The 288,358-nt window shown below is 40.4% G+C and overlaps 4 protein-coding genes and 1 long non-coding RNA gene across 11 annotated transcripts; 3 read left to right on the forward strand and 2 right to left on the reverse strand.

Moving 5' to 3' along the window:
- The first annotated feature begins 311 nt into the window (after positions 1-311).
- E2F6 (E2F transcription factor 6) lies at positions 312-11,123 on the forward strand. Of its 4 annotated transcripts, none has more exons than XM_075049131.1 (7): positions 312-364; positions 3,911-3,959; positions 6,126-6,342; positions 6,650-6,808; positions 7,869-7,983; positions 9,502-9,649; positions 10,380-11,123. In XM_075049131.1, the coding sequence occupies exons 2-7, from the start codon at positions 3,917-3,919 to the stop codon at positions 10,415-10,417; spliced, it is 720 nt and encodes a 239-aa protein (XP_074905232.1). In that variant the 5' UTR covers positions 312-364; positions 3,911-3,916; the 3' UTR covers positions 10,418-11,123. The 4 variants fall into 4 exon arrangements, with proteins under 4 accessions (XP_074905232.1, XP_074905230.1, XP_074905229.1 ...); XM_075049129.1 differs by lacking the exon at positions 312-364 and adding an exon at positions 503-817 and having other exon boundaries at positions 6,126-6,336; XM_075049128.1 differs by lacking the exon at positions 312-364 and adding an exon at positions 506-817.
- A 17,290-nt stretch (positions 11,124-28,413) lies between these two features.
- Positions 28,414-130,085, forward strand: ROCK2 (Rho associated coiled-coil containing protein kinase 2). 3 transcript variants are annotated; one of them, XM_075049125.1, is made up of 34 exons: positions 28,414-28,767; positions 70,920-71,001; positions 81,443-81,543; positions 88,330-88,467; positions 91,042-91,302; positions 97,003-97,147; positions 99,680-99,818; positions 101,494-101,585; positions 102,382-102,541; positions 103,159-103,222; positions 105,011-105,090; positions 105,460-105,508; positions 106,254-106,389; positions 106,520-106,611; positions 106,865-107,111; positions 107,417-107,523; positions 108,198-108,357; positions 109,429-109,589; positions 110,597-110,781; positions 112,015-112,084; positions 113,468-113,571; positions 113,716-113,902; positions 114,259-114,352; positions 114,462-114,556; positions 115,216-115,395; positions 115,629-115,797; positions 116,189-116,365; positions 118,911-118,981; positions 119,965-120,053; positions 120,782-120,860; positions 121,077-121,338; positions 122,002-122,215; positions 126,613-126,719; positions 127,978-130,085. In XM_075049125.1, exons 1-33 carry the CDS (start codon positions 28,618-28,620, stop codon positions 126,704-126,706), a joined length of 4,434 nt encoding a protein of 1,477 aa, XP_074905226.1. In that variant the 5' UTR covers positions 28,414-28,617; the 3' UTR covers positions 126,707-126,719; positions 127,978-130,085. The 3 variants fall into 3 exon arrangements, with proteins under 3 accessions (XP_074905226.1, XP_074905227.1, XP_074905228.1); XM_075049126.1 differs by lacking the exon at positions 126,613-126,719; XM_075049127.1 differs by lacking the exon at positions 116,189-116,365.
- A 7,153-nt stretch (positions 130,086-137,238) lies between these two features.
- Positions 137,239-147,700, reverse strand: SLC66A3 (solute carrier family 66 member 3). Its single transcript, XM_075049132.1, has 7 exons — positions 147,117-147,700; positions 144,680-144,762; positions 144,135-144,204; positions 143,447-143,504; positions 142,098-142,218; positions 140,840-140,881; positions 137,239-138,871 (listed from the first exon to the last, which is right to left on the reverse strand). Exons 1-7 carry the CDS (start codon positions 147,257-147,259, stop codon positions 138,783-138,785), a joined length of 606 nt encoding a protein of 201 aa, XP_074905233.1. The 5' UTR covers positions 147,260-147,700; the 3' UTR covers positions 137,239-138,782.
- Positions 147,127-181,081, forward strand: LOC142040840 (uncharacterized). Of its 2 annotated transcripts, none has more exons than XR_012653308.1 (3): positions 147,127-147,221; positions 162,215-162,408; positions 180,978-181,081. It is a non-coding gene; the product is annotated as an uncharacterized LOC142040840 (long non-coding RNA). The 2 variants fall into 2 exon arrangements; XR_012653309.1 differs by having other exon boundaries at positions 147,176-147,305.
- CIMIP5 (ciliary microtubule inner protein 5) lies at positions 154,449-163,608 on the reverse strand. The gene is made up of 3 exons (XM_075049134.1): positions 162,190-163,608; positions 159,833-159,872; positions 154,449-159,192 (listed from the first exon to the last, which is right to left on the reverse strand). The coding sequence occupies exons 1-3, from the start codon at positions 162,447-162,449 to the stop codon at positions 159,001-159,003; spliced, it is 492 nt and encodes a 163-aa protein (XP_074905235.1). The 5' UTR covers positions 162,450-163,608; the 3' UTR covers positions 154,449-159,000.
- Positions 181,082-288,358: the final 107,277 nt, after the last annotated feature.

The following is a 288,358-nucleotide window of genomic DNA, read 5'->3' on the forward strand; positions in this document are numbered from 1 at the left end:
TCGTTTTGACCCACTTTAGCCACTGCAGTGCTTAAGGGGGCTCCCCTCGCCGGCGGAGGAAGGGGGCGAGCAAATCCTTTTCTCCGCCGCTCCTGGAGGGTGATGAGAGCGGAGGAAACGCCGATCCGGGCGATACGCGGCGAAGTCTCCTTCCTCCCGGCGCTCAGAGGAGAGGACTCCCCTGAAGAGACGCCGGCCCGCCGCGCTGAGGAGACGGGCAGGACGGCTGCGCCCCTTCCCCGCGGCCGCTGACAGGCGGGCGGGAAAGCGGGACAGCGGGGGTGGGCGGGGCGGTGGCGGCGCGAGGGCGCCGCAGGGGCCGGTGGGTAAGGGAAGCAGCCGCCTCGCCGCCTGTGGGGGGAAGGTTCGTCGTCGTCGTCGTCACCTTCGCTCGCGCCGCGGCGGCGGGAGGGGAGGCTGCGGGCGGGCGCGTGCGCACGGGCCGGGGAGGGGCGGGCGTTCCGCGCTCCCGCCCAACCGTCCGCTGGCGGCGGCGGCGGCGGCGGGGGGGGGGAGAGAGGGAGGCGGCCATAACGGGCTGCGGTGAGGGCGGGAGGGCCCCAGCCGCCCCCTCCTCCCGGAGGTGGGGTGGGGATGGCGGCGCCTTCTTCCGACACGGACTCGCAGGCTCGTCGTGAAGGCCCCTGAGCGCCCTCCCGCCGCTGCCTCGCCTCAGGGCGGGAGAGGCCTCCCGCCCGCCGCGCTAGGCCGCGGCCGGCCGGCCGGAGGAAGGAGGAGGGGCCGGGCAAGCATGGCCAACCCTGCCAAGTGGGAGCGTCTGAGGCCGCTGCGGCCGGACACGCTGCGTGTGAGTGAGGTACACGGCGGGCGGGGAAAGGGGGACGGGGAGAGGGCGGGACGGCACCGCGGCGCTTTGCTGCCGCCGCGGGAGGTTTTAAGGAGATTCCCGAAAGCCCTTCCTCTTGGCTGTCCCCGAGCTGGAAAGATGTGGCAGGCCCAGCCAGAGTGGTGCGCCGAGCGGGTCCCTCACTGCGTTTTAGGAGGCTGTCCGGGAAAGGCAAACGTCGGGATGTTAGCAATAGTGCAAAGGGATGGTTTTCTTAGCTGTGTTACCTGTAGCCTCTTAATCGAGTTCAATAGGTTGTGGCTGTGTTTAAGAAGAACGCACTACAGCTGTGTGTTCCATTTGTCTCTAAACACTTGTGATGTTTGGGTAATTTCTTATATGCGGCTTCCACCGCTACTTTTAGTAATGCTATGAGGTAGCTGACAAAAAAACAGGCCTTACTTTTAATTCTGTGAAGCTTCTTAAAAGCGCTTGTTTTTATTAACCTTGATTGCTGGGCTAAATGTTACTTGGCAGTATTGTCTTAAAACCATGAAAAGGTTTACATGAGTTTTTACACTGGTAATTGGAAATTTCTTATTATTGGAGATGATGATTGTAAGAAACAAAGGGTGTTGGGTACAGCTTCTTTATGTAGATGTTTAGATAAGTCAACCAGGGGTGACGCTTTCCTGAATCTGCCTCTTGTAAAGAGGGAAGTCAAGGATGTGGTAATCATTAGCAGCCTTGGTTGTAACAGCCGTGGAATAGTGGAGTTCAAGACCCTGAGTGTTGTGAGGAAGGCTGGTAGCAGAGTACAGAACCTCGACTTGGGCTTATTCAGGCAACAGGAAGTTGAGATTTTAGGGGAGGCAACTTTGAAATTTGGAGGAGCCAAAGAGGACAGGGGTGTTCCATCCTGATACTCATGACAGCAGGTAAATGTGTTGAGGGATGGGCACAGCTATACTCGCACTCCAGAGAGGACAAGAAGAACATATGCAGGAGGTGGAAGCAAGGACAGGCTATAAAGCAGAAGGATAAAAAACATGGTCTGGACATGTAGGTATGATGCTAGGAAAGTCAAAGTTCTAGTGTTGAAAGTAGCAGGGAATGTCAAGGGTGACAAGAAGAACTGTTTATTGCTACATTAGCGGTAAAGGGGGTGGGCGGAAATGTGAACCTGCTGCTAAATGGGGCAGGTGATCTAGGAAGAGCGGACACAGATAAGGCTGAAGTACTCTGCCTTCTTGCATGTGTCTTCAGAACTGATGTGCCCTAGGCTTTGTGTCTAAGAGACAGGATTCAAGGAGAGGAAGAATCAGCAATGGAAGAGTGTCAAGTTAGGAATCTCTTGAGAAATCTTAACCCAGACAAGTCTGTAGGACCCACTTGGGGTACATCCTGAGAGAGCTGGCTGATGTCATTGTGAGGTTGCTCTCATGATCTTTGAGAGGTTGTGGAGGTCAGCTGCACCTTCACCAGCCTCACATCAGTCCCTTGGAAAATCATGAAGCAAGTTCTCTTGGAAGCTCTTGCCAGGCACGTGAAGAAGGCAGCAATTGGGAATAGCCAACATGACTGTACTTGCAACCTGATCACCTTTGGTGGTGGAATGACTAGATCTGTAGATCCAAAGCTTTGGATGTCATCTACATTAGGTTTAGCAGGACTTTTGAAGCAGTCTTCTGGAGCATCCTCCTCTTTGAGTTGGGATGTTACAGATTTTAAACTACTAGATGCATAAAAAAAGCCTGGCTGGATCATCAGGCTCAAAGAGGAGTGGTTAGGGGTTTGTGCTTTACCCAAAAATTGATTGCAGGTGGTGTTCCTCAGGGGTCTATCCTGGGACCTGTCCTTTTGACAGGAGGAGGACATGAGAGGCACCCTCATAATGTTTATGGGTGTGGAAGGTGCCATAGACAGCTAGGCATGGGCTGGTGGAATGGGTCATCAGACACCTCATAAACTTCCTTCATAAACCAAGGAAGCGGAAAATTCAAGAGTGAAGTCCTGCACCTAGGCCTGTACCCTGCAATGGTACAGGCTAGGGGACCACCCTGCTGAAAGGATCTGGGTGTCCTGATGGAAACTGGGCTAAACATGCACCAGCACTGTGCCCTGGCATTGAGGCATATGAGGCTGTATTAGCAGGAGCATAGCCAGCAAATCGAGGAAAGTGATTCTTCTTCTTTACTTGGCACGTAGTGGGCTGCTTCTGGAATGCTGTGTCCATTTTAGGCCCACCAGTACAGGAAGGCTGTTGATAAACTGTGGCGGGAGCTTGTTAAGCTACAGCAGCCCTTCAGTGCTTGCAAGGAAGTTAACAAGAAGCTGGCGCCAGACACTTCACAGCCATGCATGATGGGAGGCTGAAAGGAAATAGCCATGGGTTGAAACAAAAGAAGCAAGAGAGGTTGCAGCTTGATGTAAAGTGAAACTTTTTCACTCCCAGGACAGTCAAGCAGTGGAGTGGGGTGCCCAGAGAGGTGTAGCTTCCATCCCTTGAAATTTTCAAGACCCAATTGGGTAAAGCCTTCAGTAAGCTGCTCTGATCTAATGGCTGTTCCTGTTTGGAGTTGGAGGTTGGACCAGAGACCTTCTCAGGTCTTTTCCAACTGGAATGAATCTGAATTTGAAAATACTCCTTTTGTTAAGTTGGGGTGAGGGTGGAATGAAGTACCTACTTAAGCTCATCGTGTCAGTTTCTTGACCAGAGCAGACTCTGCTACCAGTCTTGTATTGTAATATGTAGTTGCAATGCTGTGTAATAGCAGCGTATCTTCTGTATGTGAGCCATTACATGGAATAGCTGAAGCTTGTATTTGTAGAGCTTATACAGGTATCCGTTTGTGTTGTGACCGTTGCCTGAGCATTAGGGACTTCAGTGGTGTTTCCTGCTTTCCAAGACAGAGGGAGACATGCTGACATTAAGGGCTAAAAATTCTGACAGGAATCAGTGAGCATGTATACCTTCTATCCAGTGACACTCCTTCACAGTAATATCTGTTGAGTTGTCAGCATTCTGATGGCTGTAGCATCTAGAGTTGATTTGGGGATTTCTTCTGGAGAAGCTTCCTGTGTAGATAGCATTTTATGTCAGTTGTTTTTTTTTTTTCCCAGCCACCAATGATCAACCTGAACGTGGATGATGATGTACAGTTTGTGAGAAGTAAGTTGCTGTGTTCTGTGTATGAAGATTATTCTTAAAGTACTTAAGGCTTTTTTACAATGCTGAGTACATGCTGTAAACAAATGAGAAATTGTTATGTATCCAATATAGGCAGAACAGGAGGAATGCCGCACACTAAATGAAACAACAGATACGAAGGAACACATTCTTCATAGTTTTTCCTCTTTAAATCCGCTGCAAGTATACCTTCCCACTGCTATAAAGAAAATAATGTACAGGAAAAGTGAGTTAGAGAAAACTAGAACATTGTGCTGGCAAACATTGGTTTTCAACTGGTATTAACAAATGTAAATACAAGCTTGAGTGAATTTGCATTTTTTTGTTGTTTTTTTCTCACCAATTGGATAGCCTCACACATCTCATGGTAACACAGTCCAAAACAGAGTTGTTGAACCTGTCACTTCATGTTAAAAAGTGCACAGTCTTGCAGCCATAGAATAGGTGTGTGTTCTGGGTTTGGTTGGGATAGAGTTAATTTTCACAGGAATCTGGGAGGGGCTACAGCTGGGACAGCTAACCTGAACTAGCCATGGGGATAGTCCATACCATGTGACATCATGCTCAGTATATAAATGGGGAGGGGGCTGGGGGGAGGCTCTCTTTCGCTGTGGGAAGTGGTGGAGCTGTGGGAAGTGGTGGAGCGTCAGGTTCCAGGTGGTGAGCAGTTGCACTGTGCATCACTCGTTTTGTATATTGTTTTATTAGTACCATTGTTGTTGTAACTTCTCTCTGTGTTGTCCCAGTAAACTGTCCTTATCTCAACCCATGAGGTTCCTTCCCCTGTTCTCCCCCCCCCCCCCTTCTCCTTTCTGATTTTCCTCCCCATCCCACCAGAGGGGAGCGGAGAGGAGTGAGGAGCGGCTGGGTGGTGCTTTGTTACCAGCTGGGCTGAAACCACGACAGTCCTTTTTGGCGCCCAACATAGGGCATGATTATTTCCTCCCCCCAGCCCGCTCCCCATTTATATACTGAGCATGATGTCACATGGTATGGAATATCCCCTTGGCTAGTTCAGGCCAGCTGTCCCGGCTGTACCCTCTCCCAGATTCCTGTGAAAATTAACTCTATCCCAGCTGAACCCAGGACGTTATGATATACTATGAGTAAAGGTGCGTGTTTCATTCATCTTGGGAGGAATACTGAAGTTTGAAGTAGAGTGTTACACATGCACCCATGCACGTGAACACACATAGACACACGTTCCCTCGAGGCATTAAACTGGAATGCTACTCAGTGACACAGTTTGAGATATGAAATACCTGGTTGCTTTGCAGGAGAAAAGACAAGTAACAGCAGGATTTGACAGTCTTTCATTGACTCTATAGCATCAGATGAGCGCACGTGTACCACGTCTTTTTTGTGCCTCAAAAATACATGCTTTTTTATGCTTTATGCATACATAAATAACAATCTAAAGTTAAACAAGCTGTTCATCAGTAACTTTTCTACTATTTCTGTGAATATGTTGGTAATGGATACACATAGCACAGGGATCTCTCATAAACTTATGGTGTCCTGGTAACTGTAGATCTTTGTTGCATTAGTAAATTCAACAATGGCATGACCAATTCTTTTGCCCTGAGGCCATATAGTACAACCAGAGTTTGTCCATATATTAAGTTCTTGTACTCCAGAACAGATTGGTCATGTCCAGACTGAAACAGTCCCTGAAACCAAGCTAAGTCCTGAACCATGCCTGAATGTTATTTGGGAGATCTACTGGTTAATCTGGGTGTGAAAAAACATTTTAACAGTGTCATGGAGCAGATGATAGAGCTGCAGTTCTCTGACAGTGCCCTGACACTACCTATAGTTAACCGAAGGTTTCATTGGTATTCATTCAGTAGTCTGAGCTCATGTCCTACAGAATGTAGTTACACAACTATTAATATCCGTACTAGCAGTCTGAAGTCATGAATGTTGAAAGCATGAAGATGCATGCTTGCTATTTAGATACAATCATTGCAAACAAATGAAGGTATATGTAGTTAATAGACTTTATATGATGCCATTTTAATGTCAGTGTTAATTGCAGTGCTTCGAGACTTTTATCTTCATTGTTACTTCATCACCTTTTTTTTTTTTTAAGGAACATTTCATACTTGTGTAGTAGTTTACCCTAAATATTCTATCAAAACTTTACAGGAACTCTGAAACTCAAAAAGCCTCGATTTGATGCATCTTTGGTTTATTTGACACGAAAATTCATGGATCTTGTCAAAACAGCTCCAGACGGTGTCCTTGATTTAAATGAAGTAGCAACAACACTTGGAGTACGAAAACGAAGAGTGTATGACATCACGAATGTGTTGGATGGAATCCACTTAATTCAGAAAAGATCTAAGAATCTTATCCAGTGGGTGTGAGTTGGCTTTGAAACTTCTAATTTCTGAAACAATAAAACCCAACAATGTTGAGTAATGTTTATAACTTTGAGAGTATTTTTAAGCATATTGAATTACTTTTAATAGGTAAAAATATTTTAAGTTCTTCTGTATCCTTAGGCTATCTGAATTACTATATTGACAAGTATCAAGCGAAAAGCAGAATGAATTGTATTTCAGCAAAGGATGCTAGAGTTCCTCGTTCTTTTCTATTAGTATACTTTGTGTTCAATAAACAGGCTTTTATTTATATAAACTTACTAGACAACTTTCATACTCTTCTAGAGGTTCTAATCTTGACCAAGTTGTTGGAAAAGCACCAGAGCAGCAAAACCTTAAAGATGAACTTTCTGACTTGTCAGCCATGGAAGAAGCTCTGGATGAATTAATCAAGGATTGTGCTCATCAGTTATTTGAACTAACAGATGACAAAGAAAATGCAAAATATCCTTTTAGCTCTTGCATTGCTTTAACGTGTGGTTTTGGTTGCAAGTACTGAGTTATTTAGTAACAAGTGTAGGCTAATACCACAGGTATGCAGTAATACTTGATAATGAGTTTTCTAATAGGAGACTTTTTGGTTATTCTACATTAGTGTATACTAGTCATGTGCCCTGCTTTGCAGTAGCATGCACGATCTAGCCTGTTCTCAGGGGAATGCTACTTGTGTGACCTTTCTGCTGCAGAAGAATGGAAGTGTGGCGATAGTCTTAGTACCCTGACTATTACTGTGTTCTCTCCATTATAGAGTAAAGTTGTCTCAGGGGCAGGTCTCAACCTACCAGTGAGGTTGAGTTGCTTAGTATGATGAGAAAGAGGACCCAAAACAGAGTCCCAGTGGCATGTTGCCAAGAAGGTATAATGGTATGTTGGTTGTGTCCTAATACTGTTCTGTCTCTTGAGAAAGGTTCCAATGCAGTCTTGTTTTTCAGATAAGTTTTAATAATAGAAAAGGGATTTCTATTAATATGACATAAACATTGGATTTTGGCTTTGGGTTACAATAAAATATTACTTAGCTTCCTTGTCCAGCAGAATGTTAAGGTCTGTGCTCAAATGAAGTGTGCCCATTTTCTGTATGATATCAGGAAAACTCTTCATTACACCTTACCTGTTCTGGTTAAGAAAATAGTTCTATAGTTTTCCAGGAAAATATTTATATGCATAGTTATTACAAAACAAAGAAGTAGTTTCTCCAAGGCAGTCCTCCCTTAGCTTTCTAGACTTAGAACAGCATCTGTGAAAACTTTGTCAGATGTGTTTGGTTTTTTTAATATTAAATATCTCTATTTTTTAAAAGCTTTTTCCATCCTAGAAATAAAGAAAAAAGGTTTTCCACTTATTAGCGAATACTTAATTTTACAAAGCTAGTCTTAAAGTAACCTTGGCTGAACTATTTACCAGTTTTCTTAAGTTGGTATTGTGGTTCAGTATATCTTAACATCATACGCTTTACTTCTGCCTATTAGCAAATTACTTTACAGAATCCTTGACCAATGTATACACTAGCTTATGTAACATGTCAAGATATCTGTAGCATTCGGGCATTTCAAGAACAGATTGTGATTGCAATCAAAGCTCCAGAGGAAACCAAATTGGAAATACCAATTCCTAAAGAAGTAAGTTTTATACATTTCTCTCTTAGGGGGACAAAAGGTCTCAAATTTGATTTTTGCAGCAGCAATCAGTAATTGAATTCCAGTTTCTTTGTCATGTGTAGCAAATATTGGTACTTCATTGTTCTTGTGTTCCGTTATAAAATGCTGTAGAGATAATAGTCTAAGAAACTTAAGTTCAGTATTTTTCTGTTTAGCTAAATTATTAAACAGTAAACCTGTCTGAGCTTTAGTTACTTTGTTTTGCTAGAGAGAATGGAGCAGCTGTAATAAATGTTACTTATTTCCCCTATCAGTTTGTTCGATAATTTACTAGGATAATGAAACTCTCAAAGAGCTGTACAAAATCTACAAAAATTGTAAGTCTAACCAAACAAAGCAATAGGCGTGATTTGATAATGATCTTGACAGCATGTAAATGCTGTCTCGCTGCTTAATGAGTAGATGGATATTGTTACTCTGATATTAAAGTAAGAAATGCACGATGTGGTTCACAAAACATTTTGGCACTCTAGTCATTCACATCAAGATGGATTTTTCATGGAGGTGGGGGGCTCTGCCCTGCCCTCACCTCATGGAACAACACACATCCTCCCATTCAGGTCATACAGAGGAGCCATAACTTTGCCCTCTGCACACAGTCACACTGCACCTGCATTGGGGCCTGTATACTGGGAACCCACTGCTTAAAGTAGTGCTGTGAAAGAGGGGAAATACTGGAAGTAAGCTTAAGATAACAAGTTAAGCTATAATTCTGTTTTCCTTTTGTGTGTACATTTTTTATAATGTTCTTAATTGTATAGTCATCAAATTTGCCTTGCTGTGTGTGGAGAAAGGGAGGTGGTATCCTAGGAAAAGGAGATGTGAATCAATAGAACCAGAAGACTTTAGATCCACTGTATAGATCTCCAGTGGTTTCACTGGTAAAAAGAGCTGGCTCTCATCCTGTGGAGATGAAAAAGATAACATTTCAGAGGCTTCCTGAAGCAAAAGAAGGCAGGATTTAAAAGCCTGTATTTTAGAGAGAACAGAATCTTCTGTCCATTGTCCATTAAATTTGATTTGCTCTGTGCCTTGCAATGTGATGTCTGCTGAAGCAAAGCAGTAAAAGTAATACGATGTAGTTGCTTTGCTATATTATTAAAGCTGCTATGTGCTCTGAATTGTTTTCTGATCCATGGCATTCACTTGTCAAGTTTTAGATTTTGTTACTCTTCCTAAACGTATAGTAAATCTTTGTCATATATCTAAAGGTTAGTAAAAAGACTAAACAAAGATTCATTAAGTGCATGTTCATCAAAAATGAAACCTTGTTAGCTTAATGGTGCTTAATAATCGGCCTACAAATCTATGTAATAGTCATAATTTATGTAGGACTAGTAACACAATTTTAAATAGTTACGTCATTCCTGTATTTGTTCTGTTCTTAATCTATTGGCTTTAAAATACATGCAAAAATAGATAACTGTGTAAGGTGTGTAAGATTGTTCTTTGGTTTATATGCAAGTCACTGTTTTATAGGATTGCATAGAAGTACATGTGAAGAGCACGAAAGGACCCATTGATGTGTATCTATGTGAGGTGCAACAAGAGAAGCCAGGTGCCAAAACTTTTGAAGATATGGATACTGTCACTTCTGAAACTGAGCCATCAGTTCCTCCTGATGAAGGTAATTTCTTCCATTTACATTTTTATCCCCATGTAATTTTTTTTAAGTCAGTCATACTATTCTGATAAAGTTTAAAACTGTACTGTACAAGTACAATTTTCTGGGCATAGTTTGTGGGCCAGGATGTGTGGGAGTATAGGAAGCACCTGAAAGAAATCCGTGCTGTTGTGTTACCTCACAACAGCAGGAGGTCAGAGAGTCAGGCATGTGCACACACAGCAAGGCACTCTTGTTCCCTGACCCTTTCCTTCCTTTGCTCGTTACTGGTTTCCTGTCGGAGCTGCATTCTGCAGATGGAATAATGTGTGTCAGTTCTCAGCTGCCTCACTCCAGAGTCCAGCAGCTCAGCTGAAATAGTTGTCATTAGAGTTAAGATGCTGTTTCAAACAAGAGAGTGTGCTGCTCTGGCTCATTACTGCCCTGTCTAAGGGAGGGCAGGCGGAAGGGGGAATGTAGTTTTTGATCTCCTAAAACAAGATTGGCTGGAATAGAGTTTCTCAAGAGCCCCAATGCTGCAGGATGTTGTGGTTCAAAAATAAATGTGGCGGGAATTGCGGTAGCTCAGAACACAAAAGATAAATTATTTTTAGCAGTGCTGCTTTATAGTTGAGGGGAAGAGTTGACTTTTTAATCTCAGGCAATTTTTTACTTTATTTTGCTTGCGAAATGACTCAGTTATATTTCCTACAATGACAGTAATTGTATTCCTTTTTTTACTTTGCTTTCAAAGTGAGATCTCCGGAGGAAGAAAAAAACCAAACCACCTGAGGTGACAGATTAATTGCAATTCAAAAATCTAATACAGAATGTAAATATCTGTTACAGAGCTTTTCCAAAGCTGCTTGGATCTGCAAACTTACTAACCTGAAATACTCCAAAGTGTTTTAAATTTAAAACAGCAGTGGGTTGGTTGAGTGCTTTCACAGGATTGCTTATCTTCCCAAGTCAAAAGACAACAGTTCCTAGAGTTGCTTTTAGGAGCTTTGTTTTCATAATTGCATGTGATCTACAGAGCTTTGGGAAAATGGTAATTTTTAGCTTATGAAATAATTTTAATTGACAGAAAACATAGGCAATTAATTACTTCTAAAAATGAAGATTTGAAAACTATTTCTGGAATAATCCACAATCCTTATGAGAATGTATATAATAAAGAAATGCACTTTTCAGTTCTGAGGCTGCACTACTACTAAGCAGGATTGTCAGATATGAGTGTAACAAAGAACTGGTGTGTCAGAAGCCTTCACTATAAGGAACAAGATGTAAATGTCACGAGAGTTATGCCTTATACTGTGTAGATGCTGTTTGCATTGTTTGCATCCAGCTCTGCATGAACTATGGTATCAACACTGAAGTTAAATAATTTGAGCTTTTTGTATATATCTGTATCATGTCTAGGTAGTTACTGATTTATTGAGATGGTTTGCATTTCTGCCTTTGTACAGCAAAGAAATAAAATAAGCTTATAAAAATATTCAGTAGTCTTAATCAGTCAGTCTAATGAACCATGTTGGGTTGTCTTTGTTGGAATTCGCTGGGTAACTACAAACATTAAAACTGATGTGAAAATTTTAAATCCGTTACACGTGGTGCTGGCAGCTAGCAGTTAGATCTGATTCTTGTGATGCCACAATACCGTAGCAATTTTCAGAAGAAACATTATGATCAATTACTACTTAAATTGGTCCCTTCCAGTTTCTAGAGTTTACATACAGCATACATACATACACCATGATGTCTTTTTGGCTCTAGCTTGCAAAAATACGTAAAATACTTTAGAACTACATCTGTATTCATCTGTCTTTAGTATCTGTAAAATGAAGCTTCAGAATTTTGGTACTGCGTTTTCTAAGTTAATTAACTGTCACCATACAAACGTCGTACTTGGGCTCACTTCACTCCAGTATGGAAAAGTGTACTTAATAGTTTTCTGTGTGGGGTGGGTTGGTTGGTTGGTTTTTAAATTAGAACTCAATCACACAGTATCAACAACTATCTGTCTACTCACAAGTGTGAACAACAAAGCTAATAAACACCTGAATGTTTTAACCAGCAACTCTACAGCTGTTTTAGACAGATGTTGTGAAGGTAAATGCCCTATATTCTACTAATTAATACAAATAAGGTAGGGCATTTGACACTGAAGAGCTTAAACGTACCTAAATAGAGATTGGAAGTTAATCCAGTTTTCTACAAGGTTCACTAGTTCTGCAAAATGCATAGTATTCTACTATTCAAATTGGGAAATACACCGAGTGCAAGCTTGTGTCAAAGTAATCTTGACTTCTTGTGTACATGCTGCCAACTTCCAGCTCCAGAATATAGGACTTCAGTGTTGGATACTATTTTTCTGTATCTCTATAAAATGCAAGCTGCAGGCTGAGCTGTTACGATAATAAATAAAAGCAAAGTGAAGGAACACTTCATACATAGATCACAGTAAAAATGGGGAAGGTGCTCCTCCAATGAAGTTGGGGGCAGCGGTTAAAATTAAGAAATCATCTTTTTGCACAGAAAGGTTGTCCTTTTCCTTCAGCGGCTGGCTTCTTTCCGGATGGCAAACTTGCTATTTGATTTTTTTACACTGCTGTTCTGTTTTGGTGGGGAGAGAGGTCTGTGCCTAAGAGAAGTATTGACCCCCCTACACTGTTTCAACAACTTGGGATAACTTTTGCTGGGAAACGTGTAAAAAATTTCCAAGCACCAACAACTAATCCTGAATGCTATGTATGTGTTAGGGTGGGATTTGTTATGATACAGTGTTTTGAACTGTGGAGTAAGGAAGTATGCTTTTACAAAATAATCATCTTATAAATGTTAAGTAAGTCTGTCTGCAAAAGCAGAACATACTTTTTTAATTGAAACATTAGGATTTTTCAATTTGAACAGATCTCTAGTGATTCTGTTTTTCCTTCTTCCTTTGTGTGGGTTTTCTAGCTGTAGAATTCATTTTTTAACTTCAAGCTACACAATTATCACAGTGAAATGGGAGAAGCTGTAATATGATAGTTTATAATTATTTTCTTAAATACATACATTGTTTTAATAGTGCACCTTCAGTGGAACAAATGGACTTTTGAAGTTGAAATCACTTTGTTGTTACTACTTGGATATGTACAGTATTGTCCAATTGCAATACTGGAAAACAGTGTACTGTGTAAGATCAGTACGCGAACTAGCTGAAAAGATTAGACTTGAACTTGAGGAAAAGTTCCTGAGCGATGCTGAACTTAAATACAAATTACAAGCTCACTTAAAAAGTAAATGTGGTAGGACCTTACTCTGAATTTGTATAAAGGTTATTAAGATTAAAGTATTTTTGTTGAGTCCATATCTGTCCATTTTCACCGTATTTGTATGTGTAAGCACTTCCCTTGGCTATTTGAAGACTATGCCTGTAATAAATTAAAAAGCTCTAATAACGTTTTTGTCTTTCCTTCAATAAGAATGGCTGAGCATCTAAATGCATTAATCAGCAATAGCAACAGCCAGGATCTGTAATTATAAAATGGCCTGGTTTTGCTGACTCTGTAACTGGAACAAACGCTGCTGGCTGCCAGTTCGGCCCTTATTTGGTATGGGCAGTTACTTGTCAGAGTTTTCAGATGTGAATTGCAGTTTTTAAATAATGTGATTTGTAAAGAAGATTCCTTTAAATTATTATCTTTTGGAAAGCACTTAAAAGACAGCAGATTCCTTCATTTTGAGTAATCTTTTTGTTTTGTGTGAAGAGCCTCATTTATACGCATAATTAAATTACACTGATTTCAAAAGTCACTTTAGCTGTTGTAATTTTCAGTGGTGAAATTAGCCTGCTTGCTAGATAATCAGCTGGTCCCAAGTAGCTGGAGCTGACTGCAAGCTTTAAACCTTTATGTGTTCTGTGATCTTGGTGTATAGGCTGGCTCTGGCACCGTGCTGGGACTTAAGTCACTGCTGAAGTGTTTATCCAGAGCAGGAATCTGCTATTTTCAGTTCCACTTCTGATCTGCCAGCGGTAATTTGAGGCTAAAATCGCATAAATTATACTTGGTCCTGTACAGTTTATATAAATCTACATGAGGCTTCTCACAGAGATGTTTACTGAAGGATTGGGATACTCATTTGTAAAAAAACATAGTATATGTTCAGAAGGAAATCTTCATGATGCTTGGAGAGAGAGAGACAAGCCTGGTTCTCTCCATGTATCTCACACATGGTTCCTTCCCTTCCTTCCATCCCATTCCAGCTTGATGATGGGCTGTCTAAGGGCTGGTAGCTCTGCTGTCTGGATACCCGCAGTGTACGCACCGGCCTACAGTAGCTTCTCACAAGGTGATCTGTGAAGGAGGTAGTGTTTGTAACTGGCCCTGGAAGAAGTGATGGGGCTATGGGGGATGATCCTAGAAGTTGTAACAGCAACTTCAAAAGATACAAGCACAGGACATTGTTAGTCTTTTACTGACTTTTGTTAGGCCTCTAACATTTCATAGTGTCCTTCTCCAAAAGGAAGACTTAGCACTTCAAATGAAAACTTCAGGAATCTAAAAATCTGCAAGAAGCTATTGAAGCTCCTGGAACAGTTTTGCTTTCAGTCTTTTGTAGATTCTGCACAGATCTGCTTTTAGATAATGCAATATTCTTTTCCAGACAGACAGCCAATTTTGGTGGTACAGCTGTCATTTTCTAAGGAACTTGTTTTTTTTTCTTTTCCATCTATAATCATAAAAACATCACATGCAGGTTAGAGCAGTAGTTGTTGCTTCTCTAACATGCAGCCAAAGCACGTGTCATGAAAAATGAAACAAAAATTGATAGCTTTTCTTGCAAATTAGGAAGGTGTCTGATCAGATATAAAGTTTCAGCAAGCTCAGAAAGGGAAAACCTGTTTCTATATATATTTTAATTACAAGGCATACAAATTCTTAAGAAGCTTGCTGGCTCCTAAATCTAGGATAACATTTGTGTGCACAAACCATGACCTCAACATTAGAAGAGTTCATTTCCAAATGTGAAAATAAAAGTTATCTGTCAGAAGAGAAGTTCGAAGTCCAGTAAAAGCATTTCAGAATTTATTTGGATAATAAAGTTTTAAAGGGGATTGTAAATTAGAGATGGGCCCAGACCTTTAAGTGCAAGTTAAGAAGCAAGTACCTGCAAACTTGAAGAGTAAAACAAGGTCAATAGGCCCCATGTTTATTGTACCAGTCATTAACAGTAAAGGTTGAAGCTAGATACAGACTTCTCTAAAGATCGAGATCTCTGGCTGAGATTTAGCGTGACCAAAATATTTGTGAGACAGCTGGGATTCAAACAGAATAACTCTGGATCTGGAAACATCAGCAAAGAGAGAATTTCCCCCATTATTCGCAGTGGTAGCTATTTGTAGGCAGGTACCTACCTCTATATTTTCTTCACAAGCACACAAAAAGAAGTTCTTGAACATGGGTACCTGTATGAAACATACCCTACTAAATAGTGCAAGTGGTAAAATTTTAGCATGGCATCTGGAAGGAGGGAAGGCGTTAATCTGATTTTGAAAAGGCAGACACACAGTGTCCCTAAGGCTGTTACTGGTAAGAGCCACCTTTCTGCAAACTGTGATGAGACTGACTTCTGATGTTCTCATCTGCTAGGCTGTACTCTGCCTGTGCTCTTGTTCAGAAGTGTCCAGAAAATAAATTGTATGTGGAATGAACAAATGAATGAATGAACGAATGAACGAACTCCCATTTTCCCCTGGTGAGACTCATGAACATTCAGACCATTTCTTCCTGACCATACAGCAGCTATGAAAGTACTCTGTGTAACACCGGACACTCTGCTGATAGCTGGGGTCTCAAGGATCAAACCAAGCTTCCCCAAAGTTAGTTGTGACCTCTCCATGCTCCCTAAAGCACCTACAAAACCAGGACAATATCCACATGCTGCCTCCATCCCTTACACTAAAGCAGGTTGCACAGAATTTGTAGCTGGGAGCAGAGAACCAAGATTTACTTGGTAATGCTACTCCCCACAAACTGTGAAAGAACCGTTTTACCAAGCAATGTTCTTATCACCAATGCCGGTAATACTTTAGTTTTGTGTAGGAAACAATTTCTTTTGGCAAAAATCCCCCTGCTGTTGGAGACAGATTCAACCTTAACTTCCCAGCAATGTGCTCAAGGCCTTCAAACTGGTGAGAAGCTATTGGAGATGATGATTTCTGTCCATATTCAGCTGCAGAGAAAACAAACACCTTTGAAATGATGCAAAATGATCCCATCCTGGGAGAACAGTCACAAGGGAAATAGAGAGATTTGCCTCAAGAACTGCAACTTCAATTCTTCCTGTGATTTGAGGTTTGAAAATAAAAGCAAAATACTGTGAAATATCAGCGTTGCCTTTCTTTTGAGATCAAACAAGTCTTAATTGCAGATTTTTCTTGGAGAACTGAATAAAGGGATAAATACAAATGTCAGTCTTTCAACTGCCAAAGTTGACACATCAGTTGGCAGTCTCGATGCACAAATCAGTGGTTTTGTTTGGAAAGTATCAAAAACACTGACAGCCCTGGGCCAGTGACTAGCACAAAAGGAAAATATGGATTACTGCGTATTTATTGATTAATTATGTGTTTCTCCCAGTCTGAAAGACTCTAGAATGTATTAAAAATTCACTGCAGATCAAAGCTCAGGAATCTTACATCCTTTCAAAAAGGAATTAATTTTGTGACATTAGATGATCACTTCACAGAGTCTTAAAAACAAGTATCTTCCAAATGAAAATATCTTCTATTCCCAATTGTAAAATACTGTTTCTTTATACATGGAGAAAATACAGACTGTTATAATCTGGAGAGAAGGGGTTGGAAGGCTGTCCAGATATTGTCTGTATGCTGTGTATGTCTCGGAGGATCTGTTGCCTAGAAATGAAAACAAGACAACAATAATTGTTTACATAGATGTTGCCTGAAAACTTCTCAGGCATTTATGCTCCTGCTGCTGGCTTTATGCCAATGGACCATTTCTTAAATTGAAAAGTGGGAGCTATTTTTGGGGGCTAAGGAGGGAAGTCTGCAAAGTGGTGTTTATGATTTGGAGAGAAAATGATACAGCTGTAAAGGGAAAAAAATTCCTCCCAATGTCACTGAAGAATTTTTTTATCATCTTTGAAATCAAAACCTGATCAGGATGGTGTCTGTTCATTCAATTAATCACTTCTTATCAGTTTAACAAAATCCATGTTCAGCTAGAAGTAGTCATTCAGCCACGTGCTTTATTGACAGCAAACAGTGGCTTTGAAATAGGCACGAGTAAGCTGAATAAATTATACTTGGAGGTAAACTGTTACACTTCCATATTTTGTATAGGGAATTCTCAGTTTAAAAGTAACCATGGATTCACAATGGTAATACTGGTAGTACAGACGAATTACTGAGATACAGAACTATGATTATCAGAAGGAGGAGATTTGGGGTTTCCATTTCCGTAACAGAGAGAATCTCAGTGTGGGCTGTCCTCTAAGGACAGTTTTACTTACATATAAAGCCGTATATCCTTTCAGCACCACATCACGCTGCTATCAGGTGGCTTGCTGCCTCTGGACAAATCATTCCTCTGTGCTGTGCCCATTTGCAAAAAGGGGGTGACTGTCTTGATCTCCTTTGCAAACTCCTATCAGTTCTGCTCTGCAGTGACTCCCAAGAGCGTACCAGCTTCCCCAGGACCCTCCAGAAGATGCTTGGCCAGCACCAACAAGGTCAGTCCTTGGACTTGCTGCTGCGCTTTATGAAGCAATCACGGTGGGTGCCAGGACCTCCCAGGTGCTCTAGAAGAGCGTTCTCCCTGAAGATGGCACCAGAAAACTCTCTGCTATCTTGAAAGATGCTGCCCCACGACTTAATGATGCTCTTGGTATTTACTGCATGTCCTTTAACAAATTAAATGGCAAAATAAATTCAATGTTCCAAACACATAATCAAAATTAGCATCTTATTGTCAATTTCAGTTGAGAAGCCAAAGTGTACAAATGTACAAATAAATGTTCCTTATGTTTATTTTACATATACTGAGGATTTTTTTCCTTTGGCATCTGATCAGTCTTGTATTATGGGATGGGAAAATCTGAAACATCTGATCAATATTCAGTAGAACTCACTTTTTTTTTGTACAATGACAAAATCATTCCCTCTCTAGGTTAAATAATCTGACATTCCAAAAAGCTTAGAGGTAGGACTAACCCCTTCCTCACCCCTTTTTCATCTCCCAGTACATCTTTTTTACAGTGGCCAGAGAGGACCTGCAATGGGTACATCCTTCCAGCATCGTGGCTTGCATGAAATAAACACTCTAAACAGCCCAAACTGGTGCCGAGTTTCCTGGGCAATTTTGGTGAAAGGGAAAAAAGGGAGAAATTACCTGCCATTCCTCACCCACTTACGTCAGACAGGTCCCGAGCCGCACAGCGCGCCAAGACCCAACTCCACCGAGGAGCGCCTTGGCTCACGGGCCCGCATCCCTGCGGGTCCCGGGGAGGTCCGGAGCTGCCCACTGCCTTCCCGGAGCCTGCGGGGCCACTAGAGGGGTGTCTGCCGCCGGCCTGCCGCTGGCCTCGGGCTCCCCGACCACCGCTTCACCTTTCCCACCCGTTGCAAATTCCACGCAGCATCAAACCGTAACTGAAAATGTTGTAAAGAATGTGTCGGGGGGCTGCTTACCGTGGCTGAGGGAAAGCATTTGGAAACTACCTATCTGAGAAGATGCGATGTGACACCGGTGCGCTGCAAGGTCCGAGTGAGCTGATTGGAAATCTTCTGGGTGAACAGTTTTCCACGATCAAATTCCAATTAGGCAGAAAGCAAAGGCCTTCCCCCCAGATCTCTCGCTGCCACTTGCCTTCCAGCACATCAGGCAGGGTCCACCCAAGTCTTTTTGACAGCCCAAGTTGAAAGGGCTTCCAGGTTTTGGAAGATCGGGGGTCTGGGCTGTGGCAGTACGAGCCAACCGACTCTGTGGGCTGTGCATCTGCCTCCCTGCGATACTGGTCATGGGGGAATCTTGGACAGCTGCTTGGAAAATTCTGAGAACCCCAAATTTTGTTCCTTTCTGTAGTGAAATCTCTCTTCATGCTGCCGCTCTGCAGTCAGCGTCACATCCAGCACTTGGTTCGGAGCTGGAATTCTGTTTTACTGCAACATCTCCTACATTTTTATCAACTACAGCTAGATACATCCTTTTATTTGTTTGTTTCCTATGGTTTAGCTTGTATCTTGTGGCATGGCATAATCTATTTAAACTATCAACAAGTTAGCAGTATACTTAGTGACAAAAGTACTTATTTTTTTATTTTTTTATTAGTTCTAAATTAGTTGACTAGAAAAGGATGAATATTTACTAGTGAAGAGTACCCCCCCACACACAAGGGCTGACTGTTGGAACTGACAGGACAAAAGGGGCTGCAAAGAGAGGAAAAAATTGGTGAGCTGAAGAAATAAGCACTAGTTGTAAGTGATAATAGGTCTCATGCACCCCAGAATAGCATAATCAATAAGCCCTAAGTTATTACCCTGGCTGAGTAGATGGGTTGAACTCTTATGCTTAAAAAAAGATAAAAATGTGTTTTAATTTAGTTGGAAAAGAAGCACCATAGATTTTAAAAGTGGTAATAGAGTTGGGTGATTTATTTATTTATTTTAATAGTTAATTCCCCGGAAAATGTGGTTTCAGTCATGTCTAAACTATTTGCTTCAAATTTGCTGAATAGTTTTGGCTGAAAAAAAAACAAAGGAGGGGATAAACTATGTTGGAGGAAAGTCCTCAATTACCCAACAGCTCAATGATCAGAGCATTTACTTAGGTAGCAGGGACCCCTTAGCAGAGGCTGTTTTGAGGCAGGCTATGCTCAGTCCTTCCTGTTACCACTTTGATTTTGTCCAGATGGAGAGGGATGGGGACACACCTCCCAAGGGAGCATGCTGGTTCCCAGGGCGGGAAGCCATGATTCTCATGCTCCTCCTCGCTGACCCAATGAACTCTGTGCCTTTGTGCAGGGCAACAGCTTCAACGCGAGGAAGAATTTCCCCTTTCTCCCACTTCAGGCATCCCCAGTCCTTTGACAGCTTTCTAAGAAGTAGAATTCTGCTTCACATTCCCTTGGACAAAAGTAGGAGTTCCTTATCCTAAGTATCTCCATGCTATGAGATTAAAAAAAGAGACCGTCTCTCTTCTTTCAATCATCCGGAGCAAATATTCTACATCAGATCAAACAGAACATTTAATGGTCCACATAAAGAAATACCTTCAGGTTATTTCCTTTCAGCAAGGTAAAACAGCCAGTTTGGTTACATCCAAAATGTGCTGTTTTTTATTATATTCACTGTGAGTTTTGAACAGAAATGCAACCTCCAGAAAGTCTTTAGCTGGTCATGGAATATTTTGGTTTCACTTTCATCCAGGCTACACTACACTTCTTACAAACCATTGTCTGCAGCCACACAAACAAAGAACTGAGAACAACGTTCAGGGCTCCCGACTCCAGTCCCTACGATGCCAGTCATCACATCATACAGCCCTTTCAAAATGCACTGATCATGCTGCAGGTAGTTATTTTCTTGCTGCCTTTACCTGGATGAAGGTTGTACCAAAACCCCATCATTTATAGCTAGAAACTTTCTTATTTCCCATCTAAGCTTATTCGTGGCCAGTTTACATATGCATTTCTTCTGCCAGCATTGTTCTGTAACATACAGAGCTCTGAGTATCCTTGGTGTTGACTTCTTTGGTGTACCTACAGACACCACCATATTCTCAGTCACCACTCTGCTGGACCTAGAAAATCGAGTTAATTCATATAAAACAGGCTGCCTTGTTCCTTTATCCCTGCCCAATTCCCAATTTCAGTTCCTCTCCTTCAATACAGGTGAATGGAACTATTTATGTCCCAGCAGTGTTTTTACTTGATCTTGATCTTGCCCTTACACTATCTTACTTGAGTATCTTTCTTTGTTAACTTTTACAATACCATTTACCCTTTTTAATTCCACATTTCCATCAAATAATGGAAGTCTGAAGTATTTCTCTTCAGCTGTTTCCAAATGATAAGTTCCCATGTTGTATCAGACTAGTCCCCAAGGGCACATCCCTCTATAGACTGTACCATTTAATTATATCCTATTTCTATCATTCCCGTCATGGAGATGATTGAGATCTTCCGAGCAATATCCCAGCCCTCAACCCTCTATTGATGTCGTCTTCTGACTCTGTGCAAACAGCCAGCATTGGCAGCACGCTCCTTGATTTCATGCTGGTAAACAAAAAGGTTCTAATTTCAAAATGTTACACAAGACGGACCAAGACTGGTCCTTGTAATTCCTACCAATCCAAATCTTCAAGCATTCAACAAATACCCTCCTATTTCACCCCATAAGGCATTGCGCTCTAACCTATAGTTGGTTGTTTGTAGTTTAGGAACAGTAAGTTAGCCTCCGGAATGTTTTATAGATGGATCTCCTACAAGGAATGTACTTTAAAAGTCCCCTTAATAATTCCCATTAACTCCAGCCTTACCGTATCAGTTACTGAAGACAAGGTAAATAAGATCAGCTGCACTTTTTTTGGCCATTATTTTATAGCTGCAATTAGTCCAGTATGGTGTACATTTAGACTGTTTCCTATTTTCTTCCATATCTTTGTTATTTGTTAGAAATGTGCTTTTAAACATTGTATGCTACTGAGGTCACAGAAGGAGTTTGATAACTGTCATATTTGTCTCCTTTTAAGACACAGATCTATACTTACTATTTTCAATCATATGGCATTATCCTGGTGATAGTAATTCATTTGAAAATCACTTGTTATGGAAAATAAGATGTAATTTTAGTAATCTCAGAATTCTGATACTTATCTGATACCAAATTTATTAAAATCTTCTACGTTTTTCTTCCAATTCGGTTGTAATTACCACTTCTATGGCCATTTTCGTTTTCATACCTCAATTCTGCTTATCCATATAGTGTTTTGTTTTAACATCATCACCCATCACCAAAGCCTAGATGAAGTATTCATTTGGACTGAGGCAAAAGTGAGATCACCTCTACACTAGCCTCTTCACGCAGTTGTCCCATTTACTATTTGAGAGTCAAGCCTAGCAATAGTGGTTGTTAAATAAGACTGTCCTTCTTGCTGGACAAAATGAGGAGAAATATGAAAATCGTATTTTTTCCAAACAGGAAGAAAAAAAATACGGTTCCTGGATAGTCTTTTTCTTTCTTTCTTTCCCTCCCTCTCTGTGCTGAATGTTTACTTTGCTGCTCAACTCTGATATTGTTTAAATACAAAATGATGTAATTTCTCCAAGAGTGTAAATCCTTATCGGCAAAGCTACGTCTTCACTAGTGCACTCACAACTTTTTTTATTTTTATTCCTATTTTACAGCCCTGCAAGTTCCCCAAGAGTAGGCACAGCAACTGTAGTTGTTTACACCCCAGTATCAGCTAGACTGGCTTATTTTCCCCACAATTAACAGTAGCTAAGTCTTGATGAAAAGCAGATCGTAGGAATGACAGTGCTAATGCGGAGTCACATAATGTGGGTATTCAGAGATACACACAGAACTACAGCAATAATCATCTTTATTCAGCCCATTCTATACAAGTCATCTTCTACTGGCATTTCCCCCTAATTGCAGGGAGTTTGGTGCCCAGGGTTTTACTGTCACTTTCCAAGCCAGTTCCTGCATACTTATGGCTAAAGGCCAGATCAAAAGAAGGATTTATTAGGTGCCTACAATGGTTCTTAGACCAAAATCCAAGATCGCAATCCAAAAATACTCTTCTCAATAGCCATCTAACTGTGAAGGTCGCTAAGTTTGCTATCTACCTCTCTGCCTCCACCCTGCCGAGTGCTCTCATCGACAGGCTAGAGAGCCTTTTATTCCTGGCCTCTTTGTCTGCATTTTTACTGCATAAAGACTGCTTCTGCAGAATGCATCCTAAAAGAGGCAAAACCACACAGAAAGCTGCAAGATAGCGGCTACAAACTTTATCTGGAGGTGGAATATGGGGCACGAATTGCCACCAGACAGAGAACGGAGAATACATATGTGGGTTCTCACTCTACTAAAGAATTATGGATCAGATCAGGATGGAGATGGTGGTTCAGATTATGTATCATCTGGGAAAACATAGGGCTTCAGGCACATCTCTTATAACAAGTTCTGTTCAGTATGCAGTTGGGCACTCCTTTCTAATGTGTCTGATTCTCCTCAGATTTTCTGTAAGGAGCCTGTTTGCCCAATCCTGGACTTTGGGTTCCATTTTGGGAAGCAGGTGTTTAAATGTTTTTAATCTTAAATCCAGAATAAACTATCAATCAGAAATGCTTGTGTTCATATGGGTACGTGGTCATTGGAAGAGATAAGTATTACAGGCATGCAAGTGACAGGACTGAATCAATCCTTAGTCCCCTTATCAGAATTAAAAGGAGGCAGAAACAGCTTTGAGATGCTACGGCCAGCACTTCTGAGGGACCAGCAGCTTTGTACCCTGCACGCTTCCAATTTTGCAACCTTTACAATGTGTCACATAAAGGAAGTGGTGGAGATAATCCTCACAGCAGAAGTAAGAGTGGCAGAAACCCTCCTCTGCTCCAAGGTACTCTGAGGCATAAGCAGCCTACTGACAGTACAATGGCGAGGATGTAATAAATCAGAGCAGCCCCCTGAACTGCTGTGACTTAGGCCTATGGGCCAGAGAGCCCTAAGCTTTGCCTAAATGCAGAAAGCAGCAAAGGAAAACTTGAGGTCACTTTGTCCTTACTCTCCAAGCTATGCTTACTGCAAGTTTCCTCCTGAGACTTAGAGCAGAGAATCTAGCACATCAACATCAGGTAAGCATTTCAATTAACCTAGATTCACAGTTACATTCTGTCTTCCCAATGCATCCAAGAAACTACCTTATTAACAAAAGCAATGTTAGTTCGCTGGGGAGAATTATGTAACCAATCAAAAGACAGGCAGACACCAAGTCCTGTTGTCAGGACACACCCAGGCATTATGCAGCCACTTCTGTTTCACACCTCCTTTTCTTGATCCTCTGGTATCTGTGTTTAAGATGATACTGAATTCAACACAGCACAGACAGTACCAACTAACATTTCTGCATTTATCAGCTGTAAATGCTGTTTGAAAGAGTGGGAAGCAATGATACCTGGCATATCTATCGGAGACAAAGATATATTCCTTCCCAAGTAGAAACAGCAGATGTAGGCCTTTACCTATAAAGTTTACCATATGAAGATATTTTCTTTAACATTTGCTTGATTACTTTGGTTTGCATTTAATTATACAGATGGCTGAGTGGTTTTGTAATTTTATAGCTGGTCTGTGCTAGTGATTGATGTGGTAGTGTCATTCTTACTGAGGGCTGGTTTGGAAATACATGGGGTTTGAAAAGCTGCTTGTATTTAAAGCCGCTAGTTGCAATGCAACAGATGCTCTACTATGAATTAAATGAAAGAATGTTAAAAAATGGGTTTTTCTGTGGACGTTACATAACTATAGTATTTGCACCAAGACAACACTGGAATCAGAAAATCAACTATGATGATGATTGTGGCTGACTTTGCAACTCCTTTAAAAACATATGCTTTTATATCTCCCAGATACAAAGTCATGTACGTTTCTTTCCATCTGTTTTCATTAACCTAAAATGAAGGAAAAGGGGTTTATATTTAATCCAGAAAAATAATTTATTAACCCTTAGACTGATTAAACACTAGCATGTGAGAAAGCAAAAGAAAATTAAAAAAAAAAAACCACAATAAACTTACATTCCTTTCCATCCCTATTTCATATTTATGAATCTAAAAATAAAGAAACCCTTATGCTAGTGAAGTAAATGTAAATTATTTTCTGGACGTAGAATGACAATCTTTAGGTACAACCTCCAAAGTCTTGAGAACTCATTACCTAAAAAAAACACCTCTTGTCCTATTTCCATCACCCCAACAATGATCGACTGTGATGCTCAAACCGTCAGTGCGGCGTCCTGGACACCCCAGGGGGGAGGGATGATAGTTATGCACGTTTGCCTGTACCAGTTTGACATGGCTTAATTGTGGCAGCTTTCAAAGACTGTGTATTTGCTTGGACTATTGGTTTTTTTGTCCTTCTTACTCTGTTGTCACCATTTGGTTCTCATTCAGGGTGAGAGTCAATTCATGTCCCTAGGCAGAGATAGTCCATGAGATCACTGGGAACTCACTTAACTTTTCTATGCATCTGTTTACCCATATGGAAAACACAAAAATGGACTAGATCCACATGAGATGCTAACCCTCAATTTTAGGGACTCTACCAGTTAGTAGAATCAACTCCCCCCATAAGTAATGCTCTTATGCTCTCTATACAATACCTGCAGAGAGTGGGAGCCTAAGGAGAGGATTTGCAAAAGCCTTAACTAGCCAGCAGCAAGAGCTAAAAACACAGCAGCCCATTCTCCTAAAACAGACGCATTGAGGGGGGTGGGGGGGGCGTCTCCTTTTTCTTCTTTTGCAATAGCTACTAGTGAAAGCATGCCTGAAGTCCAGAACCAAATATCTCTTCTTCCTGAGAAGACTTGATCCCTATGGAATACCCTAAAGGAATGACCTGAAGCTGATGACTTTTAAGCAATAAGCCCAGTTTACCAACTTCTTACAAATCTGCTCATGAAAGTGCAGCCAGTTCTGAAAATGGTCAACAGCAAATTCCTGACTGCCTCGGGACACCTAAGACATATTTGGACCATAGACACCTAAAGAGTTAAATGGCATTTCAGGGAGTAGAGAGAGAGGTGAAGGATCCAACTGTGGACTCACAGGCTTAAAGCTGAAGCATGCACGCTGCAAGGCTTGGACTTTGCCTTACAAAACATGGCAGATAACATTTGACAATTCACTGCATTGGACGTCAAAACTACTGTACACAGACCAAGTAAAAACAGTTCTTCCTTAGATGGTCATTGTTAGGGATAGGTGTTATCCTAAGAGATACCTGCCACTAAAGGCAGAAAAGCTAGAACTGTAAAAAGATTGCAGAAGGTGGTGTTATTTTTCCTTTGGAACATGTTAAATACAGTTGTTTTTGCAAATACTGAGGGGAGGAGCTGACATTCTGGGTACTCTTTTTGCCACTTAATCACTTATAACCAGCAATAAAGTTTCTGCTGATGATTTTGTTGAGGATTTGTGTCGTACAAAGGAATTCAGCTGACTGCCGTTGTCAATTTGTCCCTGTAACAGAGTAAAACTTGTTTTGTCAGTAAACAGACATGTCCTGAAGGCTGGAGGAACAGATCTATTGGGCAAGAATTTCAAGAAGGTACTGTTTCTACACACTTGCTTTTGAAGTCACAATCACACTTTTTTTGTACGCAGAAAGGGCTGTTATGCTCATTTAAGAATTTGTTACCTTTGTTTACATAGTGCCCTGAACAATGTCACTAAATCATATAAGCTAGATGAAGATTAGTTTTTACAAAGCTCATTTTATAGATAACAAAAAAGAGGAAAAGAGAAGCAGCTTGCCTTTAGCCAAGGGGAAACTGAGAACTTAGACCTTCGCATCACCTGGTGCTTGCCTCAAAGCTCATTGAAATCACCCCCAAAAGTGCTGTTGACATTAGCAAAACCCAGCACTGGCTCTTTATTGATCACTGGAGGCACACTCCCCACATTTGGACTCTTGTCCAAACTCATTTTAAACCCCTTCTTAAAAACCCCAAAACATTTCTGCTGTGCTGCTTACAAGAAATTTGCCAATGAGTAGGCTGTACGTGAAGAAATCATGTCTCTTCTAGGTAATTTAGAGCTTTTAATGGTGAACATGCTAGGCCGTGTAACTTTATGATCCTACTAGTACCCACATCCTAATCCTAGTAGCAATCCTACTAGTTGTTGCACCTACTTCTTTTATCTCATTGTAAAGTTAAATGCTCAAGCAAATTACATGATTTTTTTGTTGATGTTGCAGTAAAGTGGATCCTAGTCTGTTTTGGGGATGAAGCAGTCCTATGATATAAATAAACAGTGCCTCTCCCAAACAGATTTTCATCAATTCCTTCAGAAAACTCACTGTGGTTCACTAAAAGAAGCGTGAGTCACAACGCCCAATTTGACTTTTCAAAACATGTTCACATGTGCGTGTGCGTTTCTGTCAGGTTTGGGGATTTTGATTCAGTGGATTGTAAAAGAGAATCCAGTTATGGGGTTTGGGTTGATATTCAGATCTGACCTTCCCTCAAGCGGGGGGGGGGTTCAGCGCCAGGGCCCTGACTCAGAATATCAGAGAGCCTGATCTCACTCAAAACCATGCAAGTGACTCACATATTTACTTCTCTTTGACTCCCTCTCCTCTTCCTTTCAAGTTAAAATATTGGCCCATTTTTCTGACATCAGCTCACTGACATCCAGCTGAAAGTCAACAGAATAAAACCGTTAACCTTTCCTCCCCGAGGTCCCTCCACCTCTGCGGATGGCATTTCCGCGGTCTCCGTGATTCTGCCCAGTAAAGTCAGCCACATCTCCAGGCCGCTGGAACCACGGTTCGGCCACAACCTCACCACGTTGTCCCGTGGTGCATCCCTGCCGTCCAACTCGCCTCCTCCGTCCCCGCAGCCACCGCTCGGGCCGTCGGCAGCACTCTCCCCGCTACAGTCTCCTCTGCTCTTGCCTGGGTCTGGCGAACAGCATCCAGGCCCCCTCGAAACGCCTGCCGAGTGTGGCGAGGTGGCCGCAGCCGCGTCCGGCACAGCGTATGGAGGTCCATCTTCCTCAGGGTGAGCGAGGGAGGTCTGTGTCTTCCCTGGCACAGCTCCTCACCTTCTAGCTCTCCATCCTCCCTCTCGTATGTGCCCTGAGCATTGCCGCTCTACCCGAAATGCTGCTCACCCACTTTCTCAAATGTTTATTATTTTTTTTTTTTGGTGTGCTTTACGCTACGCGGGCAGGATGAGGTCTGCGCCTAAATTCACCCAGCCGCCACACAGCACTTTCCCTCTCCGGTTGCTGTGCCCAGGCCCGGCCCCTCCGCCGGGCCTTGCCCGCAGCGGCTGCCTCAGCGACCGGCGAAGCGGGAGGTCACCTTGGCGCTGCGGCCGGGCGGCGGGCTGAGCACGACGGGGCCGCCGCGGCCGCGGCCCCGGCCTCAGGCCTCCCCTCCCGGCCGCGGGGCGCTGATCTCAGGTTTATAGTTAGGCGGTGAGTGAGCGCTGAGCTATGCGCCGCCGCTCGCAGCGGGGCCTTGTGGGTAAGGGAGGCCGCAGCCGCGGCGCGGGGCTGGGGGAGGAGGAAGCCGGGCCGGGCCGCGGGCGGGCGCAGCGGCAGCGGCAGCAGGAGCAGGAGCAGGAGCAGGGCGCCGCGGGCGGGCGGCGGCCGCAGCATGGAGTGAGCGGCGCGGCGAGGCCGGTGGGGATCGCAGCTCCCGCCCGAGCAGCAGACGGGGCGGAGGAGAGGGAGCCAGAGTTCCCGAGCCCGGCTCCGGCTCCGCGGCGGGCGATTCCTCCCCTTCTCTTCTTTTCCCTTCGCTTCCCTCCCCTCCCCGCCTCCCTCCGCCCTGGGAGCGGGGCGGTCGGCCGGTGCGATGGCCCGGCCGGCGGCGGGGAGCGGGCAGTGAGCCGGCGCCCGCTGAGGGACGCGCCGAGCTAGGGGGAGAGGCGGGGGCACGGCGGGAAGCGCTCCCTCCTCGCCCTCCCTCCCTACCTCCTCTCCCCTCCCTCTCCCCGCGCCCGGGCGGAGCAGCGGCCGCTTCCCCGCGCCCTTCATGCCCGGCCGGCCGCGAGGCGGCCAACGGCGGCGCGCTGCCCTCTGCTCCCGCCTCGCCGCCCAGGCCCGGCCCGCCGCGGCCCCCGCCCTTCCCCCGGCCTCTCCGCCGCGCTAGGCCCGGCGCCGGCCCGCCGCCGGGCGACCCCCCTCAGTCCCCTCCTCCCCGGCAGCGGGGGACGGTCTCCCGCCGCCGCTAGGCGGGCCGGAGGATGACCCAGCAGCCGGCGGTGAAGATGTCGGCGGCTCCCCTCACGGCGGAGGCGCTGGAGTCGGCGGCGGGGATGCTCGAGGGCCGCCAGAGGAAGCTGGAGTCCATGATCCGCGACCCGCGCTCGCCGGTCAACGTGGAGAGCCTGCTGGTGAGGGGGGCGGCCGGGCCGGGCCGCGCCGCGCCGCGCCGCGGGGGGAAGCGCCTGGCGGGGTAACAAAGGGAGCGCTGCCCTCGCCTCGGGCGGGCGGGGGAAGGAAGGAAGGAAAGGGCTCCCGCGTCCTGGAGGAGCGTTCCTGGGGGAGGACGACGGCTCTTTCCTCGGGGCGGGGGGCGCGGGACGCCCGGCCACCTGAGGAGAGGGCCCCGCCGGGCGGGGAGGTGGCGGGCAGCGGGCCCTCGCCCCTCCGGGGGCTGTTTTTGGGAGGTGTGGAGGGACTGTGCCGTGAACCGAGAGCGAGCGCTCTCCGTTTAGGTACAGCTTATTTCGGGGAGAGTGAGAAATGGCTCTGCAAAGGTCTGACCTGGGGAGGAAAGCGCCTTTTTTTCTCTCCCAGCATCGTTTCCACCGTTTACTTTCGCGCCTCGTAATCATAGCGTGTCCGTTCCCGAAGTACCTGTCTTTGTGTGCGCTGCCGGGCACCCGGTGCCCATCCTTTTAACTCCCTGTGAAACCGTCCTCTGCTAAAGTTGAGGTTCGCTGTGCGATGTGGAAATAATTCAGGGAAAGGACACGCCTAAGGGAGTAATTTAAGTGGGGGGTCCTGTGGGGTCACGTTTATTTTCCATTGGGGCAAATTGATTCGTCTGTCTCCTATTTCAAATAGCATTTTTCTGTGTGAGTGTATGAAATATCATTTCCTTTAGTAAGAAATCCATGCCCTCAGGAAGGAGTGGGAAGGGAGGTATATTTCCCCATTTAAAACATCCAAACCCTGAAAAGGCAATGAGAGGGAGGCTTGATTTTTTTTTTTTTTTAACTGAACTTCAGGGTCTTCAAACCTTTTATTTCCAGTCTGTCCAAAGATTTCCAATGTGTCCCAGTTATGAGGAACAGAAAAGGGGGAGGGGGGAGGGAAATCCCAGTCCTTCCAAGAGTTGCTCAAGGCACTTACACTGAGTCTGTTTTTTTTTTTTTTTTTTTCCCTGCTTTCAAATGACTCAGTTCTGTTTGGCCAAAAATACAGGAACTGACTGAACAGTATGTATGCCTGTGCTGTGTGGAGAATATAGGAATTTCCTATAGCATCTGAAAAATGTTCTTCTCGAGGCTTTAGTCCTGTATTACTCCTCTCATAGACGTTCAGAGGCATAATGACACCCATAGTAGTCAAAGAAGGGGAGTGGGAAACATTGCTACATATCTAACTGAATTCAGATAAGTTTTCGCCTAGGCCAAAGCAAAGAGAGCTGCCTCTGGGCTTCGATCCCAGCATTTTCACTTTGGTATTTTGCTAGGAAAACTTTGACCTGTGGCCAAAAAAGACCAGTTAAAAATAGTACAGTCATTCTGAAAAATGCATCAGGTTAATACTTAACCCCGGTAGACTTTTTCACACTCTCTGCTTTTATACTCAATAGTGTGTTTCTTTTATTCTCTTGCCTCCTCTGCCTTGGACATAGATTAGATACACTAAAAACTGTTTATGTTTCTGAAGAGAAATTCTGATTGCAAAATTGAGACTGGACTGCTTAGCAGTTGGTTTTTTTTAACGTTTTGTATGCATACAGTATAGACTAATTCGTGTAATGTACTGTACAAATTAGCAAACCATGGGAGAGTGTTAGCTGGATTGTAAATGCATGTTTTTTTATGGTAACGGTCATCACTTTGCTCTCTGCACTCTCTCTGTAAGTATTGTTTAAAAAGTTAACAGCAAGTAAAATATAATGCTGTTCAATCAAATTTCCTAGCTTGTGCATTCAACATGTCTATGTAAGAAATAATGAACTACCTCAGGTTTATTTATTTGTTATTCTTATTTAGGAAATTTGCAATGGATTTCCTGTAAAAGCCTTTTCTTTTGGGCTTTGGTATCGTTGCTTTATGCTATTTGACATTAATTTTGTATTGGCATTCTGCTAGGCAGTCTGAGTATGAAAACATCATATTCAAATTGCAAAATTTACTTGTTTACTAAACAGCTCACTTTTCAGTGTAAATTATCGTAAGTGGCAATGTGTTTTCAGTTAAAAGTAGAAATACAGCAACAGAAACTAAGAGTCAGGGAAAATGTCTTAAAAAGACTAGCTGGAATGCCACTATTTCATCCTCCAAAAATAACATAACCAAAACTAAAAATGTGGAATGGAATTCAAAATGGAATTCATTTCCTTACACTGTAAAAAGTCATAAGCAGCTGCTATTCTGCATTTTGTGTGCATGCTTTATTTTTGGGAAGCCGTAAAAAAACCCAAGAAAGTAACTGTTAATCTACGACACATGGTGCAAATTTGAAAGACGTGAAAAGCTGAGGTAATAAGCCAGTTCCACTGCCTATCAAGAGATAATTTATTCAGTGGCTCTAAATTAAGAGACTCTCTTTGTGTACCTTCCTGACCACAGGATGGCTGACCAAATCCATCTATTTCTTTAGCAGGAGAATCTGTGAAGTCAAATACATTGATTGATTATTTTTCTTCCATCCCATCCTTTGGGGCTCAAGAGAGATTGTTAGATTTTCGAATGTGATTTTTGCTATATTGTATGCCTTAACACTTGTCTGTTTATGCCTGTGTTGAGCATAATCATTTGCGTTTGGTTGAAGTATATCTTTGAAAAAGACATGTAGTCTAAATTCAGAGGCATTAAGAGATGGAGAGCTCACCATTTAGTTTGTCCTGGTAGTTAGTTTTGAAGGCAAAATTATTAAAAAATTCAAATTGAAATGTGTGGCATGGTTATCACTATGCTTTTTCTGCTAAATTAAAACCAAAATTATTAGAGAGGACTTCCTACTCATTAGTATGGTTCAAACCCGTTGCACTTGGTGGGTTTCTTCTGGTTTTGGTCTGATACAGAGATGAAAATGGGAATGCTAGAACTGTATACACTGTTCTATGGTAGGTTTCAGCACACACATCTACAAAGGGTAGTGTTTTTTGCACCCTCCTTTAGACATCCACTGAGTACTCTTTCTCATTGTATCATGTTGAAAGCCTGTGTTACGTTGCCTATGCTAAGATAAATAACTTTTATTTGTCACAACTTTCTGTGATACGGTCTCGTATTCTTTTTGGTTGTGTAACATTGCATTAGTGATCATGAAAACCTGTTTTGTATATTACATTTAGATTGTGCAGATCACTTCATAAAACTACTGTATTCTTATTATTTGCTTTTCTGCCGGTTTGTGTCATCCACTAATTTAATGAAGTGAACTTTTTCTGTGTACTGCATGTACACATTGATGATAGCACTAAATGGTATTTGACCTTGGGTGATCTATAAGAAACACTTCTATAAATACATTCCTACTGAATAGTTCCTAGTTGACAGCTACAATTAAGCTACGGTTCTCAAATACATTTGTGTATTTATTCTTTTGCATATATGCTGTATCTACAGTATTAACTGAGTTGTTTTATATAGTATTAAACGCACGTTATTTAAGCATGCATTGGTAAGTGTTAGCTGAATGCCTAATGTGTTCTAAAACTAGAGCAGATAGGTCAATGTAGGCTGTGTAAAACTAATCCAGACCTCCACTTCCTTGCCATATGTAATTGTATCACTTCAGCACATGCTGAACTCAACTTTAGAGCTTTATGGTGGTGATGAACAGCTCTGATAAATCTTAACATCCTCCTCCCTGCAGTTGTCTGCCTGGTCCTTTTGCTGGAACTGCAGTTGAATGCAGTTGCCTAGAGAAAGAAACTGGTGTCTGCCCTTGGTCTTGTTCAGTGCAAGCCTTAGGATTTTAGCATTAAGCTTAAACCTTGACATTACACTAGTAAAATGTTGAGTATCTTCTGTCTGCTCTGCTATGGTTGTGTCAGCCTTTGAAAGAAAACGTTCTTAAAACTGTTTAATTAGGCAGTGCAGCAGTGAAATTGTGAGCACAGTGCTGGGCTACGCTGGGAACGCATTCATGGTGGACTAAGAAATGGAGAGAGGATTAGCAGGAGAGTGCTTAAGTGTCTCAATATACATGCCTTAAAATAAAAAAAAAACAAACTAAACCAAGCTAATTTGCTCTTTATTTCTTTGTTAAAATAAAGCTGACAGGTAAACTGTGTATTTAGAGTAGTTTGAACATGAATAGATGTTCATCTAAGTTGATTCTTGCCATCGACACCCTAGAATTTTACTCCCAACAAAGTGGGTTGCAGATACAGCTGTAACTCTGATCCTTTCAATAGGTGCATCTGTCCATAGCAACCTCATCAACTGGATAGATACCAACTTTATACCAAGAGTGTTAATTTAGCAGAACACTAGGCTGAGCTCTGTTAATACAGGGTCTCCAGGTCATCATGACTGACACACATGTATCCCTTTGCAGGCTTTTGGCCTGATGAGCTTTCATAGTGTTTCATATTTACTATGACAGTTGCATATTTAACATGAAAGTTGTCTCATTTTCCTAAATTTATTGCCACATAATTTTGAATCATTAAGAACAATCTGTTGTGTTAATTTGAGCCAGCAAGCACAGGGAAGAGCTGGAAACGTAGCAGTTAGCAGGATCTGATCTGAAATTCATTGCCGAGTAAGTAGTTGAAAGGCCAAATGATTCTCTGTTCTTGAATAAATAATTTTTTTCTTGTTTGTTATAGTTCTTGTGCTGTTATTTCTCTCTTAGCTTCTGACTCTATAAATTATCTATTTTTGATCTGTAATTTCAGAACATCTACTGCAGAATAGAAAACGATGAGCTTTAAAGAAACAGAATTGTCTTTTGTTCATTGTTCCCATGTGATGGATTTATATATAGCAGTATAGTTCACTGGAAAAGGACAGTTCTATTTTCTGCCAGTTTTAGGTGTTCTTATATTCTGTTTTATTCCACGCTAAGATTAAAGCATTTCAGATTTAGTTTAAGAAAGCAAAAACGCCAGTTTGCTCGGCTTCAATACTTTCACTGCCACACATGAGGTGGATGTGGAATTTGTTTGTGCTTTCACAAGAGGAATGTTCATTCCCAGTATTTCACCTGTATTGATCAGACTGCAGAGTGGGTCATTAGTATCCTTTAGTTGTTCAGCTTTGTAACAACTTAAGAGGGGGAAAAAAAAGCGCCACGATACCAAATTAGCACAGTTGTCTTCTGCTTCATATGTGATGGAATAAAAATTCAGGAACTTTTCTACTTTTCCAAATATTAGTAGTCTCAGTGTCAGTTGAGGTATGTGTGCAAATGCTGATTAAAACCTGCTTTTTTAAGTACGTTTTCAGTTTTCAACTAATGGCAGAGGAATGCCAAAGCATTTACCTATTTGTCTAGTAATGCAATCCATAACAAAAGCTGCCTAATTTAAAAAGAAAAAAAATGCTAACACAGTAACCAATCTCTGCAGCTATCAGTTGATGATTTCTTGCCAGTATTTCATCTGCAAAATATGACTGGAATTGTATCGCTGCCACAGAGAAACTGACCTTGGATTTTAAGGATGAAAGTGATTGAAACTTAGTAGTAGAGTTTTACATAATGAAAGAATATTAAAATTTTTTTTAAAAACATATATGTTTTTATAATCCATGAAGATGGGGTTTTTTTTTGGGGGGGGGGGATGCTATATTGTGTCCAAGGTTGTTCTATACTGTTATACTGAAAAGCACCAAATGTTTCTGGTAACAAATTTATTTAAAATACTTTTTTCTTGGGACATCCTATTGGTTGAGAACAAGAATATTGTGTTTACATTGGCAGCCTTTGCTAGTAATAAACTTATTTTAATGAGTCTTTCGCTATGTAAACAGAACGTTGAATGTAGTGCTCAGTTCCGAAGCCATACCTACTGTGCGTGAAGCTTTTGCTGCTACAGTAGTGAAATGTCAAAACACTCCCTGTAGTGCCAGCAGCAGTGCATGTGCACAGCCAGCAACATTTAAGCTGCTTTAGCACAGGTGAAGCATCACTTGCATCCGTATTTTGGAGCATTATATTAATTACCTGCTAACAGAGTTTTAAGACCATATGCTTAAAATGGTGATTTGGCCACCCCCTAATGTGCAGAGGCTCTGTATTTTGAAGATTGATTCTGTGAATTTTGTCCAAATTTCACTAGGTTGGACAGTCTTAATCAGTAAATGCTGCTTATGTGGTGTAAACTTACCTTTTTCTTTTTGTCTGTGTTCATCTGCTATGGTTACAGCTATTGAGAGAGGGGCCTTTTTTTCCTTCTATGAAATATCGTGGAGTTTTGTTGTTTTGTTTCACATGAAGGGATGGATGCAAATTTCTTCACTGGCTTGTAAAACATCCCTCCTTCTCAGTCTCTGCTTCAGTTGTTGTAGGATCTGGAATGTAATAGACATGAGAAGAAAAACAATCTGGATGCCCTGTACAAGTGGTTTTTCATCATGCCTGTCTTTCATTAATTTTGTTTTATGTAGAATGACTTGCCTAAGTCAAATCTTTTGCGAATGGTCACCAGTCACATATTTTATGTTTTCTCTGTGCTCAGATGGATACTACTGGGTTTTGATGTTAGCGTGCAGCATTGCTACTTTAATGCCATAGTCGTATCATCGTTCATTTTTGTTAGTAGGTTGGTGTCATTCAGATGGTACAGGCAGAGGGATAAATAAAAAGAATGGCATGCAGGAAGGTCTGAACCCTAATCTAGTGCTAGCACTGCATATTATCAGACAAATCTTTCTTGGTTTCCAACTACATGAAATGGACATGATGAAGGTTTTTTTTGTTTGGTTTTTTTTTTGATACTTAGAATGAACTTATGATATAAAAAAGGTGTTCACAAGGAAACTTAATGTCAAAGTATTTAATTTAGAACCTTGAGGATTCAGATAACTGAGTGGTTGCTTTCTTGCCTCTTGGCTGCTCTAAATCATGGGTACTGATTTTATTAGTCTGTATTAGAAGTACAGTATAACAGGATCCTGCATAAAGCAGGATAAAATTTGGGTGACTCATCCAAACACAAGAATTTTTTTCTACTTTCCTTCAGGAGGAAATGAAGAGGAGGTCACATACAGACATGAAAAAAGGTTTGAACCACGATGAAAGAAGAAAAGCTAATCTTTACCAAATATTCTTTTTATTTTTTTTTTTTAATCTCAAAACAAATAAAGTTTACTGTTACTATTACCAAATAAATAAATAACTAGAAGGAAAAAAATGCTGAAGTTCATACTTTCTTACAAATAGTATTTAAAGTTTAACTAAAATCTTGATTACTATTTAAAGGCTGTAATGCATCATTGTTCTTTGTCCATGTCTGTCTCTGCTGTTATAGGTAGTTGTCCAAAGTCTGTAGTTTAGTTGTTGATTAAATATCAAACATTGCTCTCTCAACAGCATAGATTTACCCGGGTATGGTATAGATATAGAGAAGTACCTTTGGGTGTTCCTTCGAAATTACTTTTTATTGAGTGAGCTGTGAATTTGGAAAACTTAAGTCTACTTGTGTTTGTTGCTACTGTACAACTTGATTGACCCTCTGTATTTTTCTTTTGTTCAAAATGAAGAGTGCTGCATTGATAAATTCACTGTAGCATGTATGTACATACCTTCAAAGAGATCATGCTCTAAAAACTATAATAGCACAGGTTTTGGTTGAGGAGTATACAATCATTTGGCTTGCCTTTGCTATGAAAATGTTCTGTTTCATACGGAAACTAGTTTTAAACTGGTTTTCCCTGTGGTTTCTGAAACTGGTTTGTTCTGGTCTCCATTTTCAGTTTAGTGGTGATTATGTTGAGTGCAAGATTATGGAGACAGGCCTTGTCTTTTGTTGCATGTATAGGACACAGGTTTTTATTTGTAAATGACTTTTAGCACTATCTGGTATACAGGGAAGTGTATGTTGTGGTAGACTTCTAATATGTGCAGCTAAAGTCATTTGGAACAAGTTGTAGTAAGTAGATATAAGATGTTATGGGGTTACTTAATATTGTTTCTGCCCCTTCTTACACAATTTTATAACCATGTTTGACTTTTGAATGCTTTTTTTTGTGGAATTTTTAAACTTCTGTGATAGAATAACCATGAAGTCTCTCGCCTTAGGAATAGAGTTATTCCCTCTAATAGTGCAAGAAAATGAAGAGGAGCAGGAAATAATACTGTGTTGGAAGCTGTTGGTTTAGTGAATAATGAAAACCTTTCTAATGCTAGCTGTATGCACCATCTGTTTCCATTAGTGAACATTTCAGGACCTCTTCCTCCAACAGTAAAAGTCAGCCCACTTAGGCATTAAGCCATAGCCTATTCAATTTAATGACCTCTTTAGGGTGTATAAGCCTGGATTGTAAAGTATCCCTCCCCCTGCTTTTTTTATTTTCATAAGAAATGTGACTGAAAAAAACTACTTGAATTATTCATATGACAAGGAGGTGCTGACAGTTTATTATTGTATTGCAGCTACTGCAATTTAATTTAATTTTTTCTCTGTGAGTACAAAGTAGTAAATTTGTTAAGAGTTGCACCCATGCTGGTGTTATAAGCACCTGAACTAAGCTATAGATCTGATAGGGAAAGCTAAAAATAACTGTGTTTCCAAGATGAAAAAGTGTTCCTGTTACTAAATTGTAAAGTTTTGTAAAGCCCTGTTCTTTTAATTGCTGTCAAGTTCACTGTTCAGTATTACTATGAATAAATTACTTCAGTTACCTGAAGTGTGCTTCTTTTTTAATTTATTCTTTAGTTATTTTCCTTAATACCCAACCCTGTGGGCTTCTCAACCGTTCATCTCCCCAGAATTGAAGGGCTTATCTTGACTCCGGAAATGGTAGCGTTTAGGCCAGTGAGGGTGGGGAGCAGGAAAACTCCGGTTGTCAAAATTCTGGTGGCAAAACCTGAGTGTAGCAGCAAATAAAGTAGCAGAAACAGTTTTTTGTATGTGCGTAGTGTTTATTCTATTTCAGGAATATTTTAAGCTTGAATTTATAGAGAAATATGTAAGAAATAATAAATACACTAGTACAAGCTGCATGTCCTGAAAAATACTATGCTGGCAAATCCTTTTAATTGCAGACATCCAGCTAGTTCTCTGTTTTGAAAATAATTTCTCACTGTTAGGATTATGAAGAAAACCTCTAGATAGGGGCAGTATGATGAAGAACGGTTTGTACGTGTAAAAGCCTGAAACAGTAGCACCATGAGGTGTGAATCACTTCATCCATTTTAATGGTTGGCTGTCTCTGAAAAAAGGCAATTTAAGTGTCAAAATAAACTATTTCAGTGCTCTTCATTTTTTTTAGAAGAAATACCAGTATTTTTTTCCCATGTGTGCCCTGCAGTGTTTCTCAAGTGCCAGAAGTCCCAAATGTCCCCTCTCTACCTTTGAAAACATCTTTGCCAAAATCTGGCCTATTAAAAATGGAAAATGTAGCTTTCAAACCAGTTCTGTAAAGTATGACATTGTTCATTATTAAAAAAAGGCATAGATTTATTTTACATGACTCTACTGCAGGACTTACTTCACTGAATCAGAAAGCCAAACTGCAGAGTTTAAGTTTTCTATACAGTATGGTATGTTTTGGTTAGACTGTATTGCTGAAAATATATTTGGTAATACGGTATTCATGCTTTGAAATCACACTGTCTAAATTTATGAGGAAAAATGCACAGTGTGTCTTTCAGACCTAGATTGGTGAAGTTTCAGTATGCTTGCAATCCAAGTACTTTTTTATTAAATCAAAGTCAAGCAATGTACAATGAAGTTATTTCTGTTATCAACACATTATATCAAATGGATGCTGAATGTGAGGGGGGAGAGGAATGGCATTATGCGTAAGCTGTTTTGACTTTCTGTAGTATGTAGAAAGCAGGATTGAAGAAAACTCTTATACACATTTTATTCCAAGGTAAAACTTTTTAGTTATATTTTGATTCCAAGCTTTATTTCTAGAGCATAAATATCAGAAGAGGCTACCATGTCATAGGACTCCTTTTTTGGCACATGTGAATTGTTCTTGGTTTTATATACAGAGTAATTTTCTGAATTGTGGAATTGGTATTGTTTTTATTGCCATCATGTCTTGATTTCTTTTCTAATGTATGAAATATTACTGCTTTTGGGTTAGTTGTCCTCTAAAATGGAAAGGGGTGGAGGGGTGAAACAAAACATGCTTGATGCTGTAATATCGTAGGGTCATTGATGGTGAAAGTACATACAGATTGTGAGAGGTTCGTAATATTTTCTTCTTTGTGTTTGATTGTATGCAAAATAGTCATGGAAGTAAAATACTGCTGTAGTCTGTAAGTCCATATCTATAACAGTAAACCAGACAGTGTCAGGGTCCTGTTGTGCTCTAGCTGGCATGGTATTGCCCTGTCCCTAGTATTAAGTTCTTAGCCAGCGGTTGTCTAAAGCCATGCCATGGTTACAGCAGGGGAAATGGAGGTCTCACAGGGGCTCAGGTACTGCTGTTGTTTCACTTGCTGCTACAGATGTGGTCTTGGAAACCATCATTCACCCTGACCACTGTCAAGGTTCATTTTAAGCATAAATTGCTGATAATTCTGCTGGGTTTTACTTCATTGCTAGATTAGATATAGTGTGACAGAACAGGCTAACAAATACTGTGGTGAAATTTGGTATTACCATTCTTGCAGCAGAGCAGGAGGTAGTAAAGTAGAAACAGGAGATCTTTGAAATAATGCAACTCCAATTATCTGGTCTTATTCCTATGTTTGCGTTCTGAAAATGCTGGTCTGTGAGTAAATGGATGTAGCCCTATTCCACAATCAATTTTTTTGTATGTTTGAATTCCCTTGGACAATGAGGTGCGTATAGCTAGTTATATTCAGTTTTCCATGAAAGGTAGTAAGGAATGACAAGAAACCAGAGTCAGTTAGGGACGCAATCTTGTCTGGAATGGCCTGAAACATTAGGGTCATGGTCTTACATAAATGATGTGTGATGAAGCTGATAAAACTGTTTTTTGTTGATGTAAAGACTTTGTTTCCCCAAAATTAAATGCTGCTTTAGTAGACAGCTAGTAATAGTCTCTGCTTGCTTGTAGGGTAGTGTCACACTGGTGTGGCTGCCCTGTTTCTGGTTAGCTTATGGGTCTGTGCTCTGTACTTCCGTATGTACATATAAGATGTGTGCCACAATACTCTTCTCTGACAAGAGGCATATGTAAATTTTCTTCTCCCCCACAACATTTAGCAAAGTGCATACACCTCTTCTGACCCTAGTGATCTTGATGCACAGGAGTTTTTCCTTCAAATGTAAAAAACATGATTCCTTGAGGAAGCAACTGATTCAGAGGCCTCTTGTGGGAGTTGATCTGCTCAGGTCTAATGGAAAGGTGAGATAGTTATTTGCCTGTCAGAATTGCTTGTTTCCAAAGCTGAAGGAAATTTTAGGAAACATCAAGTTACTATCTATGGGAAAACTATTTTCCACTTACAGAACCATGATGAACTTGAAATCTATTTTCTATTTTGCTTTGTTTTCCTAAGTGACTTGGGATATTCACTTAGCCCTGAATTTCTTGCCATATTTTTGTTTCACAATCATGTTTTTTCATTCTTTGTATTCCAAAGACAAATTTGCACAGGAAGGGAAACCTATCATCTTGGAATAAACACAAGCTAAATAAACTGAAAAATATTCTTCCATTTTAAAATTTCTTTTAGCTACCATAATCTCAGCTGAGATTTTTAATATCAGTATGTAAACAAATTCTGATAGAATTGTAATTTAGCTGTCTCATTAAAGGCAGACATGCACGTCTTCTTGTTAAATGACATGGTGATTAAGGCAACATTTCATTGCCCAAATGTATGAAGATACTATTGCTATCTTATAAGGCTATTATCTATTGGAAGAAAATTTTTATACCTGGTTTAAGTTTTACAGTGGCTAGGAGTCTTTTCTTGTAATAGCTTTATCTTGAAAAGACTGTGAAATAGTCCTACAATTCTTAAGATAGAAGGTACTTAATTGTCAGACTGAGACCAAAGTTCCTGAGGATGTGGGTTCCTTTGTGAAGATCTCTATCAGCCATAGACAAAGACCTTTAGAATGTCTTTCTGTCTTTTCAGATAAACTCTGTCCTCAGTTTAAGAGCCATGAGTAGTCAGGGGATTAGGGAAACCTTAAAATGCTGTAGGATGCAGTATCTGTTTCTGAATGACTTCTAGAAGCAGAAAGAGATGAGATTTTGCAGACCTGAGTTTACTAAATAGGCAAGTATGGTCCTTGGGTCAGATAATTCTGGTCTGCAGTGTGGAGGTAAATACAGCAGTAATTAAGACTAGCCTAGCTATTCTCAGGTAGTCTGTAATGCTCTGAAGTAAGGAAGATGCAACAAAGGTGGTGACCATTTTATTTTTAAAAAGGTGGGCACAGCAGAGGACAGACATGCATTCTCAGTGGTATGTATGTGCAAAAATTACTGTTAATGGAGCCAACTTGCCTTTCTGCCTTAGGAGTAGCATGTTTAGAAGAGCAGTAGATGTGATGGTCTTGATAATTGAAATAAGATTTTCCTGGATTATTCTTTAATAGTCTAGATTTTGATTTTTTTTAAAAAAAAGGTGTGTGTATTTTTTTTATTTGTTTAAGGGCTTCAGTCATTAAGGATAGTCACAATCAAGTCTCTGTATATTTAACAAAAATATGTTTATCTTGCAAGAGTTTGTAGATGAACCGATAAAATTGTACCTTGTTGGAGGGAGATACCAAGCAGCTTTTAATATTAGCACAATAAATGTGCAGAAATCTGAAGAAGACAGAAGTTTTTTCAGTATGGGAAACTGAACCTGAGTGATCTCAGAAACTTCAAACCTGTGTCTTTCTCCCTTAGTTATATGGATCCATTTAAGAACAAATGGCTAACAGAGTGCCACAAATAGTTTCACTATCAGTTAAAGAAGTAGCTCCACCCACTTCCATGGGGCGCCACCTTGATGGTGACACAAATGTTTGTGCTGGTGTGTAGTGAATTGACTTGAGCAACTAATCAGGATTAAAACTAACCTGAATCATTTTTCCAGTTAATCTTGGCAGATTTGCAGAACACAATGGTAACTACCACTATGACATTTAAAAAAAACCAACCCATAATCCTAAGCCTGTCCAAAACAAACTAAAAAATCCACAATGTTATCTCCTTTCCTCAAAGAACTAGGTTTCAAATGCATGGTGTGGTTAGTAATTAAGATACGCAGCCTAATTTTTTTGAATGCAGGCCATCATCTGTGTGTCCTACAGTAATGTCAGTAATGAAACTTTGAAGGGAGTGGGGGAACAGGAACAAAGCTCCTTGTACTGCTGTGCAAATATTGTAGCTACTTTCAAAATTGCAGAGAACTTAGAATCTGCTAATATAAACTTAGAAGAAAAGAGAATTAGAATAAAAGAGTGAAATAAGTTCTGCTATCACATTCAGACCTGTGTAAGAAAGTAATGGGGTAATAGCATACCATCTTACTAGCCTATGTACAGAGAAAACTGTAGAAACTGGAAAGGTTTATTTTTTTAAAGAAACTTGTAAAAGGCCAATTCCTATTGGTACTTGTCTACATTTGAATTCAGGTAACTTAAATCTATTTTTTGTATTGTAGTCTGTTGCTTTAATCTGTTGTTTCTTCCTCTCTGTTTTAGGAAAAAACTGGATTGTGTGTGTAAACAAGCTTGTTTTGAAGATGAATACTGGCTCATATTTTCTTCTGAAAATAGCTGAAAATAGTGGAATCTATCAACATACGAAATGCCAAAATGAGTAATTTGAGGTCTTAGCTGCCAGTGCTTATTTGGAAGTAGTTCTTAGTGCCATGTTACTGTTGCTTCATCTCTAATATGTATGTTATGTTACGCTGGCACAAAGCAGACTGATAACAGTGCAGCCTGCTTTGATACCTGACTGGCTTTAATTATACAAATACTAATTTCACCTTACACTTATGCAGTGTTTTCTGATTTCATATTCTCACATCAGGGCAACAACATCAACTACATCAGTAGTGTTATATTGAGTCAAGATTGTTTCAGTTTAAAGAACAAAAAGGGGTTACTTCTAGGTTGTTAATGGAGAGGTGGGTATGTTTATCACAGATAAAACTATTCTGAAGGCTCCACAGAAAATAAATGTTTAATTTTACAGTTGGTAAAAGAAAAAAGTATTTTTAATGATGGATACCATTTACAAATTATTAAGAAAACAGCTGATTATTGACAGAGACTATCTTTTTCAGTACTGATGATAGAAGTCTTTCAGAATCACAAAAGTGTTTGGCTTGGAAGGGACCTTTAAAATCATGTAGTCCAACCCCTCTGCCACAGGCAGAGACGCTGTCCACTAGATCAGGTTGCTCAAAGCTCCGTCCAACCTGACCTTGAACTTTTCGAGAGGTGGGGCATCCATAACCTCTCTGAGCAACCTGTTCCAGTGTCTCACCACCCTCACGGTAAAAAATTTCTCCTTATGTCCAATATAAATCTACTCTCTTTCAGTTTAAAAATGTTACGCTTTGTCCTGTCATTACAGGTACTGGTAAAAAGTCTTTCTCCATCTTTTTATAAGTCCTCTTTAAGTACTGAAAGGCTGCAGTAAGGTCTCCCTGGAGCCTTCTCTTCTCCAGGCTGAACAACCCCAACTCTCTCATGCTTTCCTCATAGGAGAGGTGTTCCATCCCTCTGATCATTTTTGTGGCCCTCCTCTGGACTCGCTCCAACAGGTCCCTGTCTTTCCTGTGGTGAGGACCCCAGAGCTGAACGCAGGACTGCAGGTGGGGTCTCACCAGAGCGAAGCAGAGGGGCAGAATCCCCTCCCTCGACCTGCTGGCCACGCTGCTTTTGATGCAGCCCAGTATACGGTTGGCTTTCTGGGCTGTCGAGCACACATTGCTGTGTCAGGTCCAGCCAGCTCATCCACCAGTATCCGCAAGTCCTTCTCCGCAGGGCTGCTCTCAATCCCTTCATCCCTCAGCCTGTATTGATACCGGGGGTTGCCCCGACCCACGTGCAGGACCTTGCACTTGGCCTTGTTGAACCTCATGAGGTTCACATGGAGGAGTATGCCAATAGTTTACTGGAATTGGTATTCTTGATTCTTTGTCTGAAAATCTTACAAACAATGTCAAATACAATTTGTGGCGGTGTAGACACTTGTGGTGTCACCACAGTCAGTTTTATGTTCAATTTGTTTCCTATTTGTAGCCTGATATTAAGTAATTCACAGCCCTGTTTTGGTAACAAAACAGATTGAGAGTGGTACAAAAATACTTTTTCACCATTAAGAGTGCAGGAACTGTGACAGGATTGCTTTCTGTAGATCCTGGATCTCCTGATCAGCTATGCTAAAGGAAATTTTCTTTCAGAGCAGTTCGTGTCTCAGGGGATGGTATTAGGCAGTTATTTTCATACAAGTTCCCTTTTTGACAACGCTAATGTGAAAAATCAAGTACAGCAAATCCAAAAATCTGTATTGTTATACTGTGCAGATGTTCCTCAAACATGAATTTATCATCTATTCACAAAAAAGGTGAAATGAGTTTCTCTGTCACAGGGGAGTTTCTTTGGGTGTTTGTACGTTCTCTCATAGCTCTCCATTATAAATTCCTTTTCCCAAGATAAACAGATTAGATAGCTAGACTAGGATTTTTTTTTTTATATTATTTAACAAATCATGAAAGTGAAATGGATCCTAGAGAGCTGGATTCCTGAAAGTCTTTTGAAAGGCACTTTGGGGTGGGGGAAATGTTTTTCAGAAATACTAGAGTGCAGTTTTACAAGCAGTTACATGCACATTTAGCTTAAAACATTTAAGAAATACAATTAAGTGGGTAGGACTACTTATGGGCCCAGAATTAGACATGAGGTTGTTTTAGTCCAGGGGACCATGGATTTGGTCATCGTTGCCAGTGACTATGATTTTTTTTTTTTGTCATCTCTTTGATATGCAAGATACTTGTTGTACCCACTTCATTTTAATCTTTCTTCTCATCTTAGAGCACCATAGAGCCATTTCAGTTGAGACTAAGAATTGAAGTCTCTTCCTAATAAAAATATGTTTTGTCTAAGTGGATTCCTAACATCTGAGACCTAATGTTTGAATGTTTTGTTAACATGTAGTTCTGTGAGCTTAGTCATTACTGCTTTAAAGCCGAACAGTTTAACTTATGGGAAATTTAGTAATATGTTCAGTAATTTAGTAATACATGTAACTTACTTCAGTGGAATTCCAGCCCTTCTTTCTCAGGTATTTAATTGTATTTTTAGAGTGAGTTTTGTATGCCTTATGGAGAAATAATTGGAGGAAGAGGAAAGGGCAGACGTCCTGGGCCCAATGATGATTTTATTTTATTTTTTTCAGGTGCCAGATGTTTTGTTCTGTTAGTAGAATATCTGGGTGAAACTTGAAGTGGAGTGTAACTGGAGTATTTGCAACTGTGCCACTGTGGTGAAAATCACAGAATTAGAATTAATGATTTATCACATCTTTAAATGTGAACAAGTTAAGAGAACCTTTTCATTATTTTTCTTAAAGAGTTGTGTTTAAGGATGTTGAACATTTTCCATCATGCTGTCAGCTTTTCTTTGAGATCATTGGTAGGAGCTACAGCATGTCTTGTTATGCGTATATGTATGTGTACATGGAAGTTAACATTTCTTTATATTATATTATATTATATTATATTATATTATATTATATTATATTATATTATATGAAAGTGACTTTCGGCCAGAGATTTGTTTCATGTTCATGACGTGAGTAGTTACAAAAATGTGTTACTCTTCGTATCCCCTATGATTATTTAAGTAAGTGTTTATTTTCTGAGTTTTTCATCCACTTTAACAAATATGAATATGTACCACTGGAAGTAATAATGAAAAGTATTTTTCAATGTTTTTAGTGAGGAAATACATACATTACCTGTCTTTTCTTTCCACTGAGCTTTTCAGTAAGTTTAATCAGGTGATATTGGCTGACAGATGTTCTGTCCTGTTCATCTCATTTTGCCAAGCATTTGGTGAAAATTACTTCAATTTTATATGTAGTTTGCTCATCTTAGTGCGAGCTACACTACCTTTATTAGGCTAGTCTTTGAAAAGCAATTTCAAGCCAAACTGTCAAATAATAACTGGCTATTGTCCCTTTTTCTCCCATTTCTCTCCATATGCACACAGGCCATCTTTAAAGAATAAATAAATTTTAAAATTTTGAGATAAATTATAGTATTTCCTAACTGCTTATTTTATAAGTAATTGTGGTAACTGCTAACCTCTTTATTGTATATAGGAGTAACACTCTGCAACAAATTTTAAATGTTGTTGAAAGAACACGCTTCAGCATTACAAAACGCATTTTAGAAAATGACCTCGATGTAAGTGAAGAAAACTAGTCTGTCTCAGACTTGCAGGCCTGGCTGCCCTCGGAGCTCCTGCAAGCTTTCTTTGTCTTTATAGTTTGGGAAATTATATTCGCTTTTCCGTAAGCTGTTATGCCAACTTCCTCAGCTGTGATAGTTGGAGACAAATCTTGTACAAATAAGCAGCATCTGACTAGGAAATGCAGCTTGTGCTGGAGAAGTTGGTGAGTTTTTCCGTGATCCTTAATTTGTGTGGAATTTCATTCCCTAGTTTTGGACCAATCTCTCAAAAGCTTAGGCTTCTAGATAGCGATGATAAAACTCATACGTGTTATAGAAAGCCTCTTTGCTCAAGAGGAATGTAATTTTAGACCAGGATCTTCAGGTGGGAGATTCCACTGATGTCTTGATACTGTAAGGTGCAGTTCATGAACACAGTGTTTCTCGAGGAGTGAGAGGCAAACGTATTGAGATGGCTAGTGTGACTGTGGAGGAATACTGCAGTGTTTCGTACAGCAGGATTAGACTCCAGAAGTCTTCATGTCCATAAAATTGTTTGGCAGTACTCCAGCCAAGGCTTAAGATAAATGAATAAGGCTTATCTGCAGAATGGGATAGGAAGTTGAGGAGGAAAAGTGTCATTCGGGTTTTTGCAGGATGGGTTTTGTTGAAAGGTAGGGGGGGAAGAGATTTTCAAGTTGACAGCGCAGATACAGGAAACTCAGGATAAACGTTCTTTCACACTACTCAATATAAATCCAAACAACACTTTTATGAGAGGGGACATGACCATTGTCTTAAATAGAATGAGAAAAACTATTTGAAGAGGTGAAGTGATGTTACCATTTCCCTACAGAGGATGGATCAATTCAAAATAGAATTAGTTAAATTACAATAGTTTGTGATTAATCTTTTCCCAAAATATGTACTTCTTGATACAGCTGTGTGTGTTAATTTACAGCTGAATGTGACCCTTGTGCAGTATGTAAATATGACTTTCTTACAAATTACCTTTCTCTTTTTCACTATCTCTAGATTTCCTGCTCTTATTTCCTAAGCGAAAGAAGGTACTATATTCATGTTTGAATAGTTTTATATTTAATTGTTTGAACATTCACTATTTTGACATTTTGCTGTTTTTTGTTCTTGTTGTTTGTCAGGAAATAAAGGATGAACTTACTGGATGACTCTTTAAAATAAGTAGGGAGTATTTTGTTCTTGAGACAGCTATCTGTCTGCTTGGATATGAACCATAACTCAGCAAAATGCAAAATATTTTCTATGGATAAACTAATAGCTATTGACAGTATGCTTAGCACATTTTTCTTACAGAGTTATGAAAATATTTTCTGTACTTAAAATAGACTCATTAGTATGACCAGAAACAATCAGTTCTAAAGACTCGATACATCTTCTTTTCAGCAGGAGTTGTACTGGTAGAATAAAAGATACAAGTTCTTTACAGTTGTTTGTTGTGTTTCCCCTTCTCCCTGTCTCAGTTTTTCAAGTTTGAATGAAATGACATTTTCTAAGGAGTAATTACCTATGCATCTAACTGATCTGTCTTGGTTGCTATTTTCTTTCTGCTGCCTTTCTACTGATTATTTTACTTATCTGACCCTGCAGTGAGCAGGTTTAAGGATCTAAATGGCCAAAAATGAAAACTGCAAAAGACCTGTCCAGTTTAGCTCCCTAAACTGGCTTGCTCAGGGTGAGAAAGGCATCCCTGCTGAGTCAAAGGAGGGGTGGGGATTTTTGTTTAGGGGATGGGGAGACTGGTTTAGACTGTCCTGGAACTTCATCCTCAGACCTTGAATAGATCATTGCTGTATGCAAACATATGCTGCTTGACTGGTTAATCTGCAGCCCTGAAAATTACTGTGGGTTGCCTGTAATTGATTTACTTATTGTTAGATGGCCTGCAACGTACACAGCTTTGGAAGCAAATGATGATGTTAACCTGCTTTCGAAGTTTGTTTTGAGAAGGTGGACTAAGTTCTTGAGGCATCCATCTTAACTGCTGTGGATATCACATTTCACTTAACTATAGCATAGGCTTGAGCTTCCTGTTTCTCTGCAGTTTTTATTGAAATGCTTCTCGATAGCTTCAACAATGTTATGTCTCTTTTCTACAGTTTGGGGCAAATGGAAAGAAATAAGTTTCAAAAGGTTCTAATACACTTTTCCTTGATACAGCGTGTATATTAGAATGCCATATAATTACTTTATATGAAAATTATCAGAGTTGATCAGTCTTAATGAAAAGTACAAGCTGTTCACTAAATTCCGTCTCAGAACCCCTCCCAAAGAACTACTTTTGATCACTTTTCTTCAGTGAATTAAACCAAAGCAATTACTAACGTGTTTTACAATTTCAACATTTTCACATTTGTTACTTGTGGAATTCCTTCAGGCTTCGTTAAAAGATGTAGCAAATAACTACTTCATCATGTATTCCTAGAGTCACTTGCTACAACTTATAGGCTTTTTCTCATTTTACATTTAACGTAATCCTATTTAAATGATATTAATAAACTATAATATGTTTAGACATAAGTTTCAAATTTATTAACTTTATTTTTTAAAACTTGCATTTTAAAGTAACTTTTATGCTTTCTGTATAGTTAATGTATGCTGCAATATCTGTTACAGCCAGATATTTTGAGATGTTGAGACCTGGAGGTAGGCGATGTAGGAGGGATAGAGTACATAGATTTTATTTATAAATCTCTTAGGTGCATTATTGTTAATGTCATGTTAGGGAGGGAATGTATAAGAGAGGAGAGCTTATAATAATGTTCTCATTTACATAACCTTTTTAATGAAAGGCTTAATTGGCCGAAAGCCGTATCTTGTTAAAGAGGTAAAATGACATCACACAGCTAAAACTTAAAGATTGGAAAGACTTGTGTGTTAAACTATGAACTACATTCCAAGAAATTATGGAAAATAAATACTATGAAAGTAAAGCAGCAACTTCGTATGGCCACCCAGGCGCTCTGTCAATGTTGGTGTTCTAAAACCCCAGTGGTTTATGCGGTGATGTGTGTCTCCTTAGGAGATGGTGCCAGGCTAGACCCTCTTTTAGTCCCTAGTCAGGTTTTTTAAGTGCTCTTGAATAGCATTTCTATCAAACATTTGCTAATTTACTGACAGCATTTTTCATTTACATTGGGCACTTATGTTGAATTTCACTGTGTAGTCTTGCTCACTCCAAAATTCTCTTTGAAGCATAAGGAAGTTAAATGCTTATAATAAAGCTACAACTTAACTAAAATTGTGTGGTAAGTGTAATACTTTCACAGAAGATGCTGAGATAGTGTAATTCCATGCAACAGACCTCCAGAACCTCTTTCTAAATGGTTATTAATGGTAGTTATTTGGAATTTCTCTGCTTTTGTGAAGTTGATAGAGTAGCGTTGTTTAGCCATGAAGTAGGCTTGACTTGTTTTTTGCCATTGAGTAGACTGAAAAATTAAACCTTCAGAGAGCAATCTAAAGAAGGCACAAAGTTCCAGGAAAACCTGGTGTCCTCCACAGGTCTATACGTGCATCTAGGGGAAAAAAGAACAGCCGAACTATTGTAATGTAAAGGGAAGAATTCTGAAAATTATTGTTTAAAAGCTTGACTTTCCTAAAAAAGTCCCCAATCTTCGAAAGTTTGTGGTCTTTTCAATCTGAAGGTTTGAAAAGGTCTTTTACTGCATGATCTAATGAGAAGAGCAGCATGCATTGTTAATACAGCAGACCTCTTCACATGTAATGAAGATAAAAATAGTTGTAAGAAAAAACAACACGGCAGCCTGGACTGTGTAGATAAGATGACTTTAAAAAGCTCTAAATGTGCTGGCTAAGTAAGACATTGCAAATGTACTGAAGAAGACATACAACTGTGGTCAAACATTTCATATTAAGATCAGTTAATGACAAATTACGGAAATAATGCAGGATCAGTTTTAAGGTAATGAAATTTTGTCTGGGAATCAAGCTGAGATGGAGCTATAGCAGGGAAAGAAACCCCAAGAAGAAAAACTAAGCAGGAGACAAGAGGAACACAAGAATATGACGTTGTTAAATAACTACTTCTGACATCATATTACTGATGCAGTTAAAGCACCACCTTTTAAAAAGCCTTGAATATTAAAGTAAGACAGTTCTGCTGACTTCAGTAGAAATAAAGTGAATCTTGACTAAAGTGCCTTCTTGCAGCACAAAGTAGTAAGAAACTTTTAGTTTTTCCTCCTTATTTCTGTAGCATAAAGAGCTGGTGCAGCTTGGTTTGCAAGTGGAAGTTGTGAAAGCACTTACCCCATTTTCATCCTCATTTTCATGCCCACTGCACAGAATAGCTTACCTCTGCATTTATGGGGACAGTGCTTCATGTTCCTCTGAGTTGCCTAAAAAATCACAGCATAAATTTCCATTGATCTTCATGCTTCTATCTTACTTTAAAATGTGCGTTCAGTCCATTTCTGTACAGGGAAGGACCTAGACCTTTTAGTGGAACATGAGGTGCCAGCGGGAAGGTTGTGCAGCTGGGAGGCAGCTGTGTCATAGGGCTTTCAGAGAGGATTGTTGAAGGTCTCTGAATGCCTCCTTATTTTTGACATGGTGAGAAAATATAAAAGGAGGGAGTTGGTTTACTAAGATCATGGCTAATTGGAAGAATACGCTTAATTACAGTGTGCTGTAATTATATAGTCAGTCAGAAAGTGAGTTTGCATAGAGCATTGATATTTACATTGTCACAGCTATATTGAGTGTAGCTTTACTCACACTTTGAGTTTTAAGTTTGACATATGCGTAGTTTGGATAAATTACAAGTCACTGTAATATTGTTAAAAATTCCTGCTTTTCACACAAACATTCACACAGTAGCTCATGCAGATGGCTATGTGTTATGTAGCACCTTCCTAAATTTGAGGCAGATCAGGAAATTAAATAATTTTCCTATCTAATCATGTACTTACTAGGGGATAGTGTTGGAGCAGCTGTTCATAGGGGTGGACAGGTGCCCTATTCTGCTTTTGTTCAGCTATTTCCTGAAGTGAGTGGAAGATTTTTAAAATGAAGCAAAGTATGATTATAATTTCCTAAACATTTTAGAAGATGAAAATGTCATACTGTTAACTTTGCACATACAATCTTAATTGCAGCAACTGAGGGAGTAGAAATCAATATATAGCAAAGCATGGTTGCAGGTTTCCATGTGTATTATAAAGTGAGATTGGATTGCAAATTTATAGGTAGCTTCAGAAGTTGGGAGACTTGTGGAAATGTCTTCTCAGTATGATTTCTACTTACTGCTAATTTTCCTATAGGAGATTTTTTTCTAGCACTTTGTTTAATACAAAAAATCTAAAACTGTGCTAGTAGGAGGTTTCACATTTAAAATATTTCTCCATGACAAAGGGATTGAGTTATTATCTTTACTAGTGTTCTTGTTAATTGAATAGCACAACTATAAATATAAAATTGATATGCAAAACATCATGTCCTAGCAAACAACTCTGATTTCTGGTAAACTGCATTTTGGTAAAGAAGGATAACGTTTGTTCAACTTGAATAGAATTCCATGTCAGAAATAAGGATAAAGCTTCTGCTCTGAGGGCAGCATTGGCTTTCATGTGTAGCTGAAGGACAGTATCCTAGATTTGAAAATGCTTGTTTGGGGGTGTGGGTCTATTTTTTTTCTTTTTTTTTTTCTTCCCCTTTACAGTTTTCGGACAGAAAGATGTTGCGGTGAGTTACAAGGGAAGAGCTGGCAAATACTGGCAGGGAAGCAGCTCTGAGGGCTTCTTGGCAATGGGGGGGAATTCTGGTTCTTACTCCTAAACGCATAAAGGGACATAAAACCTGTGCTCCTGACCGCATCTCTAAGTGTGGAGGAATGGGACCAGAGTGGCTGTCCCCTGTCCGTGGCCGCGATTCCTGCTCCGCTCTCAGCAATTCACCCTGGGTTGTAACAGCCACGGCTGGGGGAACGGGGTGCTGCTTCCCAGCTGCTGCTGCTGCGAGATATGCTTTTGCACAGCCTCAGCTGGCGGGCACGGGAATGGCGGTTGGTTTGCTAAGAATGCTTGATAAGGGTAAAGAGATAGATCCCTTAAGCATGTATTTGGATATAGTATATTTTGCATATCTGTTTCAAGTTGTTTGAGTTTTTAAAGCCAAATAACAATCTCTAAAATTTCAATCAGCAGATGAATTATATATTAAGAGGGTCAACTTTCGTGCACAGTTCTGAATGATAGCGGTCCATGAAGATTTTTTTCCCAAGTTTAAAATAAGTTACAGGTTTTATTACTTTAAAAGATACTTTATAAAAAGATACTATGCTTTCTGGTTTAGTTAAAGTACTCTTACTATATACAGCACTTAGCACTTACCAAATGTATTCATACAACTATAGACAAGGGACACTTCAATTAAGTACAAGGTTTCTAAGTGTTGAGTAACTCCTGAACTGTAGAAACTCCTGCCAAAGTGGGAATAAGCAGGTGATAGAACAGAAAAAATGATGCTGCTAAGCTGCTGTAGTTGCTTTCATTGCATAGGTAGATGTTTTCTCACTAATGGATGATACTGGTAAACATTTGCTTGTTTTAATTTATGGCACCTCACAAACTTATCTTTGATCTTGAGGCCATTTGCCTCTCATTCAGTGTACATTCTCCTGCTGTTTTTGGCTAATAAAGGGGTGGAAATGCAGTATTTTTGTTAAACTGATCCTATTTCCCAATGAAGGAAGTTAGCTACTTACCTGAGTGTTGAGTTTGCAGCATGGATGAGATGTGAGCTGTGACATTGGTAGAGTGGAAATTAGTAAGAGGGAGGAGAAAGGAAGTGCATCAGTGATCTCGTGTGGTTGTACATCTGCCCCAGGCAGAAGTCTCCATCTGCAAGTCTGCCTGTGTTTCAAGTTACAATGGGAAGTGCAAGTAACAGCTGTTGAGATCATCCACCTTTTCATTTGCAGTACAGGAATAAGGCTGTGCTGGACTCTGGGCATAATCTTCGCTGCTGGTAGTGCTCTGAAACATAGTCATTGGCATAAAATACAGCTATACAATCTGCATGGGGGGCTGAGTCACTGCTTTGGGTATTTTCACCGGGGAAGGCTTCTTTGGCTTGTTGTAAAGTCCCTTTCTCTGGGAACTCGGGGCACTTGTGATTCTGAAATCAGGGCTGTCTTCTTGGCAGAAGATAGGACTTTTAAAGGTGGTGTTGGCGTTTATTTGACGTGTACCCTACGCAGCCTGTGCTGTCTGTCTGAAAGGCATCCCGTTTGTCTGTGCGCTCGTGGCTTAGGTGCTGCCATCCCCACTCTTGCTTTGTAAACCTACTGGATTGCTTATCATAGAATCATTTGGGTTGGAAAAGACCCTTCAGATCATCAATTCCGACTGTTGACCTAACATTACAAAATAACAAACTTCCATTTACAGATTATTTATCCCTACGTTATTCCCATGGATGTAATGTGGGGGATCCTGGAAAACATTTACAAATAATGAATCGTATACTGTGTAATGTACATGTACTGATGAATGATCTGAAAGAAATCAATCTTAGTGGCTCAACAAGCAACTTTAAGGCACATAAATTTTTCCCTCGTTGAAACTGGGAAGGACTCAGATTGTAAAATTTAGTTCTCAGTTTATGATGTTTTATTGGTGTGCTGTTTTTTATATATGTATGTGGGACTACTTTAAAAAAAATGACATTCTTTTACTAAAGAAAATTGTAAATAATTCTAGAACTAGTTCCAGAATTCTAATGCTAGTGTTTTAACATTTTACAGGAAAGCTCACTTTTCAAATAGGCAGCTTCAGTTTCCCACAGTATGGTTCAATGGTAGTTAGGGAGTTAAATTTCCATTTAATTCACTTGTTGACTTTTTTAAAATTTTAATATCTAATTACAATTTGTCATATAGTTTAGCAGCTAATAGATTTTAAAGTCAGTGCAGAAACATTGGTATATAATTTGAATTAAAGAATTCAGATTGAAAAGGCCATAACAAGTTTATCTGGTCCTCTCTTCCTTTTGCCTAAGTCTAAGTGATAACAATATTTAGAATTCCTTTCAAAATGTCTTTGGAATGATCTTTGGCATTTCCCTGTGTAATCCTTTTCTATCCTTTCATCTTTTTAACTGTTGACCCCCTTTCTTGTCTGCATTATGTCTGCTAAAACTCTGGACTTTTTTTCTGGTCATTTATTATAAACCTGATTTTCAGTACCATGATCTACTGTAGAAACCTGTCTGTGGATTTTCATTCTTCCAAATTCTTTGCATGACCAAATGGGATCTAGTTTTCAAGCCAAACTTTCATCAATATTTGTGTTGATTAATTTTCAGGTCTTAAATATCTCCTAATTTGATGACTGCAGTATTTCTTAGCCTCTTTAACACTTCACCTGTCCTTTGTAGAAGGGGGTTTACCTTGCTATTAGGCTAATAGTTATACATACTTTTCAAACAGGCACTCTGTGGTCAGTTTATTATTCAGATGTTTTTAAGTCACTGTAGGATCAGACAAAATGACATGGATTAGTTGCACAATAGTGAAGTTTCACAAATAGTTGTTATTGTGGTGAAAACAATTCAGTGTTTCTGAAAAGTACACTTAAACATGGGTAAATTGAGTACATAATGACATTAGGTATATGCTTTCGAAGAACTGAAGTTATATTTTCAGATAAATGAGTCAGCAGAAGGGATTACTGCTTCTAGGAGTTCTATTTTGGTATCAAACTAAAGTATTTCCACTGAGAGTGATGGCATTCTGACTGAAGAGATGGCTTAAATATAGAATTGCACAGTGTGTAGTACAGGGTGATACCAAAATTTAGAAATAAGTACTGGAAATTAAGCAGTGTTGTGGGTTATTGCACCTTTTAAGTGATTAAAATCAACACACTAAATTTTCATAATGCTGGGTTTGTGCATCAGTATTGAAATGTTTTCTTGTGAGTTGAATGTAAAAAGGGGATCCTTTTTATCTCTTAACTGCGTACCTTCATCTTCCTGATTTGTGTACAGGAAGTTAGGGAACAGGAACTCTCTTAAACAGTAAAAGGAGGTAAAGATTCATGTCGACTTCAAAATGTAGTGGTTTTGGACAGGATTTTTTCTTGAGAGCTTGAAAACTTGTATGTCCACCTGAAAATCACATTACAGGTCTCATGGCTAAAAGGATGAAGGTACAGCAAAAACTTTGGTTTTTCTTCATCTGTAATGAACAGAAGAGTGAGTGTACAATAGCTCAGAAACATCTTTACTGTGAAGAAAATATATTTACTCTAGTACTTCTAATTTCAGAACAGTTTCACAATACTGCTTGTGTTAGTAGAGATAAGTCTTCTTTTGAATTGGATTTGAAAATGGTAATTTCCTAGGTTGGTGAAACTGTGCAACTAACGCTAAATTGAAAATTGAGATGGTCATTCTGTCTTAAAAAAATAAGACCTTGGAGTTTTCTTGAAGATCAATCTTATATTTAAAATATTGCTACAACTTGAAACTGTTTTCACTCTTGGCAGTAAAAGACTAAGGAACTCCATTATGATTTTGAGTCTCTTCTAAAAAAGGCTATCATTTCCTTTACTAATTTGATGTGATTCCTTTTCAGAAATGAAAACAAAAAGATCTTGTATACATAAGCACACCCAACTGTTTGATTTGCACCTACAGCTGGAACATTGGGAAGAATGTTCTGGGAACTCGTTATGCAAATACCAGTCCAAGTGTCCCAATTTTTTTCAGAGTTACCATCTAGACTATTACCACAACAAATAGCCTTTTTTAACTAGAATGAGGTTTAACCAGCTGTAAAATTGATAATCAGTCATGGTATTTCAGAAACTGCAGCGTGAGTGGTTTTTGCATTGTCTGTGCAGTAATGAAAATCAAGTTCCTAGTACAGTGAATGTACCTGAAATGTTGTTTTTAAACTACCAAAGAGAAATTTTATACACTTAGTTCCCGTGGTTTTGTTTTCACTGAGCAAGAGATAAAATTGTGTCTGGGAAAGAGGACACAAAGCAATATTGCACAGCCACCTGTTCCATGCTGGAAGGATTATCATGATGTGGAAGGGGAGGTGAAGTAAGGTTGGGCCCTCAACCTTTATTCTATTATATCTTAAGTTTTGAAAATTTTCCCTCTTATTATAGCTGTATGTGTATGTAGTTGTAACGCCACTCCCAAGATTTACAAGTTAGCTTAAAATAGATGCAGTATAACTTTGAAACATCAGTAAGTGGTAAATAGGTTTCTTGTTCTGTGTATTGCTAAGATTAGAAGAATTGTTTTATACCACATAGGTCTGATATTAAGTTCTTTCAAATGTTTTCTGTAAGCTCATAGCCTGCTTTGTAGCAGTGGCACTTGGTTTGGCTGTTGCCAGAGCTGACGTTTGAACCCAGCCTCCCTTTTCTTAGGTTTGAGGCAAGATACAATGTACCACTGTTTTCAGAATGGTTTCTCTTAGTCTCTGTTGTTGAAACTCTTCTCTTTTTCCTTGTGCATCTTTGAGTTTGACACTTGATGTCCCCTTTTGTCCAGAGCATGTAATACTAAGGCTGAAGGAAAGTCTCTGTTTTATTTCCTTGTAATTACTTGTAGGGATTGAAGCAGCTTGTGTAGGAATAAAAAGACAGTTGCCCAAAGTAATAACATGCAAGTGGATCACTATATTTAGTCAGGAGTTTGTCTAGCCTAACTACCCTGTTTCCAGCAATAGCCAATAGCTCAGAAGTGCGTGGGATGGAGTGCAGGAGGACCCTTCCCATTCCATTCCATTCTGTCAGCCTGTAGAGACAAGGCAGCTCGGGGACTCTCCAAGGTAGGTGTGTTTTTCTGTCTGGTAGCTCTTGACAGCTTTATCTCCCTTGAATCGAATAGCCTTCAGCCCAAAGTAAACTTCTTGGCAGTAGAAACATCCCATGGCAGTAAGTTCTAGCTTAACTCTGTGATATCAAAAAACCCCTTCCTTCTGAGTCTCTTGCATGCTAGCTTCATTTGCCTTCCATCTTCCTATTAATGGGGATCCAGCTAGCCAGTGAGTCTGAGTCACCACATACGTGTAGGGGACAGGTTCCAGTTGATTGCCTGTGATACTGCCTGATGTTCTCTCTGCTTATTTCAATTTGTGCTTATCCATCAGGCATCTCTTATCTTAGACTGCAGTACAAAACAAAACAAAGTCATGATGTTCCACAGACAGGCCCCAGTCTGTGATCGATGACACTGTGATAATACAATTCATGATGAAATATTGTTTCACAAAATAACCTGTCAGCTCCTCTAAAAGCAGTGCCTAGCCAAATAATTTGTGGTATTTCTGGAGATTTACATGGCACCCTGTCAGTAATTGAGCTCTGGTTGAAGCTGTTTTGAGAATTGAATAAAAACACCCATCATAGGATAATTTAGGATGCAAGAGACCTGTGGAGGTCTTTTGGACCAAGCTGCTGACATGTTCTTAAGCAGGTTCAATTAGATGATGATTAACAATTAAGTTTTGAAAATTTCCGAATACAGGGATGCCACATCCTCTCTGGGCAACCTGTTCCAATGTTTGACCATGGTAGAAGAAATGTTTCCATCTAGCCAACTGCAGTTTCCCAAGTGGCAACTTTTGTCTGTTGCCCTCTGCCACAGGGCCTGCTGCCGACTCATGGCCAGCCTCTTGTTCAGCAGGACCGTCAGGTCCTTTTCCTCAAAGGCACTGTCTAGCCAGCAAGTGCCAGTGTCTCCTGGTGTGTGATGGTATTCCATTCCACATGTGGGAGTCTGTGTGTGTCATTGAAATGCATGATGCTCCTCTCAGCCCATTTTCCCAGCCTTTCCACATCCCTCTGAATAGTAACTCTGCCCTCCAGCATATCAACTGCTGCCCCTGGTTGTTGTTATCCATGAAGTTGCTGAAGGTACAGTGTGTCCTAGTTTTTGGGTCATTAGTAAAAACATTAAACAGTATTGGTCCCATTGTTAGTCCCTGGGGAATGCCAGTGGTTACCACCTGCCAAGTTGGACGTTGGACAGGAACCTCCCCCTGTTGCTGTGACCTTTCAGAGGTGGTAGAGAGCAGCCTGGTAGTGGTTTTGACTGGCTCCTTCACCCCCCTCAGATGAATCCTTTCAGGGTTCCCGTGATGGAGCTGTGTATGTCCCAGGGGACAGCAGCAAAAAAGGCATCGAGTGCCCGTCTTCGATCCCTAGGTCTCCTACCCCACCAAGAAAGGGTGCCCACGTTTAGTTTCTTTTGCGACTGTTTTATTCATAGAAGCCTTCCTTCTTGCCCTTCATACCCTTTCATTGCCAGGATCTGAACCTGTCTTTGTGTGTGAGGATATACATGTATGTGTGTGTATTCTGGTTTTCTAGGGGCAGTGTAACTCTAAATGCTTCCCAGTTTAAGAGAAACTGGTTTAATCACAGTCATTCAGATATTTTATGCTTGACACAGGATGTTTTAGAGTAACTGAAGTGGCACAATATGCTTATTGTATTATGATCTAGTATGGCATTTGGCTATCTCACAAACACTGATAAGGTGATATTTTTCCCCACTGAAGCAAAACTGAGGTGCTGTGTATTAACACAGAAAGTATTTATTGATTATGGTTTGTCTGTTCAAGCTGCAATAGTTTGGAGTTTTTTCTTGGGTGTCTAGTATTATGTAACATTTAGCTTATTTTTAAATACAGTTCCTTCTGATACAACTTGCAATTAGCATTAAAAGCTTCTGCAAATCGATTTGTAAAGCAGAGGGTATAACAACACCCATTGACTGGAAGTTATGGTTAGATAAACAGATCGGAAGTCAAGAGCTGTTATTTTCCCCAGTTTGTGGTCAACTGTGGTAGAAATTTTAAATTTTGTAATGAATTCTTCTGCTAGCAACTTCTAAAACAAGGTTCTGCAGTTGCCCTGATGTCTTTTCAACCTTACCTTAAGTGGATTTTGGTGACTAAACAAGTAACAGTTCTTCTGCAACTAAATTAGTTTATTGATGAAGTAGTTGAAAAATCCTTCAGAAGAAATTTTCTGCTCTCTTCTATGGCACTTCGCATCACCTCCTCCTCTAAGAAGGAAGACCAAGGATCTTAATAAAGCCTACCCACAACTTTGGGGGAGCAGTTGTTTGCAATGTGAAAGTCCTGACTGATCTTGTAGGTGAAGTAGCTAGTTAATACAGAACAAACTTGTTGCTTAGGGAGTTGAAAAATGAGTAATTACATCAGCAGATTGCAGTAGACCCTCACTTCCTCAGGCTTTCTGAAGTAAGTCTCAAAATCTGCAGAGAGGAAGTTCCTGTCAGCCACACTTGCTACTGTTTTACTTCATACTTTTTTACAGTAAAGAAATTCCTTATTTAAGGACTATCTTTATCTTCCACTAGACCAGAATTTTTTGGACTTGTTGATACAAAAACTGATTTTGATGGTGCCAACCAGCATATGCTCAGGTCAAAGGTAATTGTAGCATCACAGAATAATTCAGCTGTGAAGACCTCAGGAGGTCATCTAGGTTCAACCTGTGCTCAAAGCAGCTGCTTAATGTCTGTCCCAAGTGTGAATCCAGTTTCTTTTCTACAGGACAGCCAGTTATGTGGGTCTGATAGGTGGAGGAGTGTTGTTTTTTTCCCTATTTTTTTTCTCTTTTTCTTTTTTGGCAGGTATTTCAGCAATAGGAAGTTTCTCCAAATTATTTCAGACAACAATGACAATCTTACTCTTTTTGTTCTAGAGGAAAACATGGGAGATTAAACACTTCTAGTTGGACTTGTCAGGAAATCCAACATGTTCCTTTCCAGGCCTAGAGGCTGAAGCTAGTGACCTCTTAAATACCTTTTTATTAATGAAATTGGTGAGAAAACTTCAATTCTTTGATAATATCTCATCATCACGGAATGTAGGTATGATGGAATTATTACTCTAATCAATCCCTAGAAGCGTATGTATTTAGTTTTAGCAGAAATCATCCAGAAAATTTCCTGTTCTGCTTTGAAACCTAGAATGTTGCATTAGTAGTCCCGACACAGGAACTGGAATGGAACTGTTATTTCTGTTATTTTACATTTATTTAAACATTTTTAATATTGACATATTTTAAGATATTTACATGTAGGCTTATTTTATGGGAAAATACATTACCTGTTTGAGAGACAAAATTAATAGTGAATTTGACTGCAGTCTACGGTCATCAGTGAAGTTTGCTTCTAGGACGCACGTTGGACTGTGGAATAGTGTATCACAATGTGGTTATCTGAGACCAAATATTCCAAATGAATCTGATATTATTTATGAGATGGGAATTATGCTATGTGAACACACTGTTCTGCTAAAAAAACCAAGCTACCCTAAAAAGCATTTCTTCAAATGGATTCCATAAAAATGTTGTATGCTCTTTTTTATCAATAATAAAGATCTGTATTAACTAAGATTGTGAACAGATATAACTACTTTCCAGAATGTCAGTTAGACTTAAAAATAAGAGACTTATATTTCAAGGAAATACTGTATACTTGCTAATTAAATAAAATTATTATGTATAATTTCCTTTATTCTCAAATCTATTTCTGGTGAGAAAACCATTTTTAAAGGCTGCTTAGGGTTTTTTTTAATTAAAAAATAATCTCCTTACCAGTCAATAATGCACATATATTATTTCAAAAATAAAAAATTGTTTTCTTGACGTTGATACTCTCACTGCATTTCTTTCAGATATTGATGGTTGGTATAAATGGATATACGTACTGATTTTGTTTAAATTCCATCAGTTTTCCTCCAGTGTCATTAGGTAGCTACTCATGCAAAGATAATCTTAAAATAATTGTTTTGTCCATGTTACTAGACAATAGAACAAGAGTAGCTTAAGGTTGAACAAGGTCTTTTGACTCATCATTATTTAAAATTAATTTTTACCCCTTTTGGTTTTTTTCCATGTCTGTTTAATCTTTCCTATTGTCTCTTACCTGCAAGCTCCCTTTTTTTCCTGCAATCATTTTTACAACTATTGACTTTTCCGGAAGTTGTCCACGAAACACATTTCTGTATTAATATGTGAACAGCAGCTAAATGGTAGGACTTCTCTCTGTTTTGGCTATTTCTATTTGACTTAGAATTGTTTCTCCCCTGGAGTAGAAACAGTGCCTTTTTCTGCTGGTGTATGGATCACCACATCCTGATACGATGGATTGGTCTTGGTATCTTGACCTAAAAAAAAAAAAAAAAAAAATCAAAAGAAAAGCCATTTGTGGCAATAAGTGTTCTGCCTTTCTCCATACTGCATCCAAATTCTGTACTCCAAAGTTAGATGTGATTTTGACTGCTTCAGTTTTATTCATCATTTCAACTGGAAATCTGGGCTCATGGAATTATGGTAGAGTACAGCACTTACATTTCAAGAAATATGTGGGGCAGCTGATTAGAATATGCTGCTGACATCAAATCGGAAGTTAGGCAGGAGATAACATGATAGGCAGGCTGTTATTTATTGGATTAGAAATATCCTAAAGAGTGATTTTAAACAGTTGCTGATATTTTTAGTATGGGGAAATTTTGTAATAATTTGTTTTGAATCAGCGATTAGAAAAATCAAGTGTTTTTATTACTTCTAGTCAATCATGCATTTAGGGGAGAAGGATGCTAGATGGTATCTTGATTTTCCTTTCAAGCCTTGTTGTTTGCAATTCCAGTTACTGTAAACCAGATTGTTATAATTTTTATTATTTGCTTTAATAAGTAACCTTTTTTAGTTATTAGATTGTTTTCTTGCATCTTATTTATCCAAGACTGCTAAATAGATTAGTAAAAATGTACAATATAACGCAACTGTTTGCGTTATATGAAGGAATATATATTTATCAAAAAATAAGCTTACGGTGGAATTGAGAGATAAATGACTCTGATGGTATAACATGCAATGGCTAGTTGCTGAAACTAACTTCACAGACTGAACTGTTTGAGGGTACAAAAAGATAGAGTAATTTTCATGATGGAGAAGCAGGACTCTTATTTAATATGAAACAAGGATGGCCTTGTGGTCAAAACATGATTTTAAGAATAGACTGTACATCTGTTTCCTACCTCAACCACAGACAAGCTCCCTGACCTTTTATCTGTGTTCCTGGTGTTACCTCTGATTCCTGCAGCTGTAGCCTTTGAAAGCCCTGATTAGGAAAAGAGAAATGAATAAGAAGATGTGTCTTGCATTTGGATTTTTATGAAACAGCAGGTAATTCCACTTTTTCAGGGTGTCAGAGAAAAAATTCCAGGGATGGGTTTGTTTTCTGTGCATTTGTAAATAGTCTTTTTCCAGTTCTAGTACTTACACTATTCTGCTTGATCGCTTGGGAAATCTTCATCTGAACTGATGCATAAATGGCTTGCTGTGGGAGAGTAACAGTGAAAATTACCAGACTGCTTTTGCTCTCTTGTTAAGGAAGTAAACTTGCTAATAAAGGCCTTGGAGGATTCCAATTAATAAGAAATTATCTCTAGTGTTACTTTAGTGGGTGTGCAGTTCTGGGCTTTGGTGCACATTAATTTTTTTGAAAGCAATATGAATTCTAAAATCAAAGGTAGCTAAAGAGCCGGAAAATGTACAGTGACTTCAGATGAAAGCAGATTATGCTGAACGACTGAATTTTCCATGGCTACAGTGATAACCAGCAACACATGCAAGACCAGTTTTATTTTATTAAGGCTTAGGGAGAAAATAGCAACAACTGATTTGGAGGAGAAAATGTGCATTTTTGTAATGGTTAAATGTTAATACATTGGGTTTTTTTGAAGTGAATAATATTTTAGAGATTAAGTTGTATATTCACAGCTGCTGGCTTTCTCCTCTTTCTCAGTCCTCTCTCTTTGACTTAATTTACTGCTTTTGTGTGTTTCTTCAACTAATTTATGAAGAGTTTCCAGATAGGCTTGGAAGGAATTTTAGAGATCACTAGTAAAGTCCTCTTCACAAAGGTAGGATCCACAGCTGGATCTACTGTAATAAATATTTCTCTAACTTGTGGATCTCTTGCGAATGTGATTTCTCAGCTTCACTGGGTCAGTATATTACATCAGTTCTTCACTACTGCTATTTAGAAATTTTTTCTTCATCTGTAATCTAATTCAGCTAATTTTTTATGCTGTTTCTGGGGATGTGAGGAAATGTCCATCAACATTGCTCATAACAGCTTTTTATGTTCTGAAAGAAGTTGTCCTGTCTCCTCTTAGGCTAACCTTTTTTAAGACTGAAGTCTCTGGTCTTGACAGTATTTCCTAGCACAAATTGCTTATCACTTCCCTACTCTTGTTAACTTCCCTTGAGTTCTTCTTCAGCTTGTCTTTTGCAGTCCTCCATATAGGGATTCACAAAGTTGGACGCAACATTCTGGCATAGGCTAAAACAATATCAGCAAATGATTTCTGATCGTTATTTACAAAAGAACCTTAGTTCTCTGTGAGGTCTTATACAATGCACCTCCTTGTTTATGCATCCTAGATTGGATTTCTAGTCTGCTATAACCCTGTGTCTTTTTCTGTTATCTTCCTGTTTACTCATTATTCCCATTTTCACGTTCTGTGCATTTAATTTCTTTCAAAAGCATATGTTGGTGGGGTTTTTTCCCCTCTTTCTGTGCTTATCCTTTGAGTTGGATCTGATTGTATTTTTTTCAGATCTTTTTCCTTCATTTTGAGATAATTTTAAATGCAATAAAAAGCATGTGCTCAGAACTCTGGACTTCATATCATTTGCTGATTTGTATTTGTTCTTAATAGATAAGTTTCTTATTCCATTGCTTTTTTTATTCTGTTGCATTTGTGGCAATGAAAATATTTTGTAGAAGTGGAACAGAACAAACCCAGGGGGGTTTCTTTTTGACACACTTTTCCAAGTCCTGATAATTACCAAACTCCTGATAATTACCTTTTGGACATTTTCTCCATGATTTCTATACAGTGTTGTTTTACTTTGCTAATGACAATGGTTAGTCTTGTGTTTTATTCCTATGTTAAGATGCTTTGCTTTATAGATTACATCGTATATTCTGCCAGAAATCAGTTATGTGACACTATATTATTTTTGAGAAGAATACAAAAAAACTTAAACCCTGAATCTTACATGTTAATCTTATAGGTGTTTACAAATCGATTAATGTCTTGTTCTAACTTCCTCTCCCCAAGTTTGGAAAGCTTTCCTTGTTTTGATGATAGTGCTTCGATTTGCCCTTTTGAGTCCTGACAACCTCTCCTGTTCTCCTGAGTTATCACAGAAAATTGATTAAGACAGTCTCCTTAAATATTTTAGAGCGAATTACAGTTGATCTTGCTGTCCTCAGCACATTTCTTCATGTATAGTGATTTTCTTTTTTTTTCCATTCTTATCCCTTGTAAATATGTCCAGATATGTAACATTAAAAAAAAAAAAAGTTGAAGAAAGCATGAAAAACTGAAGGCTTCTGTGCACTCTTTGCCTTTCCTAACTCTTAATGGACTTTTGTTTTAATCATTCTTATATAATCTTCTATTATTTCCTCTTGTCCCTTGTAAACTACAACTCATTATACACCTTTGCCTTTCTGATCTTTATTTTCATGCTTTTGCTGTTCCATAGTGTTGTTCCTTAAAGTTCTTGTTGCATCTTGAACAATTTTGTGATTATTCTTTTGTTAGTATTTAAGGATGAAGCTATTTTTGGTCTGCTATCATCCTATCATTACAACGGAACAGTTTGACACTGTGCCTTTCAAATAGCAAGGTAAATTGTATAAAACCATTAAAATATGTGTGTAGGATGTAGCACATGAAATGATGGTCCTTGAGGAGTATTGCTTGTACAATGAAGAAAAATTTGCATTTATTCAGTAGTAGGCAACATTAAAATAATCTCAGTAATTTAAATAATTTCAGCATTTGTTTACCTTCATAGACAGAAATCAGATTGTAAGTAAAACCTGTTGTTAAGTATTTACATACCTATTTGTGGACAGAAGCTGCTTTTAGGTTTCTAAAGTGTACATACTCAATACTGTTAAAACTTTGAATCTGTTAATTAATTAAGAACTATTAAAGAACTTCTAGAATAGCAAGGCCTCCCAACAGTAAATGTTGGCTGCATTATCATGCCCTGAATTATTCCTTCACATACAAATTATGCTTAAGTAAGAGAAAAATGAATTGCAACATACCCTAATGATCACTGGGTAGGATAAGCTTGGGAAAATGGTATATTTGCCTTGCATATGACCTTTAAGTTGTTTTTCATATTGTATGCTCTTACTGAGCTGTTCATCTCGTATCCAAAGGTAGCTTCTGTGATATGGAAAGAAGTAATCACTCAGGAAAGACCAGAATTATTTAAGGGTCCATTTGGCATACGGAAGAATATAGTGGGGGTTTATTCCTGTTGGAGAGTTATTAGATGGTCAGTTCCTGTGTGCATAGATTTAGGAAGTTCTGCCTTAAAAAGCATGTAGGTCAAGTTAGAAAAATAGAATCTGAAGTTACAGACTTTTCTATCCTTACTTTCCACTGCAGCATACTTTATTAAATTTTATTTGAGGATTTGGAAAGGGAAAGGAGTAGTGGTTTTGTTTTCTTATATGTCATGGCTTAGTGAAGTTTTCATAGAAACACAGGTTTGGGTTGAAGGGACCTTGAAGGATCATGTAGTCCAACCCCTCTGCCATGGGCAGGGACATCTTTCACTGGACCAGGCTCCTTACATTCTCCAGTAATTGCAGGATTATGAATTGTTTCCTGAAGCAACTGATACCTCTTCTGTTCAGTCATCTTACTTTTTGGTTTGAATTTTACTTTTTTCTCATCATGAAAGTGAAGAATAAATCAAAGTAGCCACATCTGTTGTGACACCCTGTGGAGTTAACATGTACATATCAATGTTAGACAGGTTCAGATAGCTATTTTAATTTCAGAAATTCGTGTCAGTACAACATGGTTTAATTTGGTGAGGGCTTCAGTGGGATTGCCTGGAATTAACATTGAGCTCATTATTTAGAAGCTACCATTATTTTTCCCTATTACTGCCCCTTTTGTCAGAGAAGAACATAAACATTTAGTTCCCATATTTCCTGAACTTTTCTTGCCTGTTTTTGTTTTGGTTCATTCAGGTCTGTAACACTGCGGGCTGCTTGCTGGGAAAGCCAGGCTCTGTGTTGTCCCTAGAGGTGGTGGCTGCTGCCCGAGTGGCCAGGAACTCTTTTCCTGGTGTAGGAGGGTATTGCAAAAATATCAAGTTTGGACTTTTTCTCTTGGAAAACCATCTGTGGAGAACATTTTAGCGTGTTTGCCATGAGCAAAAGGCTTTTGATGGGGGCAGAGCTGTCTTTGCCAACAGTGCATTTGTTTGGAAGCTGCTATTTTTGGCCTGTTAGCTTCTGAGCCTTTTGTAATAGCAGAAAGAGGAAGCGAACAGTGATATCACTTTAATAACATATTTCCTGGTTGAAGTGACTTATCTGTGAGGCCTAGACAGAGGAGATGTCATTTCCTGCATTACTTCTCTTCAGTTCGAACGGTCTGTTTTACTGTGTAATCTTTTGACCCAGCTTCTTAATTGTAGTGTAATTTTCGTGTTAAGTAATATAAACTAGGTGTTTTAATGAAAATGTAAAGCTTTAAGGAAACACCTTTTGACAAAACACTAATGTGCAAGACAAGTCTTTCATAAACTACATGTTGATATGAACTTGAAATCCCTTACCTTAAAATTATGTTCAAGAGCTTAAAATCTTGTCTTTAAAAGATTATGATAATAAGGTTTGTTCATAAGGATGGAAAAAATTGACACTCTTTCTATTCTTTGTGATGTTGATACTACTCACCTCTCTTAGATGCCACCTGTAGCTGATCATACTCAAGAGTTAGGACACTTCCAAATAGTTAAGAATAGGCAGTTGTGCTCCTCTCAAATTTCTGTTTGTTAATAACTACTTGTGAAAATTGTTACCAGAAGTCCATGAAGAGGAGGCAGAAAGAGCTAATAAAAAAATTAGCTGCAAATATAGTTCTCAGTCTTTATAGCCCACAAAAAGGCTGTGGAATTAGAATGACATAGGGAAAATCAGTGACATCTGAAATGATAATATATAACCAATATATAGATTGGAGGTTACAGTTGTTTTGGACCTTGTAATCCAACTTTACTAAAATGTCTGCTGGGGGTGGTAACTTTATTCTTTTCCCTGACTTTGTGCATAAGATATAAGTAGAGCACACTATAAATGTTTTACTTGGTTAACCTAGAAAATATCTTTGCATGAAAAGCATTAAAATATCAGGTGACCTTGCCCCCCCCCCCCCAATATGAAGAACAAAAATATGCCTTATTGATTTGTGTTAGCACAGAGTACTTTTACGTTTCCCTTAAAATGTCTACCCAGTTGTTAGTGATCATTAAAATGTTTCAATAGCAATGAAAGAAGAATGTAAAAGGAGTGACAAATAAGGTATTAGACTGTGAAGAGAGAAATAGAGTAAGAAGGTGCTCAGAGCTCTAGAGAACTAGTTTTTGTTTTTGAATCTGTGCGGTAGAAATAAGAACTGTAATTCATCAGGAAGAATATGTTCAGGACCTATTGTGAAACTCTAATTCCATTAAGAGATTGTAAAGAGTAATTCTTACTTTGACTGTAGATTGATACTGTAAACTACAGCCATGTATTAATGCAGTTATATTGCACATATATTAATGACAGTGTAGCTTCAAGTCGTATTTGATGTTGGAGTTAGGTGGTGTGTGTAGACTACCAGCTAATTGGAATTGAGACTTCATTGTGCTAGGTAAAATTATAAAAGATGGCCCAGCTGTTCTCCATCAGGGCATTCAGTATGTTCCTTTTCTACATGTTGCAAGGTGAGGATCTGTATTTCTGCTGACACACTGTGCTACAGAATGACATATCCTTTTTTGAAGGCAGTGTTTGCTAAATAGAGAGTTTGGTATTACAGATTCTATTACATTATTTTGCAGGAAGTCACGTCAAGTCAGTACTTGCCGTTGGATTTGTCCAGGTTATTGGTCAGTTCCTGTGCAATTCATGCAGTGACTAATCCATAAGTATTTAACAACTTTGTTACTTTGGTTTGGTTTTACTGGATCTTTTGTGAAAATGTCATTGAATTTAAGAATAGGTACTAAGTCTTCCGTCCTTCTGAAAGATGAGTACAATGTCCTAGTGCATCCCTCTTTTATCCTTAGTGGGTCTTGCAGGAACAGTTATGGTCAAGGCTGAAATAATGCCTATAAATGTTGTTCTTGAAGTAACTAAGATTGATAGCGTGTCTTCTTTACTGACTTCTCTTTTTTGCTTATTAACACTGTTTTATGTATCTTTTTGTAAGGAAGTTCTAAAATGTGATGTGTAAGACCTTCACACCGTTCATGTTACATAGATTCAAGAGTAAAATTCCACCTTTTCTCTGTGCCGCAGTGGAAATACTGTAAATGTTACATCACAGAATGGTTGAGGTTGGCAAGGACCTCTTGAGATCATCTAGTCCCAACACCCCTGCTGAGTGCAGGGTCAGCTAGAGTAGGTTGCCCAGGACCACATCCAGTCAGGTTTTGAACATCTCCACTGATGGAGACTCCACAACCTCTCCGGGCAACCTGTTCCAGTGCTTGACCACTCTCACAGGAAAGAAGTGTGTTCAGATAGAATTTTTTGTGTTCTACCTTGTGCCCATTGTCTCTTGTCCTGTCAGTGAGCACTACCTTTTCTTCATTCCCTCCCATCAGGTACTTATACACATTGATGAGATCCCCTGCCCAGAGTCTTCCCTTCTCCAGGATGAAGAATCCCAGCTCTCTGAGCCTTTCCTCTTATGAGAAATGCTCTAGTGCCTTAATCTTCATGGCCCTTTGCTGGACTCGCTCCAGTAAGTCCCTGCCTTTCTTGGTTTGGGGAGCCCAGGAGTCGACACTGCACTCCAGGTGTGGCCTCACCAGGGCTGAGTAGAGAGGAAGGGTCACCTCTGTTTGCCTTCTGGCAACACTCCTCCTAATGCAGCCCAGGTTGTTGTTGGCCTTTTTTTCCTATGAGGTTGCATTGCTGGGTCATGGTCAGCTTGTTGTCCATCTACCAGGACCCTCAGGTCTTTCTTTGCAAAGCTGCTTTCTAGCTTGTCAGGCCCTAGCCTGTACCTGGAGTTATTCCTCCCCAGATGCAGGACTTCGCATTTCCCTGTGTTGAACTTCGTGATATTCCTCTCTGTCCAGTTCTCCAGCCTATCGAGGTGCCTTTGAATGGTGTGTCAGCCACCCCCCCAGTTTTGTATAGTCTGCAGGGTGCAGCGGGGTAATGAAAGTAATGAAGATGTTAAGCAGTACTGGCTCCAGCGTTGAGTGCTGGGGTGCACTACTAGTGACTGGCCTCCAGCTGGACTTTGTGCCACTGATCACAATCTTCTGGGCCTAGTCTTTCAGACAGTTTTTAATCTACTTCATTTGTATAACTTGTACTTTGTCAGCTTGTCTGTGACACTTCCCAAGACACTTGCATTTGTTAGGAAATAAAAAAAATAAAAATAAATTGCAATCAAATCTCTTAATTTTGAAAATGTGCTTAATCATTAGTGGTTTTTGCGGTGAAAAGTGACATCTCCACAGGCGAGGTAGTCTTATTTGTGCATGTGCGTATTTAGGACAGTCTGGCATTCAAAATGTATTTAATAATCTTGGGCCTCGCCTTTAACTCTATCCAGGTAGATACATTATTAGAACAAGTATAATAATTTTCGTGATATTTGCAACAAATGATCCCTTCCCAGATATATTAAGAAAAAAACCCATAAAATCAGCAGGTTGTTAGCTATAGCCTCAGTTATTAAGAAGACCGAAAAGCTGTCTAGTTCTATTGGCTACCTATTCATAAATGTGATGTGGTCTCTGACTTAAATCTCTGTGATGCCCTGTCAAGGCTTGAAAACCTGAAGAAACAGTCTCAGGATTTTGTTCTTAGAGCAATGAACAAAGCTGCCACTTCAGGCAGAACACTGATGATGCTGAGTATGAACGGAGTCTCTGGCTCTTCTTAGTATCTGAAACTAATTTTTATTTTTATTTGTCCCTGTGTAACTGGAAAGGGCTTTGTGTTTTTAAGAGTAATTTGTTAAGTTTTTCTAGGTTGTTGAAAGGTGGAATTGAGTTAAGTCTTGTAACAGGCATTTTAAAATACTATTTTTAGTTTAGATTTTGGTGATCTCATACCTTGCCATTTTAAGAGGTCTCAGTTGTTTTCCGTGGAGGCATCAATAATTGGTAGCAGAATGGCATGTAGAGTTCTGGCTTGTCTTCTGTTGAGTCACTTAGAAAAAGTAATCGAGTCTTGTGAGCTTGACTTATGTGGTGAATTGTCATCTTAAGTTTAGGTCATGACTTTCTTCCAAGAAGAAAAATGTGCAGTTGGTTTTTGAGTATCCAAAACGAGAAGGTAGAGAGACTGTGATCAAAGCAGTAAGATGGATAATACAAGCATAAAGTTTTTGAACAGGCAGGAAAAGTGTAACAGAAATAAGAAAAACAGATTGACTGAACTGAGTATCTTAAATCAGTGTTTAATGAGTAAGATTACTTACTGGTTAAGATTAAAACTACTACTCCAGTTCTGTAATGTTTATAGACCAACTTGGAGCCAGTCAGTGTGTGTTAGCTCCTGTACTGGTTTATAAACATACTTGAGAGCTTGTTTGATTTGCCTACTAGGAATGTAATGAATGCTTGGAATATTACATAATCAGTCTCAGTGTAGTAGTTTTAAGAAAGTTGTTAATTAAGATTTAGAACTCAGTTAACTTTTTTTTTTTTTTTTTTTTCAGGATGGCTTGAATTCTTTGGTCCTTGATCTGGATTATCCAGCACTGAGGAAGAACAAGAACATTGATAATTTCTTAAATAGATGTAAGTTGCAAGTGGCCCTTAAACAATGATGTTGTGATCTCAGTCATAGGAAGCCGAGTGGTCAGAAATGCGTTGCTGATTTTCATTTTACTAATTTTTATAACTCTGAGCTTCTATATTCAGCAGTCTTTGGAAGACCATTTATTACAGAGAAGTATCGCTTTGGGGAGTCATTGTATTGATGAAAATATGTTGGAAAATACCAGCTGTAGGTTGTAATTTTTCCAACAGTTGGAAGAATCCTTTTATGGTTTTTTTTTTTTATCTTAAGTATGTGCAGCGACATGATTTGCAAAGCATATCCCAGTTATTATTCTTTAGAAATTAATTATTCAAAATGTCAACATTGTATATACAGTCTTATTTAATTTATAGAGAAGCCTTCTGTTGATTTTTAAAACTAAATTATTGTACCTTAAAATCTGTTGGTGCATTTTTGAACCTTTGTATAAATGTTTGTGATTCTCCCCAAATTAATTGTAGACAGGATCTTGGAGTTTGAGTGTAGGAAAATGGAAGACAGTTACATCAGAGTACCTGTATTTTGTCTTTTTAAAGTGTTTTCTATCCATGTATATAAACAAGTTGGTTTTTTCTTGTAAAAATAGTAGATGATTTGCTTTAAAATGTGAGTTGCAGTGAGTAAGCCTTCTTAGAACAACTATGCTTTGTAGTGAGCTTATTTTGAGATATATGTATATATTTTTCAACCTTTTCTATTGCATATGTTGAGGTTACTGCAGGTGCAGTCTTATCAGCAACTGTTCTTGATTCTTTACTGGTAAGAGCTATGTGTGTCTGCCCTCCATTGCTCTGGGACTCCTTTGAATATCCACTCATGCTCCTCAGTTAAATGGTGGCTGGTGTAGCCATTTGTGGTGAGTTCTTATGTTTGGAATTCAGTGCTTCTCCATGACGTTTAGCAGAGCCCTATAGCGGGACATACAGCTTTATAGTTGCCAGTAAAGTCTCATTTAGAGAAGTCACTGAAAGCAGAATAAATAAGAAACAGCAGATTACGAAGGAGAGGCTGCCTTGGGATTTTTCTCAGTTTGAGTTCAAAGCAATTCAAGCAGATACTTAGGAAAGAAAGGGTCAGGAGCAGCATTTTAAGTAATTTTGTTACCTGAACTGTGCATTGTACGTGTGATGTGAGGGAAAAGCCCTATCTACAGCAAATACGAAAATGATGTAAATGACAGTATCAGTAACTTTTATGAGCTGTTCAGATTCACCTTTACATTGCAGTACTGTTTTTGCCGTAGGACAAAATTAGAAACCTTTTTCTAATCAGAAGACTATGGGAAAACAATTTAACATTGGGAACAGGTTTTTTGTTTTGTTTTTTCTGCAGCCTCTGAACATTCTTGTTGTCTGTCTGCTGCCTTCTATTCTAGGTAGTAAATATTATTAAGCATCTGATGTGGCCTGCAGGCAGAAACCCAAAAATATACAGTTGAAATAATTAATTAAGAGTTTTCAGGGGTGCACTTCATCCTTACCTGTTGAACTTTAAAAAAAGCATGTAAGAGCTGACTCTTTTGGCTCACATGTTGTGAGGCTGTGCATCTCTTAAGAGTCACCCATGTAACTTCTCTCCTGTTTCCGTACTACCTGGGAGAGAATGAAAAATAATACTGAAAAAAGATTCTGTGATTTACACTTTTTTAAAAAAAATATTTCTGAAATGAGAATTTTGTAAACATTTGAAGCTGGTAATATTTTGGCATTGCAACTGAAAGAATCAGTCCTGCCACAGCGATTTATTTCTAAGTTCTTTCTGGCACAGGTGTTTGTGTGGTTTGTTATGAACCAGATTGGGGAACTGAGCAGAATTAATGCAAAGAGTGGGATGGTTGGTTGGTTTGTTTCTTTTTGTTAAAACTAGTGAGGCAAAAGAAGAGCAAAGACCAGTTTCTGATTTTCATTTTGCTTCACTGATATTTGTGCCAACACAAAGGGAGCTGCTTGGGTGCAGGAAAAAATGGGACAACTGGGTTGTTACTGGCCTTGCCATTTTATGCGATTTAAAGTTGCTGAACCCATAGCTCCTGTCTTTTCGGAAACTGTTCTGAGGGTAGCAAGTGTCAGTGGAAGGGAAGAGTGTACATGTGCGTGCTGAAGCCTCTTGCTACCTTGGACTTGGAAGAAGAGTTGGGAATTGTATTACTAATTTATACAACAGTAAGTTGTTGCTTGCTTAGGTTAGGGAACAGTGAGTTCTTGTCTCTTCTGATTTTTCTCAGCATCTGAAGAGTTGTAGCAAATGCCTAGATGAGAATTACTGTCAAAAGGTTCTGACAGACTCTGATGAGCAGTCTGTGCTGGGGGCCTGGAGCCTGCATCCCTCCTCAAGGCATCCAGCAGCAGCCGCAAAGAGGTGGCAGGGCCATCTTGTGAGTTAGCACTCTGTAGTGCAAAGTGAAGCAGCTGGGGGGGAGTCATTGCTTACAATTGTTTTAATCCATATTACACAAATCTTCAAAAATTGTGAAGAACACTGCAATAATCATCACACTTTCCGTCAATTTAATCACTTAATTCTTCCACAATAACACTTTGAGAAGGAAAATTTTTCTTCTACCATATTCCCAGGGGTTTGAATACACCCTACGTCAGACTTACTGCAAGTCATTACTAATCAGGTTAATGTTTTATTAATAGCTTATTTTAATTTAAAAATGAAATGGTTTGCATCTCAGCTGAGACATTAATTGATATTCAGCTCAACTTATAGTTTCAAGCTGAAACTCAAATGTTTTAACTCATTTCACAAAGCTTCAGTTTATTAACTGCCCATACTACAGGAGTTTGGTATATCCTATTTCTGTAACTACTTTACAGAAACAGCCTCTTCACATGTTTAATATGCAAGAAACTTTATCATTGCCTGCTTTCCCTTACTATTCTGATTTCTTACCTCTTGCTCTAAGGCACTGAACCAAAGTAGAACATGTGTTTATTGTAAGAGGCACATAAGTACCTCATATAATACAACTGTACCTTTTCAGTCTTCTGTATTGCTTTAATCAACTGTTAGGATTCTGGTTAAATCGCTGCTTTCTTGGAGTATTCATGGGACAGGAAAGCATAATGTAATATTTAATTCCCAAAACAATGAGAGGAATCTCATAGTCCTCTGAGAGCAAAAACTAGCTTGCTTATTTTAGAAAAGAAGCTTGAGCTTTCCAGCATGGGCTTGGTGTAACAAATCTTTCCTGGTCTTTTCTTTTCCTCTTCTGTCATCTAGGCTATGACAACAGGTTGAGTAAATTCTTCCAAGAGTCGTCTTCTGCCATCTGAGATTTGCCAAGTGTTCGTCTTAGTGGCTTGTGCCTTTTTTGGTGGTCTCCCATGCAGGTACTAAATAGCCTGCTAGCTACTTTAACTTCTGGGAGAAGAAAGTTAATTAAGCAACAGGTTTAAGCAACAGTTAGAAATATTTAATCATTTATAATCTTATCATCAGGAATAGAAGAGCATGAAGAATGGATTTTGAGGAAGTCCAAACAGCAGCACGGGGAGTGGTGCCATCAATGGGCCTGGTACAATCCAGAAGCCTTGACTCCCTAAATGGATCAGTGACTTCCTCCTACGCATTATCCAGCATCACTCAAAAATTGGAAACCTCTATTGTTAAAATTATTTGCTGATGTTTTGGAGGTTGGCAAACTTCTAGAGAGTAGTGGCAATGGACATATTTACAGTAGAAGGAACAGCTTTTAGTACAGGTGGATCACTTGTGCAGCAGCTTTGCTAACCGCCTGAATAAACTTCCTGGAAAGTTGCTTTTGCCATTTTTTTGTCCAAGCAGACACTGCTTATTTGGAAGATTTATCTGTTAAGATTAACTTCTTGCAAAAGTAACAGTTCTGCTTCCTTTCCTCACATTTTGTTACATTGCTTGAAGTTGCTAAATCATGTGCCAGTCATGCAGTTAGCAACAGAAATGCATTACCTGGTATGGTGTTAACGCCTATCGTGACTGTAATTCTCTGTGCTCCATACTTCCTGTCATTGACAGAGATGAAACGTGAGATGCCAAGAAGAATCTTAGAAATTTAGTGCACTGTAGAACTTGCATTAAATTAAGGGCCTAATTGCCCCGCTGGTTATCTCTTGGCTTCTTTAAGGCCACTCCTTGTCAGGTGTTTACAGTCGCCTCCGCAGGTTGGGCTCCAGTTCCATTCTTAATGATATTGTTCTGGTAAGAGTAGGGGTGGAAAAGGTATCATATAAGCAACTTTTCCCAAGCAGAGTATGAATTAGAGCCACAGTGTTTAAGACAGAATGCCTTAGATGTATAAACAAGTTATGTGTCAGTGTTACTAACCACTTTTCTATTTGAGTACTTGGTAGATACAAAGCAATTCAGTTCTACCATCAGGCTTACTTTCATTAAGTCAGGGATGTGTCTTCTGCAGAGGACTGCTGCTTTCTGTTTTCCTATCTTCCACTCTTTTTGTCTATGCAAGATGAAATAGTTCTTGTGTCCCCCTTTCTTTTCTCTGGAGGGGGAAATGCTAGCTTTCCTGAAGTTATGCCTTATAGTTTCTGCTGCTTCTGCAAGGTCTCCAGTAGCTTCTTGTTCCTCACACACCGTGGACCAGATAATATGTATGCACCCCTAATTACTTCAGTCTTTCTGTTGTGCTTTTTCTTTGGTTTTGGGCGGGTGTGGGATTGCAGCACTTCCTGGCTGTACTTCAGTTTAAGTTCTGGCTAGACTTTTGCCTAGGGCAGCAACTTTTGACTTAATGTACTCCATAGCAACACTCATTGACTGACTGTGTCTGGTCTGTGGGGATAAAATTGCACTCCCTTGCATTTTTATTCCACATATGTACACACCCCAGAACTGCCTGATACATGTTCTTAACTTTTAAGAAAATAACCTGGATATGAACTTTTTTTTTTTTTTCTTTCCTTAAAGAGCAGAAAAGCTTGGTTTTCTCCTCCTCCCCACCCCCCTTTACTCTTCTAGTCAGGTATTTATTCCATTTTCACAAGCACTTGTAACCTTCAGCCACATTCTTGCTGCCAGCTGTCAGTGACTGATCCAAACACTCTGCCCTTTCAGAAAGTGAAGCTTCATTGGTTTAAAGGTTATAGTGCTATTTTCAAGTAGTAAATCAAAAGCTGTCTTTAAACTCTTGCTATCCAGCATTCCTGGTCCTTCCTGTGTTAAAGAAGAAACCTGAGTCATGGGTGATGGCATTCTCACATTTTAGGACTTTTACTCAAATGTCACAATATTTCTATAAGATTCCATTATATTCTGGGGCTGGGGAGTCCATCTAATGTCTTCTTTAAACCTAACATTTTTCTTCTGCTGGGCTTCATACTGTTGCAAATTCATGAGGCTGCAAGATGCAATCTGTGGTACCTGTATGCACAGATACCACAAATGTACAAACTCATCTGCATGAAACCTTCTGAAAATTCAATCCTCTACTAAAAGGATAGTGTTGGAAAGGCCTCCTGCACCTTGAATTAGATCATGTTATGTGATACATGAACTAGATCATATGATCCAGCATGTTGCAATTATGACATTGCTTCAGGGTTTCTCTGAGCTTGCCTTCTTGCAGCACATTTTTTGTTTCAGGTTAGTTCCATGCTTTGATTATCTGTTCCATACCTGTTAAATTTTGTGACAAAATAGACAATCCATCTGTATAACTGATACCATCACAATATCTGCATCCCTAGATGGTGATGATTACTTTTAATGAAGATTATTAAATCTTAGTTAAAGGAGTTAGGAGGAGTGACCTCATTGCTCTCTCCAGCTTCCTGAGGAGGGGACATGGAGAGGGAGGTGCTGAGCTCTTCTCCCTGGTATCCAGTGATAGGACATGTGGGAATGGTTCAAAGCTGCGCCGGGGGAGGCTTAGACTGGACATCAGGAAGCATTTCCATTTCTTTACCGAGAGGGTGGTCAGACACTGGAACAGGCTTCCTAGAGAGGTGGTCGATGCCCCAAGCCTTGTCAGTGTTAAAGAGGCATTTGGGCAATGCCCTTAATAACATGCTTTAACATTTGGTCAGCCCTGAAGTCATCAGGCAGTTGGACTAGATGATCATTGTAGGTCCCTTCCAACTGAAATAGTCTATTCTGTTCATCTTTCAGTAGAGTAAGCAGGATTTCTCCATCCTCAGCATTTCACAGGGATGATAGAACTGGTAGCTCCTCAGCTGGCATCTCATTTGCTTACTTCGTATAGTGGGTTTTTCATTGCTTAACTGCAGTGTGTAATGTAATGCTTAAAGAGTTTCACTGGAGCTGCATTAACAATGTTTGTAATTTCTGTGTTATATTTTGAACACAGAAGTATTCCTGTGAGTTTCTGACCAATAATGGAGCCATGTAAAACTACACCCTACTCTTTCAACATGTTTAAATCCCTGCCATATCATCTCACACATCTGAAGACATTTGAAACATCTCAGAAACATTTGAAAATAAATTCATGTGATTCCCGTCCCTCATGAGGTGTAACATTGAGTTCAAACATGTAATTGCACATTCTCTCTGACTTGAAATTTGCTGATATTCCTTCTCAACTGCTGCTTCCTGTGAATCTGCATTTGTCCTCCTTGTCTTGTGCCAGTGCTTCTGCAATTAAGTAAGCTTCCAAGCACAGTCTTCCCTTCTCAAATTGCAAAATTAGTTCACATCATGAATGAAATAATAAACTTGGTGTGGGTGAAGCACTGTTGCTGTGCTATGCTTCCTGTCTAAGCTTTCATGATTCACTTTAGAAAACAGGCTCAGAATTCTCTCAACTACTTTTCCTGTTCACACTCTGGATTACTTCACATTCTTACTGGTACACTGAACATAGCACATTTGTCTGCTTTCGAGGTTTTAGTTGCCTCTGCCCTTACAACTTCAGTAGCAGACTCTTTTCCCTCATTATTAACTTTCTTTTTCTTTATATCTCTCCCCTTCCCCTTCACAACTAATCTTTCTCTCAGAAGAAGAAATTTTTAGTTGCATTTTTGTGTTCCACAGGTTAGGAAGGACCTCTGGAGGGCAACTGGTCCAACTCTTTGCTCAAAGCCGAACCAGTTTTGATGTTAGATCTGATTGTTCCCATCCTTGTGCAGGTGCATTTTGAAAATTTCCAAGGATGGAGGTTTTGCAGCTCCACCAGACAGTCTGCTTCCAAATTCTGGGGGTTCTTTTCCTACTAAGTAGGATTTCTGGTGTTGCAACTTGTCTGTTGCCTCTTGTCCTTTTGCTTTGCACCTCTTAGAAGTAAAACCACCTTTCAACTTCTGTTGAGGCTGACCATTTAGACTTTCCTAACCTGAACAATTCCAGTTCTCTCAGCTTCTCTATGAGCATCATATGGTCCCACCCTCTAAGCATCTTGGTGGCCTTCCATTAAGGTAGGGATTGTTTTGATATTTTTCTTGCACTGAGGAGCCCAAAGCTAGACATAACATTCCAGACTTGGTCTCACAAGTGACAAACAGAGGGGAAAAAATCGCTTCCCTCAACCTACTGGCTATGCGTTTACCAACACAGCTTTGTATGCAGTCAGTGCAAAGGCTTGCTGCTTGTTCCACTTTGTTCATCTTGTTGTCCACCAGGGCTCTCAGGTCGTCTTTCTCAAGGTGCCTTCCAGCTGGTGAGTGCCATCCTGTACTATCGTGTGGTGTCATTCCATCCCAGCTACAGGACTCTGCATTTGCCTGTGTTGAACTTTGTGAGGTTCCTGTCAGCTCATTTACCCATCCTGTCTGGGTCCCTCCTGAGAGCAGTCCTGCCCTCCAGTGTATCAGCTGTGAACTTTGAACCACTGACCATGACACCAGCAAGTTTTCCACCACCTTGTAATTTCTCTGCACAATCCCTGTCAGCCTGGTTTGGCTGCAAAGATACTTTGAGATGCAGTGTTGAAAGTCATGCTACAGTCTAGAAAAAGGCTCTCCCCTTGTCCACCAAGACAGACATCTCGTCATGGAAGGCAATCAGGTTAATCAAATGCAGTTTGTCTTTTTTAGATCCATTCTGGCTGTTCCCATCCTTTCTTGTCCATCAAGTGCTTGGAAGTGGATTCCAGGATTTGCTCCATGATCACTGTGGGCAGTGAGGTTAGGCTGCTGTTCCAGCCTGTAGCTTTCTGGATCCTCCTTGTTGCCCTTCTAAAACACAGACATGATATTTGCCGTTTACCAGTCATCAGGAGCCTCCCCAAGATGCCATGACCTTTCAAAGGTGATGGAGAACAGCCTGGTAACAGTGTTGACTTGCTCCTTCAGCACACTCACATGCATCCTGTGTCATCTCATGGCCCAGTGTATGTCAAGTTTGCTTTATTGGTCCTTAGCTCTGACTTCCTCTACTGCGATACTTCACTGCCCCACACTCTGCTGTTAGCTTCAGGGAGCTGGGAGGCCTGTGAGCAGAGCTTCCAGTGAAGTCTGAGGCAAAAAAGTCATCGAGTACCTTGATCTTCTCCGCATCCTTTGGCACTAGATCCCCTACCCCCTCAGAGCAGCAGGCCCAAATTTGCCTGATTCTTTCTTTTATTGCCAGTGTATTCATAAAGGCTCTTGTTTCCCTTCATAACCCTGGCTAGTTTCAATTCCAGCTGAGCTTGGCTTTCCCGATTCCATCCTTGCATCCTTGGGAGATTCCTGCTGGGTAGCCCATGCCTGCTTCCATGTTCCAAACCTTCACTTTTTGTGCTTGAGTTGAGGCAGAGGTTGCCTATTCAGCCAAATTGGCTCTCTGCCATGCCTGCTCCATTTCTAGCTAACTAGAACAGACTGTTCTTGTGCTATGAACATGTCATCTTTGAAGACCAACCCACTCTTCTACCCTCCACAGCAGCTTCCCACAGGATCCTGCTTGTGAGTTCTCTGAACAAGCCGTAGTCTGTTCTCCTGAAGTCCAAGGTCTGCTACTTTCCTTCCTCAATTCTCTCAGGGTCTTAAATTCCAGCATCTCGCGGTTGCTTCAGCCAAGGCTGCCACAGACTTTGTCATCCCTGGCCAGTTCTTTTGTGTTTGTGAGTAATAGATTAGACTGCCTCCCGATTGGGCTTGTTGCTCACTTGGGTCAAAAGAAATGTTCTTGATGGTCAGGCATCTCCTGGATTGCTTGTAGCCTGCCAGGTTGCTCTTCATGAATATGTAGGAATGGTTGAACTATTAATTAGATGTTTGTTATCATTAACTCCCCATTGACAATGTAATCTTTAATGTCATACTGAATTAACTGTATCTCTGATCCTTTTTTTTCCCTGTATTCAGATCTGAGATCCCCTTTAATGCCTTTCTTGGGATCAAATTGCACAGTTTTTGACCCTGAACAGGAATCTTGCAATATATACCTCTACTGCTCTCTGAATATAAGCATCCACAGCTTTTGATAGAATTACATGCTCTTCCCTGGTAGAGGTCTTGCTGCCACCAACCTGTTTAGCTTTGTTTTGTTCCTCCTCTAAGCATGTGTGGGGGCGGTGTCAAATCTCGTCATGCTTAAGAAAGATTACCTCCAGTATTATGAATTCCATTCATTGCTCCCATTATCTTTTGTCCTTGTAATAAGAATAGATTTTTAAAATGCATTTAGCCAGGAATGCATTCACTAGCATGCTACATTTACAAAATTAAAGAGTCTAGGACCTTGCATGTTTTTAGAATTTGTCAGAGTTTCACTGGTTTTCCTTACAGATCCCCACAATTGCCAACAAGAAAAATACTGAGAGACAAAGCTTATCTGCAGAGTGTTGCACCAGAGGATACTTGAACAGAGCATTGTAGACCTAATTTTAAAAAGTGTAGAACTACATGTGCAGTGAACACTAAAAAGCACTTTGAGATGGCCAACAGTTACATAGACATAGGTAAACTTGAATTAGTATTTCATATGGAATGAATGAGTGGATCTGAAGTCATATCCTTGCATAATCTGAAGTTGTACACAAAGGTTACTGAGTTATATTCCTTGACATTTGACTGCTGTTGAACCCTCCAGGTGTGTAGGAGCGAGTTGCATCTGCATTGCTTTTGTGTGTAACAGGTACTTCACACTCCTGCGTTATCAGTGGAGTGTCAGTGGATCCTGGCAGCACAGCAGGTGGCAATGAATAATTGTCTGAAAATTCAAGATACGCATCTCTGGTTCTTTTCATTACCAGTCTTCCTGTAAGCTTGTGAATGATTATTAGGGGTGTGAAACGGCAGTCGGCAAAATCCAAAAGACATTTCAATTATTATGGCTAAAGGTAGAAGGTTAATAATGTCCAAACAATAATGAAAGGAGATATTAATAGTGACTGCAGATTTCAAGAATTACCAAGAAGGCTCTGAACACGTAAATAAAAATAGCTTATATTGACTCTAAATGAAAAATATTAGAGAAAATTCTTGTATTCTGTTAATACATGCATTATCACAACTTTTCTTTGATTTGTTTTAGATGAGAAGATTGTGGAAAAAATACGAGCTTTACAGATGAAAGCTGAAGACTATGATGTTGTTAAGGTGATTGGAAGAGGGGCTTTTGGAGAAGTGCAGCTGGTAAGAATGTAATGATTTAATGATTAGACAGATTTATGGCTCCAGCCAAAACCTTTCCCAGTCTTGCATGCTTTATATCTAAAAATGCATTCTTATAAAGAATAAGTGTTATTTTCATTGTATCGTGAGGTCATTTCTGTGCATAGTAAACAGTACATCAGAGTTTAAAACATGATGGATTGGAAGGGAAGGACTTGGGAAACAGTTTGCTATCCTTTGATCAAAATGGAAAAGGTAGTTCATGGCAATTTAAATTTTTTTAGCTGCAAGCATCACTGTATAATAATATCTGAAACCTTCCTATGAAAGAGCAAGCTAATAGTGCAACAAAAAAAAAATTTGTTTTGCTCTTATAATTATGTTTTCATTGTATTTAACTGATAGGACTAACACAAGATATTTTTTTTTAAGTCTCTTAGCATTGTCCACTCAACATTGTATCCGATATAACATCTAATGTAGTAATGGGATTACTTTTAAAATTTATGTTGCAGAGAAATTCTATTTTTTAAAAAAAATCAAAATACAAAAAGTAGCTTAGTATATCACGCATATTCTGCTTTTCATTTAATTTTGATTTTTCCTGGACTTCCAAGTCATCTTGTGTGATAAATAGCACAAAAATGTGAGCATTAGGTGTAAGATGGATTGATATGTCAGTTTTGAAATAAGCTATGGATGTAAGCGCTAGATAGAATCTGAGAATACAAACACCACGTACAAGTTATCGTGAGCTAACATAACCGTGCACCAGCTGATCCATGATAATTTTCTGTGTAAGCATTTTTAGAGGAAGAGAGATATGAAGCAAGTCAAAGGAAGGGGGAGAAACTAATTTGCAGCAATTGAAGCTTGTTATCTTGTTACCACAAGGTAACAAAAATTACCCTTTTGCTTGTGTCTTTTGACATGGAACTGACATTTTACTGTTCTGTACTAATTTTGCACTAGGAAGCTGGGAAAGTCATACTGTCTCGTAATGTAAAGCAATTCTGGAAAATACAAAGATGTTTTGGAGTTTGTTGAGGAATGTGGCAAGATCTTAGTGCAGAAGTGCTTATAGGAAGTTCACAGCATATAACGGCAATACATTTATTATCTATTTATAAAATGACTTGTTTTTTCCATATTAGTATTGGGGGAAAAAACACCCTGACTAGCCTAACACTTTTTGTGTGACTCATGGGTAATTTGCAAATTTAGATGTAATTCATGTGACAGTTAACATTTAATCAGCAATTTTTATTCATTTATGTTGTTTTTTAAGGCAACTTCACCCAAGTGTGGCAAGATGAGAATGTAGCTCCCTCTTGCCTGTTTCTTTCTGGGTCACTTGCACTTTGTTATTATCCAGAAGAATTTATGAAGCATGGAGAGGAGTATTGTCAAAGATCCCCATTTTCAAACAAGACTTTAAAGAATTAATACATATCTTTATATACTTTTATATCCTTGCTGGCAAGAGATTAAAAACAAAGCTAAAACCTTGAGCAGAACCTTTCTTATTTGAGAAGGAGCTGCTGCAGGGAACTTTTGTCTACTCTTCGTCTTTTCACTGACAGTCATGTCAAATGGTTTGTTTTAAAGTCTTCTGTTAGGCATCTTTATCATTAGATATATATACACACACTTATAGTAGCTAATAGAGATGCTCCTTTTTCATGCGCTTGCATGGGAAGCCAGTGAAAAATCAAGTTATAAGGAGCAGATTTCCTTGTCTATTTGTTGGGGGGTGGGGAGGGGCGGGCGGAGAGATGAAAAAGAGAAGATCCCAATAACAGAAGTCATGTGTGTTTTTTGGATGTCACACTGACATATTTGCTGGAAACATCCAAGATAATTGTATTTCTAATGTGCTTCAAAAATCAAAACACTTTGTTTTCATATATATATTTCTAAGAATTTAAGGGGTTTTCTAAATAATTTTCATTTTCTTTTTAACAATTCATTTCAAATACAAGTTTTTAATTTGTTCTGGCTTAGAATGGAAACTTTTTTCCTTAATTCACTGTGTCATGCACAGTTTGAATTCTAAAGCAGGGATGATTTTTCACAGTGTATGTACTGCAATTAGGTAATTTGAAGGGTCTGAAGACAAACTTTTCTTCTCATTTGCCTCATAATTATAATGTAATAGTAAAATGCATAGTAACTTGTTAATATAATGGTGGTTTGGGGTTTTTTTTTGTTGTTCTTTTTTTTTTTATTGTTTAAATAAGCCCTTCAAGCCCCCAAATAAAAATGCTAGGAATGCTTGGTATTGGAAGGGAACTTATGTGTGTTCATACAGAGCTCCTCTATACTTCATGCCAGTTTAAAAGAACACTCTTTTTCTGAAATGTAAAAATGTAAGTAGGAATCATAATGTTATGCAGTCTTACAGCTAACAAACAGTGGGTTAATAAATACAACCGTAGATCTGAACTAATATTAGCTGGTGATGAGGGCATACATACCTAGATTTTTTGCCTCACAAGGTATGATACGAGTTTAAACTATTGAGCTAAGCTGTATCTATTTCGACTCCATTCAGATGTTACCACCACAGTTGCAGATGATGGATTTGCAGTAATCAAAATATTTTGCAACACATTCTGTGATCAAAATAGAAATTTGCTTCAGTAGGGGCTAAATGCAGAAAGAACCATAAATAAAACATGATTAAGTACATGGGTTAAATGCGTGAATGTCATGTTGTCAGTGTGTGCCGCTGTGCGTAAATATTTGTAGCACAAATATTTGTTAAATATGTGTAATAGTTAACTATAACAAGCCAAAAAATTAATATGTTAATATACAGCATAAAATTGTCAGCTATGCCCTCCTTCATTTAAATTTGTTTTGCCCAAGCTTTCTGCTCCAGTATAGAATTTTCTTGTGAAAGAAGTAGTGTGGAGAGATCAGCTTTCCAGATTCTAGCAAGAAAGGAAAACACATTCTCTACTGTTGTATCTTACAGCCAGATTTTTTAAAAAGCCTTGCTTTTCCCCCTTTTCTCCCCCCCCCAATTAAAAAAATTGAGTCCAGTAAAGAGAGATCAGATGACTCTGGTCTGACCATCTGACTTTGGTGGAAAACCAATTTCCTTACAACTCCAGAAGTACTAAACTCTACTCTTGAGCTCTGACCTCTGGCTTTCCTGTGTCTGTAGTGACAGGGAAAGCTAAGAAAATAATTGCCAGCTGCCAGATCGCTTCTTCTTTTACACAGTGCCATGAATAAAAGTGACTGATGTCTAGGGCAGACAGAAAAATTGAGTTATGGTGCTTAATATGTTACTTGTGGTTTATTCAGAAACAGTAATTTATGAAAGCACTTCCTGAGTACCTCTTGTTTGTTTTCACTTGAGGAAAAATCCTCTTGATTTGAAATTGAAACATATCCTCAGTTCCTTCTCCCAGGTCTAATCACAAAGTATTGTAATGTTGCAGTGACACAGCAGACTGACTTGTTCATGTACTGGAATAGAAAACTAAAGCAAGGCTAAGTCTTTCTTGTATTTGGATAATAAAGGATGGTCTGGGTGACAGTCTTTACTATGTGATTTCTCAGTGTTGCAAACGAGCTGTTGTCATGGCCTATGTAAACAGGTGCTGGTTTAGTTTTTTCCATTAAGTGCTTTGTTTATTAGGTTTAGTTCCCCAGCCACAGCTGATATATGCTTCTGTAGTAATGCAAATAAAGCAGTCGTGGTCTATTACCTGAAAATTTGTCAGGACATGAACTTTGGTACCCTATCTGTAGTAATTTCTTACTGTTCTATTAAGTATTTTAGCATTTTTGTAATTATTTCAAACCTTAGAGTTCATTTCACAACTCCACTCTAGGATCTTCATTTTCTTTTATCATAAAAGAGATGGTACCATTATCAATACTACATACTCAATCTGATAACTTCAAATGAATATATTATTTTCTTTGCCTACAGATTTTCTTCTGATGTGAATGCTGTAGAAATTATGGATGCATTTTGTGTGTACTTGTTTCTTGAAACTCTTAGATTGATGAAGCAGAGTAGAGGGAAATTCTTATTTCTTAATGCATTTTCATAAATTTCTTAATGCATTTTCATGAGTTAAACGAGGCCATGTTACTCAGCGCTGATGGCACGAAGGGATTTTCCTGCCTATTTTGAGAGTTACTCTGGTGAGCTGCAGTTTAAATTTGGCAGTTCATTTAAACGGTTGGAAGAAACTGAAACATCATGACAATTTAATACATGAATAATCTGCTATATGAGCCAATATATGTATGTACAAATATATCTCTGGGTAAAGACCACAGTGGCTAGCAGCTAAATAGGCTGTCTTCAGGGGCCATGGTGGTGATACAAGGAGTAATATCACTGGTGGGTCTGTTCACCTGAAAGGCATGCCAAGATGCACTTAGTCTTTGGGTGTGCCAGCGTGCTAGTTGTTGCTTTGGTTCCTTGATTTTTGTACAGAGAATAAACCTATCTTGAAGTTTTCCCAAGAAATTATTTAGCCAACTAATAACCTATTGACACTACCTTAGAGAGGTGCACAGGCTGTGATTTCTGGTCCCCCTACCCCTGTTTACTTGGCTTCTCCTATGCATGAGCTTGCTTCAGGCTGTGCTGACTTTCTGAGAATTTGTTTTCTGAACTAGTGGGAGACAATTATTCTTGTAAATCAAGGCAGCTGTACTAACTACGCCCAGGCAAGAGTACACAATGATTTTGGGAACTCTAAACTACTAAATACATTGCAGAGCTTTATGTGGACTTTCACAGAACATGCATCTTCAATTAAACAGTATCTTTTTGAGGATGCTGGTCTTTGTGTTTCTTCTGGTTTTGAGCAGGATTCCAAAAGCTCTACTTTATGGACTATCGGTTGTGGTGTACCACCAAGTCTTTGTAAATAATCCTATGTGGGATTAGTAAATGGGAGGAGATAGTTTTCAAAATCCTTTTTTAGGACACCTTCACTAGCTAGTTATTGTTAATGTCTTAAAATATACATGGTTATAGAGTTGTTAATGCATACAGATAATGTGTTTCTGTATTCATGTTTGGTTGGAGTTTTTTGATCTAGCTATACCAAAAGGTTGTTGGTTAGTGTTAAACTATGCAAGATACTAATCCTAAAACTGTTGTACCTATATCTTGAGAGCAAAAAGCCCCAATTTCAAGAACAGTAAGTTCATAAATAATCCTGTTTCTGTTCATGTTCTCACTCTTTCCAAGATTTCCATCCCCACCCCTCTGCCACATGATGCTTCTCCTATTTCTAGAGATCATTCTGGTTGGCTTCAGCAACATTAATGTTTACAGCTCCTCAGGAGCAGGAGACTCATGCTCCTGTATTTGTAGACCAAATAGGTGCCTCTCTGAAGCTTTGTGCTGCAGACATGATGGACCCGAAACATTTACAGCTGTTCAGGAAAAGAGCCTATTAAACATTCTTTGAAGTAGCATAATTAAACTTGGACATTAAAAGTAAAACTAAGAGGCTGGGGGATATGGTTTGTTTTACTAAATGTGAGGTTTTTAAATGCACCAGAAAATTGTAACAGTTTGGTTCTGATTTCACAAATTAGTCCATTGATTTTTATTTTAATGTGAAGAAAATATGCAGAAAATTTAAGACGCAGTTAATTTCTTTTTTTTCTGCTGACTCAGACATCTTGGAGCTGTATACTTCTCACCTTGACTTCTGCAAGGAACACTCAGGAATGTTAAAAACCTGGTCCTTTAGTACTTGTTTTGTAAAGTAGCATATATCTAATGTCATTTCATTAACAGAATAATGACTTTACAGTCTGTACTTTAAAGATTTTGTTTCATGTCCGTATTCCGATGAAGTTTTAAAAAATATTTTCAGATTTTGCCATAAAAACTTTAATTTTGGTTTTCCAACAAGACTTATGTTATTAATTTTACACCATTTAAAGTGAGTTTAAGAACTACTTAAGAAATAGCAAATTTTTTTTGGTGAAAAATAAAAATTGGAAGAGGCTGAAGTGGACTGCTTGCAGAATTTCTAACATGAATGAATGCAATGGATAGATGGCATTCAGAATGAGAACACATAAGCAGAGTTCTATTTTATTTCACCTTACACGATGGAACTTTTGAAGGGGGAATAGACAAGCATTTCCTTTTCCTTCTGTAAACAGAATAATTTCATCTTTGTTTTTTAGTGTTCTGAGTGATTTGAAGTAGTCTCGTTCACTCAGAAAATGTTAAGACCAGTCCAGTTCTTAAGAGAAAGATGGTACTTTGCGCATTCTGAGTTTTGGGTTGGGTTTTTTGGGTGGGTTTCTTTTGCTTGTTGTGTTTGGGGTTCGGGGTTTTTTAGCAGTTTCAATTTGAGTAAGCAGACTACTGGAGTCAGCTCTCATCTTTATGCTTGTAGCCATAGTGAGGAAGAACATATGCTTGTATCGGTGCATCTTCAACAGAACAGCTACCTCCTAAGAGCTCCTGCAGCCCTGAAGCACATCCTTCTCGTGGCCCTGCAGCTCCTCTTCTGGGGACGTAGCAGCAGCTGCAGCAGTTGGCCAGGCTCTGGCATATCTTCCTTCATTTGGCATCCTTCTTGTTCCACTCCTGCTATGTTTTTTTCAAGCAGCTGTTAGGTTTTTCTTTCCATGTTTAGAAGTTCTCAAACCCTTTCTGTGTAGAAAATTGGATATATGAAGACCTGGAGGCATTGCATCCCAAAAAGCAGTTTGTACGTAGGAGAAATATACTATGCCGGTATTTGGTTTTTTAACAAGGCATTTTAAAAAAAGTTGTTTCTTTTCTTTCTCAACCAACAGGTTCGCCATAAAATGACACAGAAGGTTTATGCGATGAAGCTACTTAGTAAATTTGAAATGATCAAGAGATCAGATTCAGCCTTTTTCTGGGAAGAAAGAGATATCATGGCCTTCGCCAACAGTCCGTGGGTGGTTCAGGTAAGGAAGATATGTAAGAGTAAACTAATAATAATAAAGCCATAAATCTTTCCCAGTCTTGAGCTGGTTTTGAATTTACATCTAAACTCAAATCATGGTTTAGGTTCAGGTTTTGCTTTTTAAAAATACGTATTTACAGCAATTTCACTGAGTTTTGCGCATTTTGCTGTGTTAGAAAGTAGATTAACTTATGTTTTAGTCACTACAAATGCATCATAAAACAGAATTAAACAGATATTTGAAATATCCACATAATCATTTGGAGTAATAGGGAGGTTACCTTTCCACCTAAGAAAAATTCTGTATAGAAATGTAGAAACAAATGTCAACATTATTTCTAGTCTTTCCTCATGATACAGTCAGTTGATCACAGGCAATTAGTATTAAGAGTGCTTTAAGTAGTTACTGACTTTTCAGCTGTGATTTGTTAGGTGGATGAGTGTACATTCTTGGTCTCCTGCAAGACAGGAGGTTGTAGCAGTGGTTTGCTTGAAACCATCTTCTGTTTAGTGGTCAGTTACTGCATCTCAGCTCAGAAGTAATATCCAAGTAATGGAGAGTTGCCTTCTTCAGCTGGTCTTGAACACCATTGCTTGCAGCAGTCTTATGACATGTATCATCATCATGTTTGTAATATGAATTATGCCTTAGGGAAGAAATAGTACTGAATATTGCAATTTGTTCTGAGTGGTAAATTACACCAATTAATAAAACGAGTAGTGAAAGCATATGCTTAGAGAAATTGTTAGTACTTCATTTTGTTAAATAATTAATACTTTTAAATGTTCTCACATATATTGCCATGCTTCTGTATATTTAATAAGTAAAGACTGGCTTTAAGCTTTCCATATATTCTTCAGAACACTTCACATATGCAAGAAATGTTTTACAAGGTTTTTTTTTATTTAGATGTTTTGCTCTTCTGAGCATATTGTGTTCTTGCCTATATTCAGCAGAAATACTTAACCACATAGATCAATTTTTATTTAGTTGTTTGGTTTTGTTCTAATGACAGTACTTGTCTGGAATTATTTTTATTTTTCACATGCAGTTGAAAGTAACGAGAAATGTAGGACAGTTTTCAAAGGAAAATGTAGCAAGCATGATGTAAATGTGTGTGTGTTTGTAAATAGCAAATGAATTTAAGTGTATTTGCAATTGTGCCTTCTATGATGAAGTGTATTAGTGTGATATATTTAGGTAATGTGGTCCAGTGGGATAGGACATCGAGCTGGTTTTAAGAAAATGTAGGTCCTGTTCTTAGCTGAAAACTGGGACAGATCACACTGCTTCTCTCTGCCTTCTTTTTTATGTGAAAAACAAGTGAAGCTAGAGCTTTAGATAATTTTGATTTTTTTTTATTTATTTTTTTTTTTATGAAATCCTTTGAGGACAAAAATGAAAGTGCTGTATAAAGGCATAGTGTTGTTATTTATTATTGTGTTATATTAATATCTTTACATGTGAGAATAGAGACTCTGTATAGATTTTAATTTAGATTTTAATGACCAAATGCATTATCATATTGTATATACTATCCATTTGTGAGAACAAATACAGTGCAATATATATGTATTAAAATGTATATTTATAATATAGGTCCTACGTCACTAATAAACAATAAATTTTAATCTAAAGGTCAAATCTCCTTAATAATGTTCCTGCCTTTCATGGTTCCTCATCCTCTGCAAACTCCCTGCTTTTGATTTCCTCCTTTCCACACATCTTCTTTTTCAATTGCCTTTGAATTTTGTGTGGATAACTTAAAGATGTGAATTATTTTAGTTTTTAATGTAAAGGAGAAGGTACTGAGAAATAAGGTGAGAGACTTTCAGAGACTTTTTCACACCAGTCATTGAACAGTTGATAGTAATGCTTTTTGCTGGTTTGGGCCATTTTCAGATCTGGTGATCGCTGGGTGAAATCTCTCAAACTTCAGCTCTCTAGGTCTGAAATACATTTTAAAGAGACTAAACTTACTATCATGCCAGTAGGAAACATACTAGCTGCAACCCATACCAGACTGTTATTTTCTTAAGGATAATTTCTTTGTATTGTGTTATAGTTGTCTTCAGGAACATTTTTTTTTCCCCCTTTCTTATTTCAATATACATGTTGTTTTAGGGCAAAATCAGTAGCGACAAGTGTTTTTGTAAATATGTACAGAGATAAGGAGATTTATAATATATAAAATTTAGAAACAGTCTAAGAGGCTATTCATTGTTGAGCTATTTTCAGATCAGTACATGATGCTCCCTTTCTCAGATTTGATATTTTGCATTTTGACTCAGTGAAACTTCAGTAGCTCATACTACTAAAATAATCAGGAAATCTTTTTCACTTTCTTAAAAATGAAAATGAGGGTGTATTGAAGTTCAGTAAATTACAAGGTACTGTCATAATTAATAGAAAAAGTAGATTATCTGAATATAAAAAATATAGTTACTTTACATCATTTTTGAAAACATATGCTCAGGTTTAATGAATCTTCAAGATAAAGTGCTTTATTCTTTTTTCTAGCTGTCTCTGAAAAGTAATCGTTTTTTTTTCTTTTCCTTTTTTTTAATATTGCAGCTATTTTGTGCCTTCCAAGATGACAAATACTTGTACATGGTAATGGAATACATGCCAGGTGGAGATCTTGTAAACCTTATGAGCAATTATGATGTGCCTGAGAAATGGGCCAAGTTCTATACAGCTGAAGTTGTTCTTGCTCTTGATGCAATTCACTCAATGGGCTTGATACACAGAGATGTGAAGCCTGACAATATGCTTTTAGATAAATATGGGCATCTGAAGCTGGCAGATTTTGGCACTTGTATGAAAATGGATGAAGTAAGTATGCAACTGAATAATTTATCATCTATAAAACTGTAATTCTAAGGTTATTTTCTTATGAATTATAAGGAATATTCATCAAATGGTCCACTTGGTTGGAAAGCTGTTCCTTGTCTCCTAGTTTTAAATACAAGGGTACTTTAAGATAGTGTAACCTTTTCTATAATAAACTGTTCTGGCATGCGGAAGAAGGATGTAAACTTGCTTTTCGTTATTTTTGAAAGCATGCGTGTTTATGAATTTCTGAGGTTCATTTTTTTGCCAAATGTCTGAGAAACTTATGAGACAACTCCTAGTTTCAACATGAGTAACCTTGGAACAGTTCATAAATTGACATTTTTCTGTAAATGAAATTATTTTATAGGCAAGATACAGTCCTAATTTTTTTTTTTTTACTGTGTCTAATTGTTCTCATAGCATCCTCTAGTGGTCATTAAAATGAGGTCACAGTAAGGCAGCAGTGGTATGTGATATATTGATTAAAATTTATGTTAGCTATTTGTCAAAATGTCATATATTTAATTGTCCAGATTTTACCATGTACAGACAAATACGCAGTTTTCTAATGAGACTGTATAAGAATATTTTATTTTTAACAGGATACTTTATATTATTAAAGGAGACTTAAAAATACAGCTACCTTTTCGAGTTTGCACTTTTAAAATCTTCCCTGAAAAACAAATGTTATGCTGTAATTTACACAATATAGTCTTCCTGTGGAAAATTATAACAGATTCTAAAAAAACTGTGTGTGAATGCGTGTTCTGATTTGCCTGGCTTTTGAAAGGTTTCTGTATTAATGTTGGCAAGGATGATCCTTCTAAGCTTATTTGCTTTAATGTGTTACATTTTTTTCTGTATTGTTTAGGCAGTGCTTGGTATAATTCCTGCAGCCTACTTGATTTGCATTTGCATCATTAAGTTAATGTCTCTTCCGCTGTATCTAGAAGTACTGTCTCTTGTTAGGGTTTTTTTTCTTTCCTGTGACGATATATTAACTTCACTGAACAACTACAGCTGTTTATTGAGGTTCAGTAGTCTGATTAGTTCAGTAGTCTGATTAGTTTTGCTGATATTATAGTTGTTATTCTAAAAGCAGATAGATTGTTTACCTCTGCTTTGATGATTTGCTTGCCTGTATTTTAGGGGACAGCATTTACTTTAATTGAAAAAAAAATCAGAAGTAGTACTTGATCTCTTAATTTCGTCCTTAAAAAAATTAATCTTGGTTTTGAGCCCATAGACTATAGGTCTTAAGGGAATCTGCTGTTCATCAGAAGAGACAGTAAAAATAGCATCAAAAAGTTCATAATATAAATCTACAAAAAAGGGTGATCCTTCATGCTATTTTAGGGATCCCAGAAATGGTGAACCTAAGCCTTTTTTTTCCTTTTTTCTTTTCCATTGTTGTTGTTAAAGGAATGGCATACTAAAATGTGGTTGATCATATTATAAATGTGAGAAGTGCATGCACATTTCTCAAAGAGTTACAGTGAGCTGCAGTTTGCACTGGGCATCATCAGTGAACCAGTGATCTCCTAAAAAAGTCAATTTTTTTAACAGATTACATTTTAAGTTCTTCATGTTTCTCAGACTCAGTGGAATGGCAAAAATTTTTTATACAGGAAGCTTTAGAAGTTGAGAGGTTCTGGATTGTCTCCAAATCTCATGCTACTTCTTACAAAACATGAACACATCCCAGCTGTGTAAATATAATACTAGTGTTGGCAGGATGATTTCTAGAAAATATATGCTTACTGAATACTTATTTGTTTTTTCTGATTTGGAGTTCTTTTAGCAGTTGTGCACGTTAGCATCTTACTTTTGCTGTTGAGAGCCCAGGAAAATTCTGCTGCAATTTGGTGAGAGACATTTTTGACCTTTGCTGTGGAATTAGATTCAGTGTCCTCTTAAGTCTTCCAGGCCAGTCCAGACACTTGCAGCAGAATTCCTCCTTACCAGTATGTGAAAAGAATTGCTAAGTGCTTTAGTGTTCTTTTCCAACAAAAAAAAAGAAACTGATCTGTTTATGTAACTCAGTTGTGTGTTTTCAGCATTTGTGGGTGTTTTTTTTCTTTTTTTTTCCTGTTCTTTTTTCCTTTATTTAAAATCTGTAACAAGGTGTTTATTTCTGTAATTGAATAAAGAATGGAGTTGGCCTCAAAGGTTTAGTAGGAATTGCGGTTCCCTTTTGGTATCTAGGTGTGATAAGGTAGCCCAGGGCACGTTTCACAAGACTAATCTTCAGGTTTTCTGTAAGGAACTAGACAGTAGTTGGCTTTAGTAGGTGTCGTAGACCTAGGATCTCCTAGTGTTGCCAGGCTTAGTACGTAATGCTGTCTTGTGCTAACTGAGCTTTTAGAAGAGCACAAGTGTAGAGGATATCTGTTGAAAAAAGATGTGACTGAAAGAAGGGATGTTTACCATTCGGGATTATCACCTCGGCTCAGGCAGTTTAGCGGAGAGAAGAAACATGTTCGTCTTTTTAGAACTCAACTTATTTCTCATTGAAGCTTATCCAAGACTCTGCTGGATCCCTCTTGCCTCAGTTCATTGTCTGCAGCATGCTGCAGAAGCCCGGGTGCAGTGTTAACACCTGATCTGAGCTATCCTACTGTTTCCACCCAAGCACTCTCCAGCTCTTGTTTACTGAAAGAACTTCATGAGGGAGTGAAAGCCTGATTTTCAGCCTTGATTCAAGACAGCGAGTCATTCAGGTCTGATGGAGATCCTCCTGAGGACGAAAACTGAACTGCTTTGTCTTCAGCAATATAATAATTCTGAAAGATGGTAGGATACGCTACAGCCTCACCACCAAGTTGTCATAAACTGTGAGAACACGCTGTGTCTCCTGGACAGCCTTTTTTAAAATTCTGTGTTGCACATCTCTCACATAGCTGCAGGTGATCAGTTCCAACATCCACCTTGATCTTTAGAGGTGATGAGAAGAGTCTTGGGTAGAACACTGGCCTGAGACTCCCGAAATGAAGCTTTGTATGAGAACTGCTGTAGTAAGTGTGCTACTCAAGCATAACACAGAGGCTTAGTATTTGAATCACAGGAATAACACTACGTCCAGAGAAAACAGCACTCTTTAGATCTCTTCAAATGCTGAAGTACAGAAGGCAGAACTCATCGTGCAGAATGTAGGGACTGTCAAGATGCCACGTACTGCACAGAGAGGACTTCCCAGTTTACTTGGCTTTTGATGCCAGAGATCACAGAAGCTAGTCTGACTGTGGTATTAAGAGTATCCAGTACTTAAAAATACATGCAGAGCAACGCCCGAGTTCTTTGAAAGAACAAGTGTGTAAATGAGAGGAACAGACATCTGGGAGTATTATAGTCAGGTGTTAATGGACCAACCTCCCCAGGGACATGGTAGAATCCCCATCACTGGAGGTTTTCAAGATGCGATCGAACAGGGTGCTAGATAATCTCATCTAGGCTCCCTTTGCCATGACAGGTTGGGCCAGATGATCTTTCAAGGTCCCTTCCAACCTGGGCTGTTCTGTGACTCTGTGAATGCATTTTTAGATTTGTTCCTGAGACGGAAGGTAGAGAGTTTTACGGAGAGTAAGTATACCTAACTCAATGTGCTTCGGAGAGAAGTCCATTGAAAATTGATGTTAGCATGCAGGGCACTTCTAATGGTAGGAATATTTTTTTGTGTTGCTGTTCAATTCTTTGATATCTTGTCTGAAAACTTAAGGCGTTGTTACCTGGAGTTCTTTAGCATCTGTAATGTCATTGGAAAGAACTTTCCTTGTTGCTACATACCAGCCATCAGACTTGGTTAGGGCTGGCTTTTTTTTGGCACAACCTTTGCTTTGTTTGCATAAGACTTCATAAAATATCAGTGTGTATAACATATTGAAAAGTGTTCTTGTTTTGGTGTATTTATTGTAGAGGAATGGGAAATGGAGTGTTACTAAGTGCTTAGGTGTCAAGGTGATGAGACTGTGACTGAAGTTGCGCTGTTCAGAGAAAACTTTCAGAACTGTTTTGGTGACTTTGTTTTTAAAGAAGCTTCTTACCCAGCAAGAGGTTCAGGTGGCTTCAGCCAGTCTTCGCTGAGTGACGAGTCAGATTTTCCCTTGTTGTAATTTTGCATTAGAGATAGACGTGCACCAGTGTTGGAGGCTTCATTAAGTTGCCACAGTCCTACTAGATCAGCAGAATCACATGAGCTTAGAGCAATTCTTCCAGTGCTCAAAGCAAAGAGAGGCTTAAGCTTCAGAGAAGACCTGCCATGTGCCAGATCCATTTTTGAATGTTCTCAGCTTTAGATTTCTGGAGCCTTTGGGCTTTAGTTTATTTCCCAGTGTTAAAACGTGCTCATCTGTTTTCTTCTTTGTTCAAAGCATGCATTAGGTCTTCTGAAAAGAGTTAACTTGATTTTCTTATTCCAGGATGATCAAGCTATGTGCTATCTGGTTCGTAGTGTAGAAAGCAGAAGTTAACCTGCTCTTCATTCTGGAACTGAGAAATTAAAGCTTCCTTTACGTTTCAGCTTCAGTGTGGAGTTGTACAAGATGATAGGCCTTTGCTAGGAGGACATTTGAAGTGCTCCTTAGGTCTCTTCAGTATTTAGTCATCACTTTAGTTTTTGCCTGCCAGTTCATGACTGTCCAGGATTCTGGTTTAGTACATAAATAAAAGCTTTTGGCAGTTCATATTGTGTGTGAAAAGAAATACTGTAATTTGGTGTCTAATTTTTTACATGTCGATACAATTCCCAAAGCAAAATGTTTCTCTTCTTTTCTTTAAATATGTATTTTGCCTTTAGTTGTTGCTACTAGTATTCAGTATTAATGTTCAGAATTAGTATGTATTGCCATTCATGGTGATGGCAAAATGCACGAAGAACTTCATAAGATGACTTAGAAAAGATTTCAGGTTGAGAGACAGAATAAAAGTTGATTATATTTTTGGTACTTCCTTAACTTCATCCAGGATTTCATTTCATTCATCCATCTGGTCTCTCTGGAATGAATGCAGTGAATTTGATTAAATGAAACAAGGCTTACAAGTTTGAACCAGCATGCTGGCAGATCTGACGATGCTTCTGCGTCATTTAGCCCCTGCATTTTTAGTCTCTCAGTGTGAAGCAAAGAGGATGAAGAATCATTCCATTAATAGAACTAAGTTAATATGTTAATAAAAATAATCTTAAAAAAAAAAAGCTTTGGTATTCTTTAAAAAGAGCTTTTCCTTTTATTTTTTCCTATATTTAAATAAAAACCAAGGTGAGACTATAAAAATCTGTCTGTAACTTGATTTATTGTCTGAATTAGACAAAACTGTTACGTATCTGCTATGCAAGGCCCAGAACTCACAGCTTGTCAAAATTATTCTGAAGTTTGTCCCTGAATTCAGTGAGGTAAGGAGCAGTCCGATATGGTCTGTAGCTTCATATTGAAACCAATGGTAAAAATAATAAAATTGGTCCATTTTTGAAAGATGTAATCAAGAAAAAACTCTATGAAGTAGGCAGGGGAGCGCATGTTACCCAATGGACTTGTCATTTCAGTCCATATTGCTTCTGGAGTAAAAAAGAGAGTCTTTCAAACACATTCCTTGAACCAAATACTTTGGGCTGTATTTTTTATGTTTTTCTGGTCTACTAATAGGCGAATTGTTTATAGACTCAGCAGTATTTTTAATTGAGGTGTTTGAATTCTTACTGTTGCACAGACAGGTATGGTGCGCTGCGATACAGCTGTGGGAACCCCAGACTACATATCGCCTGAAGTTTTGAAATCGCAAGGGGGTGATGGTTATTATGGACGGGAATGTGACTGGTGGTCAGTAGGAGTTTTCCTTTTTGAGATGCTAGTTGGTAAGTAGTGGTTTCTTCTGCTAATGAGATTATTGTTGAGTCTTTAGCTGTACTTTGCTGCAAGGTGGCTGGTTGTACCTCACTGTCTAGCAGCTTCTGACTTTTGGCTGATGCTGTTGCTTCATTCCTGTTTTCTTTGCTCTCTGTCACTCTTACGCTGTGATAGCTGTTTGTGTGCTTGCTCAGTGATTAGTTCCCTGACTCGGTTCAGCTTAAAACCAATTCTTAGAATAGTTTTAACTGGGGTCAGCTACCTCACCATCTCACGAACATTTCTGCCATATCAGGGGCAGTACTGAGTTTTCAGGGATGCAGAGATGGGAAAGGAGTAGGAAGGGCAGGACTGCCCTTTTCTTTTCCTCTTCTCCGTGTCATGTGTCGTCATCCCCCCCCTTTTCTTTATCCCTTTTTTTCCCTTTTGTTCCCCCCCCCCAGCAATGGCTTCTGTTAGGTCAAAATGACTGTGGAAGTATGGCTTGATTATTTCTTTTATGCTTGAGTCAGGATTTTCCAGTAAAATACACTGGACTGCTATGGCAACGAACATAGAATATAATCTGTTAAGGAGATGAGTCATCTGCATCTTAAAATACAGTGAGGATCAGTATTAGAGTCTGGTAGCAAAATACTGATGATAGAAGGATGGAATTGAGCATATAATTATTAAAAATCCATATCAGCATGTTTTGGGAATATTGCAGATTTGATGTTTCTAGCATGTTGAGCCAGGAAAGACATTTGGATATATGATGCTATTACAATCTCTGTGTCTTTCAGGATTAAGGCATTTTGACTTACAAAAAGTGTGGTTTATAGTTAATAGTCTCTCGTAAACAATTTTAGTAATAAATAAAATTCTTCAGTTACTAAAATATTGGACATAGCTGTCTAGAATGTCTTCTCAGAGCCCCCCCCCCCCCCCCCCTTGTATCTGAGAGAGAGGATTCTCCCCTTTTTATCCTTCTAATGAAAACATTTTTTTAAAGTGAAATCTTACTTAGTTTTTCCATGTCCCACACATTGGTAGAAAGTATCTCTTTTTGTGTGTTTACATATCAGATTCTGCTTATGGTCTTCTAAAACTTTATGCTTTAAAGAAGGCACAGAAAGCATTCTGTTGTTCTGATTTTAGTAAAGACACAGTACTAATGAAAACAGTACTACTTTTTACTGTGCACGTAACTAAAAGCTAAAACGTTGGTCATCGGATGGAATCCTAACATTAGTTCAGTGACTTAGGATAGTTTTGAGGTGTGGCCTAAATCAAAGCTGTTTCTGAGACTGAAGACAATTGAGAAGGGGAAGGTTAGGAAAGAGGGAGGCAGCAGCAAGTATCAGTGATCCTCCCTCCAATGTACTGGTATGGCAACCTAATGAATTTACTGGAAGTCTAGAAGTTTAATTCAAGCTGGTGTGTACTAATTTCTTATTTTGCCATAAAATGACAGAAAGAGGCTAAAGACAGGATTGTTGCATTTATATTCTTTTTGAAAGCCGAATGATTTTTGTCTATTGGTCTGTTCATACATTTTTTCATGTACCTAGCTTTTGAAATTCTCAGTACCTTGTTGGAAGCATGCAGCCAGGATGCTGACTGCCCTGCCAGGTGATCCCTGCCTGCACACAGCACACCAGGACAGAGCAAGCAGCCTAGCTCATGCGACTGATTGTTCACCCTCTCTATTAAACCTATGGATTAGTTTTGAGAAAGGATTTATGTAAAAGTTGCAGTCTCTTGATTACTGACCCAAACCATTTGTATATTCAGAATGTTGTCAGCTAACTTGAACGTCAGTTGCCTTTATTGATACTGATTCTTTTCAGTTGTCCCAGTTTTACCTTTCTTAAGGATATTTGCAAAGAAACTAGGCTTAACTAAAGCCTATGCTGCAAACCTTTGGGTGAGAAAGGTCTATGATTTTAAAAGCCTCTTGCCCATGTTAATATAGGCATCCAAGCTAATATAATTTATCAGTCAACAAGATTTATTAATATGAGTTTAACAGTGCAGTAACACAGTGAAGGCTTCTGCTCAGAGCTGACTTGCTTTAGGCAGCTCCAGGGGTAGGCAGGGTAGACCTATGTGCTTCTGAAGTGGTCTTTGGAGAGCTTTGGTGGATTCTTTCCAACAAATGTGCATTAGTAAATCTTTAATAAGTTTTGGTCCTTTATGCCCATGGAAGTGTTTAAAGATGGGATTTTATGTGGGTGTCAGCCATCATGTAAATTAGAAAACACAGTGATAGTCTTCAGGTGGAACAAAAGATGTATTTCATTGGGCAAAATTTTGGTAGTGACGTGCAGGATGAAAAATGATTTCGTTTGTAACACAGGCATTTAAGGAAGGAATATTTTTAGTAGTGTACATTATTTTATACCCTGCATTCCAATTTTACTTTTTTTTTTTTTTAAGTAAAAGATGTATTTTAGCTAAAACTGCTTGTAGACTTTTCTTTATATCTTTTGTCTTTTTCAACTTACATGACTTGAACATGACTCAAAATCACAGTCAGTTTACTATTTTATTTTTAGGCGATACTCCTTTTTATGCAGACTCACTAGTAGGAACGTACAGTAAAATTATGGATCATAAGAACTCATTACATTTCCCGGATGATGTGGAAATCTCTAAGCATGCAAAGAACCTTATCTGTGCCTTTTTAACTGATAGGTAAGTGCACATATTATTCTGGTACTGTTTTTATTTTGGATGGTATTAGCACATGTACATTGTAAAAATTAATTCCTTCCATTACTTGTCCTAATCTCTGTTCAAATCTCTTCTGCAAAATCTCCTGCTTTCTCATTTTTCTTTTGGGGTGTTTTTTCCAGGTATTGTATTTTATTTCTATGAGCAGTTCTGACAGCTCTTGTTAACAACACAATTTGTGCCAGAGAAATCCTTCCAGTTGCGGTGTATAATACAGTAACAAACCTGTAAGGTTGAAAGTAATTTGTAAGCTCCAAGGCAGGGACCAAATTATTGTGCTTAGTGTCTAAGCGAGTGTTAATTAAAAAAATGAAAGCAAATACTTTTACGAAAATAAGCATGTTTTTACTGAGTTTCTTTAAGCTTTCTTGGAATGTTTGAACTTTTTTTCATTTGTTGTATTAATTGAGAACCTAGCAAGCATATTGTTTTGGCTATAAATAGAAATTAGAGGTCCCCCTTTGTGGAACTGAGCTGTTTATTGATATTAAGCTGTGTAAGACTGTTCTTGACCTGGACACTTACATTTTCTTTAGTTCCAGAAAGCAGAGATTATCAATTTCTCTGACGCAAAAGAAGAGCGCTGTAGGTCCATAGTTAACTCTGGTCAATGATGCCTTCTTACACTTTCCTGTGGTCACCTGAACTTGGCTACAGCAGAGCATCTAGCCTTTATAAAATGAGGGATTAGGAAGAAAATTGCCTTATAATGTTTTTTGCATTTGAAGAGAGATTGTTTGCTCTGTTGAGCAAGATCGCGGTTACTCAGGAAGGATGTGCTTTAACAGTGTTTTTCACCCTTCACAGCTGAAGCAGAGAGAGAAAATATGAGTAGAATTTAATAATGTAAATGCAGCGAGGTGTACTTCCACTACGTGTGTCCGTCTTCCTGTTTATATTTAATACAGTGCTTGAGTGATTTATTTAAAACAGATGCCTTCTTTCTGTATGTGTGATCACTGCTGGAGCACTTAAAGAAGGAATAAGCATCAACCCTATGATTTATTAGTTTTTATGCGCATTGTGTTTATGTCCTGTTCCTGTAGATTGTTTTAAGAGAGACTCTTCTGGTCAAACTAAAAGTTTCTTGTTGGACTCAAGATTTACTTCACTGCAAATATCAGCAAGAGATGTGTCAGGGTTAGTTATGGGGCAGAGGCTGCAATTCTTAAAATACTTATTTCAGTCCAGCTTTGAATAACTGTTCTGTCCAGTAAGTTAGACCTTCCTTCACTTGTATGTCAAGGTTTGTCATGTGGCTTGGCAGACACGAAACTTCTGCAGTTATTTTCTCCCTGAGGCTGTTAGGTTTTTGTTTGTGTTTTTAGTTTTTTCTTAGTTTTTGCCTCAGTGCTCTCTTTCTTGCTTTACTCCCCACGTGGCAGACTCCAAATTCTGGACATTTTAACAGTCACAGGGAGAGTGTATGCTAAGAAACAGAGTATATTTTATATAAGAAACTGCAGATCAGTGGTTGGTGGTTTTTAATTTTGTTTTTTATCTGAACATTAATGTGGTAAACTGAGACAATCTTTACTGAAAGTTTCTTTGCTGCTTATGAGCAAGTCAGAATTTAAATAACAAGAAACAAGTGCTATTTTTCCTAATGTGAATCTGGCTTAATTGCTATGTTTAGGGATGTGCGACTTGGGAGAAATGGGGTAGAAGAAATAAAGCATCACCCTTTCTTCAAGAGTGATCAGTGGAACTGGGACAACATTCGAGAGAGTAAGTAAATTAGCTTAAAAGTTCTATTTTTATTCATTATTTGCAATAGTAGAAATGAAAAAAACTTTAGGATGTATAAATTATTTTCTGTCTACCAAGAATCTTGCTCAAACTTCCATATTTATCATTTGTATTATAAAAACTTTATCAGTAGGGGTTAGTAAATACACATTTTTCCTACTGGAATTATCCTCATCTTTATCTTGCTTTTAATGTATAGATTTCAGTTTTGAACAACGGAACTGGAATTCTAACTAAAGAGAATGCATGTTACATTCTGTTTCTTTGTGGCTTTTGTTGTTTTGTTTTGTTTTGGCGTGGTTGTTTGGGGGGTTTTGTGTTTTTTGGTTTTTTAACCTGTAGTTAAGACAGTAGTTTGGCAGCAGTCTTGTCAGTTTTACTGCTTTTCATTTAAGGCATTGTGAACTTGATAGAGTTATGCAAAAAACCGAAGTATGTCAGTTCAGATCATGAGCTTGATCATAACTTCTAAAGTCATGTATTTACTAGAGTTTCTTAAAATGATGGTTGTATTTAGAGTTCTATTCTCAAATGTGATTACCTTAGCAAATACATTTTGCACATTAAGATATTCTGTGTATTAGGCAACTAATGTAAAAATAGACTTCTCTAGAAAAAAATGTTCACAGTAATGTTTACAGTTCTGCTGCATGTTTAATACATATTTAACTAGAAGACAACTTATATTATAGTCTTTTTAATGTTATAGAGGTAGCAGTATATGGTAAGTGGCTGAATCTTGGAGTGAAGTTCATCTTTTCTCCCCTTTTTATAGCTGCTGCTCCTGTTGTTCCTGAGCTTAGCAGTGATATAGATAGCAGTAATTTTGATGACATTGAGGACGACAAGGGAGACGTGGAAACCTTTCCAATCCCCAAAGCCTTCGTGGGAAACCAGCTGCCTTTTATAGGATTTACCTACTATAGAGACAATTTGTATGTGATACTTCAATATGCATTTTTAGAAATATACCTGCAGATTTTTCTTATATCGTATCCCTTTTTTCACTCTAGACAGAGAATTTATTCACTGCATTATATTCATTTATGTCCAATTGTGAAGATACAAAATGCAGAGTTTAAGTAGAATATATCATTTGCTACTATTTTGGTTATTCTGGTAACTGATTAAATAACAGTATTTTTATATGCACAAAATTATGTAGTGTCTCAAGAAAATCTTTTAGGGTTAAAATACTGATAGATTTGTAATTATACTTCTAAAATGGCTTTTTATTAGTAGCTTTAGAAAGAAGTTTACACAAAATAATAGCTTGCTAGGAATCAAGTTGAATAGTTAAGAAATTATTGTATAAATTAAAAAATTATAAGCTACTATGGGTTTGAAAACTATCATATGTTATATTTCACTTAAGAAAAGATACAAACCAGAAAGATGCACTGACACTGAAATAAAAGAATCTTCATTCTGAGAATAGCATAGGACAAATTAAGACTTGAGAGAATTGATTAAAATTAGTTGATTGGCAAGGTTGCCAGAGTTGTTGAAAACTTGAATAAGAGCTGGAGGGATTTGTTTTTGTTTTTGACAGGTTGCTAAGTGACTCCTCTCAGTCTTGCAGAGAAAATGAATCTGTGCAATCTAGTAAAAATGAGGTTAGTGCCTTTTTTCGTAAGTATTAATGGTATTATTAACTAATTTTGTTAAGTCTGTTAAGAAAAGACAAAGTCTAAAATAAGTTTTCAAGAAAACGGGGGGGGGCGCTTTTTGTCTTTTAATGATCCTCAATAAAAATGATATTTTCTATTTACAGGACAGCAAGGAGGTAAGTATAGTATTTGAATTATGGAAGGAATCAAAAGATTCTTACATAATTTATGTGAATGTGAAATATCTTAAATATTCACCAAATTGTTAACAGTAAACCAGTTTTATTTTGAAACAGTTGTACTCAAGCATTGATGTACTATAATATAAAGATGAATGAATACAGATTTTTCTCAAATTCTTTTGGCATTTAGAATTTGTTTGGAAAACAAATTTGTAAGGCTCTGTTTGCCACAGACAGCATCACTCTTGGGGAGGTTGTGAGTTTTGGCTCCACACTTGCCTGAGTGATTCATGACTGATTTATTCAGAGTTTGGAAAAGTAAATTGTGACCTGCAGTAGTAAAGGAATGTTTAAATTGTGCTGTCAGTTGAAGTGAGTGTATGGAGCATGTTTATCCAGCTTTTGAAGATTGACAGTTGAACTTAAGTTTGCAGATGACAGGAGAATGCTGTGGAATTTTCATGTACTTCATTATGGTGCTTAAACATTTGTCTTATTCAAGTGTAGGTAGTACATTTTTAACATTCCTTAAAACTTACAACTCCTTTTCAAAGTTTGAAAAATAAGTAAATGAAATGCATTATGCATTGACCAGCACAAATTTAAATGCAAATGTTTATTAGGTTCCACTTCATTCCTTCCTGTCATTGATGAATAGATTAGTAGTTTTAGAGTTTCCCTTTTAAAAAGAAATGCTACTGCTGTTTAAAATACATACTGTCAAATTTGTGATATTGCTTTATGTTGTGATAGTAAACATGGTTGGTAAAATTTTGCATTTCACTTCTGACAACTTTTTTTATTTATATTTTCTCAAGCAATGATTCTCAGGTTTTGATGTCCTTTTCAGTGTCCCTGGTCTGGGAATCTTCTAACTGTAACAATTATAAAGTGTTGTAGAAAACCACATTTTAACATTTCATGCTTGGGGGGGTAGAGGAAGGGGAAGGGAGGAAAACAGATGCATTTGAAAGCCTGAAGACATGAGACGAATCCAAAATTATTATTTATAATTTATTTCATGAATATTTGGGTACTTGACTCACGATTTCATTTTTATATTTTAGTAAGCCAAACAAAGCATTCCCAAACCTGGAAAGTGTTTGTTAGCTTCTGTATGTGTTAGACTAAGAAATTCTTCTTTATGTGAGGTCATTGAGCATGCTTAGTAATAATATGCTCTGAATATTGTCCAATTTGGTCACGTGCCCCCCTTTTTATTTTTAAATTCTATTTAGAAAAGACTATCCCAACAATTCTGCCACAGTGGAAAGTCTCTGTCTACAGAGAAAGAGTACAGCAAAGAGCCAGTAGCAATACTCTTTGGCCGTAGAAATTTTGTGACTCACAATCTGTGGCACATAATTCTGTGATGGTTAGATTTAATGTAGCATGCAGCAAATTTCATTGCTATGGATCTGTATCTTTAAAATCATCAAGACTAATACCTTGTAAAGATGTAACCTTCTAGTGATGGTTTTAAAATAATATAGTGTAAGATGATGGAATTAATTTTCCTCGCTTTCCCTGTTTTTGTTACTTAATTGAATTACACTTGTTTTATGTGATAGTGTTTTATATGTGGGCCATGCTTTTTTGACATTTTACACAGTTTCAGAAAAAACTAAGCAAGCTGGAAGAACAGCTCAGTAACGAATTACAAGCCAAAGATGAACTAGAACAGAAGTACAGGTGAGACTGTTTTGACGTGTTTGGTATGTTTATAAAGAAGTTTTATTGCACCTTTTGTTTTGAATGCTTAAAAGCATTTTAATCCACTTTGGCAATTCCTGACCCTGCAAGCAGACCTCACTGTAAATTGCTGGCTTAATTCTTGCTATTCCTGTGACTGCTGTTTTATTTCCTTCTTCTTCTTCTTTTTTTTTTTTTCCTTAACTCTCCGTAAGTATCTCTCTATTGTTTGAGTGATTTCTCCAGTCCTTGAAGTTTCATGTGATTGCTGAAAATAGAGTATCTTATATAAAATTAATGAGACACATCCAAACATTCTAATTTCTATAGAATCAGCAGGGTTTAAAAATATTTTTCAAATTTCTTCAGGTCTACTAATACTCGTTTAGAGAAGATAGTGAAAGAGCTAGATGAAGAGGTAAGTCCATGGTTATTTCTTATTGGCATTAGAACTTTAACATTTGTGTGTGGCTTTTTTCCTTGGGAAGCAGCAAATTACTTTTGAGTAGCTGTGTTTATAGCGAGTAATACCAGTTCATTTATTGATATTCACAAGCATGAAATTGTTGTCACTGCTGAAATATTTTCATTATGATTTCTGTCCTACAACTACACATTTGTTTCCAGAATTTGTTTTTTACTGTGTTTTTAATTTGGAGGACAGTGTGATACAAATATCCCATATATGATTCTAAAAATTGAAGAATGTGAGAGTAATGTTGCTAGAAGAGGAAGGCCGTTCTTTGCATTGTTCAGTATCAGTAAAAGGACCCTATTTCTTGCCCAGCTTTGCACCTTAGTGCTTACTACAAATTTGCCATTCTTTAGTGGATGTGTACAATTAATGTATTGCTTATCCAGATGCGTGTCAAGATCTTGCATTACATGTATGTTTTTGTGCTTCTGGAGTGGCTGCTAGGCAGGTTTACCAGATTCATCAAATCCAAACGATCAAACAGTCTTTAAATTGTAAAACCTCTGGGCCACAGTCATCCTGGGCTGGATTTGACCACGTGTTCTGATACGCTGTGTTTGCAGCAGGCAAATAGACTGTGTCTTTCTCCATTACAAACTAAACTGAGTGCATGAGCTGTCTTTCTATCATTTAAAGAATACCACTCTTCTGTATGTAATTAGTGGTGTATTTTTTTAAATATATCCAGATAACTTTAAGGAAGAATGTAGAGTCTGCAGTCAGACAGTTAGAAAGAGAGAAGGCTCTTCTTCAGCATAAGAATACAGAATACCAGAGAAAAGCAGAACATGAAGCAGATAAGAAACGCAATTTGGAAAATGAGGGTATGTTGAACCATGCTTGAAGGGTTCTGTTTTGATGTGGGTTTTTAAAAGATAAAATAAATGAATTCTAGTTCAAATTGAAGCTTTTTTTATGACAGTGATTAACAATGTTGTAATATTTTTGTTGTAGTTAACAGTTTGAAAGACCAGCTTGAAGATTTAAAAAAGAGGAATCAGAACTCTCAAATATCCAATGAGAAAATCAATCAACTACAAAGACAGGCATGCCAACTTTATCTATGTATATTTTAAATTAATATCCATTTAAAGTATGGATTTTGTTAGTAGTGGACAGAATTGAAATGTGTAATGGAGTTTTAAAAGCTGTTCTTTTTTGTCATGTTTTGGTGTTCAAAAGTAATCTTAAAATACAATCCTTTTTATTTCTTTAATTCGTAAAATGTGGTATTTTGTAGTAGAAATGGTAGTTGTTATATTTTAATTGTTTCTGAAGTATGTTTTTGTCAATCTTTAGTTGGATGAAGCCAATTCTTTGCTGCGGTCAGAGTCTGATACTGCAGCCAGGTTAAGGAAGAACCAGACAGAAAGCACAAAGCAAATCCAGCAGCTGGAAGCTAATAATAGAGAACTACAAGATAAGAACTGCCTGCTAGAGAATGCGAAACTCAAACTGGAGAAGGACTTTCTCAATCTTCAGTCTGCTCTAGAATCAGAAAGGAGAGATCGAAGTCATGGATCAGAGATTATCAGTGATTTACAAGGTATTCCTGAAAGTCTTATGAAGTGAAGCTTGCTTCTCGTTTCAGTAATAAAGACAGGTTTTGGTGATGTTATTTGAGCTTCAGATTGTGACTACATTAGTGTGCTTTTCTATACAATGTTATGTAAGCATGGACACACATTTAAGAGAAAATGTGTGATAACTTTTAAAATCACTCCAAAGGGAGATGTTCTTAATAGTCAGAATTAGGAGCTGTTACATTTGAAATACTTTATTTCTAAGTAGATAAAGTACATTCTTTTTTCACACACTGCCCAGCCTTATTGATGTTTTGGTCATTTTTAGGTCGAATATCTAGCCTTGAAGAAGAAGTAAAAAATGGAAAAAGTGCATTAGCCAAACTGGAAATGGAGAAGAGACAATTGCAGGAAAAACTTACAGATTTAGAAAAGGTAACAGTACTTCTAAGTGAACATTGGTGTTACGTTCTTATGGAATTTTTAAATTTAAGCTTTTATTACTTGAGACATGGAGACAAAATCTGTGCAAAAAATAAGCCTTGTTTTCAGTGTTTATTCTTTTTCTTTGAATTTTTTGGGTTATTTTGTGATTTAAGAAGGGGGGGGGGGGAGAGAAGACATCATTCCCCTTATGATCATATAATACATTATACTTCTAAGGTACATAATAATGTACTCCAGTGTATAGCTTAACAATGCAGTAGTAACATTTCATTTCATCTGTTGTGTTTTTTTTTAAACTCTCAATATTGCCAAAAATAAAAAAGCTTCTACTAACATTTTTTTCGACAAATTTGTCATTGAAACAAAAGTATTGAAAAAATTCTTCAATAGACTTAATCTTTGAGCCGCTTTTATTACAGAATGTTGGTTGTTAAGGCAGTAATTCTATAATAGTTTGCAAGGGGGGATGTCACTGCGCATTTTTGGAGCATTTTGCCATCCATAGAAAAACATTTGTGGAAATGAGTTCTCAGTTAGCTCCCTAGAGTCTGAGCTCTCTCTTCTACCATTGGCATACTTACAAGCAGCATGTTACGTTTGAAATTTTGTCTTTAACCTGATGCATTTAATGTTTTATTCCAATGTAATTTTTTCTTTAACAGGAAAAGAGCAACATGGAAATAGATATGACATATAAATTCAAAGTTATGCAGCAGAACCTTGAACAAGAAGAAGCTGAACATAAAGCCACAAAAGCACGATTAGCAGACAAAAATAAGATCTATGAATCCATAGAGGAGGCAAAATCTGAAGCCATGAAAGGTATGTATTTGACATCACAGTTGGACTTAGGTGTAAATTATACAAAGTAGGTAATATAATCTTTTGATGCTAGTGGAAGCCTAAGTGTAGGCTTTTTTTCCTTGATTCCCCTGTTCTTTTTAAAGATAATTTGTGTTGTAAAATGAGTTGTAGTCCCTTTGTCCATGTTTTTCTAGGTTAAAGACACACTGGTGTAGTCTCAGACTAAACAAGTTCTCCATTGCACACACTACTAACTCATTTGCTGTGTTAGTGTATTCTGAATTAATTTTTCTTAAATTTATATTACTAAAACTGCTTTAAACATTTTTGTTAAGAGCTTATCTGTGTTCTTATTCAGTGTACTCATACCTTGTTGTGTCTTCCTAAATAAAATATGCCAGCAACTTCACAATTTAAATATGTAGACCAGATAGGGTTAGAAATGGCAAAGCCTTTGCTGCACTTCCATAGTCTCAATGCATATTCTGGTGCATCTCATGACAACTGAAATCTCTTGGAGAGAGGGATAATTACCAAACAATTCCATAAGATGGCTCTTATTTTTGAATTAAATGGCTTATGTTTGTTGCGGCTACTTAAAAAGCTGCCTACAGATCCTGTCCTTCTAGTTGCAGAGCATTCACAAAAATTTAGAGCATTCAGGTGTTCAAAAGAAGCCTCAGTAATGATGGCTGAATCACTTGGCATATCAGGTTCCTGAACAGCTTCAACTCTTTAAATGATTTCAAATTATCATAGTCAAAGCAACACTTCAGTAGATTTAGATGGATTATTTTTAAAAATCCACCCTTTTATCCATCTCAGATGTGTTGCAGATAAACTGGAAGTTCTCTTGAAACTCAAAAGTAGGAAACAGCTATCAGTCAGGAATGCTTGCAAAAGCATCCTCTGGGTGTGGGTTTACTGTGAAAATTTTAATGAATCCCTTTTCAGCAATCTTTCTCTTCAGCATTAAAAGGATAATAAACATGTTGCTTATTGTTAATATGGGATAGATGTCCTCCTACCCTTGCTCTTCAAAATCTGCTGGTTTACACTGACTGACATCTTAAATCTCTTACTTCACAGAAATGGAGAAGAAACTTTTGGAAGAGAGAGCTTTAAAGCAAAAAGTAGAAAACCGGTTGTTAGAAGCTGAAAAGCAGCGTTCTATGTTGGACTGCGATCTCAAACAATCACAACAGAAAATCAATGAGCTCCTTAGGCAAAAGGATATACTAAATGAAGATGTAAGGAACACTGACAAAAGGAGTCTCAAGTGGAACCTGGTTTTCAATACCCCAATATTTTCCCTATCATAGCTATATTTAGGAATGTTTGTGAATGAGAATGGCAATAATTTTTTCCTTCTCTGTATTTAGAGCTTTAAAAAGTCTATTTTATGGAGTGTGGTTTCATTTTTCTGAAATATTTCAGCATTATTGATCTTAAAAAGTTTTTCTTCTGGAATGTAAAATGCTGTGAGATTGACATGTTAAAACTAGCTTATTTATTGTCTGCTAATGCCTTTATTCGGGAAACAGCTTTGACTTATCAAAAGATGTGAGCATGTGTGGTGGGTTGACCCTGGTTGGATGCCAGGTGCCCACCAAAGCCACTCTATCACTCCCCCTCCTCAGCTGGACGGGGGGGGAGAAAATATAACAGAAGGCTCGTGGGTCAAGATAAGGACAGTTTAATACAGTGATAGCAAAGGTTGCGTGCGCGAAAGCAAAGGAAAAACAAATTATGTTATTCTCTACTTCCCATCAGCAGGCGATGTCTAGCCACTTCTCGGGAAGCAGGGCTTCAGTACACGTAGTGGTTGCTCCGGAAGACCAAATGCCCCCCCTCCATATCCCTTTACTTAGCTTTTATATCTGAGCTGATGTCATACGGTATGGAATATCTGTTTGGTTAGTTTAGGTCAGCTGTCCTGATTGTGTCCCCTCCCAAGATCTTGCCCTGCCCCAGCCTGCCATTGAGGGGAGGGCAAAAATGTTGGGGAGACAGCCTTGATGCTGTGCCAGCACTGCTCAGCAGTAGCCAAAACACTGGTGTGTTATCAACACCTTTCTAACTACTGATGCAGGGCACAGTGCTATGAGGGCTGCTATGGGGAGTATTAACTCCATCTCAGCCAGACCCAATACAGCATGTTGTTCAGAAATGTAGAGGAAGTCAATATGAAAAACTGTTTAAATGTTGCTTTCCTGTGTAGGTCTGTAAAATTCACAGGTTTCTGTTTATTCTTCAGGTAAAAAACCTGACATTAAAAATAGAGCAAGAAACACAAAAGCGCTGTCTCACTCAAAATGACCTTAAGATGCAAACGCAGCAGGTCAACACCTTGAAAATGTCAGAGAAGCAGCTAAAACAGGAGAATAACCATCTTCAGGAAATCAAATTAAGTCTGGAAAAACAAAATAACGAACTCCGCAAGTACGCAGATTTGCTCTATATTTTTTAGTAATGTTACTGTTTTGTAATTGGTTTGGGGCAAAAGCTAAGAGCAATATTAATTTTAAAAATTCACTGCACAAAATATGCTATTCTACAGTGCAAAACTTAATTGTTGTTTAAAAAAATTTCCAGTGTCTCTAGCTGAGATTTGCCCTAGTGATTCAGCAATGTATAGATTTGTAGTAAAAGATGTTTGTTACCCTGAAAATCTTTAAAAAATGAGGTTAAACACAAGAGTGTGAGGACTTCAGGGAAACACTTACTTAACAGAAAATCTATGTACTTTTTTTTAAAATTACATAAGACTTCAGTGAAGAGGAAAGTCACTGGCATTATTAGTCCAGGAGACCTTATTAGAGTTGGAAATGAATACTAATACAGAGCTGTGAAGCGTAACCATTGGAAATGCCTAGTACTAAAGATGTTCAAACACATCTGTTGGACCTTCAAATAGGAGTTGTGTTAAATCCCAGCAGTTCTTTAAGGTCTTACAAGTAATATTTGCACCTGATAATAAATAATTTTTTTTTTAACTTTATGTTGACTTATGAGCATTCTTTTGAATGAAAAGATAAGTTTAGCACATGTATCAGATTAATCTCATTCTTAGCTCCTTTATGACTTCTGATGGTTTATCTCCTTGTGCTTTATCTTTTCTGTCAGCAAGATGTAATTACTCATGTAGAAGGTGGCTACATGTGATGGTTGCTGTAATGTGAAACACTGGCAGAAATATTTTCTGCTACATTACTGTTCTTTGTTATGGGTCTGACTAATTGACTTTCTGAGTTGTTTTAATAACAGATGAATTCAAGAAATGATGCTTGTTGAAGAACACAGGCATGGTTTCACAGACTGAGCTCTAGCAAACAAGAGACCCAAACCAATCTGTCAGATCAGTGATGTTTTACACGGAAATAACATTCTGTTGGTGGCTATTTGCTTTATCAGTGTCTCTTACTGGTTAAACCATGTGACACTGTTGTAGTTTGTGTGTTAACAGGATTAAACTGACTTGTTATTAGTGCAGTGTTCTCAGCTGTACAAGTGAAAAAGAGAGCTGGTAACTAGAGGAAGCCTCAGGTTTAATTGCTGACCATACTTTTGTCAGGAAATGACTGAAGATCTTAAGAGTGTGAATGCTGTCTTTTCTATTTACTAGTTTGGAATATCGTCATATCTTTTCTTTTAAAGTGTGTTATTCCTTTCTAGGGAACGTCAAGATGCAGATGGACAAATGAAAGAGCTTCAAGACCAACTTGAAGCTGAACAGTATTTCTCGGTATGTTTTATGCTTCTTTATTTTTATACTAATCTGTTTACTAAGTACAATATTAGCTTTTCTTCTTCCTCCTCAGCCATCAGGCGTTTCACATCTCTAACCTAAAACTAATTCTTTTTCTTGTGTCTGTCTGCAGTCTTTTCTGCAGCCTTGCCATCACTCCTTGTTCTTGATCACAGAGCAGTGTGAAAGAGCTCATGATAAGAAATGTCCCAGCTTTGGAAGGGAGTCCCAAACACAATTCAGAGGGAGGGAGGAGTCAAGCAACTTGTTCTTCTACAGTGTGAATATTTTTCTGCATGTTTCAAGCCTTTTGCATTCAGCATCTCTTCCATGCTGCATGGAAGAGAAGAGCTGTATTCTCAGAATCACATGGTGTGACAAAACGTGGGCATTTAAGGCTTGGAAAGAAATGTTTGCATTACAGCCAAACTTGGTAGAGATCTGTTGGAGTTTTTGCTTTACTGTGATAAGGTACAACAGAATAAATGAGTATTGTACTTAGTAATCATCACTAGCATATGGAGGTTAATTTATATTAACAGTGCACAGGCAGTTGCACTGCAGGTAGAGGCCAAAAGGCTTGTTTCGGAATTAGAGGAAGCTTAAGATTTTACTGTGGTCTTCAAGCCAGTGAGGAGAAGGACTATATGAAGTTTTAATAGATCAAAAAGTTGCACACAGTAAAGGAGAGGAAGGGAGAGTTGAGGTCAGTTGACTGCTCTGGACAGGCCAGAGAGAGACAGTCTGTCTTGAAATCCCTGCAGTAAGTCCACTTGCAGTTGTCTGTCACTTTACCTGTACTTAGTCATTTGAGTGTACAGAGCAATATGATTTTTCTTTCATTTCCTTTAGAGCTCTAGATTTGTATCAATTGCATGAAATTTTGAATTTCAAATGCTTTTCTAATCTGTTTTTTCCTTCCTCCTATGCTTCTTTTTGCTCTTTAACTGTCATTTTCATTTCATGGATTTGTATGGTTAAAGTCTAAATTCTACATACCTACCTATGTCAGACAAAGATTTAAAATAGTAGAGAAAAATAAATTAATGATTTTCCTTGCTTCTGATACTTCTGATTTTCTATCAAATAGTGACTTTCACATTTAGAGTCTCTTTAACAGTATGTTTATGAACATATAAAATGTATATCATGCATCTATCAATTCACAAAGACAAGTTACAAAAAAACCAAAAAAAACCTGAAACGTATTTGTGAATGATGATGAAGTTTAGATAAATTTAGAGAAGGCATTGCACAATTATACTATAATTGAGTGTGTGATTAAAGAATTGCATACAGTGTCATCTTGTATCATTTTTTGTGTACCTTCAAGCTAGAATATGCAAGTCATGTCCTTTTCTTTCCAACTTTAAATTCTAGACTCTGTATAAGACGCAAGTTCGAGAACTTAAAGAAGAATGTGAGGAAAAGACCAAACTTTGCAAAGAAATGCAGCAGAAGATACAGGAGTTACAGGACGAGAGGTAGGTTTTACTAGTTGTACTACTAATACATAAAAGATTAGGATGACTTTTTGTTGTTTTCTTTTTTTTTTTTCCCCTACCACACCCACCCCACCCAGTAACCTGCCATTTTTAAAGTTAATAATATATATCAATAATTTGCAGAGATTCCTTGGCTGCTCAGCTAGAGATTACGTTGACAAAAGCGGATTCAGAACAACTTGCACGTTCCATTGCTGAAGAACAGTACTCTGATTTGGAAAAAGAGAAGATTATGAAAGAGCTGGAGATTAAAGAGATGATGGCTAGGCATAAACAGGAACTTACTGAGAAAGATGCCACAATAGCCTCTGTGAGTAATACAAATTGTGATTTTGGTAGAGGTTTACATGACCTTGAGTTTTATTTGCAGTTTGAGTTATCCATTGTTATGTAGCATACTTAGAGGTAAGTGATATACAAGTATACCTGACATTTTAAAAATGTTTATTTTCTTTGAATGAAACAGGAAAAAAAAAAAAAAAGTTTTACCATGTTTCTTCAATGCATCTCTCTGATGATTCTTTCTTTTGTGCCCCTACCCCTCTTACAGCTGGTCCTCTTATCCTATATTCAGGTTTCATTCTGAAGCATTTCCTTCTGTCCTGTAATGCTTTCGTATGCCAAATGAGTTTTGTTACGTGGTCACGTGCACTTTTTGTTTTGTAGTTGGAGGAAGCAAATAGGACACTAACTAGTGATGTGGCTAATCTTGCTAATGAGAAGGAAGAACTAAACAATAAACTGAAGGAAGCACAAGAACGTATGTATTCTCTGAACCAAATGCAATTTAATTTGAAACCAGTTTTGTTCTCTAATAGTACTATTTTCTTTTATAATGAGTTTATTTTTTCTTAATTACCTTGCTACAGAAATTACAAAGCTGAAAGAAGAAGAAGCAAATGTAGGAAATATTAAAGCACAATTTGAGAAACAGTTGTTGAATGAAAGAACATTGAAAACCCAGGTAAGCAAATGTATCTGAATGAAGGGATAGTGTTTGTGAATCAAATAATTTTTAATAGAAAACTTTCCATGATAAACTGTCTATATGTACCATTAATGCTTTATTCTTTTTTGCCCCTAAACCAACTTAAAATGATCTTTTTTTTGCTTCTACTAAGTAGACTTTCAGCATAGTGAAACTGCATCCTTGTTATTTATCACAGAGGAATTCCTAATCCAGGTGCAGTGCACCAGCAAAAATCTTAATTTCAGTCAAATGAATTCATATTTTACTGTTTTCCATCTTGATTTATATTCCTCTACAAGTTCCATAAAACAGAATATTTCTGATTTTAATCCAGATTGTTTTTTAGAACAAGTGGCATTTTAATCCAAGGATATATTTTGGGGCTAACTAATGAAAACCGAAGGGAGTATATAAATGAATAGAAGTGTTCACAGCTAATGCTTGCTTGAAGTGAAAATGGCATCATTACCTTCTTTTCAATTTTGAGTAATACATTGAACTAAAGCAACTTTATAGTACTGAATTGCAGAGGTCTCAGTTTACAGTTAGATTAAAAGTGTCTGGTAGTGGATAGGAGAGAAGACTATTTCTTCATGATATAACTGTGTATTTATTGGTGTGGTTTTTGTAATTTTTTTCTTTCCCATGGGAAGGCTGTGAATAAATTGGCTGAGATCATGAATCGGAAGGGTCCAGTCAAACGTGGAGCTGACACTGATGTAAGGCGGAAGGAAAAGGAAAATAAGAAACTGCATATGGAACTGAAGTCTGAAAGAGAAAAGTTAACCCAAATGATGATCAAATATCAGAAGGAAATCAATGAAATGCAGGCAGTAAGACCCTTTTGCAAATATAAACATTGATAGCATTTTTTCTAATTCTCATTGAATTGATACAGGCTTTAAGGTAGTGTATACAGTCTCTATTCCTGAATTTCCTGTGACCAAAAGAATTATGCAGTGTATATATTGAGATTAGCTGCAAAGTCTGTATAATTTTCTACTTATGTTTTCTCTGAGTAACTGACCATTGTGATTATAGGAAATCTTGTAATTTATCCTTACAGCAAATAGCAGAAGAGAGTCAGATAAGGATTGAACTCCAGATGACTCTGGACAGCAAAGACAGTGACATTGAACAGCTTCGTTCACAGCTCCAGTCATTGCACATTGGTCTAGACAACAGTAGCATAGGCAGTGGACCTGGAGACGCTGAGGCAGATGATGGATTCCCTGGTATGTTAATTTTATTAATATTTCTGCATTAATTGGGTTTATATCAGTGTTTTACCATAGAAGCTGAAGTATTAAATTAACGGTCTGATGATTCTGTGGCTTTTCATCTTCGTGTATTTCTACCATCTTATCAATGCTTCAATAGTGATCACTGTCCACCTACTAACTAAATTTGTCTGTAATCATACTTCATCTTACATTTATTTAAAGAAATGTCTTTAAAAAATTCTATTGTACTCCATTAAAACTAAGTATTTTTTTCCACTTTACTGTGGTGGTTACTTTGTCATTACTGTGTTAGGTGATGAAATGTAAAACTAATACTCTCTTCTTAGAGATTCTATTTTGACTTCTTTTCTACCTTTTTCCTCCTTTTATGCTTTATGTTTAGTCCATATCACTCAATCCCACACTATGGAATCCATGTCCTTTACCTACCAGCACTCTTCTACCTCTGTCAGTATTGCCACTAAGCCTTCCAGTTCTCGCATGCTTCTCGATTCTGATTCTGACTCAGAGGAAGAACCTTTGTCTTGTTCCCACAGCCCTACAGAAGTTGATAGCACAGGTGACATCCCTGAGACCTTGTTTGGTTTTGTTCTTACTGTGTCCTTTTCTCTGTTTCAAAACTAACGCTATTAATACATTATTAAAACAACAAAAAAATCCAAACAAACAAAAAGCAACACAAAACAGTAAACACACTGCAGTGGCAGTAAACATTGCCATCAAAGACATGAAAAAGTTTGCATGAACAAATAACTGGCCTGTTTTCTCTGAATGTTTACAGATGCTTGCTGCCATTTATAAAACCACCGTTTTCATTAAATCATTGAATAAATGAGCCTGGTGGCCTTGTTTTCAGGGTAGCCTCTGTCCAGTATCTGCAGCTATCTGTATGACCCTAAGACACTGGATGCCAAAGGGTCAAATCTTTGTGTTTAAGTGAAGTGTGAAGACATCTAACTCCTTACCATCTAAATTTACATTATTTGCTCATAGAAATTGAGTCTTCTGAGTATTACATTGTTTTGCCTTAATTTGAATCTTAATATTTGATTCTTGTATGGATGAGGCAAGCAGAATTTATTCATTTTTCCAGACACATAAAGCATATAATGAAATGATATGGCTCTGGTAAAACAGAGCTTTGTGTTATTAATTCTATATTCATTTTATATGACTACACGTACACTGTGTTGAACAAAACTTATGTTTAGTGTTAATGTCAGAGGTGGGGTTTTTTTAATTACATTCAAATCTCTGTATTTCACTTGAGGTTCCTTTAAAGTGTGAATAAGTTTCCACTGAAGGCTGAACTTGTTTTGGGATATTGACATTACTTCATCAAACTAGAGTAAAGAATAATGCATTTCCTCTATTTTCCTCATTCTGTGGTTTTTGCTGTGAGGCTTCTAATAAAAGAATTAAGTACATACGTAATTTTTTTATTGTTAGCTGCTGTTATGTTTTCTGCATAGTTTGTTTTGTTGTAAAGCAAAAACCATATCTAAGCTAGGACTTTTTGCTGACATAATTACAACAGATTTGAGGTATGATGGTTGTGTTTTGTTGTTTTTTTACCTTCCTAGTGCTTATAAGCACGTACTATGTGCATTTTGGAATATTCTGCCCTTTCTCTGATCTGTTAATATAGAATGGACACCAGAAATGAAGAAGTGTAATGAGAAACTCTCATTTTGTCCAATTTCATGCGATAGTATTAGAGATTACAGAGAAAAATAAGGAAAATATTAATGCATATTTTTTCACACCATTAACAAACTACTCATGCTTCCTGGATGTGGGGAAGGATTTTTTTGCATCAGCATTATGCTTGCTACCTTTTGCATCAGGTGTAGTTGAAAGGAAAAATTTGAAGTGGCAGATATGAGGCAAAATACACGTTATAGAACTACTTCATGTACTTGGTATGTACATAAAAATGTGTCATCAACAGCCGTGCTTCTAGAGCAGTAAACTTTGAAGACAGTGCATATCTGAGTAAATAACTTTGCTTCAGGTCTCTCCAGACAAAATGAGAATTCTGTGAATACTTGTTATGCTGTGTTAATCATGGGCAGGAGCCTGCAAATGCTGTCTGATGAGAAAGGAAATAGCTTTTGCAGTTTTGGAGCATGTTTATGCTCATTTCATGGTTTTGTGCTTGTTAATACTTAAGGTTTCAGTATTTATGACTTGGAGGTTCCTCAGCAGCAGTAGAGGTTATCTGCTAGGGTGGGAAACTCATTAGAAAAATACTGTGATTGAGTAGTTCCTTTTAATAAAACATAGGGGAAATAAATGCTTGTATTAAGTGCAGTTATAAAAATAGGGTCAAAGGTTATGTGATACTATGTATCACCAAGCACTAGGAAAGTGTGATCCTGGTGAGCTTTTGGTTACTACTGAAAAGTGTATGTCAAACAATAGCTAAGCTGTTAATACTGTTGATAAATACAATCTGACTAATGTGCTAGTGTAATATAAAATACTGCAAGTGTGTGAAAAGGCAGTTGAGTTTAGGTAGGGCCTAAGGATTAGCCAAAAATTACTTATTTTGGAGTAGAAAGCCTAGGAGATATAGGCAGAATTAGAAAAAACCAAAAATTTACAGAGCAAAAAATACAAATTGCAATACTAAACTTCTGAAATTTTACTCAGTGTATAGAGGATATAGGCTATTTGTGGTGGTAGTTTGCCTTTTTTGTCTTGAACTGGATGTTGTGTGGTCTGTACTAATATCTTCAGATGCTGTTTTAAAAGGTAAAGGTTGATAAACATAAGCATTTTAAGTCTTGAAGAAACTACTAAAGGGAATGTGTGTGCTATAATTGCAAGTTTGCTCTTCCCCTTCTTCCTTGTGCCTACTACTTTTTTGTGATTGCATTGTTGGTTATTGGCTGTATTCAGGAATACATGATTTAATTTATTCCTGAACATTTACTGTGATAAACCTTGCAAGACCTTGTAGTTTTAAATAGTTCATGTTTTCATGTTTGCTCTGTTGCTTTATTATTGATCTTTGATAACTATTTTAAAATGCATAGTAGTCTCAAAAATAATGTTTTGTGAATATTTATGTTCTTTAATATATATCTTTTTTTTTTCAGAATCAAGATTGGAAGGCTGGCTATCACTGCCTGTTAGAAATAACACTAAAAAATTTGGATGGGTTAAAAAGGTAAGAAAACCAGATTTATGATCTTGTTTCATATGTAGTCTGGGGTTTAAACTTACTGCAGGTTTTCAACACTTCAATTTTCTTCAGTATGTGTTCTCTCATTACTTAAATGTATAAAATATGTTAGTTGGTATAGCTGTGTCTGAGAGGAGCAGGTTAAGACAATTGTAATAGGTTAAGACACTTCTTTGTCCAGACAGAGGTGAGAACAGCAATTCATGATCTTCAAACATACATGACCTTGTACATTCAGCCATAAGCATTCCCAGCAGTATTACGTAGCTGGAATTCAGCAGAGTCTGGAAACAGATGCCCTTGACAAAATTCTTTATTTAGGTGATAAAACTAACAACTACTCATCTGCCTTGTGCAGGCTTCACCCATTTACTGCTTTTCAGTAACCTCTTTGATGCCCAAAGGATAACATACACATTTTCATATGGGTTCACTTAGTGCTCGGTCAAACTGTTCATTCTGGGTAAAATTGTGGAAATAGGAGGTCTTCTAGGTAACTAGCTTTTTTATGAAAATTGCTAGCAATGCTGGTAAGTATAACAGTGATCTTTGTGAGTATGATCCCTATTAATTGTGAACTGCACATGTAAAATAGGCATCATAAGATGACAATTATTCTTACTACCAGTCCAAGTGAAAATTAAAACAGTAAAATAGGAATGAAAAGCTTTTATCTTACTTTCTTCCAGACTTTCATTTTTATCTTTTCGTAGGTACTTAAATTTGTTTAAATTAGTCTGATAACATAAACTGATTTATCAGGTAATCAGAATTTTGTTTGTTGTGCAATGAATTTATTGGCAAATCATGGACTTAGCATACAGTACTACTATTGTCTATTTAGTTACCATTTAATAAAATTGTAGAAAAATATTGCTGTGACATCTGTGGTAATTGCTGTGGCATCTTTGACATCTGTGATGAGCTGGATTAAAATGTGTATTTTATGCTTTTCTGTCTCCTAACAGTATGTAATTGTAAGCAGTAAGAAGATCCTGTTCTATGACAGCGAACAAGATAAAGAGCAATCTAATCCCTATATGGTATTAGATATAGAGTAAGTATTATCATGTGAGATTCCTTCTTCTGATTTGTAGGTGAACTTTGGAAAGACTTTGACTTGAGGTCCAGTCTGGGAGCATGTCAAATGGGACATACTTTTGTAATTTGAATTATGGAGCTGGGACCTTAGGTATCCGTTGTGATGAAGAATTGTGTTTGCTGTAAGCAGTGGTGCAGCAGTAGTGTGGTGCTCAGTCTGATACAGGGAGCTCCATTGAGTTCCGATGTAACTGAACTGCTTCTACTAGCTTGGCTAGACCTACCTCACATACACATTATATCAAAAAACGTTAAGCAGAGAGGCTATAATTTTCAGTGTTTGTACATTTTGACTTAGAACATGTCCTTGCAGGTGGGTTGTGTAGTTAATTTATTTTCTTAACAAAAGCAGAATGTGGATATTCAGAGGTTGGAGAGTGGGGAGAGGATTGTGTTAGAAAGTAATTGGCAATCATTAGTCACATGATGTTGGTTTTTCAGTGCTGTCATTTTTTTTGCAAATACAGGTGGATACTCGTGGCTTCTTTTTATTTAGGGTTGTTGGAAGTTCATGTGCGGGATTGAAAGATAGGACTTTAATCAAGTGATTAGAAAATTGTACTGCCAAATCTTTAATGGCTCTAAGCCTTAATGTGGTATGTTGTATCCTAACTTAATCTGTCAATTTAAATTTATAATTTTGGTAACATTAATTTTTGTCCTTATTGAAATAATTTCCTACAGCAAACTCTTCCATGTCCGACCAGTCACTCAGACTGATGTGTACAGAGCAGATTCCAAGGAAATTCCAAGGATATTCCAGGTATTCAGCAATAAATTAATGTTTCCAGTGTAACAAACATGGTATTTCACACATTGTCAAAAATATTTTCATAACTTTGTCTAATGAAATACTTACTAAAAAACGCTTGGAAAAAAATAGATTCCAGTGTAATTTTTCAGTCTTTCTACTTAGAAAATTATTCTGAATTTACATTTGTCATCTAGGAGTACCGAGATTACTTTGCTTTGATTCTAGATTCTATATGCTAATGAAGGAGAGAGCAAAAAGGAACAGGAATTTCCTGTGGAGCCCATGGGAGAGAAGTCAAATTGCATTTGTCACAAAGGACATGAGTTTATACCTACTCTTTATCACTTTCCAACCAATTGTGAAGCTTGTATGAAGCCACTGTGGCATATGTTTAAACCTCCTCCTGCTCTAGAATGTCGCCGTTGCCATATCAAATGTCACAAAGATCACATGGATAAAAAAGAAGAGATTATAGCACCTTGCAAAGGTAAATAGCAAGTATATGAATATGCATATAGTCACTGGAGTCACAAGGCGTTCTAATAGATCAGAGGATTCTAGTAATGGTCTGACACCAACTAAACATAAACAGGTAGGTTTTTCTTTTATTAGTATGTAGCCGTCAGCCTTTCTAAGGGTGTCTACGTGAGGATCATCTCACTGCTGTGAGTTAATGGCACGTGGCCAATATACGTACATACCTGTTGTGTCATCAGACTCATGCAGTAAAACATGGTAGTTTTAAGACTGCTTACACTGTGTGTTGTGCTGCATTGCTGTGTGAAACAATACTGTTAGTGCGTGTTACAAAATAGATGACATTCAGTGAAGTTTACTCTTTGTGACTCGTTACATAGTTTCTTGGGCTCAGGCACACCTCTTTGTGTTACCCTTCCTTGGTTTGTTTCCCTGTGAGTATGTATCTTCCATAGTACTAAGTTGTTACCCTCTAAATGTAAGGAGGAGGCACTGTCAGCAGGCAGGAAACTTGAAGTCTGGCAAAATCTGGTTCACTTTGGTTTTGATTTCTCTGCTGATTTCTCTTTGTGTTGACTGTGAGAGTGTGGTAATCTGACAACTAATTTTTGATGTGGAGACATGTTTAGAATAATAACAATATTCATTTTTATTTTAAAAATTCTTATTACAGTGTACTATGATATTTCAACGGCAAAGAATCTACTACTGTTAGCTAGTTCTACAGAAGAACAGCAAAAATGGGTGAGTCGACTGGTGAAAAAAATACCCAAGAAGCCTCCAGCACCAGACCCCTTTGCTCGATCTTCTCCCAGAACTTCCATGAAGGTACAGCCAAACCAGTCCATCAGACGACCAAGTCGACAGCTTCCTCCAAACAAGCCAAGGTGACACAAGAGCTGCTATTTAATTTATTGTTTTAAACGTTTTGCTACAATTAAGGACGTATATGTTGATAAGGATAATTGACCATGAATATTGTTGACTATTGACATATGATCTAGCATGTTATCTTCTATAAACCTCAGTTAAGTTATAAGAAGAGCCATGATGTTTGTTCCTTTGTTTAAAGGACCTTGCATTACCTGTTAGTTAACCCTGCTGGACTGATAATGTATCCTATTGCTCTTACATGTAACAGGCAGAACTTGTAGCATCATCTGTAGCCTAATGGTTCCTGTGAACTGGCAGCTAGTAGGGAAAATATGGTTTAACTAGGCAAAGAGTCAGTGAGGTGTGAAGATTTAAAAAAAAAGAAAAGAAAAAAGAAAAAAAAAGGTTTAACAATTTTCAAGATGGCCACTACTGTACCTGTTTTGAAGTTGTGGTCCTAATGAACCTTGGAGATAATTAGGTGCCTTCAAAAAGCAGTCTAGAAGGCCTTACACCTAGCAAAAGACTACATGTCTTCTGTTTCTTATTGCTTCGGTTTGAGGCAGGTGTTTGAATTCCTGCCCTGCTCTAAGGTTAGACACCCAATTGCAGATTTGTATGTTAATGTATGTTTCATCTGACCAAATGTGTATATATCTATGTCTGACTCCATTTACAGTTGATGTTTAGGAAGACTTGTTTTCAGAATTCATGTCCTCCTACTGTAGAAAAGGAGCATACAGCATGCTTTTGGACATCTACAGTGAAAAGCTAGTTCAGATGAATCTCCCTTTTGTGTCTCTGCCCATGCAGGTTCCACAGCATGGAACACATCAGTGCAGTGGTAGGCACCTGTCTGAGCATTGCTTGTGCTTTTTGAAAGAGAGCAGGAAGATGGGAGGTAGTGGATTGCTATTTAGTCACGTAGCTGGAGTACTTACCAAAGTGCGGGAGAATGGGTTTCAATTCCTTATTCAGCCTAGAAGGACTCATGCTCATGTTTCATAGTTCCTAAAAGAATAGTCTTATCAAGTTCCTCTGATTTGGGAAAAAAAATGTCCATACCAAAACCAGTAATCTATTCCTAGATCAGTTTTAAGGAGCAAAATCCTGTACTGTATTGTGGAAGTGATAACATGTTGCAGGTAGTGCTTATGTGATTGCACAGTATGGAATTTCTGGGTTTTTTAATTTTGCTTTTTTCATCACCTAGAGTACTAGCTAATACTTGGTCATATCAGTCCCCAGTTGTTGACAGCCTGTGAAAAGTTTGGTCAGTTCAGCAAAGACTTAACATTTTTCCCCAGAGAGATAATTTGTCGGTGGCTGGACAGTATTGCTCTCCTTGTTTCTGTGACCAGACTGCCACCAATATCTCAGCTGGCTGGTTGAAAACTGGGTTGAGTGAGTTGCCAGCATTACAGCGGGGAATGCAGTAAGTGTACTTTTGCTGTGATGATGTTGTTATCACAAAAGGACCTTATGCTACGAAGAGTTGGATCTTAAAAAAATACTGGTATTTTAATGTGTGGAAATGCACAGTGAAGTACTCAAAGTAACTTAATTTCACTTCCCTCCTAACTTCCACACAGTCTAATTTTTGGTGATTTACTTTAGATACTTAAAAGAAAGCCAGACCTCATAATTTGGATTTTAAATTATTAGATTTTTTTTTTTTTATTATAACCATGAAGGTTAAAAGCTTTTTAATCACTACTCTTTAGGGATCAATTATCAAAAGAGTTTCTTTGTGCAAAACTAACCAAAGTATCAATGATCGGATTGAAGCATGAATCAAGAAAACATTCATGGCAACTTGTGGGACAAGTAGAATGTGTTTCTTTTGCATAGTGTTTACAATCTAATTCAGTAGTGTTATTGTGTTTCTTACTGTTGACATATAATTCTGATTCTTTTTCCACAGCTATTCTTAGGTGTTCTGAAAAGAATTTTTCTCCTTCTAACACCCTTCTTTCAATCTTCATGACCTTCTTTACAAAATGCTTTCATAACACGTTATTTACTCTTACCGTTCTTTTTAGTTGTGGTCCTCGTCCACTGCTAATCAGTCTTGAATGGGTTTTTTTCTGTCTGTGTTTTTTCCTATCTGTATATTTTGTAATGGTGGGACAAGGAGGAGGATGAATATTTCTGCATGTAAACCAGTTTATTTTTGCAGTTAAACTTTCCAAGTTAGCTTTGAAAATGTACCTAACAGGTGGAAAAGTGTAGTTCTCTTGAGGTCATGTCACCTATCACCTTACTAATGCAAGTCTATCAAACCAGTGGAAATTTGTATGGTTTAAACACTTTTAATTAGAAACCACATACTTATAAATTACTGTAATTGCTATAGCCATTTTGTATCTGACTGGTGCTTCTATGAGGCTTTTGTGCAAAGGCTTACCGTACGTAATAATTAATTTTCTGTTACGAACTTTATTAAGAACGAAGATGTAGTTGCCAGTTAAATCTGCGGACTGAGTGGCTGGGGACAAGCCAGAGATGAGCCAGCAGTGGGCCCTGGCAGGAAGGCAGGCTCTGGGACTGCACCAGGAGGAGTGCAGCCAGATGATTCAGGGAAGAGCTTATCCCCCTCTGTTCACTCCTTAGTCTGCAGCAAGATATTGCCTCCACGTTTGGGCCCCAAATTGAAGCCAGACATCGACAAAACTGGGGAAGGTCTGTCTAGTGGAGGCCACCAGAATGGTCATAGCAGAGGCTTGAGGGACCTGGGCTTGTTCAACCTGCATGAAGGACATCTCCAAGGGAGGGAATGATAGCAGCCTGCTCCTGCCTGTGGGGAGGGTATCAAGGAGACAGAGCCAGGCTCTTCAGTGCTGCACGGTGGGAGGCCGAGAGACAAGGGGCTTGGTTGGACCAAGAGAGATTCCAACTGGATAGAAGGAAAAGCCAATGCAGACAGCCGGGCAGGGAGGCAGACTGGACAGCCTCCATCCCTGGAGGCTTTCAAGACCTGATAGGACAAAGCCTTGAGTATCCTAGGCCGGCCTTGTAGCTGACGCTGCTTTTTGAGCAGGAGGTTGGGCTAGAGACGTCCTGAGGTCCCTTCCAACCTGCGTGGTCCAATAAATGCTATCCTTGCTAGGAATTTCACACAGTGGTTGTTTCTCCAAGGTTTTCATGGCTGTTGTTCTTCGTGATGATTTAAGAAAGGGCAAACCAGTTTTTGATACAGACTGTACAATTTCTGTTTATCCATTGAGTTGAATTATGCCAAAAGGATAATTCCAAATTGAAAAAAAAATCAACTTTAATATATTTTAATGCCTAATACATTCTTTAAGTGTTTGAAAAATTACTACAGCAGTAGTTCATATAATAAATGAAGATTGAGCCTTTTCAGAGATACATCACATTTCAAAGTGTAGAAACTTTAAAACCTGAAAACCCAAAAAACACCTGAAACCCATTTTGTTGAAAGCATGTGTGTTACTATATTAAACACTGTAGCATGTTTTAGTTAAAACGGACTGAAAGCTCTGTTAGAGTAAGGTTTCTATCTCTGCCTCCTATGGTTGGCAGACAATCCTGATTTAAAAGCCATTGAGCTCACTGGAGAGATGACTAGACTGAGTTTCCTTTCTTGTAGCTGTAGCAATTAAGAAGTTAGTACTTAAGATATTTGTCTAAGATCCTTCAATAACAACAGAAAGTGATGAATGGTTCTAGACAATGATTCATCCCATCTCAAAATAAATGTCTAAAATAGATAAAATGACTCATTTGCTGACAAGATTTGCCTCACTTGCTTTCTTTGTTCTATGGTGACCATAGAAGGAGCTCAGGCAGCAACGCCTAGAGAACAGTTGATGTATCCATATCCTCTTTTTTGGCATTGCTTAGCTTTAAATAATGAGCTACAGGATAGTTGAATAGTGTAATCCCACTGTATTTGGGATATAGTAAAATCCTACTGTATTTGTTTTTAAATTCAGATGATGCTATTTCATTTGATGTTCTGTTCAGCAATCAAAATTACTTGATTTTAGTGGAAAAATTGTTAGCCTTGTGTTATTGTCTGGAAAGGGATACCAGGAGAGCATGAAACTGTACCTCAGTCAACAAGAACAGCAGCAAACCAGAAAGCAGCTAATTTTACGAAATGGTACATGTTGGTCTTTTCTACTGAATTTTTTTGGGGAAAAAAATCAATATGGTAAGTGTTCTATAAAATTGAATGATTTGTGAGTTAAATTTCCAATGAATACAATGTTCCTGGCTTACATGAATACTAACTGAGTCTTCATATTCCATGATAGGCTCGAGGAAGGAACCCACCTACCTTAACACAGTCTTTTACTTAAAAAGGTTTAGTGATGATAAATGGAAATTTGAAGTCTTTTATAGGAGCATGACACACATTAAACATCAAACCCTCCTGTTGCAGATTACTTGATCTGGCATTTAAGGACTGGGATTGGTCATTTGATGATGTTGATGATATTGATGGTGATGATGATGACGATGTTTTTGATTTCTGAAGAAGTATAAGGGGTAAATCTAAATAGAGAGGAATGGATTTGTTTGCCTTTGAATACAGCATGCTATGTTGGATTTTGTTTCTCAAAGCAGAGAAAATACAAGATCTCATTTTAATATTTTAAACAGTAAAAATGAGATTCTGTTCATGATGTTGATGAATTTTTAGAGGAGTCATTTTCATTAAAATGAAGTTATTGCCTTTGTCAGTGTTTTTATTTTTCTAATTTTAGATCTTTTTTCAAAATTCATGTCTGCCTGCCTGAAAAAACAAACAGCAGGGTTGTCAGAGTAGCTTGCCCATCTATAGTGCTAATACTGCTAACCTCTGCAGATAATTTTTGAAGGCTAAAAGGGAGATTGTAGCAGTTGGATATTTAGCTGAAATAGAATTGGTATTTACAAATACTTTTCATTTTTAAGCTTTTAACATAAACAAACTGGTCTATGGCTAGCAGACATGAAAACACTGGAGTTCTGCATTTTGCTTTTCTACCTGTGTTATGAAGTGAATTTGACTTGGCTTTCCTTTGCAGTGCTGTGCTTTTTGGGTACCTAACCATGCATTTGAAAACTACATAAACAAATGGGCTTTGCAGCTTCTGTGATACGGTTTCCTTGACTGCTTTAGAAAAGATTCGGCTGTTTTATTGATTTCAGCTGTTTTATTGATCTAATTTGTCCCATGGCTTACTTAAATATGCAATGTGATGAATGTACTGGAAATAGTGATAACTATTTTATAGTTCTCAATGTTTGATCATTTTACATGTTGATGCAATGTTATGTTTACACAGAAGAAAATCCTAAACGTTAAATTTCTAAGAATTCTTTTAAATAGTACATAAGGTGTGTCTCAGCTTTGTAAAAGAATGGGTGATGACAGCAGCACTAGGGCTGTACCTCAGCTGCGTACTCAGTTAACTGAGATACCAGCTCTTGTAGAATTTAACTGGCTTAGTGTTTACAGTAACAAGCATTACGTTAATTAAATATACTGCATCTTTATGTATTAAAAGTTTACAAATTACTAATCTTTAGAAGTGACTATTACATCGTGCATATTGTACTTTACCCTCATCTATTGCAAGGGGGTTTAATTGATTTGGGATCATAATGCGTAAGGATGTGCTATACTTAAGTAACAATGCTGTTGAATGAAGAGGAATGATATTTCTCCCAACTATGCTGATGAGCCCATCCTAAATGAAGAATTTGGGGAAGTGTATTTTTGTCAGATTTACACTGACCAAATTTCCTGCTTCTTTTTCAGCTAACTGCTTTCCGTGAACGCAGACACAATTCAAGGTGATAATTTTCTTCCCGTTACAGCAAGACTGAAACATATCCCAAAATATATTAAAAAAAAAATATATTTTCCTGAGAGATTGTGCTATATATATCAGAGGTTTACATTTTTGCTGCAATATAAATTACTAATCTCTGAGGGTTTTCCTGTATTCTCCTGAGTGACTGATCAAATGAGGAATGGTTGGTAAATAGTAAAAGGATATGTTAGGTAAACTTCTAAACTCTGTTCCACAAAAGCTTTCTTGGCAAGACACATACACTACATTTCATGAAAGGATCAAGAGGAATGGAAGAAACTGACTTTTCAGCTTTCGTAAAGATGTCACCAGCATGTCTGCAAGAAGAACAGGAGGAAGATCCACCATCGTGATATAGACTGCATCTGTAAGAAGTGACCATTATACTGTGTATATATATTGTACTGTAATACTGCAAGAGGGTTTTAAAAATCTTTCCACTTTATTTTTTTATGCTTATTAATCAGATACCATTACTTATTGCAGTTGCAACTATGCACTTGTATAAAGCCATAATGTTGAAGTTTATATCATTCATACATGTGTATCAAGAGCTGCATGTCAGTGTTCAGCAGCTAGTATAAGTTTGAAGTGTATACTAGTTTCAGCTACGTCATCATGGGCAGTCCTGTTTTACCTGTCTAATTGCCTTAATTTAATTTTTTTCCAAGTTTTTTGCCCATTCTCTATTTAAGGAAAAAAGAAGGTTTACCAGCTCTTAGGATGCAATTTTGCTTTGTGGCAGAAAAAATAGTGCACTATTTTTACACCTAGTAAGTATATCAATGTCAGCCTATTCTGAATGTATATCGACTGGTTTTAAGGGTGGAGAAGTGTTGGTTACAGAAACAATGTCTGATACCATTGGAATTACTAGACCCTTTGCTCGTACGTGTAACTGCTCATCCAGCCCTTTTTACAAACCTCAATATTAGTTACTGACTTATATTAACCCTCATTAAGTGCTATGAAACTTCATTTTGCCTTGTTTTTGCGTACTCTCCTAGATGTGTTTTTTATTTCTGGAAAAAAAGAATCTGTGACTATTTTTACATTTCACAACACAATATCAGAGGACTGTCACAAACTTTAAGAAAAGTAAAACATACTGTAGATGTATTTTAAAATTTTAAATCTGGTTCTCTAGCACATAGCTATAGGTATAGATAAATATTTCGGTAGTGTGTTTTGAGAACTGATAGCTGGGAAGAAAGGGCCTCAGAGGCACTTAATCTGACTTTTTTTTTTTTTTTTTTAAACTTGGGAGTTGTACAAAAAAATATAATTTATGTGGACTCATTCATGATGTGTTCATAATTATCCCAGAAAATGCATGTTTTATACAACTACAGTATGCGATGTTAAACATATTGACAGTAAAAAATGTAGTCTCCTATTTGGTCTCTTTATATATATATAAATATATATATATTTAAAATATATATATATAAAATATTGTGTGGGAGTGCAGTAATTTAAAATATGATCTAACACTTCAATGAAGGAGGACATTTCACTTTAAAATTTTGTTTGTTTGTTTTTGTTTTTTAAAGAGTGTTGAAATGTTTGGAAGGATAGGACCATGATTTATTTAACACTATCATGAAAGGTGGACTTGGAAACACTGAAATACTGAAAATTAATAAATATATTTACATTTTGTAACCTCTACTACAGTTCAGCTTAACAGAGCCAGAATGTATTCAGTCTTCTATTTATGCACTCGCAAAGTAAGATGTTGTGAGTTCTTAAGTTCAGAACTAAAACTTTCAGATCATTTCTGTTAGGAGTTATAACCCAGCGCACAGCTAGAGTGTTTTTTCCCTGCTTGTTTTGATTTACAAAAGTACGGTATATTTTTAGGCAATACAGATTTGCGTAGAGTACAACATTTAAAATGTATACAGTAAAACTGTTTCCATTCACTGAATGCATAAATATTTTATATATATATATATAAAAAAATGTTACATTGTGGGAAGTTCTATCCTTTTCTGAATTGGAGAATATTATATATATATTTTTAAATAAACTATTTGAGTAAGGTAAAATAGTTCCTGAACTTGAGAAGCTGGTAATTAATTGAAATATTTAAATATCTAGGCAACTACTGCGGCAGATATGGGAAAGGCAAGGGTTGCTCAAAAGGAAGCCAAGGAAAGACTGTGTGTGGAGGAAGCGCAGACTCCAAGGGAGCTGTTTTGGCAGGCCATCAGGTGCTGGGGCTGGATCTGTTGCACTTTCTCTCCTTGGCTTGCCCTCATTCACTGTGAATCTCTGGGATCCTGTTAAGCCTGACATTTTAGGAGATGTACAGTATTACAGTATTTACTAGCCACAGTTTATACACTCTATACTTGTACAATTAGTTGTTAGCTATACATACAGCAGGTTGTATTGAGATGGTATCATAGAATGATATGGGCTGATAGGGAGCACTGGAGGTCCTCTGGTCTGACCTCTACCTCAAAGCAGGGCTAACTTAGCGTAGGTTCCTCAAGGCTTTTGAGTTTTCAGTGCCTATAGGGATGGAAGTATCATAGCACTCCTCAGTTCTCCTTCAAGCCATTTGTCCCAAAACAAAGGAACAGCGTGGGCTGTGTTGAGCTGTAATGTGGAGATCATTTGGCCAATGGTATGATGTGCACAAACCTTGTTTTGTACCCAGGATACAAAAAGGCAAAGCTGCTCTTCTGTTCTTCTCGCTTATCCTTCTGCTCAAGACAGAGCTTTCGTCTGCTGATCTATGGAATGCAAAGAACTCTTAAACATTAGTTCCTGGAGACTGTTGTTTCCTTATTGTCCAGTGGTAGGTAAGCTTTTAAAATTTTTGAGAAGAGCATATTCCTGAATGAAGGATTATTTGTCTTAAAGTCGCTGACATTTAAACACTATTTTTGTAACAGGGCTGTCCCAGCAAACAGGACATTTTTATGGCCTAGATAACTTTATCTATAATAATTTCTCTCACTGCAAGTCCTTTTGTTTCACAAGAGTAAACAAATAGCATAGCCAAACTCCAGATTAACCTTCTGGAAAAATCAGGGGTCAGACTTGGAGCCAGAAGCTTAAGACACTTGTATGGAAGTTGCTCTTTGGTTCCCATCCAAGAGCTCACCAGCACGGAAGCTGGACAGGAAGACCCCATCGGGGTTAACGTGTCAGTTGTCACAAAGACCTTTCTGCAAGGAGATTTCCACTTCTCTCCTAGTTGTGTACTGCAGTTTCCTGCTTCTAGTGGTTCCTGCCAAAGCTCAAACCGTCACAGTGCTGCCAGCAATCCAGCACCAAGTCTGCATACTGAAGGAAACTCTGTGGTTCTTGTGCTTCTTGGCATGGTTGATGCTGTAACCAAAACATGACATGGACCATAGAACCACGTAGGACTTGGAGACATGCAAGAGGCTCAAGTATCATGGCAGGCAGTGACAGTGGCCGAATTTAAAACATCACTGAAGTTTCACTGCAAGTGTCTAAATCTCTTACTAATTCTGTTGAAGACACTGAACCTCCCACATTTTTGACAGGCTTTCAGTGGCTCTCTGAAGTCACCAAGGCCAGGAAAGCTGCTGCTAGAAATTATATGCTTTGTCTCTTTAGTTTCTTTAGTTTCTCAGGCAGTGTCACATGATCATTAGAAATTTGAGCATTTGTGTTTATAATCTTACAAGGTATTAGTTTCCCATCTAGTTTTGAGAGAATCATTCTTGGAAGAGGATTTACATATCTTGGTCTCAACTGCCTTCACCCATCCTGTGCTTGTGAGGTCGTATTTGGGATGCTGCTGTGAAAAGGGGGAACTTGTATGAAAACAAACTTCTTACCTGCATTGCTCTTACAAACTCTTACCACCTCTTTATTCTAAGGCAGGAGAACATAACAGTCCATGGTCCAGTTCAGGGAGTTGGAGTATTTCAGTCTTCTCTGCATTCCTGGATAGTTTGCCTCGGCATTCATGTTAAAATAGTGATTAATTTATTTTTTCGCAGAATCATAGAGTATCTCGAGTTGGAAGGGACCCATAAGGATCATCAAGTCCAACTCCCTGCTCCTTGCAGGAGTACCTAAAACTAAACCATATGACTAAGAGCAACATCCAGATGCTCCTTGAACTCCAACAGGCTTGGTGCCTTTTTAGTGCATTACAGTTAATTATGGACTATCATCTCTGCACATACTACACTTTAAATTGAAAACATTTGTTATTTTTTAAGATGATCCTATTACCTTCTTCTGGGATTATGAGCACCCCATGGATCATGAAGTTTTGCCTACTGCTTTGAAGTATCCCTCATGAGAGTGGGAAGGAGTTTTCTTTTGGATCTCCATAAAAGATGTGATGGAGTGGTTCTGAAACTAATTCATGTTCTTTGTTGAAGTTGCCTGTAAAGTGGACAATGATGTACTCAGACACACTCATCTGAGAAGTAAGACAAGTCTACTGAGATGTATGTGGCAGAAAAGAACACTGCATCTAAGCACATCGAGTCTAGGTCTCCCCAGAAACTACTGCAATGAGTGGAAAAGCGCACCATAAAACCATGGCTCCAAGAAGCGGGGACTCAGAGGAACTGTAATTTATTAGCATAGGGATGCTAATTAACAGGCCTTGTTATGAAGATTGGGGTTTTGAATCTTTGCTCCTTTGTAGGCAGGAAGCATTGTTTTATAAGGGTAAGAAAGTCAAGTTACTACCCGGTACTTGCTATTCCAAGTGTGAAGCTGGATTTGACCACTGCTGCTTTTGCTGCAGGATTAAAGTGGCCTTGCAAAATGAAAGGCATGGTGAGAGGTAGCAAAATTACAAAGTTATAAGTGTACATAGTCCTGCATACCTTAAAGAAATCTGAAAGACACATCATTACCCTGAAAAGCAAGGGCAGAGAGTGCAGCAGCCACTCCATGTCCCTGCAACCCTTTTTAGGTTGCTTAGAGGAGCTGTGGAGACATTCTTTCACAGCCAAGGAAACTGTATGTGATGCTTCAGTTGTATCACCCCATTTTGAGATGTGAACCAACTTGTATGTATAGTCTTATATTGTCATGTCCCAGTGTGCTTTTTGGGTCATCCAGTTCTTGTCATTTGTCATCACCCTTGTTAAGCTTTTGGTTTGTTTGGGTTTTTTTTGCCCAGGATGCTGTTGCATCACTTGGTAAGCATGGTCACCTGACGAGAAGTACATCAGGCTTGTGGGATCACTGCGAATCCTCTTCTTTTCCTTTGGCTTGCCAACTGCTTAGACTTTTAAGCACTGAATTGGCATGTTAGCAATGTATCTCGGATATGTGCTACTTTTTATTAATGAGTGAATCGGAGAAAACATTTTTGGAGGTGTCCGAGATACGTAATAACTGTTTTAAGGCTGAAGGAGCCAGGAACCCAACCTTATGAACCCTTTTTCACATTCGCTGGCCCTAGCATTGTCTCTTACCTCAGCTGTGTTCTATTTTTGAAACAGCTGAAAAATTTTTCAGCTCTCTAAGCTGATCTTGTAGCTAGGCGCAGCTTCAGGGCTTGCATCTACTCGCTGGATCCCATGGCCTCACGTGTCTGCGTGATGTTGTACAGCATATTACAACCCCTATGTACTGGGGGCCAACTAAGATTCAGTAGGATCTGTGTAGCCACTTGTCTGCTCTGGAGTGATGGAAGGGCTTGATAAATACAGTAAGGAAGCTCCCCTTTGTGCTTCGTATACCGTTCAGAGTGACAGCAGTGGGAGTTTTATTACTGGGAAGGTGGGCATACGTACAAGCTTAAAACAAACATCAGCACTGAGAGAGGAAAATACCCTTGAGCTCAGAGAGACCATGAGGACTGTAAGTCGTGCTGACAGTGCATTTCAGGGAAAACAACTTAAAATTCTCAAGTCACTGTCTTGCAAGTCAGCTCAGTGAAATCTGTATGTAGTCAGTTGCTCAAAGGTGAAAGAATTTCTTTACAGTAATTGGGTAACTTAAAATATGCTTTACACAAGCTCAATTTGTGCTTCATTAGAGTCCTGATTTACATGACAGAGGGGACACTGAGACATAGGAAGGGTTTTCTTCTATTTACACTTTTCGCACAGTATGAGAGAGGTCAGCATCTTGGTATTGCTGGCCAAAGCCTCCAAATTCAAAAGCAGAAATCTTGTTCATCCTGGAGTAGGCATGTACACAGATGACTTGCAATTACAATAAGGTGGTAAGTAGAATTTATTTTCAGCCTGGAGCCATGTTACTATTCAATTTGAATCATAATCATTGTTAGCTAACTGTTCTTGGCACGTTTTAGGCTGGTGCAGGTTCTGTCCTTCAAATTAGTTTCCAGAATACTTGACAGATAAAACAAGATGCCCTCTTAAATCTCCCTTCCTGTGAGCCAGTAACACTGCATTGTACACAGAAGTACTTTTTTAGGCTACTGACAATTGAAGACAGCTATGAGCTGAAATAATGAAACAAAACTGGGCATGAACAAAATTATGACAATTATTTAAATTGTCCTTTAGGTATCCCCAACTAAATTTCATCAAGAGTATCGTGTAGTGTAAAAAACCTCTTATCTTACCCCTGGTCCAAAGGCTGGATTTTTTTTCAAGACAGAGATGGTGCTTGCCTCAAACCACTTCCAAGGTAGAATGGAATAGTTGACACCTTTATCTTGAAGATGTCTGTATGTCTATCTTGCCATCAGGCAGGAAACACCTGAGATCCATCAGGACTCAGGTCTGTGAGACTGCCAAGGTCTTGCAGTTGGATCCAGCACAAGTGATGAGCTGGTAGGTTCTTGAGGTGATGTTTATTGTGGCTCCCAGACGCCTATTTGACATCAACGGCCATCATCTCTGAGAACTCTTTTAAGTATTTTGGAGAACTCTAGCTCAAAATCAAGCAAATTAAATTCAATACAAACCAAGAAGTTAATAACGTCCTATTTTAAGTTATTTTTCAGCTTCCTCACACTCCAGATTGAGATATCCTTAGACCATTATGTGATGAAGGCTACATTTCATGTTCTGCTTCATACATAAATATGAATCTCAAGTATTGAAGAATCTGGAAGGGAACGGAACAAAGCAGCCTGAAAAGAACTAGCAGGGAAGGAATAATTATTTATCATCATAGAAACTATAGGGCTGGGAAACTACCTCATCTGAGTTTATCTCCACATCTGTGTAGCTTTTAATTTATAATAATACAATTCTTCCTGTTGGCTCTGAGGTGTTCTGGGTTTTTTCCCTATTACATATGTCCTTAAATGCATAATGATTGTTTGGTGGAGGAAGAGTAATTTTACCTCATTTAAAGGAGTGAATGAAGGCTTTTACAAGTTGTAAGCTTTTTGGGACCTTTTAGCTAACTGTGAATGACTTTCTCCAAAAAGTCAAACTGCTCTAAAAATCCAGCTTCTGAGCTCCGGCAGTTGAGGTGTGTGTCCACCTGCCCACCCCACTCCTTTCTTTCCTGTTTTAATAGATCAGAATAGCAGAACCAGGTTAGGGAGCACCTACGTGCACAATGTAAGCCAGCGGAAGAGGCTGAGGGGTCGGACAGGGACTTGCGAGCAGTCCAAGCAGTAACATCTTTTGCTGGATTAGGGTAACACAAAGAAACTATGTCTGCATAGTTTCACTCTGCACAAAATGCTAAGTATTACGGAGGCCCATAGGGTGGCGGAGATGACGGGTTTGCTTTTGCATATGATGTTCCTGTTCATGGAGGACAGTTGAGAAACAGGCTTTTGGGAAAAGTACACTATACGTATCTTCCACTGTCTACACCTGCACTTTCAGACCTGCAACATGCCGTCTCTGGAATCATGTCCTCATTCCTTTTTTTTTGGATAGTAAATCTCATCATAAACGTTTTCTCTTTCATACTGTTAAACTGAGCATTGTGGCTAAGTGCAGCTGGTAGCTTATCTGTTACCAAATGCAGTTATAGTTCCATTATATCCATAGCTGGAGATATTTGGGGTTATCCAGTGGATTGTACTAGAATTCAGATCTTGTCTTTTCACAGGCAAGAAAACTCGTACTGTTTGAAAGTCCAGACAGGACCCACACTTGACCAGCCAGGACAGGAAAGGCAGTGTTACCTTGTAAGCATGTTGTGAACTGCTGCAGTCAGACACCCAGAGTGTAATTCAGCACTTGCACAGCATCTGGGAAGGGAGAGGCATTACTTCCAGCCCTCTGGATAAGTTGCTTGCTGGTTTACACACCCTGCAATAAAACCAAGATGCTTTCCCTGCCCGGCTTTGGTCTGCCGCTGTATTACGCAGCAAGCAACTCACTTGTGTCCACCCTGATACTGCTGAATGACAAGTTTAACAAGATTTATCCTCCCCGTGTATCTTGTCTAAAGTTATTGCCTCTAATCTAGCTACCAAGAAGATTATGGTTTACGTACTGGAAAACCACAGGCTCTATGCTTTTGTGGGCCTTGCCCAGGACTTGAGCATATGTCAACTTGACAAAAGTGAAAGAAATTATTCTCTGGGGGGAAAAAAGTGTGTAAAACTATTTACTGCTGCCTTCTGATTTGTTCCATATCTCTTGCAGCTTGAATGAGAACTCATGATCCAGCTTTCCAAGTCCACAAAATTACTTTACCTTAAGCTTGTGAATTACCCAGCTTTGTTTCTTTTCCTCAGTCTCTTTTTTTCCACGTTTCTAAGATGATTTATTCAAAATATGTTACGTAACCTGTAAAGAACTTTTCTTAAATGTGTTTTCAGCATCTTATGATGAAAAAAACCAACTTGAAGTGCTGATCCTCAAACCGAGAATAGAGTGTCTTCATTGTTTTGCTACACTATCACTCAGGAGTATGAAAGATGTCAGTAACAGAGAGGGTTTGGACTCTACAAATCTTTATCAAGAAGAGGCTTTAATTAAGAAAAAAGGAGATGAGAAGTGTGTTTTTTTCCTTTTAAGATGCTGGAGCTCTTCAGCATTTTACAGGTTAATATACAGCCTGATGCTTCAAATATTAAGGTGAAATCTGCCCATTAATGACCTGCAATGAATATTTCATTTTCTTTCCATATATGGAAACAGAATAAAAAATTAAATGTAATGCAAATGAACTGCCATGAAGAATAGTGTTTATTAATATGACCTGGAAAATGTATCACATGCCACCTCCCACCATTTAGACCACTTCAGATATTTTACACAGCTTTAGTAAAATCATAACAGTTACTCTCTCAACCAACATAGAAACAGTTACACATTTTATTGGAGCAGTAAAAAATCCTCATCTTTGAACTTGCTCTCAGTAATATGAGATACATGAAATCATATGTCCACAGACATACCTCTTCCTACCCCTTCCCACTTTAAAATCAGAGTTTACAAAGCAGGTATGTTTTCTGACAGTGAAGGTGTTGGTCGGTCTGATTGCAGGGTGTACGCTGGCGGAAACATCTGCATTTGCAGATCCCGCTCTTCCGCAAGAGTCCAATGATTTAGCATGTTGCAGGGAAAACCTGCCTCAAATGTAGTCAGTGCAGTCCTCCCATAGTTTTCAAGGGTGCCAGCACCAAGGATTGCCTTGGTTTTAACAGCAATACTGTAAGAACTCTTTTGAAAAGGCATATCTTTTCATTTTGGAGAATGTAATGAGAATTGAAGGCAAGCTGTATGATTACTTCTGTAACTTTTGGTTGGAAAGGCATTACTTCCAAAAAAAATCCCCCATTAGTGGTTCTCAAGAATATCCTTTTCTCTTTTTTAATATACCTACTACAAATTGATTAGAATCTCTAAAGTAAAAATTTAAGTGAAGTCTTTTACGTTCTTCAGCATGGATAGGCTGAAAACTAACAAAGCACAGAGCAGTATCATCAAAACCCAGTCACCATTGGAACGAGTCTGCTATGATACATCAAGCTGTACAAGTAAAGGGGTCACTGTCAGTATGGATTGCATTTGGGGATTCTGGGTATCAGTTCAGGAACTTTGGCTCAAACACAACTTTTAACTCTGTTAGTCAAAGTTTCATTAATTCCTATACGCTCTAGTCTCTGCTGTTCCCAAAACTGTATGTTCAGTGAATGAGAGCTCAGGTTGAAAAAGAAGAATTCATAGTTGAGTTTTTGCTCATATCCTAATAAAAACTGGGTATTTTGAAGAAAGTGACCATGGGTATCCTGTATCAGCTGTATAAATTGTACTATTTAAGTGTTGCATGTAAGCACTACAATCCCAACTGGGTTTGTGACTTAGTAAAACACATTTAGAACCTTATTTTGGATTAGGCCTTGACTCAGATTTTCTTCATCCTAAAATACAGATAATTAATGTCTAACTAATTGAGTTGCCTGCAAGAAGACGACAAACATCTGTTGTTGTTTTTCAAACTTGCAGCAGATGCAGAAAGATGAGTTGGTATGTTGGTGCAAAATTGCTCTTGTGTAACTGAAGAAAACTGCTTATATGTAACCAGAAAGTACTGAAGTGATACGATAATATATGAACATCTAAATATGAAATACCTTCTTCATTTAGTAAAAAAGTCCAGAGAAAATGTGATATCAGTGAAACTTGTCTTAAATGACCAATAAAAATATGCTGCTTAAATTAAGTATCTTATCAGACTTATTTCTAAGAGAAAATAAGCATGACTCTACTATTTATGCTTAGGGATAAATACTAGGCTTAAGGGAGAGAGAGCTTCCTCAACCTTTGTTCTGTTTTTTAAGCTTAATTATATCGGGGGGGTTTTGATGGTACCTATGTTGTGTGCTGATGAGTGTCTTCTAATCAGTCTTTTTAGTTTTCCTGTAGTGAAGGATTGTGGCTGTGACCCAAATATTGAGAATAAGCATGGTTATGAAACGGATGAGAACTAAAAGGGAAAAAAAAATCTTGTAAGCATAAATCCAAAAGAATCAACTGCTGTCATTTTCAGAATACACATTGTTTTGTAAACCTCCACTGGTGTAAAAACAGGCTGGTTCCCATTCTGCAACTCTTTTAAATCAATTAGTTTAAATAGCCATGTTCAGGAACCCAGAAATTCTCAAAGTAAATGTAGCAGAGAAGAGCATTTAGCACTTGTGAGTGGTATCTGAAAATAATACACTACAGTACCTTTAATTCCTTTGTGACAAAACCAGGAGAATAGTACAAGTTTGAGTAGCCTCATATAAATTTATATTTACACCTAAAATTAAACTCGGGAGCCACAGCTCATGTGCCCTTTATAGTTGCATGTGTTGTTTATAATAAAAGGATTATTCTCTACTGCCATCTGTTAAGTTTAGACTTTAGGGAGACAGGAAATACTTGTATCTGTCAGATTTTAATGAGAGGAACTCTGACAACTGAGAAAAAAAGCAGTTTTTCAGTATCTTGATTAACTTTCAGATTTTTTTTAAACCAAAAGAAGCATAGTATCTCTACCTGTGAGACCACAATTTGAAGTATAGCTATATCTAATATCCATTTGGTAAATAGAATATACACAGAAATGTACACAAAACTTTGTTTCAGAAATGTGCAATACTTGACAGTTTCATACATGCCTCTGAAACCAAGATGAACATGCCAAAGTGTTCAGTGTTAGAAGTTAACTGGAAACCTTTTCCATTAGAACAGCATGGTATCGATGTTTGCTGCCATCTCTTCCATGTTCCAAAGTGTATTGTGCTTTATTTTAAAAAGCAGCTTTAACCAGAGCCAGCTTTACTTTCAAGAGCCAGCATTTTACTTTCATGGTGTTTTTCTCCCTTCCTCCCTCCCCTCAATATACTTCTCCTGCTTCTACTCAGGCTAAGTGTGTAGCTGTGGGTGAACTGGACTTGATAACTGACCTGGACTAAATTTCTGCATGTGCCGATTTTTGGTGATCCAGTTAACTGCATGTCCCCAAAACTCTTACTCCGGCAGAGAGAAACCAGCAAGCATGGGGGTGAGAATATTGATTGAAAAGGGGACTTCCTTTGCCAGTGAAAGAGCAACTTGAACTGCTTGTAAAATTAGAGCCTTATTGTGCCGCAGAGGACTGCTTAAAAATAAATAAATCATTCATGTGATGTTTCTGATGAAATACCAGTTTTGAACAAGGATCCACCAAATAAAGTAACAATGTGATTTTGTAACTGTTCTTATATCTACCAAGTCCTGATTTCGAACCATTTATTGAAAAATCTGCTGCACTCCTTAGCTCTTTCAGTTTTGTCAGGATGGTAAGAAGCTGTTAAGTAAATTTGCTTTGTAATGAAATCAGCTGCAAATTATATATTTTAAGCCAGTTTTTTGTGAGTTTCTTACCAGCGCACCATTTCATTTTCAGCCTGCCATAACCTTTCTGAATGTTGTGCCCAAAACTATTCATATACTAAGCTGAACTTTAAATAGTTTTCTGGAAGAACTTTTTAATGCACAAACCCCACAGTAAGAAAAGGAAACACTTACTATTTGAAAAACTACCACTCAATTATTACAGATTTTTAAAGTTGTATTCTATGAAATTTATTTATTTATGTATTTAAATATTAAAGATTTTTAATGCTTTATTCTGCTATTTTCATAATTTATTTTGTAGTGCTTTTGCCTTTTGAGAAAGATAATGGCTTTTGGACCGCTTGTCACCACATGATAAGCATAAGCAGGTTTTGTTGTTTTCTCTGGGTATTTGACTGACTTGTAACCCTGTGCTACTTTTTTAGTACTAACTCCTTCCCTCACTGTGCTAACCCAGCAGGTTCATAGTTTGTTCTTCTGAGAGCAGGTAACTGCTTTTACAAAACAGCTAAAAACTACCATGGCAGCTGTTATCTTGGAAAGGCAGGCAATTCCATACTTTACTCACCTGCGAGATCATTAGTAGTCATTACAGTTGTAACTATTCTTGCTGTAAATTGAATGAATTCTGATTAGTGGACTAGATACGACACATTTATACCTTCAAAAAATGATGAAATGTCTATCTTCTAATAGAGGATAATCTTGCATGAAAATATACATCTTGCAGACATTCCCACTTTCAGTGCATCCACTCTTCAGTATTTTAGCTTCAGAGAGCAAGCTCTCAAAGCTGAGTAACACTGTATTAAGGGTCTTTTTTAATGAGAAAATTACTGATAAAATTAGAATTTTTGTATCTATCTCACTAGATTGGATGTGGTCAGAGTTTAATGCTTCTTTTTCTGTTCAGCCCCCTCCTTCAGTAGTTGATACTGAGCCTCACCCACAATATAAGCCTCACCCACAATTGAGTTAGCATGACTTAACCATTGTGAATGTTCACACGCATGCTTTTAGGCTTCTGCAAATATGAGGAATTCAGCTTTCCTTCCCACAACAAATCTAAATGTTAATTATTTCACATTTGCAGCAGGCTAAAACCATTTACAAAGTTATTGCTATCGTTCAGTGAACATACCACAACTTCTAATTATTGACTTAAAAACATTTGTTTCACAGGGAAATTGATCCAGCATCACTATGTTTTACAGTAAGAATATTTTAAACAAGTTTTGTGAGTGTGACAAAGGCACTTCTGACAAATGGCTGTAGAACCGTTCATGCAGACCGCTAGGTAATTAACACATGAGCTGCACAAATCGCTGTTCTTGGTACGTTCTTAAATTCTCCTCTGTTGAGAAATGTATTTACATGTAGTCATGGAGTTAAAGGTATTCAGCATTAAGTGTGTATTTATTTGCAGATGACTTTTCAGAATTAGCATTGTCTGATTGTCTGACTCAAAATTTAGTGCCTTTTCATGCTGGATCACTAGTAATTTTATTAAATCATAGAACATTGAAATCTTTTCTTAGTAAAGACACTCTTTCAGTTATTTCAACTCTATCAGGCTCCCTTGGCCATATTTGCATGTTTTGTAAGTCAAAAGTCTCATTGTGACTGAGCTGATGTCAATGATAAAAGTTGATTTCAAAAGACTGTGTGGTATCTGAGTCTCAGAAGTTGGCACTAAGGGAAACTACATTAGGCAAGATTTTTACCTACTATGATTGAGTAAAGACCTATTGAAAGAGGCATTAGGAGGAGATACGGCTTTAAAAAAGGAAAACTCAGTGCTTCACACCAGGTTGCCCATAGCTTACTTGCACAGGTATATGCAGACATACTCCAGGTCAAGGCGCTCACTTGTCCAGAATCTTTTGTCTGCCAGAGGCACCGCAGCTGAGCCAGCTTACTGGCCGCACTGATGAGCGTGCACAAATTCTGAAAAGCAGGTAAAAAAAGAGAAAGAACCTCTGCCATTGTATTATCCGAGTGTTTAGCTTATGGCTGTTAGTATGTAACTTACTAAAACCAGGACTAGCTTTTGCATTTAGAATAAAATAAAAAAAAAAAGTACTTTTTCTGTATTTGGCAACCCAAGCACTTCAGTTTCTTACTAAGGAACTGCGAAGCAAAAAACTGAAGTCGCCAGAAGCAAGGGAGTGATTTCTGAGGTGCTGCCCAGAAAGAAGCTCAAAGAGCACAACAATTGCTGCTGCTGTTGGCAAATATTTGATAGAGGCAAATACAATAAGAAGCAAAGAAATAAAAAAGCTTCTCAACCTGGTACATAAAACTGTTTATGAAAGTTAGCTAAAATGAGACTGATCTAGTCTAAACAGCAAGGTTGATTCAGACCATCTGTTACTGTTATGTCTGGCAAACTAAACCATAAAAGAATGAGAAAACTGACAAGAATGTGTGGAAAATGAGTCCAATTGGTGGGAAAAAATAATGAAGGGAGCAGACTATTTGCTGTCATCCTTTAAGGGGGATTTTTCAAAGGCAGTGGGTAGAGGGGTTCTCCACATGGGTCTTTGTGGTGTGCCTGGATTTCCCTTGCAAGTAAGGATTAGCGGCAGGCTTAGAAGCTTTTAGCCCTATTTGTATCATCTTTTGCATTAGCAGCTCCAGTTCATCTCAAAATTTAACTTTCTCTCTTTGACAAAAAGGGCAAAGACCATCTTTAACCTACATAGGGCATTATCAGATGATGTTTTTCTTGCAAAATTCTAGGACTAAAGGGAAAAAAAAATTGTCAAAGACTTAACATTCCCTATTTTAAATGCTTTGACTGATGCTCTATTCTTTTCCTCTCATGTTAAGGGTTTATTAATCAGGATTATGACATTAGGACTAAAGAGGCAATATTTTTTCAACATCTTAAACCATTGCTAGTTAATTAAGGCACCACAATTAACAGCTTCACCTCAGAACGTAACTCTTTTTTTTTTTCTCCATAGAGTCTCTATTGCCAGTGCCATGTTTTCCAGCTACTCACAGAAGTGAGAACCAGTTATATTTGAAAACTGGTTAGCTGTTCTGAAAACTAACCTAAATGATGAATTATTCCAAGGACAAATATAAGGAGAGATTTCACTGATAAAGACTTCCAGAAAAACATCATTTCATATGAGGACCTAATTTCAAATAATCATGCAGTACTTACCATGGCCAGGTCTATTATCCACTTCCGCAGTGTTAGCATGTACCAGCCCCCCCCCAATCTTATATTATGTTAAGTTTCATAGCACTGAAAATTCTAGCATACCAAAGCTCTCAAAACTGCCTGGGGAATTAGATTTTTTTTAAAACATCTGGAAATAATCTTATTGAAACTTTATAACAGACTATACAATCTAGATAAAAGATATTAAGCACTGGTTGAAACACCAAGTGTTCCTATTTTTCACACTGTCTTTGGTTGAACAGTGCCTGGAGTTTCTCAATAGCTGCTCCAAAGCACATGACTTGAGATTTAAGCCCAAATCCTATTTAAAAAAAAACCAAAACAATACACTGCTGTGTTCATCATGGCAAGTACAATCTGCATGGGTAGGAATCAAAGAAAAAAGACTCATCATTTCCACCCTGCATCTCTAGCAAAGATATAAGTTAAGAATTGCTCTTACTCTTACCAGTTGTGGGCCTTCTAAAGCATAGCTACATATAAAGCTTACTTCTTGGATAGATTTCACTGTGATCCCAGAAATCAGCATGTGAAATGTGGAATGCATGTTGAGAAGTGGCTGAAAATGATTTACAATGGTAGCACAAAACAAACGATGACATAGCTGCTATGCAGAGAACTACCAAACAAGCTACATAAACCAAAATTCCCAGATTTCAAAGGATACATGACTGCATAAAACAAAGCTCGTTTCATGTTTCCACTGAAACGCAGAATAAACAAAAGGAGAATGACATCTGAAATAAATAAAAGATCACTCATGACAGAAGGGAGAGAGGGGGCCCAAATGTAATCCTAGACAGTACCACTGGACACCACATCTGCAGAAACTGCTTTCTTACAGGTTTTGTCTCTCAAATTTGACTCATGTCCAAAACACTGCAAGCTCCAAAATGAAGCTTTTCATAAAGAGTCTGGAGCATTTATAGTGTTTCTCTCCCACCTGGAGTCACTGGATAAAGGATGAGCTTACACTGCAACTCCACTGTATGTGTATTAATTAGATCTTTCTCCTCTACCTGGCCATCTATTTTCATAAAATTTGTAATAATTCAATTATATTTGAGATGTTCATTCCCTCTTCCCCCCAACTCCAGCTAGAATTGGTCAATGGATTCACATCACTGCAGTGGAGTACTGTACCTATCTGCAGAGCCTTGGAGTGCTGAGTGAGCCCTGCTTTATTTCCAAGACATGGCTTAAAAAAATTACCTTGTGCAATGATGATGGGATATTCCAGGTATGTCTGCAGAGGGTAACCATAATAGATCTGGTACCTCAGGAACACAAGGAAGCTGAACAGGAAGACACAAAACAGCGTGACTGCATGAAGGGACAGGACAGCTCCTTCACAACTTCTTTTTTCTGCTTTGGTTGTGCCAAAAGGCTCCAGATAGGTGTAGCTGTCAAACTGATCAAACAAATATGAAGAAAAAGTGCAAGCATGATGATTCTGTAGTCTATTTTTGTTACCCTCAAATAGAGTAAGAGGTAGAAAGCTGCCCGCACTTCTTGTCAAGGTCTTTGTGTCACAGTGTGTAAGGCATAATTTTATTAATTACAACTGATGAGAAAGAAATAAAGGCTTCCAGACCTAGAAGATACCTTCTCCTTGCAATTGCCTTCACACCTCTGGGATAACTCTGATTTCTTTATTTATGTCTGTAGTCCAATCTATACATTAAGCAAGTTTTACAGGAGTAGAAAACATCTTCCAAGCTGTCTAGACTATGCTGTTACAAGATTGCCCAGTGTAGCTGTACTGGTCAGACTGAGAGCCTGTTCTGAAGTGTACCAAACAACAGCAATTCTCTTTCCTGCCATCCCACAATATAGTATCTAAAAGGAATTGAACTTCTATCACTTTTTCTTTACTTTCTTCAACTTTCATGCAAGTCCATGGGGTTAGACAAAAACTTCAAGGCTGCAGAGAAAATAGAAAGGTCTCTTAGGGCATAGTTTTTATGTAAGGAAAAATTGATGGTTTCTGGCATAGAAAGATGGCTTAAGGAACCGCCTGCCTTGTAAGGAACTGCCTTTTACAGTATTCAGAATTTAAATGTCTGAACTTCCTGTAAGTCTTATTTCTTGTAGAGTCAAATTAGACTCCTTGCCATCAGCACCGTGCTTCTGCATCACTCCTCTGCCAGGTCACTGCATGCTGGCTCTGCAGAGCCATCCCAATTTGCACCAGTAGCCCCAAAGCTCTCTGCAGCTGGACTCAAAGTCTTTAAAGGCTGCAGGATGAATAGTCCTACTAAATAAACAGTCCCAATAAACATTTCAAAAAAGACTCATTGCAACTCTTCCAAAACAGTTTTGCCCTGAGCAGGTGCAGAACCTGCAGCGGTGTGGGTACTGTGGTTATCACACAGGTGCTGAGGAGGCATTTATGGCTTCTCCATGCTCATCTCAAACATTACTTACGAAGCCTTTTCAGTGCACACCAACACACATGAATGATTTTAAAATGCTACCACTGCTTTTTGGCTGGGGCTGTGGGGTAAGTTACCTCTGCTGGCACTAGAATTTAGCTCACTCTAAGGTGTATTAAGGGTAAACAGCAACAACAGGGGTTCAGCGCTGCGGGGAAACATGGGCAGCGAACAGCCCCAGGGGAGACCAGGGGTTTCCGCACAGCTACGTGAAGAAGGGTGTCTGTACACCTAAGCCTCCGCAGCGCCAGACTGGGCTCGACAGCTGTGCTTTTAGCTGAAGACAAGGCACAGCCGCGTTCAGAAACAACTTGCCATTTTTGTGAGGTGATTTCTCTGAATAAAAAGCCCCTTTTTAGCTTGGTGCTGAGAGCTAGCAGCCATCTGGCTGGATGTTCTGGCCATCTCCATCCCTCTGTTTGGCAACCATAAGGCTCTTCAAGGTATTTTCTCTCACGTGCTTGTGCCCACATTTGAATGAACATGCAGGCAGTTTATTTCTTTCTCATTCCATACAAGCCTCTTTAAGTAAGATTTAGTAAGTCTAGCCCATGTAAGCTTATTACAGGCTGACAAATCTTTGGAGTTTGACACGGTCTGTAATTTTCTTAAAGAATTACTATGTTTTACTTATTGGGGTGACAGAAGCCTGTCTAACTGGTACAATTACCCGCACAACAGGGCACACGGACCACTTAATAACCTAAATACATGGCTTAAACCCAAGAGTAGGTGTTGTCTCCAGCTACGTGGGTGGCCCAGGTTGGCTTTGGCAAAGTTAAAAAAAGCCGATTTTCGCTTTAACCAAGAGCGCGGAAACGCTTTAAAGCAGAAGTTTCTGCTCCAGAGCGCCTGTGCGCGCCGCGAAGGCAGGACGCGGCACCCGCACACGACAGGCGTACCCGGAGTCAGCAGGGGGCTAACCGCCAGTTACAAAAAGGAGCGGTTTCACCGCCGCAGAGAGCAAGGACGGCTCGCCGCCCCCTTCCAGCAGCCGCTCGACACGTCCTCAGAGCTGTGACGGCAGGACCTTCGTGACGGACTGCCGCCGAAACGCTTCTCCCCCGCCCGGCCCGGCCCCGCCTGCCCGCCGAGGGAAGCCCGGCTGAGGCGAGGCGGTGCCGCCGCACCCCAACGGCTCTCCCCGCCGTGCGCCCCCCGGCGGGAGCGGGGGCTCGCTGTTGTCCCCGTGTCCCCCCCCCCCGCCGCCTTACCCGGCCAGCTCCAGCAGCAGGCTGCCCACGCTGACCCCCCGCGCCGACCTGGCGGCCAGCACCGCCGCTAGCTGCGGCAGCTTGATCACGGCGCACGCCGCCCAGGTGCTCCAGTGGGCCAAGGCCAGCAGCGCCGGCGCCATCCCCCTGCGCTGCGCGCCCGCGGCAGCCCGGAACGGGGAACCGGCGGTGCGGTGCGGCCCGGCGCGGCGTGGCGGCGTGGGGTGGGGTGGGGTGGGGCCGGGAGCCCGGCCCGGGCGGCGTCACGGAGCGCTCGTGGCGGCCGCGCTGCCCGGGGCGTGGGGCGCGGAGGCCGCCCGGCCTGCGGGGAGAGGAGAGCCGGGCCCGGCGGCGGGCATCTCCGGCTCCCCGTCCGCCTCTCGGGGCCTCGCCGCGCCTGAGCGCGCTGCCGGGCGGTTTGGCAAGCCCGGGGAGGCCGGCGCGCCTTCCTCGAGAGGGGGAGTGCTTCCTGGCGGCCGCCTGCGGGGGAAGGGGCCGGACACTCCCCTGGTCCCCGTGCGGGCGTGCTGCCGAACGCCGCGCTGAGGGGGGGAGCGGAGCGGAGCGAGGACCGAGGCCTGCCCGCAGCTAGCGCTCCTCCGTGTCGGGGCCGAGGAACGTTCAGCGCCGGGTCGAGAGCGTGGGTCCTGAAATCACTCTGTGTTACCTTAAACAAAACCCGCAAAACAGTGATCATCGGATGCTGGGTTGGTGCAAAAGCCTAGCCACGGGTTGTGTTCGCCTAGGAGTAGTGTCGGTGCGCTCTGGGTTGTGGTCACCTAGGAGTAGTGTCGGTCCGCTCTGGGTTGTGTTCACCTAGGAGTAGTGTCGGTCCGCTCTGGGTTGTGTTCACCTAGGAGTAGTGTCGGTCCGCTCTGCGTTGTGGTCACCTAGGAGTAGTGTCGGTCCGCTCTGCGTTGTGGTCACCTAGGAGTAGTGTCGGTCCGCTCTGCGTTGTGGTCACCTAGGAGTAGTGTTGGTCCGCTCTCGGTTTGGAGCTGCAGGTAGGCTGGAGTTCGGCTTTCTCCCCCAAAGCGGAGTCTGCAGTGCTACAGCTCCTGCGTTTTTCGGGTCACGCTGTCTGGATCTCTGTGGTGCTAATTCCTGCGGTAGGCATGGCGTAGTTTTGACAGCAGCATTTTTGGTTGCACAGAAAGAAAGTTCAGCAAAATTAAAAGTTCCTGAATGCTGGACATGTCACATTATCGAAGATGGAGAAATTTGTTTGGAACATACACCTACCCGCCATACACAGTTATACACAAAAATGGTAAAGTGCCATTTTTAAAGCTTTTATCGTTATCAGCTTGTCAGAACTAAGTAAGAGCAATTATCCAAGGAATACACATTTGTACCAATCACACACATACAGAATCTTGGCTCTTTCATGCCTGCATATGGCCAGGACTACGCAGAGTGTCAAATTCATACCATTAATGCAGATTTTTACCTGCAGCATAATTGCTTTAACACGAGGAGTTATTTGCAGGCATAAAACTTCTTCTTTTTCATTTTAATGAAAGTTGGATTTCTGTATGACTAATAGTTCGTAACACGGTTTAGTTTCAGCTGTTTTGCATTTCTCACAAATTGTTTTCTCTTGTTTTGGTAATATGATTTGACAAACAGGTTTATTACATTCATTCTACATACCTTTAGTGATATTTTAAAACAATATTACTAATGCTTAATTTGTAAATCATGTTGCCCTCTGTGTAATTCAGTCATAAAAAAAAAAAAGACGCACATATGTAGGTTACATAAAATCTCAAAACTCTGATTGAAATAAATGCCCGCCCAAATAAGGAATTTTAATTTAAAACCTGTGTTTCTGTTAATATAATTCAAATTAATCAAGCTTTTCAAACGCAATAATCTCAAAAAGAAAAAAAATTAAGTTAACATAGTAACTGTTCTAAGATTTTCTTGATCAACTGAATTCTCAGCCTCGTGGGAGTATTGTGTACTTGAAAAAAGGGTTGAGTAACTCATCACACAAAATGAAGTTACTTCATTTAAAATTAGGTGTGAGGTATAGATGTGTCTGTCATTTCAGATAATCTGAAAATAATAGAGAAATATTTAAGGTATGACAAAAAAATTTAATCTGTGAAGAGTACAAGAAATTCAGTTTTATATCAAATTTCAGACTCATACTTGTTAAGTTGCAGCAGAATGCAGAACCACTTTACAGTTCAGTGAATAAATTCATTACGTTTGAATCTATAGTGCTGATTGCTTGTTTCACAGCAGACAGGCAGTGGTTTAACACTGCTGCACCTCAAATAGGAATGCAAATATTGATTTCTATATTAAAAAAAAAAAACCAGAAGGAAAATAATCTTTCTGTAATAATGGAAGACAAAAAGCCAAACCAGGAATTTTTTTCCAATAATGATGTTGGCTTATCATAGTTGAGTTTTTAAGCAAAATAATGCCTTGAATTTTGTGGTTTTGTAAGGAATGCAGAAAGTGCTCTCTTGCTTGTTATTTCCACAGCCTACCATGCTAGCAGGGAATAGTTCATTTCATAGATAATTGGTGTTTTAAGCTCCAGGTTAAAATAAAGGAAGTTCCACAACTGGGGTACCTGTGGGGATGGAGACAACCCACAGGAGACGTGTGGAGGAAGGCTGGGAGTGGACAGCGTTGGCCAGGGACAGGAGGCCGCAGGAGGCTTGCTCACTTGCCCTGAGAAAGGGGTGTGATGCTGTGTGAAAACACGTGACCCGGGAAAGAAACTGGAGGAATTGGATGTATCAGCACAGTTGCAGAGCTGTGACCTCTTTGGGATCATGGGGACAGAGTAGCATAGCTCATGATGAGCGCTGTGATGGAAGGATACAAACTCTTTTAGAAAAGCAGGCAGGGAATTGAGTGGAAGTTGTATTCTACACAAACAGGTATCTGTTTGCCTGGAGCTTTCCTCCACTTTGGAGTGAGCAAGGAGCCAACGGAGATCTGAGGGGTCGGGAACGGTGGGGAGACCAGCATGGGTGACATTGTGGGGGCATCTGCTATAAATTGCCTGGTGAGGAAGAGGAAGTAGATGAAGCCTTAAATAACTAAAAGAGTTTGTGATTGTAGGCCCAGGCTTCTTTCAGAATGTAAAATTGCTCTGACATCTGGAGGAGCCACCTGGTGGGGTAAAAGCAGTCTAATTTTTGTGGGGCATCAAGAACATTTTTTTTTGACCCAGATGCTGGATTTGTTACTCAGAAACAAGGAGGAACTAGAAGGCAATGTACAGGTCAAGGGCAGCCTTGGCAGCAGTGACTACAGGATCTTAGAGTTAAGATCCCAAGAGAAGTAAGGAAAGCAAATAGCAGAATAAAGAAATCTGTGCTTCAGAAGGATAGAATTGGGCTTGTTCAGGAAACCTGCCTGTCAGTATCCCTCAGGAAATTGCTGTGGGGGGTGACCATACTTGTAGCACAAAACCAGTCTTCCCAGTGAGCTGAAACCTGAGCAAGCATGGCAGAAGAAGAGCTTGGCCAAATGGGCAGTTCTTGCCTGAACTCAGACACCAAAAGGGAGGGTTTGGAAGATGGAAGCAGGGATGAGCTAAGGATTGCCCAGGCATGTGGGGATGGAGTTCAGAGACCAGAGCTCAGCTGGAGTTGAAATTGGCAAAGGATGTGAACAACACCAAGAAGTGTGTCCACAGTTACTTTGGCAACAAAAGAAAGATGAAGGAAAATGTGGGCACACGCTTTGACAAGGTAGAGGACGTATTTAAGAATGGCAGGGCAAAAGCCAAGTTGTTCAGTGCCATTTTTTGTGTCAGTTTTTACTAGCAAGGTATGCTCACAAGCCTCTTGGGTTCCCTGAGCCTAGTGGTACAGTCAGAGGCAGTGAAATATTAACCACGATGGAGGACAGAGTTGGGGACCGCAGAAGCAAACTGTACAAAGGCTGCTCCGTGGGACCAGATGGGATGCATCTAGGGGTGCTGAAGGAGCTGGTTGACATTATTGCAAGGCCACTGACTATTTTTCATCTTTGGCAGGTTGTGGTTATCAGAGGAGATTTCCAGATGACTGGAAAAATGCAAATGTCAAATCTTCTTGCAGGAAGGAGGATCCAGAGCATGACAGGCTGGTCAACCTAACCTAAGTTTCTAGGAAAATTATGGAGAAAATCCTCCATAATGGCCTCCTCTGGCTGTTTCCAGGTGTGTGAAAGACAAGATGGTCACTGGGAACAGCCAGTTTGATTTACCAAGGGCAAATTCTGTGCCTTAGTCACCCTGAGTGCTTTCTCTGAGAGAGCTAGCTTGGTGGATGAGGGAAGAGCAGTGGATGTCATTTACCTTGACTTTAGGCAAGGCCTTTAAGATGGTCTTACTTAGCATCCCCGTAGTGAAGGTGAGGAGGCACAGGCTGGATGGGAAGACCACAAGGTTGGTGGAAAACTGAGCAGCTGGGCTCAGAGAATAGTTGTTAGCAGACTGACATTCAGTGGGTGGCCAAATTATGGGTGGTGTTTCTCAGGGGCTGTTACTGGGGCCAATACTATTTTAAGTTTTGCATTAACAACCTGGCCAAGGGGTGGAGTGTGTTCTCAGCAGGTCTGTGGATAGTACCACCTTGCTGGCAGCCTTAAGCACGCTTGGCAGTTGAACTGCCACTTGGAGGGATCTTTGCAGGCTGAAAAGATGGACTGACAGAAAACTGATGAAGTGTAATAAAAATTAAAGCCGCCTGTGACAGAGTAACCCCATGCATCAGTAAAGACTGGGGGCCAACAGGACCGAAAGCTATTTTAAGGAAAAGGACATGGGGGTTCTAAGGGACAACAAGTTGAATGTGAGTCAGCGTTGTGGTCTGCCAGTAAGATGGGCAACTTCATCTTGGGCTGTGTTAGCAAGAGGATAGCCTGCAGGTTTATGGAAGTGGTCTTTCCTCTCTAACACTTGTGAGAGCACACCTGGACTACTGCTGAACACTGGAACAGGGGCCAGAGAGGCTCTGGAATCTCCATCTCTGGAGATTTTCACAACTCAGCAGGACCAGGTCCTGAGCAACCTGATGTAACATCAATGTTGGCCTTACTTTGAGCAGGGGATTGGCCTAGAGGCCTCCAGAGGTCCCTTCTGTCCAATATAACTTATTTAACTTACTTTAGTCCTTATGCAAGCTGCATATTTGAGGCCTCATTCTACCACTGGAGGCATCAAGGTAAAAGCAAGGTAAAAATTATCAAGACTTAAAAAAAAAAAGGATGACTCTGATTCTAGCTACTCTTTGTATTTCGCTGTATTTGCTGAACGCTTTTGTAATGCCCAAGGACTGGGAGTTTTACTATTGACTTGAGTGGTAAGACTGATGCAGAGCTGTCACAAAAGCTCGCCATGAGGTAGGAGGATATCTCTGGGCTGAGAGACTCCTCGGTGGCAGAATGACAGTGTTTCGACTGATTTGAAGAACCTCCTCTTACTAAAGGGTCCAATGGATCCCTTTGTACTTCATGTTTGAGGTTATGTTGTACAAGTGTGTGTGATAGGAGTATAAATGAAACATTGGAGGTTGCATGTAGTTCATTGGTTTTGTGTGCGGTATGTTATGTATATTTGTGGCAAACTGAAAATATGGCTGTATTTATATAAGGTTTACTTCATGTTAGGCTGAACAGAAGCATCACAAATTGAATGAAAGTACTGTAAGCAAAAAAAACCTCAAACCCTGTTGACTCAGTGTTTGCTCTGTGAAATGGTTTATTCAGTTAACTGAAGGCCTGAAGGCCATTCTGGGTAATGGCATGTTATCTAAAATAATATGGTTAGCTAAAAAGTAGTACTGCAAGAGCCTAGAATACCAAACACAGACTTAAAAACCTAACCCAAAACCTAACAAAGCCAAAGAACTGGGAGGAGCAAAAGAGAAGGAAAATATATTAACTAGTTTGTACTGGGACTTGTTAAACTGATTTTCATATTAAATTTAGAATTGTCACTTTTATGTAGAAAATCTACATTGAGCTTGTAGCCCAGAGACGGGGTTGAGCTGTAGCATTTGGATCTGGAACTGGCATTGTTCTAGATCCATGCTTACATCTGAATTACTCATATAAGAGGCTTTAGTAAGAGTTGAGAGTGTGAGTACATTATGGCAGACCTTACTAATGTCCTGGTGTGTGGTGCCTCCTGCATTCGTGCTAGAGGTCTTATGATTCTCCCAGAGCATGCAAATGTATCTGTCAGCACTGAGGAGCAGCGACAGTATAATCATGCTTGTTCCAGTAAAGAAAACCATCAGCTCACCAGATCTGAAACACTGCCATGCGCTGGTTTCTCCCCATGGCTTTTATGTTTTCAGTGAAAATCAGTTTGGTAGCCCTATGGTAATACAATGCTAGCAACGTATCAGCATTTTGTTAAGTTTTGCTATAGAAGAGTTTCTGTAAACATTGTGTTTTCCATCCATTTGGCTTTTAAGAGAGCTGCTAATGAGCATTGTGATAGTTGCAGATGGTTCTGTGCCACATCATTGGTTTGGTTTATTTCTCTTTCTCAGCAATTCCTGTAGTTGAAATAAGAATTACTGCATGAATACATTTGTTATTTCACAGATTATATAAAATATATCCAATGATGGTAATTGGTCATTAGTAAATGCGGAAAATAGACTCAGAGTTTCCTCTGGGCATTCCCCAGGTAAAGAGACAGTTAAGAGACATTTGTGGCAGTTTTGCTCCATCAACCTAGCATGAAGGTCTTGTGCTGAGGTGAGGCTGTAACCCCAGATACTTGGAAATTCCATTTCTAAGTACTGGTGGTTTTGTGGATGCATACAGCTTCTGAGAGAGGCTTTGAGAAGGTTACAGGCTGAAGTCAGTCTATGGTGTCTGTGCCGTCTGACAGAAGAGGGCTGTGGGCAGGGCTGTGATTGACAGAACTGTGCAAGCGCCTCTTCAGCCTTTGGCAGAACTTCTGAGTTTCTTGGAGAAGCATCTGTGTTTCAAGGAATTCATCCAAGCAAACATGAAGTTTTCTGAAGAGGGAAAAGCATACCTGACATGGATTCAGAGTAGTGAGTAGAGTTTTTAAGAGTGGCATCCTGCTTTAGGAAAGGTTTACTGGTTTCTGTCTGGGCAGGATTTAGGAAAAGCAGCGTGAGGCCCTAACAAATTATTGTTGATTTCTAAAACCAACAAACAAAAGAATACCCCCACTTCAGAAAAATACTGTCTGCTTTAAGATGAACTTCAATTCAGAAATTTTGTTCTGTAGAATGTTCTTTATAGAAAGCAAACAACGTGAATGTGTATGTACATAATACGTACAAACATATGATGATGCCTGGACTGTCAGTATTGTCCATCTAATGTTCATAAATAATTATCCTTTCCCTTCCCTGTTTAGGAATCTTACTGTTTATGCAGTAATTTTCACAGAATGATGAGACCTCCTTTGTAGGAAAACCCATTTAGTAGTTGTTTACTTTAGAGTAATTTAAAGGACAAGAAACAGTTTTAAATAGTTTTTAAGAAACACAGTTGGATTTACAGTCATCACTGATCTTATAAAACAAAATTTTATAGTTAAGATGCCACCTGGGAACTGTATACAAAGACTGTCTAAAAGTATGAGACATACAGGTTTATATGAAGTTACATATGTTATGTTTTGTTAAAAAATGTATTTTTCACGCTTTTTTATTATAAATGGAACTCAACATGAGAACACACAAAATTTGGAGGCACTGGAAGCATCCATGCACCAAGTTACAATTAATATTAACAATCCTTAAAAGTCCACCAGAGAAAGCAGTGTATCTAACTGAAGAATTAAATTAATATAGCTACCCACTTGTGCTCTTTAACTGAAAGAAATACAGAAAATGAATTGTCTAAACATGTATAATCTATTGTTTGAGATCTGGCAGCAAAAGGGAAAAAAGCTTGTAAAACTGAAGCACAAGTGATACATCATAAGAACTCTTTACAAGAAGCTTACAACACAGTTTAGTATTTACACAATCTCTTTAATAAATGGAATTTCCACTGATTATTTACAGATTTCAATGCTGTTGCCATCTTATCCAGTCTTTCCAAGAGACTCTGCTTGTGTAAATAAGGATTAGTTGGCAAAGTTAATTATGGTAAAAGAAAAATGGTTATTAAACTTGGGATGCAAATGGCATCTAGGGGATATCTTTTTGCTGCCTTCTACTTGCAGATGCTAAGGCAGTTTTGATTAGGGCCTTGGATATTCCCAGAGGGCCTTTCTGGAGGTTACTGTATGTGGTAGAAAGATCCAAACTAACTTTGGAAACATAACACTGGGTACCAGAGGAGGCCTAACTGCAGCAGCATAAAATAATTTGCATTTCCAAAGGAAGTGTAATAATTGAACAAAATAAGGTGTCCAGTGCAATACAATGTTCCCATATCACATGGATTATCAGATCTATTCTACATGGGAAACTTTTTTCTCTACACAGTCACTTTCCCCTTAGAGATACTCATTAAGATGTCAGGTGTTTAAGAGTTGCTGTTGATTTCATTAGGAAATAGGAATGAACTGGAGTTTTGGGGGTGAACAGAGCTATTCCTATCCAGTTGTTGCCACCAGTATTTTAGTCATTTCAATTAGCTCAATCAGAAAGTCAAGGTATTAACTTAATTCCACATCAAAAGAGGCAGTACAGTTGTGGGTTGCTGTGGTCTTGAAACAAGGCACAGAGCTACATTTTCCAAGGTTCCATGCTTCAATGATTAAGCCAAAAATCCTTGCATATTTTGGCTCCACTTCAGGTATACCTACAGTCTTTCCTGTTGTGATCTATTGGACTAAAGTGACCTGTGCAAAGCAGTACATCTGAGAAGGAGTGCAGGGGTGTGTGAGGGTCTTACTGTGTACCCAGTGCAGGAACTGCCTGGCATCTCAACGGGTGCTTTATCTGATTAAGGGCACAATCAGGACTACACTTCATTAATAAAGGCTTCCTGAAATTGTTGAAAGAAAATTAGTTATCACCATTCATACATGTGACATAATGACATGAATGTGCTCTTTGAGAAGTGTTCTTACATGGCTGTCAGGAGGGCACTAGTCAAGCCTCTCAGATGTGTGCAATTAAGAGAAGCATGTCTAGACTTTGTGAAAAGCATTTTCTATGAGTAGTTAGAAGAACTAGAAATATATTTTCTATCAAAAAATCAGGTGATTAATCTGTATTTTAGAGGTGCATCTATTTAAACCTGGTGTAATTGAAAAAGGATTTTTTACTATTCTTTTTGAATGTGTGTGAAAAATCATGTTTGCAAAGTGTATTCTGATCCCAACTCTGGTGTAGTCAGAGAATTGGTGAAAAGCTTTTCCGATGGTCATTCAATTTATACACTAAAAGATAAACTCTATTAAATACATCATTCTTGGCAGATGTGTGTGTTTAACCATCAAAGGTGGAGATTCCTCAGGGAATCCATTTCAGTGCTGTGTTAGCCTTACTACAAGCTTCCCAAAAAGTTAACATGATTCTTCCTTGCTATAATTAAAGCCTGTTATTTTTACTATTGTCTGCCACTTACATGAAGTGCAAATTATTCCTTTTCTCATTTCAGAACTCTACATGTATCTAAAGACTGCTATCCTCTTCCCAGACTGCTTTTTCCTCTTCAGGTTAAACTTTTAACAGTCTTTTTAATCTTTCCTCATAAGACGTATCTTCCCGTACTCCAGTTACCATCACTGCTTCTCTAGGCTCTGCCTAGTGGCCCACATTTTTACTGTAAGACATGGAAGGTCTTGTCCAAAATTGGAAGAAGTGCTTCAGCTGAAAAAATGCCAGTGCTAAGTGAAGTGGGAGGATTAAATTGTGCACTGCTTAGGCCATCCTCTTTCCCATACCCTCCATTTTGTGGGAACTCTCTGGGAGAGGGACTCTCTGGATTCACACACAGCAAACAGAGTCAAGAAGCTGGAATTATTTAATGTCCCTTGAAATTAAAAAGGAATTGTGTAACACTGTCTTGCTATAACTTAGTGTCCTTTTCAGTGGATCACTTAGATGTGGAGTGAGTGCCATCTGGAGGTTAGGAAACGTGGAGCTCTGTGTGCTTTCATGCTGAAAAGCAAAATCCCCATGCTTTATAAATGAAATGTTCTTACCTGAATAGGAGCTTGAGCCTGACAGATACTGGACATCTGCCACTCAGTGTAGAGCTTATGACCCATAGCAAGGCATGAGGCTGCTCAGTATGTCTCAGAGTAAGGCATGCAAGTGTAATGACTTTTAGTATTATGCAATCACCAATAAATATGTAACCTCTGAGTGGCCTGTGCAGTTTTTGGAAGAAGCTCTGAACAACATGTGGACAAGGAAAGGCTTGATCTCCTCTCCCTCCTTCAGATGTTTGAAGATAAACCAGTTCCTGGTGCAGTTTTCTGCTCACAGGAGAGAACAGAAAGCATTTTAGCTGAACAAGAAGGTATCTTTTTTAAAGAGTAGATTCCCATTTGGTGTGCCTGAACACAGTTGTCTATTGCAATTCATGTCTGCACAGAGTGGAACCAGTCCTCCTCGCTTGGGCTGATTGCATGATGTGGTCTTCCTTCTCTAGCTGTCATCCTAAAAGCCTTAATCCTCCAGTTCTCACTGTGTTGAGAAAGCCAGGAGGAGAACTGCCTGGTGCTGTGACTTCAGTGAGTGGGATTTGGCTTTTCTTTCTACAGCGTCTTTTTGTTTTTTTCCAGAGACCACTCGGGTGTTGACAGTGATCACACTCTTCCATACCACCTCTTGTGCTTTTGAACTCTTTCTGCTGCTGAAGTCTAATAAAAACAAATAGCCTTAGTTGCAAAACATAAGTATACGCATCTCCACTTTAGTCTGGTGAGAGATTGCAGCCTGTTGTATCAAGGCAATGCTTATGGCTTCTGTGTTGATCTCCACCCAGGACTGAGCATGATTCTACAGAAGCTACACAGAGTTCAAAAGACATATATTTACTCTCTCCATGCTCTGCTGATTACTGCTTTTTCCCTACAGAACAACAAGGTCATAAACAAAGTTTGCACCTATATAATGAAGACGCACTAGTGAACAGGCTTTAGGTATTATGTCGATTTAGCTTGGTGATGGTTTCTCTGGGCAACCACAGATTTTAGGAATTATGAACCTGTTAAATTCAAGGCTGATGGTCCTAAGAGTGTAAGACAGGTTGCTGAGACAACACGCCTTCAGAGCAAAATGTGAAAGCCTGCTTCCTTGTCAATGAGTTTCCATCAGCTAAACCAGAAAAAAAGAATAAGAGAAGGGAAACTGAGAGCAGCAAATCTAAAGAAACAAAACCGAAAACTAGTGTGAAAAAAATTTGGTCTCCCTCTCTTAGCAGGGAGGGGTGAAAAAGCATAGAACATGTCTCACGTGCCTTAAATTTTATTCTTTAGAGCAAGCTTAAACATGCAGATGACAGAGGCTGATCAATCCTTGGCTAACTACATGAAATGCAACAAGCTGCTGCATTTTGTTGCACTGACTTTCAGAATTGAATGTATATTGTTTATGTTGGGATTCATCTGAGTGGGTCTTCATTAACTTTATTTTCACGAGATAAAAGTTCAGGAAGAAATTGCCTTTTGGCTGTAATCTTGTTCTTTCTGATGTTCGTAGCAACCTTACTGTAGACTTGCATGGGAAGATGGATGAGATCTGTAGTGCTAACTCTCTATATATGGCCCAGTCCCTCCAAATACAAAGAATATTGCCTCCTATGACATTGTTAGACAACATCCATCTTTGGTCTTGAAAGAAGGTCCATGCTAGACAGTAGTATTGGTCTCTCTGAGGAAAAGATCGTGGAATTTTTTACATGCTGTGGAGTCTGTTGGCTAGAACCATTCAACTTGCTTTGTTACAGTTGTATTTTTACTGAAGCACTAGGAAAGCTGGAGCTCACCCTCAAGTTTCCTCTTCCGTGCTCCACTGCTGAAGAAGTAATCCATGTTTACCAGAGCCCTGCCAAGTTCAGTATTCATTCGACTGCCAACAGTCTGGTTGGTTGAGTTGGGAACTTTGCTTGAGAACACAGGCATATAGTTTGGCAGAGGCTTCTGCTCCTTTTTGTTACCCTGGATGAAACAAAGACCGTTAATAAGTTTTCAGAATTACATCCATTGCTTGTTACGAAAATACAAGTTACTGAGATTATTTATAATATCAGCACTTTTGCTTTTGAAATTAGTATTTGAATATACTTAAAGATGTCACACTGAATGTATGTGAAACTGTTGGAAGAAATAACAGGGAAAAAAATTGTTTTACTTTGTCTTACATGGGAATAGGATAACACAGGGAAATGAATAATTTTCAAATACATTGCATAAAATGTCAGCTGGGACAGAAGTTAGCCTGCTCTAGAATGGTCATGATGTGGGAGGGTTTTTGTTTAAGTTTTAGTAAGTGGCTTGGATTTCAGCATGACATTATCCTACAAATTTTCTCCTGGGAAGATGGTTATTCTAGCACTTGTCTTTCTATGGAGTTGTTAATACTGAAACAGATTGAACACCCGCACATACTGTATTTCTTTATGGCGTAAGCAGCAGATGAAAGGCACTTCAGTTGTCTTTTATTTTTCCTAAAGATTTTAGTCTTAAAGCATTTGCCGATTATGCCTAGGTATGCTTCAATTTGAAATATTAGCCTGGTACAAATTGAGAAAAACTAAAAAGAGCCTGGGTTACAGTTGAATGTTTGTTTAAAACTTACCATTTGGTCATAGTCCTTTAGGAAACTCCAGTTGTGGTACCTTGGAATAGAAGTAAAAAATGCAGTGTAAAATATTCTGTCTTTAAATAAAATAGTTAATGTTGGTCATATTTGAATCCCTATTTAACTGCTCAATTTGATACTTACAGCCCAGCTCTTACACCTGCAAGCTCTTTGTATTGAAACCTGTCTTTCCTGTGGTGAAGCCCAGGGTTTTCTTTATTCCCATATAAAGCCCATACTACATGAGGAGTGGGTGTTTTTTGCTAAAGGAATATGAAAATAGCATGTCCACAATGTATTCTTTGCACAAATGCAGATAAATTAGCAAAGTCCTGAGTCACTCTGGCAAACTTTTGTCCCATGCCTTGAGGAAGACACAGCTGCTTATTTTTTAAATGACCGATACTCTGCTCTTACCAATTCTGGTAGGAATTTCCAGAGCTGTATTTGCTGCAGGCAAACACCCATGGGAGTATTTTGTGCAGATAGGCAGCAGTGCTAGGAGCAAAATGAGTCCAAAGACCTGAGTTTTGCTCTTCAGGTCTGTTCTATACCTGGTGTGGGACTACAGGGCAATTCCTTTGATTTTCTGTCCTTTGCTTTCCCTGGCCCAAAATGGAGAAAACTAAAGTTCACCTGCTATTGTAAAAGTACTGTGACATCAAGAGAGTAAACAGTTAACTACAGCTGTATTTGCAGCAGGGCTCAAGGGACACCTGGGTTGACTCTCTGAGCTGGTTACCTGTGTCTATACAGTGGTACATCGAAGCTCATTGATCTAGTGTTGAAGCTGTACATCCTTCTGAATTGAGCTCATCTGTACAGCACAGCCATGTACCATGTGGAGCTAGGAGCATTGGATTTCTGTGCTGCACTCCCCCATCCAGTGCAGATACGCCCTAAGTGCAAGTAAAAGCTGTTTTATGATTGTTGTGTTTATCACTATATATCTTGGTGTAGCAGCACAGCATAGAGGTCCTAAAATTTTTTATCTTGCTATGCTAGCCACTATTTGAACATAGCAGATTTGGGTGTTACTGGGTGGTGCTAATTACTGAGAAATGCTTGGGTCTCAGACATTTACCTATATCCACTACAAGTCAGACCACTAACACATAGCAGCCTTCCCCATCACTGTTTTTGGGATGGGGATGTGGAGCTGAAGGACAGTTCTCTGCAGGCTCTAGCATGTGTAGTCTGATGAATCCAGCTTTAGGCATCTGTCCTTCATGTGTCTGTCCTACCCTTTTACAAGAGTTTCTGTCTTCATAGCTAAGACTGGAGAGCAGGACATGCATCAGCTATATGATGTGTTACCTATCTTACCCATGAAAGTGAGTTTGCACCAGTATCCGTGCCTGTGAATCCCAGGGTGCATGCACAGAGAGAGAGTCCCTCTTGGTGCCTTAGCTAGGGAATGGGTGTGGAACATACTGGGCCCATTTGGGATGAGTCTGAACACACAGCTGTGAAAGAATACATTGCCACCACAGCCCTGGCTTTGCATGCATCAGGGTCCTGACGTCAGCCTTTCCCTCAGGTAAAAGGGAAGCCAGACAGGAGTGCAAATGCATCTCTGGAAAAATCAGAGCTGTGATTTCTATCTCCTCCAGAAGGCTGAGGAGGACGAGGGTTTTCAGATGGTTTCTTTTCCCATTCTAAAAAAGCCTGAGAGTGATGTTCTTTTTCCTCCCTTTCCTTTAGCTTGGCTAATTTGCAGTTGGAGTTGGATCTGATTTTACTTTTGCTAAGGATATTCTAATAGGCATGCTCATGCTGTGTACTGAAGTATGAACATAAACACTTAAGATGTCGCAGAGACAGAGAGGATCTTAATTTCAGTTTACTTCAGGTCACTGGTGTATACACAGTCAAAGCTTAGGTTGTATGTGTGCAGTTCAGTCTGCTGAAACACTCTAACAATGGGGCATGTTCAGTAGATTTACAGATTGGGAATACAAAATCATATTTTGGCAGAACACTCTGTTCAGCTTCCATTTCAGCCATTTCCAAGAATATGAGAAGAGGTGATAATATCAGTGTGTCTGCAATAAATTAGAAAGGTTGGCACATTTATATCTTCATTGTGGAAATCTCCATAAAGCTAAAAGATATTTAGCATGCAATTCTTTGCATCTCTTTTCAGCTTAAGCCCAGCATGTCAGGAGATATTAGCATAGATTTTGTCCAGTGAAGGAAAACAGAGATAATATAATCTTAGAAAGAAAGGTGTTAGAGTCTGATCCAAAGTCCCTGCAGAAGAAAATTTCCTTTGATAGTGTAGGCTTTGGATCAAGCATCAGTACCATTGTCAAGATGAGTAGAAGAGGCATGAACTGGAACAAGTGACTTACCAGATTTTTCTTGCTCTCTGTTCAGCCTCCACAGACTCTTTCCAGATCTTATGCTGTTGAACCTGGTCCTGCTGCAGTGCTGCCTGCTCGTCTGCCAAGGCCCGAGTAGCCGGTTGTGCAATGACAGGTCTTCTGGGTTGGGTGCTGCTGAGAGACACAGATGGAGCTGAGGCTGGTTGCCCCAGAGGTGTGGTTGCTGGTTGCCAAGACCTAACCAAGGTATTTCTCCTGAATCCAGAACCCTTTCCCAACTTGTCCATTTTGAGACTCACTGTGTCCCCAGTATTGCTAGGTATATTATGGCTGTTAGGAAAGTTAAACCTGCTATTGTTTGCACTTTCAAAGCTCCTTCTCTCCTAACGTTTTCTTTTAGCTGCTGATTTGGAGTGCTTTTAGAAAATGAACGTGCATGGCAGCACTGACAGGCAGTGCTGGGCACAGTTTTACTTCCCTCTTATTTAATGCTTATTTCCTACTGCTTTATCTTGCTTCGTTGCTTGAATGCTGAGGGAGTTTTCATGGTAACAGCAATTTTGCAGGAAACAAGTGTTACTGAAAGCCATCAGATCTCCAGCTGTAACCAGCAAACTCTCAGCTTATGAGGTGATTACTGCTGCTTGCAGCTGAGACCACCCTCTATTCAAAATCCTCAGAACAATAAAGTCTGGTTTAGTAGCAAAGGGTGATGTGGAGATTGCTGCTGAGTATGTCACAAGGACTTTTGTTGTCGTTATGAAGCAGAAGCAAAATCTCCTGAAAGCTGCTGGTTTCCCTGGTGTGTTTACTGTCTCTATTGGAAACAAGTCTGACTTGTGAATATTCACCAGAAAGGGAGTGGAGACCAGTGGGACAGCTGCTGGGGCCTTGAACTCTATTTGGGGCAGAGCTTGTTTGTTGAAAATAAGGTATTTCAACTAATCTGTGCTTTGAAAGCTCCTTATTTTCAGATTCTAAAAAAAGAGCAGCCAGAGATCATCAAAAGTCCTTTTTAAGTACTTGGAGATTTCTGCAGGAGGCATTAAGCAACTATGAGAAGTAGTTTTTCAGTAACTTCAAAGGGTTATTAGTATACAAAGTGAGAATTTTCAAAACAGTGTCCAAAATAACAGTGTTTTTCTTTACAGTCAGCCTGTTGGGCTTTTGTGGTATTAAGTCACTTCCTCAGGTATTTGTGACCTTGCAGGAAAGCAGAGTATTTTAAGTATAAATTTCCTCTGAAATTCTTGACGAACTTGTTTTTGAATAGTGTGGATTAGCTCCAGATGAAATCAGCCTCTTGCTTCATCTTCCTGGTAAATGCTAATGAACTTTGAATCTACTTTTCTAGGGTTTTTTTGGGCAGACTTAGTGCTTGCAGTCTTGGGAAATACATGCTGAATTTGGCAAATAATTTCTTTTAAAATAGTTACAACTACACAACAATCCAAACACTTCATGTAGACATATTTGAGCAAGAAATACTTCTATATTTGGAAAAATTATTCTGACTTTGAAGGTCAGAATAACATAACTTAAGAAGAGGTAAACTCCACCTGAAACCACAGTGTTTGCTTTGGGTTTGAATGAATTTTTAGTAGTCTTTTTGTTTGTTTGCTTGTTTTTCTGAGATAATTGAAACCGAAACAGTGTTTTTCATCTCTTTCGTCCAAAAAGCAAAAAAAGTCATGTATCCACGCAGCATTATCATGAACTGAAGAAATGAACTGTTTGCCAACCTGGCCTGATAGTTGTCTCTGTTCCTCTTGTGGAATCTGCTTATCCTGCTGCATTTGATCCAGAGTCCTCTCCAAGTTAGAGTGTGAGCAGCTGGTTGGAGAATGGGGTTTTAGCAGCATCTAGCTGCTTTAAAAGGAAGCTGAGGCATGTTTGGAAGACCCAGTGCATTAATCAGTGCACATGGGATTTTAGCTCCTGATCAGGTCAGGAAGGGATCCTGATGGGAAGTCTTTTCCTGTGCATGGAACACTTTTTAATTCTTCTTTACAAATTTCTTGTGTTATTTTAATTCTAATCCTTTCTTCAAGTCAATTTCTGCAAATTAAACATAATAAACTAAAAATGGTTATTGAGCTGAATGTGTAGCTTCCAAATGACTACTTGTAGCCACTGAATAAACTGGACGGAAAGATTACAAGCAGGTGTTTAAAGTCTTTGCCATTGGGTGGTGTCTGCAAAGAGGCATGACTTGTAACTACCCTGGTTTTGATGCAGGTGTAGGGCTACAAAGTGCCTCTCAGAACATCTTACTGAAAGGGAACTCATAGGTTAAAGCCAAATCTGTTGGTCTGAGAAGCCCCAACCTCAGAAAAGAAAGAAGTCTTAACTGTTTAGGACTTCTTTAGGCTTTGAACAAAAGTAAGCTATGAGTCTACATGCAAGTATTGGACACTTCATAGTGTTCAAGCCATTTGTCTGGAAATAATAGACGGGAATGGGATCATGGCTGTTTAAATAAGTTGGGTTTTAAAAAAATTACGATAATGTGACTTTAAAATGTAGCTACTGTTCCAAAAACAGATCACTAAGAGCTAAATTTTGAAAATTATCCCATTTTCTGTTGGGACCAGAAGTCATTAAGGGAGTGGTTATGCACCATTAAAGCACATCAAGGTGAGTGCAAAAGTGAAATTTCTGGGCGTTCCTCTAGATTCCTTACTAGATATTACTAGCCCATTTAGGCCATTTGCTAGATTAACAGCCCAGCAGAACTGCTGCAGATACTGAGCTGTTTCCCTCATATTACCATCTGCCAGTTTAGTATTTGTTTATTATAACGATGCGGGGCATTTAAGCAGGGAGCTCATTTGAATTCATACGACTGATTTACTCTGTACTTCTTTCATCCTGTAGGAGAATAGGTTGGTGTTTATTGTGGCTTCATGTCATATGTATCTATGTAAATTGATTATAGCATCTTTATTTTTTCTGGTTGGGGACATGAAACTTGAAAAAAGTAATGAATGTCACTGTAGGAGATGGTGCCTTTGCTTAGGAGTTAGGTCTGGGATTAGTTTATCTGACAAGCAGTGTTGGTGCCCATCATTCTAAGGAAGCAGTTGACTGAGGTTAGTGTTTTGTTGTTGCCAGACAAGTGATGATACACACTACAAATTCATCTGTGAAAAATATGTTATTTCCCCCTGTCAAAGGAAAAGATGTCTAGAGAGGCACTTTATGGAGGAAAAAGTTCAGACAAAACGTTTTTATTTGGCCACAAGAGGGTATTGCAGTATCAGTTATGCAAGACTTGAGCTACTGTTTGCCTTTATATGCACTGCCTTATTTTTAAAATACACACTTCTCGAAACTGATCATTTACATTAGGCAGTAGTTAAGAAAATTAGGTTTTGCATGCCAGTATTCGATGTCCTTGTCCAGAGGCAATTTCTGAGATGTTTTTTCTAAAATTTGTTTTGGTTTTTATAGTAAGAAGTTTCTCAAAGCTCAAGAAGTTCTCATAGGTTTCACTGGAAGCCAGGGACTTCAGAGGCTCATTCCAAAACACTGAAAAACTTAATGGAAATCACTTCGTTAAATGCAAGAATACATCAGTTACAGAAAGGAAGTAATAACAGGAGATGACTGTGTTGCTCCTTTGGTTGGAAGTGCATCTTGGTCCAGGATGGGCACTGTGAAAGTCAGGGAGACTCTGACCTCATTTTCCCACGTAGTCCTACTTGCAGGAATGAGATCTGAAATCTTTTTTAGCTCATTTGTGTTTCCCAGATTTTTCCTTTACATCCAAGTCTTGTACAATATACCTTCAATGTTGGTTTTCAGTTTTTCCATAAGTCAGTACTGTGTTGGGATACTTTCCTACAAAAGTTATGTCTTCTAAACTCTAAGGACTGTGTTGCCAAGTGTTCATGCCATGTTTTGTACAGTTCAGACCATGGAGGAGGGAGCTAGAAGGATTTCTGGATTCTCCCACTCCTAGATCTGATGCTGAATTTAGGAGAAGATGCATGGTATGCCTGCCTGTCTCCCAGCAAGTCTACCTGTAGAAGAAGAAAGATCACAGCCATATCATATTATCTTTGAAGAACAACTTTCCAAGGGGTGTGATAGTGATTTGATGGACAGCAAAGCAGTTTTCATACAAGAAAGTTTGTGTTTGTGAGAGATTGCAGAGATTTAAGAAACATACACATTTAAAAACACAAGTGCAGTGTATATTGTCATGTGTGAGTAAGAGGCAGGAGCAAAATTGTCAGCTGGAGGAGACGGCAGCTCTCTGGAGCCCAGCTTTTCAGAGCAGGTCACCATTCAGAAGATCTCTGCCACTTCACAAGTGGGACAGAGACCCACATGGAAATCTTTCAGTATGAGAAGTGTTGTCTGCCTCAAATAGTGACATTTGCATTGCCATCATCTTCCTCAAAGGGGTAAAGATCAGTCAAGTCAGTCAAGATTGCAGGCTGGAAGATGGGTCATGTCAGTGGTTAGCAGAACAGGGTGTTAGATGATCGATCAGAGGACACTGAGCACCCAGCAGAGAAGTGACGGATGGCAGAGCATTACTGCAGTGCTTTCTCACTGGCCCTGGGCGTTAACCACCAAGGGCCCTAGAAAGCCCAGAGGTGACAGATCCTGCTGACAAGCTGTGTCTTGGTCTTGCAGGAGCAGAGTGCCTTGGGTCACTGGATGCAGCCAGAATGAAAACAAATCCTGCAAACTACCAGTGTGGAGTAAAACTCCTTTTAAACAATTACGTAGCCTCATTAAAGGCCTCATGCATTAAGTTTTGCTGTAGCTTTCATAAAAAACCATAAACTTCTTTCTTGTCTTAATGGAGTTCTGCTGAGAGAGCCTGGCAAGTTGAGCGTCTGTTGCGTCGGCAGCGTACAAATATCACTGAGGGAATGTCTGCTTCCAGTGACACAGAGTCTGACACTTCAAAGTAAAATCAAAGCTGTAATGCAGACTGTAAGAAATCTGTTGTGGTTTTTTTTATCCTCTTCTTATAATGTAAATTCTAGTGTTACAAGGTACATTAGCTACTGATACGCAGCTTGCTTTATTTGAAACAAAAATTATTTACTTGGAAAAATATTATTTACTTGAAAAAAATATTAACCAGCAGCTATTCCATAGAACATGCAGGCCTGTTACATTAGAGTCTTCTGCTTAAACCTGCTGCCTGAGCAAGGTGATGGGATTTCAGGGAGGGAGTGCTGCACAGTTGTTGTGTGAGTAGGGGTGTTTGGAAGTATCTGGTTTGAGGAGAAAGAACTATATAAGAAGTGTTCCTCACTGGCTGAGGAAAGTTTTCAGTTGCTATTTCACATAATTTCGGTCTTAGAGGCTAGATCCTGTCAAGAAGTGCAATACTGCATGGACAACCAAAGTTGTTTTCATTAGTCAGAGCTGTTCAAGTCACAGCCTCACCACGGCAGGGAGCTCGGTAACTGCATAGTGAAGCTTGGCTTTATTCTGTTCATCCTTGCTGCTTTCTTGCACAGTTCATTAACAGGTCTAAGAGAATTTCAGTGTATAAAGTAATTAAGTACTTCTGAAAAGGATATACTTCATACTGCTTAAGTACCTAAGGCAGCAGTTTGACCTCTGGAGTCTGGCATAGCCCTACTTTTCTGTGCTCCTGCGATACGTTTCTGTTAACATCACAGCTTACAGGTCAGTTTGTAACAGCCAAGGAGAAGCCTTCATAAATACTGCAGAGATTCAGTTTTCTCTGTCTGCTGCCTGGCACACTGTAGTACTTACAGAAGTATTTTATCCTGCAGATTACAGTATTCCAGGTGTGTATCGCTATATATTTCAATGCTCAGGATGCTGTTCAGTTGTTTTTTTGATTATTCTCTGTTTTGTAGCTGTCTCCTCCAGCAGCTAAGAGTCTATTTGTTGATCTGCACTTTAATACAGTAAATGTTTCATTTACCATCTGCTCACTGTATTCAGAAAGGACATTAACTTTCTGTTTTAATGTGAGATACCAAAAATTCTCTGCTGCAATTTAGGCAAAGTTTTCAAATTGGGGTACCTAAAATTTGTTTTAAATTGTGTCTCTGGCTATTAAATGAAAGGGAGCCGTTTTCAAACATTCTTAGCCTTTGCAAGTTCTGTTGGCTGAGAATTGAGCTACTTCCTTTCAGATTTTTTTAAGATAACTGTCAAGAGTCTAAAATTGGGAAGCCTTGTCTGAACATGTCAATCACAAGCTTTATCTGGTTTTCATCAAAGCTTTTAGCATCTTCATTGCAGCTATTAGTGTACGTTTCCTTCTTAACTGTAGAAGCCAGTGTTAAATCATGCTTCAGGCTGATGTTTGGCCACCTCTGACTGTTGGGGATTAGAAGGAAGTTCTTCCTAAAGGCAGGATGTTCCCATAACTGGATGTAGGGGTTTTTGTGTATAGCCTTTTCTTTAATATGCTAGAATCTGGTGGGAAGTTTCTGGAGATGATAGAATTCAGGTCTGAAGCGACCTCACGAGGTCTCTAGCCCAACCTGCTCCTCACAGCAGGATCAGCTGTGAGATCAGGTGGTCAGGGCTTTATGCCATTGGTCTCAAAAGCCTCCAAGGATGGAGACTGCACAACCTTTTTGGGTAATGAGGCTCACCGCTTGTCTGTCCTCATGATGAAGTTTTGCCTTCTATAGTTGGAACCTCTCTTGTTTCAACTTGTGCCCATTTTATTTTGTCCTCCCACCGGGCACCGCTGTGAGCAGCCTGGCTGTGTCTTTCCAATAACCTCCTTGCAGGTACTAGGAGACTGCTCTTGGATCTCCCCACAGCCTTCTCTGCTCCAGGCTGAGCAGGATTTGATCACCGGTCACATTGCTTCTTATACAGATCTGTCAGAACTTTACCTAACTCACTGCATTCTCTAATCCCTGCTTGATTTGACCACATACACTGCTCATGCCCAGCAGAGCAGATGCTCCATGAGACCTAGAAAGGAAAGCAATGGAGTATACCAGGAAAGCACAGTCCATTTTGCCATTCTTTTCTTGGATCACCTGCACTGTTCTGTAGTTCAGTTGAGCCTTATTCCTTCTATGGTTGTAGAGGGCTTCTTTGTTTTGCTATGGAGTTGGAAACTTTTGCTCCCTGAAGAAATGGGCAGCCAGAACGATGTGAAATCTTCCTGGATGTCTTTTTGGAGCTTTGTATTTTTAGCTCAGTTGTACAACAGTTCCCATGTGAATACTCAAACAGTAAGGCAAAAATGAAAGGAAAACCTTTCATTTCTGACCTTAGGACCAGAGCAGCCAAACAGACTTTGAAAAGCTTTCAGACCAGACTTCCATTGTACCACATGCTTCATTAAAGGTCCTCTTAACAATATAATGAAGAGGATGGGAGCCTGGCTCTTAGGATGGGCTATATTCCAGTTTTCAGGACAGGTCCCAGTTTTTAGGAAACCTTTTGCTTAGGTTACTGCTTAAGTTTAGAAAGCTTCCAAAGCAGTAGACAGCTATGCAATTAAAAACAGAGTTTCAGAGTTAGAATAAATTTCTACTTTCTTACAACTGATCACTTAATGAGAAAAGGGCAAGACCTTTTCCTACTTTTTGTGTGAATTATCCACATAATCTACACACATGGATTATGAGGATTATATATCTGTCTTTAAAAGTCCAGCTTTGATCACAGCATTGACATAAGTGCATCTACCAGCCTTTTCCATGCAGACATTATAAAAAACTTTTCAGCAAAACTGAGATTGTGGAAAACTGTTGACCTGTTCAACCTGAAATATTTCATCTTGAATTGTAATGACATCAGTGAATCTTTGATGAACGAGAAGCAGGGTTTCCAAAACTCTTCCAGAATCTGGAGTCCCAGGACAGAGCGCAGAGAGTAAAGCCAGCAGCATCCCAGCATGGAGAATCCCATGCCAGGTGAGGTCTCCCTGCAGCTTCCACCATTCCTGCTGCTGAACAGCAGGAATCTCAAAGTTCTGAGATACTGGGCTACCTGCATACTTGGTTTCTGGGCAGACTACTCAAGGCTTCAGTATGTTTTTAAAAGAGTGAAAAAGGTAGCAACCAAAATAGGGATATTCAGAGGTGCTTTTTCATTCTTCATGGTATGCTGCAGCATTCCAGGTCATTGGTAGTTTAAACCATGAAAAGAGCATTCTGCAAATATTGGTTCTTGTCTGCTGTGCATGCTAAAGATCCTTTAAATGTATTCTGATTTGTTTAAGATTGACTAACCTGTGCAAAATTAGTTGGGTCAGTTGAGTTAGTCACACACAGAGGCATCTACTGCCATTTAGAAAGTCCTTAGGATACTTGAGAAATCCAGACAAGGCCAGAAGATCCCTAGCAAACCTGCAAGAGACCGGTGTCTTTCTATGACAGCGGGAGGGAAAGGCAGGAACATCTGGCTGTCAGACTGCAGTAGATGACTATAAGTGCATCAATATTCACATCTGCTGTCCAGTTTAGAGTGTTTTTCAAGCAAATCTCCCAGTCATCTCCACTTACTGTATTTTGGGTTGTGCCACAGGGTGGTCTTGGAACACACAGGCTCTGGGGACTCCTGGGTTGCTGCTGGGGAAGGCGAGCTGCACCCACTCTCCAGCTGCTCATGGGTGTTAACGCTGCGGACCAGGAAAGAGCAGGCAGCCCCTGACCCACAGGGTGGATTAAATGTCCTTGTAAGTCCTTCACAACAGTTGGTTTCGCTCCACAGATCCACACTACCTGCTATTGCAGACATGTTCCCTAGACCTCCATTACCTGTAAGGTCGGCGGAGATACCCTTATGGAGTCCTACATGCAGATGTTGAAAATGAGATTTCTTAATAGGAAGGAAAGGTATAACTACACCTATGTTAGGAAAATAGTGCAGGCGCCCGCTTTCTGGGTGGGAATCGGAAGCATTCCCTACCTTAGTGGAAGAAGTTTATTATTAAGTGATTGCATTAAATTGCATGATATTTCCTGTTACTTAGTTGCTGTTTAAAAAGGGACTTATCCAGGAGTAAAGGGAGAAGTTGGGTGGGGGAATTCATAGAAAAACAACTTAAATTCCCAGTTTTCTGTTAGAGGAAAGTATGTGTTTTTTCTCTATTTGATATGCTTTATATTTCTAATTCCAGCCGTTCTTCTTTCATAAGAGTTTTGTTTATATACTTGAACCTGACAATTGGAGGATTAAGGATGTGTTTGGACTGCCTTTTTTGCAAGTCTGATTATTAAAACCACCTAAGCCATTAGCATAAAATAAAAAGCAGAAAATTTCTTATACTTGTGGTTCCAGTAGGAGAGCTGTTCACAGGAGCCAAAAGTTTTGCTGGTGAATGAGTATATCCATTTTGGAAATAGCCTGCACTAGCTCTGTTGTTAAAATGGTACCATACTCTTGCAAAAGGCTAATTTAGGGATTTTGCAAGAAGCTTCTCTGTGCTGTATCTGTTTGCTCTTTGCCTGTTCCCATTCCTCCAGGGTCTCATTAACTTGCCATAATGTGAATATTCACCTAGGCTGCATACCTTAACTTGCACAAACCTACAATTTTGCAAGAGGACTAGAAAACAGCAACAATCAAAGCAGACTTTTCAAACTGCTGCTTCTTTTAAAGCTTTTATCACAAAATACAGATTAAAATGCCATTTTTAACCTAAAAAAACCCACTTTATCTTGCTTTTCTACATACCTTTGTTTATGGTGAGTATTCAGATTCATTTCCTTAGAATAAGGACTTCTCAGCGCCATGGTGTGTGATGGCTTCTTTACTTTATACTTTCTGTTTTATGGACTCCACTACTGATACTGTTGTTAGCTGCGTGAAGTAAATAGACTTTGAGAAAAAGATCACACCATAGCAACCCTCAGCTTCTGTTTACAGTTCAAATAAACGTCTGTGCCGTGGATATTTATGTCCTGAGGAATTTTCTAAACCAGTACACTAACTGGTTTAATAACAAAAGGATTAATGCAGATAAATTGAAGACAAATTTACACTCAGTATTTAAATGGTGAATAAATTTATTTTGTAAAAGCTCCCAGTAAATAATACATCCCAGCCACTCAGTAGGGAGAGGGTATTTTTTGACGTATTTATTGTGCTAGAAAGTGCATGACAATTCTGAGGGAGAGGTTCATGTAAGCACTCGGCAGAATATGAGTTCTCCCATTAAAACTCCCTTTGTTTTATGGGAGCAACTCTGTGTGTGGTTTGAAAACCCAAACCTGTCAGTTTATAATTTCCTCACCTTTTGGTTAAAGAAATAGCTTTTATTCAAGCAAAACTTCTATTGGCTGAGCTGGACGTTTTGCTCGAGAAAAGCTAGTGGAGTAAGTTACAGGCCTCTGAAAATCCTGGCTGCAGAGGGATTTTAGGCCTTTAAAGGATAAGCCAGGAAAGGACATTTTTTCCTTTCTGCAACCAATACTAAGACACTGTTGCTAGTAGTGCTTTGGGCTTGTTGTTTTTTTTAATATGCAAATTGGCAAGATTTTATTCCAAAGTGTAAGCATTCCTTATTCCTTAGAGATTTCACCCATACGTGTTGGTCCTTCAGCTGGCTTGCCTTTATACGTGGCCGGTGCTGCAGAAGGCATGGTCAGGGGAGGGTCAGTCTGGGATGGAGTCACCATTTTGGAGGATCTTGTATCTGGTGAGGCCCTCATGGATTTTGCCAGAGAGCAGCTGGAGAAGCTGATTAGGAGGCAGGGCAGGGTTAGGTAGGTGATGGTGTGCTTCTGATTCAGTTCCTGCTCATGTTTGTGTGTACTGTGGGATAATCTATGTTTTAATTTAAATACAAATGTGGTATCTGGCCAGCTGATGGCGTAGCTTCTGATGATACCACTGGACAAATGAAGCATGTGTAATCCCAACCAAAACTGGGCTAACCAGCAGGTCCAGTGGTTGTGAGCTGGGTTCACTGTTCAAAAAATGTTTGCTTTAGCACAAGAAGCCATGTTGCAATGCTGTTTGGTGTTCTTAAGCAACGTCCTAAATGTAGCAATGTGCCATTGCATGGTTGGAAATTAAAAATACCATCTAAGTAGCAAATCTGACACCTATGATCCTCAAACGAACCAGATGAAATGTACCTTGTAGAATGTTATTTTATCTCTTTGTATTGGGGTTGAGAACTGAGGGTCAGGTGCAACCCTTGAATTCAATCTGGACAGCATACAGAGCAGAGGGACTATGTATATAGGAACCAGGGGCCACCAGGTATAGGATGCCCTGTATCTGCACACCCTAATAAGCTCAGCAGAGGGGGGTCACTTTTTAGGCCGGGGTGGTGAGCACATTGTATCTCTGTGCGGTATTGGCACAGAGTGGGTACTGGCTGGCTGGTACTGGAGAGGTGGAGAGGCAGAACATGGGGCAGTCCTGGGGAGGGCTAGAGAGCCATGGGGTGAGGTATGTCGTGGGTGGTGGGAGGCAGGAGTGGAGGTCTTGGGGTAGTATTGCAGCAGGGGTGGTACTGATGAATATTTTGGGGGATGTGGTACATGGCAGCCATGGCGGGGCCGTGCCTGCGGGTGTGAGCACTGGGAACAGCCCCCATCAGCACAGGGAGCCAAAGAACAGAGGTGGTTTTAATATGGAGCGGCTGGAAAATTGGGAAATCCTCTGGGTACCTCCTCCCTGATAGAAATGATCAGAAAAAATAATAGCTACAGAACATCAGTGGAACACGAGTCTTGAAATCCAGGGGTAGCTGATCCCCAGAGAGCCTCCAGTGCGATGCTTGCTCAGAGCCTGCCTGCAGCACGCACAGATGCAGGTTTGTGCCTCTTCTCTCCCAACTTCCTCACAACACGTAAAGATTACCTAGGTGAAGGAAAAGTCAAGCTTTTTATATAGTGCTCGCTGCTATAGAAACCACTAGCTCTGTGACAATGTGCCCTGCTATGGAGGCACAGTCGGCAGCAGCTCCGGACTAGGGGATGCCATAGCCTGCACTGTCAGTATTTGATATTTTTGACCAAAGCCTAGCTGCCTTTTGAACCGCTGTGTGTCTTTCACTTCTCCAACATGCAGCTTTTTAACATTGGAAATAGAGATGCCAAACACCTGGAGTTCTTTATGCTAAAAAAGAAATCCATAGCTTTGTAGTATAAAGGTTTATGTGCTATTTTAAGTCTGTCGCAACGTGTGGATGACATTAAGCCTCTGCTGGTTTGAATTACAGCTGTAACTTTTCCCAGAAAGTCACTTTCAGCCACCTCTGTGTCTCTCCAACAGGAAAGAAAAGGCAGCATTAAAGGAGGTGATGTATGAAACGCATTGTGTCTGCTAAGCCTTTCATGATAGTGTTAAGCTAAAAGTCTGTAAAATGACTGTAGCTGGGGTGAATATTTCTGAAGTCAGAGGAGGATGGAGCTGTCAGCTGTGTTGGAAGAAAAGCAATCTAGCATTGATCCTCAATCAATAGAGCAATCCTGCTAATGCTTGTAATTCTAATTTCTGTCACTAGAAGACAAATAGAGCAAGGAGAAAACAAATGTAGAACATCCCAAAGACATCTGAAGTGCTCTCTGCTAAAAGTAAAAAGGAGATTGGATTCATGAAGTGTATTAAAGCAATAGATGTGCTTGCTTCTTTAGAGGTTGCAAGATCTCTATATGAAGAAAAAGGGAACTGCTTTATTAATATCCAATTTCTGGATGTTACAGTTGAGGCAGTATCTCAAAAGCATTTACCTGAGAAACGGATCTGCAAATAAATACTCTGATGAGAACAAAAAAACAACATGGAAGATAGAGTACAAAATAAAGCTCTCTTTTCAATGACCAGGGTTAGCTTGTCTTGAGCACAGTGATGTGGTGTGTGTTCTCAGTGAAAATAGGTGTCCAGGAAATCTGAACAGGAGCTTTCTGCAAAGGAGAAGAAGATGAGGATGGACAACAAGGGCAGGGTCTAAAAACAGTTGGTTGCTTCCATCACCAGTACTGCCTCCTATTCATGCTTTATCCTCCCATTCATGCTTTAGCCTCCCATCCTGCAGAGTGGGCAAAGCAAGGTAGAGGCCAACCCCCTTTTTTTTTTTTTCCTTTAAGTGATTTTTCCAATGGCTGCACTATGTTTAACTCATGCAAAAAAGCATCCCAGAGTATGGGCAGGGAAGCTGTAGGCAGGTGGTGTCAGCAAGGTACTTTACGGACAGGCGGAGCGGGTCCCACCTGTGTTTGGCTTAGCAAAGCCTCCTCCTGTCATCCAGCCAGATGCATTAACCCAGCCAGAGCTCGGCTGCTGCTAGCCTGAGGACTTCTCGCAGGAGACAGCCTTGCCCTGACCTCGTGCCAGGACCCTCCCCAGAAAGGCACACAGAAGCTTGTTTCAGAGCACCAGGCTTCATTTGGCTCCCAGTGTTAAGTAATTAATTGAACACCTTTGGCATCAGAGGAAAAAAAGCCTTAAAGGATTTTACAAGTATTTTGCAGTACCCAAAGCTGTTGCCTGCTCCTCTTCCCGTTGTGTCACCCCCAGAGGATCTTTACCTTCTATAGAGGTAATCTGCTGATCACAGCAAGTTTACCTTCATTTTGCTGTTACCTACTTCTTTCTTCTACAGATGTCCTAAGCTAGTGTGCACAGGTAAGTGGCTGAAGTTCAGCTCTTGATGCTGTGCCATTGGCCTCAGCAAAAGTTTGCATTTGACTTCTGTGGTCCCGAGCAATGGCAGTTTCATTAGGTTTGACATATTCTTTGGATCACAGAGAGCCCTGTAAAGAGTTTAAGAAATTAGACTGCTTGTTTCAACAGAGACTTGTTTGCGGGTTTAGGAGCTGAACTTATTTTGCGTTCCAAACCAGTCATCTCAGAGGAACTCCATTGTCCCACTGGCAAAGTACTGAGTGGGGCAGAGGCAAGGCAGGGACTAGGTATGGAGACTGGGGAGCTGCTGTGGAGGGGAAGGACGAGAGCTTCGAATCCTGACCTCTACTGCAAGTTAGAAGCTAATTCTGCGAGCGTTTACATTGCTTTATCCAGCTCCTCTCCTTTCAAACACTAGGACAGGCTATGCTATAACCCCAGCAGCCTTCCCTTTGGGGAAGAAATGTCGCAGGGGAAGAAATGTCACAGCAAAGTGTTGGTGCTACTCCAGGTACGCCTGAGTACCTTCTGCAAGCCCAGGGTGTTCTTGAATTGTGAGACCAGTACAACTCAAAACACAGACAGGCAGACACATGGGGTTGACAAACTGCCATACACAAGCTATTGGAAAGTGCGTGCTGAATGAAAGGTGCTGGCCCACCACCTCTTCTTTGAAATCGGTAGTCTATGTCAGGTGTTTTCAGAAGTAAAGGTGCTCTAGAAGTATTGAAGTTCATCCTCTAGTAGGATGAGAATTCTGGCAAACTGCAAAACCAAGTCTCTCTAGAAAGACTGCATGATTTACACACCCACTTCTTAGTTTTGAATAATCTAGGATTATTGCTGCCAGACAAACTAAATTAGTCCTGTCATAAGCTCTCAAAGCCAGGCAATAGCAAAACCAGCTCAAGGGGTTTTGTTTTCTTCTTTAATTTTTAGGGCTTTGCAAGCTGTGAAAATGATGAAACACCTAAAACAGTGCGAGAGAAAAGATTGTATAGGATTATACTAAGTAAGCTTTCTGGCGGGAAGCATGCAATTATATATTATGTATTGTCAGCACATGGAGCATGATGGGACTATAATTTTACCTATGTTATTTCCCCTGGTTGCCAGAGAAACCATAATAAGAGAAGTCAAAATGCTCCTGTCCTTAGTGATCTTCTTAACAAACTCTCACAAACAGCATCAGCTGTTATAATTGTTTTCTCTTCACTAGGCTGATATCTGATGTCACACATACCACTGTCAAAATCAGCTGGTTTACCAGTGCAGAAATCTAGACATAAATCTAGATTAAAAAAAAGCTACGCTGAAGGAAATGGAACAAGCACATTAAATAAAAGTAGTCATACATATGAATGCTTTCCTTTGCCCTTTCCTGAAAAGCTTTATTGATGCGGATAGAAATGAGAAAAAAGGGCTGCCAAGTCCAAGAAAATTAATCCTTGTCAATTTTAAGGTGAGTGAGGTGCTGATGAAGGTCTTGGTGATGGCTGGTGACGTGCATGCTTTGAGAAGCTGTGTTCGGGGAAGAGCAGGGGCTCTTTGGAGACCTTTGGTTCTAACCACAGGCTAGAGCAGGTTTGCTTGGCAGCCTTGGGAAATAATGGCAGTGTCTCTTGGATGGACTTCAGGAGGCACGGGACAGGGAGGACATTGCCAGGGACCTGCTGGAGGACAAACAGCCCTGGGGCAGCAGTAGCAGTAGGGAAGAAGGAAGCCAGAAGGACTCTTCATCCCCTCTTCCTGCGGAACCAGCAGCTGAGCAGGTTGCTGAAGGCTTCTTCCTCCTCCTCCTCTTCCTCCTCCTCCTCCTCCTCCTCCTCCTCCTCTTCCTTGTCCCTGTCAGTAGGGTCTTTGGGGCTCTGTGGAGGAGCAGGGTAATGGGATGACACCAGGGTAATGGGGGAAAGCTGCCCATCCGGCAGATCCTGGAGTTAAAATTTTAATATGATTTTTTTTTACCCTGTTCCTTTTCTGTCCTTTGAGAAGTGGTGCTCTGGGCCTGAAGCAGCAGTATTTCCATGATCGATGCAATCATATTTTTTCATCCAGAAAACTGAGGGTACAGATAAACAGGGAGTGATGGCTAAAATGAACCTAAACTAGAGTAGCTGCAAACACATCCTGTGCTCTTTCTGCAGCCTTTTGTAGCAGTGGCTGGTGGCCCCACACCTGAGAACCTCTGCCAAGTCACAGATGTAGAGGAAAGAGACTTCTTTTTGAGTCTTATTACTACTGTATAAATAAAAGCACAGAAAGGCCAGAGAGAAGAAGTTTATTTTGTAGAGGAAACTGAGCAAAATATCAGATTTGGGCTTTAGCTGTGGGACTAGAGAGGTTTCTGGTCTTTTGGAGCGTGCAACCCGTGGGTATTCCCTCCCTCAGGTTCTCACGTTCACCTGCGAAGTCTCTGTGTCCCCTGTTGCCCTCAGATGATGAGCAGTCACGGTGTCCCCGGGGAAATACAGCTGTCTTGGGAGGCTGGGACTGGAAAGGCAGGTCTGTCAGGTCAGGAGAGTGCATGGCATTGACAAGCATAGCACAGCCCTGGCTGGCCTGCAACTTTTGTCGGGAACTGCAAGATAAAAATGCCAGTTCAGTTTTATTCAGGGTGGTGAGTGCAAAGCAAGTCCGAGCACTTGGGAGCCTCCGGTGAAAGCTGAGGTGGACATGCGAGCAGAAACGTTGAAGTTGGATTTGTGTGCATGTGTTTGTCTACCCTTTCCTAAAGCTGACAGAATGTTGAGGATTTCTTGTCTGGGCAAAGGCATATGAGCAATCCAGCAGGTATTTGGGAGCGAAGCATAAGTTTACAAAGTGCTGAAACGGACAAGGACGCTGTGTCCTTGTACGCTGGGAAAAAGGAAGATAAGAAGAGCCTGACTAACAACACCTGGATGCTGAAGGATGAGATCAGTAACTGCTGGACACCTCGTGAAGAAGTTTGCACAGCCAACAGAGGATAAGATAGCGTCGCGTGAAATGTGGTATTATACCAATTAGAGTAATGCTCAAGGCGCGTGGACATAGAAGCTTAGCCAATAATAACACTGTAGTTAGCGCATGTTATCACCTTTTTCTATATAAACCCTGTAAAAACCTGTAATAAAGGAGAACGACTATACTCATATTGAGATTCCATTGTAACTCCGGGACCGACCCCCACTCCGACATCTGGTAGCAGAGGATGGTTGCGCCCGAGTCAATTCTCCGAGACTGCGGTAAGCAGCGAGAGGAGGGGACTGGGGGACTAATCGGCTGGGAGAAGTGCTGCTTGGGTGCATAGTCAGAGCAGACAACGGCGCGAGTTGGCACCTCGCCTCCCAGAGGGTAAAGCACAGCAAGGGAAATAGAAGCTGTAACAGGATAAACCGCAACAATGGAAGTGGAAGCTGCGGCAATGTTGCTCGCAAGTATCCTCTCTAAGAGAGGGATCAAGACAATGGTAAAACAACTCATCAAGTTGATGAAATTAGGACAGCGATGGGGTCGCTTTAAAGACACCCACATGTTGTTCTCTGCCACAGAGTGCCATGAACTGGGAGATAAGTTGTGGGACGAGACGATTAAGGCGAGTTGTACCGCAAGAGCTTTCGGACAGACTTGGCGAGAAGTAATGAATCACCTTCTACAAATGATAGCAGAAAAAAAAATGGCCAAGTCTGCCTCCGCAATGTTGGGCACTGAGACTACTACTCCTGAGTCCACACGTATTTTCGACTCGGAAACCACGAAAACCGCTAGAGGGGTTGTTGCCCCTATGAAAGCGTCAGCTACTGAGCTTTTAAATAATTCACCTGGCCACCCAGAAACAGGACAGTGCGGTCCTAAACAAGGGGGTGCCGATTGCCACCCGAGGGAATCTCAGCCCCGGTCAGTATCGGTAATAGACACTAAGCCTTCCTCCCCTGAGGACGAGGGAAGCCCAGGAGATGATCAAGAACTGCCGCACTCCCCACCTCGTGCCCCCCCCCCCCTTTCCGCCCCCCCCCCCGCTGCCTCGCAGCGGCCCGTGTCCACTGGCCATGGAGCGGCCGCCGCCAGGCGCGGCCGCCCCCAGGCAGAACCATCCGAGCCCCCGCCCCCGTCCTTTCATCCATCCCGCCTCTCGGAACCATGGACGGTGAAACCAACTGTGCCCGCAATAGACGCGGAGCCGCCTGCAGTAGCCGCTGCAGAAGAAAGGCAGAGACATTGGAGGGGGGTAATAAAAGATGCCATTATAGAAGGGACTATGCTCCAAGCATTCCCAGTTATTGCATTAAATGGACAGAAAAAATGGGAAGCGTTTGACTGGAAGGTCATTGAGAAATTAAAGAATGCTGTGAGTCAGTACGGAATCAAATCTGCGTTAGCTCACCAAATACTGCGATTCATTGTTTCTGCTGATACGCTGATACCTCAAGATATTAAACAGATAGCACGGTTAGCTTTAGAGCCCTCCGAAATGCTAGTGTTTTTCCGACAGTGGGAGATGCTCTGTGATCGGGAACAAGCAACACCACGACAACAAACAGATCCCTTATGGGGAGTAACCACACAGATGCTGATGAGTACTGGACCCTTGCATCAGGGAACGCTCAGTTACAATGTATCACTGAGGTTCATCACCTATCACAGATCTTGGCATATTAAGCTTTTCTTACCATACCAGACAATATGCAAAGCCATACTTTTACTCAGGTGAAACAGGAGCATAATGAACCTTTCACACAGTTTATTAATAGACTGCATAGGACAATCTATGACCACCCTGACATGAACAAGGACATAAAAGAAAACATGCAGCTCCTCAAGGAGCTACAAAGAAGCTCAAGGCCAGTAAGACACCCTTGGTCACACCCTTTAACTGTGGCAAACGTGGACACATTAAGAGCAAATGTACAGCTTCTGCTAAGAAAGATGACAATACCACCAAGAATACAGGAAGAAGAGAAACTTTACACCGACCATGAAGGCCCCTCGCGCGATGACACACATGCAAGGAGTTTGGGCTGCCAGCCCTCAGGCAGCCTCGCAACTACCAGATCCACCACTACAGGAAGCTCCGGAGTGGACGTGGAAACCGCAGTACACATTCAACATAAAGGGACCATTGGGGTTTGGGCTTAGTGCATTTTTAATGGGACAATCTTCAACAGCTCTAAAAAGAATCCTGGTAGTCTCAGGGCTTATTAATGCAGATTATTGTGGGACTGTGAAAATTATGATTCATGTTTTAATCCCTCCTGTTTCTATTCCTAAAGGTACCAAAATAGCACAATTAGTTCCATTCAGGTCATGTGTTCCAAACCCAGGTGAAGTACAATGTGGAGATGGTGGATTCGGCTCCACAGCGAAACCACAGGTATACCTTGCCATGGACATAACAAAAGGTAAACCAGAAAAGGTAATGTAATTGGAAGGGCCTGACAGAGTTATCGTCAAGAAACTGATGACAATCGATACAAGAGCTGATGTTACGATTATTTCATGATATATTTGGCCTCCATCACGGCCATTGATCAATCCAAATTTTGGTATTGCAGGAATAGGGGGCACACAAGCCACCTTAGTAAGTCAGCTACCAATTACATTTGTGTTCCCCGACGGTAAACACGTTACGAAGCGTCCATATTTACCCCAGCTGAATTGTTTGGCCTCATAGGCCGTGATTTATTAAGCCAAATAAAGACAATGTTAGTGACCCATCCTTTTTAGGAACAGTCACTGAGCAACAGCCAATCCTAAAAATTAGCTAGAAAACAAATGAGCCTGTTTGGATTGATCAGTAGCTGCTAAATTCTGAAAAGCTGCTAAAAAGTACAAGAGTTAGTTAAGGACCAATTGAGAGCGGGACATGTTGTTCCTTCCACTAGTCCATGGAATACACCAATATTTACCATTCCCAAGAAAACTGGGAAATGGAGACTGTTACATGATCTCAGAGCTGTGAATACAGTGATGCACAATATGGGAGCCCTGCAGCCAAGTTTGCCATTTCCAGTTATGCTTCCAGAAGAATGGGATTTGTTAATTATAAATCTAAAGGATTGTTTTTTCACCATTGCCTTGCACCCAGATGACACTGAACGGTTCACCTTTTCGATACCATCGATTAATAAGACAAAGCCCTATAAGAAATACCATTGGGTTGTGTTACCGCAATGAATGCGCAGTTCCCCCACGATATGTCAGGTGTATGTGGCCTGGGCATTAGAGCCTGTAAGAAAACAGTTTCCTCAGTTACATTTTAATAGCGGGAAGGAACTTGCCACAGGATGAAATTTTAACTTGATTACAGGACATCTTAAGCCATCATAGAGTAATAATTGCTCCTGAAAAGGTGCAAAAGGCAACACCTTGGAAGTATTTGAGGTGACACATAGATGCTAGCAATGTTAGAAATTTCAAAGGTACATGATGCCCAGAAGCTTGTGGGAGACATCCAGTGGGTGCGGAATCTTTGCAGTATCACTGATAACAATATGGCCCCTCTGGTAAAACTCTTGGGTTCCAGTGCATGTGTATATTGATACCTATCCTGCTGCCATGTAGGCCACTGTACAAACTGGAGAAAAGGCCTTATATATTAAATGACATCTTCACGCTTCTTTTGCAGTGCTGGGTGTGCCTAAAGAAATTAAGACAGACAACGGTCCAGCTTATAGTTCTACACAATTTACTCGATTTTATAATTTGTAGGAAATTCACCATGGTACAGGTATTCCACATCTTCCCACAGGACAAGCTATTGTCGAACGGGCCAACCAAACCCTAAAGAGCATGCTGCAAAAACAAAAGGGGGGAACCCAGAGCTTACTCCCAGGGGAACGATTGGCCAAAGCCTTATTTGTGCTAAATTATCTTAAACTGACAGGTGATCACAAAGACCCACCAATGGTAGTGCATCATGCTCTTTTACAGGTAGAAAGGACGCATCAAAGTACAGGAATCATGGTAATGTATAAGGACCCAAAATCCAGGAAATGGTGCAGACCAGCAGAATTAAAACTTATTGGAAGAGGGTATATGTGTCTGCTTACAGATCGAGGCCTTCGCTGGATCCCGGCTAAGTGGGTCAAGCCATGGCTTTGCAGTGATGCTGGACCCGGAATTGTCCCAGTGGCAACTGGCACGGCACTGGCAGGTGCTGGAGCCATTAATCTGACAGATTCTGACTAATAGAATATTACACTTTAGAGGACTAGCGGACATGAAGTCCTTCAGAGAGGTTTTTAGAACAGCGTGCTTTATTGTATATAGAACCTGCTTTAGGTAATAAGTGTGTTAAGCATAATTTGATTAAACATAGCGTGATTACGGGAAGATAGTGTGGGGTAAATGTAAAAGTTAGTTAAAGCCAAAATTAAGGGTAAGGTCTATTTCCATCAATAACCTGAGAATGAGGTTGATTGTGTTTCCACAGATACAGGCCCACGATGGACTCCTCTTCAATTTGTACGACCATCATCATCTGGAACATCATAGATGGTGTGGCAATATGAATACCACCTCAGTCAAAAACTAATGTATAGGTCACCTTGGCTAACATAACAAGTCAAGATTCTCTGTGCATTGCAACCGCATCACAAAGCCCACGAACCAATAGACAAGATGGCTATGACTCGTGCAGCGCACCTGGCCAGCAAGCACATGCGTCATAGATTGCAACCGAGGCGGACTTTTGGCACCCACTGGCCACGTGTGCCAAAACCTGTTCCTCTGCAAATGTATAAATACCGGGATTTTCCAAAGAGCATCGAGCTGGTGTACGGTGAGGCCATCGTTGCCTCTGTGGGGACGCCCACATAAAGCTGACACCTACCGATTGCTGAGCTGAGTTCGCGGAGCAAGATCACACAAGAATGTATGCATGGTTCATCTTCCTCATAGTCCTCCTGGTTCGAGTCATTGGGGGTAGCAAGTTAACTTAAAGAGTTATGGGCATTGTTGTAGTTATTGTGATTTTAGCTATGGTAATAATTTTACCTTGTTCAGCTTGTTGAGAAAAAATGGCATCCCAAGTTATAAACAAGCCTACATTGCTCAAAAACAAAAAGGGGGAATTGTTGAGGATTTCTTGGCTGGGCAAAGGCATATGAGCAATCCAGCAGGTATTTGGGAGCGAAGCATAAGTTTACAAAGTGCTGAAATGGACAAGGACGCTGTGTCCTTGTACACTGGGAAAAAGGAAGATAAGAAGAGCCTGACTAACAACAGCTGGATGCTGAAGGATGAGATCAGTAACTGCTGGACACCTCGTGAAGAAGTTTGCACAGCCAACAGAGGATAAGATAGCGTCGCGTGAAATGTGGTATTATACCAATTAGAGTAATGCTCAAGGCGCGTGGACATAGAAGCTTAGCCAATAATAACACTGTAGTTAGCGCATGTTATCACCTTTTTCTATATAAACCCTGTAAAAACCTGTAATAAAGGAGAACGACTATACTCATATTGAGATTCCATTGTTACTCCGGGACCAACCCCCACTCCGACAACAGAAAGCACAGGTTTTCCCCTCACTTTTGGAAGAATTTTCTCAAGTAGGTTTAATAGTATGTGAAGAAGAAATGACAACACCTCTCTGCCTGATTGGCAGCCTGCAGCTAACTTGTAATGAGTTTTTCTTAATAACATTTCAATTATTCTTCCTACTGAGGGTGAGTGCAAGTTATAACTTAAGTAAAATTATTACAGCCCTATTCTTAAATGTCCCTGTGCAGAGTAACGGTCGGGGTGTCGAGTGGCTCTGGTGTTTGGAAATTATGTCTGACAGCCCCAGGAAAGCGTGAAAGAGAGCTGTCCTCTCGAAGCCTGTGAATAGTCATCTCAGTAACAAGCATATGAACAGCCCAGGTTTGTGTCCAAGAGAGATTTTGGGTCTCTTGTCTTGATGGAGATTTGATGAAACTGAAAAGAAACCATTTTTAAGTAGGTGTTTGGAAGAACAGAAAACATTTTTCTTACTGTATAATATAATTAGTAGAAGAAACGAGGTGGCCCCAATGGCCAACCTCCCTGCTGTAAATCCTCTCCAAGTAAAATTTCATCAGATCTTCAAAAACATCTTGAGAAGTCTTTCACAACTGAAGAGAAGTCCCTAAAGGCAGCCAAATGGTTTTCACATTACCACAGTGCCTGCTAGTCCTGAGAGCCACTTAGGAGGTGTGGAAGTGGTTTTCAAATTATTTCAGCCTCTCCTCCTCCCATGCTGGTTTAAGTCTCTTCACAGGGTGTCCGTACCCACCACTGAGGATGCAAGGGAGGATGGAATTACACGCTTACTGTAAACTGACTTTTGCATCACATAACACATTGAGCAAATCATCAGCTGTGAGACTGCAGTCAGTGGCTGGTGAAATTGGGTCTGAAATTATTGCAAGATCTGTCATTAGAGGCAGTTATTATGGTATATTGACTATTCTCTGCATATACCATTTGCCCGTTATTTTCTATTTGCTATGCAAAGTGTCTCTTTGTTGAAACATACCATCTTACCAATCAACAGCACCATTCGTTATGGCCATACTATGTATTTTGCCTGTAATTGTTAACAGGATCATAACTGTGTGACTGACACAACAAGCAAAGTGGCCAGCCATTTATCATTGCATTTCTGTGTGCCTTTATGTTGGTGCTTGATTTGTAGCTTAGTTATGAATTTACATAAACCCAATCATTTTAATGAAAACTTGATTCAAACAACCACCCCAGCATTTTGTACTATTTTTGTTTTCTTTCCTTGCTTCCTTGTACATAATGCTGGCCCTATTTTGTGTTCAGGCAAATGGTGAAATTAAAGTTCTTTACAATTTCTATATAATAAATCTCTCTCTGCTTGACAAAACATTAAGGATTTTTTTAAAATGTCATTTACTCAGTATATGTAATTGAACACATACATGTTCTATGAATACATCTGGACACATGCATTATGCATGAATGCTCCCACATAACACAAAAAATGTGAAACAAACCAGGTTTTGACCAAAATCCAAGGAGATTCCAGGACCAAGGCAGCCTTTATTCTCATTTCCCTTTGAGTATATGAGAAGCCCTGAGTTTTGTGCCTACATACTGTTTCTGTTCTAGATTTGGGCTCCCACTGAGAAGATGCTCACTGAGTGTCAGGGATACCTTGCAGGCAGACCCCACCAGCTAGTTCAGGTGCAAGAAAAAGAGAATCACAAATATGTTCCCGGGCTGCAAAGCTCTGCCAAAGGGGCAGGGTCTGGTCCCCTAGGTAGGAAGCTGCCCTGAGAGAGCCTGTTCTTTGTACGTGGGACAGCTCTTTGGCTATTCCTATTCTGCAAGGTGATGTGTTAGGCTGGGCAGACACACTTGTAGCTCAGGACTGCGTCTATATGCCTCTGGAAGACACCCTTATCCCTGGTTTCTAAAAGCTTTAAGAGTCTATTATTCAGGGCATATATGATTTAATAGAAATAATAGTAATAATATGAATAATGGTAAGCAGCTTCCTTTCTTGACATTGAGCCAGGTAAATGAGATTTCTTTAATTTTGTGGTATCAGAATTGACTCAAACCAGACCTCCCGTACCTAGAAAGAAATGCCCTTCATACACAGTGGAGTTTAAGCACTTTCCTTATTAAAAAGCCACACCCTGTTCTCCTGAAGTCAGTAGCAGAATTCCCATGATCTGAAAAGAATTATCAAATCCCTAACCAGATAATGTAAAAGAAAAGCATGCTTGAGTTATGGTTGTTGCTTAAGGATACAGTGAAGCTTCGAACGGGCTGCCCTGTTTTCAAGACACAATCTGAGAGCAATCCTGGGCTTCTTGTCTGGGGAGCGCCCTCCCAAAGCACATGGAGCTTCGCTGGGTAGGAGGGTTGCTGCCACATGTTCTACCAGCAAGTCCGTTGAGTTGCTGTCCTCGGTAGGAAGGGTGTTACTAGCTCATTTCAGGCAGTGTTTTGACAAGATGCTGGATGTGCGATCTCACAGAAGGACTAAAAACAGCAGTGTACTCTTCAGCACAGACAGGCTCTTTGGAGAGGTTTGCTGCCAAACTCCAAAGTCTCTTGCTGCTCATGGGCAGAGAGGCATTTTTTGATTCTGAGTTTTATAACTTGGCTGCGTACTTTCTAGCTGGTGGTATAAAGCAGTTCCTGAACACATGCTGCCAAATTTCAAGTTTCTGCTGGAAAATGTTGTAAAAAAGCAAAGCAAAGAGCAAATATGAAGGAAAAAAAAATCTGCTCTTTCCTAAAGTAATCTTCAGAAATTGCTGAGCTGTTTCGGTAGGAGGTTAGAAAGAATCAGTCTGAGGTAGAGATCTGACAGGGAAATTTTCAGGCATAAGGATTAAAGTTTATAATCACAGAAATTTTTAATCACAATATTTATAATCACAGAAAACCTGGTGTTTACAATGGGAAGGTCAAGACATCCTGATCTCAGGCAGTACAGCCAGTCCCCCTGCAATAAGTTATCAGTTTCTGTAGAAAGAATTTGTGAAAATTGCTTTCAGGTGCACTTGCCCTTGCACAGAGTCATGCAAGTGCTCATCACCTGCCTGGAAAAACATCGTTTCATGATTATTAGCAGTTTGAACCCTTGTTGCTTTTCAGTTGGCAGATAATGGGCCCTGGGGAGGTCTGGCCACAGGTCCGTGCTGTGTCTGGGTACCAGCCGGCAGAGGGGAGCCGACAGCCGTGCATCCATCTCTGCCCGGTGCAAGAAAGCACAAGCTGCAGAGGAATGAATGAATGTCTGCCTTCGCATTTCCAGCTGCTCTGATTTTTAGTTTCCTACTGTGTTGTGAAAGTGCTGGAAGTGGGCTTTCTAGTGAATTAGAAAATTTAAAAGTGATGTGTTGATAACATAAATATACATGAATTCTCAAAATACTGAACAGTATATGTTCATGCCCTGAACATTTTATACTAGAAAACACATGACATGAAACTGTCTCAGAGCCTCTAAATGAGTCTTTAGTAAAACAGCAGGTTAATGAACCAACATTACAGACAAGATCTTGTGAGACAACTGCATGTCTGATAATCACATCCCTGCTAATTTTATGCTACTGGAATATTCCAAGAGTCTCTTTTCATCACAAACCATAAAGGGCCAGACATAAATGGACTGGAAAATATAATTTAGCGGGCTGTTTCTGTCGCTTGCTTATGTGATGACTCTTCCTCCTTTTCGGTTGGTTGAGGGAGTTTCTGATTTGTTTTGCTGTCAGATTTAGCCTGCACAGAGCCTGGAATCACCCACTAGATTTAAGGTGTAGCAGAAGGGCCCTGCTCTGCTCACAAACCACGCTCCTTTTTGCAGTGGGAGTGGAGGGCAGGAGAGCAATGGCAGGAAAAGCTCCAGCAGTGTGGGTGGGATGGATGGAGAGAAGAGCACTGATTAGGGATGAAGAGGGTGCAGGGTCAGCGATTACTGTCCAGCATCAAAGGAGAAGGCGAGGATGCACCTGTCACAGTCGCACCTTCACAAAAGCACTTGTTAGGGTGGGTGAGGTGATATGGGAGAAGGGAGTAACACTTAGAAATATTGGTGAAAGCGGCTTCTGGAGTGGAGGGCAGCTGAAGGTGGAGAGTATGGGTTAGTGAGGTTAAAAGAGTGGAAGGCTGAAAGGAGGCAGATCAAAAAGCAAGAGGGGGAGGATGAACAGTGAGTGTGAAACAAGAGAAAGAGGAGCACCAGCCAGTGTGGGTTTCTGGTGCTGCCCCAATGCCTGAGGGCAGCGAGTTTTCTCAGCTCTTGCTGTTACTCAGCTTGACTTTTATAAAATGATGGTGGCTCGACTTTATAGGGTCACAGGATTATTTAGGTTGGAGGGGACCTCATGTTATCATCTAATCTTTGGCATCATCTTCCCTTCCCCCTCTCTGCCTTGTCTGATTAAGTCTTTTCTGTCTCTCATATGTAGTGTTACCACAATGTTTTTGTGTAGATATAACTGCTATATTACAATTAAAATACCTCCTGTTACCCAGAGAGCTCAGGCTTGTAGATGCACAGGATCTTAGCACCTATGCAAGGCAAAAAGAAAGATGTAAACAAACGAAGAGGAAGCGTAACATTTCTTCTGACTTTAATGTCGTTGCATCCATGTTTGCATTGCCTAAATTCCTGTTGTAGCAGCAAACTTCTGTGTTACCTACTTGAAGCATACTTCCTTGTTGTTCTGTACAAACTTCATCACAGGTGTAATGCAAATGAGAGGTGAAGTACTATATGCGTATCTTACAGCATGGAAGAGCTTTGCATCACAGCCTCTGCTCAGACCCAGATAAATGCAATTCCTGGAATGTGGCACTTGCTTTATGAGAGCAAGCCCTCAGCTTCCCTAGATTACCCGTTAGCTCCAGGTGGGCTGTGTTCCCTTTGTGTTTTGTATTATTATTCTCACTATGATCATTATTATTTTCAGACTTGCCCTTGCTATCTGAGATTTGGTAGGATACTCCTACTAAACACCACAATTATTGCTTTAAAAACATGCTGCCCTGCTGTAGTCAGCAGGACTGATGGGCTTGGAAGAAACCAGCTGTGCCTAGAAGGTGGAAAAACTGCTTCCCTGGAAGAAGGAGGAAAGTATTTTGGAAGGAAGTGCTGCATCCTAAAATACCAGGGTCATCAATACGGAGAGTAAGACGAAGCAGTGATTCTCCTGTCAGCCGGGGTGGGGGCAGCAGGGGTGACTGCCCAGCCCTTCCCTTTTCCCTTGCCAGTCCCATGGGGAGGTTGGCAGGCTTCTTACCCCAGAAGCCAGAGTTTCAGGTAACTTTTTGCCTTTTTGCTGAAGGACTAAAGCACTCCCTCGCAGAGCTTCTGGGGTTGTCTCGGCAGCCTGTGGCACAGTTCCCAGCACCACAGCTGCTCAGATCAAGGACGAGAGCCGAAGCGTCAACCAACCTGCTTCTGATTGCCTGGACTGCTGCACTTTTTGACCTCGTCAGTGGGGGTTCGTAATTGCTGTTGGAAAGGCTTGCTGCAAACAAGCCTTTCTAACTCTTCTTTTATTCAGGGGAATTGTGCTCTGGAAAGACAAAATGTACTCGCTGAATGGGGAAGAAGAAAGACACTGATCTTTTGCTTTCTGCCATCCTTTATTAAATTCCCTCATTCTCCTCAAAGTGAGCTCTGTTTAAGGGTGTCTGGGAACCAGACAGATACATGCACACGTACATATATAGAAATAGTGCCAATGCTCATATCCATCATTCCTTCTGGAAAGTAATTTTAGCTCCCCTCTTCATCCACTGTGGATGATTTTTAAAGGGCAAATGTCATTTGCTCAAGGCAGGTTAAAAAGCCTTTCTCTGTGGGTTGACTAAGCCTTTCAAATGCCTTTGGTGGGCCACAACTAATGAAGCACAAAAGAATAATCATCTGGCTGTTTAGAGAAAATGAAATTATAGGCTGTTATGAGCCAAAGTGCTGTAGTTTCTCCAATGTCTCCTTCCACTTGGTCTAAAAGAAAATTCTTAACAGAAAAAAAGCTTGCACTTGAATGTTTAGCTGCTCTGAGTGGTTAAGCCTGGATGCAATACACACACAATTTTTCATATTAGAAATATACATTCCTTTCTGCCTCCTTTTCCTGTGTGTTCTGCAAAATGAAATGGAGGTGAAGTCAGCATCGAGTCAAATTTTGAGTTGTGAACCCTCATCTCTGAGGATTGTTAAAATTTGTCAAGGTGGGTTTATCCACCCTGAGAATTTTTGGCTCAATGAGCCAGGAAACACTGGAAATATTGGGGAAAAAATAAATCTTAATGCCTTGTGCCTGATTTTCCAGACCTAACTGTGAATAAGGCTCTGGATGTGTTTCTAAGCCCTCTTTGTGCTGTTTTTCACTGCTCAGAGAGATTTCTCCAAGGTGCTTCATTATCTGCAGGGCAGACGGGTGGCTGAGCAATGACTGAGTGACTGTGCCACTGTAAAACAAGAAAAGGCAATAAACTGGGTTTCCTGTAAAACAAAGACCTTTCAAAAGTAGAAAGATGCTGTTCGCATGAGCAGTCACTGAGAGGTTTGAGTGCTCACAGACCTCGCGTGAGAGCCAGGCTCCGGCTGAGGGGCAGCGCATGCCATTGCACAGCTATAATCTCAATTATATTTTATCATCCAGGTCACAATAACATGAGTGACTGAGGCATTTTGTTCAGTGCAGATTCACAGCCACACAAACAAAATCTTTTAAAATCTTCCATCAGCTTTCCCTAAGGTTCTACCTCCATCCCTTGAATTTCATAGATGTATTTCTTACTGGCAGCAGAAATGGAGCCTAGCCTTTGCTGAGAAGGAATACTGATACCTTCTGCCTTGACCTTGAGTCTCCTGTGTGATATATCCATTGGTTTACAGAGGTGTACTGAGATTTCTTTCCATTTCTCCTTCCTAGCTAACCTGGTTCTGCGTCAGTACTACTGTAAAATTGTATTTCTAGAGCAAGACTTCCCTGAACCAGAAATTCTTTCTTTCTCATGCTCCACACATCTTCACATGTGGCTTTTTTTTTGCATTATAGCTGTAATAAACTCTTGGAGGAGCATCCCTGGCAGTTTGGCCATGTCTCTGCTGCCAGCCGTCTAACAACGATCTCAGATGTTATTCTAGCATCTGGGATGACTCATTACTTTAGGAATATTTGAAATTCTCCCAGTCCCATCACTCTGGACCAGCTATATGGGAACAACTTACATTTCCCAGAATATCAATATCAGATTAAGACAACTGTTTATTGATTCTGTGTCTTGACTTGATGCTGCGAGTTCAAATATTTACAGACTTCCACCTTGTAAGACTCTTTTCATTATGGAAAGTAAGTCAGTCATGCAATTTAAAGTAAGTGCAAATTAATGAGATGAAGAACTCAGAGTGTTTCTCCAAATTAAAGAAGCACTAAAATTTTATTAGGCAGGTAGGTGCAATTAAAGCTAACAAACCGACACAATTTTGATTCATCTTGGTGTATCCTTATTATCCAGCCACAGACTACTGAGCGCTCCATTCTGCAGTGGACTAGTTCCACTTTACCTGAGTTACAATTCCTCTTGTATGTCTTTTATGGCGTCATCTCTCCAAAAGCTATTGAGGATTATGCAAATTCAGTTTTGCTTGATTGGAAATCCAGGGGTCTCAGCACATGGTTGCATTTTGGAGCTAACAGATGAACCAGAGATCAAATTAATGTGAATTCTTTGGCTGCATAGGTGATTTGGTAACCTATAGAATTTTTTCTTGCATCATGTCAAGTCTCATTTTTCATTTTGGAGACAGTGTGTTTTGTGAGTCCACCAAGCCTTTATCTGACCTCTACTCTTCTTCAGCCCTTGCTTTATATCCCACATAAGTTTCTAACTGCGATAGTGTCTCTAAATGGACTTGTAAGTAATTTGCTGAGCAATAGGTGAATTAAGCTAGTTTTAACTAAGTCCCTATATATCAAACTAGAATATATCTTTACTGATATGTTCTGTGCATTAGGAGGAGTGTAGATGGACTCACTTTGCAATGATGGGACATTCTTAACCTCATGCCACTGGCCACCATCCTACACAGAAATCTCCTGAAACAGTTTTCTCTCCCCATTGTGAATTCTGCTATGTGGGAAACTCTCAAAACCTGCAGAAATAGAGGGAAGTTTTACTAAAAATACTTGTCTCCTAACCAAACAGCTGCCAAATTCTCCCAGTGACAACAGCAGCAGTTGGATGGAAGTCCCAAGTGCTATTATTTCCCTTGTTTGTTCTCATTCAGGCTCGTACAATTTGAGATCTTTCCAAACTACCTTAATCATTTGAGTTTCCAAGGAGTGCTATATCAAAATTCAGCCTTCAAATCCCCACTTGATTGCCAATTGTGGAATAGGCAGAGAAAATATAAACCCACAAGAAAATCATGGGACCAAATCGTATCATCCTACAGCTGGATAAGCAGAGATCTTCCTTCCTGAAGTTCAGCATATGGAGAGGAACAATGCGAATTTTATTGCTTATCTTGTTTATTTTGCAGTCTTGAGAGTAATTGGAAAGGATGATGGGGCAGAAGGAAGGTTCCTTTCAGAATTGTAATTTTAGCTGTCAGCTGGTAATTTGCCTTTCCATTTTCTTGCATTTTCTGGGTTTATTTTTCATGGATGATTCAGTGCAGGTGGAAGAGTAGCACTTCCAAACAAAACTCACTGTGTCCCGAGCGGTGTTAGTGCACAAGTAGATCAGTTTACTTGGACGTGCTCAGCCTGTGGCTGACAGCTTGCATGCAGGGGCAGCTCGGCAGCAGTCTGGCTCTGATGGCTCCAGTACTATAGGTTAACCCCTCTGGTTATACATCTGCTTGTGCATGGGATGCCTGTGCCCAGTGCACAGAGTGCCCTGATGACCCTGGAAACACTGGGCTTATTGCAGGCATTATACTGCACACACAAGGTGAGCGCAGCATTTGTGGGCAGTGCTGGACTTGGTAGACCCACATCCTTTCGGCTGCAGCCTCCAGCCTTTGCTTTTGCTTTCTCTCAGTTCTTTCCCTGCTAGACTGACAAGACCTTCAGTGCCTGCAACTTCTTCCCCAGGGAACTCCTTAAACACTGTAATCAAGACAGCAATCTGAGAGGAGGATCAGGCTGATTGTACGTGTTTCTCCTGTTATTTTTCTCCCGTTATCCCTTACATTGCATTGCTCAGAAAAGGGCATTGGGATATTAACAGTTCGCAGCCTACCTGAAACACGCTGAAACAGGTTTGGCCACTCAGAAACACCCACAAAATCTTCCTGGCTCCTGTTATTTTCTGTATTTTGTGACCCACAGAAGACCAAATCTAAATGTGAAATATTAAATTAATGCAGAAACCTTCTAAAAAAAGATTCTGTGTGCCCTTAACATGCAAATAACAATAATGAATTATTCTGTAAAGCATTTGGATCATTCAGGGTGGTTTCTAACACATTTCTTTAGCACTACAGAGGCTCCTATTACTAGCAACATCCTCAGCTTTGGACGAATCTAATTTCACAAATTATCTAACCTTTCTCATTTTCTAAATATCAAAATGCTCTTTTGACCTTCTAGATTCATTTCTATATGACAAATTAACACATCTCAGTACTTTTTCTTTTGCTGAGTTAACAAGTGCTGAGGTTTGTTTTTGTAGCAAAGGCAAATCATTCCTCCTTCCACTGTGATAATTAATAGTGTCCTCCACCAGTACAGGCTCACAGGACACCTGTCACTTTTTATGACTGGTACAATTATGATCAGCATTACAGAGTACATTCCTGTTTCTTAATAATGAGCACCAGTTCTTCTACTGTGACTGCTAAGGCTGAATGGATGCTTTTTTAAAACAATAATTGATGTGTATAGTACTCTTCATTGGCATCTTTTAAATACTTATTCTTAATCATTGGATGGCTGGTGATACTTTAAAGCCTGCCTTGGACCTTTAGATAAAATGTCACTGTCTTTCTGAAAGCCTGAAGAGGCATGTTATACAGAAGCTGCAGCAAGTCAAAACTTTAGTTGAACTATTTAATAGGTAGTTTGGCATTTCACTGGGGTAGCTTCACCGGGGTCCTGTAGAATCAGGCTTGCTTTGCAATGTCCATCATAATTTACTGGACAGAGAAAACAATTGCAATATGACATACCATGTTGCAAATAATCTGGAGGCTGTTAAAATCTGATGCTATTGCTTTAAACCTGCAGCATGCTCTGGAAGACCTCAAACCCTGGAGACCTGCCTACATGCACAGTATGGCATGTAACTGCCCTCCAGGCGTGGTCCTTCTGGAAGGAAGAGCTCCAGTGGCTGCCTCAGGCTTTAGCAGCTTTGAACTCATGATTTTGGAGGTACTATGCCTTCCTTCAGAGGGTCTCAAAGACCTTCCCATCTTTACTGGATGCAGTACAGTTAGCAGCCATGGCAGAGCAAGGCAGTTGTGTCTCTGCATGAAGTTACGGATATTAGGGCAGGGATTCCTTGTGTTACTAAACCGCATAAATTTACACTTTTCTATGTAAGCACCTATAGACATACTAAGGTTTCTAAGCTCCAAGTTCCCCATAAGCTCCCAGTAGAAGCTGGTAGCTGGAGGCTGCAGCAAGTTTTCCATTTCTCAACTGCCCGTGAGGGCTGGAGGACCATCTCGTGCTTCTATTTGAATGTTTCCTGAGGCATCATCTGACTGCGGGGCTGGAGCAGCCTGCTCACGGCATCTTCCCTGGGTCCCAGGATGATGTGTGGGGTGTGGGGAGAAGGGTCCTTCTCCGAGTACAGCCATTGCTGGTGAGGAAGAGGCACACCTGGGATAGCAGCGAGTATGGAAGGAAAATGCTCAGCAAAGCGTTTAGAGAAAAGCAGCACAGACACGGCTGATGGGTGTGTAAGACTGGCAAAGGATTTACTGGGGTTTATCATTTCTGCACAGAAGAGTATTAGAAAAGGCTTCTTTTCTGAAGCTGTGATTAGAGGGAGAATCCTCAGTGTTGGATTGGTGGTCCCTTGGGTCTGGAATGATTCCCAGGGTTTGAAAGAGCAAAGGGGAGATTATAAAGAGAGAGCCACAGTGGAGACCTTGACAAATTGTTCAGCATGTGGTGCCTGACCCCCAGGAGAGACTGAGGACGTGGAACAAGCACTGGCTGAGAAAACGATTGCAAGGTGAAAACAAGAGGAGAAAAAGCCCTGGCAGCTCGTTGCATTAAGAGCCGCCATAGAAACAGAGCCACGTTCCCCGGGGCTGCACATCACTCAGTCCTGCACTCTCAGGCAGCACAAAGCTCTTCCTATACCTTATCCCATGGCTCTGAGCTGTCTGAATAGTTACAACGCTACAACATTAGATCTGACTGTAGCTAGCTGGAGGTTTAGAATTAGTATTTGAAACCTGACCCTCTTCTTTTTTTGTTAGAGGAAATGGTTTCATAGGGAAGAGATTGCAAGGAGCTCACATTTTTTGAGAAACTGTCTTAACAGCCATCCCAAATACATTTTTAGTTAAGTTTATTTCAAATTAAAGATATGTTCTAAGGTCTTGTTCAAGATCAAAACCAGCCAGAATGAGTGGCCAAGGAGAGGAATTGATAAAACATGTCTGAAAATATGCGCAGAAATTGTGAGGATGTGATAATCCTGAGAAGGCTGTTGAGATGTACCTGTTTCTATAGGTGGTGGTGGTGATGAGGATTCCAGATGGGTTCTTTCCAGCCTTTCTACCGGATAAAAGAACTTGATATGGCACAACTGACTGCTTTCAGTCCCCAAAAGGCAACATAGCACTGTCCTCAAGGGTAGCACGCGTGAGACTTGGACTCTCTATTTACCTCTGCTTCCAGCTCACCACGTGTCTATGGCTGAATCCCTCATCCTGCTGTGCCTCTGGGTCTCTTCACATATTTGGTTGGAGTTTTTTTCTGGGTTAGCCATAAGGTCCTTAGCATTCACAGTGTTGGGCTTGCAAGCCTTGTGTCCATACAGCACCCAATGGGCCCTGGCCTCATCCACAGTCTTCAGGGTAATGGTGACGGCACAGTAACGCCAAAGTGATCTGGGGAGAGAGGGGCCACTGCTGTTTCCGAAACTGAAATCTGTATGTCGGGGTCTCCTGCGTCTGCTTTACTTTGAACTGAATATTTTGCTGCCTATGAGTTGTCACCCTGGTGACAACTACTACGCTCAAAGATGCATCAAGTAAATGGGAAAGAGATTCAAAGGCATCCCGAACCTGTCACACTTCATGCTCCCAAACTGGGCCACCTTGACAGTATCAAACCCAAAATTTATTTAGGTTCAGGCCCTACTGAAAGTGTCATTTTCAAGTCTGGGAGCAGAACAGGTCCTGGGTGACTTAGGTGCCTAATCACTGCATTCACACATCCACTTCTTACCATGTGCAACTGCTTATTCATCCACAAGGTGAAATGTAATAATTTAAAAATGCTAAAACAATTGCAGAGAGCAAACAGGAAAAATTATAACTAGGTGATTCACAAATGGAAACAAATAAATACACAACAGAAATTATGCATTGCAGTCATTTGTTCAGCTACAGTAATAATGTTTTTGTGGGCAGGGATAGTTACTCTTACAACCTGTATAAAAAAAAAAAATTGTACCCCAATAGAAACATTCCCAGCAAATTAATATTTATTCAGGTTATGACATTACTAACCATTTTAAGGAAACCTGGAAAACTTTTTAGATTATATTCAGTAACATATTTCTTTTAGGAATTAGTAATGAAATTTTATTGCACTCAGAAGGTATGTGGGATCTCTTTAAAAACACCCCCAACATTACACTCCCCCCCAGCCCCAAATGAGGTCTCTTTCCTTGAGGCAGTCTACTAACTATGTAAAAATGTCTCATGTAAAAGCTTTCTGACCCTGTCAGCTCAATCTGATGCTATAGCACTAGATATAAGTGTGAATTGCCAGATTCTGTATTGCCTGCCTTATCGTTGCTGTCTCTGAAATACTTCATTTTGCTTATAATTGTGACTCCAGGTCTCTGAAACCATCAGCAGCTTTGCTTCCTATCATGCCCAGTTATCTCTACCAGTGCTGTGCTGGGAGGAAAGGGTTTTAACACCAGCAATCCGAGGACGGGCTTCAAACAGGAAAAATTTGGAACTGGTTTAAAAAAAGAGCCTCTGAAAATGAACTGTCCTTGCAAATATGGCTTGGCAGAGCCCCGCTGTGTAAGAATGGTGGGTGCTTCACAAACTGCCTCCAGACTGCCTGGGACTATTAATCCTCCCAACACTGCAGTGGCTTACAAGAGGATTACCCTTGCTCTCGCCAGCTCACCCGCACTGTACAGGAAAGGATTCAGCTTCAAAAACCAAGATTAAACATCATGCAATCCCATCACATGGCTGTGCACGCATAGCTCTCCTGCATCCCATACTGTCTCACTAAACCACGGTCCTTTGCTGTTGTAGCAGACAGAACATCCCTATTAACACATTTTTTTTCTGTAGCAATATGTTTTATTTTGTGCGGGGAAAATCAGGATAAAAACAACATTCATTAATGAAAACACATAGGAGGAAATTTCAGAAACTGCTTCTGGGCAATTCTTTTCTTCATTTTGTTGTTGTTCTGAAAGAAAAATTGAAAGATGTCAAAGAAAATATTTGACAATAATGGGAAAATATTTATTTCTGCCACCTTTCCTTCTGTAGGCAAAACCCAGTAATTTCCTTCATGTGTTGTCCGTAATAGGTACTTTGCTGGAGCTGGGTGAAAGAATGTCTCCCCGGTGTGCGCCAGAGAGCTTCTGGTGGAGCGGGTGTCAGGCATTTCCACTAGCACAGCTACAGCAGTGTGGGACGTGGAGTGGGACCCATTCTTGCACAGTGCAGCCACTGTCCTGACGGCGATGCTGTCTTCCCCGGCAGCTCTTGTTGCGGTCAGCATTACCTGTCTCAGCTCATGGTCACATACTCAGCTTGTTCCTCTGTCATACCCACAGCATTTCCAGTTTCCAGCATTGATAAGACATTTCCCTTCCATTGTAATGGGATAGAGGGCTTTTGTCAGAGTGTCCAAACAGTGAATAAGCACATTAAGAGAGCAGATTGGCGATAACTGAAGCCCTAAAATTTTGCAGCAAGGAATTAAATGCCATTACTACCATTACGCTGAGATCACATTTGCTACATCTGTTTAATAGTTTGTATCTGAGAAGCTAAACAGTGCCAGGACCAGTTCTCTGTACAAAACTGGCATAGGCTAGCCCTGTGTTTGGAGAGGAGGAGAGCCAGTTTTGGAGCATGGGAGTGCAATAGCACAGCATGGCTTGGCCATGTCAGTAATGTCATGGTCTCTTCTGCTTCAAAATAGGGACTGCACTGAAACAGAAGCTGCACTGAAATTGCCTGCTGGTAGTAACTCCTGGAGATCTCTCTGTGCCAACCCCTGAACCCTTCTTAGGAATTGTTTGGGGTGATGGTAGGTGGCCTGGGCAAAACTGCACATGGGACCATCCTACCAAAGTGACCTTCCTAACACTGTTCAATGTACTAATGTGAGTGTGGTTGGGTTTGGCAGAGGAAAAGAGAAGAATCGCTGACAAAGGAGACAACCACCAGGGCTAAAAATGCATGAGAACGTGGCAGTGGAAAAGAGGCAGAGGCTGCAGGAACACTACGTGAAAGGAACGTGGCGATGGGTTTTGCAAGGGGCTTTAGAGATAGTACAGGCTGCTGTTGATAAATGTGACAGATATTGAGGAAAACAGGAGATTTGTCATGCAAATCTCCTTGGGATCCAGAGGCAAATTTTTTTGGAGTAGACATCAGCCAGCGGTCCTTCCCTTTTGCTTCCATCACTGCCTCGTCCAGTTACACCAGTGATTTAGATTAATTGCAAACAACACATGATGGATTAACTCCCAGCGTCAGTGTGACAGTGAGAGCTCTTTGCTAACCTTCAGCTAAGCAGCTGCTGTGAAAAACTAAGCTCCCTCTGAGCTGCACAAGTGAGGTCCATACCAGTAAACTAAAGAAGATGAGGACATGGGGCAGCACTGGCACACGGCTGTCCATACTGTGGGATTGCTGGCACATCCCTGGCACAGCATTGGGGCAGTGCCTGGGCACGGTGCATGGGTGAGCAGTGGGTAACCTCTAGGCAGTGTGGGTGCTGGGGATAGCAGAGTTTAGCTGTACGGGTGCAAGCCAAGCCGTGCCATTCACCCTCCAAACTAGACAACATTCTGGGCATGGGATGGATTATTCACTAATGTGCATGTAGCATATTCGGGCAAAAAAATTTAATTCACATTTCCGTGTATCAGGACAGCAGTGGAAAGGCTAACTCTGTTTACAGAATGGTTCTTTGCTGCCTACGAAAGCCATGCTACAGAAAGCTGGTTGAACTACAACATAAAAATGAAACTCGTTCTCTTTGGTTGTTTTGTATGGCTTTCATGTAGGCAAAAAGATTCCTTAAAAAGCTTTTTTTCTCCCTTAGTTTCTTGTAATTAATAAAAATCCCATCCACTGGAGATGTCATCTCAGTCAAATCCCTCCCTTGGGAAAAAAAACCCCAAACCCAACAACCCACAAACAGAAAAAATTAACAGCATTTCTTTGAAAACTATTGAATACACACAAATTGTTATGTCCTACTTTGTGCACTTATTCTTCTCCAAGAGGCGATACCATTTTCTGTATATACTTAACTTCTTAAAAGAAGCTATAACTATTCACCCATCCTTCCTGTGACCTGAAAAATATAGTAAAGTGTTTTTATTTTTCCCAGCGGCTCAGTGTTCACAATTTTCACGATGCTCATGATACTATTATGTTACAAAGGTTTTTTTATTCCTGACACTTTGATTAGAAAAGCTGCTTCTTTATACATAAAATTGCAAGAGCTTTATGTGCTTCTGATGCTATGTCACCAGTGGAACACGTTATAAGATTTTGTATTATATGATTTTCTATTAAAAATGCAGTGCAACTCACTGTACTTAAAGGATATTAACATTAACATCAAATGAAAACTGATAATTACAATCAAATTTGGTATCCATTTCACAAGAAGGAATTTAATGACCAACAATTAACATAAGAACATGCAAATAAACACAGATGTAACTGGCATACAATACTTGCGGCACCTTGTCGCCTAGGTATGACATTTGAAATTTGTATCCCAGCCCTAATCTCTTGGATTTAAATCCACATGTAGAATAAAAATTAGATAGGGCAACAGAACTTGAAATAAGGGATATTTGCCAACTGGGAATTAAAAGTATACTTCTGTATATGTGTGGTGGTTAATATTTTCCAGACAATATTGATGGGCTCACCAACATGGTGATGTAACTTCAGTACACTCAATGGGGATGAAATGGGGATCCTAACACTGACCTGCTGCCCACTGGCATTAAGTGACACGTATAAAGTTTCATAGAGGAAGCACAAACATTTTAGTGTCAATAGGTAATTTACAGATTATCAGCAATGCGCCAAGATCCTTTCTAGATCAGAATGCAAACCACCCCAGCTTACTTCAGTTTACACCTAAGGCGTGCACTGAAACCTGTTGCTACACATGGAGAAGTAAGTGTTGGTCCCCTTCAGTTGGTCATCTGTCACTTGATTTTTGCTGATTCGTGACTGAGAACCCAAGCACCCCACTTTCACATGAGCCAAATAACAGTGATCAGGAAACTAATTTTTTACTTTCTCCTGCTAATGGAATAAATGCTTTGTGAACACAGGGAAGGGAAGGGAAGGGAAGGGCTACAGCTGGTGGGAAACAAAGTTTTTTGTTCCATAAGTTTTTCCTTTCTTCTTCATGTTTATTGTGTGCAAGAGGAAAACACTCCCCAGTAAGTTGGAATGATCCTGGTGTAAATCATCAGACCATTTTTTCAAGTCATTTGTAACAGCCATTTCTCATTAGGAGTATTTTAATTAGTTGACAAGATCTAATGATCTGCATTTGTTTCTTTCATAGCTTACAAATTGCCACCTTGTAAGACTGTCCTTTTAGAGATTGTATTGACTCTTTTCCTGGTGAACTCTTACCCTGCTGAGAATTGACACACTGGGAGGTGTCCCCACATCCGAGCCCAGGGAGGTGCTCACTCTCCTAGGCTGTACCTATGGGAATGACTGCTTTGACAGGACTTCATAAACAGGCCCTGTTACATCAAGGAGAAAGTGCACAAGGTGGGGGTAGTACCACTTCCTGTGAAAAAGGATGCTGATGATAGCCATCGATACCACCTGGTATTGCCCTTGAGGACCCAATGCCTATGGGTTCAGCTGGAGTTTGTTTGAAACCCCCACCTGCCTGTTTCTTAGACTGTCATCTCAATTCTGTTCTACAAAATATAATTAAGAACCACTCCTTGTTTCCCTTCTCTGCACTTGGCTTTCTAGACTCCTGGTGTAGCTGCACTCACTTGTGACTTTTTGAGGGTGGAGAGTCCAAGCCTATTTAATCTCTTTTATGGAGCCATTATGTACTTCTCCTCATCCCGTTCCCTAGCACAGCTGCTCTGTGCCCACAGTGGGAGGTGGAGCACAGACCAACACATGCCCTTGTTTTAGGCATTTGTGTAGCTGTACTTCAGAACTGCTGTTATTTTGGTCACCCCCTTCTATACAGAGATGGGCTCAGTGGCATCCCCTATGAACCTGGGGTGGGGCACTGCAAACACTAGCCTGAGGAGTCACTGAATAACACTTGAATAAAATGAACTCTCCCCTCCCTCCTCTCCCCACCAACCATATCAAGCTCATTTCTAAATTTAAGTACAGAAAAGACAAATAAAAAGTGTGAACTACTCCATATACAGTCAGAGAGGGACAATATTCACATTTTTTTAACCACCAGAAAGCTACCAGTTTGTGGCTGATCCAGTTAAGCCAAGTTTCTGTAACATGTCTGTTAGGCACAGTTGTAGCGCTGATATTAGTGAATGCAGGCTCAAACTTCATCATAGTTTTAGCTACTTATGAAGCATCCAGATACCAAATTTAGTAAGTTTAATGTATCAATAAGAGAATGAGAAGAAAGAGAGGGCAGACCCTGAGCTGGTATGAACTCTCTTGTCTCTACTCAACTGATCTCAAGGGAGCCTTAAGCCAGGTGTGAGGTGGTCTGTATGGTCTCTGCTCCAAAAAGTTTCCAGCTCTGCTGTATATACCATATATCTTGCACAAAGACTGTAATTTCAAGTGTAAGCAGGAGTAAGGGTTAAAGACTCTGGCCATACTCTCTTTGCAGAGGGCTCCTCCACCATACAAGTTCCAGGTGTGTCTGTTTACTAGAAATGTAGAAAAAAAATGGTGGAGAAAGGCTATCCAGAGGAGCAGAAGGCTGTGACATATTTAGTCCAGAATAACTAAGATTGGAAGAGGATAAATGTGTAAAGTAGGTGACCATCATCAAGTCCTCATGAACACTAGAGGAGATTTCACACACTACTTTAAGTCATACCTCTCTGGACTCTGATACTGCAGGGTTAAAACATCTTTCTTTGGTTTAGATCATCCAATAGAGTAATTTATATTCTTATCTCAATTCTGGATGCTGTGCAAGAAGTCAATTGTGATTTTGAAATGTAATAATACAGTATCAGTATTAGCAATGTTGGGAAACTTAATGTTATTTCAGTCAACTAATCTCTCCCTAAAGGCCATTTTATTCAAAAGTGGTTTGGAGTACATAGTACATTAAAGTGTATAAGCAGGTGTCAATAAAACTGTATTCATGTACTTTGGGTCTGAAACTTCACATTTAAAGTCTGCTGGTTTACAGTGGAAGATTGCAATATTACTTTTTATGCTCTAATTTCAGCCATTTCTGTCAGCGTTTGTCACTATTTCTGTACAAGGACGGGAATCTTGCCTAGTTTGACACTTGGGTACAATCCTGTAGCTTTCCCAGTGGCTGTTCCTGATGTCAGGAGAAAAAACTCCTCATCAAGCCAAGCATCCAGGACCAAATCTGCGGTGAAGAGCTTGCAGTAGTGTGGAAGAGCTACATTAGAAGTCTGTACAATTAGAGTAACAACTTGCTCCTTTCTAGAGCACTGCAAGATCAGAAGATGAATTTGTGTTTGTACGGCTGTGGCACAGGACTGGCAAATACACAGACAAATGCCACACAAGAGAGGAAATCATTTTAAGAAACTCATCTACATTGTGTCAGATGCTTTAAGGTATGAGTAGTTTTGTTTTTTAACATAGTATGATGCAAAGAATTGGTTTTAGCAGAAAGTAGGTCTTGTGTCTCAGCAGCAGCAGCAGCAGAGAGATGAGTGGACACATGGATCACCTGTTCTCCTTAATCACCATCATTAGCCTTTCCCTTGGAGATGGGTGGGCAAGGAAAAGCCAGGAGACTCTGAGGGTGTTCGCCCACCACCTGTGCTGGTGCTGGCAGCTGGGCTGGCAGCCTGGTGGGAGGTGAGGGGCTGGCTGGAAAGGCTGGGGATAAGCCCACAATTCCGAGCTGTGCGTTTCCCTGTGTTTCCCTGTGCGTGCCTTTGGAAAAGGCCCTGGGGAGCAGACCAGGGTGCTCTGAAAGTGTAATGGGCTTATACAGAGCTTGCTGAGTGTGGACATAAGTTTCTCTGCCACTGGGCCCCTCTCCCCAATGCAGAGACCACCCTAGCATGGAGACCAAGCTCTTCCTCGCCTGCCTGCTGAAGCACTGGGGCAGACTGAACTGCCTTATGTGATGGAGAAGAAAGCCACGTTCATTTGCAGATGATCTAGCAGTCGCTATCTGTTTCTGTTGCCATGGATACAGCAACGAAGCAATAATTTTATTCAGGATTAGCTATTTTTACTGTAATTACACAACAGGAAATTATTAGACTATTCTTCCCTCCTTCTCCCCCTTAGTTTATTTATGTGATGCTGCAGGTGCCTGTACTGAGATCCCAAGCATTCAATCGCTTGCTATCTGGGGCTGCTGCTCTGCCAGGGGGTGTGCAGTGCTGACAGATTCAGGGGTCCAACAGCTCTGCTCGGCGGAGCAGGCAGCAGGCTGCAGGCAGGAGCCCACCCAGCAGCACCATGCAGCTGTGCTGCAGCCCAGCACCACGGGGGACTTGCTGTGGCCCTGTCTGCAATCAAGAATTAGTGTTGATAAATACTTTTGTGTGTGTGTGTGTGAATTAAGTGAACTGCAGAGTTAGCAGAGACTAGGACCTGGCCTGCTTTGAATCGGTCTCCGGGAGGGAGGTTGGGATTGCCCCTGAGCCTCCAGGGCACAGGCTCCCGGCAGGGCAGGATGTTTTACTGCCCACCGCCTGGGCAAGTATGACGTGAGCACCCAGCTCTGGTTTTCATTGATGTTTCATTAAGCCTCTTCATGAGTGTCAGGGCTTGTACAAAGCCATTGGAGCTGCACAGAGTCCTCTTCTGAAATTTTGTTCTGGGGTGCCGCTGTGCACACTGCTGCAGGGCTTCCAAATCTTTCTCTCGCCATGGTGGTACATGGCTGGAGTACTTCAGGTCAGTGGTGGGTGGTAAAAACAAGGACTTAACCCTGATTTTTTTATTACTGTGATTCCGCAGGGTCCTCAATCTAAGATCCCTATGAGAAAAGTCCTATATATAACAGAAAGTAAAATGTTTATAGATTTCTGTAGATTTTTAATAACCCTGTAAGATTTAGCTATGGAATTGTACAGGACAGCAAAGGAGTCATTAAAAGATAATGCATTTTTGTTTGCTTCCGTTAGGCTTTTTTTGCTTGGCCACAGCCTTCGTTTTTCCAGCAGTTGTGTAGCTGGTGGGTGCAGCAGCTTGTGTCTGTCTCTTCTCACAGCACATGCAGGGGGACAGCATCGCTAGCAGTTCTGTGTGAAAACAGGTCTGTGAAAGCAGAGTGGAGCGGAAAACCTGTCAGGCAGTTAGCATTAAGAAGCATGACGCTGCCAGCGATGATGGACAGGCAAGTGAACACACTGCATGATAACCAGATGCTGATGAGATGCTCTAGGGGGGGAGCAGAGGAACGTGCAGGCACCCGGGGGCTAGAGTTGTATCCAGCCCGATTGTGGAAAAGTGCGCGAGGAAAATGAAGCCCAGACACTCCAAGCCTCTTGATCTGTCCAGAGGAATCCAGCCATGAGTTAATCCATATGTCATCCTGCAGCAAATGCAAGAGGAAAGAGTTACCACATAAACCACAAGCAAATATAATCTCACAGCATGTGTCTCCTGTGACCCAGGCAGCTCTGTGCTGCACTCCACATCTACCTTTAAATTCATAAGGAGAAAAAAAATCCTTAAAAAAGGACCTTAAAAAAAGACTTAAAAAAAAAAAAAGCATGAACCCCCCACATCACTGGCCATGAGAAAGTTTTGTCATTGAGCCTACAACTGCTGTGGCACAGAAGTGATGAGTTTTTCCACTTCTGCAACACTGAATCTTTTTGACCATTTTTTGGCCATTAGCTACATAGATCTCATAGAGAGAGGATGTGGAGCCAAGATGTGAGAGACATAGATTAAATTCCTGAGTTTGCCCTGGCCTCCGTGGGGCTGTGTCTGACTCAGTTTCTGTACCCTGCACCAATCCACCTACTTGCACCGGCCACTGGGCCCTGCCTGAAGCCCCCCAGATTTCCTTTCCTTTCACCTCTGTGTTGTATTTGGTCATGGTTCAGGGAGAAGACTGTGTGCTCGGGGAGTCTGGTGGCTGCTTTCACTGGTTAATAATAAAAATTATTTTTAAAATTGCCCCAAGGAGAGTGGCAAAAGGACATTAGAACTGATGAAAATTTTGGAGAATTGAGTGCTTTATTTGATAGTTTTTACTAATGGCATTTCTGGTCTCAATGCCATTCTTGTAATTTTTCAATTTGCAAAAAGTGATTGAACTTAATTTAGCTAAACTTTCAGCCATCTTAAGGCATTTCAGGACTGCATTTTTCATAGCTGATGAGAAATAATAAATGGAAAAAGAAAATGGAATGAATGAATGATTCAATGCAGAGCATTAGAAGAAATTCCAATTTCTGAAAAATAGGTATTTAGAAATGAAATAAATAAGAATGAAAGAAAAACCAGGTAATTCTCCTATATGAGAGCCCTGTTCCAGAGCTGTTGCTAGCTCATAGGGAAAATTTCAGAGATTTGTAATTACTCAGTAGTTTTATAGAGAAATGCCACTAAAAATGTAAAAAGTGTTGCATTGAAAATATGTTTTAGATTGGTATGTGGAAATTCTTGGCTGTATGTGAAGCAACAATGAAAGAAATAGGAAGGTAATTTAAAAAATAATAGAGGCAACTACTAAATTATCACCTTTACCCACTGAGGTGTGTGAACTGCATCAGGTTATGGGAAACACAGAATAGGGTCTGTTGCCCCTACTCTGGCTTCTTTGTTGCCATCAAATAGACCTGCCCCAAATCTTAAATTTCATTGTTTAATATTAGAAACTGACTCCATATTTGACCATGTGAGTAAGCTTGACCTGCTGTTCCGATTTGCTGAGGACCAGTTCACTAAGCAGAACAGAGATGGAAATCCAGCTACATTTAGCTGGTTAAATTTAGGCATCTTATGTTTGGCATTTAGCTTTCATTTGATCAGAATTATTTCACAGGATGTGCTGTCTTTCTCTACTAAGGCACATGCCAGCATTCACTTTACTTCCATTAACATATCACTCTTAATCAAAGCCAGTGTTCAGACCTCTCTGCATCTTGTCACCTTACCAATCATTAATGCTGTTCACAGGACCATAATTTTTGCCCTACTTAGTATGCCAGATAATTTTGCCTGGGTCCTTTGAGTCCCTAGAGGGACACATCCCTGCTTTCCGTCTGCTTGCTGAAATCTGCAGGACTGCAGTCCATTTGTACTCCTCTGCGAGACCAAGCACTGGCAGGAGTCTTATCTTTCAGAAAAAAAGCAGACTTTTCATGGCATTAACAGTAGGACTGCGAAATTAAGTATCTAGTTATGAAAGGCCAAACTTGGCAGTGCCCTTAATACAGTTGAAACTATGTCTGAAATACTGTTGTTATTTTGATTAAGCAGTGCTTGGAGTCTTGCATTAGGACAATCAAGAAATAAATAATGATTAGGATGTGACAGAAAGATCTTGGATTTATAACCAGTTAAGGCCTAAAATCGATTAAAACCTATAAACCCAGTTATCTCCAAGACCAGAATTCTTCATTTTCAAAAGACCTGTCTTGTGGTTTAAGTGTGTTATCGCTTTGTAGCAGTGAATGTTAGTTGAGTTACATGAAGATTTTAATTACAGCCAGAAGCTTATACATGAAGAGATTAAAATAAAGAAGCAAAAATGGGCTTTTTAATATATTTTATCCATTTTAAGGATTCTCTTAAAGCACTTGATCCCTTTTTCCTCAGGTCACTGTGTTTACATGTTTTTCAAAATTGTCTCTTAATTTCTCATTTTGGGAGCAAATTAATTTTTTTTAGGGATACGCTTTTGATTTATATTTGTCAGTGCACAAAGCCACAGACCCATTGCTGGCAACATTTTCCTAAATTGAAAGTACATTTTAATAACTGAACTCTACATACCCAATGGCAAGGAAGTTTGTGCAAATTTAATTTTGCTTGACAAGTATGACAAGATTATAACTGTGGAAATTACTTTAATGGACACAGATTTGTTGGTTCTAGACAGAAAGTTAATCTGGAGGAAATCTTTGTGGAGTTCAGTGGTGATAAAAAAATTTTATTGTGAAGCACAGTAACATCTGTTTGCAGTTTCCCATTTGAATTTAGCTCTTCAACCCTTTGGAATTTGCTCCATGGGAATTAGCAGGATTAAGCCTTTTTGTATTATTAATTCTGCAAGGAGTTCCTTTCATTCTCTATTCCACATAGCTTTGTCCCTGCCTTGCCTATGCCATGGTACTCTGAGCTTTCATGTCTTCAGATTTAACTCTTCAGGTTTAACTCGGAGACTACCTTTTTCTCCCTCCATCTGATCTCCCCAAATTTATCATCACCACCCCTTGCCTAATCATCAGATTCACTTTTCATGTCAAATCAAAGGACGTTCCCATGGTCAAGACCCTGTGGCAGTGCAATTATGTCTCGGGCTGTGGAAGAGCTATTGCAGGAAAACCCACTGGCTGTGTTAGCGTGCAGTTACCCTGGCCTAGAGCAGGTCTGGCTGAGAGCTATATGATCCGAATAGAGTGCCACCTGTTGGCTTGGGTTGGTCTGGTTTTCTTCTCATTTTTCCTTCTTACAGAATTGATTTTGGTCACATTTGCCCATATAAAAATTGTTACCACCGTTTTTTGCCATCAGTGGTTGCTAAAAAAAGGTAAGTTCTTGTGCAGAAGACTGCAGATGGGAATGTAAGGTGTGGGAGGAAGATATGGAAGATCAAAACAGGACGACGACAGAGCTGGAAAATGTGAGATAAGGAAAAGAGTTTGGGAGGGCAGGAGGATGTCAGGACAGTGAGCAGCTGGGAAAAACTGCATGGAGTAAGGCCAGGGAAGAAGATAATGGGAAACTGGAGGGACCCTGAGCAGGAACAGGAGGAAATACCATAAGAAGAGCAGAAAGTCTTGTAGATGCAATAAGAAGCAGATGTGGTTTCCTTTTCATGATGGAAAATGTGTACATGTGACTCAGTGAAGGCAGATTTGCAGGTAAATGTGACTCAGATCTGCAATCAAGTGAGTTAATTTTTCCCAAGCTGAAGTTCTGCCAGCTGCAGCATCCAATCATCTCTGGCTGTGTCTCTAAAGTATTTGAAAGGCATTTCTGAGGCTAGTTGCATTTACCTGCATTGCATCAGGCCAGCAACATGCAGTGCCTAAGATCTCTGTGTGGGTCCAGCCTGCCCTTATGGTCACATTATGTGAGGATGTTGGGAGGATCACAATGTTGGGTGCCCACAGCCTGATTAGTGTTTTGTTCTGCAGCAGGTGGGTTTCACAACAGTCTGGGTTTGGCTCAGTTTGGATGTACAGGTCAGTGGAGACCATGCCAGACTTCACATCTCTCCCAGGACTGGCTAGGTCATGTACAGCATAGAGAGGGATCCTTCCTTTCCCTTTGCAGACCAGGTGAGACATGACATCACTGCATTTCCTCATGGCGTACACCAGGTTGAAGGTCTGAATTTCAGACCATTTTTTGTATTCTTCTGTTATGGAGCTTTCTTTGAGGATTTTGCAAGATTTCTTCCCCTGGGACGTTCCCTCACCAAGCAATGTAAAGTGGAGTTCAACCCAGATCTTCTCACTGAGGCAACTGAAATAAATTTGTCTAGGTATCATCTGAAATCACTGTAGAAAAAGAGGCACCTTGTGGTAGTGCTTATGTATTCTGTAATGGATAGCTAGGACAGGCAAGGTGCTCTCAGGTTAGACTTTGGGGGTGGTCTGCATCTGCTAAGGTCATCTAGAGAGACATGAGAAAGACTGACTTCAAACTGACTGCCTAATGCAGACTAGATGTCCAACTGTACAGTTAAAATTTGGTGAGATAAAGCTCAGTGTATAATATGCATACACATTTACTTATAATTAGAGAGTTTATTTCAGTTTGTCGTAGCAACTCTATTAGAAAAATGTGTGGGTTTGTTCCCTGTTGTGGTATCAGAAACAGATAGCCTTACTTTTTAATGGAAATTGGTATTATGTTTAAATTTGTGGAAGATTAGATTGGGTCTTTTCCAGAGGTACAGTCATTTCTTTAAATCTGCTTGGTACTTCTGAGTTATCATTGTTGAAGATCAAATAACCACCTTCCTCCCTCACAACTTCTATTCTTCCTGAAGGTATAACACATATTAAACCACAACATTTTGGGAAAAGCGTTTATATTATTCATACCAGATTGTTTGTGAATAGTAAGTAATTTTTCTACAAAAAGATGAATTACTAATGGACTGGACTTCTCTATGAGCTTAGATTTCTTTATTCTTATTAGGAGTTCTATAAATAAGAAATGCTGCTTTGCATTGTTGTCTGTTGTACCAAACATTGGCCTCTTCTGAAAGCATTTCTTCCAGCTAAGTATTAATTCAACAGACATTGCTGTATTTCTGTTTTCAGCACCTTTTTTGAGATTTGTAAAGGCAAACAGCTAGTCCCTTTAGGCTCCTTAATGGTCAATGGAGAAAATTAGGCACTTTTACGATGCAATTCAGTTGCCCTGTTGTAGACATTTAGTTGAGAATGAGATAAATCACACCCTGTCAGTGACTGTTTCTTTCCAAGGGAGTATATACTACTAGATCATAGACATTCGGTTATGAGTCCACCCTTGTTTTGAAGATGTGTTATATATACATATATGTATCTATATATGCTCTGTGTGTGTGTATATATATGTCTGCATGCACTCATCATATATGTAAGTTGTCTCTTTGAATATATGCTTGAATTTTATAGTCTTACTACTTCTGAAGCATGATTCCTTGGTCATATGGCAGACTTTTCCTTCCTTTTTCTATGCAACTGTATGATCAGGCTGAAATCTGTTCTTTTCTTGGGGAGATGAAAAGTTCTCCTTTCATATGTCTGTGCAGGACCAGAGGTCACCCCAGCCTCTGGGCAGGGGGGATGGAAGGTAGAGCAGGGAAGCTGCACAGCTATGAAGCCGTGACCGGCACTGACTGATCAGAGAGTTTGAGGGGTTTACTCAAGGTTTCCCATGGGCAGAAGGGAGACAAAAGCCCCTCAGGCTCAGGAAAACTAACAGCTGAATCAAGCACTTGGATTTTTTGTCTTAGATTTAGAAAGGAGCTTCCATCAGAAAGATGTTGGTATGTTTTTGAGCTGATATGTCCTACCAAGAATGCATGACTTGAAGGGAGATTTCAAATCAGTTTTGTCTTCTATCCTTAACTTCTTAGGCAAGATTTGAAGCACTATGGCTGATGCTAACTTCTTCTGAATTGCTTTCAGACTCTTATGACTGGTACTCGATTAGGGCTATTTGCTGTTTACAAGTCAAAAAATATTTGGGACATCTATTGTTTACTTTTTTTTTTGCATGTATATTGTGTCTGTAGGTAAAGGGCAGGTGTCCAAGGACACAGCATCTCTCTCTCTCCTCAGGCTAGCTCCTTCAGAGATGTAGGGAGAAGGGAAGCCAGAGCAGGTATTTGTTTTCTTTACAAAGAAATCCGTTAACCATGCAATTAAATTAAATGCCTTGGCATGCTAATGAGTCTTTTCTTTCCCCCCCTGCATCTTTTTAAGACATTCCTTGTCTTCCTCTTTTTTCTCAAATGTCCAAATGTGCAAATAATTAGTCACCTCTGTCTCCTCTGTTGAGGTTCATTAACCATTGCTGGGTTGTAAATTGAGATTCAACACCATGGTTTCCTGAAGTCAGAGCAGGCTGAGTCATTAAAAAACACCATGTGGTGGGATGTAACTTTCTGATCCTGTCACAGATAAAAACTCCTTTACAGCACTCATTAATGACTCATGCAGTGTCTTTGATATCTGGAGAGTTTGTGGGCATTTTGGTTACTGTTCAAAATACTATCAGTTGTGAGTGCTTACCTTCTTAATATTTAGCCTCTTGACTGAAATGTCCTGTTTTTCTGGAAAGGAAAAAAGCCTGGAGGACTGGAGTCTCTTCTCAGTTGCTAAAAGCAGCTAATCCAGAAAGCCTCTGGTGTTGTTCTTTCATTGCATCAGGAGCAGAAACTCTGCAAGAGTTCAATCTTTCTAGCCAAGCTCAAAACCAGCAAAAAGGTCTGCCGCATGCCCTTAGATGCTTTTGCAGCACCCAAGCAGTCACTGGCTGGCGCTGTCTGCTTTTGCATTGCAATTTGTGCCTGTCCTCAGCAATAAATTTGCAGATTCACCAAGTTTCATGCATTATACATGAGACTAAATTACCTGGCCCTCCTCATTCACCCCCTCTGCCATTATTTTTGTCTCACGTACTATATGAGTGATCTTTTGCAACATCTGACTCTGTTCCCATTTGCCACACATATCAGATCAGTGTGTGTGTGATCTCCTGATCACTTGTATCCAGCAGGTGACATCTCAGGGCCAGAGAGGCCATGATGTCGCAAAGCCTGGAAGGAGCCTTTCTGGAAAAGCATCCTGAAGTTATGGAAAAGTTAATCTACATTTTTAAGCTCATTTCTACAATCAGGTTCTTCAGAGAAGGAAATTGCTATTGTAGAAATATTCTTTCACTTTTGTAAGTAATGTGTTGGTATCTAAACCACCTTTTTTTGGTATTAGACTCTATGATGTTCTTTACACCTGTGTTTCCCTACCATCTGGAGTGCCAAGCTCTTATTCCTCTTCCCTTTGCCTATAAGCAGGCAGGTAATCAAAAAGAGGCACTAAACCCACAGAGAAATGGAAATTGTCTCCAGAAGAGAGAAAGCTGTGGGCTAGCTAAGGGAGCTGAAGAGACCAGGGAAGAGGAAAATTGGAGATAAACTTCTGTATCCACCTACCAAGTCCTTGAATCCTTAGTTCCTCATCTGTTTGGGGGAAGAGATGTAAGGTAGGTAGCCTCATCCAACCCTATTGCTAGCAAGAAATAACAGGGACAAGAAGACATCCCTCTGTGCCTATTTAAGCCTCCAGGATGAAAGAATGCATTGAAGACTGGATGAAAAAAAAAAGTAAATTTCTAAAAAAACCCCAACCAGTAACTCTTGAGCCTCTCAACTAACAGGAGCAAGAGAAGGGACCTGAAAGGGGATTGAATCTGCTTCTGAAGAAACTCTTATGGGGATAGAAATGATCAGTGACTCCTCAGATACCACTCAGAATAACAGCTACTCCTTCCATGAGCACCACGACTATCCCAGCCCCAGCCCATTCATGCCGCCTGTTTTCTGCTCTTCGCAAACCTCCTTTTTCCTTGGGGGTGGAAGGCTTAGTGTGACACCATGCTAAGGTCTGAAGGCAGAAACCCTCTGCACAGAAGTTTGAGGGACACAGAAACTTTGAGTCAAGGAGCTGGTCTGACATCTGGGGAGAAATTGGGAGGAGTAACAACAAGCAAAATTCAGGGAAAAAAATTCCTTCTTCTTGGAAATGCTCAAACATCTGTGAGATAGACAAGGGAACATCCTCCAAACCCATGGTGCTCACAACCTCGCTCATCCAGCTGCTTGTGCTCATCCCTGTGCTGAGCATGAGACACGAGTTCAGGTTTCCCCTGCGCTCACAGCTCCTTTGAGCTGCAGGGGCTGGGAGAAAAGCAAAGTGTTCAACCTGTCCTGCAAAACGAGCCTCACAGAAAAGGCGGCTGTTTTCAAGGTGCTATTCTGATGTCACTCAATTCCCCTCATGAAGTCATCATTTAATGCTTGTTGCTATAACAACCTGTTAGTCTTTTTTTGCTGTTACTCATGCAACACAAATGCCTACAGGTGTGTCACTGTTGTGAAGTTCACCTTTAAAATGTTGATTTAAAAATATCTCTTCTATGCAATATCTCACTGGGACAAAGCACACAGCTTTACAGACATATTTTTTTGAAGAAAAGCTATCTCCAACTCATCCTGTGCTGTCTGAATCAAAAAATAAGTAAACTAGAGGAAAGAGCATTCTTTGAGTGAACCAGCATTTTAGCTGAATACTTTTCTCTTTTATGCTCAATATTTCCAAAAGCTTTTTCAAGAGCTCATTTTAACCACTTAGCTTCAGTTTTTAAAAGTCTCATTCTGGTACGGGAGTTCAAACAAAGCACCTCTGACTATTGTGGTCAAGCCTGTGGCTTTCTGTCGTTGTATTTTTTAAGGAATGGTGATAAACAGAGCAAGTGCCCCCAGGAACAGGGATTGGTGATAAACAAAGAAAGTGCCTTAAGGAATAATGCCCATTTTCTGGGCATTATTAAGCTCATGTGAAATACATGTCACTTTGGTAACACTAAAGACTAGCAGGAAAGATATCAATACAACAGGTCATACTATGGATGGGAAATCCCTTTCAGTGGAGTTTGAAATGCCGGTGCTGGTTCTGGACCAATAGTTAATCACATGGGAGCAATGAAAGGGTGTAAGAATGCCAATAAGCCAGACAGATTTAATCATCTTCTTGGAAATATCTTCAAACATTCTGGGGTGTAAACAAGCTCATTGAAATATTTATGGTCTTGCATTGTCTCTTACTGTGATGGAGTATGACAGTTGAGGGGATCCCATGACTGTGCTGCCACAGACCTCAGCACTCATCTCCTGCTCCTTTCCCAGTCACACTCTGTGATAGCAAGCACTATACAGATTACTAACAAAAATCTAAAACAAATGGTGCCAACAAGCATGGGTTGGTCCCTCAAAGATGCCTTTCTCTCTCCTTTGACTATAGGAGAAGCCTAGGGAGGTAAGTCTCTGGTTTCAGGGCCAGATGGAAGTGTGCAAAGCTCAAACAGGATTGTCCTGGCCTTGGTGGCTTCTACCTGTGGTGTGGAAGCGGCTACAGCTGTGCTAACTTCTGCAATATTATCCTTTAACTGATGCAATACATGTTGTCTGGGTGTCAGAAGATTGAGGGATGAGCACTGTAAAGTAACACTTCCATGAAATATGCACAAGCTTTCAGACACAGTATTTTTTAAGGGTTCATTTGTTATTTTGACTTAGAGCTCCCCCCCCCCCCCCATTTTAAAATGTATTTTACAGTTTCCAAAGCTTTTGGAGCTCAAGCAAATTTTAATTTTACTTCACTTTTCTGTAAAGGGGAGCTATGAAGTGCTGGGAAAGAGGCATCAATTTGTCCCAGTGAAGCTGGGTACATATGTGAAGCTCACCTGTATTACACTGGGAGTCCACTCCCCACTTGCATCCCTGGGGATGCAGATCACTGCTCTGGTGACAGGCGTACCTGGCAGGGCATGATTGACCCACAGGCAGCCCCTGTGTCCCAGCACACAGCAGTGTGGTCAGCCTGGAGTTTTTTTATGTGGCGATGTTCAGATGAACCCTGCTTCCAGCATCATTCACTCTTATGTCTCCAGCAATAGATTTGGCTTATGTCTTACCAAATATAGGTGGGATAAACTCTCCAGAGGGGCTTCTGGGATGCATCATAAACAATGAAAGTTAAAGCCTAATTATTTTGTCTATCAAAAAAAAGTGTTTCCTTATCTCCAGAATTCATGGAAGCAGCTTATGAAGTAATTCCCAGATTTCTCCTGTGTGAGGTTCATGCTCAGAAAAGAAGTAAAAGTAAGGATAAGAGGTACTTAAAGACAAGTCTAATCTCAGAGGGGTAAAACTACCATTAATGGCTTCATTCTTCCAGTTTTCAGTCAGATAAACTTACTTTACAGTTTAAAGACGGTGCTCCAGTCAGGGACTTACAAACTATGAATCCTTTCTTTTTCGGTTATAGACAGATATTTCAGAAAAATGCCATGGAATCAGTCCAAGAAAACATATTAAATAGATGGAAATATCAAACAAGTGTACAAAACAGTCTTATGCCTCAATGAAAATACAGAGTTCAGCTTGAGTCCCCATGCAGTCATATTCATGTAACACTAGTTTAGCTACAGGATTCATGACTCAGTGTTTCTACTGTCAGGTTTCTGAAATGTGGGCTGACAGCACTTAGCTTGGCCAGTATAATATCACAACATCCAGAGTAAATGACTGCTGAAAGTTTTTTCAGTCCTAGTTCAAGATCAGGGAAAGAAGCTGTGGGAGAGCTGGTATTGCCCGATTGCTGCATCTGAGATTAAGACTTTTAAAATTCTTGTTTCCATGTCACTATTGCTTGAGCACGCTGTTCTTCCTCATCTCCATTTTTCTTCAGTTACATGATCTGACCTCAGTATTTTGTGATTAACATTTTAGCACCATAATTTGCCTGGGAACTAGGGAAGGTGGTGAGATTTGAATGGCAAGAGAAGAGAAGCAAAGTACTCAAGAACCCAGACATCAATGATCTGAGCACAAAACAAATGATTGTCTGAGCTGGGCACATCTAGGTGCACATTTTAGCCAAGTCCTTCCCCAGGTTGTACACCCCACCCTGAAAACAACCCCTCCACCTCTGGCTTTGATTGACTTACTGAATAGCCAGGGATTTGCAGCACTTATTTGCTACTACCTTAGGAGGCACCAGGAGGATGCAAAATGGTGCTGTGGCCCTATTGCATCTTTGAAACATTTTACATCATTCTGGACTTGAGACCACATAGAGATATTAGAAGACCTCATGAACAGGGATTTTATTAAGTTAGGGGAAAGGAGGAAGGACAGTGGTGCCTAGCTGATGGCATAGCCTTGGCCATGTTGGCTCCGTGGGGTAGACAGGAGGGGGGCTACAGAGAAATCAGAAGCCTTGCTTCACTTGCTTCATATGACAGGGAGGAAAGGAGCTGGTAAATGGGGATGCTGAGCAACTTCAAGCATGATGTCAGTCTCTGTTGTGAAGTTGAGACAGGCTTACTATATTTTGAGTACACTTCAGCTCTAAAAATGAGGTAGATCTCTGTGGCATGACATTGGAGCATTAAAAAGGGTGATGGTCAATCTCTTTCTGTGGCTGAAAGTGTATTCCCTATTTAGGTACATGAAAAGCCTGTCAGAAGAGCCCTTACTTTGCAGGTGAATGTTAAAAGCTGTATGCAGAGAAGGAGTGTCTGGGGAACAGTGTCCATGGGTGATCCCTCTGCGTGCGCCAGGCAGGAGCAGGTCCAGGGGCTGGCTGCAGCAGTCAGTTTTCTTGCTTAAGGCTTCTCATCATCTTTCTCTGAATTACCAGGCCGCTTCTCCTTCTACAATAGGTATTAAATTATGCCTGAATCAGCTATGCATTACCTGAAACTCAGGTAAAGGCAGCACTGTGGGTACCAGCATCTCTGTGAAACCTGGACTTCACTGTTTTGGAACAAACCCTGCAAACACTTCTTCCTTTTCTGTTTGTAGCTCAGTCCTCACCAATTCATGTCCCTCATAGTCATCAAAAAGAAACACTGAAGGGAGAACAATGCCTCATCTCCAGGTATGTGCCTGTTAGACTATGGGCATACTACTGCTTTCTCACTCAGTTCTCTTCCACGTATTTACCAGTATTTCTCCCTGTTTGATGAATTTCTCCGTTTGCTGTTCTCAGATTGTCAAAACAGATTGTGACTCTCAAAAATATATTGCAAGTAATTGCCAGATATTGTTTATGTGCTGTACTTGAGCTGCAGCTTAATCATTGAAGATCCTTGTGAAATTTTGATTAAACTTTATTTCATAACTGTAAAAAAACCCTGCTTGGACTGGAAGCATAGATCATGTGGTAGGTTATAGTTTACATTCATGTCCCCATTCACAGTAACAGGTACACTCAATACTCTGTAATATTAAAATCATAGAATCATTTAGGTTAGAAAAGATGCTTAAGATCATTGAGTCCAATTGTAAACGTAACACTGCCAAGTCCACCACTAAACCATGTCCCTAAGCATGATGTCTACATGTCTTTTAAATACCTCCAGGGATGGTGACTGAACCACTTCCCTGGGCAGCCTGTTCCAATGCTTGATAATACTTTCAGTGTCGAAATTTTTCCTAACATCCAATCTAAATCTCCCCTGGCGCAACATATGAAAGATCAAAAAGTATGAAAGATTTTTATGATAAACTGTGTCATATTGCTATAATGTGCTATTAATAAACCTTTAACAGGCCCCTAACATATATTATTTCTGCTGGACAGTGTATGTTGTGAATGAATATTTCATGAGAAAAGGGTGTTGTGGTTAAACATGCAAACATGCATTTGTTGGTTTGTTTTGGGATTTTCTGCATGGTAAAACTGTGATAAAAAGTAGTCAATTTGTATTGCTTGCTATGAAATATTTATTAGTAGTTTTGATTTTACCTATAAAGGTTGTTTTTTTCACAGTAAATGTTATGTATGCAGGAATAAAAGCATCATAGCTACTTTTGAAAACTTGAAAATTTGGCTCTCAGATCAGTGGGGGTTCAGCCATGGATGTCACCAAGAGCAAGGAGAGGCCATAGGTTAGCATGCTGCTAGGGATTTTGGAGGCAAGACTGAAAGGGGCTGATACTTCAAGTAGAGGATCAGAAGCCCGGGTTGTCCCATCTCCTTGTGAACACACAACTGCCTGGTTTCTTCCAGGCTGGGTGACTCTGACAGCCAAAGAGGACTTGTTGCTGTTTTACAAAATGTGCTTGAAATTAATCTCTCTAATCTTTCTCTTCCTAAGATCAAAACATTGAGTAATTTCCCAGCCCACAAATGTTCCTTCTTCATTGTCTATTAACTTTCTTTAGCCCATGATACCACGCCTTCTGGTGGGCTGGTACCACTTCAAGCCATTGACTATACTCAAAGAGTATTCAAATGGCTGTGCTCTGAATAGTTTTGAGTTACCTTTAGACAGTTATGGTGAAAGAATTTGTGCAGTGACTGGAGGATATCTATAGAACATGGACGTTTTTTCACACTGATCACTACCTCCATCATAAGACTTTCTTTTCTATAGTTCCCTACACTCTATAATAGAAAATACAACTTTTTACAGCTTTTTTGAAAAATTATTTTTTAATAATTATATTCCTGTTCGAGAGCTTAGAATAACTTGAAAATCTGTAAACTGGGATCCTAGGCATTTTTTTCAAGAGATAACATTCAATTGCCAAGGCTGCTACAACTGTACATCCTTCCACTGTCCATATAATCTCTTTCTCTTCTCTAAAGTAAGTATATTCCTGTTTTCCTCCCACAGCAAGGTTCATATTTCCACAATATGGGATTATCCTGTCTGATGGATTGTTTCTAGCCCTTTAGATATATTAACCCACAGATATATTTCTCTCTGTCCTGGTAGCCAATGTTACTAGCCTCTAAGACAATCCTTGCACACTGATGAAAAATACACTCTAATCCCTGAATTTTGGGGGAATTACAGGTACTCAAAGGATGTGTCTGCCAAACACATAACATACTGCTGGTGTGGGCTATTAAATTATCAAAATCCTCTAAGATTAATCAACTGGCTTTAATGGATGCAAGAAATCTTATTGTATTATGGCAAAGGGTTACATTCTCAATTAACACTACTCAAACAAAATCACTAAAGAAAAATAACAAAACATAGTATGTTTTTGCTTCTTTTTTTGGGTGTTTCAGATGGTTGGGAACAACTAACAACCTTCACTCTCTTAGGCTTGATGTCCCTGGTGAATTTTTAAAGTTACCCATCTGTGCTTTTGTTTTTCTGGAATTACCCTGCCTTGCCAAGCTCACCTCCTGATCCTCCTCCGGTGGAAGTCAGTCTTATGAAGGAAGATGGGAGATCTTTTTTCAACTTGTCAACTTGCCTATGCCTGAAAGTCTCTGAATCAGGTTTCTTCCTTTCTCCCTGGTTCTTTGCACTGGAGTTTTCTCATCTTCTTTTTTAAAGCCTTAATGATCTGAGGCAAGAGCCCATTGGGTGCTATGGATGAAGGATTCTGGGTTTTTCTGGAGGTGGAGATATCACAACAGATGCAAGACTTCTTTCAAACTATCTAAATTATGCACTGAAAGCAGTATTCACTGTATAAAATATTCATTATACATGGATCTTGCCAAACTCATATTTTCTAGTTTATTATACCCTCTTCTTAAAGATAGCATATGACATAGCAACAATTTAAAATTTGACACTTAGACCACTTCCTAAGTTATTCTTTCCCTCTGTTTCTTTCCTTTATATCCAAAGGAAGAGACAAGAAACCTTGAAATAGGTAGCCTAAGATAATCAGTTTCTAGGGAAGACTCCAGTAGAGACTAAGCCCTGAAGCATTCAGACAAGGCTAAATCACGGAAATGTAAAAACAGTCCCTGAGACACAGTTCAAAAAGCCCTTTCTTTCTAAGAATCCATAAGGTACATCTCTCAAGAAATACAAGTGCATTTGTCTAACTTACAGCATCTTTCCATCTTTGTTACAAGCATGAAGATACTAAATAAGTTCTCAGATGTTATAAATACTATGTCATTTGGGCAGTAAGTAGTTTTTAGATGTTATGAAGTGATAAAAACATTATTTAGCTTCTTTTAATATGCCTTCCCGCTTTTCCTTTGTGCTCTGTACAATTGACATCTGGATTTCTTTCAGAATGGAAAAATCAAGTAAACGGATGGCTGGAGTATATCAGTGAAAAAAATATTTTACCACAAAAAAAATTTTTGTTTGGATTTCCAGAAGAAGAAATTATCTGTTGCCTCCAAAAGTAAATATCCATTAAGGAGCTGCCTTGCACAGTGCTTTCTTTTGGATTTGGGAGAGACTCACTTTCACTGAATCATAGGATCATTCAGGTTGGAAAGGACCACAGGAGGTCTCTAGTCCAGCCTCCTGCTTAAAGCAAGATCAGCTACAAGGTCAGATCAGGTTGCTCAAGGCTTTATTCAGTCAGGACTTTCTGAGAGTTTATTTTTTCATGTTAGGAAGTGGTGCTGTTCTTCTAAATTATTGTATTCTACCTGTTTGGAATAGAATAATCTGCAATCCTAGTTTCTTATAGACTCCCTTAACAACATAAATATCAGCTTTCACAAGTGCCCTGGTCGTTGCTGGCTTTCAGGTGTGGCAGCCTGAAAGTTCAAACAGAACACCTTAATGTTAGGGGACAGTATTACCATTGTAATGGTCAAAGGATGCAGGGAAGCAACGCTTATAGGTACAGCTAACACCTACTTTTAATGCCTTATTAGACCAAATGACACAGTTGAATAAAGGGATCAAACTTTCTAATCGAGTCCCTTTGTCATCTTCACTTGAGGAGCTCAAAAGCAAAAACCTTTTAAAACAGCATACTTAATGTCTGGTGAATAGAAGAGTGTGGACTGAAGGACGAAGGTGAGCATCATTTCATGCTGTTGTTTCATATGGGCACCAGTGATACAACCAGGAGCAGTCTGAGGAGTACCAAGAAGGATTACAGGGCCCTGGGAGCAGCGGTAGGGGACTCTGAAGCACAGGTAGTTTTTTCCTCAATCCTCCCGGTCAAAGGGAAGGATTTTGAAAGGGCCTGTTGAACCTGGTGAATCAACAAATGGTTATGGGACTGGTGCCACAGCCAGGGGTTCAGCTACTTAGACCATGGGACTCACTTTGAGAAATCTGGTCTACTGGGGGCTGATGGGATGGGGTCCATCTGTCAGAGAAGGGGATGAGCATCTTTGGTCAGGGCTTGCCAAGCTGGTGAAGAGGGTTTTAAACTGAAGTTGCCAGGGGAGGGGAAACCTCAATCCATCCCACTCCTACCAGTTTGGTGCCAGTGCCAGAAGTAGATGCCCAGAGCCTGGAGAGGGATCACAGATCAGCAGGAGAGCACCTGAAGAGCAGCACAAAGGAATTCCAGCCCCTCCAGCCAGTAAGTCAGCTTCATCAGGGCCCAACTTAAATGCCTCTATGCAAACGCATGTAGCATGGGGAATAAACAAGAGATGTTCAAGATGTGCACATGCCTGCAGGCCTGTGATCTCATTGGCATCATGGAGACATGGTGGGGTGGCTCCTATGACTGGAGAGTTGGAATGGAAGGATACAGGCTCTTTAGAAGGACAGGCAGGGAAGATGAGGAGGGGGTGTCACCCTCTATGTCAGTGACCTGCTGGAGTGCATGGAGCTCTGCCTTGGAATGGATGAGGAGCCGAATGAGAGCTTATGGGTCAGGATCAAAGGGAGGGCAGGGACAGGTGACATTATATACAGGCCACCTGACTAGGAGGGCCGAGAGGATGAGGCCCTCTATAGACAGATAGGAGCCGCCTCACGTTCACAAGCCCTGGTCCTCATGGTGGACTTCAGCCACCCTGATATCTATTGGAGGGACAACACGACAGGGCATAAGCAATCCAGGAGATTCCTGGAATGCATTGATGATAACCTCCTTCTCCAAGTGACAGAGGAGCCAATGAGGAGAGGTGCTGTGCTGGACCTTGTTCTCACCAACAAGGAGGGGCTGGTGGGGAATGTGAAGCGCAAGGGCAGCCTTGGCTGCCTTGACCGTGAAATGGTGGAATACAAGATCCTTAGGGCAGCGAGGAGGGCGCACATCAAGCTCACTACCCTGGACTTCAGGAGAGCAGACTTTGGCCTCTTCAGGGATCTGCTTGGTAGAGTACCATGGGATACAGCCCTGGAGGGACAAGGGGCCCAAGAAAGCTGGTTAATATTCAAGGACCACCTCCTACAAGCTCAGGAGTGATGCATCCCAACAAAGAGGAAGTCAGGCAAAAACACCAGGAGGCCTGCATGGATGAACAAGGAGCTCCTGGACAAACTCAAACACAAAAAGGAAGCCTACAGAGGGTGGAAGCAAGGACAGGTAGCCTGGGAGAAATACAGAGAAATTGTCCAAGCAGCCAGGGATCAGATTTGGAAAGCTAAAGCCCTGATAGAATGAAATCTGGCCAGGGATGTCAAGGGCAACAAGAAAAGCTTCTATAGGTACGTTGGTGGTAGAAGGAAGACTAGGGAAAATGTGGGCCCTCTCTGGAAGGAAACAGGAGACCTGGTTACCCAGGACATGGAGAAGGCTGAGGTACTCAATGACTTTTGTGCCTCAGTCTTCACTGGCAAGTGCTCCAGCCACACCTCTCAAGATGCAAACGGCAAAGGCAGAGACTGGGACAATGAAGAACCAACCACTGTAGGAGAAGATCAGGTTTGAGACCATCTAAGGAACCTGAAGGTGCACAAGTCCATGGGACCTGATGAGATGCATCTGCAGGTCCTGAGGGAACTGGCAGATTAAGAGGCTACGCCACTATGCATTATATTTGAGAAGTCGTGGCAGTCCAGGGAAGGTCCCACTGACTGGAAAAGGGGAGACACAACCCCCTTTTTTTCAAAAGGGAAAAAAGGAAGACCTGGGGAACTACAGGCCAGTCAGTCTTACCTCTGTGCCCTGCACAATCATGGAGCAGATCATCCTGGAACCTCTGCTAGGGCACATGGAAAATAGGGAGGTGATTGGTGACAGCCAACATGGCTTCACCAAGGGCAAATCGTGCCTGACAAATCTGGTGGCCTTCTATGATGGGCTTGTTACAGTTTTGGTGGATAAGGGAAGAAATATGGACATCATCTACCTGGACTTGTGCAAAGCATTTGAACTGTCCCGCACAACATCCTTGTCTCTAAATTGGAGAGACATGGATTTGATGGGTGAACCACTTCATGGACAAGGAATTGGCTGGATGGTCGCACTCAAAGAGTTGCGGTCAATGGCTCGATGTCCGAGTGGAGACCAGTGACAAGTGGTGTTCCTCAGGGTTAATACTGGGACCGATGCCATTTAACATCTTTGTTGGCAACGTGGACAGTGGGATTGAGTGCACCCTCAGCAAGTTTGCCAATGACACCAAGCTGTGTGGTGTGGTCATCATGCTGGAGGGAAGGGATGCCATCCAGAAGGGACCTTGACAGGCTTGAGAGGTGGGCCTGTGCAAAACTCATGAAGTTCAACAAGGTCAAGTGCAAGGTCCTGCACATGGGTCAGGGCAATCTGAAGCACAAATCCAGGTTGGGCAATAAGTGGATTGAGAGCAGCCCTGAGGAGAAAGACGTGGGGGTATTGGTTGACAAGAAGCTCAACATGACCAAGCAATGTACATTTGCAGCCCAGAAAGCCAATCATATCCCGGGCTGCATCAAAAGAAAGAAGCGTGGCCAGCAGGTTGAGTGAGGTGATTCTCCCTCTCTACTCCGCTCTTGTAAGACCCCACCTGGAGTACTGCGTTCAGCTCTGGGGCCCCCAACATGAGAAAGACATGGACCTGTTGGAGCAAGTCCAGAAGAGGGCCACGAAGATGACAGGGGACTGGAGCACCTCTCCTAGGAAGACAGGCTGAGAGAAGAGAAGGCTCTGGGGAGACATCATAGCAGCCTTCCAGTACCTAAAGGAGGCCTACAAGAAACCCACAGGCACAGTTCCATAGGAGTTGATAACAGGGTCTAACAACTCCTGACATGGCAAGCAATGAACCAGGGCCAAGTTCAATCCAAAGGCTCCAGCCAGAAGTGGAAGGAAACAGGGCCAGAGACAGGGCTGAGAAGAAGCTGCAGCATGGCTCCAAAGTCCATCCATCTGGGTACACCTACAACATCACTGAGGCAGGGACTGACAGCTGAAATGGTGCTAATCAGGTGTAAGTGCAATAGGAATTTTTTGCAGTCGAGCAAAGGAGGACAAATACATCTTTATATGACAACAGTTAAGCGTTCGCTTTTGTCAAGTGTTATTCCAATATCAGAGAAGCCTCATAAATAATCTACTAATATTGGGCTTTCATCATAAGGTCACTTGCTTAATCCCAGGTAGGCAGTGACAAATGGCAAGCTGTGTCTGACTCAACCATTTCTCTCGCACACTTTCATTATAGGCATTTGGAATAAAACTGCTCTATACCCTGCTGAGTAACCTTTACAAAGCGTGCTGCTTGTCAGGTAGGGTTCAAGGAAAGACAGAGCAATTCAGACTTCGCATGAACAGAAGCCAACTTTTAACTGGATTGAATTTCCACAGTAAGGCTAATAATTTTGGTACAAACCACAAATAATTATTGTTATAATTGTTTTCCAGCATCCATAGGTATGCTGGCTGCCTCTCAACCTGAATGAAAGGACCAGGACTCCTGGTTTAAAAAGCTCACAATGTTCCTGTTTCTGCAAAGTTCATTGAAAGCCAGTGGGAATAATTTTCATAGGTCCATAAGTCTCCTTATGAAAGGCCACAAACTTTATGTTCACTGAGGTGTCTGGGAAAATTTATTCAAGGTTAAGATTAAGTTACCAGGCAAAGAACATGCTTGGTCTCTGTGAATGAACTGGAATTTAATGCAGCCCTCCTGTGTCCCATAAGAACGTGAAAATGGTCATACTGGTTCAGTGCAAATATCTACCTAGCCCAAAAGTGCCCGTAAGCAGATACCTAGAGAGGCATAAAAGCAGAAGTCTGTGTGATATTTCTTCCTGCTACCTTACCCCACCTTCACGAATTTTGGCCCAAAGGATTTCCTCTGCCTGTCCTGGCTTGTCTGTTCAGTAACATCCAAGGGATCTCTCTTGTATGGAATTCCCAATTTTCCCCTTAAAAACATTGTTAACCTGATATTTTGTTTCATTTTCTTTGCTTTTTTGACTTCTACCAAACACTGAGCTAATGGTTTTAAGGAAATAGCTGCTGTTTCCCAAGGCCTCACTACTGAGTGGTTATGCTCTGCTCAGAAGCCAGCATTTTATGTGTGAATCATTTGCCATCATGTGCATCTTTTTACATTTATCTATATCACACTTCATCTGGTATCTTACCTCCTTGTCATTCATTTTCCTAAGGTCCTTCCTAATGGTGCTCTGTCTACCTTTGTCCCTACTACTTTGAGCAGCTCTGCATCACCAGCAAACCTTTCCAATGTGCTGACCTTCCTGACCTTATGAATATGTGATGGAGTTGGTCCGGAGGGCTTTGGGGCTGGTAACTTCTTAGGTGTGCTCCTTTTATCATTCATTCAGGTTCTTCCTGCACACAGGACTATCTTTTCTTTCAAGCACACTCCCTACAGAAAACATACACAAATTTTAAACCCAGAAATTTCTTTTAAATATTTTTTGGCTTTTCTTTTCCCCAAATGGATTGGTATCTTGGCTTCTCCATGTTTATTTATAAATATGACATTCACTTTACCCAGAAGGCAAATGGTATTACCTTCACAATGGTGTTTTGTATCTTCAGCATGTGCACATTTCTGTGTGTTCTCAAACCTGTGTGTATGGAAATACTGAAATTAATAGTTAATGTGAATGCATTTAACGCTGGTCTCGGAAGGTAGCAGTCTTCTAATAATTGCTGTACTTTCAGATGTGGCTAATATCAGAAATGTAAGAGAAGAACTAAACTACCAATTCAACATTTTGCCTTTCCCTTGATATTTTGTTTATTTTCACTTCATAGACGGAAGAGTGACTACAGGGACTAAACATGCTGAAGACACAAGCTTTCGCTTTATGAAGCTGAGGCATAACAGATAAATAAAGCATTAAACTGCTTCTCTTGTATTAACTACAGTTTTGATTTTTAGAAAAGCAAGTAGATTAAGGGTCAAATAAACTTATCATTCAGATTCAAAACAAGTGTCCATCCTGCTCCAAAATGCTATAATCTGTGTATTCCACTTTGTGACCACTGCTTAGCTGCATGCAGAAAGAAGTTTTTCTCCTGGCAGATAAAACCCCAAACAAATTAACTTTCTTAAAAGCTCAATAAATCCAAAAGCCTGGCAAATATTACTGATCTTCTTATGCTCAGCAGTGCTGCTTAAGAAGGGAGATACCATTATAATGTCTTTTTTTCAATGAAAGACAAGTTAATTCAAACAGATAAAACAAGTTTGAATTGATAAGCTGCTGTCACACTAATAAATATTAAGTCTGTTGTCATGAGCCATTATAAAATGGTTCTTATTATACAATTCATACCCACACAAGCTTCATGCAAAGACTATAAACTTTATTACATTAATAAATTCATTTTTGCTCATTACCTCACAGAGTTGAAAATATTCCTTCTTAGACCTTCTGCATTGAGATTTGAACTACACTAGCAGCCACCATGTCTAGCTTGCAAATGCTCTCCTAATGTCTCTGACTTCTGAAATCAGAGACTTCTACCATGTTCTGGCTAACCCTAATTGAGTAGTTTTAAAGAACATATAAGTTAAAGCTTTGGAAGCTGTCACACTTCATCAGACAACAAGGAAAAGGTGATTCAAAATGAACAGGGCAGTGGTCCAGTCCAAAGATGAAACATATAAGCTGACGGCCAAGACTTAAATGTGATCAGACACCTGTATGTCCTGTGATTGCTAACACCAGTCAGTGAGTTCAAGGGAAGTATATGAATGAGAAGTTGTAGATGAAGAAAGATCTGATAAGAAAAAATAAATTTAGATGATATAACATAAATTATATGATATAACATAAATTATGATGGTATATCATAAGGTAGGATTAAGCATGGAGCTCCCTTGCATTCATAGCTATAAATAATGCATTATAAGGTTATTGCAAAATTATCATATTGCTACCTTTTAGCTGTTTTATATGGGTCATCCTCTAGCACTTTGGGCTGATGTGGCCTTTTGGTCTTTTGGGCAATTCTCCAGCTTCTGGATGGAAGAGGCAACTTCAGGCACAGACGACATGTTAGTGCTGTCTCTTGGGAGAACAAGGAAGGCGGTAGTCAGCAGGCTGGCAGAACAAAAACACGTGCCTCCTATTTCTTACCAGAACAGCATGTCTCCAGAGTAGACAGAAAGGACACTGGGGAAGGAAATGAGCAGGCAAAGGGAGAAGTGATGGTAAATTCAAGCTACAGGACTGAACAGCCTCCAAATACTCTGAACTCATCCCAATTTGGAAATGCCACTGAATCCTTTTCATTGCTGTGCTGAGCATCCAGAGCCAGACGAGTCTGTCCTGGGGAATGTCTGAAACCACAGTTGTGGCTTAAAATGGCATTCTGAGGCTAAGCAGGGACTGAAAAAAGACTAGTAACCCCTCAGTCATGGCACTAAGCTTTCCCTGCAGAAACGTGAGACCCCAGCTGGCCTAGGCGCTATTTGGGGTTGGCAGATCTCTCACACAACTTGTGCTTTCTTCCCAAAAGGTTGTTCTCTGTGAGGACAAGGAGAGGGGGCTTTTATGGGTTGATGCATGTCTTGGCTTGCAGTGCTTCTCAGGTGAAACCTGTCTCTCCACTCTTGCTCCTCTGAGCTCTGCAGTGTGGAATGATTACTGGAAGTGATTTATTGATATGTTCCCCCCCACTCCCGTAAGGGAAGGTAAACCTCCAGAGTTGAATGCAGTGAATGTGCAAGGAATCGGTTCCATAATAATTCCTTAAGCCACATAAACTGCAACCTTAGATGTCAGCTACACCAAGGGAGCTTGGTATGCTGACCCTAAGAGAAGCAACACGGAGGGTGGAGTGGAGTGGAGACACCGCGGCCAGGCTCTGTGATATCATCACAGGGATAGGGAACAAGGTAGGAACAAGAATGGTAGGTCCTGCATTGAATTCAGTGAAGCAAGGAGGTGAAATAATGGGGGTTCTGTTGACCTACTGCCCTACTTCTGATTTATATCATAAGTGCCCCATTCTGGGGTACTGACATGCAACATCATGTCCTTTGGGTGAACTTTGTTCATTATAATCTCAAAACACACCTCCATCTCAAAAGTTACCAGCCTCCAAGGTGCGACCACTCCTCACTGAGCATGAGCTCTGAATTTGTTTTAGCATGTACCTTTAAAAGTAAAGCGAGAAGATTTTATATCAATCATAGTAAAGGTATGTATGGCTAGAGTCACTCAAGCTCCACCTAATAGGAAAATAGTATAAAAGGACTTAAGAGAGGGGGACTATTAGGGAAGATATCATTGTGGACAAGTCAGGAGGACATCACTGGCTTCTGGGATCAGTTGACTGGCTGAACCTCTCTTCCCCCCATAGGGACACCTACTGGGTGAGATTCGAACCCTTGGCTATATTGAGTGCTTTTGTGGGAAACTCAGAATTCTTTCGACCTCTTTTCTTCCATATTCTAATGCCTTTGTAGTCAACTGTATTATTATTTGCACATGCTTTGCCGACACTGTATTTATCACCAGCAATCCAAAAAATCTATATTCCTGTTGCTTTAATAAACTGTGCTGCTCATTAACCTAGCCATGATAGTTCGTTAAATGTGACCAAACTCCCTAAGTCTGGCCATTTCTGTTTGTTGAACGGAGCTAAACTGAAAGTGCAGTAGGCTATTAGTGCATCTGTCATCATGATAGTTCAATATATTGAACGCGACCAGACTTATAGCATTGAATTGGACATCACTCAGATTTTAAACCTAGCCACCCCCAGACCCTCTGACATCTGAGGATAAGCTGGAATGCAAGGAGCTTTATTTTCTGCCAAACTTCTTTACCCTTTAACACAGCACGCGGGTGGCAGATGGAGGGTGAACATCCCCTGCTGAGCTGAGGGACTGGGTCCTCACTGCCCGAACCAGGCAGATGGAGCAGGCTGCAGGTGAAACCTTGGCTGGGGTGGGGAGATGCAGCTGCACTGGGCCACGTTTGCATCCCAGGTTGCTCCAGGGGTGCAACCCATTCCCCAGTCTGGACTTGCTGGTCTCTGGGGCTTAGCAAAGAAATTGGAAGGATTCAGTGGCATTTCTGCATTGAAGTGAGCTCAGAGTATCTAAAGACTGTTCAGCCTATAGTGTGAAACACTGCAGTTTGCTCTAATTCCCTTGCCTTTATGGCTGGAGTTAATAATTTCCTGATGTCCCCCATATAGTGCCAGGGGCTAGTATAATCCAGAAAATAATTAAATGCATCAGAAGTCCTTCAGTTCCCTCTTGTGTTAGCTTATCCTTCCATAAGGTGGCTGTTTAAAAACTCCCTTTTGTGTCTTTCCTTAGTAAATATTAGAGAAAAACTTGCGTTGTCACATCTCAGGTCTTTCCAGCTGGAAGCACCATAGTTCTAGGAGGCACCATTGATAGCAAGGAGGAATGTTGGAGGTAGACTAGAGACTGAACTCAAATTGATAAAATGAGCTAAAGGTAATTGCCAATTTACATTGCAAAGTGATTATTCCTTAGCAAGATATTTTACCCACAAATGCTGTAAGTAACTTCTGTCTAAGTGAAAAAAACATAAAAGACTAAACTTCTTTTGGCTCTGTCATGTTACAAATTTGTACATGGTCACTGCAATGCTGTGGTCAGTTTCTCCCATTCTTTCATTTACTTTAAAATATTTTTACATATGATACAGAGAATGCAAATATAAACAGCTGGGGAACTGTTTAGTATTGTTTGTTGCTTGCAGTCTGGCCCAGGGGTCCCACTTGGAGCTTCAGGCTCCTGTGATGCTAATTGTCATATGTGCATGCAAACTGTGATAAATTGGTTTCTGCCCTGAGGAGCGTAGAGCTTGCTAAAAAAAAAAAAAAAAAAGAAAAGAGGCTGTCTCCTCATTGTACATTTACATATTACTGATCTGTCAAGTCTCGTGTTGGGGAGACGTTCCCACAACTGGCTCTTGTCCCTCGCTCCCCCCGTGGCTATGTGCCGTATTGCCTGTTTGCAGAGCTGCACCCCAGCATCTCCGCCGTGATCTGCCTGCCACCGGTGGGTGGTGTAAGGCACATGAGGTGCAGGAATGAAAGAAATGCTGCAGAGTTGTGCAAAGCTCAGCAGTGTGCTGTCTGACAGAGACCTGCCCTCAAAGGAAGATGGTGTTCGAGGTGCTGCTCCACAGAGCCAGCCTCACCATCATGCTGTAGCCCGTGATGCTGTGGTGTGATCTGATGCAGAGGGCTGCGCGCACAGGAAAAGGAAAAAAATCAAGAGATGTCTGTGCAAGGCTATAGGATAGGTGATGTCTTAAAGGATATAAAAGCCCACAAAGGTTGTTGGACCTTGAGGACAAACACTGTATATGAAAGCATGTTTATTTGTTTTAAAAAGTTACTGGGGCTAAATTGATACTTTAGGGACTGGATGTTAAAATCCAGTACATAACACGTGGATTATTACTGCTTATTGTTACTTGCTTCATTAATGGTTACAAACTCCTTTGAAATCCCCAGATGACTCTTGAGGAATAAACAAGCAAACATTGTTCTGTATTGCAAACTCCTTTTGTTTCTAAGAAGACCTGCAGCTGAACCTGAGGCAAAGCTACTAGGGCAGTCTGCAGACTGTCAGGGTGGATCTGCAGGCTGGCAGACCATTTTTTTTGTTTAGTTTGACCTATTTCCATTTTTTTTGCAAATTTCTATTTCAGCTGGCTCAGTCTTATGTCTGGGCTTGCAAGGGCCAGGGAGGGGGGTCACCTATATTTGCCTCTACTATATTTGAAGGAAAATCTCTCCAACTTTAAAGGAGAAAGAGTGTGAAGAGCTAACCCCCTTAAGGCCATTGGATTAAAGGATTTCAAAAGCAGGTCTAGGGGAAACGGGAACAGCATCCAGCAAATAAGTGTGATAAACTCATTTCTGGAGGCAAAAATTTTCTCTTCTCTGTTTCTGGCTGTCACGGAGCAGCAAGGGCAGGCTGCTCTGCAGCGAAGGGGAGCTGGGAGCCTGGGGCAATGCAGGGCTGGCAGGGCAGGACCCTCACTGACCACAGCACCGAAGCAGGTTGAGCAGATGGGGTTGGATGAGAGTCCCGTGAGCACCCAGCAAGTCCTCAGCAGCAGGGCAGGTCTCAGTCAAGACAGGGAGCCAAGTCCACAGGTCCAGATCAGGGAAGTATGAGACTGGATGCAGACATACCCGTGATGGAGGTGTGGTGTAACTTTGTTAAGGACAAAACACAAGTCCTTCAAGCTTAAAAGAAGCCCACAAAATTGGGGAGATCATCTGCAGACACTTCGTCTAGATCTTCCGTTCAAGACCACTGGCTGCCCTCTCTCATCTCACCTTGAACCCAGGCAACCAAACCCTTGGGATGGCCCTCACATTAACAGCCCAAATCTAAATGACTGTCCTGCGTCCATGGTTTTGCCATGAATAAGCAGAGATGTCTGAGGAAGCCCTGTCTCACTGCTGCCAAAGCTTGGTGGTAAACCCAGGCACTATGGATGAGGTGCAAGCTGAAAGGGAGGCAGATGATGGTAATCACCTCACAAGTTCCTACGGTTTCTTCTTGCTTCAATCACACAATTCAAACACATGTCTCAGTTGTGTAAAACATGCACAGTTTAAGTCTATTGACCAAATTTTTCATTGGTGCAAAATACTGCTGCTCTCTACATTCACTGGAACCACAAGAGGTTACGGAGATCTGGTTTATATACTGGTTGAAGGCTCTACTGCAGCTTACAAACAGACTTCACAGTATAAAGGCCGATCTTTAAAAAATAAAGAGATATCATCCCTGTGAAAAAACCCAGCAATTCCAGGAAATATATTTAAGCAAAGCTTGGTTCATCTGTATGTAGCCAAAAAATAAATTACTAAATAAAATGAGATATCCGGAAAGTCAACAAAAGGTTTTACCCCAAGTGATTTGATGGCATTTTGTATTGACTGAATGGTGCCCTCTGGGGCTCGAATTCTAAAATGTAATACAGATATTCTCCGAAGTAAGACAGTTTTAGAGGTCTGGATGGAGAGAAAATGCGGAGGTCTATAGATTACAGCACAGTGTCTCCCCTGATCAGTCCAGCGCTGCTGATCCTGACATTTACTGTATTGCTTTTATCTGAAAGAAACAGCATCTTGCAGCAACTGCAAATAGGTCTAGTGAAATGCAGAAGATAACTCTTCTAAGGTGCAGAATTAATGCTTTCATGTGCACTTTTTAAACCATTATTTTGAACAGACCTCTGCTTTCAGACTGAGAGCCCAGGTGTCTCTTTTGATTATGACAACCCTCTGTCCTATCTGTGTATCTTTCTAGGCAGCGTTCCCACACTACTTATGGAGTGCATATATTACTGGGGACCTCATCAATAGTAAAGAATCCAGTTCCATGAGCTGAAAATGTGAGATTTTTTTCCATTTTATGTGCAATGAGACTGAGACTCCTGCACTGTAAAGTGTATGAGTGAAACCTGACTATTGCTAAAGGCAATTAAAACTCAAATTGAGGGAGAGGTGTGGTTGCTCTGCCTCAGGACCTCATTGCAATGCAGCGAGGAGGTACAGGGCTGGCAGGCGCAGAGCACCAGGCTGGGGTGTGAAAGTCTGGAGTAAGAAACCGTGGCTTTTCCCTCAGCCCCTCTGGTTTCACCATTGCTCTCAGGACAACTGAGGGATGTGAAAAATGTCTTCAAGAGACAAGCCTGAAGACAAGACTTCTGCATTGTACATACACCTTTTCCACTCACACACACACATTCCTTGCAGAAGGCAGTGAAATAAATTTTGTTGAGTTATAAATGGAGACTGGAAATACCTTTACTCAAGTCAGAGAAGGGAGCAGCCGTACCCAGAGCCCCTGGAGAAGGTTGTGTGCGGGAGGAGAATGTCCTACTGGGGATGGATGCCCAAGCAGGTACATGTCTGAAGTGGTGCTGTTTTCTCCATGAGTAATTAATCCCTGAGAGTCTTTCAAAATCATCACTGGCTCAACTTCTCTCTCCGAATGCACAATCATCCCCTCCACAGGGAAACTGCTGAATAAAAGGCCCAGAAAAGGTACACATTAAGGATTCCGTTCTAAAAAAGTATTTAGCCTCTGCTGGAGCCCCTCAGACACTCCTGGTTGTTCTTCCCCTACCAGGGTCTCTTTATTTAAGATAACCTCTGTGGTTTAACTGAGAAGACACATCAACAAACCATTGTTGTACAAAAGCTCCTTTACCATTTACTATGATGGAAACTTTGGCATCAATAGGTAGCTGAAGGGCTTCTTGCACCACCAGCATCGCACATTTATGCAACAGCTGCAATGCACCTGCAGGTGTTTTAGGATTTCTTCCTTGTAGGTACTTCATGTGCTGCACGTTAGTGGGGGCTGAGCCACCAGTGCTCCTGTGAGCAGTCAGGGCACCAGCAGTGGTGGATGCTCTCTTCTACCCCTTTCCAACCAGGTGGCTGGGACCTCAGCTAAGCATCTGGTGTGCAAGCAATGATGGGCTCCGAGCTAGCGAAGGCTTTCATGGAGCAGGACTGTGGACACTGGCACTTTAGGTATGTCCCTTGCATAAGATTTTTCCTCTTTCTGCAACTTTTTTCTAGGCTGTACGTGGCACCTAGACCTGGAACTTTCATGGACTTCAGCTCCACCTATTTTTCATGCCAAATCACCACATTGTCTCTAATTTTATGTCCTTAATGGGGCGAGCAGCTTGAGATATACCTTACCTGTGACACCAAATCGCACCATTCTGAGGAGCTTCTGTGAACTGTACAGGTTTACTTTGCTGCTATACAGGGATATACAACTCTCACATTTGGTGTCAGCAATGTGTAGGACTTTAATAATTCTTTTTTCCTTCTACTCATTTCTGTCCACTTTTCCTTTTTCATTTCCTTTGTGAGCGAGTGTGGTTCCCCTTGTGTGCTTTGCAGCTGTACAAATGGAATAATTCATAAGTGAAGAGGTGATGAAACCATTAAACATTATTATTATCTTTAATGGAATTATGAAGATAAAACTATATGAGCCTTATTATCTGGTATTGTATGCACAGAATATACAAGCATAATTGCAGCGGACTATGGTTATTTCATGGAAAGGTTTCGCTGAAAATATTAATGGATTGAAGAGTATAATCGAAAAGAAGGATGGAAATGCCATAACATTAAAAATGAATATATCATTTTTTTAAGAGAAACTCATCTCTCTGAGCATGATTCTGGAAACATTTTAATTAAGCCTAGCAACTTTTAACACCTGCCCTTTATTTTACCCCTTTCAGACAACACAGGGAAAATTGTAATTACTGACAACTTTTAAGTCTAAAAGATCAAAAATGTGACATTTCTTATGGCAAAGAACATGAAAGAAGATCATTTGGTGGAATATCTATATATATTCTTCTGACATCCAATTCTAGGAATTCTGCTGTTTTCTTTTAGGTAAATCTCCTTCTGGGAATGAAAGGAGTGACTCTTGGGGGATGTATTATATGACAGACATTTGTGACTCTACATTGGCCCTTTATCATGCTCATTTCAATCAATCAGCCAGTGAGGAACCTTAAAATATTCCAGTGAATGATTAGATGGGAAAACATTTTTCAATTTTCCTTTTTTCCTATGTCCTACCTCTTCTGTGATTTTGAAGATAGAGATTTATGATTGTATTTAAAAATTAAATTTGCAAGCTTAGAAAAATAATTCTTAAAACAAATTCTGCTTCTAGCTTCCCCTTTCCCCAAATATCACTGTTTTTCCACAAGACTGGGTCACACTGCTCGGCTGGATAAGTTTCCAGGTAGTCACGCCATGACTCTTTTTGTCACATGTAGTCATCAAAGATCTTCTGTAGAGTTAATTTAGATCTCTTCATTCTTCCTATTGGAATATACATGATCTTTCTTCTAGGTGTCTGAACTCATCCCAGCCCTGGCTATGCCCCAGGTGAACCTCCAGACAAGTTGCAGAGAATTATAATGCCTATATTCAAATGTGTGGTACCACTGACAAGACTGTGGTGACTTATGTAGGAACTCTTAAATACTTTACTTTCTAATAGAGCCTCATTTCCAATTACAGTGAGTACACTTCTGTCTGATATTTACAGGTCTCTGAAATGTTAAAATAGTTGTGTCACATCTATAAATTTTGGATTACATCTGCCAAGGATCGTGCAAGTTCACCTACAGTTTCAATGCAATGTCTCTAATTTTTCAATTGCAATATTTTCTTCCTGTGATGCAATTACTGCTGAAATGACGCTCTGGCATTTTTTGAATGCATACTTTACAAACTGGTATTGTAAATGTGCCATCACTGGCAGCAATACAATAAAAGCTGTATTTGGAATTAAGTGATGACTCAGAGCACACCGATGATTTTCAATTTGCTAACTAATGACTTGCTGAGTTACAAAACTTTATCTGAAATTCACCTTCTAGATCTGAGACTTGTGCTTCCTGGATGAAACTAAAATTTTAAATGGTGCTTTTCAATTATAAACCAATAAATATCTATTATGAAAACAGCAGTGCACATTCAGTAAAGTGCCAAGTGTTATCCACAGCCTGTGGATGTGTTTGGCTTTACAGAGGGTGTCTGGGGCAGATTCCCTCCCTCATGCTCATGCATGGTCTGTGAATAGCAATGAGAATCATCTGTCACAGTGATAGAAGAGGAACTCCTGTAATACAGGTAATAAATGCTGTATTGAATTCAAAATGGCATTCACCAGTGAAGGATTAAGAAGCAAGGTCAGAGAAAGAAGTAACACCAAGACTGAGAGGGGCATAGACAAAAATGTATCTTTTATGTTCTGCTAGGCAGAATTTGGGGATAAGAACCTGATTTTGTGTGCTAGCGAATACCTACTGTTATTTTCTCTCTGAGACTTGATTATAAGCATGAATGAGGAGATTTATTTTGAGAGCTTTTGATTGATTGGGCTGGGGGTGGGAGGAGGTGCAACCTGTTTTAGAGAGTGAGATGCAAAATTGATACAGTTATTAATAAGCATTTGTGGTTGCATAAGCTCGGAGCAGTAGCTGCTGGCGTGAAGACTACTCTGTGCGAGGTGCTGTACAAATGTAGAGGGACTTACAGCCCCTGCTTGGAAGAACTGACCTCAGAAATGAGATGTCCACTTCCATTTCTCTACCTTGAGTTTAAGTTGCCCAACTGGGCAACTAGGTGCTTTCCCTATGAACACTAGGTGTCCAGCCCTGCCCAGTTTACATGACCCTGCACTTAAAGATTCATACAGCTGTAAGGTCTCTTAATATTTTGCACAGTGGCAGAACATGCCCACACCATGCGCAGGAGCCCTGCCATAGCTGAGGTTGGGCTTTTGTTGTTGCTTGACCTGAGTTAGTTTCAGCAGCCAGTTGTGGTGTCTTGTCTTTGGCCACTGAGGTTGATTTATGCAAGAAAAGAGAGAGACGCTCCCTCCTGATGCACAGGTCCTCCCAGCATGTGGAGGTCCAGCACTCCCCAACAGACCCTCCACACCACCTTTTGCAGAGGACAGTGTGCTCTGGTCCCTTCGGAGGGGATGTGCAGAGCAAAGGACTTGTGCTCCCACCCTGGGCACCACAGTTCCTGCAGCCTGGCCATCTCTAAGGCACATCAACAGCTGAGAATGATTCTTAAGGTTGGGGTCCTGTGAATATGCTGGGAAAAAGAGGTTCTAAAATGAGCTATTTAACCTTTTCACACTCTCCTTTGTAACCTTATATCTGTGAAAATAAATCCTAGGGACACAAATACATTATGATATACAAACTCACCCTCTTAGCTCCAGTAAGTCTATTCTTCCACTGCAGTGCAGCACTGTGAAGTCAGAATACATTTCTTATCCTCAAAGCAATGCTTTTCTGTGCTGAAGCACCTTCAACTTCCCAGCACTCTCTCTTCTTCCCTTGCTTTTGTTTTTAATTGACTGTCTTTTGACAGTTATAAACAAATTGATGCCATTTAAGTAAAATAAAAATAAACAAAAACAACCCGTTCCCCCATCCCCCCCCGATCAGTAGCTGGTTGAGGCGAGATTCTTGCTACCTACAAAGAGCACTTTATGTTTTTCCTGAGACTTTGTGATAAAACACATTCTGAAGTTGTGCTTTAGACTTATTTATTTTTTTTTTTTTAGCTTAACATGTCTTGAGGACATTAAACAGAAGAGTATCTGAAAGTGAAAAATCCAATGTCAGCCCCAGATAGAAGAACATGATTTGTCTCCAGTTAATCCTCTTAATGCTTGACAGGTTTATTCGTGCCAGTAAGTTTTTCTCATTTCCATTTAGTATGCTGAAACGGAAGTTGATGTTATCTTAGCATGTAAAACCTAAAGCCAGTATCTTTCTTTACCTCAGTCACAGTGCACTTTTCAGTTAAAAATATGAAAACGTGTAGGACAATGAATAAGAAGTGGCAAACTGGTGTCCCTGGAAGTCAGCTGAGGGCTGCTGCTGCTGCTTTTGGGCAAGACTGAGGTGCTCTGTGGCTCACCCCCATGCTCAGCTGAGAGTGTGGCTGTGCCAGGCTGCGTGGGGGGGAGGCAGAGCGGTGTGAGCATGGCTGTGGTGCTGGAGGTGGAAAGGGCTGCAGCCACCACTTCTCCAAAGGTTGGCAGCTGATGGCTGTTCTGAATTCAGAGAGGAGGAGGAGGGCTTGAAGATGGATTTTTCTTCACTGCCTTCTGTAGGTAATGATGGTGTTTCATTTTCTCATCTTGGCTCTCTTTTTGAAATCACTTTTGTCTTTTTCTGATTTCTCTTTCACTACTATTTCCCTATCTGGTAGTATTTTTCCAACTATTTTTACTTTATCCTTTTATATTTTGCTTCATCCCATCCATCGCAAGATTTCCTCTAACTCCCTCTGTCCTTTCTACATCAGTCTTTCCATATTCCCTCCTCTAGTTTCTTTGTTATTCTCTTTCCCAGATTCTCTTCCCTCTGTATCTTGCTCAATGCCTCCTTACCAAAGGCTGGGAGTGGTGGTCCTTGCATGCATGATCACTATGACAGCTCTGGACAGTCTCCACGTCCATGGGCTCCCTTTGCTGTCTTCCCAGTTCTTCCAGTTAATGGCAGGTCAGACAGATGAGGGACTGTGTAGTCTATCACACAGTTTAGCTCTTTAAACTACGCTTAGCCTCTAAAAGCCAAGAAAAGAAGAAATAAGTTAAGCTGCACAATAGAAGCTGCAGAACATCCCTGAATTAAATGTTCATGTCTCTGACGATGCCCTAAAGCAGATTTGTAGGAAAAAGTATAGGAATAGGAGAAGCACGTGTTATATTTCCTCTGAGAATTTCTAGCCTTCATCCTGCATTGTCAGAAACTTTTGGAGCCTGCATTGCCTTTATGTATTTCTCTTCAATGCATAGTATATGCTGGTGACTGTAAGGCTGAGAAGAAAATGTTATCTCCTAAATGAATCCCTGCACAGCTAGCTCAGGCATTATGTCTTCCTGTATCTTTCTACAGCAGCTCACAGAGAATGGCAAGGGCAGTGATCAACACTCTCAGCCATTTCCCAAGTGAGGGAGAGAGAACACTATTCAAATCACTTGCACGATGCTTCTATTTCCATGAAGTTAATATAAGCCTTTCAGTGCTAAATATGGAAGGTAAATTGTTGCTACCTCTAATCTGTGATATTGCTCCGGTTGCCATTGCAAGAATTGGATAACCTTTTCTTTTAACAACTCAGTTGTGAATGATTAGCCAGTCCAGACCTTTTAAACCAAAGCACAGCAGTGTGCCAGGATGCAGAAATTAGGTACTCAGCCCCTAATGCCTTTCATTTCCTCTCTGGCATCAGTGTAGATTCAGTCTTTGCGGCATTTTACCAGTGGTAGCAGAAAAGTGTTAGAATCTAGGTTTTAAGTGGTTCCTTCTAAACTCCATGTGGGTTTTTTTCACTGAACTTTTTATTTGCTAAGAAGTAATACAGATTTGTTCCCCCCAGGACTATGCATGAATTTAATTAGTTGTTTTGGTTGGAAAAACATTTTTTAGCAATTAGATTGTCAATATTGGAGCCTTGTGCTTCTGACCTTGTTTCTATCTATGTATTTTCCCCTGTACTCACTAGACACAGAATAACTAGTCACCCAAAATGTACCAGATGTGGGTTAATTTTTTTCTCTTTGCCACAGTGGGTGCCTTCCTAGAGAGTGGCAAGCATTGTCTTTTTCTTAACTACTGCTTCTGATACAGTCAGTGAATCAGAGATGTTGGTTTAAAGGTGACTGAGTGCATCCCTGGATCCCTATTTCTCCCTTGGTGAAGAATGTAGATCATCTGCATGGCCTCACACTCCAAAGCCTGGATACATTAGTTAGACCGGTTTGCTTGTTGGACACTTTGTCCTCTGTGATTGTTGGTGTAGCCTTCACAAACAGACCACCATTCAACCTAATGGCCATGAAGACTTTGTCCTTGATAATCCTAATGGATCTTTTTTCAACAGTCTCACTCCTCTGATGGTGGGAAAGTCTCCTAACTGCCAAACTGCATACATGACCCACGCATGCCCAACCTTTGCACCTGTGCATGCACGTGTTTTTTGTTAGCTCTTCTCTGTTCGTCCTCCAGCTATTCTTGTGCAGTAAATATCTTGTTCCAGCCTTCATCATTCTCAGCTAAATAAGCCAAACTGCTAAGTTTCATCTGTATAAAAAGCTTCTCTTTAGCCTTGTCATTGCAATTATCCTTTGTTCCTCTCTTTGAATATACATGACTGGAATACTACATGGTCTTCAGGGTAAGGTACAGTTTCATTGCAGGAAACATTTTGGGTTTTTTGAACCTAAACAAAAACTCTAAGCTTTTATTTCACTTTGAAAAACTTTTTACTGTTTTTTTTTGTTTCTTCTTCTTTTTTTTTTTTTTTAATTGCGTAGACCTCTCCAGAAACTGCTTTTAAGTGTTTTGTATTGGCACCTGAATTGATAAAGCAATTATTATCCTGCTAGGTGCTTGCAGATGTTTGCTTGGTCCGTGCATTTATGAGTGTTTTTAAAACCTTGAAATGCTTCTGCTTTCTGCTGATCTAGCTTTCCCAGGGTGCTAAAATGCCAATTAGACCAGAATCCATGACCTATCGATCTAAATGGGAGAGACATCTCAATACCCATGATGAGCTAGGCCCTTATCATGACACCAGTTTTATGAACTCCTTGGTGTGTGTCTAAATGCAGTCAGCCCCACAAACCCTCCTTATGTTGGGCTAGCAGATGCCATTTAAAGTCTTACTCTGAAAACTATTCTGCTGCAGCTTTTAAAAGACAGAAATGGGGAGGAAGAAAGAGCTCTGTCCTCTTGCACACTGGATTCAAAAGCTCTTTGGCTTTCATGCATTAGCAGCTGTTGCAGCTGTCAAAACTGCAGTTCCGAGAGCTATCCCCACCACTGTAGATGTAATTGGGGATAATGCAGCTGAGCAGGAAACACCACGAGGAATAGAGATCTTCAGACATGTTCTTTTAAAATTCCAGATTTCATTAAGCTTTTGGTCACAGTATTTCTGACATTGCAGGTGCTTGCAGATTTATACACAGGAACGCTTCCTCTTTCATGCTTTTCTCTCTCTCTCTCTGCCAGTGCTAGTCATGTGAATGCAAACAATCATTTTCATGGACACCAAAAACCAAGCAATTATGGAATAAAAGCCCTTCTGCTCTGCTGGCAATGGATGAAGCAACAGGAACCTTAATTATGCTCGAATTCACAGTAATATAATATTCAGGAAGTGAGAAAATCATCAGGGCATGAAAAAATGGGCTTTTTTGCTTTTTTTATGATATTGTGGAATTGTTCTGGATGTGGGCCAAATCCACTTCTCAGTGATGCTGATGTAAATTAACAGAAACAATGTTTACTTGCAGTGAAACCTTAACTTGTATCAGTGTAACAGGATGCCGAGTTTGACATATACCCCAATGGGAAGGTAATTTTGGCCAGCTGTCTAATTGCATGTAAACAATTAGACAAATTGTCCTCCGTATCTTTGAAATTTGAATTCAGCTGAACTGTAGTCTTAACTTACTACTGAGAGAGTCTGCACAATGCCATAGAGAGATGCGGTCTCTGAATATCTTTGAATTGCAGGGGTTGAAGTCCATAACCAAATGCCATGACTTGAGTCTCTCTTGGTAGGAACAAGAGGGAACTCAGCAACCCAACTAGAAAAACAGCATGAAACTCAAATACACCCAAGTGGCCCATAACTATATCAAAGTGAGTTAGAGAGATGCTGATCAGAGAGTTCCATCTAGAAAGCATACTTCAAACAGCTACTCATTTTTGTCTGATCCACGTATCTCTAGTTGCTTCCTAAATCATTGCAGTTTATAAAAAAAAAAAAAAAAAAGACACTTCTTTTTGAAGTGTGAATTGAAATGTACAGGACAACATTTTCAGCAATGAGTGGTCTGCAAAGTTTGCAGTTGTATCTATCACCATGTTTTTACTGGGTGGCTTTTAAAAGTGCAGGTAATTGACCCCTGAATTGAAAAGAAAAAGAAAAAAGCAAAAATGAAATGTGGTGGGATAGTGAGAGCTGGGGTCAGTTCCTGGGTGATGTGAGCAAGTCACTTCAATCTGGTGCAAGTACTGGAGTCATTGTGGGTGATAAGTGCATGAGATCAATTAATAAGAAATTATATATTACTATAAAGTATGGTTATAAAAGTTTTTGTCAAGTGAAATGGCTTGTGAAAGGCTAAACTATATAAAATATTCCTTACAGTATTACTTAATTACAGCTTTACATTGCATTCCTGAACTTGTCAGCTGAATGTCTCACTGAATCACTTTGGAATTACTAAAAAGCAATTGACTGCTTCTGGAAAAATGTAAATTTTCAATACAGTCAATACTTTTTTTAATAGGCATAATTTTAATCAGAACTGCTCCTAATTTCCTAGCTCACAAACTGGGATCCTGAAGCCAACTGGAGAAAATTAAGTTATTTCTATAAGAAAAAGACCAGACCTTTAAGATAAACTGTGAAAAATCTTGTCTCATTAATTTAAAGCACATCTTTTCTACTCCACTTTGTCCTGGCCTTATCTTTTTTGCTCTCTTTGAAATTATAATTGGACTGAAAATGAAACTAATTGGAACTGTTTGTGCAAGATGCTGGGAGTCCCTAGCTGACTGATCCACCCACTTATTTATAAATAAAAACAAAAGGAACACAAGATATTTTTTATTTAAAAATGTTATCAGTCTTTCAATATTAAATGTTTTCTCTGTACAATGATACAGTCTATGTTTTCAAACAGTTTTCTGAAAAAGCCCTTTCAAAAGCTCTGTATTCTATAAGAATAAGATAATGCAAGACTATAGTAATTAAGCTGTTGATTCTGGCTGGGCAAAACAATGCTTTAAAAAGGTGTCTAAAATTGGTTTTATCAAAAGACCTTTGAAGAAGGGACAAAGATAAACCAGATGATATAAACAACCAAAAGGGAGAATTGAAGATGACAAAGAAAGCTGAAAAATCACTTGTCTAACTTGTTACAGTGTCTTTGCCAAAATGCTTAAATCATCTGTCAATAATAAAATTTTATTTTAATTTTTTTTCCCCCCAGGATGTACATTTGAGTAAAATAATGCAAAAGTACTGAATGGTATAGAACTGAGCCTGTGCTTGGGTACCAGGCAAGACGAAAGGACCTCACTCTTTATGCTCTCCAAATGCCTTTTCTTTTTTACATTATTTATTATGTGGAATAACCCTCTTACAACCTTGAATGAGGCAGTGTTTCAATCACACACTGGCTTGTCTGTCAAAAGGTCAGTCTCTCTAAATGTCAGCCAGCTCTTCCTTCTGTATTTATATTGAATTCGGTGATTTATCTGGTGTGTTTCCCAGCAGATCTATCATTAGACAACTGGGTTTAAAGAAAAAGGCAGTGAGCTGAAGAGAAGCTTAATAAATGGTAGATGGGGGTAGAAGACAATTTGGAAAAACGGTGCAATTTCCTCAATTCTAGCAGATTGAAATTATGTACTTTAGATACCTCATTACTGCAGTTTCTGCATACTTCAGGTCACTAAGTCCCAAGAGCACTATGTCAAACAGGGAGGTGCTGCTTCCTCCAACTGGTATATATATGGTTAATGAAGCATAGACAAAGAGACCCCCAAACCCACTGAAATCAGAGAAGTCTTAAGGAGGGAGTTGTCTCCTTGAGACAAGTCTGCCTTCAGAAGACGTCTCCATCTGAGATTGTCACCTATGGCTCCCTTTGTGGTCAACGAGATGACAGGCACTTTTGGGGCATGAGTCCTTATGTCTGTGTAAATGTTTACCTTAAGATGAGAGGAACTGGATCTCGGGTGCATCCTGTTCTTCTAAAAACAACTATAAAAGGAAGGTAGGTGACTCACCGAGGTGTAGATATTTACATTGGAGACCTCAGGGGGATTTGTATCAGGTCAGAAGTGACCTGTCTGGACACAGGAGGGGCCTGGCACCCTGGGTTACCACATCTTGACTCACACCCTGCCTGAGGTACTGTCCTTCCTTTCTTAACAGACAAAAAAGCCCCCAAAGAAGGGTGGGAATTTGTGCTTTTGGGTCAATGCAGCACCACCATTTTGAAACACAACTGCAATTCTGAGTGTCCAGCATACAGAGATCTGGTGTTTGCCGAGTGCTCAGCAATGCTGAAGATACAGTGAAAACTGAGCTGCAAAATTCTATTACCCACACCAGGGGTATGACTAAGAATTGCTTTTCTTAGAAATACCAAAATCACATACAGTATTGAGTCACTTTAAGAAATAGGTGCATGAATTAAGATCCTGTCCATTTAGGTACATGAATTATGCTCAGCTCTTGCCATCTAATGAAGCATCCTTCCAAAAGTGAGTGACAAAATTCACTTTATAAATAACAGGGAAAAGTGCCTTTGAGGACCTCCAGAGGGAAATCCAATCTGCTGAAGTGAAGGCATCTAAATTAGTTGTCTGGTTCCCAACCTGTGTAAATAGCTGCTACATCTCTTCATTGTGGTAATACATTAAGCAGATAGTAAAGGGCAATGACACTGGCTCAATTCAGTTGTCTCCACATATGCACGTAGTACAACTCTACTATAAACAGTGTAGGGTGTGTCCTAACTGGTCTTCAGCTGATGCTAGAGAAGAGCCTGGGTATCCCATTGTCGTGGTGATTCCTATAGACTGAACTGAGATTTCTGCACCGCAGAGGTCTATATCAGCACTAGTTATTCTCAGCTGTCTTTGTAGTCCCTGAGACAAACTGGCACTTTGAGAGTGCAATTCATCAATCTGTTTCAGAGATCTATATAAGGGTGCAATAAATTGCATTCTACGAGTGTCCTTTCTGTCCATCGAATATAAAGGGAGTCTAAAGTTATCAGCTCAAATGTATATAATTTAAGTAAATTAATCCTATATTAAGTCACTGATTTGAAAGCAAATCAATAATATAGAAACAACAACTGGCTTTCTTACCATTAATACCCTGGGTCAATCTATCTTGAGATTTTTCTCTTTAAGGAAATTGTATATTGAAAAATCAACAAAATATGAGTGTGGTTTAAATAATCCCATGTCTTTCTGGAGTCATTTTGCCCTACTTTGTGATAAGAAAATAGTTACAAATATGTTCCCATACTCCCACTTATTCCTTTTATGTGCAATTGAAGTTTATTATTCTATTTTTTTCTCCCTTTTATCTTTCAGCATATATTTTCTTTAGAAGGATTAGAAATGCTAGGGTGGTGGGAGGGAATGAATTTAAATGGCTGATCTGGAAGTTTTACCCACTTTCTCTTTGTTTGCCATTCCAAAGACTTTTTTTTGGTTGGTTTTAATAATTCGTACTAAATTATTTTAAATCTCTTTTGATTTTAATTTGTGAGAAGTGTCCTGTTGAATATTTGTCATTCCCCACCAAACAGATGATTACAGAGCAGTTTTGTTCTCAGTCCTAAACAAGTCATCCCATGAGCTTTTAAGATAAAGTCTAAAGGATGGTGAAATTACATTTAAACTGAAAAAAGAAATATTAGTCTGCAGGTAAGTTTAACACCACAGCTGCAGATTTGGTCAAAGGAGAGTTCACATTTGACTCCTTCAACACAGCATGCAAGGGTACTATGTGCAGTCCTTCACTGTCAGAATTTACAGGCTGCAGACAACGAGTTCAGCTAATTAGAGGTTCTGGAGCTGTATGGCTCTTGTGTTGTCTCTTTAATTCTTTAACAGGTTTACTCATCCAGCTCAGAAAACACACTTTAGCTACACAGAAATTTTTCTGATGTATTAAGATGTGAAGGCTTGATATGTACCCAGTTCAACCTCAAAATAGTTTTCTTTTTAACCCTCCCACTATCCCCATGGGAAAATTGTTCCATAGTCTTACTGCTTTAAGGAGTAGGAAGTCTCTTCTGATATCCACCTTCAGTTTATTAAAAGACATTGAACCCAGGTGTTAGATGCTCTGGTACCTACTGAATGAAATTAGTATCCTGTCAATTATAGTTTTGTCCATATTACCGGTGTTAATCTCAGTCAGCAGCTGTTGCTGTCCCAAGAAGACTTTTTCATGTCTGACACTCTGTATCAGTGCTTCTCCAAATTAAAACAAAACCATCCTGATTTGCAAGAATTTTCTTTTGTAAATGCATTTGTTGTTTATGAAAAGAAATTTCAAAACATTGCAATTTCTTTTTAAGTGGAAGTCCCAAGCTCTGTTCAGCACTGTGCAACAGCTCAATACCAATTATGACGCAGACTAAGACTGAGCAAGCAAATTTGCTTTGGTCATGCCCATGCCATATGTAAACACAGATCTATATATGCCCAGAGTTAGCAATCTAGCAGTTTTCATGCATACTAAAGAAAGATTCACTTAAAGAGATAGTGTTACAGAATAATGAATTGGTCCCACAAGCCATCTGTTCTCCTACATTAAACAAAAATATTTCTGAAGCCAATTCTTTTGTTTTGATTAGAGGTTTCTTTGCAAATTATTGTTTCTGAACTTCAAGAAACAGAGAATGCCTTAATGAAACCCTGGATTGGAAGAGAAATGTAATCCTTCCCCGTATACTGTTAATAAATGGTTGTTAGTTATCTGTGGGTTGTTAACAGTTTTAGAACCCAAACCTCTATTTTTGCTGTAAAACAGTGAAGCTATTGTTTATATCCATCCTGACAGAGAGTTCAAGAGAAAAGGAGTAAGAAAATCCCAGGGTACAACATCTGCCATTCATGGGAAGCTTCAGCACTACTTACAAAAAGATGCTTCTCTGATTTAGGAAAGGAACATGTTTTTAAAAGACATTTTTTTGTGTGCCATACTTCACAAGTTGTCTCAAAAAGCCTATCTAATTTTCTTATCTGGGAAATGCTCTGTGCAAGCCTCAAAGTTCACAAAATGGAGGACCCAATCCTTCCTTGCTCTTCCGGCTGGTCCCTCTCTCTGCTCTCCCTCCTCAGCCAAGCTCCCCTGCCACCAAAAGGCTCTCCAGTCTGTCATCAAAACGTCCCCCACCCTGGTGACAGCGGGGTGTAAGAAGGGTACCCCCACAGCGACACTCTCCCTGACACCAGCCATGCCAAAACGATGCTGGCTGAGTCTGTCACAAGATAACCCCAGCACAGGTCTCTCTGATGGCCAGGGTCTGATTTTTAAGACCCAGCCTGAGACAGGCAAAAACATGTGGGAACCATATTTCCTTAGTACCTGTCTTCTGTAGCCTCACTTTTTAATACCTCAAAACCAAGAGTCTTAGTGTGCATAATAAATATAATACTCCTTGATTGTCCTGTGAGTTGGGCCCCAGAAACAGTGCATCTCAAGGCACTGAGGATGGCTGACAGAGGAGAACTGCCAAGCCAACAGAGTCCTTGCTATGGCAGGTAAATTTCTGTATCCTTTACAGATTTATCTTTCCTCCTTGCTCCCCCTTTATGTCTTCCATGAGTTGAGACATGGGTAGGAAGGACAGCTTGCCTCCTCTGTAGCATCCTCATTCTTGCTGATTGCATTATTCCTTTATCACGTGCATAGCAGAAACTGGACATACCACAGGAGCAGGTGCAAGAAAAATATCACAAGCTCCTGGGTATCTTGCATCTTGGCCTGTCTGATAAGACCTACATAGTGGATAATTGCAGAGCCTGCTCATGAGGTACCAAGACCTGTGAAGGAGAGGCATACTTTCATTTCTAACCTGTGTTACAACTGCTTATGCTACTCCTGACCAAAAACCAGCTGAAACAGCTGATGGCCATTGAGCCCATTATGTAAAAAGTTTGTTCATCTGCTAGTTTATAGATGAGTACATCAAATGACTATGACTGCTTGTGTTGATCTGAATCAGGACAGAGGGTTTCAGAATCATGAAAATAAAATCCTTCATGAATGAAGAAGAGCTGATAGTTTCCACTTCCCTACAGTTATGAGCTGGATGCATTCAGTGCAGTGGACTGTATTTTCCACCTTTGTAATGCTAAGAATATTTGCCTGGATCCAGTTCTCAGGGATACCCTGCGATTTCCAGTGGCCCAAACCGCAAGGGAAGACAGACTTCATCTACAATTTCATCTATACTATGGACAACAGATTAATCAGCTTGCCTCATTAAGATTAACCATACTTGCCTCAGCAAGACTTTATTCCCCTGCGAAACCAGTAGAAACAGTTAGTCCAGCTGTGCAATGGAGGGCTCCTGTCCACACTCTTGGTTACTGGCCATGAACACCTCTACTGTGGATAACATCTGAGCACATTTGGGCCACTAATGCCACGGGGCTCAGGATCACTTACTTGGCATGCAAAGCCTGTGTGTAGCCCAGGAGTCTTAATCCCAGCGACACTGCAGGTTGTTCTTCATGCACTGAATAGAAGCAAGATTTGTACTGGGCGACAAGTTGTATTGTGCAAGTCCCCTGAGATGTACACGTTTTAAAAACTGACCACAGAAATTAAACAGAGAGAGACTGGAAAACATCCACCTTTCTCGTAAAGTTAATGACATTCTTTCCAGCTTCCAGAAATATACTACTGGTTATGTACTTTGCTGTCAATAGCCTAGTTCTGTATTTTTTCTGGCTCCATACTAGATCATAAAGCTGTACATCCTTAGCTCTTTCTGTATCATCCACAACCTTAGCTCTTTTTACATCACCCAGTGTACATAAAGAAAGCAAAATACCAGGTTTTCTCCCTAACAAAGCTGTCTTCTGAGTCCTGGTGAACGTAAACTAGGATAATCTCTACTGAAGTCAGCAGTGATGTATCAGTGAAACCAGTGCTGTGAAGATAAGTTCAGAGGAGAGACAAACAATAGGGGCTGAACCAAAGCAGACCGAACATTGCTGAGAGCTTAATAACACCATTTCATAAATGTCTCCTTTCTGTAAAAGGCTAGATTGCAGGGCTGGGGAAAGTGGTATTGGAACGAAACCTCTGGCAGTGTCTGTGCTAATAAAACAGACAAGACTGTGCTAATAAGGCAGACAAGGAATCTGTTCTCCAGCGATGACAGCCAGTGGCACAAAACTCCTTGTCTCCATAAAAATAAACTCCTTCCTGTCCCAAATGTGACCTTGTCTATACTGCATAGAGGGATATGTATGTCCCAAATTATCCAGAAGTGTTATCTAGGATATCTAGTGCTCTGGGCACTGGAATAAACTATTCTAGCATAAGCAATATTGATTAAAAAATGTGGACAATCTTCTAAATGTGCAGGTTCTTAGACCCTTGTTCCAGCACTATTTAGTTGACAAGCCCAGCTGCAACTTCCTAAAGCCCCCCAGTCAATCCCCTGCTCCAGGACAGGATCAGCTCTACCACCTATGATATTCCTGAAAAAATGCTGTTTAACCTTTTCTTTAAAAAAGGTTGTACTGGAAACTCTATGCCTGCTCTAGGTATCCAAGCCCAATGCTCTGTACACATATCAATAGAAATTTTTTCCTATGGTCCCACCTAAGTCTCCCACTCCCTCAGTTTATGCTCTTTATTACTCATCCTGCCCACTGAAAGTGCAGAACCAAATATAGACAATTTGTAGCACATATATGCCATGATTCTTGACCATCACTTGCTTACATTTAAGTGTGGAAATATGATTAAGTAATTCAAATACCATCATGAACACACATTCTCTTACATGCCAGAGAAAAGGAGCAAGTCATATGACATTTAATAAAGTCTAGTTCAAAATACCATGATCTAAACAATTCATCCTAAGATAAATAAACTGTGAATGAAAAGTCTCCATGGTTCCACCTAGAAAAAAGATCCAGCACTAGAGTGCAGGAATGGTCTTTACTTCTGTGAAGCTCAAATGAAACTGGGAATGTTTCTTTTTGTGACTTTGCTCATTTATAAAGTGCCTGTTGCTATAGCAGTTAAATGCTAACAACAAACATGGATAAACAGAAATTCTTGTTATCAAAAGTGTGCTGTAATAGTTAATGGCTGATGTTATTCCTATTTCCCAACTAAATATGCATGCCATGATCTGACACATGTAAAAGCAGTGGCCATTGGGATTGCAAAGGCCATATATAGGAATATTTTTGTTTTATTCCTGTCATTTGCCTGAATTGATATATATAGTCCTGTGGAAGTTTCCACTGCTATTTAGCACTTTAATAGAAGAAATATCTGTAAGAATGTTTTAGAAATTTTTTTATCTGGATGTATAAAGCACTCAGCTCTTGGGATGAAGGTCTACATACATTATCAGTACAGAATGACTACAGTCAAGGCCTAATTTGGAAGTGCCGTGTTAAGGAATATAAAAGCATACGCCAATGATCTTCAGGCCAACATGAGCTTAGGCAAGCAAAATGTGCCAGAAATACGTCCCCTATCAGAAGCCCTCACGACACCAGTCCTCTGAAACGTACCCAAGTGGCGCAGTGGGCAGAAGCTGTTGCAGACAGGGTGTCCTTCGCCCTCCACCCTTGTGTGCTTCGAGCTGCCCCCTGAACTTCTTCCCATGGCCATCTTTTGCTGCCAGACCCAGACCTGCCCTGCTGCAGTGGTGGAAGCACAACCCTGCATAGAAATGTCTTCCCAGATGAGTTGCTCATCAGTGCAGACACTTCCGGAAAGAAAAGCAAACAGCATTTGGCTACAAGAAATGGTAATGAACGTGTCATTAAGGCATTCAGGGTGCTGTACATCTGACTGACCTCTTTGACCATTTTTTTTCATCAAAACAGCACTTAGGACATATTTGTCCAAAGCAAAGGCCTTGCAGATCTCCCATGGCAGCTTTTTCAGGAAGCCAGTATCAGCTTCTGACAAAATCAACATGGAAAAATGTCCCATCTGTTCAGATACTGGATGCATAGCTGGAATTGAGCAGAGGGCTGAAAGGCAATGCAGGCAAGGAGAGGAGTGTAGCAAGGCAGCAGAGCCCAGGAGAGGCCAGGGGATATGACTGAATGTTTGACAGCATTTTCTCTGCAAAATAGGTGGTAAAAAGATTTCTGTCTTTTTCTGTCTGTGGTGGAAACATAACTCTCGAAGCAGCCTGGTTCGGCCAGGTTGCTTACAGAGCTGTGGGGTACCAGCTCGTGACAGTCAGTCACTTCTCTCCTTCACAGGGCCTTTCCACCAACATGTCAGTTTACACAAGGCTTCCCTTAGCCCAACGGTGCATCACGGGCTTCACAGTGCCAGCACCCAAGGACACAGGAGACAAGTTGAAGCAAAGCCTGAACTCCAAGCCTATACTCTCAGCTGTGCCTCACAGCCCAGGAGAAGAGCATCCTGTGAAGCACCCTGCTGCTGGGGTTAAAAGCCCATCTGTGGGTGGCGAAGAGATTACAGCTGGGCATGGAGTAGGTCTGTAGTGAGGACACCTAGATTTGCTCATCAGTGGGATTACAAGGCAGCTGGTGGGTCTCCTGCTGAGCCTGGTGGCACAGCTGTGCCCAAGAGGGATTCAGCTGCTCAGCAGCAGAGCTGCAACCTTCCTGGGGGACTCTGCCAAGGAAACGCTCCTGGTCAGGTGAGAAGTCTGCTGGCTCTGGCACCACTCCTCTGGCTGCTTTCCATGTGACTAATTTGCCCAAGCCACCTCAAACAGGATAGTAGGTGTGTGTTGATTTTTACACTGTTGTGCATTATTTTGCATTATGATGTCCCAGGCAGGCTGCTCCCCAGGGACATGAATCCTCACCTTCCCCCTGGAGGTGCATTGAAGAGCCGTTAGAGCATGTAACTGGGTATGTTAGATCCTGGATTAGCATAAATATCCTTACAGACTATGGTGGGCTGACTCTGGCTGGCAGCTAAGCCCCCAACCAGCTGCTTGCTTACTCCCCCCTGGCAGGATGGGGGACAAAATTGGAAGAGAAAAAGCTGAAAATTTGTGGGTTGAGATAGCAGGTAAGAGTTAATAGTTTAATAGGTGAAACAAAGCTGCATGCAGAAGCAAAGCAAAATAAGTGTAAAGCACTTATAGGTGTAAGCACTGCTCAGCAATAACTAAAACATCCCTGTGTTATCAACACTGTTTTAGTCACAACTCCAAACCACAGCACCATATGGGCTGCTGTGAAGAAAATGTATTGCATCCCAGCCAGACCCAGTACATATCCTCATATATGTTTCTAGCATAAGTCCCTTTGCTTAGTCTTATTGCTTCTTGGGGCTGGTGGTTTGTTGTTTTTTTTAAACACAGTGATGGTGCTATAATGTTGATAGCTATGGGTTCTTAATTCAGCAGTAGCATAGAATAGCTAATGCGTTTTCATCAAAAATGCAGAGCTTGTTTCTTACAGAGAGCTAACCAGCAAGGGGCTGTCATTCTTTGCAATATCTCAGCTGAAGAGTTAGACACTCATGGCATTTTCCTTTAGTAGCTGGAATTATATCCTATGGAAACATGTGGGTGGGAAGAGTTTTGGTTAGGAAGGGCACTGCCTGCAATAATATCACATATCAGCTGGGAGAATTGAAGTAAGGTACACATTATAACAATTAAAGACTCATCACTTAATTTGACCAGATGCACATTGTTTATTTCAAGTAGAAGTGCAAATTAATTAGGTTTGACTTTGATTACTCTGACAGTAGTTTGACAGAGGAATGTTTGCTGATTCATGAAACAACAATGATGTTATTCAGTCTGAATGGTTCCTAGATACACATCAGTATCTCTACATCATTCCAAGAATGAGCAGTTTAAAATAACTAAATGCAGAACCCAGTCTTAGAAGCAGACAGTGATGGGTAAGGCTGATAGTTTTTTAATCTGTGTATATACAAAAAGGAGAACTTCATTTATTTTTTTTGCCATCTCTGTAGTGACCCCAAATTCCTTTAATAAGACTCTGGTATATGCAGTTGCATTTCAAGAAGTGAAATGCCTGCTGATAGGGAGCACCAGTTAGTGCAGTGCTGGAGGAGGACAGTGGTGACATCAGTGCCAAACTTCTCTGCTGCAAGAGAGGAACAACCAGTGGAAGGAACAAAAAATACTCAAAGACCACAGAACATAGGAGATGAATTTTTTGCTAGTTTTGTAGGTCATAGCAGACTGTCCGTTACGGGAAAATATCCAAGTGTTTTGTCGTCCTCAGGAAGATGTTATCAATGGCATTTACTGCCATAATCTGCTCCAAAATGCCTTTCATCATGGTAAGTTTAGTTCCTCAGTTGGAGGCTACATCTGTAAGTAAAGCAGGATCCCAGCGCAGACCTGATCTCCCAAAGTGGCCACAGAGTCCCTGGTAGTGTTTGGGCTCACTGCAGGGATCAGGCCCGCCGGGGGCTTGGATGGCTGTGCTGATGAGAAGACATTGGTCAGCCAGCCTGTGTCAGCTGGCCCGAGGACCAAAGCATTTTGTTTCCAAGTTGAGCTGTAGCTAGAGAGAAGCACCCGGAATGGGGCTGCCCTTCTCCGTGATGGAGACTTGAGTTCATCTCCCTTCACCGCTGGTGACCGCCTGACCCAAACTCCTCTGCGCTGCCTCTGCAGGTGTGTTTACCTCCCATCTATGGCACGGTGAGGCTTTACTGTGCTGGGGGATACCAGACCCCACACAGCCTGCAGGATTTCCTGCATTGCAACCTCATGTGCTACCACCCCTAAGAAAATATTACTTTTACTGCACTTTCTTATCTGTAAACAGGACTAAGGTCCTTGCTAAGTGACAAGAAACCTCCCACTTCCCTCTGCTGTGTGAAGCTTAAAATACCGAGCTGGAGGTGGTATCCGAGCCGAGGCACAGGAAGGGTCCCAGTTCTGCTGTCCTCCACTGAGCAGAGGTGCCCCACGCTGCTGCACTTGCACAGCATCTGCTCCATCCCCAGGGCTGGCGACTGCGTCGTACTCGCTCCCCTTCCCACAGCAGCTCTTCTGCCACTGCTTCCCTGAGAGAAAAACTGAGGTTTCGTCCCTCCCTGGCTGGTGTGCACAGAGAGCACTGTCACGCTGCCCAGCCGTGCTGCTCCCTGCCCAGTGTTTTCCAATGTAAAGCTAGTAAATCCACAGTGCTGAACCAAAGCAAATGCTGCTGAGCTGGTGCCACCTTGGAGTACCCACACAAAGGCCTCCAGCACCAACCTTTACTCTCTATATCCAAGTAGGTAGACTCCTTGACAAAAGAGTCTGGGAGTCACTGTGGGAGAGCAGAGCAAGGAGCCCAAGGAGCAGGCTGTGATCCGTGGAGTTCTGCAAAATCCAGGAGTTCTACAATGCCACATGTTGCGTCCCATCAGAATGAGCTCAAGAGGGGAATTTCAGCCTGTAATTCAGAGATGCTGTTTCTGTGTCAATATTTTTTAAGTATTTGAGATAATGGGCAACATCTTCCTAGAGGAGTTCATTTCAAAGCCTACAGGGAAAAAAAGAGCTGTTCAAACCGAGAGTAGATAAGATTAAGGTGGCAGTTTCTGGAGAGGAAAGAGAACACCATGAATGAGCAACTCTAGAGGAAAGGATGCCACACACCATTTGAAAATCCACAGTGCTGGAAAACCCTTCTTTTCAGTAATTAATCAGAGGTACAGCTTCAATCTTTTTGTTTAATGGGATTCTTGGCCCTTTTTTTTGCCTCGTTTGAACACCTACAAAGAGATCTGAATGGTTTTGAACAGTGTATCTTTGCCTTCTTTTCTCCTTTCTTTCCATTTGCACACATCCCCCTTTTACTTTCAGATGCTAGGAATATGAAGCCTGGTTGTTCCTGGGGCTGCCTGGGGTACTCTGAAATGGTTATTGCAAATTTCATGCTTGAGGAGCTGAGGATGCTGAATTTGTAGCACAGGCTTCTTTTGCTTTTCATTAATTACCAACAACCAAGTAGGCAAACACAAAGATTGAATTTGGTTAAGACCGTATTTTCCCTCTTACATTCAGTGATTTTGCATGTGCCAGTCACCAAGATATTTCCAGAACAGAGAAAACTCACACTTCTGATGTGAAAAGCAAGTAGGAGATATTTTGGACAAATCTTCGGGCTGCCTTTGTTCAATTAGAAAGGTCAATATAGACCCCTGCCCCCCCCCCCAGCCACTTTCCCCTCCTTTTGCAATCCACAGCATTGTCCATACAGCTAAAGCGTAAAGGATAAAATCTTTTAACAATTGTAGGTAAGAAGGGTAAATTAAAGCAAGGTGAGATTTGATTATCATAATTCCCCCTGACCTTTGAAGTGGGAAATGTCCTGATACTCCTATCATTTAGCCTATGGTAAAGTGGTAAAGCAAGTCCTTCATCTGGGCTTACAAGGAGTTTATATATATCAACAGAGGGGTAAATAGCTAAACAAGAGACAACAACGGTGAATCATATCAGTATGAGAAGGGAGGGCTGTACTACTTTCAAAGGTTTTGCTCTCCAATTCCAGTGGCTGTCTGACTGCCCTGGTATTTACATCAGCTAATTTCTGTTCTCATTTGATGCTTATATCATTCATCACGATGTTTTCTGGAGATGTAATTTTTTGGGAAAGAGCTGTAATGTTTGTGAGAGATCCTGTGCTGACAGTGTAGGAAATCTTCATTATTTACTCCAAAAAGCAGGAGTCCTGCAGGGTATTTCAAAGCCAGACCCATCCCTGGCCTTGGCCTCTGTCTGTTATTGTGGAGTGATCAGCATAGGAAAGGAAGGTGAACATTCAGTCTTTGGGCTTGGGAATTGGACATTCAGTCCAGTTCAGTCCTCAGGCTGCTAACACTAAAAAAGGGGTTAGTAAGATGGCTGTTTTTAACTTCCATGGGAAGTTTATAGAGCAGGGAAAGCTATCTTGGAAACCATTCCCAAGAACATGAAGGGCAAGAAGGTTTTGGACAGCAGCCTGTGTGGAGCTCCCAAAGGTAAGCCATACCCAGCCAGCCTGATGTCTTTCTGGATTGAGATGGATGCTTCAGCAGATGAGCGACAGCAGCAAATGTTGTTTAACTTGACTTTAGTAAGGCCTTCAATGCACACCCACAGTATCCTCATAGCCAAATTAGTGACATAAGGGCTTGATTAGTGGATGATGGGGTTGGTAGGAAATTGTCTGGACCACCCGGGATTGTGATCAGCAGGATAAAATCCACCTGGAGTATTCCTCAGGGACCAATGCCGGGCTTGAGACCATCCAATGTTCTTATTAATGATCTGGAGGATGGGATGGAACAAGTCTGTGCATGATCAAAATTGATTAGTGGTTGATATACTGAAGGGTAGTGTTGACATTCAACGAGACCTGGACAAGCTGGAGAAATGAGCTGGTGGAAGCCTCCTGAAGTTCAGCAATGGCAAACACAGAATTAAGCACCAGGGTTGAAGTACGTTATCATTCTGTGATTCTGAGTGAAAGACATACTTAAAAATAAATGTAAAAAGCCATCCCAAAACAAACAAACAAGAAGCCTTTCTCTGAAAGTTGTAAATTGCAGCATTAGAATATCAATTATCTTGCCTGAAATTTCTGTCAGCTCTTCATGCATCTGGTTAACTGTGACATTTGCTTGGTTTGTTTTGCTATTAATTAGCTTGTTTTCTGGCAAAAAAGTAGGATGGCCAGTCTGGTTTAAGTGGTGTGCATGGAGGGTTTAGAGAGGGCATTAGAGAGTTATAGCCCTAGGGTGACCAGAGTATTTTTTTTTTTTTAATGGAGGATATGACTTCTTCATCAGACTAGACAACACAATTTTGCTTGTCTGCACTGAGTTAGAGGTCTCACCACCAAAGTTGGGGATGGTAATTCACTTCCATGCCATGAGCTTGAAAGTATATCATGTCTTGGAGGGACACATAGGGAAAAATCATATGTCCTGAAAAAAACTGGAAACAGATGGTTTCCCCAAATTTTCCTTGGGTAACTGTGACAGCCATAATATTTTGGCATCACTTTTTTAGAACTACTGGCTATAATATATCCCTTATGTCATCTGATGCAATTGTGGCTGTGTAGTTATAGAAGATCCTTCAAATAGTCCACCATTTATCATAAAAATTTAGGCAGAGGTATCTGGACTCAAAGCAGGACCAACTTCTAAATCATGTCAGGTTCCTCCATGACTTTTTTGCTCAACTTTTGAAAATCTCTGCATATGGCACAGCTGGCCTTGGTTATAGTTTCTAAACACGAAGTCAGGTTTGGGTTGGCAAAACCTGGTTGTCATTGGCTGTGCAGAAATGGAGAACCATATTGGTGCTCCAAGAACTGAACTTCTTGCAAATGCAATGATTTTATATAAATTTCATTGTAGTTCAAATATAACATGGTTTTGTGGGATTTTTTTATTAATTCATATAACTTCTGCCTGTTGTGTATTTTTTATCCTATTGAAAGAGTTCTTGTCACCACATGTCTGTGAATTTCATTATCTGAAGCCTAGTAATGATTTATTTGTTCTTTGCTAATATAGTTGTACGAAAACAACTTGTTTTCCTTTTTGGATTATTTTCTGTACTTTACTGTTATTATTGCTGATGTAGCACCTATCATGTGCACTGGCACACTGCCCCTAAGTTCTTGCAAGCAAAGGTATACAAGAAATAAATTGGTACAGCTTTTTCAATGTCCTGTCCTTCCAGGTGGCTGATGGGCTGCAACACTTCAAAGCAGTAGTTCCCAGCCAGACTCAGCACAAGTGGATGTTTGCACTGTTATCTCCAGTTATATTGTGTAGCTATATTGTCCAGCATTTCGTATGACTCTTGCTGTGAAGGTGCAAGGCTTTTTGTTGTACATCTACAAGTTGCTGGAGGGGAAAATGCTCACTGCTCATGACAAGTACTGGAGATAGTCCATAGTGAAGAGAAATGGAAAACTTACGTTGCTCGCAGAGCACCATATAGAGATGAGCAAATGCTGGACTGTCCTGGAAATCCACACAGTGCAGTTGTGTGCAGAGATGCCAGCTCAGCCCCTTGATTCTGGTTATTTGCCCAACTGCTACTTCCACTTCTGGACCTTGTTGGTCTTCCTAGCTCTGATGTAGACATGGCCAGACCAACCTGGGGACAGGAGATCAAGTACTTTTAGTTTCTCTCTAAATGGAATAAAGTTCCCTACACATATATAGGGTAACTAGGCATGCATACACCTATTGTATGGTTTGAGAATACATTTAAGTACTCTGAAACACATTTGTCTGAGCAAATTGCACTGGTGTTAGGAGTATCTGTCAGCTGCTCCCTGGATAGCTGTGGTGCTGTCAGGTGCTGGTCAGTGAGCTGCAGGGATCTGCAGATGGCAGATCCACCTGCCCAGCACAGATTCCCACATTCTGCCTCAAAATGTGTCTTGCTATCAGCCTGAGACATCACTGCAGAGTCATTACTAATGCCACAGAGAGTGTCCAGCTGATCTGGGACAAATGACAGCTCCCGGACTGCTTCAGGGTGTGAGTACACTATAGGATAACAGAAACAGAGGCATTAGTGTACCTCGTGTTACCTGGATGTATTTGAATTACACCACAAACCCTGCTAAGCCTCCTCGCAGGGTCCTTAGCACACTACAGACCCAGCCAAGACAAGGAAAGGCAGCATTGCATTTATCTTCTTGTGAGGTATCAAATGCAGGAGCTGTCGTCCTGCTACATTTCAGCACTAGTATTGACAAGGCTGTTGAAGCAAGAAAACAGCAACAAAAAATTAATCTTCTCTATAGGGCTTTCCCAGTCAATTTCTGGTCCAGCCTGTTTAAGTGGGTCACCTCAGATATGGTTTTCCACATTCAAGCTGAGGACATTGTAACCGGCCACAGTGCTGGATATACCTGTAATGCCAACTCTCCCCAGAACCAGTTGCAGCTGATGGTTATTGCATTTCTTACTGATCTGGGCATCTGTTCTTATGATTAATTCTTTCTTTCACTTCTGGGCAGATGACAGACTCCAGCCTATCCTTGAGAGTAAGATAAGCAGTTGCTTCATGGCCTGGTTAATACATCTTAGCTGGATGGCAGCAAAACCAGAATTGGGCATGGAATGTGAAGCACTTTGGCACCTCTACGTAGTGCAGAACACATTTCCTTACCTGTACAGCTACCAGAACACCACCAAACCTTTCCTCCCTCATCTGAATTAGCTCCTCAAAGAAGGTTAATGCAAGCTCATGTTTTCAGCCCTTACTGCTGAAGCATTTTATGGCTCACGGCTAAGGATATGCAGAAGGCTGCTTACAGGCTTGTGCGGGCATGCACATGGCTGTTGCCAGCCTTCCTCCTCTGGTACATCACTTTTACGATAAGGAGAAAGCTCATTTGAGCAGAATTCACCAAAAAAATCACTCTGAGACCCTTGAAGAAACTCCTTAAAGGCCAGAGGTGCATCACAGACCTTGTTGCCTTCAACTCTAATGGAAAAGTTCCTTTTTCATCTGCCTTTTCTGCCTCAGATATATAATAAATCTGTCTATTTTAAAAAAGTATATATAAGCCTCACAATACAGTCTTTCTGCTTCTCTCCCCAAGGAAAATCCCCCAAAGGTAAACCCCATGTATGAAAAAGGTAGGTGTGTTGATTAATGCGCTTGGGAAAACCTTTAGGTAACACAGTGGTGGGTATGACAGGAACTTTGACACAGAATGTAACATAAACATCTTGTAACCAAATACTTCATGTGCATTGAAAATATTGTATATAATTTTTTTTAATATTCAGGTAATTTCATAAACAAAAGGTTTTAAGAAACACATTTTGCTCTTACAGAAACTTCCTTACTTGTTTATCCATATATACAACAGCACATGGGTACATGTTATAGGTATGTTTATTTTTATATCCAAAATGGCTCACAAAACAGATAATTTGCAAGTACATAAATACTGTTTTCCAAATGTTTCTATGCCTTTCTTACCAAAAGTCTTATGCTTCCCTCTGATTTCTTGTAGAGCGGAAAGGCAACCAGCATCTTCCTCCCACTGCTTTGCTCTCTTTCATAAAATCAAAGAAATCAAATGCTGCCACATCAAAGTAGACCAATTGTAGTTTTGGACCTCTGGAAGAAAATCTTAGCAATATAGCTATGGAGATATGTGTAGCTCTTATGGATTTGACTAATTAACCAGCTCACAGCAAAACTTATTTTTCAATGATAATTTTTACCAGATTTGCACAGGGGTGGGGGCTGGAGGGCACAAGCTCCGAATAGCAGAGAGTAATGCAGGTGAAACCACTGGTAAATCTGTTCAGCAAAATCCATATTCCTGGAGATGAGTTTTGGTTGAGGTGAATATTACTTACCAGGAGAAGAGTTAGCTTCACCTTGTACACTTTCTGTATTTGCTTTGTTATTTTATTATGTATTTGTGAGCTCCTACACCAGTGTTTTTGCAGAGCTTCAAAAGAGGGTGGAATGGTGCTTTAACAAGTTTTATACCCCAAGAAACAGTCCTCAGCTATAACAGTATAAAATGCTGTCAACTGCCTTGGAGTATTGAGCTGGATGGGCTCCAGCAAGGAGTCCAGAGAAAGGCTGTCCTGGCCTCTGATCCTCACCAGGGAAGACTCACAGAGAAGACAGCTATTCTCTGCTGTTCTCTGGCTCTTTTCTTCTACTGCTATCTACTCATGTATCTTGTGAACAAGTAACTTTTTCAATCTAAATGCATTACTTAAAAAAATTATCAAGTATCTGAGGAGGAGAAAGATACCAGATTTCCTCTTGGAGCTTCTAACTTTCTTCACGAGTGGATCAAAAATTCCTCACAGAAGATCCCTCAGAGTGGCCAGCCAACAGACTGGTTGGTTCACCCCAACAGACTGTCTTGGGTTACTCCAGGTTTGCTCCTGAGGGGTGCTGAACACCTGCAGATGAAACTGAAACTACAGATTCTTAATTTTAGCACTCGTCCTTTTAGTTACCAGCAATCTGGTGCTTTGTACACATCTAGCATTGCTGAAGATGGGGAGCTGCACTGGTGTGTCTACAGGGAACACCCTTCCCCTGGAAGGCAGGGGTGGAAGGGGAAGCAGATGCTGGAGGCTGCCTCCTGCTTACAGCCACTGTCTGTGGAGGGGCCAGGAGCAGCTCAGGCAGGTGATGGTGCATTGCATTTCTCCACCGCCATTAAGCTCATTGAGAATTTGGTGCTTGCTGTGTAAATGCCTCAGAGAAGCACTGTAAGCAGCTATATCTTAAAAAAGACCTGTCTAAAAAAATTTATAGTTAATTCCTAGCTGGATGCTGTAACCTTGAATCTTCCTCTCTTATTTTACTCTTTCACAAAGTGTAGAAGTCAACATTGTCCTGCCGGGTGGATGTGCAGCTGAGGCGGGGTTCCCTCCAGCCCCTCTGAAACCCTAACTGCTGAGGGGACAAAGCAAGATTCATGTTCACATTAGAGCAATGAGGGGCTGATGTAACCTCTCTCCTGGGACCTAGGAAATCCTAGATCCTGGTCCTTGCCTCTTCAAATTGCTTCTGTATAGGATCGTTGCATTGATGTATGCTCATGGGAGCGCGCCTTCTAACACACTAGGCTGAGAGTGTGTAAAACCGGGCTCTGTCTGAGCAACTGGCTCTGTGATATCGGCACAAGCTCAAAGGTGGCGTGCCTCCTCCAGGCTGTGTGCTGTGCTGGGAGAGGAGATTGGTGTGTGTGACTGTCCCAAGTGATCGTCATCCCTGCTTCTGCTCCTCACTGAAAAGCAGGTGCTTTCCCCAGCTGCTCTGGCTCTGGTGTTTGAGTGGAAGCAGCTGTAATGTATGGTGGGTCATCTGCAGCACACGAAACAGCCTAAGCACGTCTATGGCATTGGCCACCAGGGAGTGTGGGGTTGAAACACTTCATTTATGGGTCCCAAAGGAAAGGGGCATGGGTGGGTGCTGAGCTGGTGGGATCTGCCCAGGCAGTGCTGTGAGGGTTCTGGGAGCCTCCAAGGTCCCACCACCTTACACTGTGTAGGAAGCTCCTCCAGGTGCTCAGGGCTAGGGAATGGATATGGGGATGTCAGCAGCAATATCTTTGGCTGTTGCAAGAAAAATCTTGTAGCATCTGAAGTACTTGGCTGTTCCCGAGTCAGCGGCTCACAGTACTGACACAAGGAATGCCAAGGGTGCAGCTATATCTTTGTGTGACTGTAAATATGCTGCCTTTCTCCCATGATGCTAATTTTGCTGAGTCACTATCTGCATCCCACCTCATACCACCTACCAGACATTTGCCCTGGACCACTGTGTGTCCTGGAGATAAATATCATCCTTGAGGGTTTTCAGCAGCTAGAGATTCAAAATATCTGATAGATTAAGAAATCTGAAGGTATCCTGCCTTTTTTTTTTTTTAAACTTCTAGATGAGTTAGCAGAGCAAAATCCACTGCTGCTATGAGTTGTTGGCTCATGCACTGTAGAATACATTCTCCTACAAACTGTCAAAGTGTTTCTTGAGGAAACCTCAAGGAAACAGCTATATTCAATGGTTATGTATTAGTTCTGCAAAGTAAAACAATGAAGTGCAGAGAAACTGTGGGTAAAAAGCCTTGGACTCAACAGTGTTAGGTTTTTGTTTTGTTTTGTTTTGTTCGTTTTTTTTTAATTAACCTTAAATAAATCGGTGTGAAAGCAAACAAATTGTGCAAAGCTTGTTCCTGGCTGATTTACTAGTAAGAGTGTCTATAACTGTACAATTGCATGTAAATCCAAGAAGAACTAGAAAGACAGTCTGGCCCCAGGCTGAGAGCTGGTTTATAGGCACTTTTGAGGTTTAATGAGTGTTGTTATTGCAATGTTTAAACCATTTATGAGATAAATGGCTGAGATAAAATCCAGATACCACTGTTTCTTAGAGCTGTGGGGATACTTACATGCCTAGACAGCAACTTCTTACAGAAAGTTTGTGGAGGGTGTTTGCTTTTGAAAACTCACTTAGGGTATCAGATCTTCTGTCTCTGATCCCATTCACCCAAAAAGAGGCAACAGGAGTTTGGTGTCCTGAATAAAACCCCACTCCTAATTCATACGCTCTCTATCATGCTAGCTGACTTCCGAAAAAGCTGGGGTTTAGGCTACCATGGAGAACACAATTCATCAAACTTTTCCATCCACCATATCCCCCCATAGTAAAGGAAAAATGCTGCAATGGAAACTTTTAATGATGTTTCTTTTGGAAGAAATGGTATAATGAGATAACAGGAGACTTTGCTTCTTGCAATCTGTGTCTAAGATCAGTGCTATCTTTGAAGCTTGGCTTGGAGAGATGTCACAGCATTGGAACAGGCAACTGCTGTTGTGCTGTCTGCTTTCAAATCTATGAGATACAAACAGGGGAAAAACTCCTTTATGACTTTTGTCAATGACTTTTCTACAGAATAAAACCCAAGTCCAAGGTCTATGAATCTCATAGGATTTTGCATGATAGAATTTGCCCAGGGATGATATTTGAGATGTGAAGGACTAGAATTGGGGCTAAGGGCTAAGTGCTGATCTGTGCTTTAATTAAACTAATGCTCTGACCCCTGCCCTGGGTCTTGGTTGTTGATTCTGCTTACTTGTGAGACTGGTCATTGCCATTGGTTTGGCCACACCAGTTAACTCCCTCCCCAAAATTTCCCAGTCATGGTCTCCAAAATAAAAAAAATATTTTTCAAGTGCCAGGCAAATGGAGAGGATGAGAAGACTTGGACTATGAGCCCATGAAAGCTGCCATTCAGCTTTGTTCCTGGTGCTAAGGGAGAGGCAGGACTAAGGGTTCATCTTCCCCATGGGAAGCTACATATCACAAACACATTAATGTCTGTCATGGCGGTTTCCACTTCTGGCTGTCCAGCTGGGCATCATAGGAAAGACAAAAGAGTTTCTAAGGAACCATTTAAGAGGGACAGCTCTGAGGACAATGAAATGACAGCAAAAGTTGTGTCTGAGAATCAGCCTGATGCAGGGTTAGCTAGCAAGACAGATATAGGCTGAAAGAAGAGATGTAATGCAGCCATGAAAAATATGCTCTAAAAGCCCAGAGGTACTCTTCGCCTAAGTGTACAGCAGCAGAGCATGGTTATATTGCAAGGGTGATGGCAATTTCTGCACAATGGGCAGGGTGTTCCTAGCAATAATGTGCACTTAATGGGGAAATATCTTCCATCAACCTAAAAGATGGATAGGTGGTTTTGAAGAAGAAAGAAAGAAGGAGATTAATGGTGATATAGCAAAGCTATAAAAGGTTATTGAGCAGTGCAAAGTTACGGTCTTTGGTCTGTGTCACTGAAAACTACTCTCTAGGGGGTTTTCTCAAGCAATGCACAGCAACCTGAATGCTGATGACAGCAGCTGAGGGCAGAGAATGGTGCTTTCAACAGTAGCTGTCTTACTTTGATGAGACATGTTCCTATAAGCGGCTTGGACACTTCTGAAAATAGTATTTACTTAAATGCAGGCATGCTAACACATGGTAGTCAAGATGAGCTAATACCCTGCAGTGTTTAAAATGTGATTCAGCTGAGGATCTGTGCTGCTCCATCACTCAAGAGGTCATCCTCTTCCCTAAAGTACTTTTGCAGCATGCCCAGAAGGTCAGCAGCTCGGGATGGGTTTGGACTGGCCATGGTGGGACTGGGGTTTTTTTCTAACTATTATTTTTTCCAACTTCTTCCAAAATACTCTGCTAGAAGCCCCATCTAGCTAGGACAAAATGTGCAGTTTCTCCAGTAGCTGCAGCTCTAAGAGTATTACCTCTCCTATGCTGTACTGTACTAAAGAGCTGTTTGTTAAAAATGGAAATGGCTCATGTTTTCTGGCTCTGAAGTTGCATTTGATAAGGATCAAGAGGGTTTGTTGATGAAACGAAATAGGCCAGTTATTCAAAGGTAGTATTCCTGAAATAAATTGTGCAAACATTTTCATGTATAACTGATGCATTTCAAAGCCACTCGCACACAGAAGGAGTGTTAGTGTGGGACCCAGATTCTTGTCAGGAGGATGATGGGGGACGAGGCTCTTCAAAGAGTTCTGGTGCATAAGGATGGATGGGGTTTAAAACTCTTTTCTTACTTTTCTTACCTTTGAGAAAGATTTCCTTCAGATAATAGGCAAACAGTAAGAGCTAATACAAACAGCTTCTGGCTGCAAGAAATGATCTGCTTCTGGTGGGTTATGAGCATTGCAAATTACCCATGGAAAATTCAGACTGGAAGTAAAATTAGTGAATATACAGTGCCTGTTTCTGAAGTTGTTCCAAATAACCATCATTCCTGTGTAGTTTCTTTCAGCCCAGGTTGTAAAGCATTTTGCAGACGTTAATTACTTCCACCTACCATGTGGCAGGACAAGAGAAGAGATGATGATGTAAGGAAAAGTAAGAACAGTATGCGACAGTCTGCATGACTGTTAGAAGATACTCTGCCTGGGATGAGGTCTGTCCCTAATGTTTCGTGGCCTTCAGTAAAATGAAGCCAACTTCCAATTATTTTCAACTGGACTCCTCATATGATATCCACTTCAATGGCACTATATACATGAATGAGACAAGTACAGGAAATAAAGAGTTCAAAAGAAATGTAATTAAGAAGTTTTTCTCTTGGAAAATGTATCAATTCTGGGCCCACTTACAGCCAGTTACTTAGCAAATGTTTAAGTGCTTTAGCTATATGGGAACTGTAGGTCTGAATAGCCCTAATTACTCTTCATTTCCCCTGCCCGTGATTATATAATTACCCTTTAAGAGTTATTTATCTACTAAAGTGTCTTCTCTCTTTTAATAATCCTATGTATTAGTGAGTGAAGGGAGAGAAGGGAATACCCCTCTTTAAAAAGTAACCATGGCCAGAGTTTCAGTACTGAAGGTATGGGAGCCAAAATGATGTCAAATAAGGCTGTCAAGCATCAGAGAAGCTGCTTTATCCTCCTGCCCAAAGGCAGGGTAATGCCATGCTCCAGGAGCATTGTCCTTGTTCTATTCTATTGCTTAGAAGAGATCTACTTGATGTTTGTCAAGACCAAAATACTTCTAGGAATCATAAATCCTCTATCGGGGAAAACTCAAAGCATGTGAGTACCTGTGATAGTCTTCCTTACCAAATAAAGTAGAATCACAAAAAGGGGCTTGCTCATATTCTCTGTTGTTGCCAATGCTCGAATCACTTCAAAGTGAATTAAGATGTACTTCTCTTGTGTTTATATCATTATCAAGGGCTTGTGTGTGGAGGCTGGAATATGAGTAAACGAGCTTTTGATTCAGCACTGTCTTTAAGGAGCATGTATATAAAACCTACTTGCTCTGGAGTACTTGAAATCTGACACTTCATTGCCTTGTCCTATATGCCTTTACACATGTATGAAGGTAAATAAAAGACATCTTTTTAGTGGAGAGGTGCTTTGCTTGTAAGCCTAGGTCTCACTTCAAATGGCCTGTATGCTCAGTGGTCTCTTCTATTCTTTTGTGCAAAGGAATGAAGTCTTAAATATTTTCAAAATAGTTGAATCATTCTCCTTAACTCTTTTAAGGGAGTCTGACAAAAATATTTATAAACATTTAACCTATTTTCCTTCTGTAACTTATGATCTTAGAGTCTTTGTAAGATGCTTTGAAACTATAGGGTACTAATAACTTACACTGGCCGCGAAGACCTAATTCTTCACAACAGTAACATGGGTATGTAGGCGTTCACATGTATTCATATCCATATCACACTGGAGGTTTGATGTTGTAAGGACTTGAGTGGGAAGCTTTTATTTAAATGAGCTGGCTCACGTAAGGCTTGTATGGATTCCAGTATATCAACATTACTAAAGATGGGCTGAACTGCAAATTTTTGATCCAAGGTTAGGGTGCATATTTGGACCTTGCGAGCTAGCTTATTGTTTTAATTTTAGTAACACAGATATGAGCAGGACAATTCATGCACCCTGCTCAATTCACACAATATAAGTAGCCAAGTATTTAAATAGATCTACTATCCCTTATACTCTTGTGTAAAGCACTCTCCTCAGTTCTTGGAAGATTAGAAATTAAACAAAGGACCTGATTTCACAGCAGAGTTTCCTCTCTGAGTTCATTCAGCAATTTCTCATCTTTCAGAGCTGACCTACAGCAGTCTTCCCTCTGTAATTCCATTAAAAAATTTCTGATATATATTGTTGTAAGACCAGAACTGAGCTGGGCATATTTTGCATTCCATCAAAGAGCTGAAAGCAGGCAAGACTTTGACAGAAAAGGTGGCATCATTCATTAGTGGAAAACAAGCTGAATGAGCCTGATGTCTTAAATAATTATAATTGTGTACTTCTCCAGTGAGACACCTCATATTTTGAAGGCTAGTAACATCAAAATAGAGGCTCATAAAGAATTGTTGCCTATAAAACTGACAAACTTCAAGGATGCACGTGAAACAAAGCAGAGGAAATGTCTTTTTTCCTCTTTGAGGAATAACAAGGTGATGGAAGATGGTGGCATAAACTTAATGTTTTGGGGTCAGGGTGGAATATTTTAAATAATACAAAACATAACATTTAATCATATTCATTCAAGAAAAGTCTTAAACATGTCACTTAGTAGACTACTTTATGACCATGTCAAGTTAAAAAATGTGGAGAAAGTAATAGATCACATTTGATACCCATTCAAAGGCATACAACAATGAAGACAATGTTGAGACCTGTGGAAAGGATCAGTGCTTATAATAATAAATGCTAATCACTAATAACAGGGCAAAGGAATGCCCTCATGACCTGAAACTAGCAGCAGTGAAATAAGAAAAGTTTATGAGATGCCCATCAGTGTACTGCTCAGCAAAATCTCCTTACATTGGTAGAAAAGACAGTGAATACAGCTGCTACTGGCTCTTCAGCAGTTCACTCCCATGTCTTTCCCCACCTGCCTCTTCCCTTGTCCCACAAAGGAAATTGTAGTAGATAAAATATCCTAGATTTCCCAGTCTTATGTGTGAGTGACCTTGGTCATGCAGTTAGACTAGGTCAGTTGTTGAAGTAGTTGCCTTGATAGCAGAGAATGGCAAAATGCGGGCTTACACCTACACCCTTCTTGCCCTCACCCACTCTTTCTAGAAGACCCTTCTCCAGGAGCTCCTAGTTAGTTTGACAGTCATTCTTACACTTTATTTTTCTTAGAACAATCAATAAGGTCAACAAAACTAAAAAGTTTGTATGAGTAAGAGCTGAGAGATCCATCCAGGCATCCCTCGTTACTAGCATCCTAGGTAGCAATGAGGAAGGTCAATTATCAAGTTCAAGTCTGTGCTTCAAATTAGACATAGGATCCTGGCGTGCTCCCTGTGCTGACAGCCCAGCTTCTGAGCACTCCTGCTGAGTAGCACCCCGACTCTAAGTATTAGCTGTGTTTGGGCAGGACAGACCATCTTGAACCCCACTGAAGCAGAAGAGCAAAAAGCCATGTCTGGTATGAGAATTGGAGCACTTTAGTACTGGAAGGCTCAGTTGCTCCAGCATGTCGCATCCCTCAACTGCTCTTACAGCAGTGCTGTGTGTACTAAGTTCTTTTCTATTTCTCACACTGAGCAATCAAGTGTGTTTTTTTATGAGACTGAGGTTCCCAAGACCCTTAAGTCCTATGGATGTTACATGAAATGAGCTAAGAAACAGGCCTACTTCTTCTCCCTTTGAGAAGAGTTAGAGTGCTGTTGACTTGTGAGTGGGATCAGGATTGATAGGTGCTTACCTGGCAGAATTCAGCCCCTCAGTGAAATCTGACTGAAATAAGGGGTAAAAAGGTGTTTGAGATTTGGTCAGAACAGCTGAACATGCAGTGCAGGCCCTTAACATCCTACCTCGTCTGCTGTATTTCTCTTACATTTCTCTAACAGCTTTGAACAATATTCAACAGGGAAGTAGAGCTGACTTTTGGAGACTAGCCAGAACATTCCTGGGTATTTACAAGTTTAACTGCAGCACTTGGTATTCTTTTCTGTATCTACTGAATTTCTATGAAACAGTAATGCTGAAGGCTTTTAGACCAGAAGGTAATAGATGTACAGAATATTATATGAAAGACATTCCTAGGCTTTCTGTAATGGTGCTGCTGTGGGGTAGTGTGAAATCTTACTTTTGTGGGGGAAGAAGAAAGAACCCTCTCTTTTCTTTTAAGATTATTGGAAGCTGACCAGTTTACAATTTGCTGTCAGAATTACTTAAGTTTAAATCATAGAAACAATAAATCTTTGTCAATATTTGTGAAAAACCTTTCAGATAGGAATTTTACTTTTTAGCAGTTGGTATTGGACTGTCTTGCAAACTTCAGACAAGATCAGTAGCCTGAATGCAGCAAAGTTTTAAAGTGTTGTACATCTCCTGTGGCAAACTAGCACTTCTATGAATGTATTCATTTGGCTTGCAGAATCCCAGACAGACTGTTAGGCTGTTCTGGTTATGAACAAAACCATGCTTCTGTGAACTAGAAGTTACCAATGCATAGATGTACCTTCTGAAAATCTGCAGTGTGGGAACATATACTTATTTATTTTGTTAAGCTCAGGTGTCTGGTGGGAATGACTTAAATGCCTGTTAACAACTAAATTTCTTAAGTGGGAATAAGATGATGTCTTTGCATGACTTGCCAGTGAAAAGTTATGATCAAACTGTCCTGTAGCAATCAGAAAACCTTTTGAAAATATTTAAATTTTGGTAATAACCTAACAGGATTTTATTCTCCATTTGGATGCTTAAACAAGACTTATTTTGAGTAAGTTCTTGGAAGCCTGTTTAACCTGTTCAACCCTTAACCAAACTCCCAATTTTCAGCTCCACTATGAGCTGGACTTAACCCTCCCACATACTCTGCTGACCTGTTACCTGTGATCTCATAGCCTCGAGGGAAAGGACTATTTTTAAAAAAAGCTAAGGAGAGCTAATAAGGAGCAGTATGTTGAAAGACGGGAGGTGTATGCTCTAGGAAGTAAAAGATGACCAATAATGAAGGATTAAACTATAGCCAGGTCCCATTTGATCATGCTGGTGGGACTTTTCCAGCCTCTTGATGTATTGCGATATCTTGAGAGAAAATTGATGTAGTGGGTTGACCCCAGCCAGCAGCTAAGTACCTACACAGCCACTCGCTCACTTCCCTTCCAGGTGGGATGGGGAGAGAACAAGAAGAGCAAAAGTGAGAAAATTTTTTGGTCAAGATTATGAAATGAAGGAGAGAGGAAAAATAAAACAAATAATGCAAAGGCAATTGTTCATCACCTCCTGCAAGTAGACTGATGTACCAAGCAAAGGCTGCCTTGGAAGACAAAACTCCCCATCTTTTTATTGCGGAGTACAGTGTCATATGGCACGGAGCATCCCTTTGGCTGGTTTGGGTTAGCTGTCCTGGTTGTGTTTCCTCTCAACTTCTTGCCCACTCCTGGCCTATTTACTGGGGTGGGACAGAGTGAGAAACAGAGGCGGCCTTGACGCTGTGCAAGAACTGTTAAGCAATAGCCAAAACACCACTGTGTTATTAAAACTGTTTTGGTCACAGATTCAAAGCACAGCACCATATGGGCTGCTATGAACAAACTCCATCCCAGCCAGAGCCAGTGCAACAGCAAATTGGGGACTGCATACCTGATAACATAACTTTGGTGAGTTAACCACTGGCAGGTAGGTATTTTTTTCCATTTTCATCATTTCCAGCAGGCAGTTGATTTTGCATGATCTGAAGCAGGCTTGCCCAGCACCCATGCCTTGTAGAAGAGGGCATATACAGAATTGGTAAAAAAATGGGCAAACTCTTATTTTTCTCTAGAAATCTCACCTTTCAAATTACTTGGGTTTTTTGAGAAAAAGCACTGATAGGATTTCTCACACATGTTACTCTAGATCTTTAAAATTTGTTTTTCTTGATTTAAACTCTATCCTACCTCATTTATACAAATATGCCCTCAAAATTCCCACGTGCTCCATATAAAGCACTGATGGACTGGCAAGTTCAGTTTTCTATCTGTTGTGGTAAATGCGAAGAGAATCCTAATACTTTCCTTTAGGAACAGGGATAAAGTCCTCATCTCATGGACTGTCAGTTGCTCTTTGTGGGTTGCCTGTTTAGTGCAGTGGTGTGGTACAATGTGATTATATTTATTGAAATTACAGTGCTGGCCTCCAGCCCTTTCTGTAAACCCTAGTGCAAGGAGACTTCCAGTTACTGCTTCTTGCCAAGTAGTAATGAAATTAGTTCATAATGTGACGCTCTGAGGCAGTTGGCTCCACAAAGCCATTTGGCTAATCACTCTAACGCAATCAAAAATGAAAGCTCTTCTGTATTTAAAAGTGAATTTGGAAAGCTATTCCCCTTAAGGTAATTGCTCAATGATTAGACATGGGCTGAAGTGGAGAACCTGGGGACAGGACATTCCTGGGATGTGGGAGGGCTCTTCCTGCTCCCTAAAGGCCAAAGAGGTTTCAATAGGTTTTAAAGCTCAGTGTAATATCCAAGCTCACTGCTAGCTCCAATGCAAAGGACACAGCTTGGACTAAAGTTGCAGACCTGGAGGAACACACCAAGGGACTGAAGAGGTGAAAGTTGAACAGGTTAATTTTGCACAGTCTTTGTTTCATGGATGAGGTCCTGGCACCTGGTGAAAGTTTGCTTCTTAAAACCCAGAGCTTAAAATCCACAGCCAATACACAGGCTTACCCATAGCCTGCAAACTGCGAGAGGCTAAGTGGTTCATAAGGTCCCTGTTGATAACTTGGCTTCCTTGTTTTCACTTGGTGTTCTCTTCCTTTGTACGGTTGTATCTCCTGCAGTGCTATGGACAACTGCATGGACCTCCTGCCCAGGCAAAGGCTTCTACTGGTGCTGCATAAAGTCTGGGAAAAAAACAAAGGCTGGAAAGGACTTATTGCCAGTTCAGAAGCACTGGAATCCTCCCTTAACAGTGTATGCAAATAAAAGGCAAATCAACTTTGACTCTGAGCACCTGACTGTCTTTTTGTCACCTCCAAAATTTGAATACCCGCGACGGGGATGTCACTTCCTTCTGGACTTGCCTAAGCTCTGTGGGTGTTCAGCACCTCTGAAATGAAATTAAATTAGTTTCTTAGGAATGTAAAGGTCTAATTCAGAGTCCAACACAACCCAATTCCTGAAGCAGGGTCTTGAGGCATGTGTACATGCTCTGTCTGTGAATATTGCATGGACTGACTGAAAATGAAGTTACTAACTGACTTGTCAATCCTACATTAACCCCATTACAGAGGGAGCTTTCTGGGAGATGAGGAAAAAGCATATTGCATCATTATCCCTCCCATCCTTGGAAGAGTGAACTATCCTCTGAGTTAATGCCTGAAGGAGTTATCTGCCAACAACTTTTCACTTTGTAGAAAGGGTTTGCATAATTCCTTTTTGCATTGTCTTTGCAGCAATGGACTTCACATGCCTCATGGCAGGAATGAGGCAGGATTTAAGACAAGGCAATTGTCTCAGCATTCTGTCATAGCTGCTAGTTGAGAGTGCCTATTGCTCAAATACTGCATAAGTACTTACTTTGTGATAAGTATGACATCCAAGGGTGACTTACTACTACATGCGGCAACATCTCATTGTCAGCTGTTTGATGGAATTTGAGCTCCAGGTCGAGTGCTTGGCTCCTTGACAGCACTGTTGTTAGGCGAGTGCCCAACTGGCTATATGAAATCCAGCCATCAATGGTGTCAGTAGCCATGCTTCTCTAGCAAATGTCTTGGTCATCATTTTCTGCTGAACCATGCTTTGTTCTTGCTTTTTCTTCTTTTTAAGAAGAAGCAAGTGGACCTGTAACCGTAACAACTTTCAGGAAGAATATGTCTTTCCTATCTGTAATTCCTTTGAAGGTTCAAGTGCAGGGGAGTTCCTGGTTCTGCAAGTCATTTTTGGCTCTTAGTTATTCCGGGGGTACTTTTAAAGTGAGCTGGAAGTTGTCTAAGACCATGCGCCCTGGGGTAGTAAATAAGGGTTTATTACTTCTGATGGGAGATCAAGTCTAGATTAAGTCTCCTAAATACAAGCAACTACATATAAAATGTCTAAGCTCCCATTACCATTAATGAAGATCTAGTAAAAGCAACTGATGAATGATTCAGCTGACCAGCCACTAGGTACCTACTTTATGGTGAGCTGAATTGCTCTTCAGGCTCCAGTGACTGTAATGGGAGCTTAGAAACCTAGTGCACCTGAAAGTACCTAAATTTAGGTTCTTGTGTCAAACTGATTCCTGTACCCAATGTTCCCTAGTCAATGAAGAGCAACAGGCAATTTTAAAGAGTGCTTCGTTTGACCCATTTTAGAAGTCTGCCTTAGGGAATGCATTAATTTCCTCTTATCTAACAGGAAAGTAAGGCTATACCCTTAAGATAGCTATAAAGTTAAGCAATTCTAAAACTGTCCAGTTGATTCAGTCCCCATATTATTATGACCAGAGCCTAAACTAGTACGTAGTTCCTGAAATACGTTACCTACTTCTTCAAAAAAGACCTGAAAAAAAAAAATGAAATACATATATATGTATAGCTTCAGGCTCAATCAAGGGCAGGAAAAGCTTTCCATTTTTCTCCCATGTCCATATTAAAAATGTATTTTTTTCATTAAACACATAATCAGTGTTGTGCCTATTCCTGTAAGATGTTGTCCAAGCTAAAAGTTTAGTAGAACACAAATGGTTGGGTTTCTATGTGCCCTGTACATATAGAGTTAAAAATGTGTGTCTCACTTCTGTATTATTAATCATAAGTGCCATGTTTAGTTGTAATATCTCTTTAATTCCTAGTCAGAAGGCAAGTCATTACACAAATTAAAGATATGAGACCTTCATAGTACTCTGAATGGCAGCTGTTAGAAGATGAAGGACTAACAAGTTCCGTGGCTCTGGCCCATTAAGGCAATCCACCTTTAATTGAGAAATCCCTTCTTTTATGTGTGGACATGGAACATTCTGACTTCTCCACTTTTTGTATACATTAATTATACTTTCATTATTCCTTTTGAAACAAGTAGTCTTCAAGATACTGTAAAATGCCAGAATACTGGCCTCTTTTGTAACTCTAAAACAATATTCATTCTTCTGAAATCATGAATGCTTGAGCAAAAGGTGTGTGATCAATAGGACTTTTGTAAGGCAGTCAATATAAATGAAACAGTTTTACATTTAATGTAAAACCTGTGTCTATATCAAATGATGCAATGGAAATCAAACATCCCAGACAAGTAAAAACTCTTCAAAGTCTACCTCTGGTGTTCACTCACAGGACTTCCGTCACTAATGAAATGATGCTAAAGAATCCTTTTAAGGTCTAATTATCGAAATTCACTTGGCATTAATTCCTCTTTATTATCTAGTAGATGCACGATTAATTTTACTGCTAGGCATTTGCTTGTTAGTTTAACTGTTTCTTCTGGAATGCACACCAGAAAGAATCAGCTAGTGCTGGAAAATAAAGTAATGAGCTCTACAGGAGCCTAGATTTAGGGGAGCAGAAGTTGGATCCTCTGGTAGCTGTTTCTCACTGAGGGTGCAAAAGTTTACCTGAACTGAGTAAAGTAGATAACTGAGCTAGAGATGCTCAATTATTTCTTTAAAGATATTTCCCTGGTTTGACAGTGTTCCCAAAACTGATCAGCTGCAGAAACGCTGCTGTCTAATTTCTGCTGAAAACTGCCTAAGGAAACAACCAAGCTCTATTCAAGAAGGAAAATAAGTATTGGCTACCTTCCAAAACCACTGAGTTTTACATTATGTCCTTCTGTAGATCATCTTTCTGGTCACCTTGTGACTGGTGACACGACGTGGACACCTAAATCTTGAAGGTTTCAGGCACTCACCAAGAGCTGCAGTGGTACTACTTGTTTGGTCTTCATCTTCTATAACACCCTCCTGAATATAAATTGTGACATTTTAAAATGACACCCTATCTCACACCTGACTTTCCCACCTTTTAGAACTTCTTAAAAATAATTATTTTGGCTTCATGTCAAGAATGGCAGACTTTGTTCTTAGAGAAATATCTCAATAATTTCACCTATCCCTTTTTTTCCTAATAAAAGGAAAGTGTTGGTAAGAGAGTGCACTTTGGTGCTTGTTGGGTTTTTTTCTATATTGATTCAATTTATCAAGACTTGCATGTTTGTATGTTATGCATGCACACACACAAATCTATTTTGGCATGAAAACAAGTCCCTGATAAACATTTTTAAATTCTTATTTTTAGCTAAGATTCTATTTATTTAGCAATGACAATGCAAAGATAAGCCTCAAAGACAAAATTAAACTTCCAGCAGAATAATTAGTTTCCTTGGAGCAGCAGGCAAACCACTCAGTAAGAGGGTGTAAAAGGGTTTTAAACTACAGGCCTGCAAAATAAAACAAAATACCCTCCTCCTGGCTAAACTGGTGAGGCAATGCACTCCAGTTCTGCTTTTAATTCGGATGACTCATCAGGACTTTGCAGTACCACTACAACTTTGTCTACCATTACTTCATAGCTCTTCAATTATGCAGGACCTCTTGGATTCCAAACTCTGCTTTAGGAGGGATGTGATTGCAGAATCTTTTTATAGACCTGGGTTTGCAGTGAGCAATCTGTGTTATCAGATGGAGATATTCTCAGTGCTTGTGTTTCTCAGGTGGGCAGTGTCACCAGCACTGAGCTGCGCTGTAGCATGTTTTCCGAAGCGGAGAATCCTACCAAGGCAAGGTTCATACGATGTGGGGTTGGCAGGGTATGGGGAGCTCTGTGAGCACATGTGTATGTGTGCTTATATTTGGTTGAACAAATTCAGAGTTGACAAATATGGAAAGAGTAGGTCTCTGCATAAGCCTGGATGTGATAAGGCTGCATGATGCTGTTGTACACATAGGTTACCTCTACTGGCTCATAGTGATTTTTAATTTGAGGCTAAGACTGGAAAACAGGAAGAAAGCTCAACTCTGTGCTTTGGCAGCATTGCCTGTACGCTTCTGCCAGTGATTACCCAGATAATTGCTCAAGTGCAGCAAAATATTTTAGAATAACTCTTCTCTAATTGTTAATAATGATATTTTGTCTTAGCAAATGTGCCGAAAAGCAGTGCCAAGATTTTAGAAGTTAGCTTACAGTCAGTGAACAAGCACTAATTAAAGAAATCCTTTTACCTGCTTACTAAAAAGAATGCATGTTTTTTTATGATGTGGAAAGGCTAATATTTTATTTCTCTGCTTATAATCTTACACCCACCTTAAGTTCTGGTTTTATAGGCTGGATTTAGCAAACTAGCTTTTGCTCATGAATAAAATGAACTTCTCACAAAGGCCAGTTGCCCCAGTATGGGACGTGATGCCTGGTCTCCTTCATACAGCATCTTAACAGTCATACATGAAGCAGTAGAGCTGATGGTTGTGTTTCTTTATACCTGATAGGAGATGTGAGTCTGCCTGGAGTCACAGTGCTTCAGATACAGAGTGGCTGGAAGTAATTCTTACTAATGAAATTGCCAAGAGCTCTGCAGCTAAACCTTGGCATAAGCATTATTTCAGCAACTTCATTTCAGGAATAAAAGGACATTTCTTTTGCAGAATGACCTTTTTCTTGCTGCAAGGTGCTCTATATCTAGTAATTATTCAGTCTTTTCATTTCTGAGGTGTGTTACTATGTGTATGCAAGTCTCTATGCATTGAAGCCTAAGCTCAAGTCAGTTTTGCATATGCATAACTTGGGCAATCCAGTGTGGAGAAAACAACCTGAAACTCCTATGCACAGCAATAATAGAATTGAATTCAAAACCACCAGCCTGCTAAGCTTAAGGAGAAGAGGAACTTAAATACCACCCAGCTGTAACTTCACTTGGCCACAGCTCTTGCCAGGTTATCACCCAGGGTCCCTGGAAGGAGTGGGGCAGCCCTCCCCATGTGCCACCTCCAAGGGTCCGTGTGGCTGTGCAGTGAACTGGGGTGGGAGGTGGCCCTGTCCCCCTGGCACCATATCACGCATCAGCACCTTGCTTTGGTTTGGTACTCAGCTGGCCAAACCTCTACCAGCTCTAAGTACTCAGCAGAGCTGGGCAGAAAGGCCCTGGGGAACGGGAGATAGGTCACCAGCTGCTTTAGGGATGCGGGCGGTTCATGCTGTCTTAAAGGACGTTTTGGAACAGCAGGCTGAGGCTATGGCTCGGAGAACAGTATTTTTCCCCTCTCTGGCTCCCTGGAGGCCACAAAGCAAACAGGGGCAGTGAGCAGGGAGCCAGGAGGTGTGTTTGCATGTCTGTAGGGATCTGCAGCACAACTGGGCTAGCACAACTGGTGCATTGCCTGAGGATGGGGACAGATGGGACAAGAGCCCTGTGTGCTGGTGCTGCTGCAGGAAAGAATGAAATGTGGATATAAACCTGAAGCTTTGGAAAAGCATACCCATGGGCTGTGTCCCTGGCTGAGCGGGAACTGCTTGTGGGCAAGGAGAAGACATGACTGTTGGCACCTTCTGCTCCCTTTCACTGGCTCTGGAGAGACGATAGGTTCAGGGAAGTAGCACCATGGTGACCCCTGTCCAAGGAGCAGCACCTAAGGAGCAGCATCTTGCCCATGAACTCTGGGCTTCTGCAAAGTCTTCCCTGCTTTGCAGGAAAGCTGTGCATCCCAAGTGGTGGAACAACTTCTCGGCTGTGACTTTGGGACCCCCTGTCAGAGCATGGTGAAGAAGGGCTGCATCTGTGACAACTGCTGGAGCTGGTCTCTGCCTTTGATGGGGTTTTTCTCTTTCCTTCTCATATCATCCTTGGTCACAAACATGGCACTACGCCTGGCTGTTGCTGCTGGTGTTGCCTGCATTCCAAAGGGTGAAGCAGTGTGGAGCTGCTGCAGGCAGCGCACACTTTGCTAGGTGATGTTTTCTTGCCACAAGGCAGGGGCAAGAGCCAGTGAATTATAGTGAGCAGCACATCGCTGCAGCTTGTTTGGGGTGGATCCAAAGCCCATTAAAGGTAATGGAAAGACTCCGTTTTACTACTGTGTTTTAGAAACTATTACTCTTTATTTCCATCAGGAGTCTTGTTTCACAGTAGATGGCACGCACTGTCACAAATCACTCAGAAGAAGCAGCAAACACTTACTTAATATAGGGCACCTAAACGTGCATATTCAAATGTGTCTTATCCGGCCAAAGCACATAAAGCTATTTCTGGACAATGTTTTCTACAGGCTACTGCTCTGTGTTTCTCTCAAAAGTTTACAGCCTTTCCTTCTGAAGTCAAAATCTCAGACTTAGAGCTTACTGGCACTCTGAAAAATGTCTGTTATGCTATATATGTCTTCCAACAAAATCATGACCAGTGTGCTGGAAAATAACTTTCATTTAAAGGTATTTCAAGCAAGTCACAAGTTAATCAAACAAATTGTGACTCTCAAGTGTGTGAGTTACTGCTGTTAGTTACCTCTCAGCTAACGAAGAGCATAGCTGTGTGGGTTTTTAAGTTGAATAAAGCTGCCTGTTGCTACATCTAATCCCCAAAGAGGAGGGTGAGACCAACCCTGTGCCTACTAACCAGCGCCCTTTCAGCTGCCCATTAAAATGCTCAATACTATAAAGGTGCAAGTACTACCCATAAAGGTGACTTGTTCTTTGGGTCTCTCTTCAGGTCACATTGTATATAGGTAATAGAAAACTACAGCTACCTTAAATACCAACTATTTTGGAACAGAAAGCTAAGATTAATCAACCCAACAGATGATACTTTAACTAAAAGGGAGTATATAAAGCATGAGCACTAAGAGGTGAAGCTGTCCCCGCTGCACTGAGCTGTGTGATCTCCAGGGGGTCCGTTTGCCATGTGAGCAGAGGCAACATCCTTGTATCTTGGTGGAAATCCCCCAAATTGCCTATTTGCCCAATCCTCCATCTGACTGTTAATATTCCCTCTTGCTAATCACTCACTTGAAAGTCAACAAGAGAGACCCCCTTCTTCAAGCATGTAGTGCCACTGGTGCTTATTCAGGGTTATAGCTCAGATTCTGTTACATTTCCTCTCAGAAAAAACATTTCTTGAGTGAAGTGATAATCCTGCTGGTTTTGTTAGGAGAGCATGAAGGACAGCTCTTCTCCACACCATAGGCAGTCACTTTGCTTCTGGTCAGGATGAAGATTAATCCAGAGGGACAGCTGAGGATGGTCTTCCAATAGCAGAGGAAAAAATGTACCTGCTATTTCAGCCAGTGAGACCAACCCCCAGATTGGGATGCCTTTGAGCCCAAAATCCACTTGCTGTTTGGCCTCCAGGAGCTGACATCTACTGCTGGGTACCCACATCCCCTCCAGAGATGCAGTTTTCTCTCACTTCTGACAAGGGAAAAAAATATTGGCAAAAAATTGGGCAGAGAAAGGGAGAATGAAAAACCACAAAAGCTGCGAGGGAGGACAGGACCACCTGGGGATGACCAAAATCTTGCAACGCTAGTGCCCTTCCTGCTGCTTTTTGACAGTGGGCATGACAGAGGCCTAAAGACCCACTTGCTCCTTAGGTCCGTGCTGGGTCCCCTGTATAAGGGAAGATGTTGTCGCTCAAGTAAAAAATACTGCAGGTTCAGACCTGAGACTGGCACAGAGTGATGGCCACTCAGGCTGTATGAAGTGAATAAAGTCTTCTGAGCATCTCTCTAAGCCTGTAACCTGTACGTGATGTGTTCCTGCCTGTTGATCACAGGGGAGACACAAAGCATTATTCACATAACAAATTTATATAATCCAGAAAGACAGTTTTGAATAATTTACTTTTGTATCTTAGACTAATAATTTCATTTTTAGGTTCCCACAATACAAATGCAGAGAAGAGAGAAGACCTTTGTAACAATCATTGTAATAAATGCAGATTTGCTTTTTCCTTACGAAACAATATGTTTTGGGCTTCAGTTCTCCTCGTAGTCCCTCTGGCTTTCTCACACACACTAAGAACCCCTCTTCCTTACCATTCAGAACGGAAACCAGAAGGTCTGCATGAGGTCAAGTAGATTAGCTGAATAAATCAAGTTAGTAAATGAAGAATCATCACTCTTCAAAGCAGGCTTATGACAGAAGAAAAGCATTTCTCTTCATTATTTCATTTTTATAATCAAATACACTCAAAATGCTAGTCTTGAAAAAAAAAAATCAACTAGAAGTCAAGTTAAGTTTCTGCTGCTATTTTGTTAAATGTACCTGCATGGGCAGGATACATGTGGCTTTGAGTCTTTACTTAACTGTATCAGCCATGGAGGCAGTTAGAGGATGCAGAGACTTGCAGTGATAACAGGCAGGTCTCCAAGGGATGGAGAGCTGACACAGGTGCTTGTGATACCTTCTGAAAGAGTGGTGTGCTGGCACGGAGCTCCCTGTTTGAACCAGAGGCTGTTTCCACGTCTCCATTCCTCTGAGAGACATAGCTGATGCCTTTTGCAACCCCTGTATGGGGAATGTAAATAAGTGATCAGCTCTGGGATTCGTGCTGCCTTCCACACAGAAGTGGGAGGAAAGGCGGTAGCTCCCAGCCATCCCAATGCAGGAGCTGCAGGGCCTACCCAGCCTGGCTATTGCCTTTCTCTGTAAACTGTAGCTGGAGAACTATCTTGACCCAAATAATTACAGTTTTAAATTGATGAGGCAAGATTGTCAGGGAACAGAATGTAAAACATTAGAAAACTCATTTTCATTCATACCCTGGGCAAAGGTTTGGTTTCACCTTTCTCAGACATGTGACTGGTTATACGACTTTAATTATATGATAAGTCAGAGATACTTCTTGTACCAAGAAGCTTACAACTTAAATTGACAGAACAGAAAATAATTAGAAACTAAGGCCCAGAGAGATTCACTGGTAAAGACCTACAGGTCTTTACTTAGCTGAAACCTGGTGCCAAGAAGCTCTGTTCACTGCTGTAAACTCAGCTCCTGTGTGCAGAAGAGAGCTTTGAGGAGGCTAATGGAAAGAGAACTGGACTTTTGCTTGCACACGTATTATATGTGCAGACATTTTGCAGGTGCAAGTAAAATGTCTCTGCTGTTGGATTTCAGTGTAATTATGTCATTTTCTCATCTGCTAAAACCCTTGGGGATGGAAACTAATAGCCTTATTATTTGGAAATTTGGGGATTTTTGAGCTGTGTCATCATATTGCCACAAAATAAAACTGCTTTTGTGCTGTGAAATGCGGGACACATGCAGAAAAATATATGCTTACTTGAAAATTTATTTGTTTCATAGAAGAATTTACATGGTGTTGATTCTTAAGCATGGTATAAAGTTTTTTTCAGATTTAAAAATAAGAAACTGGAACAAGTGTCTCTGCTTCAAAAAGATCTGCTCATTTGCCCTCCTCCCACCAGAAAACCTGAACAGAACAGGAAGCATTCTCAAAACCCAAGGCCAAACAGTGAAGACTAGCAGGGTAAATTTGCAAAGCTTTGGGCAGGAGAGAAAGGAAATTCACAGTCCTCTGAAGAGGTGGGTTTGCAAGAACCAGTTACATGTGCAGCCCTCATCTCCTGACATATAAACCTTCGGTCCAGAGAGATCCTGCACTGCAAATGATGTTAGCTCAGTTGCCATCTGTAAGCTCTTCTGTATGCAAGTCAAAGTTGCTTTTGTTATTCACAACCTGGTGCTGAAGTTGGTTAATGAGGAAACCCATTGATCTGTAGCATTTTCTTTTAGGAGTTTAAAAGCAAAAGAGAACTCTGTGAATGAAGTGATTGCTCTTCTCTGCTTTAACATGACAGCTTTCTCGTCTTCTCTCCCCTGCTCACCCTATTAGTCCTCTGCTCCTGGTATAGTGCACTCTGGAGGCTGCAAACATGAAGTGGGAGAAGCTTTGCTTTTGTTCACCCCAGCTGTGAATATCTGCTTTCACCTTTCTGAGCATGTGACTAGTTATGCAAAATTAATTATCCAAGAAGTCTGAAATTTCTTATTATCTCCTGAAACTAAAATTTGATTTCTGTATTTCAATAGAAAGTTGAAAGTCTTGCCTGTGGGATTCTGGCAAGCTGCAAACTGCTTACAGAAGAATCTTTCTGTAACCAGCAGTGATTATCACTGCATTGCAATATTCATCATTTTGTTAAATCTATTGCTAATCTTGGTAAGACTAAAGAAAGGGGGCCTGACTCTGCCTGCCTTTGCAGCAGCCTGGGAAGGGTGTACTCCTTGCTGCTGCTGGTGCTGCTAGTGCTGCTCTAGAGCTGCCTTTTGTAAAGAAATGAGTAGGACCGAAGAGAAGAGAGGAGCTGCTGCTGTTCAATAACCTAAATATATACTCTTTATATTGGTTATTTCAAATGAAAAATTATTCATAACAATAAAGGAACCATGAGAAATATTCACTTCATTAACCATGAGATCAATAAAGCTGATTTTTCATTAGAGTTACAGAAAATGTATTGAGATGTAAAACTGATTACTTCCATTTGACCATATCTGCATTTTGTATTTTTTATATTTACAAAACATGGAGGGTAAGTTTCTCAGCTGGAAGGCCACTGACATGCAAGTGTTTTCCTAGTTTAAGTGATGAGTTTGATTCATGCTTTTTGTATATGACATGAAGCTAAAGTGCATTGATCTGCACAGTGAAAGAAGAATTGGCTACTTGTTTTAGTTCTGCAATTTCACTGTAAGCAGAAGTGGGACAAGTAGCCCAAAAGTTCCTACTTATTTCTTTTACTGCAGCACGTGCATATAAGTGACAGGGCATAACAGTCTAGTCAAAACCCACCAGACTGAATTTCCTGTTTGGTAAATTAATTTTTGTTGGATACTTGGACTACAGATGACTCAAAACTGTCATCCACAATCTGGAATAAGGGTGACTTTCCCTCTCTGCAAAGCATCAACAATTTGGAAACAGTCTAAGTGTTTTTCCCACAGCAGTCGATCCTGTTTTTACTGCACTTTTTGGAAGTAATTCCCAGTGACTTCAGGACAAGCAGGATAGGGCTTGGCAAAAAGAATTTCATCCAAATACCCACTCCCCTGGCACTGACGATCTCTCTGTCATGACCTTAAGGAAGCCACCCTAACTTCCCTACCTCTTAGAAGCAGTCTATGGACCCTCAAGAGTTTGCGCACTGTGGACTAAAGGGCCTGTCCTTGGCTGTCCTTGGCAAGCAGTTCGCAGTGGTTCCTAAAGACCAGAAATGCAATGTGTTGGTATAATACAGCCCATCATGTTTGATGTATTATTATTAGGTATTATTTCAACATGTATTATTAAATGTTCATCATTGTGCCAATTGTATGATCAGTAACTTTACTATCTGTCCTCCTAGTTTCCTTTTGATTTTTTGGTAAATGGTGGAGGTTGGGGCATTTCGTACAGACTTGTCACTTTGTCATTATCAAATTAATGATCTGTTCAAGTTTAATTGTGTAACTTCTTAATATGTGAGTCCATTCCTGAAAGAACTCTCACATGGAGACCCTGACTCCCCCTTTGTGCCCATCACTACTCTGGCACGTTCTCTCTCTCCAGGGAATCACACTTTTAAAGTAATGTTCATCTTACTGGGTGGCCGGAAGATGAAGTTCCCCAGCACTGCAGGAGCTCACCTAAAGGGATAATAATTTTTCTAATGTTAGGTATTAATTTAGAATTTTCCCTAGACTGCATTAAAGACAAAATTTTTCTTGATTTTTATTGGTTTACTGCTAAAAATTGATCCTGAGCCTCTGTTTTCCTCTTCTTTAGTCTCATTTCATTCTGAGTAATCAAATTTCAGTGGGTAAAAGTTTTTCCTTTCTCAAGTTCTCTGTGCCAACACTCATGGGTGCTTTGATGCCAGTAGCATGAAGCTGCCAAACCACACAGAAAAGCCGTATCCTCTGAGCACCCTCAAGCAGTGAAGCTTTGGTCTCAGTGATGACAGGTGATCAATATTGCTTATTAAAGATAATATCTTGCCAGCTCCCACCCCTCACTCCCTTTTTCTTTCTACAGTTGCAGAGCTAGTGAAGGCTTGTCTGCCAGCTAGTCAGTCTATTATTTTTTTTTAAATCTGCTTAGTTGTATATCAGAAAGTTTCAGGATGCAGTTACTATGCATCAGGGGAGCAGGCCAGTCAGTTCCGCAGGCTCTGGCCATGCTGGTAAAAACACTACCAAGACCTGAACGCAGATGCTGGACCATGACTGCCTTTGTGGTTAAACTGCTGGAGCCATCCCTGCCATTTGGGACCATTCCCAAAAGGTGGTTTAGATGCAGCCACCATGCTTTGAATGGTAAGCATGTTTAGTTGCATGGAGATGGCCAGATCTTTCCTCGCCACAGGAAAGTGTAGAAGTAGCCTCTGAGTAGGCAGGGATGACTGATCTCCTGCTCAACCTTTGGTAACTCCTTAGGGCTGTGCACGAGGTTAGAACAGCACACGTGACCCTCTCAGAGGTGAGGACTGCAGCTGAGCAGAAATTCATTTTAGAGCCTGCCCAGCAATAACATCTGCTTTTCCATACTAGCATCAGGAAGTTGAAGACCTGGGTTCAGTTTCTAACTCCTCCTGAACTGGAAGAGACCCACATCCCCCTCCCCGCTTCCAGCTGAGCGCCCTGCCTGCCAAGCACGTATGCCAGCAGCCACCTTCTTTGCTTCTAAAGCAAGGTGCCTATGAGCAGATCACAGCAGGACAACCTAATGAGATGGAGGTGACACCACACCACAGTGCTTCAGAGCACTAGGTTGATGGTGTGGAGAGCAGGGAGAGCTGAAACCTACTACCCAGGCCCACCTTCCAGGGATGAAAACACCCATAATGGCTGTGCTTTCTTTGGGCTGGAGCTTCGGCTGTCAGCCTGCAGTCTCTGGGGGTTAAGCAAAGTTAAATCAACTCCTTGCATTATTCCCAGATCACAACAAATTTCTGGAAAGAGCTGGCTTCTGGCTCCTTAACCTATACACTCTGGGATGCACGTATCAATGCCTAGGCTAGGTAGCCACTTTATTTTCCAGGTTACGCTGAAAATTGCACACAAGTTCTGTCTGAAGCATTGAAGTGGATTGTCTGAATGTTACCAGGAAGTAAATGGGAACTTTATATGGCTTGCTCAAAAAAACAAATGTGGAATTCATTGGGCACAGAGAAGCCCAAATGGGACATTAAATGTCAGCAAAGCAAACAGTCCTGGAACTCACCAAACCTCGTTCTTATCCCATGCAGGTCTCTGGCTGCTTCCAACATGAATGTATTTGCAGTAAAATGTTGAGCTGCTGTTATGGTATGCTGCTTTTTTTTTTTTTAACTTAGGTTTGGGAAAGATTTATTGGCAGCTACTTCTACTCCATATTGCTGACATTTTGAAATAGAGGAAATGTATTATTAACTTGGGTCATTTTTATCAGTTCAGTAGCTTACTTATGAAAGACGCTGCTGAGACTATAAAAATGAGCTGCACAAAAGTCATTTGGGAATTGAGCTAGTAAACTAAAAGAGATCCTACAAAAACAAATTGAATAATACAGAAATGTTTGTCAAAGCCAAAAGTCACAACTTAATATTACATGCTGCCAAAATTGCTGTACATATTTATACAGTTGATTCATTGAGAAATACTAGGGAAGATTTGAAAAGACAATCACAAATAACATATTTTCAAAAGTTTTCATAGAATCATAGAATTGTTTAGGTTGGAAAAGACCTTTAAGATCATTGAGTCCAACTGTAAACCTAACACTGTCAAGTCCACCACTAAATGTCCCTAAGTGCCACATCTACACGTCTTTTAAATACCTCCAGGGATGGTGACTCCACCACTTCCCTGGGAAGCCTGTTCCAATGCTTCATAACCCTTTTGGTGAAGAAATTTGTTCCTAATATCCAATCTAAACCTCTCCTGGCACAACTTCAGGCTGTTTCCTCTCGTCCCATCGCTTGTTACTTGGGAGAAGAGACCAACACCCACCTCACTACAACCTCCTTTCAGGTAGTTGTAGAGAGCGATAAGGTCTCCCCTCAGCCTCCTCTTCTCCAGGCTAAACAACCCCAGTTCCCTCAGCCGCTCCTCATAAGACTTGTGCTCTGGACCCTTCACCAGCTTCATTGCCCTTCTCTGGACACGCTCCAGCACCTCAATGTCTTGTAGTGAGGGGCCCAAAACTGAACACAGTAGTTGAGGTGAGGCCTCACCAGTGCTGAGTACAGGGGGACGATCACTTCGCTAGTCCTGCTGGCCACACTATTTCTGATACAGGCCAGGATGCCATTGGCCTTCTTGGCCACCTGGGCACACTGCCGGCTCATATTCAGCTGGCTGTTGACCAACACCGCCAGATTCTTTTCTGCCAGGCAGCTTTCCAGCCACTTTTCCCCAAGCCTGTAGCGTTCCATGAGGTTGTTGTGACCCAAGTGCAGGACCCAGCACTTGGCCTTGTTGAACCTCATACAACTGGCCTTGGCCCATTGACCCAACCTGTCCAGATCCCTCTGTAGAGCCTTCCTACCCTCAAACAGATCAACTCTCCCGCCCAGCTTGGTGTTGTCTGCAAACTTACTGAGGGTTCACTTGATCCCCTCATCCACATAATTGATAAAGATATTAAACAGAACTGGCCCCAGTACTGAGCCCTGGGGAGCACCACTTGTGGCCAGCCACCAACTGGACTTAACTCCATTCACCACAACTCTTTGGGCTTGGCCATCCAGCCAGTTTTTTACCCAGTGAAGAGTACACCTGTCCAAGCCGTTAGCAGCCAGTTTCTCCAGGAGAATGCCATGGGAAATGGTGTCAAAGGCTTTACTAAAATCTAGGTAGACAACATCCACAGCCTTTCCCTCATCCACTAACCAGGTCACCTTGTCATAGAAGGACATCAGGTTAGTCAAGCAAGACCTACCTTTCATAAAGCCATGCTGACTGGGCCTGATCACCTGGTTGTCCTGTACATGCCATGTGGTGGCACTCAAGACAATCTGCTCCATAACCTTCCCTGGCACCAAGGTCAGACTAACAGGCCCATAGTTCCCTGGATCCTCCCTCCAGCCCTTCTTGTATATGGGCCTCACATTTGCTAACTTCCAGTCAAGTGGGACCTCCCTGGTTAGCCAGTACTGCTGATAAATGATTGAAAGTGCCTTGGTGAGCACTTCCACCAGCTCCCTCAGTACCTTGGGTGGATCCCATCCAGCCCCACGGACTTGTGTATGTCTAAGTGGTGTAGCAGGTTGCTAACCATTTCCCCTTGGATTATGGGGGCTTCATTCTGCTCCCTGTCCCTGTCTTCTATCTCAGGGGGCTGGGTACCTGGAGAACAATTGGTCTTACTATTAAAGACTGAGGCAAATAAGGAATTAAGTATGTCAGCCTTTTCCTCAGACTTTGTCACTATGTTTCTCCCCCGCATCCAGCAAAGGATGGAAATTGTCCTTAGCCCTCCTTTTGTTGGTAATGTATTTATAGAAACATTTTTTTATTGTCTTTTACTGCAGTAGTCAGATTAAGTTCTAGCTGGGCTTCTAATTTTCTCCCTGTATAACCTCATGACATCCTTGTAGTCCTCCTGAGTGTCTGCCCTTTCTTCCAAAGGCCATAAATGCTCCTTTTGTTCCTGAGTTCCAGCCAAAGCTCTCTGTTCAGCCAGGCCAGTCTTCTTCCCCACCAGCTCATCTTTCGGCACATGGGGACAGCCTGCTCCTGCGCCTTTAAGATTTCCTTCCTGAAGAATGTCCAGCCTTCCTGGACTCCTCTGCCCTTCAGGACTGCCTCCCAAGGGACTCTGTCAGCCAGGCTCCTAAACAGGCCAAAGTCTGCCCTCCAGAAGTCCAAGGTAGCAGTTCTGCTGACCCCCCTTCTTACTTCTCCAAGAATCGAAAACTCTATCATTTTGTAATTGCTATGCCCACGATGGCCTCCAGCCATCACAACACCCACAAGTCCTTCTCTGTTCACAGACAACAGGTCCAGTGGGGCACCTTCTCACTCACCAGCTGTGTCAGGAAGTTATCTTCCACACGCTCCAGGAACCTCCTGGACTATTTCCTCTCTGCTCTATTGTATTTCCAGCAGACGTCTGGTAAGCTGAAGTCCCCCATGAGAACAAGGGCTAGCGATTGTGAGACTTCTCCCAGCTGCTTATAGAATATTTTGTCTGCTTCTTCATCCTGGTTGGCTGGTCTATAAGAGACTTCCATCATGATATCTGCCTTGTTGGCCTTCCCCCTGGTTCTTACCCATAAACACTCAACGTTATCATCACATTCATTAAGCTCTAGACAGTCAAAACACTCCCTAACATACAAGGCTACCCCACTGTCTCTCTTTCCTTGCCTATCCCTTCTGAAGAATTTATACCCATCTATCACAGCACTCCAGTTGCATGAGCCATCCCACCATGTTTCTGTGATGGCAACTATATCATAGTTTTCCTGTTGCACAATGGCTTCCAACTCCTGTTTGTTGCCCGTACTGCACGCATTGGTGTAGATGCACTTCAGTTGGGCTATTGGTCCTGCCACCTTTTTGGGTGGAGAAGCCCCAATTCCTATGGGACCATTCTCAGGCACCTCTGTGGTTTCAAACACATCAATAACCCTTGTGTCTTTGCTGTTCCATGGGTCTCCATCCCCTATGTCCACTGAGATGGCAGACTGAAGGACCTTGCTATCACACCCTCCCTCAAACATTGGTGTGCAGCCCCCAGGCTTATCTCTAGCGAGCCTGGTTTT

The sequence above is a fragment of the Buteo buteo genome, chromosome 17 (assembly GCF_964188355.1).
Source record: "Buteo buteo chromosome 17, bButBut1.hap1.1, whole genome shotgun sequence".
Taxonomy (NCBI): Eukaryota; Metazoa; Chordata; class Aves; order Accipitriformes; family Accipitridae; genus Buteo; species Buteo buteo.

Excerpts from the sequence above, each read along its gene's own strand:
- SLC66A3 (XM_075049132.1), bottom strand. The coding sequence starts at position 147,259 with ATGGCGCCGGCGCTGCTGGCCTTGGCCCACTGGAGCACCTGGGCGGCG. Across the intron at positions 144,205-144,679 it reads TCCCATCATCATTGCACAAG|ATGTCATTCTCCTTTTGTTT; the intron begins GTAATTTTTTTA and ends TATTTATTTCAG. Across the intron at positions 143,505-144,134 it reads GCTTTGTTTTATGCAGTCAT|ATTGGGGGGGGGCTGGTACA; the intron begins GTATCCTTTGAA and ends ACATAATATAAG.
- CIMIP5 (XM_075049134.1), bottom strand. The coding sequence starts at position 162,449 with ATGGACAAGTTGGGAAAGGGTTCTGGATTCAGGAGAAATACCTTGGTT. Across the intron at positions 159,873-162,189 it reads CAGAGAGCAAGAAAAATCTG|GTACCACAACTGGAGTTTCC; the intron begins GTAAGTCACTTG and ends TTCTATTCCAAG. Across the intron at positions 159,193-159,832 it reads TAAAGGACTATGACCAAATG|GGTAACAAAAAGGAGCAGAA; the intron begins GTAAGTTTTAAA and ends TGTTTCATCCAG.
- ROCK2 (XM_075049125.1), top strand. The coding sequence starts at position 28,618 with ATGACCCAGCAGCCGGCGGTGAAGATGTCGGCGGCTCCCCTCACGGCG. Across the intron at positions 105,091-105,459 it reads GAACTAGAACAGAAGTACAG|GTCTACTAATACTCGTTTAG; the intron begins GTGAGACTGTTT and ends AAATTTCTTCAG. Across the intron at positions 106,390-106,519 it reads ACGCAATTTGGAAAATGAGG|TTAACAGTTTGAAAGACCAG; the intron begins GTATGTTGAACC and ends TTTTTGTTGTAG.
- E2F6 (XM_075049128.1), top strand. The coding sequence starts at position 752 with ATGGCCAACCCTGCCAAGTGGGAGCGTCTGAGGCCGCTGCGGCCGGAC. Across the intron at positions 818-3,910 it reads ACACGCTGCGTGTGAGTGAG|CCACCAATGATCAACCTGAA; the intron begins GTACACGGCGGG and ends TTTTTTTCCCAG. Across the intron at positions 7,984-9,501 it reads AAATACCAATTCCTAAAGAA|GATTGCATAGAAGTACATGT; the intron begins GTAAGTTTTATA and ends ACTGTTTTATAG.